We start from the raw sequence: 288358 nt of genomic DNA on the forward strand, positions 1-288358 counted from the left end.
AATATTTGTTGACATAATCTTAAAAAATGGTAGGAACACGTGGCAAATGTTCCAAAAACTGTGTTTTTAAAGAACCTCATAAAGGTACAGAGGATATTTTTAGTTACCCTTGTGACATTTGCAAATATGTTTTATGCAAAAACTGCACTGGAATTAGCTCGACAGAGATAAGGTGTCTATTTCTGGCAACCCGAATTAAGCCATATTTGTGTTGTGACTGCGTGCCAGGAATCAAAAAGGTAGTTACACTAAACAACCGTGTAAAAGCATTAGAAGATAAACTAAGTGAAATCAAAATTGCAAATTGTCAAAAATGGAGGAGTTTGAAAAACAGATTCGTGAGGTAAACGATGAAGTCAAGAATTTGACAACCAGTTTTACTACCTTATTTGAAGACATTAGGAAGGATCTTACCTTCATAAAAAATACTCCCTCTACATCAAATACAAAAAACGACAATAATTACAGTTCCACCTTGGTGCACGATAATGCTATCTTAATTATGTTGCTCTAACTAAACCCTCTCTGAAAGATAATGTTAAAAATTTATGGAAATTTGTTAACAGTAAAAAAAATAGGAATAATATTCCTTCTGTTATGCACTATAATAATATTTCTGCCTCTTCTGGCATGGAGATTGTCAATTTATTTGCTGAATACTTTTCCAAAACTTATAGTGATAAAGATTTTTATTCGCAGAATGAAACCTTTTTTAACAGGAGACATCAACCTATCACAATTTAGCATTTCTATTTCGTCTATATATGAAAAACTTTCCATTTTGAATAGCAGCAAGGGGCCAGGCCCAGATGGTCTTCCACCTTCTTTTCTTAAAAACTTTAGCTTTTTACTTTCTAGACCTCTTTTTTACATTTTTAACCTGTCATTAAAGACAGGGATGTTCCCGATCTACTGGAAAACCATCTTTATTACCACAATACTAAAATCTGGAGATGATTCTCAAGTGAACAATTATAATTATCGGCCTATTAGCATTCTAAGTTGTATTTCCAAAGTTTTTGAGAGCCTTGTCTGTGATTATTTGTCAGCAACTTTAAAAGGCTGTTTTATCGACCAGCAATTTGGATTTCTCTCTAGCCGCTTTACTGAACTTAATTTATAGACATTTACTGACTTCCTTATAGAATCTTTTAAAGATGGCTTCCAGGTTCATGCTGTATACACAGACTTTACAAAGGTGTTTAACCGGGTAAATCACAAGATTTTAATCAATAAGTTGAGGAGTCTGTGTATCCAGGGTGAACTTTTAGAATAGTTGTTATCCTACCTAACTGAGAGAATACAAATAGTACGTGTTCGGAGTTTTCAATCGTTTGATATTAAGGTACTTTCAGGAGTACCACAAGGATCACACCTAGGACCTCTTCTATTTAATAACTATGTTAATGACATTGCCTTTCGTTTCCTCTTTGCTTCTTTCCTAATGTTTGCTGATGATTTAAAATTATATTTAAAAATTGAGAATGATGGTGACTATCAAAAACTTTAGTCTGTTTTGATCGGTTGAGCTATTGGTGTGACAGCAACGGAATGGAACTTAATGTTAAAAATGTTTAATGGTTTTTGGACGAAATATAACTACTAAAAATCATATCTATACTATTAATGGTGGCCCTTTGGATTATGTATCTCAGATAAAAGACCTAGGTGTTGTGCTCGATTACAGCTTATCCTACATGCCCCATATCTCATCTGTTGTCTCAAAATCACTTTAACTTTTAGGGTTTATCAAACGTTGTGCTAAAGACTTTCTAAATATCCCATCCATAAAAAATTTGTATTGTTCACTTGTGAGACCCCACCTAGATTACTGTTCATGTGTTTGGTGTCCTCACCCATATTCAAGCTATTGAGAGAGTTCAACACAAATTCTGAAGATTTGTTGCATTTAAACAAAACCAGAGGATTTAAGAAATTAACTATTTAAATATGTCCCTTAGCGTACCTTCTCCCCAAATCCGACGCATGCACAAACATCTCACTATGTTTTATAGTATACTGCACTCTATTGTTTTTGGTCCTCAACTATTGGAAAAAATTAATCTCCATGTTCCCGGTAGACAAACAAGGCTAAATCACTTTCCACCAACAAAACAGTGGTCGTACCGTGGTTGACTTGTCGATCAAAACGACCACTTTCCGTCAACAATTTTGTGGACGTGCTGTGGTCGAATGAACCACAAATGAACCACACAAATCACACAGTACAGCGATGAATTTTGAAGAAGAAGCATTGTTGTGGCCAAAAAAGACGGCGTCATCGTAATATATTGTATTGGGTTCATCCTATCATCGAAAATAAGGAGGAAAGTCAATTTCAACAACTTTATCATCATTTAAGACTGTATGATGACAAATTTCTTAATTATTTTTCGAATGAGCAAAAGTACTTTCGATTATTTGTTAACAGAGTTAAAGGATAATTTAAAACGAGAAGATACATCCATGAGGACAAATATTCCTCCTGACGAACGCCTTGCAGTCGCTCTAATGTCAGTAAAACCATTTTATTATTTAATGTTTATTGAAATATTTACACAATAAACATGATGTCAATCAAAAATTTGAGATAAAAGCGACTCCTGGGAAAGTGGTGAAAACTCCGATTGACTTGGCGACAAAGCTTGTCCCAGATTCTCATGTGGCAAAAGCTCCAGTTCTGTTGGAGATTGTGATGCTTGAAGACTACTTCCTTGTGAACATTCCGGTTGAACTCTTGGCGATCGGATCTCGAAATGTCGGATCTCAGGTCGGTCAGTTCGGAAACCATAGCGGTCTTCGGGAAACAGCTGTGATCTCTCTTGATATGTATTAGTCGTATTGTAACCATACCCGTGGTAATCATCGAAACCTCTATCTCTAACATTGTAGGTCTGCGTGGGTTCAGAAAAGAGTATTTTTTAATAACATTTAAAATTTCTATTAAACAATATTTAACCATCACCACCAGCACGACTTTATGCTTCACGCATCGAAAAGTGAAGTGAATGACGCTTTAGCTAGGGAGTCGCTGTGCTGGTGGGGATGCCGTGCCTGTGGTTGGCTTGTGGTCGGTGAATTGCCCGTGTGAGCGCAGGACGGGCAGCATCTGCGATAGTTTTGTGGACGGTATGACGGTATCACCCACCGACGACGAAAGTTGTTGATACCGACCACAGTCTGTCGTCCGTCTGAGTGCTACCACGATATTTCATACAAATTGTATACTCTCAACACACAACCACTTTTTTGTGGTTCTAATGTGGTCGGAAAGTGGTAGGTCTGAGTTAAGCCTTAGACCCCATCGCACAAACTACGAACACAATTCCTTCACGTCTAGAACACCAATCAATATAGTTTGCTATAGTTTGCTAAGTATAGTTTGAATAGTTTGCTAATCAATATTCCCAAAGGTTGGATTGTTATAGTATTCCAAAAGAATTTAAAGCTCAGCTTAAGAAAAGTGTATCTTTGCTTAATATCCTTGTGTTTTGTACATTCTTTGTCAATGTTTGTTATTTACTCTTCCTACTTTTATTTTTTGTATGATTGAAATTTTTAAATTTAATTTAGAGTAGGTTACGTTAAGAATCTTCTGTAATTTATCAATAATATTTACATTGTATTTTAATTGGGCGATTGCTCGTTGATAAATAAATAAATAAATAATGTCAATAGTTTTTTAATTGATAATTTAGCCTAACAGTGCAAATCTTTAAGTATCAATGTCAGATTCTGATTCTAATTTTAAGTCAAATTCATGTTGGTTGGTGTTATTACTAACCATAGATTAGAAATGCTCATCTTATTCCAATGAGCTTGCTGCACTGTGTAGCTAATAACAGGACAAGTGTTATTATGTATTCTATCGTAGAGTTTATCTAGTATGCTGGAGAGCACGACATCTGAGTACTCGATAATTGGATACATCTTTCCCTATTTTCAACGGATAGTTCAAAGTAGAGTAGTGTGTTATAATCTGCTATCATTACATTCCTTGGGACGGGAAAGGATGTACCACACTCCCCTCCATTTTCAGCGGGATAGCTGTAATCTTCAGCATAATGTATTTTTTCCGACCCGTTACCATAAAGTAACCCATAATCGTTATGTATTTGTCGTCATGACTAACTTCGGTGTCTATTATGGGTTGCGATCGTAATTCTACTCCTTGTATTAGAACCTGCGCTGCCCTTTCTGTTGACTTTGCTATTTGTCCTCATATAATGTCTCATTATGTCAATAGAATGTAGTATTTATAATGTAAGTGCAATAGAAAAACAATAAATAATTGCGTATTTATCTTATAATTTTAATCCAACATGTAGATACTGTATTTACGTGCTGAAGCCGCAGGACTGTTGGCGGGTTGGGATTCAAGTTACCACCCTAGCACTATCCCCTTAGCAGCCTCCTACTCGACGTAGATCTTAACCCTTATGGTTTAACTATAATCAGTTTGCTTACATGCATGGAAAAAAATCTGCTTCAGGCTTGCTTTTGACCGACTCTCTCTCTAATCTGTTGTGTGCTTTTCTAAATTAATTACGAGGTCAAGTTCCACTCTTCAAGCGTCACTACAATATAATTAGACAAGTAATTGTTACAGTTTAAATCAATAGTAAGTGGCAAACAAATATATTTCAGGCCACACATGACATAACAATATTTGGGAAAATTAGCATTCATTACACGAGGCAATAAATCATCCAATAAAATTGTTTAATAGATGATATTAAACACCTTGTGAATCTAAAGATTTGTCTTCAGTTAATACAGTTTTTCTTTTCAAAGATTTGGATAAATATTTTAGTGAACCAGTTTTGTTAAACTTTTCTACTAATTTATTGAAAGTAGATCTTTTTATGGTATTTCGGTTGGGATATAAATTATTAAAGATATTAGACGTTTCTGGTTGACTTCTACGCATATCACCATTTCCTAATATCATTAAAATTTCAATTCGTCCTATTTTAGATATACAATCTTAAATAGGCACCAACAATACCTAGGTACTTATTTATTGAAACGTCAAAGTTGTTATTGTAATAGATATAGCCATCTAAATTTATTATTTTAACTTTCTCGAATATAATATAAATATAGACATAACTACGAAATTATGACATTTAGGTATAGGAAAAATACCATTAAATATAATCAATATTTCTTTTAAAAGACGAAAAATATACAGGATGATCCATTAGAAATAAGAAAGCTCATTATATTTCCAGAAAAACTAAAAATCTGACAACCATGTAAATATCACCATAATACTGGCCGTATCACAAGACTTATTAGACACCAAAATCTATAAAAATCGTGCAAGCTGTTTCCGAGATAAATAAGACGTTCCATACTTATAATTCACCCTGTAGATTGAAAATGAAGGGAAAAACGAAAGCATTATTTTAAAAGTTTAAAAAAACACCTTCATTTTTGTTTTTTTTTTAAAGGTTTGTAAGTAGGTCCTTTTGAACAGATTCTACAGTGATTTAATCATCGCGACATTTTTCTTTCTTTCTTTCTTTCTTTATTTCTCCCCTTCCTTTTACCCTATCAGGGTGTCGGATTTGGGCTAGCTATTTTAATTTCCATTTACCCACCTCTTGCATTCTTTTCTGTTTCCTGCCATTCTTTTCAATTCCTCGAGTGATTTTTGTTTAAGTTTTCCCGCCTCTACTACTTGCTGTATCCATTTTTTTCTTGGTCTGCCTCTTTTTCTTTTTCCGATGTTTTTTGCTTCATAAATTTTTCTTGTTATTCTATTGGATTGCATTCTCATCAGATGCCCATTCCAGTTCATTTGTCTCTTTGCTATTTTGTTCATTATCGGTTTCTGGTTGGCCATTCCCCTAATAGTCTCGTTGCTTAATTTTGTCTTTCCAACTATCATTCTTAGATGTCTCATCTCCATTGCGTTTATCCTGCTCTTATGTTTTTCCAGAATTGTCCAGTTTTCACTTGCATAGAGCACAGTCGGTATCACTATTGTGTTATATATTTTTATTCTTGTTTCTCGTGCAAGTTCTCTTTTTCCCATTATTGGGGCTAACGCAAATATAACCTCCATTTTTAGTTCTTCTATTTGTTCTACCCATATATCCATTAGTTTCTGCATTTTATTCTAGGAATCTGCTATTATAGTACTATGTCGTCTGCATACATTAAGGACTCTATTGTTACCGGTTGTAATCTGTGGTAACCTATTATTGTCTGTAGTTGATTGGTTCTGACTCTAGTGTTTCTTATCAATCCGTTCATTACTATTATGAATATCAAAGGGTTGAGACTATCTTCTTGTTTAATACCTCTCTTCCAATTAAATGCTTCCGATCTTTCCCCTGTTATTTGTACCCTTCCTTTTACCTCTTTGTAAGTACTTTCTATAATTTTTATCAATGCATTAGGTACGTTTATTTTTCTCAAGCATTTCCCTATAATATGTCTTTCTATCGTGTCAAATGCTACTTTTAGGTCTATGAATGCTAATACTAGTTGTCCCCCGTATCTATGCTTCTTTCTATTAGGTTTCTAATGATATATATGTTGTCATTTGTCTGTCTTCCCGGTCTAAATGCCGTTTGTTCTTCTCCCAATACCAGTTCTACTTCTTGTCTCAGTCTCTTCTCTATTATTTTCGTATATATTTTAAAGCATACCGATGCTCTATAGTTGTCGCAGTTTACATGTTCTCCTTTTTTGTATATTGGCACGATGATATTGTTCTGCCAGTCTTTAGGAATTGTTTGTTTTTCCCACGCCTCTTTGTATATTTTCAATAGCCAGTTTATTCCTTCTTCTCCCATGTATTTTATCATTTCCGGTTCAATTTCATCATCTCCACCTGCCTTGCCTATTTGTATATTTGATAATCCTTCTATTACTTCTTCTCTACTTATTTGCTCTGGCTGTGTTTTCTTCGCCTTCATTGATTATATTGTCTTTCTTTATCACTTCGGTATTAAATTTTTTCTGATAATATTCCTTCCATACCCTAGCTACTTGTTCTGGGCTTATTTGTATTTGGTTTGAAGTATCTCTTACTGCGTTTATTTCCTTTCGTTTTCCCTACCTTATGTGTCGTATTGTCGTCCAAAAGTTTCTATTATTTGTTATATATTCTTCCTGAAGTTCTTCTCCAAATTATTTCCATGTTTTTGCTTTTGCTTGTGTGACTGTGTTTTTTACCAATCGTCTCTGCCTATAGTATTTTTCTTTATCTTCTTCTTATCCGGTTTCGATGTATGTATTTTTTTCATGCTATTTTTTTCTTTTTTATTTCTGTCTTCACTTCTTTATTTCACCATCTTGTCCTTTTCAACTGTTTATTATATTTTTTGATTCCACACACTTCAGTTGCTGTTGTCTTTAATACTTCACTGTATGTATTCCATCTTTCTTCCATTGTCCATGTTTCTTTTTGGCACTCTATTTGTCTCAGTCTTTTGTTAGTTTCTTCCGTGTAAAATTCTCGCACACTTTCTATCTTTAGTTTGTTTACATTTACTTTCTTGTACTCTTTTCTTTCCACTTCCTCCATTTTTTCATCTTCCAGTTTTGCAGTGACCATCCTGTGTTGTGTACACAGTTCCGGTTCCTTTTCCGTTAAGATGTTTTTTATATTTTGTTCTAGGTTTCTCGTATAGACTATATAGTCGATTAAGCTTTTCGCATTTCTCTCTTCAGCCACAAATGTATATTTGTCGTTAATGGTTTGTTCACTGAATGTGTTTCCTATTATCAGGTCATTGGTTTGGCAGAATTCCAGCATTTTAATTCCATTTCTATTTAATGTTTCTTTCCCATATTGTCCAATGCATCCTAATCCCCTGTAATCCTGTGACATTTTTACACTCCAAAATCATTTTAATTTCGCCCATTCAATTGTTCAAATCTCACAAAAAAAGCACGATTACCCTCGTTCTGGTTAGCGGCACTATTATTTTTATTTAGTTTTGAGTACTAAAGAACAAAAGAAAATGAGTCCAAAGAGTGTGCTTTCAAATTTCAAAATCCATGTTTTTGGCATCAAAAACGTGAATATTTTCTGTAGAATTCGTCATTTATGGTTTTCCATCCGTAAGTTTCTTGATTATTGGTTTAGCTATATGAACGGCTTTTTCAGCAAGACCAGTGCTGCGAGAATAATGTGGGCTAGAAGTTAACAATCATTCTTCCCGCCTTCACTTTTTCGGGGAAAAGATTTAAAGCCGAGTTAATGGATGACGCACCTGTACGTGAGTGTATCATTTTGCCAAGATAATGGCTGGATGAATACAGAAACAGATGTCAAGTGGCTAAAGCTCTTTGTCTTGCACGTTAAAGCATCGAACGAAAAGTCCTATTAATTATTGATGGACATAGTAGTTATAAGGGGTTGGAAGTACTGGAGTATGGTAGGAAAAATGTAATAATTCTATTTTGCCTTACGTCAAATTGTTCCCATCGCGTCCAACCCCTTGATGTTAGCTTTTTTGCACCACTACAAACTTTTTATAATATGGAAATACAAAAATGGATGAGAGATAACCCAGGACGGACTGTCACTCACTTCCAAGGGACAAAACTTTTTAATATTGTATATCTCAAGGCTGCGACTCCATCAAATGCAATAAGTTATGCATTTCTGTACTGCAACGAAGTCTATTTTCGTTCTCGTCCTAACGTATTCTTGCTAAAGTACCAGAACTGCAACGGCTGGTGTCACTCGGAATGTGGTGATGTTCCTAGATTAACAAAGACTTTTATTTGTGATGTTTGTCAACCAGAAAAGCATTTATAGCTGTTTACTTTTTATTTTTATGATGTTTAAATGTTTTTTTATTATGAAAGAAAAGTATTTCATAAATGTAGGTTTTTTTTATTTAACTGTATTTTAATTGACACATTTTATGTAATTTTATTTATAAAACCAGACTTTTTTAAATTTTTAAAGGATGTCCATCATTATATAATATACGCCTATGACGGCCTCTTCCTTTTTTTATATTTAATGTTTTATTCTAAACTAAAAGTAAATAATAAAGTTTATTATGTTGCAATGTAAACAACATAAACGTAATTTTTTACCACACATTGTTTTTTGACGTGACAACGTCTTAAATTAGGTTGTGGCTCGGAGTCATTTAAGAAAAAGTGTAACGCCCGCTCACGTCTGTTACAGTGAGTCGCCGAACGAGAGAGAGGCCCGCCGGACCAGCGAATGCCTTGCGTCTCCCACTCAAACATGATCGGTCCGCTGCGCGCGGCACTAGAGAATTAGGCGCGTTGAATCGCTAAAGTTGAAAATCGTTGAAAGTATCGTCAGCTGTGTCTGTAGTGAAAATGTGGAGTGCTTAGATTCGTCATTTACAACAACTACAACAATAAAGGTAAATAATTGTACACTAATATTTCATTATCGTAAACTATGAATGATTGATTAATTGTTAGATTGACACAAAAGTTGAGAAACTAAGTTTATAGGTTATGTCATACTATTGACAAATGTTGATAGTGTTAAGTAAATTATTAGTTTAAATCACTCTGCAATCAATCGTAATTCAGTCGATTGAGAAGAAACAGCGCGTATTTCTAGTCAAACATTTAAAATAACAAATTATAACTTCTAACCTGTCAAAACAGGGCGACCAAACAAACGAACTAAACCGATCAATCACCACGCGCGGAGTTAGAATTTAACTGTGTTTAGCAAGAATTTCAAATTCCAATTTTAGTAAATGTTTTAATTTTCAACTTTACCATTTACATTTACAAATTTTAATTAATTTCAAATTTATTTAGCAAAAATTTGAACCTTCGATCTGAATAAGTGTTTTGATTTTCAAATTGATTCTTTAAAATTAAAAATATTAAAATATATATAATCAGAAGTGAACGTCACATAACATTATCTGTACTTATTATTATTTAATATGTAGGCAAATACATGTGACCATACTTGGTAGACACAATTGGAAATAGTAATTTTTTATAACTGAAAAAAATAAATATATAAAATACTGGTAGCAAACAATAACTTCAATGATCGATATCTCCGCAACTAATTGATATATCGAAAAAATTTTCAAATAAATTTTGTAGAAAATAATAAGATCAATAATATAATATAAAATAAATAATATATAAAATAATATATAAAAATATAATATATAAAATATAAATAATATATAAAATAATAATATAATAATATATAATATATAAAATAATATATAAAAAAGACGTTGTCACGTAAAATCTTCGCCCGTAAAACCGACTTTACAGGCAACCGATTTTTATTTCGACCAGTTTTATCAAAAAAGAATAAGGGGGGACATCACAAGTCACCTTCCCCTATTTTCTTTAGACACTTTTATCTTTATCATTAGATTAACAGCGCCATATTTTATATTGTTTGTAGGATTATGAAAATATTTAGTAGTTTTTACATGTTTATTAACAACCACGTTCTTAAAAGTAGGTATATTCACAAGTGTTACGAGGTGTCCATCAGTTTATCAAATCATGAGAATCTGATGAAAATTCTGAGAAAATCAGCGAGCAGCAGTAAAAATCAGGCGAGAAATATCCGAAGAATTCGAAATTTTTAGAGGAATCAGATAAGGATGTGTATTGTCACCTCTAGTATTTAATGCTTACTTACTTGATAAATAGGACTCCTAACATAAAAAAAGTAGTTAGGTATACACTACATCGCCAAAACAAAACTTGTAAATTAAACACAGAAATAGCAGCTTATTATAAAAATGAAAAAGAAAGGAAAGACATTGATTTCTGTTAAATACGAGATAACGGAAATTCCACAAGAGAATAGTTTTAAAATCAGATTTATACATCTGCTAAATTGTTTTCAATCATAAATTTTGATTTTATTGTCTATGTTATAGCCCTTTATTATCACATTTTGTAGATGTCGTATTATAAGGAGGAAATTAAATTTACATTGTTCTTATATTCGAAGTTGCGGATCTAAACCGATTATAATTAAAATTATTGTCCAAATAATAACCAATTTAGACGTGTAAATAAATAGGGCATTAATCATGCTGTCACAAACGGCGAAACAAACATTTTGTGGTGCAATGAATCCAAATGAAATGATTAATGTTGCCGGGTATGACTTTTTATTATCCAATAAAAATGTTTCCCGTTTTCCACATTTCCAATAACATAAAATGGAAAGTAATTCAGATGATTGATTAATTGAATCCTTTATAGCCACCAATATATATCCAACCATGTATTTTTGGCTAATTGAATATGCTTAAAAAATTATAACTGCATCTCTTATTTTTTTCTATATCTATCTAATATTCACATTGATAAATTTTCCAAGAGAAGGAATACTTACTTAAAATAGAAATAATTATTCTGTAAATTTCGCATATTCGTTGTTTTAAGGTATTTTTATTATTTTTTAAAAGCAATGACAATTTTTATTAGGTAAATATATTTATTTTTACATTCCACTGATTACAATGAATTTTCAATAAAAAAGAAATTTCAAATTGTGTAACCATATACAGCTAGTGCCATCTACCTTTATTTTGACATAGTCTTAAAGAACAAAAGTAGAATCTGCTAAACAGTTGGTGTCTATTAGATTAGAATACATTCCGGATATAAGAAATAAGTTCACTGGTTCTTAGTTCTTATATCCTTAAACTGTAAAAATATTTATAGTAACCCTATATGTATATATTTTCAAACAAAAATATGCAGTGGATTAACAGAAGTATCTACATAAAAGGAGATTTGTTTGTATTCTGCTTTTATAACCTCGGCAGGCTGTGTGCTAGCCACTCCATAACCTTCACAGTTCATTCTTCATATTTTGAAATAAATTAAATTATACGTTTTATTTTTAGATTGTTTTTACTCTTGTTGTTTATTTTACAGTCGCTTTAACAAGTTACTGTCTTGATAAGATAAAACCGGCTGTTATTCAACTAGTAGCACAGTCTGTAGTAGTACTTTACTGAATATAAAACTTGCATTTATTTTGAAGCAGATATAGATATGGCATTTACAGGAAAAGTAATTTTAATAACCGGTGCTAGTTCAGGGATTGGAGCTGCTACGGCGAAACAATTTGCTAGTCTCGGTGCCACTTTGGCACTTGCCGGTAGAAATGTGGATAACTTAAAGCAAGTGGCCTCAGATTGTTCAACCAAATCCATTCCACTGCTGTTACAAGGGGAACTAACGAATGAAAAGGATACCAAGGCAATTTTGGACAAAACTATTGAACATTTTGGGAGATTGGATGTCTTGGTGAACAATGCCGGTATCATAGAAACAGGTAAATAAGTTGGCATCACATAGTTACTAAAAATAGATATCTATTGATAAAAACAAAATTAGTAAATCAGTTGGTGAATGTCACCAACTTTATATTGAACTTTGTTAAAATGCAATATCATTTTTGAATTATTTTCGTAACCCCCCAAGGTTATTAGAAGAAAATGCCAATTTACATGGTTAATTGTCCGGGAGTCTCAAACAATTTGAATTACATGACAAAAAGGATGAAATTTTGTTTATTATTGTTTTGTTTTAAGTAATGAATGTATATCCATATACCTAATATGTGTAATATAATATATTAAGAACTTTTGAAATAATCTTCTGAATAATTGTAGAGCTTTTATAAAAATATATTGTTTGGCCCTTAGATATTACTATAATCATATAATCAACAATGCCCATTTTTTTAACAAACTATTCACACTGAAAATTCAAGAAAAAGCATACATCTTTCGTCCTTTTTAATTGTTATTTTGAATACATAAAACAATTATAACCATTAATTCAAATAGAACTTAAAAACTGATAAAAAAGGTTAAAAACTTATTTAATATGTATGAAACTGTGTTCTTGGCAACAGGTTGTAGTAAAGTTACACAAAATCAGTCTCAAAGTCTCAGTTATCAATCTTTATTTAATTAATTACAGAAAATTTACTTTACTACTGAGATTACAACTGTAATGGGTAGTCATATGTTAACATAAAACACTTTTTATCTAGTTAAACATCTTGAAATTTTGTATGCATACACCATACTCTCTACAAAACATACAATTGCTCTTACCATTATTATATCTTATCTTAAACAGTTATAGTGAGTTAATGGAAGAACAATATTTTGGAGACATCAAAGCTGAGTAGTTAATCATGTTCATATTAGACTATCTAAAACAAATATCCTAGTAACTGAATACTAATAAGTAGATTTAGTATTACAGTTAAAAAAAAGTGAAATACATTTATTGCTAGATATAAAATTGTAGAAAAGTCTGAGCTTTATTTGCCTAATATTACATCTACCATAATTTTTTCCATTCTTCTCAGTTTCTTACTATATGAATCCATTTTGTTTCATTCATCTACTAAATTCACTAATCTCAACTGTAAAATTCGATTATTTTTCTTTTCTATATGTGAAATCCTGTAAATTGTCACTTCAGTCCTCATTCTCATGGCAATGCATGTTTTTACAGTATTATATTTATCCTTCAGCAATGTTCGATATGCCTTATTGCACTTTAACATTGCATCTTTAGTTTTGCTGCACTAAAAAGGTCTTTATTCCACTAAAGAAATTAATAAATTAGTCACCTGCAATGAAGACTAAAAAAATGAGTTTTCCAGTAACTGTTTAATGTGTGTGTCATTGATGATTGTATTTGGTGGAAAACTGTAGCAACTGATAACTAAAGATTGTTCTGAAGCTATTTTCTTGTGGAATCTTAATGCAATTTACTATTTTTATTGGGAATAAGCCAGAATTATATAAAATAGTAAATTGAGATTTAAATTTTTTGTAATGCAACATATGACTAAAGAAATATCTAATTTAGTTGTTATATTCTTATATTAACCTTAATGCAGAAATATGATGCAAAAAGCCGATCAAATATGAAAAAAATGTCCAAAACCAATCAATAAATGGCAAAATAAATAGTCCTGAACAGGAAAAGTGGAAAAATAGTGTGGTTTTACAGACTATCAAATTGGCTTCAGATAACCAAATGGAATTGGTAGAAGAAATAAAAAATTTTATTCTACTTGATTTGGAAATTTCTCTCCAGTTGTCCCTATCCATCGCCTTCCTCCACCAAGCATGTATTCCCATATTTCTCATGCCTTTATCAATGTTATCAAGGAACCTTGCTCTGGGTCTTCCTCTTCTTCCCTGACCAATGGATCTATCAAGGAGTGCTTTTCTAGCTGGACCATTTTGTTCCATCTGCATTACATGCTCTATTCACCTCAGACATCCTATCTTAATATGTTTTACGATATCTGGTTTCTGGTGTATTCTATACAGTTCCAAGTTGTATCATCTTATCCACATTCCATCGTCATTAACTGCTCCCTAAGTACTTTTCTTTCGAAACATCCTAACATGTTTTCATTACTTTTTGTTCACTTCTCCATAAGTAAGTACTTTTCTTTCAAAACATCCTAACATGTTTTCATTACAGAATCCAGGTCTCTGAACCATATGTTAGGACTGTGTGTATTATTGTTTTTTAGAGTTATATTTTTGTTTTTCCTCGATATAACTGTTGATTTAAGGAGGAGATTGAGTCCAAAATAGCATCTGTTGACCGTGCAAAGTCTGTGGTAGTATTATTTTTAGTGTTAAGGAGAGCTCCCAGGTATACAAATTCGTTCACTGTTGTTGGTGTTTATTATTAAACCCATTTTTGTAGCTGATTCTTTTAATGCTACATACGCCTCTCATACAGTGTTTTCTGTTCTCCCAACAATATTGATATCATCAGCATAGGCAAGGATTTGCACTGATTTATTGTATATTGAAACAATGGTTGTGATTTGTGACATACATATTACTTTTTCCAGGGCCAGATTGAACAGTATACAGGAGAGAGGGTCTCCTCCTTATTTGTTTTAATAAGTTTAGACAGTTCCCCTGAATTCGTACTCTACATTCAACTTTTTGAAGAGTTAGTTTTGTTAAATTTACTAACTGATTTGGTATTCCTAGCTCTTTCATTGCTTTGAACATTTCTCTTCTAATCCACAAGGTAAGGAAACTAATTTCCTGTAGCTGGCTGTATATCAAGTATCACAAAAAATGTATTTAAAAATTCCTTTATAAAAGGTATATAATTAAAACACCCTATCGGGCTACACCATAGAACGTTTTCGGAATTACTATTCCATCATCAGTGTTATCTGGATGTACATATTTTGAGCCACTAGATACTTGGGTAAAAAGCCGTTTAAACGGTAAAAAAGTAAGCGGTTTAAACTGATTTTGTATCGAATTTACACAAAGCTCCAAAGGTCTAGGCCCGTCTTTGTAATCAGGTATCTCGCACACACCATCGCCGACATATTAGTATTCGGCGACCCCAATAACGAGTTTGTACTGATTTTGTATCGAATTCCCACAAAACTAGGATACACGAGATAAGGCCCGTCTTGGGCACAAGGTGTCCTGCACACTATCGTTAGTATTCGTGTTCAGCGACCCCATTACAGCGGAGTAACGGGTTTAAACTGATTTTGTATCGAATCTAAACAAAACTCCAGGGGACTAGGCCCATTATGGTCACCAGGTACCTCGCACACCATCGCCTACATATTATTAGTATTCAGCGACCCCAAAAACCACCCAGTAATGAGTTTACACTGATTTTGTATCTAATTCCTACATAACTTCAGGAGATGAGTCCCGTATTGGACACCAGGATTGGATTTTGAATCGAATTTCCATAAAAATCTAAGAGATGAGACCCGCCCTGGGCACCAGGTGTCTCGCTCACCATCGCCTACATGATATTAGTGTTTAGCGACCCCAAAACCCCTGATTAACGAGTTTGCACTGATTTGTATCGAATTTCCACACAACTTTGGATGAGTCCTTGGTGCACAGGTGCATCGGAGACCCTCACCGTCATGATATTCATATTCAATGACCCCAAAAACCCCCGAGTAGTAATATTAAAATACATGTCCGTCAATTATTTCCAAATTACTAATTTGTCATTTTTCAGCACTTCGAAATGTGTTTTAAAAAATACATTTTTCTTGATCAATATTGCAATTTTCATTTTCACATCATCATTTTTTTTTCACAAAATTTTCTGACACTTTGACGAATTGAATGCAACAAGTTTCATTGAAAGGCATCCAACTGCAAAAATTTCTTAGGTTTATTTATGCCTCGCCTAAAATACAGTATGAACCCAATACATAGAAGAACTAAAAATGTGGAGAACATGTATTAAATAGCTTTTTATATGTAAATAAATCATCTTGAACGTACGTGCGGAGGTGAATGTCTTAACGTAACAAATGAAGGAATTCTATATGCAACAAGTTCAATGAAAAACACCAATCCCAGACGAATACCAGAAATTTTCTAAGAGGATACGCATGAAACTTTGTGGCGACCATATATTACTGATATCCTCATCCATATTTTCTCACAGTTCTTCTCAATGCCTTCTTTTGTCTGTACGAATGTTCCTGTAGAGTTCCTCCTTCCGTGCGCGGTACTCTTCCTCGATTTTCTCGACGACATCGGGTTAATCCCTGCTATACTTCTTGCTCTCGTTAAACTTCTCACGACTATACATTCATTTTTCTTGTCTTGCTCAATTTGCGCATTCCATCAGTCTGGCATTCTGTTTACATCTCGGCGACCTATCTTACTTCCTTCAATAGCTTCTTTAATGAATCTCATCGTGGTGATCCGTCCTGGATACTACAGTAATTTGCTGTTTCCTAAATATTGTAGTGTATCTACTCTTAGCTAAAATATTGACGCCATCTAAAAATCTTATGTTGTTCAAGATTTTTCCGTTTATTGCTATACTGTACTCTTCCTCCAATAATGCTTCTTTAAAAATATATTTGCTGTAAAGTTTGAATAACAATGGCGATAACATACGCTCCCGCCCAACGCCTCTTTTAATGTGTGCGTTTTCTGTTTCATAATTGTCCATTTTGACGGATTCTCTTTGATTCCAATGCAGATTAATAATGATAATATATGTTTAGTAGTTCAAGTTTATGATCTGATGTAAAAAGTGTATCAAACTATTATTTACGCACATCTATTTAACTATTCATTCTATTTTTATATCAGCCTCCACATTAATGTAAAAATGTTTCAAAACCTCGTGGACCTCGTAAATACGCGTGCCCGAAAAAATAAATGGACCCTACAAACATTTACCATTTTAATTTCATAGGAAATTAGGCGACAGGGTAGGATTTGCACGTGCTAATGATGTCGAGTATTTCGAATAAACATGACATATTATGTTTCTCTAATCTTAAACATTTCAGTTAGTCATCGCATTTTTTATCTCACATTGAAAGATGTAATAAAAATTTCCGACTTCCCGTCTTCACTGCCGATAAGAATTGCCGTGTAAAAATGTAAAATATTTTCATTGCACTACTTTGGCTTATAAATAAACCTTTTAAGACCTGAAAAAAATCCAGAGGACAAATAAATAAATAACAAATCAATATATGATAGAAAAATAATAGGATTTTGGTTTTAAATTCAGCAAAATATGTTTATACAAGAGATCGCTCATACAAAAAGTGGTCCTAATTTATTTAACAGTTTTGTATAAATCCATTTTTAGGTTGTAATAAGGGCCTCAAACAATTAAAACAATGTTTTTAAATTAAATAAGCCCAAACTAAAGTATAAGAAACTGATAGAACAAGGTTTGGTGAATTCAAAAATAATTGTGTATTTTGAGCCTTCTATACTCGGTTCGCTATTCCCAGTCCGAACTGTCTAGTGAATTTAGTAATTATTTTTTTGCGAAGTTAGTTACTTTTTGATAGACTAAAAGTAGCTGGAAATTACTATACAACCAAGTACACGTACTCATAGCCAATATTAATGGTAAACAAACTAAATAGTAAATAAAATAGAACTTTGCGAATTACCGACAATCAATATTTATTTATCTGCACCATATAATAAATACTTATGTTAAATTATAACAACTAAAATATATTTTTTAAATATATACTACCCAAAATTTGATGGGTTTAGTATACACTTCCACTATTTAGAATAATTCTTCTTTTTTTAAAGAAAGAAGTCTGCAATAGTAGGATACTTGAGCTATTAATACTGAGAAGTAGGAATTATTGTGTTGTAGGTTTCCGACAATGAATTTGTCAAAATGTGCTCGAGCTAAGCGAATGGAGTATATCATAATTTTTCGTTTTTTTTTGTCAGCTTTAAATTGTTTATAAGTTGAAAACTTTAGAGAAAAATTACAATTAACCTTTTTTATTCAGAGTGATCCAAAAAATGATAAAATATTAAAAACGATTGTTCACGAAAAAAAAAAAAATTAAAGCTATATCACTGACGCAAAAACTAGTTCTGTCTCGCTACGATAACGCACTGAAGAGAACTGCATAATTTTAGCAATGCCTGATTTCATTGTTTCGTTCGTAGATCGACGTCACTAAATGATTACGTCAGGTCCACGACATTACAAATTATCTCTGTACAATAATAACACTGTACTTTTAAATGTTTAACAAATCACACAACTAATGACATTAATATTTACAGGAAGCATTGAAAACACAACTCTTGATCAATATGATCGTCTAATGAACACCAATGTCAGATCTGTTTACCATCTCAGCATGTTGGCTGTTCCTCACTTGGTAAAAACGAAAGGAAACATAGTTAACGTGAGCAGCGTCAACGGAATGCGGTCCTTCCCCAACGTTCTAGCTTACTGTATGTCCAAAGCGGCTGTGGATCAGTTCACACGTTGTGTTGCCCTGGAGTTAGCAGGCAAACAGGTCAGAGTTAACAGTGTAAACCCAGGTGTGACACTTACTAATCTTCAGAAGAGAGGTAAAGAGATTTTGTAGAAAAATGTTTATTTCCTTAATCAATCAATAATCAATGTTTTTGTAGGTGGCATGAATGATGAGCAATATGAAGCATTCCTACAAAGGACGAAAGACACTCACGCACTTGGTAGACCCGGAAATCCCGACGAAGTTGCCAAGACAATCACTTTCTTAGCTAGTGAGGATGCTAGTTTTATAACTGGAGCTAGCCTGCCAGTAGATGGCGGTAGACACGCTATGTGCCCAAGATAATTACTGTTTGTTTGTAAATATGTTTATCTGTTATGATTTGTTTGAATATTGTTTATAAAATTTCAATAAATGTTTTATTTACAAGTTTTTTATTACTAAACTTTGATTTTATTTTACAATAAAATATATACATTACATTTACAATAAAACACAACAAATAGTAAAAAGTAAAGATCATGTACAATAAACATCAAAACAATAACAAAGAAACAAGTAAACAGTTAAAATTTGTACATTAAAACAGTATATCAAATCACAAAAGTTAAAAAATAAATATATAAAAAAATATCACATATCTAGATTAATAATTAGATTCTTAAGTTGCCTTTTGAAAGCATTAATGTTTGGGCAGAAAGGATCCAAAAGGAGATCATTGCAAGAGCTGAGCATTCTCGACAAGGGAAAATGACGAGCATAATCAGTCCTATGAAAAGGCATATAAAAGAGTGCAGTGTGTCGAGTTCTATGTATTGTGTTTAAGTGTACATTAGCTAATAACGAGGGACAATTAATAATGTTTAGAATTTTAAACAAAAATAACATATCAGCTCTCAACATGCGGTTCTTCAATGTAGCAATGTTAAATTGAGACATTATTATAGAATAATCTATGAAATAATTTTCAGTATTTTTTATATTAATATGTGCTTTAAAGCCTAAGATCTTAGAAACTTCCTCTGAACGCTTTCCAATCCATCAATGTATACTTGATGAAATGAGGACCAAACAACAGCAATATTCAAGACCTGAGCGTACCAGAGAGCAATACAATAATTTGAATATCATAGGTGAGAGATCATGACTGTTACGATAAATAAAACCAAGATTACGAAATCCTGTTTCCTTAATTTTAAGAAAGTGGCTTCTAAATGTCAATGTACAATCCAATAATACACCCAAGTCTTTTATCTCAGTAACTGAATCCAAGAGTACATCATTAAGAACATATCTATTAGCTATTAGATTATTTATACCACCAAATGAAATACAAGAACATTTAGTTGGATTTAGGCTTAAACTATTTTGTTTTGACCATAAACATATATTATTTACATCATCTTGCAGGAGATCTCTATCCGATTTATTATGTATACAACGAAATAACTTAAGATCATCAGCAAATAGCAGGAAGTGTGAGTTTTTGATAGCCTTACCAATATCGTTAACACCTTCGCTGCGATTAAGAAAAATTCAATTATTATGTTGTATGCTTTATCAGTTTTAATTGACTGGTATTATAGAATATTGTATTTAGATACACCAGTCGGAATAGTCTGGTAGTTCTTAAGAAATCTGAGTGCGATCTATGTGTAAGTTTTTAAAGATTTATGTGTAGTCTTCATAAAATATAAAAACAACAAATGCTAATTATTAGTAAGTATAAGTTTGAAAATTTATACATTGTGTTTAAAATTAAAACAAGGTAAACATAAAGCAGGTTTTTCCTCGCATGTGCTACAGTATGTAGTAACTTTAGTGACCTTTTTATCAGCTTCTTTACTTTTCATTGTTTCCCTCAGCTTCTTGTAACATTCCATACAATTTCGCCTTTTTTTGGTACCAGATCCTTCTGGTTTGGTCAGTATGTTTTCTTTTCGAAGACTGAACCAATGTTTGGTCCGTAGACTTCTTGGCTAGCTGAAATGCTACTTCTTCGCGAAATTTTATTAGAGGCCACTTTGTATTTGAGTTTATCGTATTATAAATGATCCAAGAGTTCACTAAAGCTGCCCCAAAAATTAACTCAAAAGCAAGTTTTTTATACCACTTTAACGTCTTCCTAAGAGCAGTGTAGTAAGCTAACATTTGATCACTATAATCAACCCCTTTTTTGGCCTTATTGTAGTCAATAACAAAGTGGTTTTAAAATGTCGACTTTTTTTTTAATTAATTAGATGGCTTTGGTAAAGACCAATTAGCCAGTAAAATGTCGACTTGTGTTCTATTTTTTCGACCAGTATTGTAAAGAGCAGTGTTATGGTTCCCCTTGCTGGTTATCATTAAAACAGACCGCTTATCTTGCCACTTAATAACTGTTATCCCTTGTTTGTTGCACATACCTATCACTTCATTAGATTTCATTTTTCTTGTACCAATTGTCTTAGGGAGACCTTTTCGGTTACTTCTTAAAGTTCCACAATATAAAGTTCTTCACTCTAGCAGATCTTGAACTAATGGTACACTGGAGTAAAAGTTATCAGCGTACAGTGTTCTTCCTGTGTCTAGTAAGCTATCCATGATTGCCATCACAACATTATGTGAATGTCCCTTACTTGAAATAGGATCTTCTTTGCCACAATATACTTTAATTCTATAAGTGTAACCATCTGTTGTACACATTTTATATAGTTTCACACCATACTTGTGACGCTTATTTTTAATATAATGCATGAAGTTTGTGGACCAAAAGATTATGATTAACCTGGTCAAAGGCCATTAAGAAATCAGTGTAAACGCTGTCGACCTGAATTTTATTCTTAAATGCACCCAACAAGTATTGTTGGTAATTGACAAGGTTTGTTACTGTTGACTTCCCGTTAGAAAATCCATGCTGTTCATCAATAATTATGTTTCTGCAAGCTCAGGTGAGATTTATCGATACCAATTTATCAAGAAGTTTCGGGATTGCTGATTGAATAGTTATACCTCTATAATTGTTAACACACTCGCGATTGCCAGATTTATAGATAGGTGTAAGAAAACTATTTTTCCAATATTGTGGAAATACAGATGATGACAATGATACATTGAAAATTTGTTGTAAAGGTTTACAAAGGGAAAAAATACAGTACTTATAAGTGCTGCAGGTATACCATCAGGCCTGAAGAATATGTAGTTTTTAAACCCATAATCCCCTCGAAAAAATCAGTCAGACTAAACTTTAAAATCTGAAAATCCACACTATAGTCCAATTTAAAATTAGGTACATTATACTCACTATCATTATATGTACCTGAAAAATAACTGGCAAAAAGATTGACTATTTCATCACCATTCTGAGCTATTACATCCCCACCTTTATTAGACATTACATTAGGATAAGCACTAGACCCACATGTAGTACTAACATACCTCCAAAAAGAGTGGGGATTACTTGAAAGATTTGCTTGAATATTCTCTAAATAGTTCTTATAACATACTGCTTGTAATGATTTACATCTTTCCCTTAACACCGAAAATTCCTCATATGACTTTCTTGATGCTTTAAAATTCCTGTGAGCTATTTTTTTCCGTATGACAAGCTCAATTAATTCTCGCGAAAACCAAACTGGAAAGTTTAACGATTTAAACCATTTGATAGCAACAAACATACTGATGGCATCATATAAAATATGATAAAAATTTTCTAAGCAGCAATTTATATCTGATTCATCTAATACCTTGTTCCAAGGAATTGAGGCTAAATATTCATTTAAAACTTGATTACAAATTTAAATTGGCTGCATGTAACAATATAGTATAAGCTGAATGATGTTGCAAAGTATTGAATAGAATATCAGTTGAAATCGACACAACTGCAGCCCTCTGAGTACAGAAAACTAGATCTAAAAATTTATTATTAAGGTTAGGCAAAGCATTTACTTGTGACATATTTTGAAAATTGTAGCAAGTACAAATAATATTTGACCATGTAATGTATACTGAAAACCCAACATTGTGAATAAAATACCTCATCTGTTTGAATTCTTTATCATCATCATCACTGGCTCGACAACCCTTTTTGGGTCTTGGCCTGTTCAAGGATTATTCTCCATTCTGATCTGTTTCGTGTTTTTTTTTCTCCAGTTTTTTATTTTTAAGGTTGTTGAATTCTTTATAGTACAACGAAATAAGTGCTGTTTGGACAGTCATTGTACTTAATTCCTATCTAATAAATGTTTCCATTTATGTTGCCCAGTTTTTGTGGCTCAGGAGCTTGCTCAATAACACTACGTTTCAAGCTTTGCCAAGCGTTTATTTTTAAGGAATTCCTTTACAATTTAAGGTATTGAAATTTGGAAAATACTGTGTTCTTTTGTTGAAAACAAATAAATACATACATTACCTGGAGTTCGTTTTGATTTGAAAAAAGGTTCTTTCATAGCAAGAATAACAACATTACTTGTGAACATTTATAGAAAGATCAATAGTCATTCAAAATCTTTAGGAGCAATATGCAGACTTGTTATTTTTTTATTCAGACATCAAATATTACAGGTTTGTATTTTATATTCAGCTCCAGTGGCGCACCGAGGGGGGGGTTTTGGGGGTTAAACCCCCCCCCCCCCAGGACCCTATTTCGACACTGTTACTTACACATTTTAAGGACTCAAAATGGAGTTAACATCATAAAAAAAATTTTGGTGACCAACCAAAACCCCCCCAGAGGTAAATTCTAGGTGCGCTACTGTTCAGCTCTGCATTTGGTAAGATACTTCTCAATTCAGCTTATTTAAAACTAGGAAAATGAAAACTGAAGGAATGTATAAAAATAAATAATATTTATAAAACAGTATATTACAACTAACTGAAGCTATTAACAAATACACATATTTTACTGTTGTATACCCAGCTCTTCATCTGTCCATTTGGAAGGATCTGGATAAGGAAACTCACCCTAAAAAAACAGAACTGTATTAGTTATTGTTAATCCTTGTTTATTGATGAATTATATCTACACAATATTCGTTGAACACAGTTCTTACATCCTTGCTTTATCAGAGATTATTAAATATTTGTGTAGTTGAAAATTATCACCTGTTTTAATATCTTTTTCTGTATTTTATACTTTTGCCTTGCTTAACCAAAATACTTACAAGAATATGATCAGGTTCTGTCCACAAGTGCCAAAGGATCCACCACCACATAAAACCTTGAACGCCCTCAGCAGCCCAGATGACAGTTCTTGAGGCTTCTGGAGCTCCTTTTCGGTAATTTACACTAAAAAATATGAACAGATATGTGTGTAAAAATTACATAATAATGTCTGCTATGTAAATGTTAAGTTACCTGTGTCCGCTGTTTCTTACAGACTGGTGTACCGGAGCTATTTTTAAGTTTTTAAGTGCCCTGAGGGTATTGAGACCCCTGGAAATTAACATTTTGAATTAATTTTTTTTCTGAACCTAATAATTTATGACAATTGTATTTGACTGACAGTTAACCTAATGTAGAAAAATTCTTCTTTTTGATATCTTTAAATGCAAATAACTGGAAATCATCCAAAATACGCTGCGGTGAAGATAGCCAGAAATGATGCATGACAAAACGAAATATTGATGTTTGGCAAAAAGAAATTTACATTAAAAAAGAAAAATATATGCAATCAAAAGCAATAAGATTATAAAAATTAATTGTTTAATCAAAGAATCAAATATCGTTTATGTACTATAAAAAATTAAAAAATTGCAGAATCCATAAAATAATATAAATAAAAATCTGATAAAAATACACTTTTTCAAGGCTTTCTCTCTGCAGATTTGAAGCATAGAAACATACGTTCTAAGGACATGGCAACACTGCCAAACACAAGTTTACGTTCTGCGTTATGCCGACCTTATTAGTAGCTATCTTCACCGCAGCGTATTCTGGATGATGACCTATATAACTATTATTTAATCTATATTCTGTAACTATTATTTAATCTAGTTTATTACATTTTAAAATTATTTTTATCAATATAGTTTAATATTAATTATAGTATAGTGAAACACGGACGATTTTCACATTTGGTCCCATTGAAGATAGCTATAATTGAGCTGTCAATCAAGTTCATAGAACGAAATGTTGGCGCTTGACTGTGTTGCCATGTTTTTTTAATAAATCGGGAAATAGCATATGATTTATAATTAATAAAAATCCAATAGAACGTTAACAAACTAACAGTAAAAAAGAAATTCTTTCAAAGAATAATAAGAATAGTATTCAGGTACTTTCCACAGACATCTGGTGACCATCTGTAACAATCTGGCAACTAGTGGTTTGAGGATTGCCAAATCTATTAGCTTATTATCAAAGGCAAATGCCAAAAAATGTTGTAATAATTAACTGCAATTTATATGAGAAGAAACGAGTATTTATTCGTTCGTGTTGTATATAAAAAAATAAAAAAAGTGCATAATTCATATAATAATATAATAAAAATATATTTTTGAAAGCTTCTCTATTTGTAATTGAAGCCTACAACATATACATTATAAAGACATGACAACACAGTCAAACGTCAAAAATTTGTTTTGTGAATTTAATTCACAGCTCCTTTGTAGCTATCTTCAATGGGACCAAATGTGAAAATCGTCCGTGAAACACTATAACATAGTCATCTTCATGATGACGACGCGACGGCCGTGTTATAAATAATTTTGAGTTGCTGATGTTATACTTTAAACCAGTCAACGTATTGCTACTAATTCTTCTTTTTTAGTGTTGATGACCTTTTAGGTTATGTTTTAAATCGGCACAAGACCCCGAGTTTTTGTTTTATAATATTGATAATAACTAAATCCACATAAAATGGCTTCAATATCAGCAACAGAACAAAAAGGAATGCAACAGATTGATCTCACTACATTGAATGTACAACAACTATCCCAACTAAAACACCAATTGGACAATGTAAGACTCAAACATACCCAGTACATGTGTTACTAAAATTAGCTTAATCTTTCAGGAAGTAAGTCTGTTTCAAGAATCTCTTGCGTCTTTGAAGGTAGCACAGGGCAAATATCAAACTTCAGGAGAAACACTGGAGAAAATCACTGCCGAATCCGAGGGACAGGATATTTTAGTACCTCTAACTGGATCTGTATCCTTTAAACACGTATTTCAGTCGTTCGGTTCAAGAAAGTTTAATATATAAATGTAGAATGCATACTATAGGCGTTACTATATAGTAATAAAGTGATTTTTGGATATATTGTTTATTGATAACTATCATTGAACTATAATTGTATTAAAATTAGCAGATTGTACGGCAATTACTGTATTTAATAATTTTTCCTTAACCAAAATATCTAGATGTATGTTCCTGGTAAACTTCATGACACACAAAATGTTATAATCGATATTGGAACAAGATATTATGTAGAAAAGGTAACTAAATATTTTATATTTTGTATTTTATACATGTCTGTTTTGTCAGTTACCTTTTGCAAATAGTTTTGTAGCATTGTAGAAAGTTAAGCTGTACCACAGGCTGCAAAATAAATTATGTTAATATACATATTATTCAATCTACAATCAAATAAATTCTAAATTTCGTGTTTTATAGGCTTTATATAAACATATGTCAGATACTATTATTTTCTCTATATTGCTTTAAACTATATCACATAAGGTAAATACATGGTTGGTAAAAAAATCAAGAAATATAATTAAAAAGAATAAATTAACAAAATATTTATTAATTTCTAAATGTTTGTTTATTGCATTGTTCTTTTAGGACATTGAGGGAGCAAAAGATTATTTTCAGCGAAAAGTCAAGTTCGTTACAGAACAGATGGAAAAAGTGCAGTGGCTGGGTATAGAGAAAAGCAAAATAAGGGAAGCTGTTATTGAAATAGCTGAAATGAAGATGTCACAGCAGCAGCAGCAGCAACAACAACAGAGCTGAATCTTTAGAAGTATTTAATTTGAGTTATTGATATTTATTATTATTTCACAAGAACACTGTGCCTAATTTCACTGCTGTTTTCTTTCAGTTTGTATTTAGCTTCTGTAATGTCTACTATGACATATTATTTATAAAACAATCAATTTTAATGAAATCTTTATTGAAGTGAAGGTTGTTCATTAATTTGTTTTCTTATTGTCAAATGATTCTAACAAGATTATTTTTAAAATAAAGAAATTCTCAGTTTTTGTGTAGACTTGTGTATTTCACCCCTGTAGAAAAATTCACAGCCAAAAGCTTCATGGTTGTACGAACTACCCAATTAAGGAGACAAAAATTTGTAAAGGTACATGGATATCACCAGACAAAAGAACAATAATCCAGATTGATCAAGAAGTAATTAAATTAACAGATTAGAAAAAACAAGAGAAGTTTTGGTGGAGAAGTGGTACAACAAACAAGCATAAGTGATGTGAAGTGCGAGAAGGGAAAAAATATATTAGTTTGATAGGAAGTGTGAAAACATGGTGAAGAAATTAAAACATTTCAGGGTATGCTAAAAAGAAAAGTTATCTAAAAAAAAATAAAATATTCTATTGTATATGTAAGGTAAAAATATTGAAGAATAATACCATATTGATCAGAGGTGACACAATTAAAAAAAAGAATGTCCAATTTAAAAAAGGAGAGAAAAAATCGACATTAATAAACTAAAAGATCCTGACATTGCAAATATATACAGAAAGCAAATAGAAGATCAAAATTGGTTTGATCATGAGTGCCAAATAGAAAGAAAGTAGCATATCAAAAAACCATCGATGCAGGTTGTACATGGAGAAAAAAAGAAGAGTATAGACGTCTTAGAAGAGAGGAAAAACACATCCATCGACATAAGAAGAAGGAATACGAACAGAACACTCCCAATGAGACACAAAGTTTATTTGATAAAAATGAAACGAGGAAATGCTACACATCCTTAAATAATAGTTGTCGAAAATTTAAACCATGATTAAAAGTTTGTAAAGATACTAACAGAGAAATTCTACATAATAAAAACTCAGTTCCTAACTGATGGACACAACATTTCCGCGACCATGTAAATATAAACGATATTGAAGAAGGTTACAACATAGACAATCAACAAAATCTACAACATTCAACTAGACAGAGAAGACCCAACAAGAAAAGCAGTGGAAAATGCAATCCTAAAACTCAAAGCCCCAGGAATCGATGAAATCTATTTGGAAATGTATAAAAAAAATTATCCATAAACTAATAGTACTTATATGGCAAAATGAAATGAATATGGCACTAAAAGAGTGGCAAAAGGGAATAATATATCTGTTGCATAAAAAGGATGATGAACTGGAGTATAAGAACTATAGAGGCATTACTCTGTTAGCATCTGCGTATAAGATCTTCGGCAATGTATTATTTGAAAGACTTAAATATATTCAAAGGATATTGTTGGTCAATATCAATGCGGATTTACTACTGGAAAGTCAGCTACACATTAAATTCAAGCACATAGGCAGATTATGGAAAAGTCACTAGAATATAACATAGATAAACACCATCTCTTCGTCGACTTCAAAGCAGCTTATGAAAAGAACTGCATAATATCATGCAATGATAGACTTTGGGATACCAACTAAGGTAATTAAGTTAACCCGATTACCAATGCAAAACGTAAGCTCATGCGTTAGAATTGAAGGAGAAAACTTTACTTGCTTTGACATTAACAATGGTCTAAAACAGGGGTACACGCTGGCCTGCCTCCTCTTTAATATTGCCTTGTAAAGGTAATCAGACAATTAAATATTAGAATGAATGAAACTATCTCTAATAGATAGACGCAAATTCTCGCATTCGCTGAAGATATAGTTATAGTGGACAGAAGTATGAGAGACACGGTGCAGTGTTTTACAAGGCTTGCGGACGTGGCAAGTGAATTAGGACTTGTAAACGAGGAAAAAACCAAATATAAGTTGATTTCTATAAACCCCCGAAATATCCAACAGAGAATTCAAATTAACAACCATACCTTTGAGCAAGTCAAAGAATTCACATATCATGGCCTCCAGAAACATTTAAAAAATTAAAATATAAAACGAGCAGTAAAGCTCAATATGTACAAGACCTTAATAAGACCGGTTTTGATATATGGGGCTGAAACGTGGACCTTATCTTAAAATGATGAAAGACTTCTTGGTATTTTTGAGAGAAAAATTCTTAGAAAGATTTTTGGGACCGTAAATGAAAATGGGCCGAAGATACAACTTTGACGATTCAGATATTGTGAAATTCGTGCAGAGACTTAGATGGGCTGGACACATTGCTAAGATGTCAGATCACGAATTCACAAAGAGGGAATACACATTTTCAAAACCACAGGGCACAAGTAGCAGAGGACGTCCACGAAGGAGATGGATTGATGATGTGGAAGAAGACCTACAGATTCAACGGCGAGAAGATGGAGGGAAGTTGCCAGGAATTGACAGGAGTGGCGACTTCTTTGTGAGCAGGCCAAGATCCACAACGGATTGTCGAGCCACTTATGATGATGATACTGATCAGAGGTGAGGATTGAAATCTAATTAGTGAAGAAAAACAAAGAATAAAAAGATATATCTTAAAGATCAGTTAACGAAAATGAATAAGTTGAAATTCCAGCACAAGCCAAAAATAATTTACAACAAATATAGGCAACAAGCAAAGAGATTAAATAACAGCAGGAATATTTAAAAGTGGTGGAGAGCAATTACATGTACCTACTACAAAGTATGAGTACAATGCATAAGAGGTAGGATAACTGAATATGTTGAATGGCTTATTTGGCTAATACCAAGACCAGACCAGATATTTGCTTTTAAAGAAATACAAACTATTAGTTACGAATACAAAAAACACTATGCAATCGACATATCAGTGGCTACAAAATGACTCAATTTTTTAATATGTACTAGGAGTCTCGTCTAACCAACAAGATGAATACTGAAGCTGAGGGATGAGTCTCAATAGAACGCAGCGTGGAAATTGCTCTACCAGGTACCGAGTTCCAATGTCGAACACCTTATAATAGCCATATTCGTGCATCCAAAGATATGGGTTTACACATGCATTGATTATTGACGCCAGTAGCATTACAGTTTTCTGGCTCTAGCGTTAATTTCCACACATTTCTATTGTTTTAAACGAGCGTAGTATTTAAAATGGTATCAATTGCAATAGTACGTGCAAGTATTAGGTAATGTTACTGTGCAAATTTAGGCATTAGAAATGCAAAAAATACTGGAGAAAACATTGCAGATAAAACGAAAGCGCAGATTCTGGGTCCGTCCAGGTAGGTAAATCACGTCGAATTACGTTAGGAGTATCTAATAATTTTATAGAAGAGGTAGCTCATGAAGACCCTGAAGTATATTTGAATGATCTGAAAATGACTCAGAACTAGTTCGAGTAGTTTTTGTTAGAACGTATATCCAATAAAATCCAAAAATCAAATAGTCGCATGAGAAATGCAAAACCGGTCAGCAACATCATACCAACCTATATATAGCATATGTTGATATTCCGCTTTTATATGCCCTATAACCTTATGATGTTCCAAGGTATACAGCATTAATATCAAAGTTTTACAGTGTCCGACCCTGTGATTCCTTTCTTTATATGACGGAAGTTCATTTCATAGGCAAGGATGTTCATCGTACATATCTAAAAACTTTTTATTTCCTTTGTCGACCATTTTCTTGATGCTTTTGAGCATTCAACTTTTGACATTGTAGCAGAGATTACATAAAGAACGCTTTAAAAACGCGAACTGCTGGCGCCAATAAGTACAACTGCTTTTTACTTGGCTGGCGCATGGATTAATGGCGCCATTTTACTGGCGTCAGTTTATTTGAATTGTTTTCACGTGCCAATAAAGTATCGACTGGCACCAATAATCAGTGCATATGGAAACCCATCTAAAGTGCTACGTGTGGAACGTTTCGGAACAGTTACTTTCCACGAAAGATTCCGCTTCGAAATATTATAAAATTAAATTTCAAGTTAAAAAAAAAGCCACAACAAAAGGGCTCCTGCAGGGTTATTCCACATCTCCAACCCTATTCAAAATATACTTAGAGAAAGCCTTGACTACATGGAAAAGAAAATGCGAAGGCATGGGAGTACCGGTACGGAACGAATACCTATATACGTTGAGCTTTGCAGACGATCAAGTAGTGATTGCACAAGACCAAGACGACCTCAGCTACATGAAAAAACTACAAGAAGAATATACCGAGGCTGGCCTAGATATTAACCTCGCGAAAACAGAGTACCTATCTACAAGTGAAGAAGACATAGAAGATATTTATATTTATATATATTTATAATCACGAAAAAGGCAACAACAGAGGAAGAAATTACACAAAGATTAGGACAAACAAGAACAGCAATCCGACAACTTAACTCAGAATGGTGGGATAGACACCTAAATATGAAGACAAAACCACAGATTTATAAAACATTAGGGCGAAGTATTATGACATATAGGGCTGAAAATTGGATCATTAACAAGAAAAACAGCAGTAAGATAGTAGCAACAGAGATGGAATGCCTGCGAAGATGCTGCAGAGTAACAAGAATGGATAGGAGAAGTAATGACGAAATAAAGCAAAGAACATCAATAGAAACAGTCATACTAACATATATAGAACAAAAAAGACTAAAGTGGTACGGACATGTAAGAAGAACTACTGACAGCAGATGGATAAGAGAATAACCAAATGGAGCCCCATAAGATGGAGGAAAAGAGGACGACCCCGAAAATCCTGGAGGAACGAAGTAGACGACGCCATGAGTAAGAGAGGCCTAAACGATGAAGAATGGAACAACAGAGAGAGATGGAAACGGTTGAGCGAGGAAAGGCAGTAAATAATGTAGAATCCCTGAATATATATATATATATATATATATATATATATATATATATATATATATATATATATATATATATATATATATATATACAAAAAAAAATTACTTTTGTATTTAATTATACAAGTGCGGCTTTAAAGTTTTATTTTAATACAGTTTGCCTTTCGTGATACAAATTTGACCAACTATATCTACGTAATTCTAATAATATTATTATGCTACTCCCTACATTCCCAGACAAGAACGTTGTAAAATTTAATTGCCTTATACCAGCACTCATCTGGAGAGACGATGCGCTAATTAGGGAATTTTTGAAGTAAACCTATTAAGTAGTTATTCGAGATTCTCCCTCCTTGAGAAATTTGACGAGTCACAAAAAATTACAAGTAAAAAAAATATCACTTGAATCTTAAAGGAGTGTTCACCATCCGACCACATCGCGTATATCTTTCATTTAAGTCGGGCAATCCGCTTTTTGTCCCTCCCGCACTCTTCTTTTTACTTGGTTTTTCCTGAAACTAGAGTCAACAAATGTTCTCTTGTGGTAAACTCTCTCAGTCGCCAAGACGAACTAACCGCACCTGGTAATCCCTACCAGGTATAAGTTCAATAACTTTTCCTAAAGGTCACTGAAAACGCTTGATGTTGTCATTGCCGAATAAAATGACATCCCGATAGACACTATGGACACCTTCGTATTCTTCAGATATTCAGCACGAAATCTTTTTCGCAAATGATTTCTTAACTCTTGTAAACGTCGTATTTTGATTGTAATTTGATATTATAATGTCAATAAGTCTTTATAATTGCGGGACGCTTGACTAAAACTTTTCGCAAAGGTTTTTCACAATACCTACTAATCGCTCCCAAAATCCACCCCACCATGCAGCTGTAGGGGGGTTAAAACGCCACTTAATACGTTGTGTAGAACTATATTCCGCGATAGTATTCCAGTCGAATTGCTTAAGCGCATTCTCGAATCCCGTAAAATTTGTTGTCACTATAAACTGTTCTCCTGGCGTCCTCGACTTGCAACAAACCGACGAAAGGCTTAACTAAAGGCATTTGTTGACAACGAGGTAACGAGTTCCAGATGAAGTGGAGGATAAACGTCACAGGTGAACAAATAAATCCATGCTTTCTCGCCCGATTTCAAGTAAAGAGGTCCAGCTAAGTCCACTCCGGGAATTACCAAAGCTGTAGCATCCCGAACTGTATCAGCCGGCAGCGAAGGCGTTTGTACTTCGAACGATTTCTCTAAATCGTTCGAATCTTGTCTCTTGCATATACCACATTCGTTTAAAATGGACTGCGCAATCCGTCTATCCCCTAAAGTTCAATATTTTTCGCGGAGCAAATTAAGTAGTTCTTGTGTTCTTACATGACAAAAGCTTTTGTGTAGGCTCAAAATTAACTTACGCACTATAAAATGTTCACCCGGAAAATCTTCCGCGTCAAGTCTCTCAATAACGCGAGTTTTTGGTGCTATCTCTCCGACATCGTTGAGTGAAATATTCATGTCACTGAGTTCCTCAATCCAAGAGCCGTCATAAATAGAAGAGATATCTGCAAAAATTTTTGGTTGATCTAAGGCATCAAATGAACAAGTGTAGGTTCCTTCACCCGGGAAGGAACGTGCGGAAGGTGGTCCGGAAGGCTGAGAATAGTGCGGTTGCGTTGGGGAGGGTGATGCCCAACATTAGTGGACCCAAATCCGAAAGGAGGAGGGTCTTACACGGTGTTGTACAGTCGATCGTCCTCTACGCGGCACCAGTCTGGAGCGAGGCGGTAGAGATAACCGCCTATAGGAGGCTCATGACATACGTGGACAGAACAAGTCTGTTGCGAGTGGCATGTGCCTACAGGACTGTGTCTGCGGCAGCCTTGTGGACCATCACTGGTGTTCCGTTGCATGTTTTGGCGGTGGAAAGAAAAGAGAGAAGCGGCCCAAACCTTACTGTGGCCGAGAGAAGACAGGAAAGGGATAGGTCAATTGAAAGATGGCAAGAAAAGCGGAACACGGAGGATGTGGCACAGTGGACGAAAATGCTGATCCCGAACATAAGAGATTTGGTGGACTGTGGCCACAGGTGACTGGATTATTTCTTGACGCAGGTGCTCACAGGACACGGGTGTTTTAGGGCCTACCACTCTAGGTTCGGAAAGGATGACACAGATGAATGCCTAGATGAATGCCTTAAAAAAATGATTGAAAATAAATAAGGTTGAACTAACATACACAGCTGTATTCGTGCAGTGATCAAGAAAAAGGAAGAGGAAGAAAGACAGCTGGACCAACGCTAAAGGTAAGAGTGAATGATGCTGAAAAGTGAAGCTAGAAAAGTGGGCCAGACTGTATGAGTAGAATGCGTGAGTGGGACTGTGGAGAAGGAGGAAATGCCCGTCTGGGAATGATGCCGTACTAGGAGCGATGAGGGTCTTCTACGCGCTACCTGGAACGAGGCAGGGAGCCTCCTTGCTGATCAATGGAGTGTGGATGTGTATGAATGGAGAATGAATAATTAAAGGTAGTGCTTCGGAAGTGATGCCGGCCTTACAGCGGCTATTCCGCTTCCGGATCGCCGGATGACAGAGAAGGGGTTGGTTTAGCAGGTAGGCGTTTGGCGTAGACTCGGCCACGAGAGGGCATTTTAAAGTACCTCGAGAACTATCGCCGGGAGTACGAAGAACGAATCCTGCACTAAGGTCAGTCAGGCGGCGTCCTGGACTGAGATGTCTTCTGAAGATTCCAGGCCCGCCCTCTATAAAGACGAAAAAAAAGGTTCCTTCATCCGCAGTTACCTTGTACAATTTATGTCGTTGTTTGGAAGTGCTTCGACCGCCAAATAATGCATGTATAATATTTTCAGATCAGTTAGCAGAAAACCCCATAAAAATGACTAGTTAGACAATTAGCTATGCTTTAGATAGTTATTTAAAATATTATTTAATTTAGTGTAAATTTTGTGCCTTTAAATCCTATTGCTTGTGGAAAAAATGCAATATAACTATCAAGTGAGCAACTATCCTAATATCCAAGACTACCAAAGGGCTTACAAAAATGTTTTTTCCTTAAAAAAATAGCTTAGGATTACATGGATTAAAAAAGTTTGTGTTGATGTTTAGAATGCTGAAATGGACTATATAGTAAAAGACATACTAAATGGGTTATAACAAGTAACCAGCAATTAAATATGTGGAACAAGTAATATTGTACGTGATACTAATTTCAACCCGTTGCAGTGTAACCGTTGTAAAGCCGCAATATTTGAAGATTAAACATAGAGGGCCCATTCATATGTGAACGTGGTTTGTTAATGAGATTAGAGACTGAAATTGGATTTAAAGTAATTCGGCTTTCAGCGGTTTGATATTATTTGCAGTTATAACTAAATAGATTATAGAAAATTGTCGTGTTTTTTGTGATTAAGCTTTAACACCGAAATGAAGCCTACTACGACTGTTATATAAAATCTTGTACAAGAAATTGTCCGGGTATAAATAAACTATTATACCATTCTTCAAATTAATAACGTTGCACGTCACAATTTAAAGTGACGTCACTCATATGTAAAATTTCCAGAACGTTAACCTTAGAGTTCAAATTTTCCTAACATAGCTAATAATAAGAAATCCAAACGGAACTGCTCGATCTTTCATAGGCGTCAACATGGTTTAATGATCAGAAAAATGTAATCATCATTATATTGGGAATTTTAGAATTATATTGATTAAATAACCAAAAACATTTGTTATTATTAATAATATAAATTTTATGAAATAACTCTTTAAGTCTAATATTCCACAAAATAATAATTATAATTAAATATATTAGACAATTGTACGCAACTGAAACGGGAATACTTCAAATTTTAATGACAGTTCAGCATGTAGCAAAATTGTTTAAAGTGTTGCCGCTTTTTTAGAGTAAGAATTTTGTTTATGTTTTGACTTTTTACATAATTTGATCATAATATATTATTTATTAATAAATTGTGTTTATAAATACATATTAAATTTAGATTAATAGCTTTAAAAACTAATTATTGTTGTGTATTGTGATTGTGCTATGCCAAAACAACTAAATAGTCTGTAGAAAGCTGATAAGCTTCCATATAAGATATATTATTTTGAACAAGAAATAATGGCGGGACGTTCTTACTATTAGTGCTCTAAAAGAGGTAAGTTTAAAATTTTAAATATATAATTGAAGACTACAGGGAAAAAACCAGACATGTCAATTTTTTTCAAATTTCAGATTTCTATTCTATGGTATAGAACACGCGGAGAAGCACATTTTAGAGTTATCGTACAGGGCAAAAAGTAGTCTTGTCATGAGTAATTACACTTCAAAGTTTCGGGGTACTGGGAAAAAACCAGCTTTGTCCATGCGTCCAGTGAAAGAACCAGATATGTCACAAGTTTCACGGTAGATAGCGTTCGATTGATTTAAAAATTATTATTAAACAATGCGTGTTTCAATAATAAAAAGTTTTTTTGTAAGAACAAACATTTGTGAATATCGAATATAATTATTTTTCTGAATGATTAAATGTTCAACAAGACATTTATGCATTGATATAACATAACGTAATAGAAAGACTCGTTTTGTTTCTTGTAAAAATATAAACAGGCAGGTATAAAAAGTTAGCATTATTCACACATTAATTTCACAATATTCCGATTCATACATTATATCGTAAACAATAAAATCCATGGGCTTCGTGAAAAAAAAATTACATATCCCATCCGTGGACATTCATACTTAGAGTGTGACAAGAATGTTGGACTGTGGAATCTAAAAATGCCTTTTGAAGTACCAAAAGAGTTTAGAGACATGATCAAGGGGTCCCGCGTAAAGCCGTCTCCATTCATCGTCGTGAAAGTAACACGAAAAATAGTTTTGGACTGGAAATCATTTTTGGACAATAAGTATATTCCAAAATGCCCTTTTAAAACTCAGGTTTTGAAAGAGGTTGTTGCCACATCAGAGCACAGTCGACTCATAAATAATCGATCTTCTTACAATGGACCATTCTTTTCAAGCATCTTGAAGAAACGAATGACCTTAACAACTCCGGAGTTGAAGAATGGAGAATTTGAATTACCATTACCAGCCTACTCAGGTAAGGTATAAGGTATCACAAAAAATTATAATATTATTCCCTGTATGTTGTTTCAGGACCCCTCGCAATGTCAAAAGCCAAGCACAGCGATTTAATGAGCCTTATGAGATTCTGTGGTCCTGCAGCTGTGGACTTTTTCTCCGTCTTACCTTAAAATTAGTCGTAACAGGTAAATTATCATTATTATAATTACTCTTTTTTTATTTCTTTATTTAACGTCGACATCGATCTACTTCTGCGATTAAAACTAAACACCGACGCCCGGAGCACGCTTCCACCAACGGAAAATTTTGACGAATGCCTTGGTGTTCCAACCAAAGGTAGGGATCTTTAACGAGCCATGTTACAGTAAAACCTGTGTTAACGGCCACCTGTCAAAACCGGCCACTTGTACTAGCCGGCTAGTTTCAAAGTTCCCCAAACCAAAATTTGTGGACTACAAAACCTGGTATTAGCGGCCACCTTTTTATATCGGCCAATAGTTCTGTCATTTTTAGTGACCGTTATTGACAGGTTTTGCTGTATTTATTATTACCTATCATTCACAATAGAAATACTAATCAAAATGAAATCTATTTTCATTATTGAAAGCATTGACAATTTTCTGTTTCAGATGACTAAGCTGGTTCTTTCAATGGACAAATTGCGGTTGACAAGAATTTCCTGGATTTTTAAAGAGTGTAACACATTTTTCTGAATAAAAATAGTGCAATGCCGTTCATGTGCTTTTATGGAGCAATTTTGACTCCCGAGTTTTATTATACGTTTCAATGTAAGACACATTATGGTCTTCAAAGTTAAATATGCGTTTTTCTCGGTTTTATGAAATTTTGACATATCTGGTTTTTTCCCTGTAGTCTTCAATTTTATATTAAAACGTTTTCTTATGTATTTTAGTGTATGTCAGTAGTCTAAACACCAAGTGTATTTACTGTTAATATAACAGTTTGACAAATAGTTAACATTTTAAAGATTCCTCACTTACTAAGTGTTAAGATATTTTGGCAACGCTGTGGGGTTCTGACGTCGAAAACCTTGAATGGCGTGAAATCATTTTTATATGAAAAATTCTATACCTCATTTATTGTTATTCCTGTTCAATCTACGGGACTTTATTTTTCAATGTTTGATAAAATGTTGCGCATATACACAGAAAATTGTCAATTTTGTGATCCATGTCTATATTTCTCGAAATTTGTGTAACAGTCCAGATAGTTGAAATGTGTCACTGATTTTAATAAATGATTGTCAATTAGGTACTTTTTGGTTCTTACGGTGTCTTCTTCTTTTTTCGGGGCTATAATCGATTCCTCTATTGTTGGTAATTGAATCGCTATATGTAGAAACAACATATGTCTAAAAAACAAATTTTTCAGAAGATGCAAAAAACATTCTATTGTAAACGAAAATATATTTTCGGTAAATTTCGGTACCTTCCTAGCTTTTAGAGTATATTCGAACGTGTTAATGAGAGGTACCTCGCTCGTCCCGTTTTCGAAATATTTACGTCGCGGAGTCTACTAGACGCAATGTCACCATTAGTGTTATTTTAATATAGATAGTTCTCGTAAAGCTGTAAGAATATTAGACGATGATTTCGAAGTAGTGTGCATAATGGTATAAAGAGGCGAACACTGACATTAGTGATGATGATGTGGAAGAAGGATATTATATAGAAAGTCATCATTTTACGGACAGTGAACAAGAACTAAGTAAAAATGAACAGCAACAAGACTTAGAAATAATATCTAGCGAAAATGAAGAAGAGTGTATTAATTCCAGTAATTATTACTATGGAAAGAATAGGTATAAGTGGAGTAAAAAGGAGACAACTAGAAACGTCCTTACGTCTGCTCCCAATATTGTTGTACTCCCATCAATCCGTTCAAAAGTAGAAAAGTCAACGAGTCCCGTTTATTATTTTAATAAATTGTTTTCACCAGATATGTATAGTCTTGTTGTCAAGAGAACTAACGAAAAGCTCGCAACTTTTCGGCCAAAATATCAACAATATAAAAAAGACAAATCCGAGTTGGCTGATACTAATGAAATAGAATTGATAGCTTTCTTGGGACTGCTTCTTTATACCTACTTCTATTTATAAGTCAAATCATGAGGATGTACGAAGTCTGTTTGCTACGAACGGGAAAGAACGGTCTATATTTTATGTCGGGGGAGGAATTATGTCGCAGATAGTCGGTCAGATAGCAAAGCGGGCTGGGCGGCCGCTTCACTGCGAGTGGTTCAGTGAATGTGAGTTCGATCCCCAGCTCGGTGTACAGCTAACGCAGCAGTTTAAAATTCTAAATTAATCTGCGGCTTAGACTGAATATGCTGGTGTCTGATCGGTCTATGGTGGAGCAGTACGGCAAGAGATAAGGGCTTGCAGCTCGGTGATACTCCTCCATAGATCCGTTCCGGAAGGGCGTACCGCCTAAATACCGGTATATATATATATATAATATAAACTAAGAAACACTCGAAGAGTGGTGGGTTTTTCGGTCAAAGTGGAGAAATAAAAGACAAAAAAGGTGGCTACTTCATATATTTATTGAAGACGTTTCGCTTTCTGCTCAGAAAGCATCATCAGTTCATCTAAAAAGAACAATATGAAAAACCAAACATCCATAGAGAAGTTATAACATGTGTGTTACCTTAAAAAGACATGTAGCAGTCAATGATATTAAATGTGTGAAAATGCTTACGATAATGGACATTTAGAGATAAAGTTGTATAAACAATTAATTGAAACTAGGTACAGTTTACAAATTAAGAGACTTAGCACAGCAAAAGAACATGTGATAATCATACATGTATGTAAAAAATTATTGTAAAAAACTTAAGTAAAAAACACTGTTTTTTAATTAAATTTACTAACAAAACATTATTTCTAACTAACTGAACAATAATATCCTCTGCAGTAAAATCATTTTTAACGAAGTCTTTGTACTTATCGTCAGTGTTAGCAGGTTTCTCTTGAGGAATGACAATCAAGAACACCACGTCATTCCAATGTTCTTTTCAATTGAAATTTCCACGAAACAAAACCGACTCCAATAAATTGTTTTACATTAACAATAAAAAATTGATTGCTGGACCAAGCCGTAACTAAATGACACACGTGTAACAATTGTGAACACAATTTTTCCTACAAACTACACTGTTGTAGGCACACATTTTATTTTGTTTAGAACACAAACTTAAAAACACTAAATTTCCGCAACTGGGCCCATAACCTGTTTACGCAGGTTAATAATAATAACACTATTATTATATTTAATTAGAAAAGAAATAAGTTTTATTGTTTAACAAGTACACGTGTGCAGAGACCGGTGATAAGTGACAAGTGAATCACAAGTCATAAACAAAAAGAAAACATGTCGCCAACATACAGAAAATAATTATAGTACTGAATTGTACAGCAACATAGAATGCAGCCCTGTCTGATACCTCTTTGAATGTAACAATCATTGGTTTATCTCCCATCGACCCGTACGACTGCTTTCTGATTCCAATACCCCAATACTAAGAGCGCATATGGTACCATAAATCAGATAGATTTAGATATATATCATACATCATAATACATCATTATCATTCTAATGTACTTTGACACACATGTGAATCATAATTCATAAACAAAAGGAAAACATGTTGCCAAGATACAGAAAATAATTATAGTACTGAATTGTACAGCAACATATAATGCATCCCTGTCTGATACCTCTTTGAATGTAACAATCATTGGTTTATCTCCCATCGACCCGTACGACTGCTTTCTGATTCCAATACCCCAATACTAAGAGCGCATATGGTACCATAAATCCGATAGATTTAGATATATATCATACATCATAATACATCATTATCATTCTAATGTACTTTGACACACATGTTATAATTTTACTACCGTGGCTTACATAGTTAAAAACTGCAACACTGCAGATCGCGGTTCATAATTATACTATAAACATGACTCCATAGACCTTATACAAGGAACTAAGCCATAGACGGTGGATTTTATGAGTTTATTCTTGTTGGTTAGACAACACCTCGACTATGTAGGTAAACTGACCTACGTCAACATAGCGTAATAATTAAATGTATGATATTTTATTAAATCTTTTTTGCCAATAATGTGCTTAATTTGTCTTCGTTGAAAAAAAAAAAACAATAGAAGTTCCATCGTCCCATCAAGCCTTCAACATCACAAGTGTTCTTAAATAGAAATAAATATAAAAGTCAGCCACTTTATGGACTTATTATGAATTTAATAGTTTGCTTACAGAATCCGCTATGTGTGATGATATTGATTTTTTTGTAAAAACAGTTATGTTTCTCTTTTGCATATCTATGGAAGAAATGGTCATTTACAAACAAATACCTTTATCCAAGTAACTGTACTTTACCTAAATGAATTTCAACGATTTAAAATTTTCCAGTTCAAATCCGTCCTCCGCTGATAGATAATAATATCGACCACCCTTAAGCCGGTGTATGCAAATCGGGCTCGCTATTATGTCATTGTAAACCGTATTTTTCACTGATTTACCATTACACGTAGTTCCTTTTGCCGAATTCGTTTATACGCTCACACGGAAACTAATAAAGTAATATAAGTTGCATTAGCAAAATAGATTTTCATGTAGCAACTATGTTATTCATTCATCTCATGCATACAAATCGGGTTTCAGTGGGGTCGGTTCCGCAAAAATCGATCAAACTTTTATAATAAGGTGGGATTGGCCCGGATAATGTTTGACGAAATTGAATTTTTTTCAATTCTACTTTATATCGACTTTATAAAAGGGTTTTTATGGTAGCTATTACAGAATGTAGAGAATATAAAAACATGTAAATACCCTATGGCAAGGACGCGTAAACCTTCGAAAATTAAGGAATTTTTAGAATTTAGAATTTTGAGTTTTGCATATGATATATAAGAATCCTGATAATATATACAGAGTAGACCCAATAAGTCTAAAAATGCCATCCCTAAGGACATTGGCGATCATCATGGCTCATGTGACTCTATCTGCAGCCGTTCTGAAAAGTTCTATTGACGTTTTCCCACTCCATTGTTTCAGTTCTTCAGCCAGGACGTGCGTCGTCTCCCCGGTCCTCTTTTGCCTTCCACCTTCCCTTGTATGACCAGCCGCATCAATTCGTATTTCTCGTTTCTTAGTATGTGACCAAAATAGCTAATTTTTCTTTTCTTTATACTGTTGAGTATTTCTCTATTTTTTTTTTCATTCTTCGTAGCTTTTCCGAATTTGTTATGTGTTGTGTCCAAAATATTTTCCACATTCTTCGATAACACCACATTTCAAAGTTATTGAGTTTTTTCTCTGTCGCCTCTGTAATTGTCCAGGCCTCAACTCCATACAACAGGACAGAGAACTCATAGCCTCACAATACTGTAGCTCTAATTTCAATGTTGAGTTTTCCATTGCATAATATTGCTTTCATCTTATTAAAAACACTTCTAGTTATCTCAATACACCGTTTTATTTCCGTACTTCTATCCCATTCTTCATTTAGTTTGCAACCTAAGTAGTGATATCTGTGCACCCTGCCTAAAAGTTTTCCTTTAGCATAAATACTGTTTTCCTCAATCTTGTTCTTGTTTACCATCATGATTTTTGTTTTATTTGTATTCAGTGCCCTTCCATACCTTTCGCAGTATTGGGTAATGCGATCAACCAAGATCTGTAGTCGTTCTCTGCTGTCTGCAAGGAGTATTGTGTCATCTGCGTATCAAGATTATTCAGAAGTGCTCCGTTAATAAATATGCCTTCATTTACGTTTTCTAATACCTCTTCTAACCTCTTTAAACAATTCTTCTAAATACATATTAAAAAGTATAGGAGAAAGCACACATCCTTGTATTACTCCATGATTTATAGGTATTTCTTTCGATTTTTGTTGGTCTATTCGTATTATGGCTTTTTGATATCGGTATAGATTGGCAATGATTCTCACGTCTTCGTCATCTAATTCTATGTTCTGCAGTATTTTTGCCATTCTTCGGTGTTGTACTTTGTTGAAAGCTTTTTCGAAGTCGCAATTTACATATAAATACGTCGCAATTGATATCTCGACATCGTTCGATTGGTTTTTGTACAGTAAATGATGCTTTTCTGATGCCAAAGCCTTTTCTGAATCCCAATTGGTTTTCAGCTATTCTATCATCTATCTGTTTGTAGATACGTTCGTGTATCATTCGTAGGAACACTTTTAGAATATGGTTCATCAAGCTAATTGTCCTGTGCTCTTCACACTTCATTGCATTTGATTTTTTGGGTATTGGTATAAATATTGGTATTAACCATTCTTTCGGAATCTCTCCCGTATAATAAATGTCATTAAATAATTCTATTAGTGTGCCCATATGACTTTTTATTAATATTCTTGAGAATTCTGTAGGTATTTCATCTGGTTCCATGGCCTTCTCATTTTTTATACATTTTAGCGCTTTTTCAATTTCGTCTTTGGTGATTGGTGGCCCATTTCTTCCTCTTGGTTCAATGACCTCAATTTTCTCGTCGTCTTCGAATAGCTCTTTTATGTATTCTTCCCAACTGTTTATTTTATCTGTACATTCCGTTATTATCTTGTTATTTTTATACATGATATTTCCGATACCCTTCTTCTTGTACATGCCAGCTGTCTCTTTGATTTTTCGGTGTATGTTAAAACTGTCATGTTGTTTATCTAACCTTTCTATTTCTTCACACTTTTCTGATAGCCGCAGTTCCTTAGCTTTTTTGATTTTCTGTTTGATTATTTTATTAATTTTTTGTACTGTTGTTCGTTTTTATTCTTGTGTGTCCTTCTTTCCGTCATCAGTTCTTTTATCTCTTGTGTGATCCATTATTTATTTTTAGACGATGTGTCTTCTTGAAGTTTTTGTTTTGTGATATTTCTCAAGATCTCCTCTACTTTCCTCCATTTATCTGTTGCTGTCAATTGCTTTTGCCTTTCTACTTCCTGAACTTCTTTGTACATATCTTTGATTTGTTGGTATATATCAGTTTCTTTTAGTTTTCTCAGATTGATTCTCGGTGTTTTGGCAGTTGTTTTTAACTTTTTTAACTTGAGTTTTATGTTTGCTAGAACTAGATTGTGGTAACTTGTTATATCTGCTCCTGGGTACACTTTAGCCGATATTATAGCATTTCGGAATCTTTGATTTATTATTATGTAATCTATTTGGTTTCTTATTATAATTTCACCATCATCTCTAGGTGCTTTCCATGTATATATTCTTCGATTTGGGAGTTTATACCACGTGTTTTTGATAATGAGTTCGTTATCTTTGCAAAACTGAACCAGTCTTTCACTAGTTCAGTTTTGCAACACACTATTTACTTATAGGACTTATTAGTCCTGAAGATATTCGTCCTATACTTAAAGCTCAACCCAGAAAAAATACGGCACAAAATAGGAAACGAAGACATACGGCTATTTTGACGGACACGCCTGAAAAGCAAGCATTATTACAGCAAGAGCAACTGAGAAACTTAAAAGCTAATAAAAAAGGAAAACAAAAAGTCAAAAGGAGAATTGTTTCAAAAGAAAGCGATGAAGACAATTAAGAATGTTTCTGCATTATATGTTGTGATTCGTACACTAACTCAAAATCAAAAAAGAAATGGGTGCAATGTGTCGACTGTAAGGGGTGGGCGCATGAACTCTGCAGTGAAGTTCCCCAATTTTTGTATGCCTTCATTGCCAGTCTGATTAGTCTAATAACTGATTTAAATAATTTTTAAAAATATCGCACAGTAGTTTGTATTGTAATAAAAAATAAATAGATAAAGTTGATATAAAGTTTTTTCATTAAGAAAATTAAAATATTCTTTAAATTAAATTAAAAAAGAAAATTAAAATATTTGCCCCTGCCATGTAACAACTTACCCAATTGGGGGGTAATTTGATACAATTTGCAAGACTAAACAAATATATATTTTTTTCCTAAACGTGACAAGTTTCTTGTAAATCTAATATTTAAAATAATTATATCGAAGTGAGTGCTTCTTACACCAATTTTCATGAGGTGCCTATTTTACATATTGAATGCACAAAAAAATAAAATATAAAAAATTTTACAACTATCCCCGGTCTCCCCTATCCTAAACGATAGTAGAATGCGTTTTTTACATTTTTCACGTTTTCTGTTGTTAATTCTTTGTCTTAGCTTTACTATATTTTCTGGATTGCTTTAATAAATTCTACTTCTTAAGTATCCCAAATGAAAATAATCTTTGGGATTTAAATCGGGTAATCGAGGAGGCCATTCAATACTACCTAATCTACTAATCCATCGTCCGGGAAATCTCTGATCTAATTAACGCCAAACATTTACATCAAAATGGGCTGGAGCTTCGTCTTACTGAAACTATATCTCATTAAAATTGGCTGTAAACTTGTTTTCGAGGCAGGTACAATTTCATTTCTAAGCAGCATTTCATAATTACCGTTTTCTAAATTCCCTTCTATACAAAAAAGCCCAATTAACTGAGTAGCCATTGTATACGACCATACACTTAGTTTTTGTGATCTTTGAGTATGGTTTTCACGTATCCAGTGTGGATTTACCTCACTTCAATACCTTTAATTTTGGCGATTTACGATTCCACACAGTGTAAATATTGTTTAGTCGGAAAAACATACCTTGTTAACGAAATTCTCGTCAGTTACAATTTTATTCATCATTACACGACATAACTGCTCTTTTTTCATTAAAACACTCTTCATTGTAGAGCTTTTAAAAACACATAAAACAACTGTCAGTTTTAGTTATTAATACAATTCATTTTACAAAACTTTTAAATTAAAGTCAAAATATTGTAAGTTTTATGAACTAATGTCAAAATCACAGCATTCTATATAAACTGAATTAATTCAGAACTATTTGGCACTGAAAAGTATTATTTACTTAAGACCTTCGTGTAATAAAATACCAAGTATTACATATCATCATCAATCAGCCAATCCCGTCCACTGCTGGACATAGGCCTCCCTCAGTTCTTTCCAGTGTTCTCTACACTGGGCCGCTTGTAGCCAGTTTCCCGCTATTCTTTTTATGTCGTCGGTCCATCTAGTCGGTGGTCGTCCTCGGCTTCTTTTATAATTTCTGGGCCTCCATTCCATAATTCGTCTTGTCCATCGTCCATCTTGTGTTCTGGCTAAGTGTCCTGCCCAGTTCCACTTAAGTCTCGTGGTTCTTTCGATGACGTCTTGAACTCATGATCTTTGCCTGATTTGTCGGTTTGTTATGTGGTCTCGGAGGCTCACATTCAGCATTGCACGTTCCATGGCTCGTTGTGTAACTCTTAGTTTATTCGCAGATTTCTGCGTGAGTGTTAAAGTCTCTGCTCCATAAGTTTGTACAGGCAAAACACATGGGTTATAAACTTTTCGCTTGAGACACATGGGAATTGAACTTTTTAGAATATGGCTTAGTTTGCCAAATGCTGCCCATGTCAGGCCTATTCGCCTCTGTATTTCATTTGTTTGATTGTCTCTGTTTATTTTGATCTCGTGTCCCAGATATTTGTAAGTGTCTGTTTGTTGTATGGTATTATTGTCGATAGTTATATTTCCACTCATTACGAGATTTGTCATAAGTTTAGTTTTCTCAAAGTTTATCTTTAATCCTGCTCTTTCAGACAGACTTTTAAGCGAATGTAGCATAGAAACTGTATCCTGTAAGTTATCTGCGATTAATACGACATCATCTGCAAACCTCAAATGATTTAATCTTTCTCCATCTATATTGATGCCCATATCTTGCCATTGGGTGTTCTTAAATATTGACTCTAGAGCTGCCGTGAACAATTTTGGTGAAATATTGTCTCCTTGTCTTACTCCTCGACCTAAGCTGAATTTTTCTGTGTCTTCGTGTAGTCGTATACTTGATGTAGCGTTCTCGTAGATGTTTTTGATTAGTGACGTGTACCTGTAATCTATTCGGCTTTGATTTAGGGCTTCCAGTACGGTTTCAAACTCTACAGTATCAAAAGCCTTCTCGTAATCGACAAATGCAAGAACCAGTGGTATGTTGTACTCGATGCATTTTTCAATTAAGATCTTTATGGTGTGCAAATGGTCATTTGTGCCATATCCTCTCCTAAAGCCTGCCTGTTGTTTGGGCTGATAGAAATCAAGTTTAGGTGTTAGTCTCTTTGTTAAGATTTTCATAACGAGTTTATACATATGTGTCAAGAGGCTGATGGGTCTATAATTTTCTAATTTAGTAATATCACCTTTTTTGTGTAACAAGACTATCACTGCATTGTTCCAGTCTTTAGGAATCGTACCCGCATGTAAGCATTTATTAAACAGTTCGCTTACTGATTTTAATAGAATTTCTCCTCCTGCTTTTATTGCCTCAATAACGAGTCCATCGTCACCAGGCGATCGATGGTTCTTCATTTCCTTTAAAGCTGATCTTACTTCTGACACAGTAATGGGTAAAAGTATTTCCGATCCCTGATTTATGAGAGTCTTTACTCGTGTCGGTAAATTTTCTTGTGGTCTTTGGCTGGTATAGAGGTCTTTATAAAACTCTCTAGTTATTTTCAGAATGTTTTGTTTATCTGTTGTTGCCTTTCCATCTTTATCTTCTAGCTTGTATATATTTTTTTTACTTTGTGTGAGTTCTCTTTTCATTATCTTTAAACCTTTGTTCTTTTCTACTGTTTGAGTAATTACATTAGTATTATATCTTCTTATATCTCTTATAATATCCGCTGAAATTCTTTTATTTAGTTTTCTATATTCTTCTTTGTTTCCCTTTTCTTTCTCGCTTAGGTTTCGTCGTATTTCCATGAGAGCTTTTGTGTCTTTGCTAATCTTTTCACTTTTGGTGTAATTTTTCTTGCAAAATTTGAGTTGTGCGTTTCTAACCGAGTCTGTAATTAATTTATTATGATCGTCGATACTTAGAGGTTTGGGATTATTACTCTGTAAAGTTTCTGCTATATTTTTTATGTACGCTTCTGGCTGATTTGGTGAATTCCAAACTATGCGTTTGCCACTGTTTATCATCTTTGCTCTTTCTTTTTGTAGGTTTATCGTTCTAGCTCTTACTGGTCTGTGGTCGCTTCCTACTGATAGTTTATTAAGTACAGTGATATCTTGAATAATTTGCTTTTTGTCTGTTATTATATAATCATATTCGCTCTTAGTTCTTCCATCTGGACTAACCCACGTCCATTTTCTACTCTGTTTCTTCTTAAAAAAGGTGTTCATTGCATACAGTTTGTGTTGCAGTAGAAAGTTGGTAAGTATTTCGCCTCTTTCGTTTCTTACTCCGATTCCAAAATCTCCGATTGCTACTTCTTGTTCGTCCTTTTTCCTTCCGAGTTTCCCGTTAAAATCTCCCATTATCAGATTGTAATGGGCCGGTTCCTGCTTTTTTGCTCTTTTGATTTCCTCATAGAAGGCTTCAACAATCTCATCTTCGTAATCGCTGGTGGGGGCGTATACCTGGATTATTTTCAGATTGTATCTCTTATTTAGTCTTAGATTTATATACATAACTCTTGGGGAAATGCAGCCAATGCTCTGTATCATTGTCTGTAATTTTTTGTGTACTAATAAACCTACTCCTCTAGTTGTCGATTCTGTTTCCCCATTATAGTGGAATATGTTGCCTGATTTTAGTTTGACCTGATCTTCACCTCTTCTTTTGACTTCGCTAATTCCTATAATATCCCATTTCACATGTCTGAGTTCTTCCTCCAGTTCCGTCATTTTTTCATCTTTGGATAAGGTTCTTACATTATACGTAATTATGTGCAGCGTTCGTCGTTCTTGGTAGCCTCTTACATCCCGGAGATTCTTTGCACCCTCTGCCCGCTGTCCGTGAATCCTACCGCTACCTTGGTTGGGAACTAGCGAGCTGCCGGGGACTGAGGGCCCTTTTCTTGAATGTCTATTCATGCTGAGGGGTTTTGGCATTTAAACACCACGCTTGCCAGGCGGGTTGGTGAGTTGGTTTGGGAAATTGGTAGGATAGTAGGTATTGGGTAGGAATGGGTTTAGGACATGATTTCTCTCCATAGGAGTTGAGAGACAATCAATTACATATAGTTGAACTCTTATTGAAGTGAGGATTCCAGTAATAATATTTAAAAAACCAAAGTGGCTAATGATATCAGAAAATTGGTAAATCTGGCAATATTGCAAGTATCAAATTTATAATCTATATATTGCATAATATGCGTATCCCGGTTTTTGTACAATTTGGACCCATTCATTTAATAAATAATTATTAGGTGTCTAGAACACTGATAGTCCTCGTTCTCACATATGGGTCAGAGGCATTGGCGCTAACGAAAACAGATGAATCCGCTCTATCCATTTTTGAAAGAAAGGTGCTACGCAAGATATTCGGAGCGGTCTGTGAGAACGGAATATGGAGGCGTAGATACAACTTTGAACTGCAGAATATCTACAAGCATACGTTTGGTGGTAAAGATATTACCACTATAATTAAGCGAAACCGCCTGCAGTGGGCAGGACATGTAGCCCGGGCCCCTGAGTCAAACACGATAAAAAAGATTCTAACAGCGCAAAACCCGTGGGAATGAGAAGACGGGGTAGACCAAAGCTGAGGTGGATGGACGGGGTAACACAAGATGCCGAGAAGATCGGAGTCGGCAACTGGAAAATGCAAGCGAGGGACAGAATAGAATGGCGTAGAAAGTTTGAGAAGGTCGAGGCCCTCTAAGGGCTGTAGCACCAAGATGATGATGATGAAGGTGTTTCCAGACTGTTCCACTATATATATATATATATATATATATATGTAATGAACAATATTTTTACATTTCTACCACTTGTATAGGGAGGGGGGGGGGGGTCGCGGCTTTTCACCAAATTTTAGTATATCATTTTACCTTAAAAAGGTAGCCTATAGCAATTTTTTTAGTCCTTTAGGTACCCCTGGGACTAAGATATGTCACTCAAAATGGTCAAAATAGCCCTTTTTACCCTATATTTAAAGAGCTATATCTCTGAGCCCAGTGGAGCGGTTGTAACTCACAATGTCTTATTTTTTGTTATATTGTCAATTTTTTGAAAAGTTAAAAGATAAGTGTTATTTAATATGCCAAGAAGAACGAAAAGAAAACCAAATTTTATGATTTTAAATTAATGGTCAAAATTTAACCAAATGAGGAAAAAATTTGTAGAAAAATGTAAATTAAAGGATTTTTAAATAACATTTAAATGGGCAGTAGTAAAATTCAATCGATCTAGTAGATTCAAAGATACAGCTGTTAAAAAATAGCCACCTAAAAACTTAGTGAGATTTTTTTACCCTATATTTGAAGAGCTATATCTCTGCGCCCATTGGAGTGATTTTAACTCACAATGTCTTATTTTTTTGTTATATTGTCTACTTGTCTACTAAAATCGCAAAAAATAAATTTAATTTAATAGAAGAACTAAAAGAAAACCAAATTTTATGAGTTTAAATTAATTATCAAAATTTAACCAAAGTAGAAAAAAAATTGTAGAAAATGTAAATTAAAGGATTTTTAAATACATTTCATATGAGCTTTGATAAATTAAAATCCATTTAGTACATTCCATTAGTGACGTCACTCGACTGAGGAGTAGGCAAATTGAGACCTCAGTGCCGTTTGACAGTTCTCGTATTTATGGAGAACAAGATACTGGTATTGCTTGTCAAATTTAACGTGATACTTGGCCGATTTGGAATTAGACTCCACCCACGATGCGCATTCGACCACAACACAATTCGTCCTTATTATTTCTTGGCACTTCGAAGTGCAAGGTACTTGTATAGTCTGCGACAGTTTTTTTATTTTACTTATGTTTAAAGTTACTGTGTGTTAAAGAAATATTGTATTACAATAGATTTGATTGATTTTTAACTAATTATTGTTAAGGCTGGGTTGTACGCTTGTGTGTGTGTGTTTTTTTATTTAAAATAAAAATTATTCTTAGGCTATTTTCTTGTGGCATAATAATGTAATTTACTATTTTTATTGGGAATAAGCCACAATTTTAGTTTAAAATAAGTTTATTTTGAAGTTTCGAGCTCCACTTTGGAAATCGTCGACTCAAAATACGAAATACCAATAAATTAAACAAATTTTGTTTTGTTACTTGGTAAAAAAATTCTTCTAATAATTTTATTTTATCTGACTTATTCATATTGACAACTCAGTCACTATTTGAGATATATTTTATATGATATATTTCTACAAAATCTCCTTACAAAAATAAAATATTCGGGAAAGTTAAAAAGGTTATACAGTTTAGTACCTAAATACCGGATATTGACAGCCATCCCAACGGGGCTGGTATTATTCTATTGTAAAGAAATAAACAACAGATTAAAATATTTATGTCTTACTAAAATGCTAAAATGCCGAAGATCCGAAGAATAAAAGTATATTACTATAATATAAAATATTACGACAACTCTAGTATAAAAATTAAGTAATAAATGTTTCGTCGGTATGCTCCAGGTATAAGATTAACTACTGTTCTTTTATTCTTATATAGTTTACTGTAACGCAAATGTAAAGCTTTCATCTCTGCCAATATTCCTCTTATAACATTACAGAACGAGACATTTATAGGAGTGTTCGAAAAAACTGCCGCTTCAACATGACTGAATGCTCAATATTAATGAGTCAAATAAAATATAATTATTAGAAGAATTTTTTTACCAAGTAACAAAAACAAAATATTTTGTATTTTGAGAAAAATTTCCGAAGGAAAAATTGAAACGTCAAAATAACATACAATATAGACATATCATAGAAGTTTTATTAATAAATAAGGTCACTCTCTGTAAACTTGTAGTACTATGTAGTATGGAGTGTACCAACGAGGCGAAGAGACCGAGCGCATTATGTATCTCTTTTCCTCCGAATGCGTTCTCACTTAATTTTCTACGCAAGTGGACAAATTTGTCAAGTATCACCTTAAATTTGACAAGCTGTACGTCACGAGTGAGTGAAGTAGGCAGATTGAGACCCCCAACTCGAACGGAAAAATATCCCTCTTGATAATGGCTCCAAAATGGATGCCGAAACGTCAAGTTTTAAATTCTCAACCCGGTTCTTCCCGATTATGTAATTTTCATTAACATGATCGCGGAAATTTATCCGCGGTCAGGTAAAAATCTATTCTTTTTTAAATTTAAGACATTACTCAAAGGTATTTTTTTTATAAATAACTCATCTAATACATAAATTATTGATTATCCTTTAGTATTGGGTTGAAAATAGCAATTTTTGATATGATGCTGGAAATTTCATAAGAAGATATAAAGTGTGATGCTGGAACAGTAAACAAATGAGTAACTCTGGATTAAAGTATTGAAAGAAAAAAGTTTCTTAGTATTTTAATGTTGGCCGTGGAATTGTAGTCTGCTGCCGTGTGTGCGTAGATGAAAATTTTGTTAGTTCTAGTCAAAATCATAATCGCATCTCTATTTTATTTTGTATTTTTCATTTGTGTACTTAAACTCAAACATAATTATGTTATTACATACATGCTAAAAGCATCTATAAAATTACTGAAATATGTTCGAAGCATTGTCTACTGAAACTGAATGATAATTATCAAATATGTAGTAATCGAAGTGAAAATGGTAGCCAAAATGAGTTGATTGATCTGAAAAAACCCAGCTGCTGTGAAGGTGGGTCTTAATTTATCCATATACTTCGCCATCACCTGCAAGTCGTTTCTTAGTGGTGATTTATCTAGATTAATTAATTTTCTGTGACAGGTTGTTATGACGTTGTCTCCACTCTTTTCGATTGAATCACACGACATCACTAAGGCTACAGTAGTAACCTGCAAAAAAAGCTGTGTTAGAAAATACTATGAGTCTCACATGAAATAAGGATACCATAAATCTTTACCATCATTTTGACAAGTCTCAAAAATATTGAAAATTCTTTAATAACCTTCCCTTTTTTCATTATCAAATTTTAAAGCTGTTCAAGAACTAAGTTTCAGTTTTGCATTCAGAAATCCGGATTGAATAAAGGATCTGGTTGCAACGATATCTATAATAAAGGTCTTTTAAAGATACGGTTGGCGGACGCAACGTATTGTCGACTTTTATTCTTTTCAGGGCTATTGTTTAAATCTTTGTGACTGGCTTCTGGTAGTCGATCTAGGCGACCTTCTGACCTCATTCTTTGACTTTGACGAGAACGGCAAACTTTTTGTAATTAATTTCCAAGTTTTATTTAATTTTCTGCTTTTTCTCCCCCTCTTCTTGTCTACGCTTCTCTTTCACCTCTTTTTTTGTCTAAGATTCTCCTTTTCCCCTTCCATTTTTAAAAACTATCCGGGGGTCCGGACGTATCGAATTCTTTATCAAATTCGGTAGATATTTTATTAACTATTAACGATTACTTAAAATATCTCTTATTTACCGCTGTCGAGAATGTTACACTTCTTTAAAACCATTTTTATTGAAAACAGCAACCCATACTATATTTACCAGATCTCCCCGTTATAAGAATTTAGCTATAACTATAAATATTACTTACCACGTACAAAAGGGGGTACACCAGACCATTCATGATGTATTTGTAAGTGACATGTTGCTCATCTTGCTTTTGTCTAGATACCAACAAAGCCCTGTTGGCGTGATTAAGCAGGGAAAATACCGTGCAAATTAATATTAGGAAAATCTTCCACCCGAATATGACATTAAATTCATCCGACATGACATATAAATCCTGGTACAAAGAAAACACTTTTTTCAACTTCTCCTCCTTACTTTTATCCTCGTTCTTTGACACAATATAAATTGGAGATTTCAAAATACTTCGTATCATTTTACTGAGAAAATTATATCTTTTCCGTAACATCTTCGCCGTGTTACAGATTAGAATAAGTTCGAAGAATTGATAATACATTGCGATTTTGTGTGTAATATAGTTGGGACGAATAGTAGAGTTCATTTTCATTTCAACAGCCGATATTGTAAAGTACACCAGATGGTAAAATGCGATCTCCACAAACAACAACTTGAAGTTTATTCTTACAGTGAAGTTTTCCGTATGCAATTTCTTTTCAACTTTTTCTGAAGTGTTTAGGAAGTTTTCCCAGTGTTTCGCGTAAAGTTTCAAGCTACCCAAAAGGCTTTTGAATAGGAAAACAAACTCGGAAACTGACTCCGCACCTAAAAAGTTAGAAAAACTCGGAGTAATTGGAGAAAATAATAGCTTTATAATATAATTGTATTTATTTAGCATTTCAATGATTATGTTGTAAAATATGATAAGATTTAGTTATATACAAAAACATAGCTAAATAGATTCCTCCCATGGATTCTGGGAAGAGACTGACTTGTAAGTGACTGCTTTGTGTCAGTTTTCTCTATCGCACTGAGGGAAGAGGCGTGTATTGCAGCGCTCAGTCTATTTGTATTATATGTCTATGTAACTTACATCTAAAATAGCCTATGTATATCACGTAACTGTTTAAGTACTAACCCAATAGTACACCTCGATGAATGGAGTGGAGTACCAAAAAGTTAGATCTGTAATAAAATGTGTAAATCATAATCAGCGGCATCATCAGCAATATGGTCACTGAGTAACCATGTTTTAACAATTTGCTTTTGGTTTGGTCTTTAATGTCAATAGGCGTTAGTCCAAAAAATTTTCCAATTTTGTGTAGAAAACCTATCAAATAATTTCATTTAAATTTACAAAGTTTTTCGTTATTGATAATAAATACAATCAAAGAAAATTCCCAAATTATTATTACCTAATATATTAATTCCAATAATAATATTTGATTATTATTAGAGCTAAGTATTAATTTATTATCATAAGGTACAGATAAAATAATTCTAAGGATATTTTAACACCCATCACAAATTAACAAAACAGGTTAAAAAAAGGCTTTACTACACCAAACTTACTTCATTTTTGCTTTTGTCACATTATAATCTTGTAAAATTACTAATTTGTAGACTATAGAAATTATAAATTGCTTAGCTATAGTTATTTAATTTATTTTACATATTCTATTGGTAATTTGCAAATGTTCTTTTAGTGGCAAACGTGGTCTAAGCTTTAAGGCAAAAAACGTTAACACATTGAACCATTAATAAGGTTTTTGTGAATTTTTATATTAAATACAACTTGATGACTACTTGTAAAATGAATATGGGAAAAATGCTATGATTTAGTTGTAATATCGTTTAATATTTCGTAAAAGTGCCTTTCTCACTTGAGAAAGGGCACTCTGTTAAAACTGTTGTAGTGATAATAATTTAAAATACATTTTGTGAAAGTATAAAAAATATATTAATTCCAATAATAATATTTGATTATTATTAGAGCTAAGTATTAATTTATTATCATAAGGTACAGATAAAATAATTCTAAGGATATTTTAACACCCATCACAAATTAACAAAACAGGTTAAAAAAAGGCTTTACTACACCAAACTTACTTCATTTTTGCTTTTGTCACATTATAATCTTGTAAAATTACTAATTTGTAGACTATAGAAATTATAAATTGCTTAGCTATATTTATTTAATTTATTTTACATATTCTATTGGTAATTTGCAAATGTTCTTTTAGTGGCAAACGTGGTCTAAGCTTTAAGGCAAAAAACGTTAACACATTGAACCATTAATAAGGTTTTTGTGAATTTTTATATTAAATACAACTTGATGACTACTTGTAAAATGAATATGAGAAAAATGCTATGATTTAGTTGTAATATCGTTTAATATTTCGTAAAAGTGCCTTTCTCACTTGAGAAAGGGCACTCTGTTAAAACTGTTGTAGTGATAATAATTTAAAATACATTTTGTGAAAGTATAAAAAATATATTAATTCCAATAATAATATTTGATTATTATTAGAGCTAAGTATTAATTTATTATCATAAGGTACAGATAAAATAATTCTAAGGATATTTTAACACCCATCACAAATTAACAAAACAGGTTAAAAAAAGGCTTTACTACACCAAACTTACTTCATTTTTGCTTTTGTCACATTATAATCTTGTAAAATTACTAATTTGTAGACTATAGAAATTATAAATTGCTTAGCTATATTTATTTAATTTATTTTACATATTCTATTGGTAATTTGCAAATGTTCTTTTAGTGGCAAACGTGGTCTAAGCTTTAAGGCAAAAAACGTTAACACATTGAACCATTAATAAGGTTTTTGTGAATTTTTAGATTAAATACAACTTGATGACTACTTGTAAAATGAATATGAGAAAAATGCTATGATTTAGTTGTAATATCGTTTAATATTTCGTAAAAGTGCCTTTCTCACTTGAGAAAGGGCACTCTGTTAAAACTGTTGTAGTGATAATAATTTAAAATACATTTTGTGAAAGTATAAAAAATATATTAATTCCAATAATAATATTTGATTATTATTAGAGCTAAGTATTAATTTATTATCATAAGGTACAGATAAAATAATTCTAAGGATATTTTAACACCCATCACAAATTAACAAAACAGGTTAAAAAAAGGCTTTACTACACCAAACTTACTTCATTTTTGCTTTTGTCACATTATACTCTTGTAAAATTACTAATTTGTACACTATAGAAATTATAAATTGCTTAGCTTTATTTATTTAATTTATTTTACATATTCTATTGGTAATTTGCTAATGTTCTTTTAGTGGCAAACGTGGTCTAAGCTTTATAACATAAGGCAAAAAACGTTAACACATTGAACCATTACTAAGGTTTTTGTGAATTTTTATATTAAATACAACTTGATGATTACTTGTAAAATGAATATGAGAAAAAAAAGTGCCTTTCTCACTTGAAAAAGGGCACTCTGTTAAAACTTTTGTAGGATAATAATTTAAAATACATTTTGTGAAAGTATAAAAAAAGAAGATTAAGAGAAGCATGGAAAACGGTAAAAAACCTGAGGAAAGAAACGAAGCAAGTAGCTTTTTTAATATATGTTTAATAGCATAAAGATCTTGGATAGAACATTACTCACAACTTCTGATTAAAATAAGACCGCAATTCACGAACACCAATAAACAGCATAATGAAGTGTAATACGATGAAGACAATGAAATAAGGCATAGGCCTCCCTTAAACTCCTCCATTCTTTACGATTTTATGATCTTTGTTGCGAATTTTTGGTGATACGCCTGATGTCGTCAGCCCGTAGGTGGTCTTTCTCTACTACTACTGTCTGCTCTTGGGGCCTCCAATTTGTAATTTTGCTTGTCCGTCGTAAGTCGTGCATTCTCGCTACATGGCGAGAATTCTAGTTCCACGTCTCTGCGCCACTCTAAAGTCATAATTTTCGTCCCATAGGTCATGACCGGTAATACGTAGTGGTCAAATACTTTTCTTTTAAGGATAATTGGTATGTTGGCCCTAAGTCTGTCTTGCAGTTTTCTAAAGGCTGTCCTCGCTAAAGTAATTTGTCTTTGGATTTCGCTTATCGCATATCATATATATTTAATACGTATTAATATCTAAACGGCATTTAAATTGAAAAAGTATCAAGTTACAAATACTTGGGGACTTCAATAAACTAAACTGGAGACCAAAACAATGAAATAAAAAGACGTATCGAAATTGCCAGGGCCACCTTCATAAAGATGAGGAAATTCTTCTGCAACAGAGATATAAGCATTCCTCTACGATTAAAAATGTTTAGGGGCTACGTATTTAACACGCTATTATACGGTGTAGAGGTCTGGACTCTCAAACAGAACAACATAAAAATATTGAAAGTTTCGAGATGTAGTGCTATCGTCGAATGCTGAAGCTAAGTTGGGTCGAAAGTGTCACAAATTTTAAAGTAATGCGAAGGATAGGAAAAGAACCAGAAATTTTGTCAACGATCAAACGAAGAAAACTCGAATATATGGGTCACCCGATGAGAGGACATAAATACGCATTACTTTAAAATATAATGCAAGGAAAAATAGAAGGAAAACGGAATCTAGGCCGTAGAAGAATGTCATGGTTGCGTAATTTGAGAGAGTGGTTTGGCTGTACCCCTAATGAACTCTTTAGGTCAGCTGTAAACAAGGTCAGGATAGCCTTCATGATTTCCAATCTCCGATAGGAGTGGCTATGTAGTTATAGGTATGTTATTATGTACAATAAAATAAGAGAAATGAACAAATTAAAGAAGTTAAGGTAAATAATTTTAATAACAGTAAAAAATTAAAAGAGTGGTAGCAAAAATCAGAATTAAAAAAAAAACATAATAAAATTAGAAACAATAACATAAAAAAATAAAATTTGAAGTTAAGATGGAAAAAAATAATTACAAATTACAACTCTATGTCACTATCGCTATCATCTTCAGTAGAATCGTCATCATCTAATGTTATAATTATTGGTTGAATATGTGGAGTTAATGTTCTGTAATGATCTTCCGTTTTTATAACATGTGAAACACAATTATTGGTTTCAAATGTGAGGTTAACGTTCTGTAATGATCTTCCGTTTTTATAACATGTGGAACACAATTTTGCCACAATGTTGAAGAAATCTTTTTATTTCTTCTACAACATATAATACCGATTGGCTACTTAATTTGGGACAGCAGTTGTTTCGCCGTAAACGTCCCTTAAGTTGGCTCCAGATTAATTCAATAGGGTTGAAAACGCAGTAATAAGAAGGTAATCGCAATATAATTATGACCATCATGTTTTGCTAATTCGTCTATAACAAACTGTTTCTCAAATACTTTTGTGTGAAGAACTTCCAACATTTCTTTTTTTGTATATGTTTCTTCAAAGTACAAATCATTTTCATACAAAAAATCCGATATCTGTTTTTTCGTCGAGCCTACACTGGGGATTTTTCTAATTTCTTCGCTGTGATACGTCGCGTTATCCATTACAATGACACTTTTGGAAGGCAAATTTGGTAACACTTTCTTTTCAAACCATTCCTTAAACAAGTTACTTCTCATATTTTCATGGTAATCCAGCTTTGAATCTTTAATGTTTTTTGCCGATAGTAAAAAACTTCTCCTCCAAGCCAGCCATTTTTGGATCCAATGTTCAGAATAATTATTCGCTGACCTCTATTAATTGGATAATTGGGTGCACACTTAATAGAGTTGTCTGTCCAAACTTTTTGAGCAGTATCGTAGGTATCGAACCATGTTTCATCCAGATAAAATATTGGTCTTCCTTCATCTCTAAATTTAGATATAGCATCCAAGTATTCGTTTCTCCAGTTAATAAGTCGAGGAAAATCCATTATTGGTGATCGCTTATTAATTTTCTTGTATCGAAAATCAATGTGATTCAAAGACCTTGATAAAGTTGAAGGCGAATACGTAATTACGTCTTTAACAAATTGATCGTAGATCATACTAAGCGTTGGAACTAGGTTCTTTGAATAGAAATTATAAACTACTCTTCTAATTACCTCAGCGTCTTTTTCATTTATTGCTTTATATATAGCAAAGTCACTCCGCTTTTTACGAGGTTGAATTCTATCTGTAACAATTTTCCACACTGTTGTATATGGCATTCTTATCAATCGAGATGTTGCCTTTATGAGAAGTTTACCGTCTTCTGGATTTGGATTATCTTCTTTTACTGTTTGATAAACATTCCTAATAATTTCTTTGGCATTATCAGATAAATATAAACGTGTTTAACAGTTAGCACTAGCTTCACCGATTCCTGACATTTTACTTGAATAGTCGTGACCTAACCACCGATCTAAATGCAAGAAAATAACTGCCTGAATGTGCAAATGTCAAACTTAAATATGTTTGCCCCCTTTTATAATGTTCCATAACTGATGTTTTCTAGATAAATAAATGATACCTAATTATACCTAAATACCTGTTAGCATGAGAATTATAATGTGTAAAGCTATAGAATAATAATAGGAGGTATAATTTATTTTTAACTAATATACCTGCTAATAATTTTTTAATTTTCTTTTATTTAAAGATAGAAATCTTCATTATCGAAAGTCATAAAATTCAAGTAATGAGCCCGTTGAACATGAAAACTGTTTGTGATGGTTAATAATAATTGATTCCAAGCAACTTAATTTCAGATGAGTAAGCAAAGATGACTAATTCGTGTAAAGGAAATTTTTTTTTTATACTAAGCATTGTTTAGAAATTTTAATTTTAACAATTTATTTGCCCTGATAGGTGACGAATCAGTTCTATAAATAATATAAAGTCCGGTCCTAGTAAGCTGTTCCAAACCTATTGCTACCCGTCGCAAAGACAATTGAGGGATTGATAACATCAATAGGTGTTGTTCATTATTATAATACTGCGGTTGACTGGGTCATCCCACCAGCCTCAGGCCAAATTTCTTATATCTTGAACCAAACTATATGATAAAATGCCACCTATTGTACTACCTATCTGAATTATACAAAAAAATCAGTTGGACCACTATGCTTCTGAGCGACTCATCTTATACAAAATTAGTTTCATTCTGTTTTGGGTAATATTCTTTGATGGTATTTCCTCTTACAACACCAGAAAGTTACTTGATACTAAAAATATATAATTTGGAAATATCTTTTTTATGACATACCGTACGTATACTTTGCAGTCTATTTTCTCATTATTTTTTTGTGATTACTTTGCAAAATTTTACCGCTAATAAAAATTATCCGTAATAAAAAGAATTATATAAAGGGCATCGCCGATAAAATCACCAAAATATTGTATACATCTGATATTCCGGAGAAAGAAAACATTTAACTAGCCACAGTTCCGATGATACAGCAGTCCTGACACTAGGGGCAACTATAGAAAAATCTACGGTTAACCTACGAAATGCAAATAATGGCATAGAACGCTGGTCCAAAAATGGCGTATAAAGTTTAATGAACAGAAATCAGGTCATAATAACTTTACTAGCAAGGAAATCAATTATATCCCAATTATCTTAAACAACAGCATTGTTCCTAATAAGAAAATAGCGAAATATCTGGGTTTAAATCTGGACGTCAAACTCAAATGGAAGGATGTTTAAAAAAACTAAACAGTTAAAGATAAAGTACAAAAATATGTATTGGCTGATATTTAGGTACTCTTAACTTTCCATTCAGAACAAAATACTGATTTACAAACAGATCTTAAAACCGGTGAGACCAATGGTCTACAATTATGTGGCTGTACAAAAGAAAGCATAGAAATTTAGAAACGCCCCAGAACCAAATACATAGAATATTGTAGGTGCTCCTTGCTATGTTCGAAATGGCGATTTACATAGAGACCTTAAAGTCGAATCTATTCCAAATAAAATTAAGAAAGTCGCCAGGTGACATAAAGAGAGACATCCCAACCAAGAAGTACTTCATATTCTTGTCAACCAACCCCAGAAGCGAAGGTTCCAGAAGATTAAACCGTTCAGGCTTGTGTAATGTGTAAAGTTGTACAAGGATTAGTTAGTGTTGTGCATTGTAGCCACAACAAGGACTTAAGCAGTTAGTAAAAAGCAGATTCAGTGCTGTGCTGTGCAGCCACAACAAAGAAGTGGGCATTTCTTATCAAAAAAAACTAGGATGGACCAGGTGACATTTAGTTTACAAACAATCTTAGGAAAATTAGGTTAAAGAAAAAATGCTGATTAATCTCGTAGATTAGGTGTACTAATATATGGATACTATATTTAACGCAGAGAAAACAAATTTAACCGTATTACCATCCGCAAAAACAAAAATTCTATTGAAAAATCAATAAGTATACAGAGATAAATATCGGAGAGACCAATCAAAGAATACAAGTAATATGAGAAGTATATCGAAATCGAAAGAAAATAAGTCATCTCTATCAGAACAAGGGGGGACGAAAGTCACCTGAAGTAGGACTCACATACAAACCACTCAAAGTACACTCAACTGCACAGATGCAAGATGCAATGACGACAGTTCAGCTATTAGAACTCGTCGAACATCTAGAAAAAGCAGAACTAGTCTAACTTGACAACTAACTAACAATGATAAGTGTAACCTAGCCAAAACTTGACGACAATAGTTTTTCTAAAACCACAGACATCACAAATAGCTCACTCTCATTTTAGTATTTTCTTACCTTAACAGCTTAATTTGTTAAATTTATTTCACATTTATTTAGAATACAGTTTATCCATTCTGGACAGGATTTAAAGTTCATTTGATGTACATCCGTACCACTCTCTCAGGTTGCGCAGCCATGATATTCTACGCCTCCCTATGCTTCTCTTTCCTTGGATCTTTCCCTGCATAATCAGTTGGAGCAAGGTGTATTTCTCTCCACTCGTAATATGTCCGAGATATTCGAATTTTCTTGTTTTAATTGTATTTAAAATTATTTATTCTTTATTCATCCTTCTCAGAACCTCTTTGTTTGTGACGTGTTCTGTCCACGATATTTTCAGAATTCTTCTATACACCCACAGCTCGAATGATTCCAGTTTTTCATTGATGTCGCATTAAAGGTCGAAGATTCCATTCCATAAAACAAAGTTGAAAAAATATAGCACCTCGCCAACCTAACTCTTAGTTCCAATTTTAAATCCCTTGTACATTAGCACTCTTCTCATTTTGTTGAAATTTGCTCTAGCCTTTTCTATTCTGATTTTGATCTCGTGAATTTAATCATTTGTGGAGTTAATCATTGTTCCCAGATATGCATATTTGTCCACTTGTTCGACGTTAGTTCCGTTTATTAGAAGATACTCGTTATTTTTTTGAGTTTTCGATATTCTCATAAATTTTGTATTCTTGACGTTTATTGTTAGACCGTACTCTTTTCCATACTCCGCTATTCAGGTGACCAGTCTGAAGATCTTCAATATTTTCGGCTAGATTAGATTGGATTTCTTTAATTTTTGTACATAGATATAAATTTTTATGGATCCCTTACATACTCTAAATAAATCTTTTTTATATAGTATACTACATATTTTTATTTTTAATTATATTTTTTTATGAAAGGACTGTATGTACTCCAGTTGTCAGAGACGAAAATGCCACTGAACCTCTAAAAACCATACGAACAAGCTAAATTTTGCAGAAAATATTAATTTTGGGACCCCAAAAAGGATGTAAAAAAGTTTAGCACTTTTACCCCTGAGCTTCCCACTCGTAGGAGGTAAAAACGCAAAAAAATTGTATTACCAAGAATTTGTACGCTGTGGAAAAAAATATTTCAAATAAAAATGTAGCTGAAATAATTTTGAACAAAAATGTTTATTAATATTTTTGTGTAGAATAAATGTTTCTCTCAGAATCAACGCTTTAAGCGATCGGCGATTTTGAATGTCAGTTACGTGCGCGAAATCAATGTTCAATAAAATTTGTATCTGCTCGACGATAAAAATTCGATATCTTTTGATCAGAGTGGCCTATCGCCAAAAAACAACATGCATTTTAGACGTAAAGAGTGTAGCTTTCGTATACAATATTTGCATATTGCCGCAAATAAACTCAGCTTTATATAAATTTACTACAATTAGCACAAACTAGCACATTACAAACGATCTAAAACGTTTCAAACTGCTTGTTTTCAATTATACTAGAACGTTTTTCAAAAATACCTAAGTTATTCTACAAGTTAGACTCAAAACCATCTTATTGAAGGCATTTCCAGTGACGTGCGATTGTTTGTAATGTATAAGTCTCATATATCTATGTCTCATAGTTGTTGCCAAAATTCAAGATCTAAATTTCATGCTTTAGGTTTTGAAGATTGGTCTCTAACAATGGAAATTTTACTACAAATGGTCAATGAAAGTGATAAATTTTATTGATCACACGTGAATCGTAACACATGGCAAAACTTGTGCAACGTTTATTTATTGAACAGATTTATAGAAACTGACTTTATTTCAAAGCTGCATTCTTCATCTTTAAAACGAATTTTGATCTTTGTCAATAGGACGCTTTGATCAAAAGGTATTGAATTTTTACCGTCGAGCTGATACAAATTTTATTGAACAATGATTTTGTGCGCCTAACTGATATTGCAAATCACCGTTCGCTTCAAGCGTTATTTCTGAGACAACAGTTTACTCTACACAAAAGTTGCTAATAAACATTTGTGTTAAAAATTTTCTCAGCTACATTTTTTATTTAAAACATTATTTTCTACGGTCGGCGTACAGATTCTTGCTAAATTGATTTTTTTGCGTTTCTACTCCCTTATGAGGGAAGATATAGCGGGAAACCCAGTGATAAAAGTGGTAAACTTTTTTGCATCTTTTTTGGTGTCCCAAAATTAATATACCCGGCAAAATTTAGCTTGTTCGTACGATTTTTAGGGATCAAATCCTGACGACTGGAAAGTGGACGAGTGGCAGAGGACTTAAAAGAGAAAGGTTCAGATGAGGTAGGCAAGCTAGACAGAATGGAGTGGTGAAGAACATTTAAGAACAATAACACCTGAAAAGGGAAAAGCTTGGGGAGAAGAAGAAAAAGAAGATGTTTATTTAGATATGTACTTAGATTTGTATTTGTTTATTTGGGGTTAAAATATTTAAAAAACAGTATCGTCCGATTTTTTCTGGATTCTTGTTCTTTTTCTTTTCGGTTTTTGCTTTTTGATAAATGATGTTGGTGGTGCAAATATCCTTTTATATTTAATGAAAGTGGTGCTACCTACTAACCATTAACAATACTCCTATGCAGAGAATACTGTTTATACTGATAACAGTTGCATTTAAGGTAAAATATGTAGACCAGTCCTAGAGGTATAACTAATAGCAGGACTGTGAAGTAGCTGTATCGTATCAAATTTAGGCCTCTAAACGTACTTCTCAAGGGGATAAGACCAAGGAATCTTCCAATCTTAGTCTGGAATTCTGTCAAAGAGAATGAATAATTAATGTTAATTTGTGACAGATGTACCAAAAAGTTACTGACAAGAGTCTTTCGATTGATATAAGATAAAAGGAGAAAGTTTACTAGTATTCATTAGTTATTTCGATAGTTTAATCGAAAGCAATATGTTCAGCTGTTCTTTAAATATTTCTATCTTTTTATTCGTGGAATTTAATGCTTCTTTAACATTTTGCCGGGCGCGCCTTAAATTACCTCAACGGACGCTCGGCAGCAATTTGCTGCCATGTAATTTCTTATTATTTTCGACACTTTTTTAATTGTTATTTTTTTTATGTAAAAAAAGACAAATTCGCATCCACCGAAGGTTATAAGCGACATTTCTGGAACATTTGTAACAATATTAAATTAAACATTTATAACAATCAATCATTGTAACAATTAATTACAATTTGTAAACAATTAAATATTTGTATTAACTAAATAATTAATTTAAATTAGTTTTAATCAAATTTAAGTTAAATAATCTGCTATGGCGCGATCAGTGATGCGATGCTTCGCTATGCTATGCGTTACATAGCAAGCTATTATCTGTGGGTGTTTCAATACAATGATATGCTTTTGAGCTAGTCGCCACCTTAGTCTTTTCTGTGTAGAACGTGACGATGGAAAGAAAACTGAAATAAATATTGGCGGAAAATTCATTGTTAAAGTACAATATTTATTATACAAATAAGTGTTTAAATAGAAAACGTAAATGGGGTCATAAAATTAATAGAGAAAAGGCGACATTTGAAGAGTTTCATCATTTACTTGCCAAACTAATTATGCATCCTGATAAATTTCGAGAATATTTTCGGATGTCTTTTGAATCGTTCGACTACATTCAGAGAGGTATAACTTTTTACGTAGAGAAAATGCACACAAACTGGAGGAAACCAATAGGCGTTAAAGAACGGCTTACAATAACTTTAAGGTAAGTTTAAAATAGTTTATCCAATATTTTCATAAATCTACCAAAAAATACAGGGAGTCCCGTTCGCACACGCTCACACTTCAGAGTTAAAAACTTACATAGAACTAATTAGATTTCCTTGGGAAATATAAATAGTGGGGTGTTTATCCAATATAGTCTCTCAATGGTGCAACACTATTATAATCCGTATAAAAAATACACAAGATATAAATAGAGAACCGTTTTATTAATATACGTATAAAAATACACATCTTTATAGTTGTAAATCAGATAGAGTGGAATCTGACGTACGTGAACCAAAAGAAATCCCTGCAACTGTACTCATATGGGATTGTTCGTGTTGTTGTTGTTGGTTGTGAACAGTACAATTATACAGAAGCTCTTGCATCTTCCAAGGGAAGCACATTTTAGTGTCCTTACGCATTATTTTTAAAGGTGGCTAGAAACTCATTAAAAAATTATAATCTTCATCATTATTATGTTTTGAGTTAGTTGCAGAGTCTAGTAACTCTAATTTTTTTTCTTCCAAAGGTATGAATCGCTCGATATCCAAATCATCTGGGATGACGTATTAGGATGGAGTTCTTCGTTACCTAATGAAGTATTGTCGTTAGAAGTTTCCGTATTACCCAGAATATTCTTCAGTTAGAATCCCATTATCTTGTGATAACAGGTCATACTCACCATTAAGTGAATCGCTGTGAATATTCTCAGACATCATATCATTTACTTCAGTTGATGGTAGATTACCAGTCATGTTGCGACATGCCATTAAATCTTTTAAGAAAATTAAACTTTTATAATATGAACAAGTGTGTATTTATAGGAATTGTTTATTAATAGCATCAGCAGCATTTAACTTTTATTGTCTTGATTATTTGGGTATTTTGATAGTGGAAAAATAATTATTATTTATAAACAATATTCGTTAACATTTTCATATATTATTCAGAGTTCTGTTTAAACACAGTTTTGATAACCCATACTAAACTAATCTTTTTGGTGAAGTTTTTATTTTCGGACAGAATGTTTTTCCAATTACAAACACCTCAAATAAGCAAGAGAAAATGTAGTAACCTAATTATTAATAAACATTAATTAATATTTACTTGTCACTTCTAACTTTCACTGCAACCTCAACCCATAATTTATTAATTTTTCCTAGTCCATATCGCTCGCTAGACGTGCGACTGCTGGCGATGGAATCAAACATTCTTGAAAACCAAACCGAAGCGCATACTAGCCGCTATTAGCATCGCATCGCATCGCACTAAATCGCGTTCTATTTGAACAAGGCACTTAAAATACAAGTGTTTGATATGATCGTATAGCGAAGCATCGCATCGCTGATCGCGCCATAGCAGTCTGTGTGAACGTACACTAATACGTCATTGGTGATAGCGTTACGCGTACTAGTATCTGCTTGTTCATTCCCTGCTATAGCTATATGGGATGGTATCCACAGGAAGTGGATTCTTCTGAAATTTTCTTGAGCTTCCATTAGTTCGGCCTTGATCCTTTTCTCAATGGGGTGTTTAGGGTATATATTTTGCATATCTTTGACTGCGCTGAGAGAGTCAGAACGGACTAGACAACAAGGGATGTTTTTAATATTTTACATCAGGAGATTGCTTACCACTTGGATGTTGGAGCATAGCAAGGCGACCGAAAAATCCATCAATATTTCATTGAATTAGAGACTATATTTTAATGTTGGTTTAATTGAGATGTGTCACTTTCCCAGTTCGATGCCTCATTACCAAAATAATTATAGATTTTTTCCTTAAGGACGTGAATTTGTATTTTATAAATCTTTCTTTTAAATGAGAGTAAACTTGACTGAGCATAACGGACAAGGCTGGTAGGCCTGTGGTATATTCTTGAATCGTGCTTATAGGATCTGTTGATCCAGTTATTCATTAGGAGCATGTAAAGTTGATCAAAGTTTAGAGCGAAAGGTGGAGAGTGATTTTCTTTGAAGTGTTTTGCAGGTTCGAGTAAGATATATAAGTTTGGTACGAAAAAGGTAGAAGCCAAACTGTAGGCATTATAAGTATTAACATTTTTCCGAGGTACAGGACCTGCTATGACGTATCCGAGATGAGTGTCTATAAAAGACGGCAAATTAGGACCCGTATTAATCACGGTAGACTTAAGTAAATAATAATATAAATCACAGCCAATGAAAATATCTTTTTGGCTGGATTAAAAAAATAAAGGATCGGCAAGCTCAACTTTCACGTGAGCCGGAATTTTAAAGTAAGAAGGAGAGATAGATAATTGTGGTAAGTTATTGGTTATTCTGTTTGTACAACATATATTAAATATAAGATAAGGAGCTATTTACGATTTAAAGGTAATGTCTACCACTTCTCCGCTTTATATACAAATATTACTACCTAAGCGGGAAATATTTACATTTTGTTTTTGGAAACATAAATTCAATCGTTGAGCAAAAGAACGATTAATAATGCTCATTTGACTTGATGAATCCAAAAGAGCTCGTCCAATTATGGACCGACCATTAGAAGCCTGGACATTCACCAATGCTGTAGGTAACAGTACAATATTATTTTTGACTGACGTTGCAGCTAATGAAGTTTGTGACATCACAGATTCTGGAGGGTCTAGTAACTGATCAGCGTTAGAAGCACCAGTTTATACAAAATTAGGTCGACTACATGGATCGGGAATCGAACTTGAGAATCAAAATGAAGATAACTATGATTAGATTTATCACAAGTAACACACCTTTGCAGTGATTTGCAATCTGCCGTATTTTAACTACTGTTTAAACAGTTAACACAAAGTTTCTGGTGTTTAAAAAACTGATACCTATCTTGAGGTGACAGCGACAGAAATTTGGAACAACTATAAATTAAATAAAAAGAGTTAGAACAGTGAATACAGCTCGGTTTGTTAACCCCAAACCTGGAATGATTTAAATTAAAATTATTTGAAGGATGTACAGTAGATGCAAGTGACACTCTATTTCTACTAGGATCATTTTATTTTTGATTTGTTTTAAATTTATTATTCTGTTCAAAGAGATTTAGATTTTCTAACATGGAATGACGCTTCTACAAGAAATTGAAAAAATATTCTGTGTAGGAATAACTTCCGGTTTTCTTAATAACTTTCAAAAGCCCGTCGTGAATTGAAGTCAAGTTTCTGTTTCATTAAAAATATTATTAAAGACTCAAAATTTACTGTTGGATCTAGCTTTAAATTCTTTATCAAATCAAAAGTTTGGCGAGTAGATATGTGGAATTCGCGCAATTGTGCGGGAGTGCTTTGCGAAACGGGTTTCTGGTCTATCAATGTTTGGTACAGAGAATAGAGTAATTTATATTTGTCATCATATGTATTTTTAAGAATATTTAAAGCAATATGTAAATTTTGATTAGTTACGCTTAAGGAATCAATTATAACTTATTGTTGTTAGGAACTAATGCTGAAAAAAGATCGATCAAACTTGGCCAGTCCTGTGCTAAACCTGAAAATGGCTTGATATTAATTATAGGTAATACGACATTAGAGACAGCGTCTGATGAAGTAGTATTAGAAGTAAAACATTTGATATTTTTAATTTTTGATAGGCAGTTCAAGATTTGCAATACATGTTTCAAAACGGTCAGTGACTATATTTTCGGTTGGACTGTCCAAGGAAACATTATCTTCCTCAGTGTTAGATAAAGAAGCAATTTCTAACTAAATTTGTTGATAGGTATCATAATGACTTGAAATATTTTTAAGTTTGCCGTTTAGTAAGCTGATTTCTTCAGAACCATTCAGTTCTTTCAAGAAATTTTCAATTCGAGTTAACTGAGACTTGCAACCGCGTCGCGTATGTTGTAAGTTGATTAAGGACATGATTGATCCTAAGCAGAACTATATAGGTATATATTAGTATAGAAATAAACACATAGAACTGTACAAGAAATAAACAAAATCCTGTAAGCAAATGTAAGCAATCGGTTATAAAGAAAGTAACAAAATCTATATTATCAAAGTATTGAAACAAATATGTATTTTAAACAAAAAACGCAGATAGTTAGTAGACACATAAAAATAAACTTAATATAATTTCTTGTAATAACGGAAAGAGGCTTCTTTTAAAAACACCAAATTATCATAATATACCTGCATGGTATTAAAAAACAAGTTAACATCCTAACGTGAGTTATTTTTTAAAACCTGAATAATACGAAAGTCATAACAATATGTAATAACACAAAAATAGTTGTTCAAATAAACACACTAAACCGGTCTCCTAGGTATGGCGAGGGCCAGAGGTCTGGTGTAGGAACAGGAACCGGCTATCGACAAAAAACAGCAGCAGACACCACGCATCGAAACTTCAAGGGAGGTTGTCAATGATTTCTTTTAGTCCTTTGAGCCGGATCTGTCAAAGTGACAGATCCGGCTCGAAAGACCATCAAAAAACTATGTACGAATGAGTTCGCCGTAGCGAACTTTGCTGCTTCGATGGAACATTTTTTCTTACCGCACAAAGCTTCTGAGGTACTCCTTAGCTCCGAAGGACCAGCGAATCCAGCACCTGAAAGGTTGTTCTCTTGACAAGGGATAGGAGTAAACATTAAATTGGTAAAAGTTTTAATTAATATTAGTCAAAATGTATCTTTATTAAAAGGAATAATAACCTATAGCACCGTAGAAAATATCAGTTGTAAGTTTATTGTTTATATATCAGAACAGTAAAGATTATGAGATATTCAAACCGTTGTTGGATCGGCAAATAGTATTCTATGCACTCGCGACAGGAGATGGCAACACCGCGACTTAGAACAATTTAGAGGTTGAATAAGTAGATATAAGTTTGATTATTACTTACAATAGGGACAGCATCTAATTATTTTTAGGCGACTCACTTACTGCCAACAATACTGGCCACAAAACTAGGTAATAGAAAAATAGTGTATATTAAGAAATGAACTGATTGGTCGGAAGCTCTTGCTTGTGGGACATTTCCTTACAAAGGTTGCTTGACGACTGTATTATTTTTGAGAAACTTGTTGTTTGTCTTTCGTTGTTAATCGTTCAGGGCCGAGAATGGACTAGTTTTGAGGGACTGGGCCAAGTTTAGAAATAAAGGGAATATTTAAATAAAAATAAGCAGTTTTTACAATGTACAGATTTATGGTAAGTTTGTACAAGTTTAATCAACATTTTCCTTTTAAGCTATTAGTCAATCTGGTGCTTTCTCTATTACTGAATGTTGGAAACAACTTCAGTAAATGGGTTACTTTTTACTTAACTTTAATATTTTACAAGAAAACAGTTTCATAACCTCTCTAAGATAACATTTGGTATTTGACAACTTAGCTTAATTACATTAAGTCATTAAAACACTTTAATAGAGGCTAACAGACGAAAAACATAAAAATTATAAAATGTCAAGGTTAAAACGGCCTTAAAAAACAGGTTCTTCGATTACTTTAAGTATAAAAAGTTCAAAACATTTAGAGAGCAAAATGACCTCTCAAGATCTTAAACTTTTTTTCTAGCTTATTTTATCTTATTAACATATTGACTATTGACAAGATAAGTTTATTTTTTTTACAATTATTTAAGTTTTAAGTACAAGTAACTTTCTGGTAGAAAAACACAAAAAAATACAATCACTCTAAAAAAATTTGTTTACCTAACAGTCGAATATCTGGATTCTTAACCTCGACATTATGATCGTTTTTGATATTCTCAACGTAACTTTTCATCTCTTTTTCTTTGTCTGGCGACGATCTGTTAAAGTTTCTGACGGTAATGGTTGTTGGTTTATTAAGAAACTTTTTGTACGACGTTTAAATCGTTTTTACCAAAGCCGTATGTGTCAATATTTTGATAAATTATCAGCGTAAATTATGTTTGTTTTTATTCTGCTCCGCCTAGTTTTATAATGAGCGGTTTGTTGATTCTCACCTACATAGTGGTTGGAAATATGGGAAGTATAATATGTTAGTAGTAGTAATAGTACAAAAACGTGATTTGTCATAGAACACAGCAAAGCAATTATTGCGCACTTAGATGTATCGATTATGTCATATACAGTGAATTAAGAAATAAATAAATTTTTTCTAGAATAGGCAACTTTAGATATAAATTCCGAAGCTGGTTGATTTTGTAACGAAGATATTTTGCCTACCACATAGGATATTGTTATAAGGGGTTGAAAATTGGGACAGACGTTATTGGGGGTGGAGATAGTGCAATCACAATAAACGATACTTATGCGGATGGCACTCAGGGTTTATTTGGAGAGCTGGGGTCGTGGATAAGTTGAATGGCAAGGGGTCGGATTGGGGTAAGTACAAAAATGAAACACAAAAAAGGGTACTTACACGAATCTTCTGGAGAAATGGGTAACATAAAACAAACAAGAAGGACCTCTAGCTATTTAAAATGGACGCTGCTTCGAGGGCACCTCCTGCTGCATGAAAGAAAAGGGCTCTTCTCTCCTAAAAAACACAAAAGGGAGGTTAGGAGACTTTCTAAAATAAATAGACAAAATGGTTTAGAGAAATAAATTAAACATTCATTGTTGTCTCAACACAAACAGTTACAAATACAGATAATACAAAAATAATTACGATATAAATAGCTACAAAAATTTGTACCAAAATAACAAAGAAAACTTACATGTCTCATCCGTTTACAAACTCTGTTTACAATTGGGAGATGCTACAAAACTTACAAAAAATTGATACTGGTCTATAAACTGTGGCAGAAATAAATCATTACAAATAAAAAAATCTTTAAAATGAGACTATTCATATACCGTAAAGTGAGGCTACTTTGTGACACATATGCCTACTTTGTGACAGTGGCCTCTAAAGTTAAACTTATTAACTTGGCCGAGTCACTAGAAATACTGGAATAATTAAAATGTTTTATTTCAATAGTAGACTATGTGCGCTATCTAGGCGACAATAACCAAATTTCTCAGTGCCTCTTCGCTCGTCATGCCACAGCTGATTTGATCGTCGTGCCGCAGCTGATTTGATCGTTGTGAAAACAGGTGATTTTGGTTTGGCGCGCAAACTTTGTCTTGCCTAGAAGAATTATTAAAAGATATTTCTACCAAAGTAAGTTTATATTTTAACACAATATGTTGCCTCAATTTAGTTCTAAAATGTTGTCTTTTATTAGTTTGTTTTAACGTTGTTTCATGAAAATATTTAAAAAAGTACAAACACAGGGTCTACTTTGTGACATTCCATGTGTGTGGAACACATGGTGTGTTGATTAAAATACTAGGTAGTTAACCTTTTTCTAGAAACAAAACAAACTAATGTCAAAAAATAAAACTAGCTGTCAGATGTCAATATTGAATTTTAAAACTGATAATAATTATTACAGATATGGCCGCGCCCTAACACAGATAATTCTAATTATTACAATTTCTTTAAATTATGAAAGCAATTATTAGGAACAACAATGTCCATCTTTACTTTAAAATTCACCTGAGTTGCACTGGGGTTTTACACAAAAATGCTGGAGGTGGAAACTAGACTTCACTGGAATTTCTGGGGGTAGAACTGGGCTTAAACTCTCTGCCACACGAACAAAAACTGCATATCATACTGTGAATTATTAAAATTGGAAGTTGGGTCACTGGAACACAAACTTTGGAAACGTTTCTCCTTAAAAAACTGGAACATGTGGAACTGAACACAATGGCAAAATGTGGCCATCTTACAAAATCTCACTTAGACTGCAACTATACATTGAACTGCTACTACTAACTGCCACAAAACTACTTATTTTCCATGAAAAGGGACGAAGAACGAGAAAATAATACAAATTCGACGTAGAATTTGGACTAACGCACCGCTCTTGACTACGCCTCAGCGAGAGTGTCGCAATTATCTTTCCCTCAAAACTTTCTCAGCAATCTAAATGGATGTTTATTTGAAACACATATATCGAGCGGCTTAACGATCAAAGAATGCCGAAAAAATACACATCTGTGAAATATAAACAAACTCTAAAATGGTTTATTATCGACTCGGCGATGCAAACAGGATTGAAAATACATATACGAGGGGTTTTCAATATATACCAAAGAATTTAGAAATGCTACAATTTTTATTTTTAAATTAAAAATTTTTTGAATATACAGATTTGTATATTTTTGAACGGAACGTAAGATTTTCAATACAATTAATGAGATCCCTTAATGGGAATTAACTAGTGTAAATTTTAATATAGGTCATGATATTTTTAACTAATTCCTTTGTTCCATTTTAATGCCTCTTCTTTGCGGTCGTAGAGTATCGAATGTGATAAGCCGAAAGCGTTGTTCCGTCTACCGATTTTTCCTGAAACTCCATTTGGGATATTTGTGATTCTGTATGTTTGTGCTTATTGGATATTATTTGAACTGTTAAATGTATACTTAAATACATTTATTATTCCAAATATTTTTTTAATTTCAAATTTAAAAGGGTCTGTGATATACTGAAATCTACCGATTTTTGCCTAAGGTATTGCCGATTTGGCAATAACTCCATGGAACATCATTGGCCATGCAAACACGTTTGCTTCTCATTATAATGCCATAAGCTGAAATTAAATAAGTGTGTCGAACCATATATACAATCGAAGAAAAAGTACAAATTTTTAAATGGTGTTCTGAAGCTACTTTCTTGTAGCATATTAAAGTAATTACTATTTTACTAAGTTTCGTGACGTTTCAATTTCCACTTCGGAAATCGTTCTCAAAATACAAACTTTAATAATTTAAACAAATTTTGTTTTTTGTTACTTGGTGAAAAATTCTTCTAATAATTTAATTTTATTTGATTCATTTAAATTGACAATTCAGGCATATAATAGTACGTCCACTCTATCTTTTCCCATGCATGAAATTATTCTCGAATTACTTTTTATACTAGGTCTCTTTTGTGCTCACAGAAACTAGTACCGCAAAATTAAGCTGCTTGTCCATAGAAATCACAAGTTAAACAAGGATCAACAATATGGCATGTTTTTGATACCTACTGCAAATTTTGACGTTTATAATTTTCATTAACAGTGACATTAGCTCATTTGTCGTGTTTATTGATTTATTTGAATTTATTTTTTTTGTTTTTCAAATTATTTAACTTGTAATCTTTAGGTATGTCATTTGAATTATATATTTTCAAGCCTAATAATTATTGTTAGAACGACTAACTGTTGCTCTCTTAATTTGATTACTTCCGGTAAATATTAATTTTTATTTTAAGCTAATGAGAAAAGTAATATTTTTTACTCTACAAATTGTCATTATACTACAGGAATCTGGCTATAGTTCCATCAAACGGAAACTTATTTGTATATTTTCGAGATTACTTATTATTATTTTTAAGATATGCCTGGAAAAACGCTAAATTCCCATGCGCAGTAACTTGTGTTGAATTTATATGAATATTTCAAGTTAGTAAGAAGTAATGCAGAACTTTTGGAGCCCTTTACATCTGTTCAAGAGGTAAAATATCAAATTTATGTTTGTTAATCAGTTACTATTAAATATTTATTTTTTAAGAGAGTTGCTGCTGCTTTAAAAATATCACGGCTGACAATATACTCGATAAAAAAAGGAAAGAAAATAATTCCGTCCTTTCAAAACCAGGCAAAAATAGACGTCGTCTTCAAAGTAAGACCACTGATATGCCCGAGGCATTAAAAATTGCTGTACAGAATACGTTGTATGATATATACCAACAGAGTAAGTATTGATTTCTTTAGTGTGAATTTTATGATAAACAAGAACCTGGGTAGGTACCTCAATTTTCATGAAATTTTCTATCTACTTATTTTTGACTATAAAAGACGATTCTTTTTGTGTTTCAGAGAAGCATGTTACTCTGCGAAGCAGTTTGACCTGCCAATTAAGGGATAAAGAAGTAGTGGATATTGGAAATTTATCGCTTAGTACATTGTTAAAAGAGATCGGATTTAAGTTAAAAAAGGATTCCAATCGACGAGCATTAATTAAGCAAACTAGTATTCCTGCTCCAAGAGCCAGATTCCTTCGTAAATATATGCAAAATCTTGAAAATGTATTTACAACAGAACTTGTTCTTTTAGATGAAACTTGGATTTACTCCAAAGGGAATAAAACAAATTCTTGGCAAGACAATAGTGCAAGAGGTGTCCGAAAATCAGGAGGTTATGATGGTAAACGTTTTGTAATTGTTCACGCTGGTTCACGCAAAGGATTTGTTTCGGGAGCAAATTTATTGTTTTGTTTAAAATCTAACGTAGCTGATTATTATGGAGAAATGAATAACGATTTTTTACTAAGTGGATAAGAATACAATTAATGCTTCTTAACACAGTGTTCTTTTAAATAAACAACCTTCAACTGCTTCAAAAAAAGATAAAATTATTAATTGGTTGATAACAAATAATACTAAATATGACCCGCATTTTTCTAAAGCTGAATTGCTACTAATAGCCAAAGATAACAGAAAAGAAAATATATATGTAATTGACGAGTTGCTCCGAGAATATGGTCATGAGGTGTTGGGACTGCATCCTTATCACTGTGATTTTAACGCAATTAAATTAATTTGGGCAAATTGCAAGTCGTATTACAATAAGTATATTGGTATAGATGGGCATGGGCATTCTGATACTGCTGTTTTAAATATGTGGAATAAGGCACTGGAACAATGTATTGCAGATATTTGGGAGAAATGTGTCAGACATACTAATGAAATTATCAAAAAATGATATATCTGAGACAAGAGTATGGTGAATGTTGGCATTCAACCAATTATAATAAATCCTGGTAATAGCTCAGATTCAGTCAGTGACGAGAATTAAAAAACATAAGTTTCTATTTCGGTTGGCACTCGGTTGTCAGTCTATTGTTATATAGTTATCCAATCTTTTATTTCAGTCCTGTTGTAAGAATATGCTGTGGTATGGATCCTTATCTATTATAATTATTAGGAATGATCCAGACAAATTTTTTAATAGTTGATTTTCAAACCACGATAAAAAATTTGCTTGATTCATTTCTTCATGGAAGTGCATTATAGCAGATTTAGAGGAAAATATAGTATGTGTATGTAAGAATAATATATCTACAAAAAAAATATTTCAACATATTCATGTTTTCAATATGATTACGGTTAAATATTATGGTGAATATAAATATATTACGGTTTTCCATCAGTTTTAATAGATTTTACACATATTTTATTCTCATCTTGCCATAAGCGACATAGATCTATAGATCAAGTTTCATCTATAAAAACAAAACTTGTACAGTTCTTCATGTTTATATTTTTTATATAATCTCAAAGATTCTGCTCTCTTTACAGCAATATGAGCTTTTTCCATCAGTCCTCGCCTTGGATCATCTTTTAGCCATTTAAACCCAATGTCTTTCAGTACAAGATTGAGTGACATATGATAATTTGTCCTTCAATTAAATCCATAAATGGGTCAAAGTCACATGAGTGACAAAAGGAAGAGTTGCAATTCTAACTTTTGGGTCCGCAGACAAAGACGAGTATTAGCAAGATTGTGTCACTGTTTACCTAAAGGTGCGATATATTAAAAATATTAATTGCTTTTTATGTACTTCACTTGCTAGTTTTGTATTTCTCAACATTAGATAATATTAAATCTTCGTAAGAATAGTAACTTTGTGGTTGTGACTTTTTTTAAAGCTGCTAGGTGAGAATAGAATAAAATTGATACAAAATTAATTATTTTGGCAGATTATACAAATAATATTAAGATTACTTTTTAATCTTCTTTTAATTATATTTTTATTAATCCGATTTCCGACGAATACTAATCGAAATACACAAAAATTATAATAAATAATAGATTTACTAAATTTAACTATATAAAATACATCCACCGGGATAATAGACATTTCGTAATTATTACAGTGACAGTAGTAGGTATCAATGATAATTATCTACACATAGACGTACGTTTCGTTTAATATTTTAATTTAACTTGTTTGAAAATGAATCATGAAGCACGGGAAAAGATAGAGTGGACGTACTTTATTATACATTTTAAAGTAGACGACTTTAAAATGATATTGCTAATATGACTGATTTGCATCCCTGGGACGACTTTATTGTAAGATAGTTCATTCGATTACATCAATCAACGTTAACTTGAGAATATCTGTCAGAAAAAATCATAGAATGTGATTCGTCTTTAAAAAGACAACCATATGCCACGACGATAGTAAAATTCTCCAGTTAGTGATTCCATAGTAAATCATGAGAAAAAAACCTCAAAATACTATCCCGACATGGTAAGTATTTGGCCCCTCATTTAGTTTACTCTCAATAAACACCAAATTCTGATTTTATATGTATTTTATTTAGAAAACATAAATGACGTATCCCCAATATATTACCGACTTTGTGATTAAAAAAAAAACAAGGACTATCTTGGCTCCTAAAGGCTGCAGGACTTTTTTGTTTCTTAAAAGTGGTGTTTTTTAACAATCTTTCCGAATATTTTGTTGCCATTTAATAATAAATAAATTGTACAAAGGTATTGTAAATAGTTATAAGCTTATTATTAAATCATTTTGTGTACATAAATGTATTTTTTAAAACTTTTCTCTCCATAGGTTATTAGTACACGTCTTAAAGAAGAAAAAAGCCCCGGATTAGATCCATTCAGACAAATTATCTGAATCAGCTTTAGAAATTAGCCCATTTTTCAAAATATCTTATAAAAAAATTAAATTTCGCAAAAACTATTTAACCGATCTGGTCTTGATCTTTTGCACACAATTCAAACACGATAAGACCTTCAAGTTCAGGTACATTTAAACAATTTTAATAAATAATTAAAAAGTTTACAGAGAAAATATTCATAAACAACGATTTTGTTGTTCATTTTGCTATAATTTTTTTGTTTATCATCAGATCTTAATTTAGCATTTCTCATTTTGTGTATCTTTATTTTTCTAAAAAGTTGTCTATAAACTTCGAATCTCTTAATATAAAAACTTTTAAGTTATGAGCAAAATAATGAGTTTGACGTTTTGATTGTTTATTTAAAGTTCCACTAATAGTTCCACTAAAAAATTGACGAATCCCTAGATGAGAGTCTTTTTGTATTATCCATAATATACATTTCAGCTATCAAACCCGTGTATAAAATTTTGACGAAAAAATAATTTTTACTTAATTGGTCTATATTTAATTTAGGCTCATCTCCTAAATCTGTTCCATTTTGCATCTTTACAATTTTTCCTTTACCAAACCCTCATTGTGTACCTTCTTTGTCCGTGTCATGTGTTTGTTGTTTGATGATTCTCTACGGAAAATTTGCCTTTTGACATTGATGGTTTCATTAAAAATCCATGTACGGCGTGTAGCCTAACCTGTTAAATTTGATATGGAAGTTTTGCTTGTAAATACTACCCACGACAGAAGTTTGGCTATCAAATCATGTTTTCAAGTTTAATTTGATTTTACAAACCCTTTGCAAATAGATTAACGCATTAATTATGGATATACACCCACTAACATCATACAATTAACATATATACCTAAACAAACCGATTGCGTCCCTGAAACAACATGTTTACCGATCATTAATACATGATAATAAACTTGTAATAATTATTTATTTATCAGTTGGTACGATTTGAAAACTGAGCACGAATATTTTACATTAAAATGTCGTTTTTGTTTAGCTGTGCATTTCCGGATCGTGTTTATGAGAAAGGATACTATGATATATTATATCTATGCTATAAACTATATTTTATGGAGTTCGCCATAAAAATAAAACTTTTATAGGAGTTTATTTTATAATCTGTTCAGGTTTCCTATAAAATATTTCTGACTTCTAAGGAATTAATAAACTTCTAAGGGAGGACTTAGTTGGTTCTGGAATATTTCTTTATCTCAGAAAATGCCATAATTTCAGTGCTCGGTTTACCGGATCAAATGATATGCAAAAATCTACACAATTTTTGTACATGGAATATCTCGTTTTAGCTACGTGTTTAAACGTATATTTCTTGGTATGTATTCCGGTCAGAATACACAAAAATTTATTTATTTGTATAGTAAAATTCCACTATTTGGAAGAGTGATTTCATTGTTTAAACGCCGAATGTCCTTAAATTTAAATGTACTCAGCGGCCCCCGAAAACTACCCGTTTAATTTGCGTTTTTTCATCAGAAATCATAGGATGTATAATTAGTACATTTATTTGTGCTTCTCTATAGCAGACGTAACCACAAAATGAGGTACAGTGTATCCAATTCTTGTTCACAAGTAAAAATTAAGCACAAAATTGTATTGAAATAAATTTTATTTAAATGTTCAGTTTTGTTACATATTTAAGTTTATAAAATAAAAATTGATTTGTTACATTTTATTCCCATTCCGTTTCAAAAACTTGGTAACTTGGGAATTTGTAAAGCATCGTAGCGGTAATACCACTGCACCTGTCGAAGCAAGAAACGTTCATTTACATAGGCGGTGCTGGCGGGAGTGCTTCTGTTACCTTTTGTGATTAAATTTTTTGCGATTGAAGTTTATGGTGATTATTAGTGTTATTGGAGTTTGTCGTTTTATAGTAAATTTTTAATTATATTCTGTGATTATTAAAATATAATGGCCGAACAACTGAGTTGTTCCAAGAGAAGACAGCAAAATGTTAACGTCAGAAGAGAAGGTAGTGATACGATATGAAGGAATTGAATTGCATGATGCAGAAAAATGGCATTAAATATTAGCCAAGCGGTCGATATTTGTAGCAGTTTAACAAAAGTATCCATTAGCTGTATTTATCATGGGCCTAAAAATACATCGGAAAATAAAAAACAAGTAAAACGTAAAACTAGAGGTAGAAAAAACATTGATTGTTTTGGATGACGAGAGAAGACATTTTATTTTCGGAGTAAAATTCCAACATCAAAAAAAATTCTCAAGGGCTCGAAAACAATTACTTTTTACCCAAGATATCTCGTAGAGTATTAATCAGAACTATGCAGAACTATGTAAAAACAGAAAAAGTGTGTTATTAAAAAAAAAAAAAGAAATTTTTGTGTGGAAACAAAAATATTTTAAAGAAATACGCACACTTCGTAGCATTAAACGGAAAACATATTATTTGGATGAAACCTGGATTAACGCAGGTCATACAGTTGGAAAAGGTTGTCAAGATTTAAATGTCAAAGGTAAACGCAAAGCATTTATAGAAGGCTGCTTTACAGGATTAAAAGCTCCATCATGAAAGGGACGACGTTTAATCATTATCCATATAGGAAGTGATACAGGGTTCCTTGATGATGGTTTGCTTTAATATGAGTCAAGAAAAACAGAAGATTATCATGAAGAAATAACTTCTGAAGTAAAATGAAAAAGACAGTCAAGATTTCATTTCACGTACAAAGCGTCTATGTATCTGTTTATACGTATTTCGCTTTAATAAAGCTCATTAGAACAGCTATTCATAGGCGTTCTCAACGTGAAAAATAAATCTTTCCTGTCTTTAAGAAGCAACAATAAAATGGCTTCGAAACGGACGCAATAGCGACATCTGATATTAAATCCGTAAAATAGTTTCGAAACACAATTCAGATATCTGCCTTAATCTGAGCCTTCTAAAAATTGCAAGCCCTAGCAGACGTTGATAAAGATGTTAATAGAGACATGGGGAATCTAAAATTTGCATTCCACGAATGTCTCCTCAACTAAGCAGAAATCATTAGCGAATTGGTTTCTTGTACTCATACAGAGTAGATCCGAATAAAATGAAAAAGACAGTCAAGATTTCATTTCACGTACAAAGCGTCTATGTATCTGTTTATACGTATTTCGCTTTAATAAAGCTCATTAGAACAGCTATTCATAGGCGTTCTCAACGTGAAAAATAAATCTTTCCTGTCTTTAAGAAGCAACAATAAAATGGCTTCGAAACGGACGCAATAGCGACATCTGATATTAAATCCGTAAAATAGTTTCGAAACACAATTCAGATATCTGCCTTAATCTGAGCCTTCTAAAAATTGCAATGCATAGCAGACGTTGATAAAGATGTTAATAGAGACATGGGGAATCTAAAATTTGCATTCTATGACATCTCTCCTCAACTAAGCAGAAATCATTAGCGAATTGGTTTCTTGTAGTCATACAGAGTAGATCCGAATAAAATGAAAAAGACAGTCAAGATTTCATTTCACTTACAAAGCGTCTATGTATTTGTTTATACGTATTTCGCTTTAATAAAGCTCATCAGAACAGATATTCATAGGCGTTCTCAATGTGAAAAATAAATCTTTCCTATCTTTAAGAAGCAACAATACAATGGCTTCGAAACGGACGCAATAGCGACATCTGATATTAAACTGACTTCTGAAGTATTTGAGCGCTGGTTTAAGAGAATTTTAACACAATTAGAACCTGGTCAGGTCACGTCAATAGACGTTTTAGCGTAACTTCCGCGACAGCCGGGTAGCATCAATAAGCTTTCTGCAAATTTATTTGTTTTTTTATAGCTTTCTGTAAAAATAAAACACTGAAAACTTTGTTTCCGAAACTTCCACAAAATTTATTGTAAAATCTTATCACTACAGCTATTTCGCCAGAGTACCTTTCTCAAGTGATCTATTTTTGGTATGCATTTACACATTATAGTCTAACCAAATAGGTTGAGGAGGGGAGAAATGTTTGTCTCAAGTTGGTTAAAGAATATAAAGTGGTTTTGTTAAAGACTATAAAGTGTAAATGCATACCAAAAATAGATCACTTGAAAAAGGCACTCTGCCGAAACACTTGTAGTGATAAGATTTTATAATAAATTTTGTGGAAGTTTTGAAAACAAAGTTTTTAGTGTTTTATTGTTACATAAAATAAATTTCCATCAAGTAACGGTCGAATCCATCAATTATAGCTTTTTGCTTATGGCATTCTGTATTTTTAGGAGAATTTGGAAAATAAGCCACAATATATCTATTTACATGGTTAATTTACTGACGTTTCGATCTCTATTCCAGAGACCGTTTTTAAAGTTAGAAAAAAAAAAGAAAATAAACAATATAAGATTATAAAAATATATAATAATAAACAAATAAAATAAATGTAACTATCGTGTATATCTTTGAAAACGGTCTTTGGAATAGAGATCGAAACGTCAGTAAAAACCTGTAAATAAATTTATATCGTGGCCTATTTCGAACAAATAATATTTTAAAAATATAATATAATTAAGGTTGAAAAAAAAGTGAGTGTACGCCACTGGATTTTCATACGTCTTTCCCCACTGCCTCCAAACGATGAAATCACTCTTCCAAATAGTAGAATTATAGTATAGTTAAATTAATAAATAGATAGAGGAAGGAGGGGTAATATTGCGCAGTTAAGCAGAAACATCCAAGATATTTTCATTTTACAAAATAAACAGTTGCTAACAAATTGATAAACGCTGCACAAATATGTTTGGCTTAAAATGTTATAAGAATTAAATAAAATAAAATACACTGGTCTGCAAAAAAGTGGCAACCCTATAAATTTCCGAAAATAAAAATTCATTGTTTTATGCACTGTTTTATATTGCGTCTCAATTTAAATATTTATTGCGATTAAATATGCTTTTTTTGACGTTTACGGTGTTGTTTTCTGTAGTTGCTGTTTATCTTCTAACGGCCGGTTTCACAAAGTAAAGTTCCCTTGCGTTGCGTTTAAGAGATAACCAGCGGTTACCCTGAAATATAGGTTTCACAATATAAGGTCAACAGCTCGGGTTGTGGTTAACCTACAAACTTTTTAACCCAAAGTAAAAGCGGTGGTTGAGAGCTTGACCAGGATATCCTAACCTAATTTCGAATTTAGTTTTGTTGACATTGACAGAGTGTAGACAGACACATAAATTATTAATTAATCAGATATGGATTTATATGATGTAAATGCTTTTAGCAGTGACTAGGAAGCTAGCAGACGAAGAATCATTAGGCACAGAATAAATCATTTTCAAAAACTAGACTATGAAGATATTTTCTGTAGGTTTAGATTCTTAAAGAACACAGTTGAAAATATTTTGGAGCAAATTGAAAATACATCATTGAAGATAGATCTCTTGAACATTTTTGTGGGTTCCATTTTATAATTTTAATTTTAACTTGGAAGAACAAACAACCACTACTTAGAACAAACTACGACACTGGGACAGAACTTGAAAATGAGAATAATATTTGTAGATTGTTTTCGATCTAACGTGACAAATGTATCATAACTCATCTATACTGGTTAATGTTCATAATATTTACTGACAATATTCCATAAAAATCTGATTATTGCCCATAATTTCCTACCAACATAAGAAAAATAGAACAAAACCTAAGGTTAAGTGACCATAACCGAATCTGTGAATGTGAAACGGCATCTGTCAGTTAAACTAGGGGTAAAGGTTACTTAACTCCTAGGGTTAACCACTGATTGTGAAACTGGCCGTAAGTTGCATTTAATTGAACAGTAATCTAGCTTACGTGTATTTCGACTAAGTGAATAATAAGATATAGTGTTATCTACAGTAGATTTTGCTCGAATTATTGCATTACTATAAGACGGAAGAAGCCAAGTTTAGGCTTAGTTAAGTATAGGTATATAGATTTATAGAGACTGGTACATATTCACGTCGACCTGGTTCCGCTCATAGAAGAGGTACCTCGCAAAGAAATGATCGTTTTATTGTAATGGAACTTTTAAGGAATCGCCATTTTACTGCAATTGCTGCAAGAAACCGTCTGCAGGAGGTTCGAAATGTGAATATAAATGAAAGAACGGTTAGAAGACGCCTCAAGGAAAGATGACTAATGGCAAGAAGGCTGGCTATTGTTCCCGAATTATAACCCAGACACTGAAGAAATCGATTAATTTTTGCTCAACAACATCAACACTGGGATATACAGGATTAGAGCCGAATTCTCTTTACTGGTGAATCGCGGTTCTATTGGAAGTCTGGCGATGGCCCAAAGAGGGTTTGCAGACGCAGTATGTCTCAGAGAAGAAAGTTTGGTGGTGGTCATGTCATTGTTTGGGCTGGAATCGAATTTGAAGCTCAAACTGAACTTATTTTCATCAATTGCCCCCTGAATGCTCACCGTTACATAGAGGATGTGGAAGTTCCATCTGATCCTTTTATTGGAAACAATTTCGACTTTATGCATGATAAGACTCGGCCGCATACTGCAAGAATCATGAAAAATTACTTGGGGGCAGTAGGAATTAATACTCTAGAATAGCCAGCTTGCAGTCCTGATCTAAATATCATCGAACATCTTTGGGATGAAATTCATCGTAGAGTTAGAAGTCAACCAGGCCAGCTAGAAAGTCTTGCAGAACTTCAAGACATGCTTCGTAAAGAATATGAACGTATTCCTGAATATGAAAGTTTTTATTCAACATTTGTTACGTTCCCTTCCAAGTCGTATGCCAACGGTTATTAATGTTTTAGGGCATAATACCTGATATTAGACAGTTATGTTCAAGTTTACTCGCAATTTTTATTGTTTGTGATGCGTTTCGATGTTACACTGTTTTCTTGTGTAGCCTTCAAATTAAATAAATTATGCTAAGGAATCAAGCAGTAATGGCCATTTTTGTTTTAAAAATGAAGGATAATGTGTATACAATATGAAACAATTCATAAAATTTCCAATGAATTTTTATTTTCGGAAATTTATAGGGTGGCCACTTTTTTGCCGATCAGTGTATACCTATATTACTAAAGTATTGAACAAATACTTTAGCTAGTGGGCAATATTGTGCATGTCATTTGAACTGGAAAAGTAAGAAAAAATAAAAATAATCGAATACATTTTTAATAAACTTCGCTTTTATACTTCTGATTTCTTAATACATTTCTTTGCACCTATCGCATTGAAACCCTTAAGCTGACTCCCAACAAGCTGCATGTGCCGATACTCCCGCACTTAATACAGCAATATTAAAGTATCTTGTGTTCAAATTCATCGCATATGACGCATACTTTATGGGAATCAATTGCTATTTAAATGGGAATAAGCAACAATTAAAGGTTAAAATACGTTTATTGACGTTTCAATTTCCACTTCGGAAATCGTTCTCAAAATACAAACATTAGTAAATTAAACAAATTTTGTTTTTTGTTACTTAGTGAAAAATTCTTCTAATAATTTAATTTTATCTGACTCATCTATATTGACAATTCAGACATACATTATACATTTTAAAGTAGACGACTTTAAAATGATATTGCCAATATTGTTGAGTTGCGTTCCTGGGACGACTTTACTTATAAGATAGTTCATTCGATTACATGAAATCAACTTTAACTTGAGAATATCCGTCAGAAAAGATCATAACATGTAATTCGTCTTTAAAAAGACAAATACATGCCATGATGACAGTAAAATTCTCCTGTTAGTGATTCCATAGTAAATTATGAGGGAAAAACCAGGAAAAAAAATGCACGATCAAATACTTACCATGTCGGGATAGTATTATGAGGTTTTCTAACTTGGTTTCTGTTAAGTTGTAATTAGGTGGAATATATGTACTGCATATAATTATTTGGTCGGGACACCAGACAGTTATTGCTGTGGCCTCCAAATTGGTAGATAGGATATATTGTATAGAAAATAAATCATTAGACACGAAGATAGATGTTCCTCTACTTGCTCTTGTAAACGTAGTCCGAAGGAAATGGTAACCTTAGGTCTAAGAAACCGATCTTCCATGGCGTTTGTTGACCTTGCTCTTCCATGTACAGGTCTTTTTAACTAAGAACCAGGACAATTATATCTTCAATTATTATGAAAAGCAAGAGCATTATTCTTTGTTACTAAAACAATTTTTTTTAGATCATTGATGAAAATATCCAAATGGAAATTGTAGCTTTGGAAACTGCTGCAGAAAAGAAATCTTTTCCACGGAGTTCACTTTCCAACTTTCACAGCCATACAGGAAAACACAGAAAACGTGACATCTGATCATTCGAACTCTGAGCTCCAGATTAAGGTCTGATATTGTCAAAAGTGTTTAGTTACACTGGCTGTTGATATTTGCTCCTAAATATTTTATGGAAGTTACCTGTTCTATTATTTGACCCTTGGCATACACATGTACGTTTATTGGTATCTGAGAAAATTCTAGAATTTCAGTTTTGAAAATATTTAGACGTAAATCGAACATTTCGTTATAACAAACTACCGTATTTATTATATTTTGTAGTTAATCTTTGTTTCACCTTGAACCTCGTCTGATGCTTTTCTGAATATAGATTTCAAATACAAAATAAATAATAGCGGTTATAAGACGCAACCTTGTCACACTCCTCGTCGTATTCGTATATCTTCAGATGTTGTGTGCTCTTTTCAATTGTTGCCGTTTGGTGCCAATATATATCTGATATAATTCGCAAGTCTTGTTCGTCAATTGCAGTTGTTCTCAGAATTTCGATCACCTTTTGATAGTTAACGCAGTCAAATGCTTTTCGATAATTAATAAAACATGCATATACATCCATATTCTGGTCTCTGTAAAAAGAACTTCTCGTGTTCCCAATCGTCTCAAAATCGGAATTGATTGTCACTCATCTGAAACTCACACTTACCTATTGTAAATTTGTTAGGTTACGAATGTTGATTTTAGCCAGTCTGGTGGTATTTTACCTGTTTAATATATCTTATTGAATAGTGCTGTTAATAAGTGGAGGCTTTTATTTTCGTTGTCTGCAATTTTTTTAAGTATTTCGACATTGATATTGTCTGGACCGGTGACTTTTCCGGTCTTCTGAGCTTTTACTGCATTAAGCACTTCTTCTTTTGTTAATTTTGGACCTTTTTCATTTATTCGATCATCCGTGGATGGTGGAGAACAAGGTCTATCATCGTCAAAAAGTGTCTGAATGTATTCTTTCCGTCTCTCCAGTTTGTCTTCTGTACCTATAATTATCTCGCTATCATTATTTCTGGTCTCTTTCTGTGTCTACCTGTCATTTCTTTCCCTTTTTTATGGACATTAAAGGTGGTGTATCTTTCCTGAAGTTGTTAAATTTCTAGGCATTTGGTTGACATCCAGTTTTCTTTAGCTTCTCTGCACTTTTTTCTAATGATTTTATTGACTCGTTTGCATTTTATTTGGTTTGTTTTATATTTTCGTTTTACGTCCATATGAGGTCCATGATCTCTTGTGTTATCCATTCGTGTTTTCTGTTGATTTTCGTAAACCCGATGTTGTCTTTTTGTATCTTTGTTATTTTCATTTTTAAAGCAGTCCATGTTACTTTAACGTCTATCTGTATCAAGTTCTTTAGCATTTCAATTTCTTTCTTAACCTTGATACTTATTTCATTTTTGTTTTCAGGGTTCTTTAGTTGTGAAATGTCACTTTTTCCCTTTTACCTTTAAGAAACCTTTTTAGTCTAAAATTCACTATAACTGTATTGTAATCGCTATGAATGTCATCTCCAGAATATGTTTTAGTAGATTATAATATACTTCTTGAAGTTGTTATCGAGCAAAATAAGGTCAATTTGAATTCAAACAATTTTATCTTTTCTGTCTGCAGGTGATTTCCAAGTGTATAGCCTTCTGGGATGTTCTCTGAAGAAGGTGTTGTCTACTGACAGGTTGTTCTCTACGCAGAATTGTACCAGTCTTTCTCCCCTATTGTTTCTGGTACCGAGACCGTATGCTCCTATGTGGTCTCCTTCGGCAATACCAATTTTGGCGTTAAAGTAACACTTAATCATCGTTATCACGCTTTTTTTGTCAGTCGCATTATTTTATCTATATTGTTGTAAGAGTTTTCAATTTCTTCCTCTGATTTACTTGTCACTTGTTGGAGAATAGATCTGAATAATATTTAGGTTTCTATGGGTTGTTCTTAATTTCATCATTACCACTCTATTATTTAGAGAAACGAAGTCTATGACTGACTGCGCAATATTATCTGATACTAATATAGCCGTTCCATGTATTCTGGGTCGGTTCCTCCTGACCTATAGATATATCAATCTTTTGTTTTTTGTTTTCGTTAACCAGGCCATCTTACTTCACTCATCCCTAAGATGTCTATTTTTATTCTTATCATCTCGGCTTCAGTGTTTGCAAGTTTCCCAGACATGAATAAGCTATGTACGTTTCAGGTGGCAATGCGTACTATCCTCTAATATATTTGGATTCTGTGTCCACCTCCTTGGACCTCAATAGTAGTTGACGGGAGGATTCTTCACACCCTCTCCCCATTTAAGGAGTGCTCTGGACTGAGAACCATTTTCTTATTTCCGTCTGCCATTTAAATTTGTGGGAAATATAATATTTGATAAAAATATGGTCACATATAAATTAAGTATTTTAGGTATTTAATAAATTCGTGTTTGTTTAAATTTGAAAGTTTTAATAAATATAATTTTTTATTGTGACGTATGATTTTATGTAAATCATACTAGTTTAGGGATGATATATTTTATTTAATACAGAATTTTCTTTCAGCTTGTGAGTAAATATGTTAATTTTTGTTAATAATTCTTTGATATGTTTTCTAATGTCTTTGAGATAAATGTAAATATAGTTTTTAGTTTATTTTGAGTCCATTCATGAGTTTCAGGTTAAATTGGCGCAAATTTTGCTTTGCAGTTTAGCTGATTCAGTATTTCTTGTCTTTATTTTTTCAAAATGTTATATAATTATTATCTATTGTTTATCTATCTGTCTTTGATCTGCACTTCTCTGTCATCTATATCATTACAATGAAGCCCCTGATTTGAGCAACGTTGTCTCGGTTAAGTCTTGATGAACGATTATTTCGATACAACATAGTTATCTCTCCCCCCCCCCTTAAGTGATACTCATTTTATAATAAAGGAAAATAAGAAAATCAATCATAAGTCAGCGTTAAGTTTATTTACAAAATAAAAATAAATTAAAAATAATAATAAATAATAGATCCAGTCTTTATAACACAAACGTCGAAAGGATTAAAAATCCCGTAGTCCCGTTACGTCAGCACACAGTAATACATTTTGTATTTCCTAATATCCAAGTTGGTATTTTGCAGAATGTGACTCACGATCATAATAAAAATAACGACAGCGAAGCAGACATTTAGTCCCACGTCGATCAGATTATCCCTGAAGAATCTTGCGGTTTTTTGACAACTTATCAACTTTCCGTCCATGGTCCTGAAACAAAAATAGAAAATAATGATAATGATAGTGTTGTAAACGAGCAAGGAAGGGTCAAGACGATCGTAAGGTCGCTTGACCCAAAAAAATCGGGCGGGAAGTTTGTATTACGGTAGGCAGGAGCGTAACTCCAAAATATTTCATGTCTATTTACTAAAATAAAAGTAGTTTGGTTTGATCAGGGATGTTCAATTTTACATGCAAAAATTTTTTACATGATAAAAATCATTACCTTAATCCAACCCTAAGTAATAAATTCCTACCTAATTTTAACCCCACCCCTTTACATACATACAGTTTTGAAATAACAACCAAAAATAGCTCTCTCTCTCTCTCTCTCTCTCTCTCTCGATTGTTGACTCGCGTAAACAACATACCTCTCTAAGTTTGCTTTTTATAGACAAGAGACGCCATTTTTGCTCTCTCTTAGCTATGTGTGTGTCAATAAATTAATATGTGTGCTACTAACGCCACCTCTTAACTTACTAACAAAGCCTATGTTGTTTACTTCTGATATACCTATCAAATTCCGACCAAATAATAAATTAAGTACATTTATACGACCTAAATAATATGTTTAAAAATAATAATTATATTTATATGAAATTATTTTAACCCTTTAAGGCCCGATTTTTTTAATTAAAAAAAAAAACATGATTTTTGTGAAGTTTATTTATTTTAGTATATTTTTAAAACAAATTCAGTCAAAATAAACAATGCTGATCCTGAAGTATATCCTGCAGGATGTGGTGTTCTCAAGATAACAGCAGGAACATACCGCAACAAAAAATTTAATGAGAAATAAAAACCAGGTAGCACTTCTTCCTTCCTATTGTTTTGCATGAAACGTTGCTACACAATTTTTGTCATGTTTAAGACAAAGTTCGACATTGCAAGATGAACATTTCGACTGTGTTCTGCTAACATTTGCTGTCGTACTGCTGTTGGTACATCTCAAAGAAGTAGTTTTTTGAGGCAGATCAGTAGACTTTGAATGGCGCAGTTCCAAGGCAATATGCATTTTAAATTTACTCACCGGTTTCTGCTAATGGTCTTCCCCTTTTTAATTGTTCTAGAGCTCCAATAAGGCCTCTAATCATAGAAAGCCGGAATTCTTTCAAAGACGTACTTTTGGATTGGCTTCTAAGTTGAAATAGAATGAATGCGTTTACGATGCAAGCATCCACAAAATAAAAAAATATTTTATGTCACCACTTATGTGATTTACGATTCACCTCATAAAGACTTTTCAGCATGTCAGATTTGTCAACATATCCCACATGTGAGTTGTAGAGCACTACCATTTGTGGACATGCAACCTCATTCAGATTAGCGTCTTTTTGTCCTCTCTTTACAACTTCGTTTGTTGCTGGATTTTGGCGATTTGCTAAAAGAATGACACTTCTGCGATCCATCCACTTCAACGCAGATAGTCTATCTGTTAAAATACGGTAATATGAATCTCCACGATTCATTTGTTTGTCAGTTTTAAACTCTGGTAAATCCTTTCTTTTTTTTTTGAACGGCTCCACTTGCGTAAATTCCGTCTGACAATAAAGATCTCTGAAGATCAATACAGTTGAAATAATTGTCAAAGAATACTCAGTGGTGTTTATTTACTAAGACCCTTATTAGATCCTGTACGACTCGTTGTCTTAAGTTTTTTTCGAAATTTCCCACTTTACCGGTATATATCTGGAACTCGCACATGAATCTGCTTGAATCTGCTCTAATCCATATTTTGTAGCCACGTTTTATAGGTTTATTGGGCATGTACTGTCGGATACTTCTTCGACCTTTGAATCGTATCATAGACTATCAATCGCTTGAAACTCAAAGTGGATTCAGTGCTGCAAAAAACGTTTCCGTGAGTTTGGCCAGTAGAGGTCGCACTTTGTAAAGTTTGTTAAATCCGGGATCAGATTTTTGGCTGCACTGTATTATCAACCAGATGTAAATTGCCTAGTAACCAAGCGAATCTGTTACGTGACATACCCAAATTGATGAAAGGATCTCGTAATTCATCACGTGACGACCAATAATGTCTGTAACTGGGCATTTTCTTAATACTCATTAATAAATTTACTCCAAGAAATGTTTTGACTTCGTCTTCTGCGGTAGGTGTAAATCCAATTCCTACTCCGTGCTTTTTAACGTAATATGGATTGGTTTAAAATACAATTAGCTGAATTAGATCCTCAGGAAACGATTAAAAAATACATCTGCGTTTGGGCCTGTAGTTTCAATAAATTGATTTGTTTATGTTAAATAATTTTCATTTTGGGTCCAAAATATAGAGTTATCTCGCTTTGCTAGCCGTACTGCTAGCGGTACATCGTCTTCACTATCCGATTTCGATTCTTGATTAATTGGAGTATTGGTTGTTTCATCTTGATTGTTAATTTGGTCTTCAAACATCATCATCATTGGTGCTACAGCCTTATAAAAGAGCCTCGACCTTCCCAAGTCTATTACGCCAGTCAGTTTTATCCATTGCCAACTGTTGCCAGTTTGCTGCGCCTATTTGTCTACCATCCTCATCTACACCATCCCTCCATCTGAGTTTTGGTCTAGCCCTACTTCTACTTTTCACAGGTTGTGACATAAGGATTCTTCTAGGAGGGTTATTCTGCTGTGATCTTGCCAGATGTCCTGCCCATCTTAGTCTTCCTATTTTTATAAAGGATACTACGTCTTTACCACCAAGTATATGTTTATATCTGTGATATATCTCGTAGTTGTACCTCCTTCTCCAAACACCATTTTCACAGATGCCACCAAATATTCTTCTCAGGATCCTTCGTTCAAATATAAGCAGGAGATTTTCATCTGCCTTGGAAATGGTCCATATCTCCGACCCATATGCCAACACTGGTTGTATAAGGGTTTTGTATATGGTTATTTTTGTTTTTTGGCTTAAGTTTCTGCTTCTCATATGTCTACTCAGTCCAAAATAGCATTTGTTTGCTAGGATTATTCTTCGCTTGATTTCTTCCGTCATGACGTTCTCCTTGGTGATCAGGGAGCCTAAGTATGTGAATTTGTCCACCACTTCAAAGGTAGAATTATCAACCGTGAATTGGTGGCCGATGTTTCTGGCTCTATTGTTGGGTGTTGATGCCATTATCTTAGTTTTATTTTCATTTACTTGCAGGCCCATATTTTTTGAGGCGTTTGACAAGGTGGTATACATTTCTTCTAGCTTGCGTGTTGTGCGGGCAACTAGACCAACATCATCTGCATATGTCAAAATTTGGGATGATTTATTAAAAATGTTTCCTCTGCTGTCTATTTGGGCATCCCTGACCGCCTCTTTCAAAGCTATGTTGAAAAGGAGACACGCCAGCGCATCTCCCTGTCGCAGCCCAATATGCGTTTCAAATGCCTGTGATTGTTTGCCCTGTATTTCGACTTTGCAAACAACTTTACGCATTGTAGCCTTAACCAATCTTATCAGTTTATCGGGGATGTGGAATTCATCCATGGCTTCATACAATTTATTTCTTAGGACACTATCATAGGCCGATTTAAAATCTACGAAAAGATGGTATGTGTCGATATTGAATTCATTGGTTTTTTCCAGTAATTGCCTTAGCACAAAGATCTGGTCTGTTGTTGATCGACCAGGCCTAAAACCACTTTGATATTCGCCAAGAAGCTCCTCTGAATATTCACTCAGGCGACCATATAAAATACTCGAAAATATTTTGTATGCTGTATTAAGGAGAGTTATTCCCCTATAGTTTCTACATTCTAATTCATCGCCCTTTTTGTGTAGCGGGCAAACGATCCCAATACACCACTCTTCTGGGATTTGTTCCTCATTCCAGGCTCTCAGTATGATTTTATATATATGATTAGTCAGAGTAGCACCTCCACATTTAATAAGTTCCGCGGGTATACCATCACTTCCTGGAGATTTATTATTTTTTAGGTGTTTTATTGCATCCCGTACTTCCTGAATTGATGGAGGCTCCAATGGCGTATTGTTGTTTGCTCCTGGGGGTGGTTGATTTGGATCTTCTACTTCGATAGTAAGCAGTTCTTTATAGTGTTCCACCCACCTTTTCAATACTTCTTCTTTTATATTGAGTATATGCCCCTCCTTATCCTTACATAGTCCGATCCTTGGTTTAAATTCTTTTCTTGCTTTATTTAGATTTTTATAGAATTTTCTTGTTTGATTTTCCTTTTTTAATGCCTTAAGTTCTTCCAATATTCTATTTTCATAAGTTCGCTTTTTTCTCCGATGGATATACTTCTCTTCTCTTCTGAGATCTTTATATTTTTGTTCTTTTTCTCGGCTTCTTCTTTGCTGCATCAGTTTATATGCATTGTTCTTTCTTCTTGTAATGTCCTCGCACTCAGCATCGAACCACTCATTGCGTGGTGGTGGTCTTTGCGGCCCTAGAATGTTCTTTGCTGCGTCTTTAATGTAATTTTTACACATTTCCCATTGTTCACTAATTGTTAGATTCTCTTTAGTTATGTATTTAGTTTCGATATAGTTTTGAAACCTTTCTACCGTTTGCGGGTTTTTGAGGAGTTCAATATTAAGGCGCCTTGTTTTGGTACTTCTCTCCTTCTTCGCATTTGAGATTATGGACGATGTCCATATTTCCAATATTAAAGACATCCTCATTATCTGGTCGCCGAAATTCATTATCATCCAATTCATCTCCCAAGACGCTTTCAGCCGCAGTCAATGTGATTCAATCAAATCGGTTCAAAACTGGTTAGACACTTAGAATATAATATAGGCAACCAATTTTACACACTGGTATGACTGTAAAACCAATGGCAAGTTTAAAAGAAATGTTTGTAAAGGTGGCCATTTTAGCATACCGACAGTCAAAGGGTTAAAACGAAACAAAATTACATAAAAATTTAAACAGATGAGTCAATGTTGTTATTAATTAAATGACATTTTTGACATTCATTAAGAATCGAATCTTTTAATATTGTTTTATTACCTATTACTATTTTATTGGAAAAAAAGCCACAATTTAAGTTTAAAATACGTTTATTTTTGACATTTTAATTTCCACTTCGAAAATCGTTCTGAAAATACAAAACCTTGTATTTGAATCTGTTAGTGTCTATATTTTATTAGTTATTGTTCATATAGTTTTTAATCTAAACCTACTTAAACTAAGTATATGATGACTATTATTGAAACGAATTGATCGCGAGTAGTATTTTGTGACGATACCCGTGACGACACCATCTTGTGGCGCTAGTTCCGTGACGCTCGCCTCAGTATTTTACTGTAAAGAAAAAGTATTACAACGCCAGTATAGAAGCTTCGCTTTAAAAATGAAAATAGGTGGATAAGGTTATTTATATAGACCACGCATCTTAAAGAAACCATCTCTAGCTTGAGAAATTCTTGCTTTATTTCTTGCGTCAAGCTGTAGCATTTGAAATTTATTGGAATCCCCTCGTATATGTGTTAATTGAAATCCCCTTATATATGCATCAAAATAACGAAGAATTTTTTCAATGTTTCTTAGTTCGTATCCTTCAGTTTAAAACCCATATAATCTTTCGTTCTTTCTTTAGGTCGCCGCCGCCGATAATGAATTATTTTATTGTTTATTTATGTCACAGGCGCAAATTCTTCGATATTTCTTTGTTCAAACCGCCCGATATTGCGTTTTCAAATTAATCTACGTCTTAATTTCCGTTGTGTTTTGTTTATACCCAAAGTGGTTTGTTTATTCTAACTGATGCGAGCAATTTTTTTTAGATGATTTCGTCACTCTCAGTGGAGCCGCTGTTAGAGGCAGTGGTTTCGGTGTTAGTCCGAATTTTTCTTTTAATTCGTAATGTTTTTTTTTTGTTTTTTTCGTCTTTTGTCATGCAAAAATGTGTAGTATAGTAGCAGTGTTGAGTTTTAAGTGCAGTTGATGAGGTTGACAGAGGTAACGGAAGAATGAAGACGTTTTAGAGGTCGGCCAAAAAGAAAACCGACAAATATGTTAGAGAAGTGGTATTTTACTCAAGTAATGTGTTTATAAAGATATCAACATTTCCATTGTCCAGTTTTTAAGAAGCGTTTACATGGTGTGTCCAATGTGCCAGTTTCCACCTCACACCTCAATGTCCTAAGCAGCCGTTTAGGGATATTTTTTTCACAGTTTGAAGATGTAGTTTTTTGTTCCAGTTATTGAAAGTTATACATTGAAACTCAGGTAACTTCTTTTGTGATCAGATTTTAAAAGTAAAGCAGACATTTTTTAAATAAACGTAATAATTGCTTTCATACAAAAAAAAATTGTAATGTTTAAAGTAGTAAATTTTATGGTTTGACTTTTAGCTGTCATTTTATTTGTTCAGTTTTGTTTTAAATTTAATGTTAACATATGACAGCTAGCTTTATTATTTTTGATATTGATTTGTTTTGTTTTTTAAAGAAGGTTAACCACTATGCATAATTTCACTTAAAAAGATATTTTTTGATTTGTAATAATTAATTTCTGCTACAAATAGTCGCCCATTAACAATTGTAAGTTTTGTAGTATCTCCAACTCCTGGAGATTGTAAACAGATGACAAATGTAAGTCTTTTTTGTATTTTTGTATTTTGCAGCTATTGTCATTAATATTTTGTATTGTCTTTTTTTGAGCATTCTTGTGTTCTCTATATTTTGTAACTGTTTGTGGTGACACAAAATAAATGTTAAATTTTGTTTTTCAACATTTTGTTTATTTTTTTTTTAACTAACCCTTTTTGAGTTTAATTTGAAAAAGATTTTGAATGTTTTGCATTTCTGATAATTATATCTCCAGTTACAACTAGCTGGTTGTAATAGGTATAATTAGGCACCTCAAGTGGCGCCCTATATTAAATTTCTTGAGGTGTTTTAGGTTTATTTTCATTCTGTTTGTCCCAAGAGATTTATGACCCTTTATTTCTTTTTTCTGGTAGTTACCCCAATCCAAACCCCCTTGTCTTTTACTTATCTACGATTCCAGCTCTCCTACCAAAGCCTGAGTGCCCGTTCGCACAAGTAGCGTTTATTTTGCTTACCCTATCTTCGCCCCAAAAATTTCTATCCCCCATCTTCTACCCCTAATAGTAATACCCCTATGGTAGGCAAAATATTATCGTTACAAAGCTTGTAGCTCATCCAGCAGTCAAGGTATTTATAATAGTTTATATGATCTAATATCTTACTATTTATCATGTAAAAAGACCTTTTGCCTCTTCTGGATTATTATTATCTTGGTTTTTTATCGTTTATCTTCATTCTGAACTTTTGACAAGCATCATTAAGTTATTCTTTAAAACTCAGTTTCAGAATTAAATATTATCAACTGATCCAATTCCTATATATATTAGAAACCGTATAAACCCTTCTACCCTATTATTATACTTCAAAATTTATATATCTCAAAGAAATAAAAAAGATCAAAAAGTTTTTTCAAAAAGTAATAACACAACAAAAAACAAGCAGTTTTCCAGCTTTATATTAATAGAATTATTTTCGACTGTCGAAATGAAGCGAACGTTAAGATAAAATCGATTTGAGATGTTTTAGATTCGTCCTTTGATCTTTTGGGAATACACAAAGAGTCGTAATTAATATTACTTCTTCTTTACGTCGAATTTATACAAAACGATTGAATTACCGTGAAGGAAAAAAGATGAGGGATGTATTGTGTTGAAATTTACAATTAAAGTAAGGTTTACGTGGTTTAGGTTTAGGAACCATAATTATATCAGCCAGTAGCAAATATATTGTTGGGAATAATCACAAACCTTGATTTACGTCCTTTATTTGACATTTTAGCGTCAAACTACACTTCATATTGTATTATAGTGTATTTTTATGTATGAGAGAGTAATAAAACAATAAATTATGTATGCAAATCCCTAAACTGTTGATACGGGTGACTCAATGAAAAACAGATATTTGTCAACAAGTTTACAGAAGTATATAGGAAAACAATTTTAAATTGACTATGACCACCAGGTATAAAGGTTGGAGCAGAATAGAATACAATAGTTGTGAGGGTTACTAATCCCTAAATAAGGTTGCCAGTGTCGGAGTGATGAAGGTTAACAGGTACTAATGAATTTGCAAGAAATGTAAGATGTTTATTTTATTGGTTATATATAACCAATAAAAGTTTAATAAGTACCTACCTATTTGCAAAATAAAGTTTAATTCTTTAGATAAAATAAAACGTTTTATTTTGTCTATTTGCAAAATAAAGTTTAATTCTTTGCCTATTTGCAAAATAAAGATTAATTCTTTAGATAAAATAAAACGTTTTATTTTATCTGAAATGAGTGCATTCCACGAAGTAAGGGTTTCAACAATCAAACATTTAATTCTTTAATTCCAGGAATCTACGACAGTAATTGACTAAACTTATTCCACAGAAAATGTGATAGTGGGTTTTTCCATTTTGTATATAGGAAGGTCCAAGTGGCGTATTCAAAATTCTTAACAGTTCACTAAAAGTAGGTACTTCAGTTGCAAGGTGCAGTTTATTGTGTATACTAGTGTTATGGAAAATTTGGAAGTGCCGTGTAAACGCCGAAAAATTGGTCCTCTAACAGTTAATGAAAAAACATTAATATTTAATTGTTTTAAATCATTTACAGACAAACGTTTATGTGAAAGTGTTGATGAGACCGTTGAGTTAGTTAGCAGTACATTTGGTGTTGGGAAATCTACGATTTACAGAGTTATTAAAGAAGAGAAATGTGGTAGTTTTCAAATGCCACGTAATGCTCCAGGGAAACCAAAATTTCAAATAGAATATCATTTTAAAGAAGGACTTCGACGGAAAGTGCATGAATTCTTCTTTAGACAAGAATTTCCAACATTGGATAAAGTTCTTGTCTCAGTTCGAGATGATAAGGATTACCCAGAAATGAGTCGAAGTACGTTATGGAAACTTTTAAAAGAAATAGGCTTCCGCTGGAAAAAGAATCCCAGAAAGTCTATTTTATTAGAAAGAAGCGATATTGTCATATGGAGAAGACATTTTCTAAGAACCATAAAGGAAATGAGAAACCAAAAAAGAAAAATATTTTATCTTGATGAAACATGGATCAACGAGGGTCATACACCAAATAAATTTTGGCAGGATGAAACTGTTACAAGTCAAAGGCACGCTTTTGTAAATAACTTATCTACTGGTTTAAACCCACTATCAAGAAAGGGACGCAGGCTGATAATAGTACACATTGGCAGTTCAGACGGTTTTGTTGAAGGTGGTTTATTAACTTTTGAATCAACTCGTACCGGTGACTACCATGAAGACATGAACGCTGATGTCTTTCAAGAATGGTTCGAACAAATGATAGATCTTCTTCATAAGAACTGTGTAATAGTAATGGATAATGCAAGTTATCACTCCAGACTTATAGAAGGACTGCCCACAACCAAGTGGTTAAAAAAAGACTTGCAGAATTGGCTGAGTTCAAAAAATATTACGTACCATCCCGGATCTATAAGAAAGGAACTTTATTCGTTGTGTGCCCTTCATAAAGAAAAATTTAAAAAATACGAAATTGATGAAATTGCCAAAAATCGTGGAATGACAGTACTTAGATCCCCACCATATCATTGTGAATTAAACCCGATTGAACTGGTATGGGCACAGATAAAGAGTGAAGTTTCAAGAAAAAATACCACTTTTAAAATTCATGATGTTAAACAGTTGTTTTTGGAGGCCGTAAATAATGTAAAACCTGAAAACTGGGAAAAGGCAGTAAATCACACTATTAAAGAAGAGGAAAAAATGTGGAAGCTGGACAATATTACTGATAAAATGATGGAGCCCGTTATTATAAATCTTGGTTCTGAAAGTTCATCTTCTGAATCTGATTTGGATTTGTAACAAGTAGCTGTAAGTTTTATATTAATATTTTTATTCATCTATTTAACATACCTTAGACGGTTTTAAAAACTCTTTTTCTCTTTTGTAATTTTTAAAAATTAAAAAAAAATGTGAATTTTTTAAAACCCTTTTTAATGTAGGCCAGTCAGTTCTAATATAGTGTGTGATAAAAGAGGTCACTTTTGTTTACATACACATAACACTTTATAACACTGAAATAATTCATTTATTTTTTACAATTATTCAAAGTAATTTTTCAATTAATCTTGAGCACGCCCATGGAGTGGTCGGAGGTACCAGTTAACATTATGCTAATTACTCTCTCGTTCATAAAAATAAACTATAAGAGAAGAAGGGAGACTTATATCCAAGACACTTACAAGTAAGTAATTAATATTTTTTTAGAAATTTTTTCTTTCATTTTCAAATTATTCCAGGTAGTTATTTGCAGGTTATTTGCAGTTATTTGCATATTTCCAGGTAATTATTTGTTTGTTATTAAAATTATTTGCATTATTATCTGCAATTCTATACAAAAGAGCAACTATTTGAAATGATTTTACAAATAATGAAAAAATATATAACGTGTATTTTAATTTATTTATTTGTTTTGAAATGTATTTTAATATATTCAATATTTGTAAGCGAAATCGGGAAACAAAATTTATGTTGGCTTAAAGTTATTAAATCTGTCGATTCAGGATTATATTGCAGAAGTTTTTTTTAATTAAAATTATCAATTTCGGTTCATCTATTTTTAATATCATTTATTTGAATTTCCTTTACCTTCAACAATTCTACTTGAATCCGATTATTTAAATATTTTTTTAATTAAGTATATTATTTTTTTCTTTATTATTTATATTAATAAAGTGTTATGTATTTTGGTACCAATGCTTATTTAAGATATTCCTTGAGTTGGCAACCTGTCATGTAGGAGGTATAGCGTTTAAGGTTAGTTGTAAGTTTCACTTTAATAATTATCAAAGGAGGTTCTCGTTCACCTATTCGTTTTATTCATACACAACATTCTGGAAACAAATCTGGAACTGAGTTATTATAGTTTATACTGGGGGAATTCTTAAAGTTTATACCATCATAACCATCAACCTGTAAGCGTCAACTGCTAGTCATGGGTACCCTTTAGCTCTTTTTATCTGTATCTGTCTGACTTATGTGTATATACATAAGTTCAAACATAATTTAGGTCCAAATTCCACCTTAAAGCGGAGTAATTTAAACGAGAAAATACACTTAACCGTTATGTCAATACCCAAGTACCTGATACGGGAGTCTATACCCGTGCTACCCAGGTACCTGGCATTGTTTCGGTAAACTTCGCTTGTACATTCCGAAAATAACAGACAATTGGGATTTTTCTTTGTTTGCTATCAGTGTTTATTTAACTGTGCTTACAAGTTGTTAATATTTTTGTGACTATATGCGTGTTTTATGTTATAATTACTTGTAATAATGGCAAGAAGAGAAGTGAGTGCTAGCGAATTTAGAAGGTAAGTTATTACTGTTTACTTTTACAATGTTTTATACATAGATCATTCAATTTTAGAATGACGTATGAAAAGCAACAGAAGTACTTGCAACAATTTATAGACGATATAGATGAGGAAGTAGACAAAAATATCGAAAACCAGGAATCAGATGAGGACTATGTTTCGCAAAGCAAACCGGATGGAGATGAAGCTTCTGACGTAGAGGATGTTTTTACTGATATCAATAATAAGATTGAAATCGATATACCGACGGCGACGATAGTAGTGATGAAGATTTTGACGATTTTCAAGAAAGTTCTTCCCAAAGTGATGTTCTGGTTGCAAAAGATAAAACAATTTGGCAACGAAAACCGTTTACTGCAAGTCGAACACTGAAACGTAACCTTTTGCGTGAAAAAACGGGCCCAGTACGTTTTACTAAAACTCTTTCGATTAGAGATACATTCAAATGTGTTTTCAGTGACGTAATGTATGACATGATTATACGCGAAACCAATCGAAAAGCTAATAGGGGTCTTGAAAAGTATAATGTTGAAAACCCCGACAAACCTCGAAATGTTTGGAAGACACTCACAACAGAAGAATTTGATGCATACTTAGGTATTCTTATTACAGCAGGAGTACAGCATTCAAATTCAGAGCACTCGAAAGATTTATGGAAAACAGACTCTCATCCTTTGTACCGAGCAAGTATGGGCATAAATCGCTTTTGGAGCATCAGCAGATTCTTACGGTTTGACAATGACAAAACACGTGCATAACGTTTGCAAAATGATAAAGCTGCAGCTATTACAGATATATTCCATCTTCTCAATGATAATTTACGTCGTCACTATGTACCGTCGGATTCTCTTACTGTGGATGAACAGTTATTTCCTTTTAGAGGTAGGACACGTTTCACGCAATATATGCCAGCAAAACCTGCCAAGTATGGAATCAAGGTTTGGTGGGTTTGTGACGCCAATAATTCGTATCCACTTACTGGACAAATTTATACTGGAAAAAATTCGACTGGACGTGAAACTAATCAAGGTGAACGCGTGGTAAAAGATTTGTGTTACCGATACAAAAATTCTGGACGAAACATAACAATGGATAATTTTTTCACAACTTTTGCACTAGCCCGTCTCCTGTTGTCTTGGAATTTATCATTAGTTGGCACTTTGAAAAGAAACAAACCATATATTCCACAAGAAATGCTGCCAGAGCGTGAGCCTGAATCGTCATTACACGGATTCAGTGCAGATCGTGTTACTATTTGTTTATATGTACCAAAAAAGAAAAAAAGCGTTATCTTGCTATCAACAATGCATGACAACGATAATGTAAGTGGCCCAAAAGATAAACCTGAAATAATTCAGTTCTATAATACAACTAAAGGAGGCGTAGACAACATGGACAAAATGGTTTCTCATTATTCAACTAAACGCAGAACTTTGCGTTGGCCAGTAGCCTTCTTTTACAATATCCTAGACGTAGCTTGCCTAGCAACCTATATAATTTATACAGAGAATAATCCACAGAGTTCTACTGAAACCAGTGAGCGTAGAATTTTTCTACAAGACTTAGGGAAACAACTAGTGATGCCTGCAATTTCTGCTAGATCTAAAGTACCAAATGTATACCGAAATTTTTCATCAAGATCAGGAATTGAGTGTATGTTAGGAAAACCTCTACCTACAGATTCAAGTAATACTGCAGAGTCATTACCACTTCGAGATTCCACTGGACGCCTCAAAATTGTTGGAAACTGCTACATTTGTATGTCTTTAGCGAAAAAGCGGCTAAGAAAGACACGAAAATCATGTAATGTTTGTAATCGTCCACTATGTAACGAACACTCAGTAAATATAAGTAAGTGTGGACAATGTGTTTAAAAGTAACTTTTATTTACGTTTCCATATCACTTTTATTATAAAAAAAACTAGACAGAGCTTCATAATTTACTACACGTTAGTGTTACCCGGGTGCCACGGGTGCGGACGTAATAGTGTAAAAACTTTGACAGGTAATTTTAATATATTATAATATGCATTTTTTTCTTTGGTTTTTATTATAAATCTCTTCGTTCTAAATAATTTTAGGAATAACTAGAAGCTCGAATAAAAATATTTATACTATCGTCAATGATTCAGATAAAACAATTACCAAGGATACCCAGGTACCTGGGTATAGACACTAAGGTTAAGCTGCAAAACCCGCCTCGTCAAAAAAAATTTAGTTGCAAAGACCGCCAAGTCCGGCCTTGCTAATGGCGAAACGTTTGGGCTGACACGTACTTAGCCGTTCCCACGAAATGGCATGTGGCAGCTTCTAACCATGTAATGTTTTTAGTGTTGTTTGGATATTATTCAAAGTAGGTTTGCGTAAATTTCCTTTTGTTTTGTTGTAATGTAACGATAATATTGGTATCTCTATAGAAAAAACGACTCCAGAATGTAGTCGGAAAAGAATCGTACAGCGTGATAAACACAAAAGGGTAGTCGCTATGAAAAATAGGTAAGCATAGAGAGCTAGATAATGTTTCAGTGCATCGATTTAATCAGTTTTTTTGTTTTTAGATATTCAGCTAAAGGTCTGCCTGAAAAACCAAGATCTGTTCATAAAAATAAGTTCTTGAAGTGCAATTTATTAATTATGAGGGATCTGAAATTTGTTCATGAAAGATTTTATGAAATTCCATCAAAACTTAAACAAGATGCTTTCATATCAAAAAGGCTAAGACACCGCAGAGAAGAAGAAGACGAGCAGAGAGAGAAGTGGGCAGCACAATTTCTCAAAAACAGGCATCAATAAATTATATATTACCAAAGCAAGGTGGCGAATGGATTAGTGTATGCAGAAGAGCCTTTATGCAAATTTTGGTCGTGAAAAAAGATAGAATTCAGGGTGTGGTAAAGAGGTTTTTTTTAAGGAATTAACTCCATCAGAAAAACGAGGAGGCGACCGCGGTCTAGAAAAAAATGATCAAAAAAAGTTAGCTAGGAGAAATTTTATTGAGAGTTTTAAATGTCTGGAATCACATTACTGCAGGAGTCAAATCAAGAAAAGAACTTATCTACCATGTAATCTTAATATAAAAAAGCTCTTTAAACTTTACGTCACATCAGTGGATAGCTCTCTTATGGTTAAGGAACATTATTTTCGTTCATATTTTGCAACGCACTATAATATAGGTTTTGGAACACCTATTACATACGCATGCTCTCTTTGCTTAAGATATAAGGAAGAGATAAGGAAAGAAAAAGATGAGGAGCAAAAAAAAAGAACTTAATATTTTACAGGAATTACATAAACTTAAAGCAAAAGCATTTTATAAAATTCTTAAAACTAACAGCAGCGAGACAGAAGTTTTTTCGATGGATTGTCAAAAAAACTTAGCTCTTCTAAAATTACCTGATCAGAGAGCTTACTTCTCTTCCCAATATAATCTTTACAATTTTTCAATTGTAAATGGTACTTCTAATATGAAGATTAATTCTGACACAGTTTCAGCTTATCTATGGACCGATTTAGATTTGCCAAAAAACTCAAGTGTTATAGCTTCAGCGTTGTTTTATAAATTATCAAAACATAAATTTTCCAGAGATGTTAAAGACATTTTGATTTGTGCAGATGACTGTCCAGGTCAAAATAAAAATATTACAATGATCGGCATGCTTGCAAGTTTTCTCCATAAAAAGGCACCTAATACTATTCGCTGTATTGAACTAATATTCCCAGTTGTAGGACATAGTTTTAGGACATCAGATAGAGTTTTTGGTATTTCTGAAAACAAAATTAAAAAAAAAAACAGAAATAATAACGAATCCAGAGAACTACATAGCTATAATAGAGCAAAACGCCACAATCTATAAATTGGTTGAAGACTGGGACGCGTTTGATTGGAAAACCTCAGTATCAGAAGTTCTTAAACCACCAGGAGCTGGAAAGTGGTTCTCAAACCACTTTCAATTTCAACAGTGCAAACGATTTAGGATTTTGAAGCAAAATGATAATACAATTGAAGTTCAGGGCAAAGTCAACTATAATACTTCCATCGGTGTTCCAAAGGGCATTTGTAAGAAAGAAAAACATATTCGTTCGATTAATCCTGACAAATTTGAAGCTGGCAGAGTAAAAAGAAGGCCCAGAGTATTGCCAAACTATTAGAAACGCATTATGGAACTGATTAGCAAGAAAATTCCGATTTGAAGTTTTATAAAGATGCCATACATTTTTCTGTAAATAATGACGAAAGTGATCCACAACGATCCACAGCTTATTTTTTTCGGTAAGTAAGACTATTATTATTATAATTTTAATTGACATAGCAGTTTACTCTAGTTTGGGAGAACATTATGGTGTAGGTTATTTAAATAAAAACTTAACAATAACCTCAAATTTTTGCTATAACATATTTGCCCCTTGGATTTTTGTTGTTGGGGTAAATGTATTATTACAGATTGGGGCAAATGTGTCATTAGTATATTACATTTACCCCGTTTATATAACTTCTTGAATTCAAAATTTAAACAGTGGTAGGGCAAGTTTTACAAGGTTTATTTTTTGTTATAAATACCATGGTTCGCTGCTACAAAACAAAAACTTCAAATGAAGGAAAATATTCGGCAGCTGATCTCAACGCTGCAATGTCTGATGTTTTAGCAGGTCGAACATCAATTTATAAGGCAGCAAAATTATACAAAATACCATATGTGACCCTACATTCCCGTGTAAAAGGTAAACGGGGAGCAATAAAAGCAACTAAAGGACGTCCAAAGTCAATTTCTACTGCTGACGAAGTTAGATTAACCAATAGTCTAAAAACGATGGAGAAATAGTGATACGGCCTATCAAGGAAAGAAGTATTAGAAATTGTAGGAAACTTTGTAAAGACTAACCATATTGAAACTAAGTTCAAGGATGGAGTTCCAGGCGAAGATTGGTTTTTGGGGTTTAAACAGGTATGGGTTAAGTATTAAAGTTCCACAAAACCTGGAATACTTTCGAAAAAAGGCTCTTGATCCTTTTACAATAAACCAATTTTATGATTTATTAAAATCAATAATGGACGAATATGGTCTTCACGACAAACCTGAGACTGGAATTTGGACGAGAGTAGCTTGTGCATTGACCCCAGGAAGACAAAAGTTGTGGGAGGTATAAATACACCATAAAGAACAATAAGTTCTCCTGGTAAAGAAAATACCAAAATTGCTCTTATGTGTAATGCAGCTGGCCAAAAAGCTCCACCATTATTAATTTATAAAGGTTTCCACTTAAGGGATCAATGGGTAGCTCCACCAGGTACTGATTTTAAGGGTACTGTTTATGCAGCGACAAAATAAGGTTGGATGGAAGAAGCCGTTTTGAAAAATTACTTCATAAACACTATCCTTCCATCACTTCCATCTAAAAGACCAATATTAATTATTTATGATGGACATTCCACTCATATGAATATAGAGATGTTAGAAGCCGCTATACGAGAACATATTATAATTCTAAAACTGACACCCCATTCCAGCCACTTTTACAGCCACAACACCTGGCTATTTTTAAATTCTTTAAAGTTAAATGGGATGAAAAACTTGTTGCCTGGCAGCGGCAGCATGTAGGCCAAAAATTACTAAAACAAATATTTTCCCAATTTTTGTGTACAACTTGGAAACAGGTGAACTCCGAAGTAATTATCAACGGCTTTAAAAAATAGGGAATTATTCCTTTTAATCGTCACGTCATCCCTGAAACATCATTTCCACCCTGCTTTCAATAAGTGGAAGATAATAAAACATTCCAGATTATCTATACACGAAAATGGTAATGAAGTATTGGTACCAACTAAAGTAACTCAAGAAGTATTTTATCAAAACAAAGAACCTACGCCTGATGCTCTAATCGAAACTACCACTTCCGACAAAGTAAAAAATATCTCTGCCAGAGTCGACGAACTTGAATCAATTCCATGTACAAGTTTAACTGAAAATAAGAATGTAACATTGGAAGATTTATTGATATCAACAGTAAAACAACTTCCAAACGCACCAACCAAAAATAAGAATCGGTTATGCCCTGGATCTGAAGTATTGACATCACAACAAGCTATTGATGTTTTAAAACAGAAATTTCAACAAAAAGGAAACGGTACTAAAATTCATAATATAACTAAGGCAAAGCCAAAAAAAAAAAAAATGAGAGTCATTATTATTTAGCAGCAGCGAAGACGATAAGTCCATGTCCCCAATATTCATGGATTCTGATAACACCGACGAGTTTCTGGATATACTTTTTGAATCAGAGCCAGAGGTAGAAATAGCTGCAAATAATGACGAGGAAGACAAAGAGAATTTGAATTCAACAAAAAGTGTGAATGTTATGTCAGATGTTGGGTATTGGTAAAATGTTGCCCAAAAAAGATAAACAAGAATTATGTGGGAATTGTATCAGAAAATATGAATGATGAGTGGATAGTTAAATTTACACGACCTCAAGGAAATAAATTTATATGGCCAATAAATCCTGACATTGATACTGTACTACAACAGGAATATTATAAAAGTACTACCAGATCCTATCGTCGACAGACGTGGAATGTAGGAAGTTACCTTTAAAGGCTTTAACATTCAATATTAACTGAAAGAAAACTTGGAGTGTTTGTTTAAATTTTATTATATTTTTGTTTCCTTTGTTCCGACATTGTTTTCGAAAAGTTTATATTCTTTTGTATTTTTTCAACAAAATAAATTCTAAAAAAACACAAATAGAGAGCTTGAATTACATTTTTATACAATAACTCCAGACTATCAAATATAATATTTACTACAAAAATGTAAACTTTCTTCACATTTGCCCCGGTTCCTGGGGTAAATGTGATATATTGATATGATTTTAAAAAACATCATGCAACATTAACAACATTAAAGATTATTTAATTTTTTTCTACACAATGAATACAAAACCGTTCAAAAAGCATAAAATTTTTGAAACGTTTCTTTACAGTGTTATATTAAATGAAAGTTGAAGTAATCAAAAAGTAGATCACATTTACCCCACTGATAATTTTATTTCCACCTAGTTTGATTGCCTCGATCGCTATTCTTTATCATCATAAGTGGCTTGACAATCCCTTGTGGATCTTGGCCTGCTCACAAAAAAATCGCCACTCTTGTCGATTTCTGGCAACTTCCCTCCATTTTATGACCCTTAGAGTCTGTATGTCTTCTTCCAGTTCAACAATCCATCTCGTTCGTGGTTGTTCTTTACTTCTTGTGCCCTCTGGTTTTGAGAATGTTAATCTCTTCGTGTATTAGCCCATCTAAGTTTCTGCACTTTAACTAATTTCACAATATCTGGATCGGTGTATAACTAATATAGTTCAAAGTTGTATCTTCGATGTCATAGCCCATTTTCATTTACAGCCTCAATAATCTTTTTAAGAATTTTTGTCTCAAAAACACCAAGAATCCTTTCATCATTTTGAGATAAGGTCCACGTTTCAGCCCCATATATCAAAACCGGTCTTATTAAGGTCTTATATACAGTGTATGTATTCCAAGTTTAGTTTTAGTAAAATGTTATCTTTATACACAGTGTTTATATGGGATAAAGCAACAATTTATTGTAATGAAAATTACATTTTTAATTAAATAAATTTGACGATTCTATTTCCATTCCGGAAATCGTTTTCAAAAAACATTATTTAAAAATTCTGCGAAATTTATAACCAACAAGTTGTTGTTTGTAGGTTATGTTTTTCAAAATTGATAGTTAACTATTGGTCTCGATATTATAGGTAACAGCATGCTTGTGGTTAAACAATCTAAGGATGGTGTTTTTTAAACTCGGAATATCAAATTCTGACTTTTTTTGTGTGTGTGTTTTTTTAGTTTTAGTTTTAACATTTATTAAAGTAAAACACAAAACATAAATACCTAAATACGGAATAAGTTCCTGTTACAATAGGTTACATAGAAATCACTAAAAAATAAAACGAACTATAGAAAACGAACCTACTTTATATGGAACATCCGTCTCTGATCTATACCGAGGTGAACGGTCACGAATAGATTTCGGCGCAAAAGGGGTATGTATGTTATTTTGTTTTATAAAAAGCTATTTGGAAAAGGATGCGGAAGCTGTAAGAGGGAGGATGTTTCGTATTTACGCAGCAAAAATATGGGACAGTTTGTTTACAAAATACCAATATTATCATTTCGGAAGTTCGGTGTTGTTTTTTAAGGCAACATCAGCGATTTTGAAAACAGAAATACTACACAGAATTAGTCAGAAATTTATTCTGCTGGTTTATCGGTGCAAATGTAAACACAATAATTTGAGCTTTATTATATTAATTAGAGTAATAAAATGGTATATCTTTTAAATAATTTATTACTTTTGAGGGCAGTTTATAGATACTTTCTATAGAAGAAGCCACAGTTAGAATGTTGCGTTGGTTATTTATCAGCAGCGTATTTATCGTTAATTAATATTAATTGCAATCCATATCTAAACAGCCCTCATTCTCTGAATCATCTCCTATATTATCACCGGTTCAATATCTTCCTGCAAATTGTCCACTGCAAACATTTTTCTTCTACTTTCTTGACGTGGTTTACATAATTATGCCACTGCTCTTTAGATACACGTTGGTAAACTTCTTTTATCAACCGTTCTACCATATTCTCTTTAAAATCGATGTTGTTTGAAGCCACATACCTTTTCACTTGACTCCACAAAATCTCAATCGGGTTCAGCTTGCAATGGTAAGTCGACAGTCTCAAAATTTTCATGAAAAAAATATTGTTTTCGTTAAACCAATTGTTGATTTGCCTTTGTATGTAAAAAGAAGTGCTTGCGCATCCAAGCACTTCTTTTTACATGTTTTCGGGATTTTTCCATTTCTCGTGTTCTTTAGTGCATACAATATTTCTTCCTTTGTAATTTCTATACTTGTTTCTTTGTCTTTGAAAGATATGTTTTGCAGCCCAGCCATTTCTTTAACCTTATTATGCAGGTTGAATAAGTCGTATTTGTTCTGAAGATCTTCTATCTCTTTACATTTTTCTTCTCTTATCTCTAAATCTCTTTATTATTCTCTTATTCTCTATCTTACAAAAGTAAGTTTGTTTTGCCTCTCTTATCATTTTTCTCTGATTTTATTGTTAATGATTTTGTAATTGTGACTGACTTTGTTCTTGGCTTGTCTTCTTTGGTCCATCCTGACGAGTATTTCGTCGGTCATCCAGTTGTCTCTCTTTCTTATCGGTTCTTTTAATACCTCTTTGCATGAAACGAGGATGCAGTTTTTTAATGTTCAGTTTTAGTATCTAATTTATCAAAGTTTTCGTATATTTTCTGTTGGAGTTTGTGTTTTATGTCAGCTTTTTTTAGTTTTCTAACATCTAATTTTGGGATTCTTTGGGGTTTTCTTATACGTTTAAGCTTAAGCGTGACATTAGCGATTAGTGGCTTATGGTCTGATGTGACATCTGCTTCTACATCTTTAGGAATAATCTAGGAATAAGAGGTATCTTTAGGAATAATCAAAACAACACAATGAAAATAAAAGTAGAAGAAGAACTAATTGACCTTATTGAAGCTGGCAATGTGATAAGACAGGGAGATTCCCTAAGTCCTCCATTGTTCAACCTGATTATGGATGAAATAGGAAAAAAAGGAAGAACTAAACAAGGATACCAAATGGGAGAAAAACATAATCATAATCTGCGATGACGACGCAATACTACTCTCTCAAAGTGAAGATTATTTACAACGTATACTGTACAATATAATCTTCAGAAAATTTAACATGTTAATTTCCCCAAAAAAGGCAAAATGCATGGTTATAACAGCAAATTTACTAAGATGTAAATTAAAGCTGGAAGGTCAGATGATAGAACAAGTGATGGAGTTTAAATATCGATGCATCACATTATCTAGCTAAGGAAATCTCGAAACAGAGGTGGAAGATCAAATGAATAGAGCAAACAGAGCCGCAGGTTGTCTAAATGAAACAATATGGAGAAATATAAATATGGGGAAAGAAATAAAAGGCAGATTTTACAAAACAGTCATCAGACTAATAATTACATACGCTGCAGAAACACGATCTGATACAGAGAGGACGATAGAAACAGCAGATGAAAACACTTTGAAAAAATTATGGTAAGCACTGTGGGACGTATGCTGCACCAATTTAATATAACCGCCAGCAAATTTAACATGTTAATTTCCCCAACAAAGACAAAATGCATGGTTATAACAGCAAATTTACTAAGATGTAAATTGGAGCTGGAAGGTCAGATAATAGAACAAGTGATGGAGTTTAAATATCTAGGCATCACATTATCTAGCTACGGAAAGCTTGAAACCGAAGTGGAAGATCAAGTGAATAAAGCAAATGCAGGCTGCCTAAACGAAACAATATGGAGAAATAAAAATATCGGGAAAGAAATGAAAGGCAGAATTTACAAAAGATTCATCAGACCAATAATGACATACGCGGCAGAAACAAGACCTGACACAGAGAGAATAAAAAGGATGTTAGAAACAGCAGAGATGAAAACACTTGATGAAAAATTGATGGTAAGACACTATGGGACAGAGCTAGAAGTTCAGATATACGACATAGATACAAGGTGGAGAACATCAAAAACTGGGTAAGAAATAGAACAGTAGAATCGAACGATCATATAAGCCGAATGACAACAAATAGAGTAGTAAAGACGGCAAGAGACGGTTCCCCAATAGGAAGACGATCAGTAGGAAGACCACGCAAACGATGTAATGACAACTTACTGGAGAAAGTACAAGAAATTCCTAAAAAATTTGCGATATGACGAATGCTCCGCCCATCATCCTATAAAGCAACAGCTTGTGCTACTTCTGGTGTCATAATTTTTTTAATGATAGTTTTAAACAGGAAACAATACAAAAACTTACAGTCGAACTTATATTTAGGTACAGTACCACAAGAAACTTAAATTAATACTAAGCCACTATTTCACATTAATAACAAAACGTATGTGTAAAAGTGTTGATGTTCGCACAAAACATCTAAATAGGTTCAAACAAGAAAAAAAACGTTATCGCTAATAAGGCATGAAATACAATTCAAACAAATTAGACAAGTTTTGATCTATACACCAACAAAAAACAAAAAAAAAACTTAGTGTCCGGTTTATTTTGCATCCCAGTGTACTTCGACCAAAATGTGTTGGTTGTTTCTAAGACGAATATTATTGGGTGTGCCCAGCGCACACTGAACGGTGCGCTGGGCACCCTTTTATTTCAAATTTAACTCACATTTTTGTTCCTTAAGGATGCTATCAAATATTCAGAACTACATAATACAAAACTTCATAATTGCTTAAAATAATTTCTATAAAAACTTCGAGTAAAAGCAAAGGGCACGAAAAATGATTGTCAAAGTTTCTAAAATTAAGATTTTGTAGCAATAAATGCGAAACTCACATTTTAAAATAAAATATTGTCACACATCCGGATATTAGAAACATCATTGTTACATATTCTGCGATGTCTCTCCAAATTGTTTCATCTCGGTTATGATACCCTCCGTCTTCCTAAATTGGCCCAAACCTCCAGCATTCCAGCATCTTTTCACGTCTCGACCCCGTCCTTGTGTCAGTTTTCATTTTTGTCGACCACGCATTCATCGGACCCTTTCTCTCTTTATAGGAATGGCAGAAACGGAGGGCCATTCGACAAGGACTTTGGGCCATTCCGATTTCAGACGTTATTGCAGTTTTACTAGGTTGGTAAACGTGCTGGTGGCCGCTAGCCGCCTCTTAGAAATTACTGTTGCTTCTTATTAACACAGTTATGGGACGGCGTTGTTTGAATGGGGGGTTGTAAATATGGTCAACTGCATTCATTGCTTAAAGGAATGTAATTTCAAATTATATTAAAACCGTATTAAGGTCACAATATAGTAAATAATTGTTGATAGTGCATCATATATTGTAACGCGTGGGTTATCACAATTTAAAGTGATCACAAGTTCTTTTCTACAGGTTTAAACTAAAATTTTTGTTTTATTTACTGTGGTTTCAGAACAAATTCGTATTAAAACAATGTTGTTTAAAGTTGTTCCATTCTATTTTTTTTTGGTACATTCTAAAAAACAGGTTCATTCAAAGTTCAATTAATGTATACTGTTAATTAATATTATAGTTTGCTTATTCTGTCTGTCTTTCTGTAATAAAAAATCCGAGCGCCACTTATGCACAAAAACTACTACTAATTTTAATAATATATAGTGTGTTCCAACAAAAATTTGACTCCACAGAATCTCAAAAACCAAGAGTTTCTTCAAAATTTAAAAAAAACACGTCGATTTGTATTGGGAGGGGGACGAATTTTCATGCAAATTTTATGCCCTCAAATGTAACCCCCTACTGCAGAGTTTCCCAAACTTATCTAAACCGCGACCCCTTTTTGCTAAAAAATTTGTTCGCGACCCCCCAATTTCTCCCCACTCATTTATTCAATATTATTTGACAGACATAGCGTGCCTAATTTACAATAATTATCTGATGGTTTCTCAAATTTAATTTTACTTTACTGTTTAAGTTTAAATCAAAAACAATTATTTTATTTGAATACAATTATTTTAATGATTGCGATCTGTCCCACTAGTAATTAGTAGTAGGTACTTCTGCCAGAATAGCATTTACAATAAAAATAAATAATAAGAAGTCGACTGCACATTGTACACCGCGATATATTAGCTTGTGTCTACATCGCAAAACTCTTTCATGATAATCACGAAAGCGCTCGCTACTAGATGGCACTCTGGAACGTTCTCGTAGCCTCGTTTTGGCTTTATATAAGCGGCGATGCGCAACAAAACCCCAGTTCGAATCCAAACAGCCTATGGTGGCGAATGCGGTATTGAGTAATGAGTAAATATTTTACGATTTACGTATTCCCATTTACGTATTTACGTCTACAATAAATTATAAATTATGGATAAGTTTTTAAAAAAAGTGCAGAACCATCTACGTCTAAAAGTGGCAGTAGCAGCAATAAAAAGAAAAACAGATTCTACATCGATGAATATCTTAAATATGGTTTTACCGTTATTTCCAATAAACCAGAATGTGTTATTTGTTCACAAGTCTTGTCAAAAGAAAGCATGAAGCCATCAAAGTTACTTCGACATTTAAGTAGCAAACATCCAGATAAAAAAGACAAGCCCGTAGAATTCTTTGAAAGAAAACTGAACGTCCTTCACAAACAGCAAGACAGTTCTCCCTTGGCAACCACTACCAATGAAAAAGCATTATTAGCAAGTTATAAAGTTGCTTATCGTGTTGCCAAAACTAGTAATCCGCACACAATTGCTGAAAATCTGATTTTTCCAGCAGCTGTTCAAATGGTACATATAATGTGTGGGGAAAGAGAGGCTGCAAAATAAAATACAATACCTCTGTCAAATAATACTATCCAAAGAAGAATTAATGGTATGGCAGAAGATATTCAAGCGCAAGTTGTGGAAAATCTTAATAAATGCACGTACTTCTCTCTAACTGTGTCCAATTCATTACGTTTGTAAGATATGATACAAATAATGGCATTCAAGAAGATATTTTATTTTGTTCCCCATTGGAGACCAATACCACTGTAAAATGTTTACTCGACACTTTTGTGAAACGTACAAGTAAATATGATATTGACTGGGGTAAATGTATTGCTATATGCACAGATGGCGCTAAAGCTATGACAGGACATAAATCTGGTCTTGTCGTCAAATTACAAGAAATAATGACTAATGCCAAATGGAGACATTTTTTTTACATCGAGAAGCTCTTGCGTCCAAAACTTTACCTCCTGAAATGGACTGTGTTATGAAAACCATCATTAAAGTTGTAAATTCCATTAAAGGAAAAGCTTTGGAGACCCGTATTTTTAGAAAAATTTGCGAAGACATGGGTGCTTTATTTGAAAATCTTCTTTATCACACCGAAGTAAGGTGGCTTTCAAGGGGCAACGTCTTAAAAAGAGTATTTCACTTAAGAGCAGAGCTTTTAATGTATTTGAAAGATGAGAAGTCCCCATATGAAAATCAATTTTCCGATCCTATTTGGCTTCTGAAACTAGGTTTCCTTGCTGATATTTTCGAGCAATTAAATATTTTGAACAGTAATTTACAAGGTCGCGACATTAATATAATTACAGCCACAGATAAAATTAAGGCGTTTCTAAGAAAAATCGATTTATGGTCGACCCACTTGGCAAAAAATAACTCGATTCATTCCAGTGCCTTCAGGAAATTATGGAAAATGTATCCAATTACAGTGCTACAAATTTTGAACACATTTTTGCTGACATGCATGTTACTTTGCTCAATTTAAAACAACAGCTCTGTGATTATTTCCACGAAGAAATTCAAAACAGTTACTACAGTTAGTTGGATACTAAATCCGTTTTTAGGCGATTCCTTTCAGCATGTTGAAATACCAATAAACATGAAAAAAAACTTATTGAAATATCAAGTGATGGGATGTTGAAGCTCCAATTTTTTTCCCAGAACTCGGACCAATTTTGGACCGAAAAGATGCAGGAATACCCCCAGTTGGCGAGTGAAGCTGTAAAATGATTGGTTCCATTTGTAACATCATATTTGTGTGAGTTAAGTTTCTCGTCTATGACTGCCATTAAAACAAGAGTTAGAAATCGTCTCGTACTTGAAAATGATATAATTGTGTGTGTCTCAAATACACAGAGTAGATTTAAAAGATTAGTTTCACAGAAACAGGCGCATAGATCTCATTAAGATTATAATATTTGACTTTGTTTTACTCTTTTATTTTTACGGACTTTAATATTTAGTTTTATATTTCGTCTGTCTATTTAATTTCTATTTACGCCGTTGTTAAAATAAAAATACATGATCTAACAAAGTGGTGCTTTTGTCTTATTTTGGAAATGTTCGGCGACCCCCCTAGTACCTCATGGCGACCCCCAGGGGGTCGCGACCCCCCCTTTGGGAAACACTGCCCTACTGCTTCGCATTAACCGCGAGTTTTTTTAAATAGCAAGTGTGGTCGAGTGACACATCATTTGAAAGGTATTTTTTTTTTCTCTACACGGCACTCTATTTTTTTTAACTTACGGAATAGCTTTGAACATAATTTTGGATTTAAGTAATTTATTGGTTAAACATTTGTTAAATATTCGAAAGAACCTCCTGTGATCTCCATACAATAATACAGTCTATTTTCAAAGTCCCTTCGTACATTTACAAATACCTCTGGTGTCAATAATCGGCATTCCGTCACAATTCTTTGGTTAGGAGTTAAAGGTTAAGGTTGGCTTGGCAGGTGGAAAACTTGGTATGATATCAGAAAACTTGCTGCATGTGGTGAAAAACTGTCTGGGGATATGAAGAGTCTTTTACTCTTTAAAGAAAAATTTTAAAAGTTAATTGAAAGTAAAAATTTAACAGAGTATCAGATTTACAATAATTGCGATAAAACAGGGTTAAATGATTTTTGACAGACAAAAACCTTATTTCGAAGCATATTAAGGCCGAAGATTATTTTGAGCTTTCCATTAAACTATATAAACCTTTACATTTTTTTCATCAAGATTGGGTTTTTTCTGCTATTTATTTCTTTTTCTTACCTTCTGCATTCTCTCATGTCTTCTTGATCTACTGTGGTCTGTTCTTTTATTTTGTTTGTTGTCCACCAATATAGTTTTTTGTTTTTTTGTTTTATATTTTGATACGTAGGTACATTTAATTAATCCAATACAAAAATAAATAAAAATAAAAAATTTCACTAAATATTGAAATAATGGTCCGTGGTCCGTAAAGTGTTTAATGACAAATTGCTAATACTGAGAATGTCAGTACAGTTCCCCGAACATTCGCTAATTAACCAATTTCTCATCATTTAACAGTAAATTTATTTCCAACCGTCGGCCTTGACTCCAAATTTTACACTGAAAAGTGTAATTTAGTTCACAGCGAACGTTAACCTTTCATTAAGATTTTTGGTTAAGGTGTCGATAACTGTTCGATAAGAATTCTATATTAATTATGTTAATTAAAACAAATATACCTGTTATAAAAATAAACAAAAGTATTTATAAATATCAAGTCAATTTCCATCTATTAGCGGTATACTAACCTAGGTTGTGAAAGGAAATTTATAAGCTTGACATAAAAAAGAAAATTAAGACAACCATCTAAAGTTTATATATTAATAGTGACAGACTAACTTCTTAATTTGATATGTCGGAAAAGTTAGCGTATCCAATTGATAAGGCCAAATTCAGACTACAATTTATTGCTAATTTACTACGAAAAGGAGGAGTATTTTACTGCCATCACTGCATGTTGGTGTCTCTTTAAATACGAATCACATGCTATGATTTTTTTCTGACGGATATTCTCAAGTTAAAGTTTATTTCATTTAATCGAATAAACTATTTTACAATAAAGTCGTCCCAGGAACGCAACTCAGCAATCTTGGCGTCTTTTAAAATAAAATGAAAGCTGATTTAATGGCGATTCAACAGATGAGATGGACTGGTTCAGGAATTATCGAGAGAAGGCTACAATATATACTATAGCGGACATAGCACCCGACACGTGTTTGGCAGTGGTTTTATAGATAGTAAAAAAGCAAAACAATAAGTCCTTAACTTTAAACCCATAAACAACAAAATATGTTATCTAAGGGAGAGGTAGGTACAGTAAGACGGTCGGAACACTGAGACAAACTCGGCAGAGCTTACTACGTTCGGTTTTATCCAGTAAAACTAAAGGAACATGCCTATTACCACCTTGAAGTGGATCAAACGAGAAACCGTTGAGATTTAACAAGAAATGTTTTAGTTATCGCTATCGCTGGTCATTAGAAATAAGTACGTCGTAGTAAATATACCGTACCTTTACTGCCTCACTGTTCCGTTATAGTTGTATCAGCCAGATCATTTGCAAAATAATTGCTCTTACAGAAAGAAAATGCCAAGAAAAAATAAAATAAATCGGAAAAATAGAAAGTTTCTTTGAAGATCTGATGAGACAGGCTATTGAATTAGTACAAGGTGACACCTCTATACGGCAAGCAGCACGAATGAAAGGACTATGTTTCCAAACAGTCCACAGATATGCAAAAAAATATCATCAAGACGAGAGCGTCCGTTTAAGTCCTAATTATAAAGTAAAACAAATTTTTACTATCAAACAAGAGAACGACTTATGCGAATATATAATTAAATGTTCTAAAATGTTTTATGGCCTATCAAGGGAAGATACCCGAAAACTGTCATATGAAGCCGCAGCCTACAATAATATAGTGGTTCCAGCAAACTGGCATACATCCAAAAATTGCTTCACATGCCTGGACATTTTCAGTAAACTTAAAACTGTCTTAAAGCGTTTCCCGGTGTTTGGAGATGGTGTTCGTATCTATAATTTAGATGAGACAGGAACCTTTATCGTTCAAAAGTCTCAAAAAGTGTTTGCAGAAAGAGATATACGACAGGTTAGTAAGACTACAAGTGGCGAACGTGGAAGGCTCGTAACGACATGGTGTAATGTTGGAGCATCTGGAGCAGCTATTCCTCCTGTTCTATTATTCCCGAGAGTATACTTTAAAGATTTTATGATTAACGGGTCGCCCCCTGGAACTTTAGGACTCGCTTCAAACACAAGTTGGATGAATACAGAGTGCTTTGTGCAAGTTGTTAAGCATTTTATTAAGCACACTGGTGGTACCAGAGAAAACCCTTCTTTATTGCTAATGGATAATCATCAAAGTCATTTATCGATTCAGGCAATCGATTTATGTAAAAATAATGGCGCCACAATATGAACCATCCCGGTCAGACATTTACAATTTATAACGTAGCAGCCTGTGTGGGACTAGCATATCCACGAGCAATGACGCCAGTTAACATTACAAGCGCTTTTAGAAAAACCGAAATATTTCCATTTGATCGCCATGTCTTCACAAAAGATTTTTTGTCAAGTTTTGTGACAGACAGGCCACTTGTTGCAGTTGGTGCTGCTGCTGAAAATATAAATAAATCTCTAGATGTAGAAAATCCAGGTAAAAGTAATACTGATACCACGAAAACCTTTGTTAGCCCAACAGTTTTTAAGGGTTATCCTACAAGAAAATCTGGGGAGGACAAAAAAAACGCAAAGGAAAGACGATGACAGCTACGGATACCCCGGAAAAAATGGAACTGATTAAATCTAAAGAAAAAATACCAAAACAGAAAAAAGTAACTAGGCACGTATTAGATAGTGATTCTGATGAGCAAGTTGAAAATGAGATGGGATAAAAAGATTCCAGCGGAGGAGAGGATTTTATTGGTGAAGATCTCGAATCAATTAGTTTCGAAGATCCTGATCGCTGCCTCAATAATGGGAATTATGTGCTTGTTGAATTTCGCGCCAAAGCGCCAAAGTTCGCTTTTAAAATTTGAATTAAACTTTGACGGTCTTAACGTAAACTAATGTTAATTGTTGCGCCTCAGTCTTCCCACATTGAAAGGAACAGTGAGCCATTTTATTTTTAGGTACTTTGGTTTTTATCAAAAAACGACATGATTTTTCAGTTCTTGTTTATATACCAAATGTAGAGGTAGAATACAAGTTTAATGTAGCATTTAATAAAAAAGTTATTGCCATTGAAAGTTTTGCGTCTCAGTGTTCCTACCACTCCCATAGGTCTTAAAGAAAATTTTTTTAGCTATACTTAGCGTACACGCACCCACGGAAGAAACGAAAAAGATGAATTCTACGACACCTTAGACAAAGAATATAATCAACGTCCATGTCATGACGTGAAAATAATTGCTGGGGACCATAATACAAAAATTGGCAAAGAGCAATTTTTTCAGCCAACTATAGAATGTGAGAGCTTGCATGAAGAGTGATAATGGGTTAAGACTAATAAACTTTTCAAGCACTAAAATATAATAGTAGGGGAAACAAGATTTCCCCATAAAATAATACACAAAGGAACATGGAAATCACCTGACAACGAAACCGTTAACCAGATAGATCATATCCTAATATATGCAAGGCATTCTTTCGACCTCATGGATGTCAGAAGCTACTGAGGTCCAAACATAGATAGTGAGCACTTTCTTTTAATGGCAAAAATCAGAGGAAAATAACCTAAAGGAGAATAGGGTAAAGGAAGGAGAGATGGACCAGGAGGATAGTCGGTCCGCTAGGTATACCTGACCAAGCTTCGCAACAGGGCAAGTCTATCCTACTCTGTTGTATCGTTTAACGTTAGTTGCTTAAGAGACGCCAGTTGTAACACATCGGTGCGTACTTGTAGGAGTGTTATTTACGATAATTAAAACTGCCACGTGTGATATATTTTTTTAAGTTTATAAATTTCATTTTTTGTAAAAACAGGTGAGTTTGACCGATTATTTGTCAGTTTATTATTAAACTTTATTTAAAATGTGTATTATAGAGTAAGAACTACTGCTGCAGTCTGCTTATTTTAAATAATACTGGTCCATCTGTCCTATTTGAGGATATATGGACCACTTACGAGGAGGAGAGTTGGACCAGTACGTTTTGTTTTAGGATTATGCCCAATAAATAGATTCGCAAACAAAATACACCTAAGAGAGGTAACTAGATCTCTAAGGAGCTAAGTGATGCAGTAGATGCTGTAAATAATGATGATATTGGTATTAATGAAGCCGCCAAAGCATTTGGAATACCCAAAATGACTTTTAAACGTCGAATAAAAACAAACAATATGAATAAGATGAACCGATTGGGTTCAGATTGTTCTTTAGGAACTGCTGTTGAAGCTAAAATCGTTAGCCAAATAAAAATACTACAAAAAGCAGGCATTGCGCCAACAAGAACTGAAGTAAGAATCATGGCCTTTAATTTAGCTCAGCGATTAGGAATCCCAAATAAATTTAATGTAGAAGGTAAATTTTTAAATTTATAAATCTGATACAAGAGTTACTTATTGTCTACTTTTAGGTGAAGCTGGTAAAAAATGGTTAGAACTCTTTTTGAAACGGAGACTTAAAATTTCAATTAGAAAAGCTGAGAACACCTCAATTGCACGAGCTTTAGGAATGTCCAAAGAAACAGTCGATAACTACTTTTCTGATCTCTAGAGAATTATGACCGAATATAATTTTTATGATAAACCCGGACACATATTTAATACTGACGAAACAGGATTACAACTGAATACTATAGCCGGTAAAGTTCTAGCAGAAAAAGGTTCAAAATGTGTTCCTAGCGTAAGCCCTGGGGGAAAAGGTGAAACGATCAGTGTAATAGCTTGCTGTAGTGCAGAAGGGATTTTCTTGCCCCCATATTGCATTTTTAAGGGGAAAAATAAAAAAGACGAGTGGCATTATGGTATGCCACCGGGTTCCAAGATTAGGATGTCGGAAAAATCAGCATACTTTAACAGTGACATTTTCTTAGAATGATTACAAACACACTTTTTGCCAAGAAAGCCTCCAGGTAAAACTTTATTAATATTAGAAGGCCATACATCCCATACGACCAACCTGGATCTACTAGAATTTGCAGACCAAAACGAAATAATTTTATTTTTTTTTGCCATCCCACACAACACATTACCTACAGCCTCTGGATCGTGCTTTTTTTAAGTCACTTAAAAGCAACTTTTATGCTGAATGCCGTTTTATGGTACAGAATAACACAGAGTTCTAAAACGCCTTTAGTTTGGTAAACTTTTAGGTCGAGCATGGGGAAACTTAGCAACTGTCCAAAATGCGGCTTCTATAATCACAGAATATACATTTTTGATACATACCCTATCAGAAACAGTAACAATGAATTTTCCCAGTAACAGTAACAATGAAGGTCCCTCTGGAATGAGTGGTAAAATATCCTTGCACGGTAGCCCAAACAAGTCATCAATTACAGATGAAGAAATTGTCCTACGGAACTTCAAATAACAAGTACCATGGAAGGAAGATTAAGAAAACAGGTAGACAATCTGTATTCACATATTAAGAAGAAGTAGCCATTATAAACAGCATTTTAACGTGTGCAGATTGGGGATATCCTCTAAGTGCAATGAATTTGAGAATGTTCGTCAAAAGTTTTTTGGACATAACTGGTAGAAGTGTATCTAGATTTAAGGAGAATATTCCTGGAATTGACAGGGTAACTAGCTTGTTGAAGAGACACGGGGGTATTGCTGGTAAAAGATTAGCAACTAATATTAAAAAAAATTCGAGCAGAAGTATCTCCGGGCCTGATTAAAAAATACTTTGACAATTTACAACAAACGATTGAAAATGTTCCAGTTGAAAATATTTTTAATTACGTCTCAGATGACCCCGGAAAAAAATTGTGCATCTAACGAAGAGGTACTAAATATCCCGAAAAAATATGCAACCATTCAAAATCTGCTACATCGATAATGATTTGTGGATCCGCCTCAGGTATACTTCTGCCACCTTTCGTTATATACAAGGCGGAAAATTTATGGGATACTTGGACAGAAAATGGTCCCAAGGGCAGCCCATGCTGCGAACAGCCATGTTGCTCACTGGGGACACGATATAATCGAATCACCCATGGTTGGATATGTCAACATTCAATGATTGGTTTGTCACTTGCTTCTTACCACATGCTAGGCGACTCGATAGAAAAAGGTGTTAATAGGGGACAACCTAGCATCTCATTTTAATCCAGATGTTCTGAGACAATGTGAAGAAAATAATATAATATTTGCATGCTTACCAGCCAACTCTATTAATATTTGGCAGCCATCGGATGTGCATTCTTCAGGCCCTTAAAAGAAAGCTGGAGGAAAACTTTAACATCATGGAAAATCCAAAACCTCTGGCATTCCGAAAAATTAATTTCCTAAGCTGTCAAAGCAAACACTTCAAATCATGAATAAAGTACCATCTAAAGCTCCAGGCGGAGAGAAAAGTGCTGTAAAAAGAAATTTACTTTCTGGTTTTGAAGCATGTGGCATTGCACCATTCACCCCAATCAAGTTTGGGAAAGGCTACCTCAAGACGCTATTGATCAAGCCGAGCTTAGATGCTCTCTTAGTAACTTTTGTAAGATTTGAGGTACAATTCCGGCTCTGAAAAACCTAGACGTAAAAGAAAACTGTTAGCAGCTGAATCTGGCCAAAGTGTTGCAGCAACTAAACCATCAGAGGAGTCCAGTGACGATGATTCAAATGAAAACCTGGAATTATATGACAGTAACAGTGATATTGATATTAACAAAGATGAAGAGGAGGTTGAATACTTCTGTCCTTCATTAGAAAACACCACGAAGGAAAAATTCTTGTTAGTGGGATTTTTTTTGTCTGGTTCTCGGAAAAAAACGGAATTTCGCAATATCTGTCAGGTAAAAGGAGTTTTAGAAGGAGAAGAAATCGAAGTTCAAGGCAGGATCAAGGAAGATTTTCAAAATAATTGAAAATGCATCAATGTTCATCAGCAGGATCAAGGAAGATTTTCAAAATAATTGAAAATGGCATATCCACTGTTCCCTTCAAGGAAGTAGTTGCCTTACTACCAGATCCGACACTTAAGGTGATTTCTGATAGGATACAAAAATATCATTTTCGCGGAGAAATTAATATAAAAGAATGTTAAACAAAATTTTTTTTTTTTATAAATTATTCTGAATTACATTTTTAGTTGTTAAAATATGTCTTTTTTTGTACAAATAAAGAATAATACAATTAAAATAGTGTGATCATTCTCACCCCGCATGATCAATCTCACCCCTTTGTAAAAATTCAAAAAACTGTCTGACCGAATTAGTCAGGGTTAAGATTGATCATATTCTATTAAAAAGCACTACTGTTTTATGCTATAAAATCATCATGATCAATCTTACCCCAGTACGGGTCTAAGATTGATCACGCTTTTTTTATGAGATAAGGGGATTTTCTTAATAATTAAAACAAAACTAGTGTTAAATCACTTAAAATATAAATCAAATAAAGTTAAAATTGATCAATCTCATCCCATTTCACGGTACCTAAAGACAAATCAAGCTAGATGCACAAGCAAAGCAAAGGAGGAATACCGGATGCTAAGAAGAAAAAAAGGCAATCTGAAGAAAAGCAGTTAGAAAATATAGAATGGCTAAGAAATTAAAACGAAACTCGAAAGTTCTACAGAAATGTAAACAAAATGAGTAGAGTTTAAGCCAAGAACAGAGAGCTGTAAGGATGGAGGAGGAGATATCGTAAGTGAGACGGCCTCAATCTCGAACCGATGGGTTGAATTTTTCGGCGTAAAATTTAACTGTCATTATTTCGAAGAAGCAGATAACACCGTAGCAGATCGAAATGATTGGAGTATATTCAACCCAAACGAAAGACCACCTACCACTGAAGAGGTTGCCCAAGCAATTACAAAGCTTAAACATAATAAAGCACCAGGAACTGATCAAATTTGTAGTGAGCTCTACAAGAATGGTGGCGACGCCCTGCACTGCATAAACTTTTACTTCTTGTCTGGCAAAATGAGACCATGCCCTGTGAATGGTCTCAAGGATGATATTCTTGTTACATAAAAAAGACGATCAGCTTCAGTATGAAAACTACGAAGGTATAACCCTGTTAGAAACTGCTTACAAAATACTAGCAAATTTTCTCTACGAAAGATTACGGGTTTACACAGTTGGCATAGTTGGAAAATACCAGACCGGATTTATTCCAGAAAAATTAAAAATTGACCAGATTCATTTAATAAGACAGATCCTCGAGAAAACATTAGAATTTAACATTGAAACTCATCACCTATTCATCGACTTCAAGGCCACATACGACAGTGTCAAGAAAACACTACTATACCAGTTAATGCGTGAGTTTGGTATACTAGGAAAACTTATCCTGTTAACAAGAATGACAACGTCTAACTTAAAAGCCAGCGTTAGGATACAGGGAGATAATTCTAGATTCTTTGAGAGTAAAGGATGGTATCAGGCAAAGGTATTTAACATTGCCTTTGAAAAGGCAGTCCGAAACACACGAATTAGAGACGGCAGTACTATTTACAATGGATCGATACAAATCTTAGGATACGCTGATGACATTGACATAATAGGGCGTAGTAAAAGAGATATTGAGTAATATTTCCTAGAATTGGAAACGGCGGCGAAAGAAGTCGGTCTAGTCATCAAAGAAGACAAAACCAAGTACATGTTGGTTACTAAGAATCCTCTGGCAAATTAGGAATGGAAAACAGTCTTTGGAAAAAGTCATATCTCTGAACGTGTTGACAGCTTCACATACCTTGGCTCGCTAGTGACTACTACCAACAAAACAAGCAAAGAAATTAAAAGACGAATAAACCTTACAAATAGGGCATACTATTGACTCCAAAAACAATTCCACTCAACAAATATCTAAAGAAAAACTAAAACTATTATATACAAAACACTGCTGAGGCCGGTCTTTACATACGGGAAGGAAACATGGACTCTAACGGAGAAAGATGAAAGACTCCTGGGAATATTCGAGCGTAAGACACTCCGCAAAATATTTGGAACTATAAACAATCAAGGGCAGTGGTACAAAAGATTTAATTTCGAATTATACCAACTCTAGATGGAGTTGAGACCGACTTAGGGATACTAGAGATCGGAAAATGGTAACACGTTGCCAGAAACCGAACAGAATGGCAGCTAATCTTAGTGCAGGCTAGGATCCACAGAGGATTGTCGAGCCAAAGATGATAATGATGATAATTTGAAAGTCGCCTACTTTAAAGTGTATAATATATATTTGAATTGTTAATATGAATGAGTCAGATAAAATAAAATTAGAAGAATTTTTCACTAAGCAACACAAAAAATAAAATTTGTTTAATTTATCAATGTTTTGTATTTTGAAAACGATTACAAAAGTGGAAATCGAAACGTCAAAAATAAACTTATTTTAAACTTAAATTGTGGCTTATTCCCAGTAAAAATAGTAATTGCATTAAGATGCCACAAGAAAATAGCTTCAGAACAATATTATTAATCAACAGGGTGCCGAATAAAGACTTGGCAAGAAGAGTTAAATAAGGCAATACTTTTAGAAAAGAAATAGTATTGAAACGTTAGGATTATGGTAAAAATAAAACTAGATTCCTACCAAAGTAATGATTATAAGAAACATAGAATCTAAAAACACTATCAAAACCACGTACACATTTCACACAAATTAACAGTACAATCAAAAGCAATATTTACCGGTTGTATTTACTAATTATAATGTCTTTAGCCATTTTGTTTGTTGTACCTCACTCACTCGGTCACTGATACCGCTTGTAATGAACAAAATTCTTGTCGACCGTCAACTAACGGTGAACGCGAAGTCGCTTCTTTCATTCTACCTATTACTGCAGATTGCCAGACACTACACAGGGAAGATATAATGGCATAAGCAGGTAATCATCGACTTTCACCAATGTCACAATGTGTGGCGTGTATTATACTTGTATATAAACGGCGAGCGAAAGTATTGCTCGCCGGACTATTTCTACGACTATTTATAAACGATTGTTGCAGACAAAAGGTTTCGTTACTGTTACAAATATCAAAGCTAATATTCTTAATTTGTATTAATTGTTTCGGGTATATACAGGAACGTATTAGAAAAGAACGTGTATAACGTGTAGTATGTACTTAATAGTTTACCGCCTACAATATTTTTTTTATTTACGGTCTAATTAATAAATTTAATAAAAGTCAAAAATAACATCCGATTAATAACAGCATTGAATCATCTGTTTACATTTTTATAATTCTCGTTTTAAAATAATTTCATCTAATAAAATACAATTATTATTTTCAAACACATTTAGTTTATATAATACTTAAATGAAGAATATTTTTACATGGAGTTAGACACAATTTTAAGATATATTAAAAAAGAAGACATTACAATAGTAATGGGGGACTTTAATGCTAAGGTCGGGAGAGGAAAAGACGAATATGTTGGGGAATTTGGACTAGGTTCAGCAAATGGCGGACCGCGGTCTTTTCCCTACTTATATATTTTTTTTATTCGCTGTAAAATGTACAGAACTGCAGTTGTAAAGGAAACAGACTCTATTTAAGGTAAGTTGTTACTAACATTTAAATGTTTAAATAGATTTATATATGTTCCATAAAATTGTTGAACACTTTAGTTGCAGAAGGAAAACAACCAGAAACAGTAGCATTAAATGATTAAATTAAGTTTTAAGATACAAATACATATTTCAAATTTATATTATATATTAAATAAAGACGGGAGAAAAAACAATATACTAGCTTTATAATCATCTTTTTCCTTGAGTTTATTTTACACCCTTCCCTGGTGGCCTAGTTGCTTGGTTTCAACTACGTAACCAGGATGATCTCCTGAGGGGGTTACAACTATGGAGGGTTTCTGGGCAACCGCCCCCCCCAGTTACGCCACTGCCTGGTTTAGTGCTGAGTGTCCGGACCGCGGAAGTTTATTAGGTTTTTAAAACGGACCGTCAGGGAATATAATTGGTGACAGAAACGAAAGAGAGATACAAAATTAAGAAAAAGTCAATTCAAATCTAATAGAAGTAGGAGAAGAAATCTTAACATCAGAAGATGTCAATGAAAAGTGGAGCAATATTCAGAAAACATTACTAAAGGCTGCAAAAGAAAATGTAAAGCCTGAAAAGACAAATAAAAAACAGCAGTGGATGACTTCAGAAATTATAGCATTCATGGAAGAGAGAAGAAAAGCCAAAGGGAGGAAGGAGCCAAAATATCAAGAAGCAGAGATAAAAAGGCCAAGGAAAAGTAGTTAACAAACACAATGTATAGAAATAAAAGAGCATGACAGAAAATACGAAAGCTTTAATATGCATAAAAAAATAAAAGAACTAACAAATACCAAAAAGCGAGCAGACTATGGGATACTCAAAGATGATAATAGTAAACTCATTGCAGACATCAAAGATAAACTAAGATTTTGGCAATAATACATAATAAAACTATTCCATATGGTAACACTACCAAAGTCAGTACATGCGACAAAATGCTCCCAGTACAGAACAATTTCCTCAATCAGCCACACACTTAACATATTTCCCAAAATAATGCATGGAAGACTGTACAAAAAAATAGAAGAAGATATAGATGACACCCAGTTTGGATTCAGAGGAGGACTAGGAACGAGAGAGGCTCTGTTCGCTTTTAACGTTCTCGCGAAAAGACGACTAGATATGAAGCAGGATCTCTATGTCTGCTTTATAGATTACCAAAAGGCTTTTGATAGAGTACGACATCAGAAATTCGCAAAACTGTTAACAGAAGAGAATGTGGATAGTCGAGATATACGGGTTATTGTCAATCTGTACTGGAATCAAAATGCAAAGGTTAGAATCGAAAATGTCGATAGAGAAACTATAGAAATCAAAAAAAGTGTTAGACAGGGTTGCGTGCTCTCCCTATTGTTATTAAAACTGTACAGCGAAGCTATTTTTAAGAAAGCGATATCAGAGGAACAACAAGGTAAATCAATAAACGGAAAAATCTTGAAGAACATAAGATTCGCAGACGACACCGCTGTTTTTGCAGACAGTCTCGAAGCACTGCAACGCTCAGTAAATAGATTACATCAAGTCAGTATAAAATATGGATTACAAATGAACGTTAAGAAAACCAAGTGCATGATTATTTCTAAGCAACATAGAGTAGGAAGGCTAGATATTGAGGGAAAACTAGTAGAAAGAGTAAATAACTACAAATATCTGGGAACCTGGGTAAATGAAAACAATGACCAAGGTAGAGAAATAATTTTTTACGGAACCATTTTCTCCATAGTATGGACCCCTGCTAACATCAAATCGAGATTTTTGAGAATTAAAAATCTCTCTACCGTAGAGTCATCAACAAGCAACAGTGATTCTGATGATATAGAGTTGAAATGGAAACATCAGATAAAAAAATCATGACACTCCATTTTCAGATATGCTAACCACTAAAGATATGGCACAAAATCTACACGAGCAAAAACAAAAGCCAATATGAATTGTAGAGCGCAAGTTGTGACAAAAGATCTGCTCAACACCGATAAAAAATAATACCACAAGTAAAAAATCCAATTTGGGCCTGCGTAGCGCAAGCGGTAGGATGCTCGCCTCGCAAGCTGGTGGTCCGGAGTTCGAATCCTACCGCCGGCAAGAACATCTAGACATTTTAAAAATGTCTATAGGCCCCAGGTCGACTTAGCCTGAATAAAAATGAGTACCTTGGGTAAAACCAGGGGTAATAATAGACGGTTGAAGCGTAGCACTGGCCATGTTACCTTCCTTGTATACCGTAGGCCCTAGATATAGCAGACTACCCTGCTATACTCCCAAAGCCGCGACAGCGGTATAAAACGGGAGACTATTATTATTAAAAAATCCAATTTACCTAAAGTATCCAAAAAAGGTTCTTCGAATACCAAACAAAACTGGTTTTGCAAGGCGTGTAACGAGAATAGAGTAACCGATATGAGATTATGCAGCGTTTGTTTGTGTTACTTACATGAGGACTGCCTTAACTAGCAAAAGAAAAAACTGTGCATTCAAATATTTGTCCTTATTGTTCTTAAATACTTACTTATTGTTATTTTTCAGCAAATATGTTATTTTGAAGTATAATGTTCAATTGTTAGACTGTATTGCATTCGAAATAATAGGTTGGCGATATTGCCAACAAGAGTTGGAAATATCGCCACAGATGACTTTTTTTAAATTGTACGGTAAGTGTGTAAAAATATCCAAGTTATTATTTTAGTAGTTTCTACGTAATTTCATTCAGACGATACTGTGATCATAGCAACGAGTATAGAAGATCTACAACATCCTATCGAAAGCTTAAGTATGAATAGTGCTGAGATGGGAATAACTATAAACGCTAAAAAAACGAAGTACATGCTAATTACAAAAAATATACATCACCTATTGAGAATCAATGGTAACGTGATAGAACAAGTAGAAAAAATATCAGTACTTGTGAACTTTGATCAATGAAACCAATGATCATACTGCAGAAATAAACAGGCGAATAGAGATTGCTAGATCAGCATTTATACGAATGAAGCCACTCCTAACGTGCAAAAATTTAAATTTGGAGATCAGACTACGTACCATTCGCTGTTATATTAAACATTAAACAATGGATATTAAAAAAATGTAATTTAAAAAGAATCGAGGCTTTACAGAGGAATTACAAATAAAGAAGTTCTGGAAGGGGTTGGTAAAGAAATAGAACTAATCACCACTATAAAAACCAGAAATGTGGAATACCTAGGCCACGTGATGAGGGGACCAAAATATGAAATTCTGAGACTCATAATACAGGAAAAGATTCAAGGATAAGATCTGTTGGCCGAAGGTAGAACTCATGGTTGAAGAATCTACGTGATTGGTATCAATGCAGATCGATTGATTTGTTTAGAGCAGCAAGTTCAAAAATAAAAATAGCGTTTATAATTGCCAACCTCCATAGGGAGACGGCACTCTAAAAAGACGTAATTTCAAGTAGTTCATTGAATAGCTTAAGTGGTGACATCTTTTTTAATATGACTCACTATCCAAAAAAAAATTCTTAACCTTAGCTTGGCGATATTACCTTCAGATACCTTATAATTTTTCAAAATTTATAAAAAACAACTAATATGGACATTAATTTTTATAAAACCTTTCTCGATGTAAAAAAGGTACTGTCTTTACCAATCAATCAATCAATCAATCAGTTTATAACGTTCTACGCCGTCGTTTTAAAGGTTTTCTTTAACTCCCCTCTTCTGTAAGTCTTTATCGATTCCATCTTTCCAACTTAATCTCGGTCTACCTTGCTTTCTTCTACCATGCGGTGTCCAGTTCAATACTTTCTTTGCTATTCTGTGTTCATTTATTCTTCCATACCATCTTAGTTGATTTATTCTAATGTCCTCTGTTATATTGTGCTTAACACCCATAATTTCTCGTATTCTTTCGTTTCTAACTCTGTCTAATCTTGATTTTCCAGCTGCTCTTCTCCAGAAGTCCATTTCTACCCCACTGCCATATGTAACAATGCTTTTTATAATGCTGTTATAGATTTTGTGTTTGTTTTCTTTGAATATTGTTTTGTTCCACAGTACAATGTTTAACTGCCTAATGGCTTGTCTTCCCTGGCTATTTCCATGTTTAATTTCTTCGTCTAATTTGCCATCGTTGGTTATTTGCATGCCTAAATATTTGTATTTTTGACAGTGATTTATTTCTCGCTGTATTTCTTCCAAGATTAGATTTTTTTTGAATTCCCCCAATACACGTATATTTAGTTTTCTTGATATTTACTTCTAGCCCCCATAGTTCGTATTCTTCGATAAGTTTATGGGTCATATATTCGAGGTCTTCATAGTCTTGGGCCATCACTATCTGGTCGTCTGCAAAACTAAATGTGTATAATATTGCGTCGTTTAGAGTAATTCTCATGTTTCTTCATTTACTTTTCCACGTCTTCATCGCTTGCTCCGAGTAGATCTTAAACAAAGTAGAAGACACGCAGCATCCTTGTTTGAATCTTTTGCTGATAGTGAAACCCTTGGATACCTCCTGACCTTTCTTTATTTTACTTGTGTTGTTCTTGTAAAGATCTTGAACAGCCTTGAATAAGAATACACTAATATTTGTTTTCTCGAGAGCTTTTGTTGTGGCACACTATCACAAGCTTTTTTAAGGTCCGCGTAGAGAAGATGTATTGGTTGATTTCGTGCTACTTTTTTTTCAATTAGTTGAGTAACAGTAAACGGATGGTAAATAGTCGATCTACCTGCTCTAAAGCCGGCCTGCTCTTCGGCCTCCATATCACAAAGTTTATCTTTCATTCACTTTTTGAGGAGTTTCCCGTAAACTCTCGTGATGATGCTAAGGACTGCGATTCTTCTATAATTGTCACATACACCTTTACTTCCCATCCTATGTATTGCCGTGATAAACGATGTCCTCCATTTCTCCGGTATACTCTCTCCGTTAATACATTTTTGGTAAAGGCTAGCTAGCTGCTTATATAATTTGCTTGTACCGTACTTAAGTAGCTCGGGTGTAATATTGCTAGTGCCTGGTGATTTTCTATTCTTTTATGCTTGGCATACTCGTGCTACTTCTTTGTCGTCATTCCTAATTGAAGTGTTTGCAAATATTCAGCCCTTCGTTCCGCCAGTAGATTTGCGAAGTATTCGTCCCATTTATCTAGGCTGATCGGTGAGATGATGTCTTTAGTCTTATCTTGTCGAAGAGATCGAAGAATTTTCCAGCTTTCGGTGCTTCTGCTACCCCCAAGTATGTGTTTATTCTGCAGCAGTTTGTTTCCAGCTTTCGTTTTTCTTCTTAGTTATCGCAACTGGTACGTTTCTTTGGGCTGTTCGATATTCGTTTTTACTTTGATCAGTATTTGTATTTAAGTGTTTGTGGTATTTATCTCGTTTAATCTGTATTTTTTCTTCGATTTCTTCATCCCACCAGTATGGCTTCCTTCGTTCGGTTTTTTCATATTTACCCAGGGCTTCTTCTGCTGCATTTTTGAGACATTGGTTTATGTAATTCTAATGGTGCTCAATACTATCAAAGTTTTCTTGTAAGAGCTTTTCATCTAGTCGCTTTTTGTACAGCACCTAGTCCAAAAGAACATAAACCACCTTGCAAGGTTACAGCAAACCAAGTCGCTGCTCAACTCCTTATGAATGGAAGAACTACGAACCGATATAAGAGCCCAAACACTAGAAGAAGATTGGACTCGGAGACAAACCACCTAGGTACTCCTTTTACACTAAAAGAACTCCACGACGGTATGAACAGGTTAAAAAACGGGAAAGCTGCAGGTGTGGATGATATATGCAGTGAACAAATAAAACATTTAGGCCAAGGAGCAAAAAACTGGATCTTGCAATTTTATAACACGTGCTGCAAAACCTGCGAAATTCCAAAATCATGGAGGAAATCTAAAGTAATAGCCTTGCTAAAACCAGGAAAGGACCCAGAAAACCCCAGTAGCTACAGACCTATCTCGCTGTTGTGTCACTTTTTTAAACTATACGAGAGACTCATACTCGCCAGAATAGAAAAAAATGTCGACAAGCACCTCATCCCACAACAAGGAGGATTCAGACCCGGCAAATCTTGCACCGGCCAAGTCCTCGCACTAACAGAACACATTGAAGAGGGATTTGAAGAAAAATTTATAACAGGGGCTGCTTTCGTAGATTTGACAGCAGCCTATGACACAGTAAGGCACAAAACATTGCTCCACAAATTATACGACACTCTAAATGACCACCATCTGGGTAAGGTCGTATATTCCTTACTGCAAAACAGACGTTTTTTCGTTATGCTGGAGAGTAAAGTAAGTAGGTGGAGAGTTCAAAAAAATGGCCTTCCACAGGGAAGTGTTTTAGCACCGATGCTCTTCAATATATATACAAACGACCAACCTACGCCGACCGAAACCAAGCACTTTCTCTATGCTGATGATCTTGCAATATGTGCTCAAGGAAATAGTTTTGAAGAAGTGGAGAAGAAACTCGAAACTGCATTAAAAACAATGACAGCGTACTACCTGCAGAATTCCCTGAGACCCAATCCCTCTAAAACCCAAGTCTGCGCTTTCCACCTTCGCGCAAAGGAAGCCAAGCGAAAACTCCAAATTGTGTGGAATGGTAATACATTAGAACACACAAGCCAACCTATATATCTTGGAGTAAGTCTGGACCGGTCCCTCACCTACAGACAACATTGCATAAAAACGAAAGGGAAAGTAACAACTAGGAACAGCATACTCAGAAAGCTAACGGGAAGTAAATGGGGCGCACGTCCTGGCGTTTTAAGAACAACGGCACAGGCACTGTGTTTCTCAACTGCTGAATATGCGTGCCCCGTTTGGGGAAGATCTGCCCACACCAAACAAGTTGATACTGCGCTAAATGAGACATGCAGGATAGTAACGGGGTGCATGAAACCGACGCCACTCTCAAATCTATATAAAGCAGCGGGTTTTGCAGAACCCTCAACACGCAGAGGCGTTGCAGAGCACATAGAGAAAATTAAACAGATCGCGGATGAGCGGCATGCCCTATACAAAGCTCGAACACCACGAAAGCGACTAAAATCTAGGAAAAGCTTCCTTGGAACAGTGCAGGATGAACCGCCTGAGTATTTTCCTCTTCCCCAGGTTCAATGGACCGGCCAGTCCTAGACTTTAAAACGTGGAAAACTATGAATCGGATAAGAACGGGGGTCGCTCCAGTAAAATCAAACATGGCAAAATGGGGAAAAATCGACCAAGATGATGTGAACTGTGACTGTGGAGAAACACAGAATATGGAACATCTTCTTACATGCAGAAACTGTCCTCATCGATGTACCCTCGAAGATTTGTGGCTCGCCAACAAAGATGGAACCGACGTAGCCCGATACTGGGCCGAAATTTTATGAATGACATATCCGGACACGATAAAGTAAGTGTACAGCACCTTTGTGCTTTCATGGTTGAGGGTATCCAAGTTGTATTTGGTTTCTATTGTTTATTGCTCTTGTTCCTCGTTGCGTTCTTTTTTCTTGGCTAGTCGTATGGGCATTATTTCAGCCTTTACTAGGTAGTGGTCGCTTTCACATGTGCTTCCTCTAAACGCTCTTACGTCTTGTATATTGAGTTGCGTACTTTGTCGAGCGATCACATAGTCTATAATGGATTTCAAATTTCTTGATTGTTGGACCCAGGTGAATTAATGTATTTCTCGTTACTGGAAAAAACCGTTAAGTATTCTCAGGTTGTTTTTTTTAGATATGTTGATAAGCCTATCTCCATTATCATTTCTAGTATCTTCTCCGAATTGACCAACTATTTTACCTTTAACTTTTTTGCACGTTCGCACATTAAGGTCTCCGAATACGAGTATTTCTCTTGATATTCCTATTTCTGATATTTCATAAGATAGTTGCTCAAAGAACTCTTCTTTATCTTTTAATAAAGCGTCCTTGTTTACTGCATAGATGCCAAGAATGGTGACTTTACTACCATGTAGGGTCAGGTCAAATTTGATGATGCGCTGATTCACTGCTTCCCAGGATGTTATGCACCTTCTAAGTCTTTTTCTTATAAGTATGGTCACTCCTTGCTGGGCTCTTTTATCTCTCTGTATTCCTGAGAAAATGTGGTCGTATTCTCCTTGGTTTTTTGAGCCTTGCCCTTCCTTTTTAGTCTTGGTAAGTACTAAAATATCCATTTTTGATTTATGGGCGTCCGAAAGTACGTCGTTGAGTTTATTTGAGAGCCCTTGAACGTTCCAAGTACCAATATTCATAGTCCGTTTTCTAAGCTTAAGTCGTCTTGATTTGTTCAATCGTTTCCGAGGCCTGTTACTGGAAGTTTTTACCTTTAAAGTTTTTAACAAGTATCGAGGGGTTAACCCGATGCCGCAACCCGTAATCTGGAGGACTGGAGCTTTGATTTCGGAGTGCCGCTCCCAGACCGGTTGCCTTCTCTACGGCTCAGATGGACCTGTCTTTCCAAAAACATTATTCCTTTTATTTCATCCCCTAAGGGTTGGATTGCCACCTCCGGCATTGGATCCCCAAGCCTTTGTGGTCTTCAATCGTTACTATGGTCAAGAACTCTTAGCAGGTACTAGTTTTTCGGGTTAGGAGACACCTAGAATCCTCAGAAGGCAGGGATCGATTCACTTTCCCTGATAGGACTATCCGAAAAGGAGTTTCTACCCGCTACCATCATTGTCTTTACCATGAATGCTTAATATTGGCAACAATAAAAAACCTGAGTGTTTAAAGTGATAAAACCCAAAAAGTGGTCCAAGGTACAACGGTCTCCCCGACGCGGCTAAATGTGGACATTATTTTTATCTCATTGAATACAATAACTGCTTTCATAAATTTCATACTATAGTCGGTTCGCTATATTTACGCGGGTTTCGGATTAACAAAATTATGCTAATGACTCATTGATAACCAGTTGCAGTAAACGACTTCCCAGAAAATTAGGTAAAAACTGCATTAATGGTCATATTTTAAAATACATTAAAATAACATTAGGGTAAGTATAAATTTCTTACAATATTTCAGTTGAATTGATTCTTTGCCAGTGTTGACATTGTATGTTTGGTGGAAATATTTAAAAATGCCTAGACGTGTGTTAGATGTAGATAGTCTAATTTGTAGTGTACATTAGTATTTTACGGATGATAAAGAAAATGGCGATCCTTTAAAATCGGTAATGTCTGTTCAACAACGCGTATGTGATGCTCTAATAATTAGTGAAACCAAACGAAGAGGAGTATTACAAAATCGCAATAATGAACGGCCGAAAGAAGATCACCGAAAAACTCGCCTATCATTGAAAACGAAAGATATTCCAGTTGGAAAAAATTTGAAATTCGTGATACCATTTATCGAATGCGAGCCAACAAGGAACATGTGACCTTAAATACAATTCTCTCGGAATTAAAAGATAGAAAATTTGACGAAATTGGCAGAACAAGTCTATGGTAAGTGATACATAATTTGGGTTTCAAATTTCAAAAGGAGGATAACAGAAAAGCCCTTTGTGAAAGAAGTTCTGTTGTGCATAAAAGAATTAACTTTCTAAGAAAATATTCTAAATTAAAAGAAGAAAGGGCAAATTTTATATATTTAGACGAAACATGGATATTTTCTAGGGGTGCAACCAAGAGAATATGGCAAGATGATAACGTAAAGTCTATCAAACATACTGATGGAGAAGGGAAGCGACACATAATTTTACATGCAGGAGGGAAATCGGGTTTTATAGAAGGGGCTGATTTAATATTTTCATTTAAATCAAAATCAAGTGACTATCACGATAATATGAACACAGAAATGTTTGTAAAATAGTTACATGAAAAACTTCTCCTAGGTTTAAGTCAGCCCAGCGTAATTATTTTAGACAATGCACCTTACCATTCTGAAGTATTAAACAAAAGTCCAACGAATTCTTGGACTGTTATTAAAGTTATTAAAGTAAATTAAAGAATGGTTGACAAAGGAACATATACCATTTACACAACATATTTTAAAATCAGAATTATTACGCTTGGCAAATATCCACGCAAAACCAAAAACCTTTGTTGTGGATCAGATTATTAAAAGTTACGGTCATCAAGTTTTACGTCTGCCACCGTATCATTGCCAGTTTAATCCCATCGAATATATATGGAAAATAGCAAAACAATATTATGACAACCATATTGGGCCTAACGGTTATAGCGACGACGCAGTTCGGGAAACTTGGCGAAAGGCACTTTCAATTGTAACTCCAGAAGTGTGGTGCAACTGTATATTCAAGTGCGGGAAACTAATAGAAGATTGGAGGACTCGTGAAAATAAAATAAACGAAATAAGTCCAATCATAATAACAATTAATGGTGATGACAGTGATTATGATGACGATTATGATATTTTTGATGATAATGACTGATTTTCATTTTTGTTGGCAAGTAAAATTTTTTTTATTTTTCATTAGAAATTCTCTCCATGGAACAAATATACATAGACCATATTTTCTGTGTGAAGTGTAATATAAAATTATTATTAGGTTTATATTAGCCACATTAGACTCCATTAATGAAGTAATTCTCCTTATTATACTGTCAATTATATAAAAGATTTTCCATTATTATTTAATTAAAAAAAGTTATGGATTATTTTTCATTTCATTTGACCAGTTGATATTTCCCCAAAGAGCAGGTAATTAAAACTGGGTACTTACAATAAAATTTTTAATCCGAAACCCGCGTAAATATAGCGAACCGACTTTACTTAGTTATTATGAATCCTTGTATATTTTAAACGCTATGTATCATAAATGGTACAATCACTTTTTTTTAAATACAGGTTTTTGGAAGTAAATTTTTTTATATTATTATACCTCAATGTACAACCCAACACATAATTATAGATTATATCAATTAAATATAAACAAGTATTTTTGAAGTCATTCTTTATTTGCCCATGTATTTTTAAAAATCAATGACACTTGGAAACGACCCTTCCGTTTGTCGCTAAGTTTAGCTCGTCTCCGATAAGTAGGTATAGCACGATACAGTAAATTACTTAATGAAATTATTTTTCCTCCGTCAATCAACTTGTTTATTAAAAAAAAAAGCATTCGAAACAAGAAAGCCAATATCCTGAGTGTAATTTAATATGGACAAATTCATTAGAGAAGTCATCAAAAAATCGAAAAAAAAATTATGTGTATAGACAGAAAAAAAGGAAACAATGTAGTATAACAAATCAGTTACTCATAAACAAAAATTACTTAATAAGCATTAAAATTTTTTTTAAATAATAATATAGATTACTACAATAATGTTTCATACAGAGTGTCAATTTTAAAACTTACAATGGGCTATATCTCACGAACAAAAGCTGCTATCGAAAAATGCTTGAAACCGTTCCTAAGATAGTAAGGAGGAACTAAAATGGTATAAAAAAAACTCACCTTCATCGACCCCCTAGACCCCACACACCGCAACCAAAAAAGTTTAAATTGCAAACCCCTACTTGTGATACATCATTAAAAAGACTATCAAAAATGCTATCCAATGGTATAAATAATAATGATACAGGGCTGAAGCAATAATTGTAAAACTTTGGCTTAAATGGAACATTTAATGAGGTTTTTGTTAAACTACAAATTTCTTAAAAATGTCAATTAAGTAAATGTTCAAAGTGGGTACCGTTGTTTTGTAAACAATAATACAGCCTATTTTCAAATTCTGCCAAATAGTATTTGGCAAATGTTATTCTAGTAATAGCGCGACATGCTTGCGTAATTCTTTCCCGCAATTCCTTAAGTGACGCAGGTTGAGTTTTGTAAACAACTGACTTGAGGTAACTCCATAGAAGAAAGTCAGGTGGCGGTAAGTCTGGTGACCTCGGTGGCCACTCAAGAGGACCTCTCCTTCCAATCCATTTTTTCGGATAATTAGTATCCATTCAGTGTCTAACTGGAGCTGCATAGTGAGAAGGTGCTCCATCTTGTAGGTGGTGCAGCAAATCTTCGTCTAGAGCTAGGTTGCCTAGATCGTCCCTTTGATTCTCTAATTTATGCACAATTAAAGGTTTGATGGTGTTTTTCAGCATATCGAGATAAATGTCACCACTTAAATTGCCTGATATGAACAAGGGGCCGATTATAGCATCGCCTAATATTCCTGCCCAAAAATTCAGTTTTTCCGCTATTCTGGTCACCAGTCTCTAAAGATCTTTAATATTTTCGGCTAAGATCACAGTGTCGTCCGCATATCTAATGTTGTTAATGGGAACTCCATTTACCTTTATTCCAGCTGTTTCACCCTTAAGAGCTTTTTTCAGAATCTCTTCGGAGTAGGTATTAAAAATAATTGGCGACAATACTCATCCCCGTCTCACTCCACGTCTAACTTCAATTTCTTCTGACCGCTGTTCGTTAACACGTACTTTTGCTCGCTGTTTATAGTATAAATTTGATATGATCCTGAGGTTGTTGTAGTCAATATTTTTTTACTTCAGGGTATTCATTAATTGTTCATGTCGTACTTTATCGAATGATTTGCTATAGTCAATAAAACATGCGTATATATCTTGATTGACGTCCAGGCAACTTTGTATCAGTATATTAAGTGAAAAAAGAGCTTCACGCGTTCCTAGACCTTTGCGAAAACCAAATTGTATCACAAGAAGGGGTTTGCAATTTAAACTTTTTTGGTTGTGGTGGGTGGGCCTAGGGGGTTGATGGGGGTGAGTTCTCTTTCATGTCATTTCAGTTTCCTCTTACTATCCTACTATCCTAGAAACGGTTTCAAGCATTTTTCGATATCAGCTGTTGTTCGTCAGATAGGATAAGCCCATTGTAAGTTTTAAAATTGACACACTGCATTTTAAAATTAGCAAACTTACTACAATGATATTCTCTGTCTCTCTTCTCCAAAGGGCACTAGATAACGCCTGATATTTTTTATATATTATCTAATATCGCACCGTCATTTTCACGTACAAAGAATTTGCAACTATCTATGTTGGACAAAGTATAAAATAATTAGATTGCACTAGTCAGTAAATGAGTGAAAGGTTTTGAATTAACCATCGACATACGAAGAGATATATTCTACATTTCGTCTTGACGAGCCAATTCTATCTGAGGAGCTAAAAATAGCGAAATACGTATAATAGAATGGCATGTTAACGAGATGTGAATATTCCTTTTCGTATATTATATACATAATATATCAGTATGTTAAGTAAACGTTAATAAAATTCATCAAATATCAAGTACCTGGACTCTAAGGTGAAGAATAAGAAGCCTTCTGAGTGTGCTAAAGACGTATGAGTAATAGACAGAACAAAAATCAGCGCTTATAAATTGGAATGGTCTCATCTTATGACATAAGTCTAGGAGAAGGGGGCGGGCTGACGTGCATTAAGTGCGAATATACACGTGTGGTACCGAGTTTGATACCAGATATGGGCGTAAGTCAGGTCTTTGTTTTCTCGTCCTTTCAGGCATGATCTTAGTACTCAAGAGATAGTACTTATTTGGCATGGCAATAACTACCTGCTCAAATAATCAGACATTAGGATATCTGAAAAAACAAGTAGTTAAATTTAAGTTAATTCTGCATTGCAGGAATATTGCTGCATTCTGTTGGAATATTTAACAAGATCAATTTAATCTGGGTGCCACAATACTCGAATTTAATGAAGTAAACAAATCAATGTCCTTCGGAACATGGCTTATTCAATTTGCTCGTCGGGCTCGAGTCATTTATTGGACTACCTTTCAGTACTGGCCGGGATAATAGTAGGGTACTCAGGGTAGTGAGAATATGAGACTTTACTTGAACCTGCGAGATTTGAGGCGTGTGGTGTAAGCCAGCAGAATACCACTAAGGTTTATTACTGTCCTGTCGTAGGAGGATGATTTGGTAGGAATAACGAGCTCTTTTAAAACGAAAATTCGACTTAAAGACCTCTTATAAAGAAAATATCGTCCGCTCCACCCATCAATCAATAATAGTATTAATCTTAGTTCTAGGTTTATATATATATACATATATATATATATATATATATATATATATATAAACTTTTTTCTTATTCATATATATATATATATATATATATATATATATATATATATATATATATATATATATGTGATATAGATATTAAATAACATGTGATATAGATATTAAATCATACGCACAAAAATGTATTGTGTTTTTCTAAATATGTATTGAAATATTATTTAAAATAAAGGAAAAGAAAATTTCTACATCAAACATAATATTGTTTACAAAATTACAAAACATAAACACATAAACACTAGGTAGTTATATTTCGTTAACGGTTACTTTATTACGTTGCGTTATTTAGGATGATATTGCAAATATTTTCTCTTAATACAGGCAAGAATTCAATAATAAATGAAACCGTTGTGAAGATTGCAAATTTTTATTGAAAACAAGAAAGTCGATATGGGTATTACTATTATGAGAAATAATTTCTGCAGAAAATAATAAGGATAAGCTTGATACTCTTTGTTATAAACTGTAAACCAAGCTGTAAATTGCCAAAGAAACTGTAGATTTGTTTTCGAATTGTAATAAATCTGTTGACGTTGACGTTGTAGGTTACCTAATTTATAATGATTCTTCATATTCTATTATGTTACTATCTTTGATGCATGTTTACCTTTGTAATTCTAGACTTTTAGTCTCATTTAATTCGAAGTATCTCTTTTATATCTACTTTTTGTTCTTTTCAGCGGCGGATCCAAGGAGAGCGATGGGGGCGATCGGCTCCTCTCAAACCAATTGATTTTTTTAAGTTATATATATACGATATAAAATTAACTTAATCTGCTGTAATGTTGGATGAGAGGGATAAATCTGAGAAATTGATGTCAGACAACTAAGTGAATCAGATATAAGAGATTTGGGAAGTTTTTTTTTCTAGAATAAAGGTTAGGGCCTTAAGGATGGCAAATAGTTATGCTGTAAAAATACTTGTCTTAGGAGACAATTTATAGATGGAATGTTCATATGATATCACAAAGTATCCTCCTACTCTATTTATGGTCTTAGATGCGTCCGTGTATATAAAATGGTCATTTTTGTACTGCGTGAGAACATGGAGAAAGTGAGTTTTAAAAAAATTGGGTATCACGTTATTTTTGTTATATGCTGCAAGTTTAAGGTTAAAAAGCGGAGAGGGAACAACCCAAGGTAAACATAAATTTATTTCACAGGTAGGATAAATGGGAGGTAGTTCAATATTAAAATCCAATAAGTATCTATTATGAAAAAGACAGAAAAGATTTGATTTCACGTTCAAAGCGTCTATGTATCTATTGATACGTATTTCGACTTAATAAGTCTCATCAGAATAGTTATTCATAGCCGTTCTTAACGTGAAAAATAATCTTCTCTATCTTATCAGGAAGCAACAATAAAATGGCTTCGTTATGGACGCAAAAGCGACATCTGATAGAAAAATCGGTAAGATAGTTTCGAAACAAATTCAGATTTCTGCTTTAATCTGATCAGATCTACTCTGTACGAGTACAAGAAACAAATTCGTTAAGGATTTCTGCTTAGTTGAATAGACATGTCGTGGAATGCAAATTTTAGATTCCCCATGTCTCTATTAACATCTTTATCAACGTCTGGCCATGTCTTGCAATTTTTAGAAGGCTCCAGATTAAAGCAGAAATCTTAATTTGTTTCGAAACTATCTTACCGATTTTTCTATCAGATGTCGCTATTGCGTCCATAACGAAGCCATTTTATTGTTGCTTCCTAATAAGACAGAGAAGATTATTTTTCACGTTAAGAACGGCTATGAATAACTATTCTGATGAGACTTATTAAGTCGAAATACAAGAAGTCGAAAGTATTAAGTCGAAATAGATACATAGACGCTTTGAACGTGAAATCAAATCTTTTCTGTCTTTTTCATTTTATTCGGATCTACTCTGTACGAGTACAAGAAACAAATTCGTTAAGTATTTGTTTATTCGTTAAATATTTATTATTTAAGTATCTATTAGTTCGTTTATAGAAAGTTAGCAACAGCACGATGAAGAGCTGAATTTTTTAGGTTAGATTTTATATTCGAGACATACGATAGAGTTAAGTATTTTCTTCTTAGGTTTAAGGGTGGCTCTCCAGCTTCACAGAGTAGACTGTCCACAGGACTGGTGCAATATGCTCCTAGAGCAAGTCTAATGGCTGAACTCTGAAGAGTATCCAAAGTTTTGAGCAATGCTTGGTTTGCGGTGTTATACACAACACATCCGTAGTCCAGTTTTGATCTAATTAAAGCTCTATATAAATTTATTAAAGTTGGAAAATCTGCTCCCCAATTTTTATGTGATACAGATTTCATAATGTTTAGTGCAGCTTGGCACGGTAGTCTTAGCGAGTGTATATGACTTATCCAACTTAATTTTGAGTCCAGTTGCATCCCTAGGAATTTTATTTCTTTTGTATATTCTATAGGAGAATTGTATAAAAATAGATTTGGGAGCTTTTGTGGATTTTATTTTCGTGAAAAATGTATAGCTTTTGTTTTTATGGTGGAAAACTGGAGCCCAATATTGTTAGACCACGATTCTATCGACTTAAGCGCTGCAGCAATACGTTTATGAACAGATACTATGTTTTTATTTCTTGCTAGAATTACCAGACCATCAGCATACAAAAAAGTTTTAATTGTGCCATTGCAATACGACACAACATTGTTAATAGCAATTAAAAATAGCTCTACGCTTATATTCGAGCCCTGTGAAATTCCATTTTTCTGTAATTAAGATTCAGACAAATGGTTATTGATCCGAACTTGGAAATATCGTTGCCGTAGAAAGTTGGAAATAAAAGCAAAAATGATACCGCGAATCTTCCAATTGTGGAGTGTAGTTAAAATATCATAGCGCCATACTGTATCAAAAGCCTTTTTCATCAAAGAATATGACTAAACATTCCTGATTTCATATAAATGCTTCGTGAATTTCTGATTTCAATTATATTAAGTTATCTAATGTTGATCTATTTTTCCTAAATCCACTTTGTTCGGGTATAATAAGATGTTTATGTTCAATATACCACATGAGTCGATTGGCAATGATCTTTTCTAGCAACTTATACATTGCATTCGTGAGAGAGATTGGTCTATAGGATTCTGCTTCAAATTTAGGTTTACCTGATTTGTGTATTGGAACTATGATTGACGAGTGCCATATGTATGGGAATACCTTATTGATCCATATAAAATTGAAAAGTTGCATTAATAGTTCTTGACCTACTAATGGTAGGTTCTGCAAGAAAAGCACAAGTATATTATCTGGTCCTGAACTAGTATTTCTAACGGAGATAAGAGTTTACATAAGTTCAGTCAAGCTTATAGGATTGTTTATTGGTGAAGTGTCATTGATTAATGGTATTCCTTTATTTTCTTCAAATCGTTTATTATTCAAGAATTCTATTGAATAGCTTTCATCATTAGAAGCGGTAGAATATTGATTTGCCATTATATCAGATATATTGCATTCGAACGTAAATGTCTGATTGTCTTTTATTTAGTATTTTATAGAGTGTTGTGAATTTTTTCCAGATATACATCTAATCATGTTCGAGATTTAACCAATTGGAGTAGATCTATTGATTTCTGAAACAAACTTCTGCCATGACTTTTGCTTTCTTTTTTTAATAAGAAATCTACATTTAGCTCTTATTCTTTTAAATTCCAAATGATTTTCAGTAGTTTTATATCATTTATATCTATTAAAAGCCGATTTAGATTCACTTATTACCTGTTTACACGCATCGTTCCACCACGGTACAGGTGAATATTTTGAATGAAAAGCTGTTTTTCCAATGGATTTATTCGCTGCATCAATGATGACTTTATCGAAAAAGGATGTTTTCTCGTTAATATCTTGTTCTGAGTTTAACATTTCTCTAAGATCCATAGCTGATGAAGAAATCAATGTTGAGAATAGTGTCCAGTTGACTTTATTTAAGGACCATTTGGCGATGTGTGTATTGTGCTTATGGTACAACAGATTGTTAACTAAGATGGGAAAGTGATCACTTCCATATAGATCAGGTAAAGCGTCCCACGATAAACTAGGTTGCAAGTTTGGTTCACAAATTGACAAATCAATTGCTGAAAACTCTCCTGTTGCTGCATTATATCGAGTATTCCTGCCATCATTAAGTAGATTTAAATTGAGATTATTTAGGATAGTTTCTATTTTTCTTCCCATTTTTACATAAAAGATTAGAACTGTCTGCTATACTTGGATCAGAATTAGGAGCGATGTAAAGACTGCAGATGTTAACTTTTAATGGACCTACTAAGCACACCGCTACAGCTTCTAGATTTGTTATTAGAGAAATACTGCAATATTCATAGGAATTCTCGATAAAAATTGAAACTCCACCACTGACATGTTCTTGATTTTGCCTAATTTTAGATACGCTTGTATAATTTCTCAAATTATGAATTTTGTTATTTTTAAAATGAGTTTCTTGTAGACAAATTATAGAAGGAGAATTTTGAGCAATTATTAATTGTAACATTTCTAAATGGGTATAATAACCGTTCAAATTCCACTGTAGAATAGACTTGAATGTGAGCTTATGTAGAGGGTTCTATGGAGGAGTCGCTATCGAGTTGAGGTTTTAGTTGTTTAGCGAGTAATTTAATTAATTATTTTAGTACATCGCGATTTCATTCTTTTTATATAATGTGGGGATAGATTTCTTCTAACAAATTAAGTAAGCCTAATGTATCTTCTGTGTAAGTTTTAGATAGACTCAATTTATCTGAAGATCCTAAAGCATTTTCAAAAAAAATCAGGTAGTTATTCAAAATTTAATATCGGTGTTACAAGTTTATTAGTAATAAAATCCTTTACGGGTTTCATACTGTTAGCAGTAGTCTCAGAATTATGAATAGTTTTGGATTTTTTAAGTTTTTGTATTGTATTGGTTTTGTAAAATTTTCTTTAGGGTTTTGTAAAGGTGGGGTTAAAATTTCATCAAGGCTGCACTTAGCTGTGTTTATGTCTTTACTGGGAGTATTAGTTATTTCACTTTCATGCAAGTGTTGAGAAAGAGTTTGGGATTGATGTATGAGGTTGTGAAACATTAGGTGTTGTTGATAACTGGGTAGTTGTTATATTTGTATCTGTGCATGTAGTTTGAGAACTTGGGAATCATATTGAGGGTGATATTTGGGATGCAGTTAATATTGGTATATGAAGAAGGTATAGTCGAGGATTGTAAGTAAAAGGAATTCGTTGAAAATGCTGATGTAATCGGGACGTCATGTGGAAGAGTATTAACTACTGTATTTATAGTAGTAGTTGGCACTGTTGTTGTTAAGTTTTGATTTGAATTTGTACAGGATGGACAATTTGCTACAAAATGGTCAGATTGTTTATAATAGTAAAATATCTGTTTTTCTAAAGATAAGAAAATATGATAAGATGTTTGATCGTGGTTTATGACAATTGAGGGAGGAATTAATGTAGCTTCCAATGAAGAGATAAATGTATGTCTTGGAAAGCTCAGTATATGTCTATATTCTGGGTTTGTTGTACCTATTCGTAAAAAATTAATTGGAGTTAATAAATTGAGGCCTAACTTTATAAGTTCAGATTCTATGAAAGTGTAAGGAATACTAGGACAAACATTAGAGATCAGTAATCTTTCATTTTGTGTAATTAAGCGTCGAGCATAAATTACTTGTTGATTGATTCTTCCGTTGAAAGTATTCATGACAGTTTCTACTAATTCTTCACTAGCTAGGTAAATACAAATACGGTGATTTGAAATTCGCGATGAAAAAATAATATATCTTGGTTTTATAATTTTTCCCAGTGCAAGTAGATATTCCCCAAGTTTAACGTTTTCCAAAGCGTTATATAAAATAGCTTGTTTCTTGGATGGGAATTTTGGAGTTGAATTGATTAACGCTGCAGAATATGAAGAAGTTTTATATGATGCCAATAACGTTTGGGGCCTCGACGCCACTGTATTAACATCATCCATTTTCGTTGTTTATTGACATCAGGTAATATAAATAATATGAACTTGTTTTGAAGTAAGTATCTAATTAGATTAAAATTACTTACAGAATTTGTCCAATAAGTTTATATTTATAATACCAACACTTTAATTATTAAGTGGATATAAATAAAGGCGCAAAAACTAGGTGCAATTAGACTGGTAATTAAATCTATTTTGTGTTTTGTTTTGTATTTTCAGAACGATTTCCGAAGTGGAAATCAAAATAAAATGAACTTATTTTAAAGTAAAATTGTCGCTTTCTTCCAATAAAAGTATTAAATTGTATTACAACAGTTTGCGTACTCGTCAAGAAATCTGAAATGAAAATCTCTGTGCACCTTTAATTAAAATTTGATATTTCTTAAAGAAAACTTCGTTTTTTCATCGTATAAACTTTTACCGCGTAAAAGTAATGTCCTGCACTGTGTGTGCCGGTTAAATTGCACATATTTTTAACAGCTTGTGTCATTAAAGCCAGAAGAGCTAATAAAAGAGTATTTTGTACACCGTAAATAAGCTACAGTGTATAATAAACTTTGAGGTTATAAAGTTCACAATGGAGTATTTTTGCTCGTATTTCAGAACTAGGCTTTATACATTTCTTTTGAAGTTGCTACAAAAGAGGTTGGATTAAGAAATTTCTTTTTGTTGTAATTGGAAATATGAGTTAACCATTTAATACAAAATTGTTAAATGAAATTAATAGCAGCGAATGCGAAGCAAAAGTTGGTGAGGTTGATAAAAGCACTTATATTCTCAACATGTCTATACAGGGCAGAAACTTGGACTCTTCACGCACAAAAACGCCAAACATGCCTTTGAGACGTGGTGTTGGAAAAGAACACTAACCATACTTTAGACAGCTCAGCGGACAAACTTTTTCATTTTTATCCAATCAATTTGACATTTAAAGAAGGCTGTCCACAATATGTCTGAAGCGAATTATAAAGTTCTATGGTCACGTAATTCGTAGAGGTGACAAACATTTAGAGAGAATAATTGTTTGTGAAAACCTAACAGAAAGAAGACGAACAGGAGAGTCATTATTCAGATGATTCAAACAAATTTAGAATCCAGCGGGCCACTCATTCTAAGAAATCCTTCTGCTAAAGAAAGAGACCAATGAAAAAAATTTGTTAGGAGGAATGGAGGAAATCACAATCACATGTTATACCTGTGTCTAGCCGTGGACAAAATAATCGTAGACCTATATAGAGCATTGGAGGAAATAATCGTAGATATATGTGCCGCACTGGAGGAAAGAATCGTAGGCCTATGTAGAGTACTGGGCGATATATAAGCGCTAGCGCTGTATAAAATATGGGGTTCCCCTGTCAAGCAGTGGATTTCAATTAGTAAATAGAAGAAGGTGACATGAGACGAAAAACAGATCAGCTGACGAAAAGAAGAAGACAAAAGAGACGAAAAGAAGAAATGACTCGACTTGTCAGTGAGCGTGGCGTCACTTGAACAACTAAGCAGGTGTAAACATCAAAGGATGCCGCTTTTTCCCACGTTCGGTAAAATTTTCCCAGTCCCAACCGCCGCAACATCTACTAATGGCATGGTAAAAACAACAATCTAAATGCCTAGGTGGTTTTCCATAGTGAATAATCGGTATCTCCTGTATATATCCAAGGATTTCCACAGTTTTCACTGTATTCCTTCACTCAACCGTTTTCTCCAATTTTTCCTGTTTAGCCAGTCCCCTTCCTGTAGGTTTCTTCTACTCATTGCTTCGTCCACTTCATCTCTGAAAGATCTTCGGGGTCTGCCTCTCTTTCTTTTTCCTATCAGGCTCCACTCTGTTATTCTATTTATTCACCGATTTTGGTCTGCTCTTCTGACATGTCCGTACCAGGTTAACCTCTTCTGTTCGATGTAGTCTATTATGTCGGAGTTCATTCCCATTCTCCTCTTAATCTCCATGTTATTTATTCTATCTCTTCTTGTTACTCTGCAGCTTCTCCTTAGGAATTCCATCTCTGTTGCTCTTATTTTGTTTGTGGTTTTCTTATTTATTGTCCAATTTTCACACCCATAAGTGAGGATACTTCTTGTCATGGTATTATATATTTTTTCTTTGTTTTCATGCTGATGTTCTTATCCCAGTTCCATTAACAAACTTGAAGTGTTCGAAATGTGGTGCCTGCGTCGAATGCTCAGAATATCATGGACGGACAGGCTCAGAAATGAGGAAGTACTCAGAAGAGCGGGCTTACAGGATAGGGAACTTTTTAATTATGTAAAAAGTAAGAAGACTGCATACTTGGGGCACATTATACGAGGATAACGATACACTTTTCAGCAACTGATACTCGAAGGGAAAATAGAGGGTAGGAGAGGTCTCGGACGTAAAAAATGTCATGGCTGCGCAATATTCGACAATGGACAGGAATCCACAGCTATGAAATGCTTCGCAATGCTGCTAAAAACAGAATTATTTAATCCAGAATATTTAACATCTCACCTGACAAGACGATGTACGGTGGACGCCTACGCAGAAATGCATGGCACCTTAAGAAGAAGAAGTTCTTATCCCATAGTACCGGGTTCAATTTTCGTATGCAGTCTCTTGTTTGTCTTAGTCTATTTTTTATATTTTCCTCCGTTGTTCCTTTGTTGGTGTTAAATTTAGAAATTTGTTAATCTGACAGTCAATTTGACAGTTAATCTGCTGTTGGTGTTAAATTTAGAAGGTAATTTTCATCGTAGGAGTTTTTGTGCTGTACTTTTGTATTTTTTAACTTTCTTGTGGCTCTATTAAAGTTTACTTAATATTGCTGCTACCCTGTGTTTTGCCATATTTTCCTTAGTTACCTCTTCTCTTTAATTTGGTTTCTAATATCGATTTGATAGTTTTTTTATTCTGTACAGCTTTACATTCTGGAGTGGCATTCCAGGCTGGATAAAATTTTGTAAGAAATTTATTTAAGTGTTGTTACGCCTCTGGTAGTAAAATAATTTTCACCTTCAAAAGATGTTTTTACCCACTGAAAACTTGTACTTTGAAATTCTCGGGTAGCAAACATTCAAAAGGTAGTTTTACATGACTAATAGAATTTTCGAAATGTCCCTCAATAAACCTCTGGTAAGCATTGCAACTTTACTTTTCATTGACTTAGTAATAAGTTATAATCCAGTCAGGGGGAATGCTGCCTTTATTAGTGTCTTGAATCTAGCGAGGTCTGGATGCTTTTAGTTTAGAGTAAAAATCCTCGCGTATTTTATATAGGTATTTTCTGTCTCTCTTATAGTTTAAAAGCTACACTTTTCGCAAACGCTTCTTGGTGCCTAATTAAGTTTATTAAAACAAAAGAAAACTGTTATAGTAACAAAGTTAGCCAATAAATTAAATATTTGTTAGTGCTTGCATTCTTTTATTTCAAAGTTAGTGGGTGGTCCTTCGAATTGTAATTTATTACATTGCTTAATGCGCTCTAAATGAGAGTAAGATCACCGTCATAATTTATTGTTCATGGTCCTACATTTCTGATGGTCTTCAAGCCAAATTTTGAACCAATCTTCTATCACGGGCAGCTTCTTGGAGAAGTGTAGTAAATTTGTATATTGTCCTTTCAAATTCTTCTTTTGTTTTTAGAAAAATATTATATATATAAATGTTTGTTCTTTGATTTATTTTTTCCTTAAACAGATTTCAGTTGGTCTTGTGATTGCATAGTTTAGCTGGACGTTCCTTCTCAACAAATGTTGAATTTAGCATCGCTATTACTGAGGTATGGTCTAAAGCAATTTCTTAAATAGGTACAATATTTAGGTAGCCTTCACAAAAGCCTTTGCTTACAAAGGAATCAAGATAGTCAAGAATTGTATTTAATAATTCAAAATAATTATTTATTTTGACAGTATTATTTCCGATAAAACAATATTATCAAAAATTATCAAAAAAAGACTGGACGCTAAATTAGACTTCCATCAGCATAGAGAACAAGCTGGATTTAGATCGGGATACAACACTAACGACCACTTACTAGTGATAAAGAACCTGATAGAGAAGTCTGCAGAATACAACAAACCATTGGCACTGATATTTGTTGACTACGAGAAAGTATTTGATGCCATAAGCCATCAGAAAATGTTAAAAGCATTGACAGAATGCCAAATAGACCCTCGCTATAGTAACATAATCAAATATATCTACCAAAATTGTAGCATTTGAAAATTCTTTGGATAGGTATTGAAATCCCCTCGTATTTGTTAAAATATTAAAGAATAATCTTAGTGTATTTCTGTTTCCTTTCGTACAAGTTAAAACACCGAATCTTTTAACTTCCTTTTATTTGCGTCGCTAGAGTTAATGAAAACCATCTTACAGTTTCTTTATATTTCATAAGATGCGTATTTTGTCGCGCTATTCTTTGATCGAAGCCTCTTTTAGGATATTCTGCGTTTCAAATAAATATTCCAGTTTATATATTTTGTTTATACCAAGATTGTGCGAATGAATTTTAAAAGTAATGAATTTTAAATGTAATTTTAAAAATAAGTGTAGACTCTCGGTAAAGCCAGCCGCTAATTAAAGCGTGTTTAGTTTTGTTGGAGTCCGAATTTATTTTCAAATTCGTAATCTTTTCGTTTCCCTTTTTTTGTCATAGAAATATATAGTATAAAGTAACAGTAGCAGTTGAATGTGTAGTATTGAGCAGTTTTACAACAGTTTTTGAAGATGACGTCATGTTGCCGTTGTGCTGTGCCTGTTTCAGTTTTTAAAGGAACCAGTTTTAGAGGTTTGTGTTCCAGCCGATGCTGGCTTCCACCCTCATCTTCTTGTCCCTGGTCGTCATTCCAGATCTGCCTCCAGAGGTTTTAATGTATCCAGTTCCCGACCCCAGACATGCAGAGTGAAATTTTGTGAAATTTAAGGTAAGTTTTTGTGTTAAATTTTAAAGTCAAGATAGACATTTTAAAAAAAAAATAATAATTGCTTTCATGATTTAAAAAGATAATTTTTTATTTGCAATAATTTTTTTATTTGACACGTTTTATAGCTCAGTAACTTTTGTAAGTTTTTGTAACATCTCCCGAGTTTGTAAACGAATAGGACACATGTAAGTTTTTCTTGGTTATTTTTGGTATAAATCTCTAACTATTAATATAGTGTTTTATGTATTATCTGTATTTTTGTAACTGTTTGTGGTGAGACACAATACATGTTTAATTTATCTCTCTGGACCATTTTGTTTATTTTAGAAAAATCTCCTAACCTCTGTTTGTGTTCTTTATTTTAGGAAGAAGAGCCTTTTTTCCTCTATCCAGCAAGATTAGGATTCTTCGAAGCGGCGTCCTTATTTCAAATAGCTAGAGGTCTTTCTTGTTGTTTTTATTTGCCCTTTTGTCCAGGAGATTTATGTAAGTATCCATTTGTTTTAAGTTTTTTTTGTAGTTGCCCCAATCCGACCCCTTGCCATTCAACTTATCCACGACCCAGATCTCCAAAGAAACCCTGAGTGCCGTTCGCACAGTTTCGTTTATTTTGCTTGCCCTATCTCCACCCACAGTAGTTTCTGTCCCCAGTTTTCAAACCTCCTATAATTATACCCTATGATGTAAGCAAAATATTTCGTTACAAAATGCCACAGCTAGCGTAAGACTATCTGAACATGAAACAAATAAATGTAGTATACAACGAGGAGTACGGCAAGGAGACACCGTCTCTCTAAAGCTATTCACGACGCTTTTAGACCATACATGTAAGAAGGCACATCTGAACGAGCATGGTATCAACATAAATGGAAAGAAGCTCAGTCACTTGAGATTTGCAGATGGCATCATCCTTATAGCCGATCGTATGGATAATGCAATGATATTACTTGAAAAATTATATCACCCTTCCTTGGAGGTCCAAGTAAGGATTAATATGAACAAGATGCAAATAATAACTAATCTGGTGCTAAATTGAAATATTGCTGTTGATAGAAGAGACATTGTGCAGACTATATTGTATATGTACTTGAGACATGAAATTCGGTTGGGCAGAGATAACCAGACATGTGAGCTCCCACGTCACATAGATATAAGTTTAAGATGTCGTATATCCTTACCATCAAGACTTTATCAAATGTCTTCTCGGAATCAATGAAACATGCATATACATCGCAGTTCACATCCCTGGCTCTCTGTATTAAAACTTGCAAACTGAATAGTGCATCCCTCGTTCTGAGTTCTGCTCTGAATCCAAATTGAACTTCACTCGGGTGTTCTTATAATTTGGTGTATATGTGCGAGTGAATGATACTAAGGAGTACTTTAAGTACATGGCTCATCAAACAAATTAATGTATGTTCTTCACATTTTCTAGCGTTGGCTTTTTTTAGGAAGTGGAACGAATATTGATAGTAGCCAGTCTTTTGGTAAGTAACCAGTCTCGTAGATGTTGAATAGCTTCGTAAGAGCTGTGATTTGGTGAGCATCTTATAGTTTTAAAATTTCACCATGCACCTCATCAAGTTCTGGTGACTTCCCATCTTTAATCCGCTAAATCCGCTAAAAACCAAAGTAAAAGACGCAGGAGAACATGCTGCCAAATTAAAATGGTGCTTCGCAGGACACAATGCCCGACTAAGGGATAAGAGATGGAACCACTAAATACAACAGTGGAGGCCATGGTTAGGAAAGAGAAGCAGAGGAAGACCACAAATGAGATGGGCTGATGATATTAAGAAGATCGGAGGACACAACTGGAAGCAAGTGGCGCAAAATAGAAGACACTGGATTGATTTGGTGGAGGTCTATGTCCAAAGTTGGATTACTTAAGGCCGAAGAAGAAGAAGTAGAATCCGCTAAATGGCCATAGTTAGTTCTTTATTTGTTATTTCTGGGCCGCAGGGATTGCAGTCGTACTTCGTGCTGCATCTTGGAATAATTCTTGCATATATTCTTTCTATCTTCGTAATTTATCTTCAATGGTAGTCAAAATCTGACCTTCAATATCTACAACTATGTCTGCATTGCGTTGTTATCTGGTGTTCTGTACCTCTTTAATTTTTTTGTGCATATGGAAATCGTCATGCTTGCGTTGTAGAGTTTCAATTTCCTTACATTTCTGCGCCAGCCATGCTTCTTTTGCTCCTTTTATCTTCTTTCTTCTTCTTCTTCAGATGCAAATCCACTAATGGATGTTAGCGATCACATTTTCCATTAATTCTCTATTTTTTGCAATATGTATCAGAGATTGTATGTCGTTTTTCCCTGTCCATTGCCTTATGTTTCGGAGCCAGGACATAGCGTCCCATTCCTCTCTTGCCTTCAATTTTACCCTCGATTATAAGTTGGAGGAACTGGTATTTTTCATTTCGCATAATGTGACCTAGATACGCCGTTTTCCTTTTCTTGATGGTTTCGAAAAGTTGGCGTTCTTGGTTTATTCTTTTAAGGACATCTATATTTGTGATTTTCGCTGTCCATGGTATTTTAGGATACGGCGATAGAGCCACATTTTGAAAGCTTCTAATCTGTTTATATCCCTCGTTTTGAGTGTCCAGCCCTCTATGCCATATAGCAGCACTGACCACACGTAGCACTTAGTAAACCTTAGTCTCAGTTGAAGATCGAATTTTGAACAAGTCAGTACCTTCTTGAATTTTACGAAAGCTTGTCGAGCTTGCTCAATGCGACATTTTACTTCCCTGTCCGATGCCCAGTCTTCAAAAAGCCACGATCCCAGGTATTTAAATTTACTCACTCTTTCAATGGACATAGTATTCAGTGTTATGGTGGAGTTTTCAAGTGCACCCAAGTTTCTGGAGATGATCATAAATTTGGTTTTTTTGGTATTAATCTCTTATCCCATTCGCTTACTGTATTCTCCGATTATAGTGACAAGTTGTTGAAGATCGACTATGTTGTCACAAATTAAGACACCATCATCAGCATATCGTATGTTGTTGATCAATACTCCATTCACTTTGATTCCCATCATTGCATCCTCCAAAGACTCTTGAAATATGGCTTCCGAATAAATGTTAAATACAAAAGGGGAAAGCACACATCCCTGTCGAACGCCCTTTCTTACATGTATGGGTTTGGATATAGAATTGTCTATTTTTAACTTTTTTTTTTAAATTTTTATCTTCTTTAGTATAGTCTTATGCAACTTTTTGTATTCGTTGTCATTTCTACCTTTTAATTTTCTTTGCTCTTCCATCATTTACAATTTATTTATCTCTCATCAATTCTTGCTTCTTTTTTTTTGATTTTATATATTCATGCGAAATTGTGGTAATAGATGTCTTCATTTCGTTCCACTGTTCTTCTATGCCTCTAGTAGTGTCTTTAACTATTTTCGCAAAATTCTTATTAATATCTGTTTTTACTTTTTTCTAGATGTCATTTTTTTAAGTAGTCTTATATCTATCTTGGGTCTCATTTTCTTATGAATTATTTTGAGTCGTATGTTGATATTTGCAACCAATAAACTATGATCTCAGAAGACAACTGCGCCTGGATGTTTTTGTTGAGATGATAGATTTCTAAACCTTTTGTTTATGTTCATAAAATCAATTTGGTTTCTTATGATTTTCCCTGGGGTATCACCGGGTGCTTTCTCTCTTGGCAGAATTGGATAAGTCTTTCTCTTCTTTCGTTTCTTATGCCAAGACCATATAACCCCACGACATTCTCGACTGTACCTTGTCCTCTCCGTTCGACTCGCGGAGATAAGAATACGGCCGAGGTCAGAAGGCCCTGCCTGTCGTAAGAGGCGACTAATGGGTAGGAATCGAGAGGTGGAGAACCGTCGCTTGAGGTGTCGGGTCTGTAGAAAGGCACTTGAGGCGCTTAGGCGTCACGGTCACCGGTCACACTCCTAGTATTCGAGACGAGACTCTTGTGGGACCACTCTACTCTTATTCCAAGAGAACCAGGCGAGGTTGAACGAGCTGGGCCCGTACACATCTCTTTTGGCCTTACACCACCAATAGGGGTGTCGCTGTCTCGGCACGTACCCTCCTGGAGATTTAAGAGTGGTAGAGGAGATATCCTCGGCGGCGACCTGTCTACGTGCGAGGTGGAAATTCCTATGCCTGCGTCACCTGTTCGCCCGTGGGAGGGGATAACGGATAGGTGAGGTAATCGCAATACAGGTACTACGGGAGAGGTGGAGCCCCGCAATGCGTATGTAACGCGCCACCTTAATTTTGGTGGACTCGTAGGGACAGTGGAGTCGCTAACGGTCGTATGCCGAAAGGCCAGGTAGATCAGGCTCCTGCCAGTTTTCATAATTGAAGGGCACAAAGCAACGCTATAATATTGCTATAACGCTATAAATTACCCATGATAATAGTAAGTTCATGTTTTTTGGTCAGTTTTAGAAAGTCTTCTTGAGTCTGATAGAAATTTTCTATTTCTTCTTCAGTGGATTCTGATGTCGGTGGATAGACATGAATGATGTTTATATTAGAGGGACTTGAGTTAATTTCCAATAGTACAACTTTGTCTGATATAGGCGTAAATCCAATTACTGCTTAAGCTATTTTCCTTTTTACTATTATCGCTACGCCATTTCTGTTTCTTGTTAAGTCGTCTCCAGAATAATAGATATGGTATTCATCTATAATTTCTTATTCCAGAATTTGGATATCGAACTTCATTGTATCCTAAAATATCTATGTGCAGGAGAGTTATTTCTTGAATACTATTTGCTGCTTTGCCTGCTTGGTACATGCTTCGAATGTTCAACGTACCGATCCTTTAAACTTTTGGGACATTTTTGGATGACCGGAGGATTCTTAGCACCCTCTCCCCACTTAAGGGGTGTCCAGGAAGGAGGGCCGTTTATTTTGGATTTTCAACCATTGTGGTGTCCTTGGTGCCTGTGGGATCTTTAATATGGTAGTGATCAAGTAGCTTTCCACATCTCAATGCCATTGGCTAATTTAGCTCTTTCGCATTTGGAGTCAATTTCTCAGCTCCAGGGCAATGAAGTGCCCTACCTCATGCCAGTTCTTCCATCCGTAGTTGTTGACCAAGATATTACTTTTACCGGTAATCGTTCGGTTACTTCGCAGTATCACAACTGGTTAAATAATAATTATTGCCTGTGATTTTTCAGTCTCAGACCGGTAAAGAGATTTTTCTCTGCCGCTCCGATCCTGTAATGATATAGCTGCTGCCCTATGCCATGCTCTCAGTTGATCTGCGGGTGTTTATTTGGCCAAACCTTAACACCAGTCCCACATATCTGTAGGACGTTGCTTATCAGCCATTGGGACGCGCCGTGTTGAGGTTGAGAACCACCCTCCTCCGAGTGTGTTTTCCAAAAAGTACTGAATAGCCCCTAATTAATTCAGAACCCCTTTTTCTTGGAAACTACACCGGCACGCTACCCGTCATGTAACTTCCAAATGTAGACAGCACATGTAGAAGAAGATATCTTCTTCTTGTAGTGCCTATCCGTTTTGGATGTTGGCAAACTGCGGCTCTGAAAAGAATTTTGGTTGTTGTGTTAAACCACGTACGTAGATTTTTAAGCCAGGAAATCCTTCGCCTTCCTCGTTTTCCTTCTACTTTTCCTTAAAGAATTAATTACAGCAACCCATATCTTTCGCTGTTCCTCATGATGTGACCGAGGTATTATTTTTGCTGTTTTTATTGTAATTAACAACTCTTTTCCTTAAGAAGAAGATATATCCTGTATAAAATAATAAATCAGATCAAATATATTAGGGGCGCACAAAAAAATTTACAATTTCCTTTCAGCTTTCCTTTTCTTTGTATTTTAAAGTGCCAGCCGTCTTAAGCATTCTCTCAAATAACCGGATATTTAACATCCTTTAAAACGGATGAGTATCCCCACAGAAGCCCCTTAGACTTTCTAAATAGCCATTGTGCTTATCTAAATCACCCGCACTTTGCACATTTTCTTTCACTCCATATCCGTGGAATCGCCGTGGAAGGCGTACAGGACGAAGCAGTATAGAAAGGGAACTAAACAAAAATTTCCACGCACAAATTGCACACCGACCCCGAACCGTTTGAGGGAAAATTTTCACGCCAACGAAAAAAGACAAAAAATACAACAAAGGCGTGATTTACGCAAATGAGTGTTGGTAGCAGGAGAATATTTGTCGGGAACGAGGACTGTTGGTGTGTTTCCCTTTAAATATTTACGGATTCTCTTGGGACATGTTTTTATAGGGTTGAAAAAATTAAACCTTTTTGTCTTATGTTGTTTACACGGTGTACAAAAAGTTGATGCTTATTGTAAATTTGCTATTTTGACATTAGGATTTACCAACATCTCTTTTTCCATCTTGTCGGTCTGAGTGGGCGCTATATAATGGTTAAATTAAAAGTATAATTAATATCCAATTAAAATCTTTGAAAAATTTTAAATTAAGTTTACTTTTTGTTTGATTACCATTGATGGGGTGAAGTGGCACACCTTGAATTTTCCTGGTGGGGGGGTTGGTTGGGCACCGAAATATTTTTTATGCTACCTCCAATTTAAGTCCTTAAAATTTGGGTTCTAGTTTAATTATAAATTATTAGAGATCTATAATATCTATATAAGGATTTTTACAGCTGTCGCTGCCTTCCTTCTTTCAGCCAACGTCTCCAGTACTTTCTGTTCTGCCATTTCTCCATCTCTAAGGTCTCGTCTTTCCATGGCATCGTCTACTTCATCCCTCCATGGTCTTCGGGATCTATCTCTTTTCCCCATTCCTATTGGGCACCAATCCGAAATCTTTGCTATCCACCTTGTATGACCTGTTCTTCTCACATGTCCATACCAAATTAAACGTTTTTCTTCGATGTAGCTGAGTATGTCTTGTTCTACTGCCATTCTTCGTTTTATCTCCTTATTTCTGATGCGATCCATTTTTGTCACTCTGCAGCTTCTTCTCATGAACTCCATTTCAGTTGCTGTGATTTTGGACCTGTTTCGTTTATTTATTACCCAATTCTCTGCTCCATAGGTCATTATACTGCGTGCCAAGGTGTTATAAATTCTTTTCTTTGTATTTCTGGTAATCTGTCTATCCCACAGTATCCCGTTCATTTGTTTAATACATGTTCTTTTCTGTGCCAATATACTGGTTATCTCTTGCTCGGTGGTTCCATTTTTTGAGAATATGAATCCTAAATATTTGAATTTGTTAGTATCGTTAATTTCCCTATTATCTTCCATTTCCAATTTTCTCACTGGTTCTTGCTCTGTTGGTAAATATTCGGTCTTTTCTAGAGTTATTTCCAGTCCATTTTTTGTGTATTCCTATTTTCTAATTTTCGGAGCATATAGCACAGATCTTCTTCATGGTATTCATGTCATTATTAAAGATAGCGGTGATAAAAATTCAGGTATCTGTTATTCTTCGTACGAACTAATACCACCCTCACCTACTTGTACTCAGTTGACTGTGGCACGTACCGTACTTCGAAAATGGGATGGCCGTTGTAAGGCTGACGACGTTTTTGGAACACTCCCTTCCCATTCTCTTATCTAGATCTTATCTCTGTCATTCGTCCGGTTGCTGTTTCTCTTACACTTACATTATGTTTCTCTCCACTATACATCTATTACACTCCAGCATTGTGTGAGTAATAGTGTCGGAATATTTGCAGTATAGCAAATCTGTATCTGTCTTTCTGAATCTATAAAGATACGAATTAAAAGATACAAAATACCCAGTTTCTTAGGCTCGGGATCAGCATCTTGGTTCATTAGGTAACATCTTCCGTGCTGTTTCACTTTTCTTGCCATCTTTAAATGAATCTTTCTCTTTCTCCTTTTTTTATGGCTGTTGTCAAATGCTTCCTTCTTTCATAGAGACGTCTCCTTTCTACTGCTAGCACATGCAAAGGAACACAACCCGTGATAGTCTACAAGGCCGCCGCAGATACAGTCCTGTAGCCGCACGCTACTCGCAACATACTCGTTCTGTCTACTCTTATCATGAGCCTAATATTAAGTCTCTTTATTTAAATATAATGAAAAATAATAATTTAAATCCTTAACTGTATTTTAACAAATAAATTGTTAACAAATTAAATTTATAACAAAATGTCTAAACAGCGTTGCTTTAGAGCCATATGGTTTATTACCTCTTCTTCATCTATTTGAATGTCCTGATGGATAAACATCAAAGCTAAACCATTTAGTCTCCCTTCGCTAATACAATTACTTAAATAAGTCTTTAGTACTTTCAGCGATGAAAATATTCCTTTCACATGTACAGGTCGCTACAGGTAATTTAATTATTAACATCCGTAAACTAGTTTTCGAAACAAATTCAGATATTTGCTTTAATCTGTGCCTTCTAAGAATTGCAAGGCAAAACAGACGTTAATAAAGATGTTATTAGAGACATGGGGAATCTAAAAATTGCATTCCACAACATATCTCCTCAACTAAGCAAAAATCCTTAACGAAATGGTTTCTAGTACTCGTACAGAGTATATCGGAATAAAAGGAAAAAAAAAGTTAAGATTTGATTTCACGTACAGTGCGTCTGTGTATCCGCCGTATACGTATTTCGCCCTAATAGGGCTCTTCAGAGACAGCTATTTACAGTCGCTCTGGACGTTAAAATAAATCTTGTCTGTCTTAGGAAGCAACTGTTAAGGAGATATGTTGTGGAATGCAATTTTTAGATTCCCCATGTCTCTAATAACATCTTTATCAACGTCTATTTGGCCTTGCAATTCTTAAAAGGCACTGATTAAAGCAACAATCTGAATTTGGTTTCAAAAATTAGTTTACGGATTTTAATACCAGATGTCACTATTTGCGTCTATGCGAAGCCATGTTAGAATTGCTTCCTAAGACAGAAAAGATTTATTTTCACGTTCAGAGTGACTGTGATTTGTGAATAGCCGTCTCTGAAGAGTCCTATTAGGGCGAAATACGTATAAGGCGGATACACAGACGCACTGTACGTGAAATCAAATCTTAACTGTCTTTTTCCTTTAATTATTAACCTTTAACTACTCGCGCATCAAGTTATAACATAAGTACACGGGTGGCGTACTTTATATACCACAAGAGAATATACTTAAAAATAGCAGTTTTGTTTATCTTTTTCTAAAAAATACACTTAGTTGTTTGATATAAACCTTATTTATTAATATATTAATAATATTGAACATTTTAAGTAAGTCAGACCCTATAGGAGACAAAGACTACTTCTGAATTACTTTGCAAAGGTCTCTGCCAACCGCTCAAATCCAGCTGCCAAGCTTGTTGCCAGACACACAGTAATAAAGCCAACAGAAAAACTTAGGTCTGTATACCCATTTGACTGCAAATTACACCAGTTAATTAACAACACAGATTTTTCACATATGACCCCGATCTGTATCCCTCATACCCCGCCTTGGACCAGAAAGCAGCCTAGTTTTAACATTAGTCTATGTAGATACGACAAAAAGGAAACCCCCATTAGTATGTTTAGACAAGAGTTCAACAAAATGATTGACATGGAAAAGTTTGATACAATCTTATACACAGACGCCAGTAAAGATGAACATGGTACAAGCTGTGCTGTTACTACAACAAATGAAACAATAGCGTCATTTCGCCTCCCTACTATCTGCAGTATACATACAGCGGAATTATATGAAATAAACAAGGCGCTAGAAGTCACACCAAAAAGCAGCAAACGTATAGCCATATGCACCGACTCTCTGTCATCGATACATTCACTAAAAACCCTAAGATCACAACACCCAATAGTCAATAAGGTACACGCTCACTGTCATCAGCTGTTAACTTCGGGCACCTCAGTCTCCATAATCTGGGTTCCTTCGCACGTAGGTGTTATTGGTAACGAGAAAGCGGACCAAGCGGCGAAAGAAGCTAATTGCCCTGATCATCCAGTCGAAAGGATACAGCTCCATCAGGACCTAAAATATCTCTTCAGGCAATCAGTCTTGGAAAATTGGCAAGATCAATGGAGTACAAGCACATCCAAATTACATCAAATACAACCAATAATTCGACCACTGCAAATTCCCATACAAAAAAGAAGAGACAAAGCCATAATCAGACGAATAAGAATAGGACACACTCGTCTCACGCATGGTTACCTCATGAGTTCTGGAAATCCACCAGTCTGCGAACGCTGCAACAACACGCGGCTTTCCATACAGCATATCCTACTTGAATGCAGTACTTTCAGTTCTTCCCGACGACGGCATTACATTAGTGGTACCCTTAGTGATATACTTAGTTCACCTGGTTCAATGAACTCTTTGATTATTTTTTTAAGAGACTCTAAATTATATAATTTAATATAAAATATTTACGAATTTTGTAAAAGTACCAAAACTGTAGCTTAATCATATATTGTAAATACCGATTTTGTTTGTTCCCGTGTCAATGACCATAGTTGTCGAGACACGTAAATTTAAATAAAAAAAAAAAGTAAGTCAGATATACTGAAATATAAAAAATATTGGGTTTACCTTTACTGTAAATAAAAGTAAATGAAGAAGATAGGCCTTTCTCTGTGTATCATTTGTTCAAACAATTTAGCAGCCAATAGCATGAAACCTAATAAACTCAAAAGACATTTCGAAACGCTTCATAGTGAGTACATTAAAAAACCCTAAGAATTCTTTGAGTTAACATTAAAATCACATGAAAAGCAAAAATCATTAAAAAAAACTTTGTGAATGAAAAAGCTTTACTTGCCTCTTATAAACTCTCATAGCAAATAACCAGATGTAAAAAGCCTCACACTATTGGACAAAAGCATATTTTACCAACTGCAGTTAAAATTGTAGAAAGTATGTTAGGAGATAAGTCTGCAAAAAAATTGGAGTCTATACCTCTATTAAATGATATTGTTGTCCGTTAAATCGATGATACAGCTGAAGATGTACCGGAACAGATACTCGAAAAACTGCACGACAAGCTGTTTTCGGTTCAGCTTGATGAGCCGATAGATACTTAGCAATAAAGATTTTATTTTCTTCGTTTGATTTTATGATGGCATATTAGTAGTAGAAATACTTTTCTGTAAACTAATAGAATTGAAAGCAACACTACTCGCATTATTTGCTATCTTAAAGGAACATATAAACTAAACCAAAATAGAGTAGAAGTATTGCGTCGGAATATGCACCGATGGGTGCTCGTGCATTGTCCGGAAAATTTCAAAGTCTACAAGCGCTTGTGATAACTACGGTTGAACAGTAGTTCTTCTTAAAGTGCCCTCACCATTACTGAAGGATAGCTATAACTACAGCAAATTGCTCTCTATCTTCAGCTGTTCTTAGTATCGAATGTGTGTCCATGGCTGTCCAGTCTCTTACATTTTTCAATCAGGAGCATTTTCTTCTTCCTGGACCTCTTCTCTTCCTTCCACTTTCCCTTTCCATTATCAGTCGTAGAAAGTTTCGGAGGAGATTTAGGAGTTCTCTATCAGTTCCCATCCTTCTCAGCACCTCGTTGTTTGTTACGTGCTCTGTCCGAGAGATCTACAGCATCTACAGCATATCTCAAAGGCTTCTACACGTCTCATACTTGTGACTCCGAGACCCCGTATAGCATTCCACTCCGTATAGCAATATGGAATAAATGAATATTTTTACAAATTGGTATCGGATATCCAACAATAAAGGAAAGTTTAGTAGGAATTTTTTTATTCTTTGAAAAGCGGACCTAGCATAATCTATACAAGCACGTATTTCAACTTCATAGTCAAGATCTTTTGTTATCCAGCAACCAAGATACTGGAATTTTTGTACAGGTTCTATCTGTTGTAGATACAAATATTATTGTCGGCATTTGGTGTACGTGTAACGGCCATTACTTTTGTTTTATTTATGTTTATATTCAGCCCCAAGCTGGATGGAACAGTAGTTAATTACATAAAAATGAGAGCTTTGAAAACTAGTATCTTTTCTGCACTGTAAAGATATGGTTGCAGTACATTAAACATTAATATTTTATTATAAGACACAATCGTTATCACTTCGGAAATTTTTACAACGTGTTTTTGAATAAATACATGAATTCGCCATGTTTTTAGAAGAAGAAAATAGACCGGAAGCCGAGATGTTTTGGGATAGTTTATTTTTAATAATATTGAGCTACTTGGTTGATAAATCCGAGAAACTAAATATTTTGAACCTTCAGCTTCAAAGAGTCAATACACATACATATACCTATTGGATACGGGTGATAAAGTAAACGCTTTTTGTAGAAAATTGGAATTGTGGAGCAGAAATTTACAGCAAAAAAACCTAGAAATGTTTACAAATGTGGATGGATTTATTAAAATTTACAAGGTTGAAGAACAATACGTTGATTTGTAACCATTGAAAATATTTAGCGATGCCGACAAAAAATTTTAAATCTTTTTTGCCGACAATAAATTAATACTTAGTTATGAGTGGGTTAGGAATACGTTTCAAATTACACATAAAGAACTCTCTAGTGCCGAAGAAGAAGCCCTCACAGACTTTACCGCAAATGATAAAAATTAGCAAACAGTTTAATAATAAATCCCTCTTTGAATTTTGGACAGGGATAAATAATGAACATCCTACCTTTGCAAAACATGATTTTTCGCGGTGGCTGCTTTAAAGACCAAATATAGATCGCAGTTAAATATAAAAAAAGAACTGAGAGCGTCTATTTCTAATATTACACTCTCTTTCGATAAACTCTGCTCTGCAAAACAGGCCAGGGAAGTCACAAATGTATTTTAAACCTGTTCATGATTTAATATCGATAAGTTTATGTGTTTTACCTTGATTTTAGTAAATTAGTCAATGTTGTTAGTTTTTTTTTCGGATATGCTCACGATCACCCTCCCATTAGTAAAAGCGCGCCCCCTATGAGGACGTGCCCCACAGGTTAAGAATCACTGATCTATGGCTTAGATTTTTGCTGGTTTGAATTCTCATTGTTCAAATAAGTGACCTTACTGCTATACGCGCTTCATTAACAATTAAAAAATAAGCCCAGAATTAACATCGGGAGCTGATGTCTTGAACTTAACTTTAGGTACTTGATGATTATAATAATTATATACAGGGTGTTTTAAAAAAAGGTAACCCCGTCTCTAGGGTAGGTAAACTACTAAAAAATAATTGGGGTTTGCTTAGTAAAAAATTTTTGTAACGCCACCCGTTTTCAAGATACAGGGAGTTGAAGAAAAAAAAAAAATTTAGTCAATATAACTTTTTTAACAGTATAATTATTAATCAAAATTTCGTATAAGTAAACTTAAACATCATTCAATTTTACACGAAAAAGATACTCTTGGTAAAACTCGATACTGTGTACCGTTTTCGGAATATTTTGATTTGAAAATTATGAAGTAATAATTGATGCTGGTATAAAATAGTTAATAATTAAACAAAACTCACAAGAAGAAAATTAAATTAATGACCTAAGAACATAAAATAAAATTCAATTACAGTAAGTGTTCAAAATGCCCTCCGTTTTCGTGAATACACAAGTCTATTCTTTTTTCTAAAGATTCCATTAACCTTCTAAACGGTAGGGGATCAGTTATGATGTCATTAAATTGACGTTGAATTCTTTCTTCCAATTCTTGGCGTGAATTTACCTCTGTAGCATAGACTTTTTCCTTAATATACGACCAAACTGCGTAGTCCAAAGGGTTAAAATCGCATGACCGAGGAGGCCAATGAATCGGAGCTTCTGCACCTCTACCAATCCATCGGAAAATTACAAAAATTTTTACTAAGCAAACCCCAATTATTTTTCAGTTTTTTACCTACCCTAGAGACGGGGTTACCTTTTTTTGACACACCCTGTATAATGATTATAATAAAATTTAGGTACTTGATGAAATTGTAATTTTCACTCGTGATTTTTAGCCTTGAAAATCGTCATTTTGCGTTTTTTCAGTTTTTAATTATTTATAACTCGAAAACGATCAACTTTAGAAAAATCTTATTGAATTAATAAAATTTAAAAAAAAAATATTCAACCCAAAAAAATTTATTGTTATTATTTGAACAAATTTTCGCCTTTGCGATCTCTTAAGGCTTATTTTGGGGTATTTTAGGAAAGTGATTATGCAAAAAAATCTCATGGGAATATTTTTCCGAACGAACCCGAGCTTTTCGTCTTGTCTATATAATATACTAGGGTTATCAAAAGTTTGTAAAAAAATCTGAGCACACGTCAAATAAATTAATTGCATGCAACCGGTAAAACATGATGCTACAATATAAATAAAAAAATAAGGTAAATTACCTGCTAAAATAAATATGTGCGTTCTGGACTATTTTTTGATTTGTTCTACTAAACTAATTGAATTTTTGCATCAATCATTAACCAATGTCACTCACATCTGTCTAATTAAAAACTTTACTTAGGAATTGTCAAAAAACTGTCAAACTTGAAGCACGGTTTTTTGAAGAAAATCTTAACAATTTGTCGATTTTGTCCATCGAAAGTAGGAGAGAGGTTCTGTCAAACTCATTTGAGGTTGAGGGTTGAGGCTATCTTCGGTTTCCGTGATTGGCTTTTGTGGAGAGAGGTTGTATTATAATAGTTCTGTTCCTATCTTTATAAACTTTAATTTAATTTTTAGTTGTATATAAATAATTTTTATTGTTTAAAATCAATTGGAAAAAAAAAAGATTTAAAGAGGTTTAATAATGGGGGATAGCACAGGGGGGGTTGGTCCTCCTAGTGTTGAGATGGTAATAAGTAAGAGAGATGATTCAGATATAGAATGTAATATAAATTTAGACAAAACATTTGTAGGAAATAATGATAATTCGGAGACCACTAATCAACATGAGAGTAAAAAAGACAAAAAACAGTATTCTTATCAGTATACCGACACTGGCCCATTTGAGGTCTATATGGAATCAAAAAACAATAACGTCGGAAATTATAGTTTTTTAAAGCTAGCAAAATATATACATGATAAGAAAATTGAGAATATACAAAAAATTCATAAAAAGGGTAAAAACCGAATTAGCGTTATTTTTAAGAAATGGGAATGTGCTAATAAATTTGTTTCAAATATAGAGATTAAAAATGATGGATATGAACTCTTTATTCCTGCTAATAAAGTAACTTGTAGGGGTGTAGTAAATAATGTTGATGCAAGTATTTCTGATGTTGAATTAATTAGTTTTTCGGGTACATCCTCAGTAAATATTAAAATTTTGGAGGTAAGACGTTTTAAAAGAAAATCAAAATATGATTCAGGCAAATACATAAATACAGAGACAGTTGCTTTTACCTTTTCAGGAAAACAAATTCCAAAAGAGGTTTCTATATATGGGATTCCCTTTAGGGTAAAGCCATATATGATTCCGGTGGTTCAATGCTATCATTGTTTTCGTTTTGGCCATACAAAAAATCAATGCAGAGGGGATAAAAAATGTAAAAATTGTGCTGATAAAGCACATGAAGGTGAATGTATGATGAAATGTCTCCATTGTAGTAGTAATTTTCATGTAAGTACTTTTAAAGAGTGTCCTGAATATGTCAGACAACAGAATATTAAAGCTGTTATGTCATTAGATAATCTCTCTTATTTTGAGGCAAGTGAAAGGTATCCATATGTCTCCAATAAAAAGTTATCAAAAGAAAATACATTTAGAGTAAGCCAGGACGAATTTCCACCTCTATCAAATCAGGTTAATATACCTGACAGAATTCCAATTAATGAGCGATGGATAGAAAATATTCGAAGTAACCCAGAACAGTGGTTTAGCAAAAAAACAGAAAATAGCGGGAACAAAAATAAAAGAAAAATTAACGAGTCAAATAAAACTTATGACAGAGAGCTTCACAATCAGAATTTAATATCTCCAAATGGCAGATTTGAAGAGGAAACCTTCTCTGTTAGTTCTAAAATTCCTATCCCTGGATGTTCACGTACAGAACAACTAGAGAGGGAAACGGAAAAAATATTGAATGAAATACTAAAAAAACTGAATTGGAGACATAAGGAAGACCTAATCACCTACTTGAACAAGCTAATTACACATGAAACTTCAACAAATAGAAAATTATTAGATCTAGATGGATCCCAAGAATCCATACATTCTACAATGGAACATAAAAAGTTTAAACAGTAATTATAATAGTTTAAAGATTTTTATACACGATTTTAACCCTAAAGTAATATTATTAAATGAAACATGGTTAAAAATAAATCATCATTTTTATTTAAGAGGGTATAAAATACATCGATTGGATAGATTAGATGGTTATGGTGGTATTGCTACTGCTGTTGATAATAGTTTGGATCATAAAGTAGTATATACTTATAACAATAATAATAGTAAAATTCAAATTTTAGCAGTTAAAATAATTGATTGGGACATAACAATAATTAATATTTATATTCATCCTGGGGCAAAAATAGATTTAAATGAATGGGTTGGGCGAATAGAAAAAATCAGAGGCAATAAAATTATAATGGGTGATCTGAATGCACATAATGCACTTTGGGGAAGTCAGGTAACTACTAATGCTAATGGAAGAATAATTGCTGACTCTCTAGAGGATTTGGATCTAGTTTGTTGCAATGATGGAAGATCCACACGGATTACACTCCCAGGTCAGAATGCTTCAGCAGTAGATCTAACACTAATCTCCTCGGAAATAGTGAACAGATGTCAATGGGATGTGTTAGAGGACTCGGGTGGTAGTGATCATTTCCCAACAATGTGTAAAATCCAGACACAAATTCAACATACATCTATCCAAAAAAGTTACAAAAGAAACATTAAAAATGCCAATTGGGAAAAATACTGTTCAAAAATAGAAGAACTAATGAAAAGTGGGTGTAAAGAATATAGCACCTTTACGCAAATTATGGAGAAGGTGAGTGATGAAGAAATACCCTTTTTGGAAACAAAAAAGCACACAGGAAAAAAGAAAAGTCCTCCATGGTGGGACACGGAATGCTCAAATTTAATTAAAATGAGGAAAGAAAAAATCAAAAAATACAAAGAAGATGCAAGTACAGATAATTATATAGAAATCAAAAAAATCTTTGCCTATAGTAAAAAAATATTTAAAAATAAAAAAAGAAATAGTTTTAGATGCTTTTGTAATGGACTAAACAGGGACACTCCTCTAGCAGAAATATGGCGAACTGTTAAACAGTTCTCCACATATCAAAATGCAATAATTCCTGCCAAACTTCCCAGCAAACACATAGCTTTGGATATATTAAATAAATTGGGAATTGATATAACAGATCCAGAATTTACTGTTATCCAATCCAATGACAATGTGGAGGACATTTCCAGAGAGGAAATAATAAGTGTCATTAAAAAAAAGGATAAGGCTACTGGCTTAGATCTAATAACATATAGTATGATTGGCAGACTTCCTCAGGTAGCATTAGAATCACTGTCAATAATATTTAATCAAATAATGAACAGAAAAGCTGGATTTCCACAAGAATGGAAAAACACTCTTGTTATTCCTTTCTTAAAACCCTATAAAGATCCATTATGTGCAGACAACTATAGAAATATTGCCCTAGAGTCATGTGTGGGCAAAATACTCCAAAATATAATTAAATTAAGAATTGAACAAATAATTGAAAAAAATTGTATATTGAATCCAAAACAGTTAGGATTTAGAAGAAATAAAGGGTGTAACGATAATTTAGCTTTAACAATAAATTATATTAGAACAGGATTTAGTAAAAATTTAAATACAATCGCAATTTTTTTGGATATTAGTAGGGCATATGATACTGTCAATACGTTTTTGCTATATAAATATCTAATAAAGTATGGTATTCCAACAACCTATACAAACCTAATTATGCAATTCTTGCTCAATAGAAATATTTATATTAAAGATAAATCAAACAATATACTAGGCCCAATCCAAGCATCAACTGGATTGCCACAAGGGTCTCCTCTCAGTCCAATATTGTTTAATTTGTACTCTAAGTCTTTACATGATTTAATCAAACCTGAAATGGAGTGCTTCCAATATGCAGATGATTTTGTAATTCTGGTACAAGGGTCAGATATATATAAATCAATTAATTGCTTAAATACTTACTTACAAAAATTACAGGAGTGGTTTGAAACACACAACTTTAAAATCTCAGCACATAAATCAAAAGCAATAATATTTAGAAAAAGAGCTCAAGCTTATAACTTCCCCCACCTTATGTACCAAAACATGGAAATCCCATGGAAAAATGAAATAAAGTATCTGGGGTTCCATCTACAGTGTAACTTGAATATGACAATTCAAATAAATGATATGATAGCTAAAGCAAACAAAGGAATTAATGTTATGAGAGCAATTTGTGGTACAAAATGGGGATCTGACCCAAACATTCTTTTAAGCTTATACAAAGGGATAGTAAGATCTCATTTAGATTATGCAGCCAATCTTTTAAATCCTTGCAGTAAAAGTCTGATGATGAAGTTGGAACAAGTACAAAATGTGGCCTTAAGGATTATAACAGGTTGTCTACGTTCTACACCAATTTTAATATTACAAGCGGAATGTTCAGTATCCACACTAAAAGTTAGAAGGGAAATATTGGCTCATAAGTATATATTGAAACAAATGTCTGAAAAAAATAACATAGTAATAAGAAGTTTAAATAAGTTAAATGAAGCTATAAACGCAAATAACCAATTTTGGAAGAATAAAGCTATACCAGACTACTCATTAGCATATACGGACATACTCAAAAAATCAAAAAATATAATCCGATACAAAATTAATCCCATATATGAAGTAGAAAGAAAAATTCTTTTGTATCCTATTACAATTAATAGCCTAGAATATAAAAAATATGAAATTGAATCTAATGAAATGTTTTTAGCAAAATATGGTGGAATATATAGTAATCATACCTATGTATATACAGATGGATCTATCGACCCACAAACAAACCAATCTGGATTTGGAATTTATATACCACAGATTAATTACAAATTTTCATCAAGGCTCCATAATTACACACAAATCTGTACAACTGAAATGATAGCTATATATAAAGCTATCTCTGTGTGCATTGAGAAGGGGATCATGAAAGCAGTTATCTTTGCGGATTCAAAAAGTGCTTTATCCAAAATTTCCAGTCTCAAATGGGATCAAATGGATTACGTAACCATAATGACCAAAAAAATATTGGTAGAAGCTAATAATATGGGATTCTCGATAGGAATAGAATGGGTACCTGGACATCAGGGGATTAAAGGTAATGAGGTAGCTGATAGGCTGGCGAATATTGGGAGAGAATTAAGAGTACCATATAATATAAAAAATGTTAGTACAGATATCTTTTGCGTTACAAAAAAAGACATTTTAACACAGTTCTACAATGAATGGCATTCCCAAATTAAACATAAAGATCCAAACTATTGCAGATTGCAGTGTGATTTCCCCATAAAACCATGGTATGCCAAATGTGGGTATATGGGCAGAAATACCATAACAAATATTAATCGTTTACGTAGTGGACATTGCAAAACTCCTTGCTATCTCTACAAAATAGGTAAAACGGAAACACCGATATGTGAATGCGGAACCATTGGAACAGTGATCCATATCTTCTTTGAATGTCGCATAAACAAACACAAAAATATGGATCTGTATTTAGAACTAATAAAAGCAGGAGTAGAGAGTCCAATATCTTTACATAGTATTCTATATAAACCCTCTGAGAAAGTTATAAAAATAATTATTAAATTCATCAAATTTTTTCAAATCGATCTATAAAAAATTTTTTTTTTTTTTAATACTTGTCAAAATAACAGAATAAATCTAGAAAATACTGAAAATATCCTAACATACAAAAATGTACGTCCTTAAAATCCTTAATCCTAACCGAAGGTAGCATTACCCATATACCTAATGTGACAATGTTTGGAAGCTACCCCCAAACGAGAAAAGTCTAATCTAACCTTAAATGAAGAAGATAAACAAATGGAAAAGCTAATCTTTCAGTATCACCCAGTTGTCAATTAGCAGTAAACAGTAACCTTAAATGAAGAAGATAAACAAATAATGGAAAAGCTGATCTTTCAGTATCACCCAGTTGTCAATTAGCAGTAAACAGTAACCTTAAATGAAGAAAATAAATAAATGGAGAAGCTCATCTTTCAGTATCACCCAGTTGTCAATTAGCAGTAAAAAGTAACCTTAAATGAAGAAGATAAACAAATGAAAAAGCTGATCTTTCAGTATCACCCAGTTGTCAATTAGCAGTAAAGTAAACAGAAGCAGAAATTTATCCCTGGTTGTGCATTGCCTAGAGCAAGACGAGCATAACCTTACATGTACTGGGTAAATGATTATATAATCGAAACCCAAAAACAAACGAAGAAGAAGAAGAAAACTTTACTTACATCGCATTTGTTTTACAAACTAACTGGAGGATAACTGCCAAGGATTTTTATTTTAATCAATAAATTTAGCGATTCAGCTGAGCAATATACCTAACATTTATTTTTACGCGTGTTTAGCAAAAACTGGTCAATTGAAAAAACTGTGTCAACAATTTAATAGTTTAAGTACATTCTTGAAAGGTTAAATAAAAAAGTGTTGTTTGATTTAATTTTATTAAGTCAGCTGGTCGCATAGGCATGTGCCACCCAAATACAGATGTAAATAAACAATATTTGTTTACGAATTAGCGCCGATAGACAAATTGTTAACATTTAGTAGCAACTATTTTGTAATAGGTAAATACTTGTTCGAAAAGTCTTGATAAAGTTTTAAAAATGCTGGGACTGGGAACCTCCATTTTTGCCATTGATTAGATAATTTATAACGTAAGGCTCCAAATTTTCTAAATAATGACTGAAAATTTTAATTTTGAATGTTGTTCTATAAGTAAAGAATTATTGCTTACCAATCATAGAAATACAGATGATAGAGACAGTTGCGACTGGTGATAATTTTTTTCAAATGTGCTTTTCAAAATCTTATTTCTTAAAATGAAACTTAATCCTTCTATTTTTATCGGAAGTTGTCCTTTACATCATATTTTCGTTCTTCTTCTTTTCTTCTTCTTCTTTTTATGTAGACATGTCTCTGTCTGTTTTCCAATGTGCCGCCAGTAATTTGTCGTTCCATCGTTTTTGTGGTCTTCCTACTTATCGTATTCCTATTGAAAAACCGTCTCTTGCTATCTTTACTACTCTATTTGTTGTCATTCGGCTTGTATGATCGTTCTATTCTACTCTTCTGTTTCTTACCCAGTTCTTTCTTAAAAAGGATTTCTTCTTTTCTTTACATTTTACCTTCATTTCCTCTCTAAACTCTGGTGTTTTCTTTTTTATATGTTAGTGTTCGTTACTTTCCATTCTCCAATGATTCGGTTGCTGCGTTAATTATGTTATTTTTGAGTTTTTCCCAGCTTTCCTCGATGTTATCGTTCTCTGATAATTTATTACCAGCGATCTTCTCTGATATTCTTTTTCTGTATAAGTATTCTGTGGATTTCGTATTTAGTCCTTCAACTTTGATTTTTGTTTGTGTTGGCGCTGCTTTCGGGGTGTAAGGGGTTTTTTTATTATGTTACAAAACAAAAAAACAAATTAAAAAAAAACACTTAAAAGACAGTAACTTCATTCCCATTCTTCTTTCTATTTTCTCTTTGTTTGTTTGTTTAAAAAAAAAGAAAAAATTAATCCTTTTTTAAAAAAGATCTGTCCCCGTTCCGCTCGCTAACTCCATCAAGAATCGTACCTCTTCCCTGCATTCCAAAGAAACACATGTACGACAATAAGACACATGTGAAAATTATGACATCCTAGAGCTGATAGAAAACAATCGGAAAGATTAGTGTGGTTTGACCCTCGAAAGAGCTTAAACCAACATCCAAATGAAGCCATCGGTTAAAATTAAATGAACTAGTATTCTTACAGTTTTTCTTGTATTTTTTGTTTCGTTTCTCTCGTTTAGTTGTTAATCTTTAATGTTAAGTTATCGTAGAGTTTTTATAACATCTATAAAAAAACCCTACAAATTGTTTTTGTAAGTATGAACCCTGTTGGTTGTTTATTTATATTCTTTTTTTTTACTTGTAGTGAACTGATAATGCTTTTAAAAATAAAAGCGAAACGTATTCGAATAAATCAATAAAGTAGTTGACGACTTTCATTTGCCAATTATTGACCGATAAAACCTCTGCTATTCAGATGGTAAACTATGGTTGTATGTCTTTATTGTCTATAACCTAACAACTAATAAAGTAGTATTTTATACCTATCATGAGGCATCAGAGAAAAGGGGGCCTAACGAGGTTTGTACGATGGTATCTAAGTATATTAGAGATAAAATACACCCTGCAGTAAAAGAGTTACATGTTTTTAGTGACGCTTACGGTGGTCAAAACCTCAACCACACCATTATAAACATGTTCTTAGTACTAACAATGACAGAAAGATTTAACACAATTCACCATTATTTTCCAGTTCGCGGTCACAGTTTCTTACCCAGTGATCGCGACTTTGCCACAGCAAAACGTGCTATTCGTAAACATGACCGTATTTTTACACCAGAACAATACAAATACATCATTCAAGAAGCTAAAGTAAAAGCTCAAAACTTTCTAATAGTACCATTAGAACATGCAAATTTTCTTGATTTCAAACAATGGTGGCCTTTAATATTATTATTATTATAAGGAAGAAGAGTGAAGCTTCCCACAAATCAAGTCTATCACTCAATGTTGCCAGTGAAAGCTAACAAACTCGTTGATGTCAGAAACATTATGCATTACATACCAGAGGAACATAAACACTTCTACGAACAAATCCTAAGTTAGGACCAATCGATTCCAATGGAGTGGAATGATGAAAGTTTCATTAGTGATTTAAGTGACGATGAATATAGTGTATCCTCCTACTAAGTGCCTTCTCTGTTGAGGTTGGCGATCAATATGGCAAATTTCTCTCCATTCTGGGCTTGATTAATAAATTCATTTCCTTTTGTGTGGGTCCAATCTCTGATGTTTCGTAGCCAAGATTTTTTCTTTCGTCCTATGCCCGTTTTACCTTCAATCTTGCCTTCTAATATTACTTGAAGCTATTTAAATTCCCTATGGCGCATTATGTGTCCTATATATGACGTCTTTCTTATTTTGATAATATTGACCAGATGAGGGCGTGTGTTCATTGATCTCAGTACTTCTTCATTCATAGTTCTGCTGATCCAGCTTATTCTTAGCATTCGGCGGTACATCCAAATTTCAATCATCATAGGGATACAGTTCGATGGTCTTCACATTTCCTTGTTTTTTTGTTTCTTAGGAAGAGCTATATATGTGGATGTTAGCCAGTCATGCGGTATTATGCCATGTTCATATATAATGTTGTAGAGGGATGTTAATTTCCTGACAGCATTATCACCTAGGTGTTTAAAATGTTCGGCTGTTATTAGGTCTTCGCCGGGTGCCTTGTTGTTCTTTGCGTCTTTTATTGCCTGTAAAACTTCTTCGGTGAGAATGTTTAATTTTTCATCTGTATCTATTTGTGGGGGCTCTTCTGTTCTCTGATCACCAAACAAATCTTTAAGATATTGGTCCCATATTTCTTTTTGTTTTTCAGGGTCCATTTCTATTTGTTTTTTTTTTGTTTGTTACAATCGATAAGTGTTTGAGTTTCCATATTCCAGCTACTTCTTTAACCTTTCTGTGTAGTTCTCTATCTTTATGCTTCATTTGAAAATCTTCTAGCTCTTTACATTTTTCTTTCATCCACTCTTCCTTAGCTACATTTATTTTTTTTCTTAATTTCCCTGTCGAGCTCTTTTTATCTTGTTAGGTTTTTATTTTTTACCATCCGTCTCCTCTCCATAATTTGTAATATTTCGTTTGTCATCCATGGTTTTCTATGTTTACGATTTTCTTTCTGTATACTTTGGTCTGCTGCCTCCAAGACAGTATTTTTAATTTTCCCCCACATGTCTTCAATGTTTTCTTTTACTGTATTCTCCTTAATGGGAAATATTGTCTTAGACTCTAACTGCGTGTCTACCATGTCTTTATACTTCTGTTGCTGTCCTTGGTTAGCACTACTCCATGCTATTCTCTGCCTGGGTTTAGCCCTGTCTACTCTTTTAAGTTTTAATCGGATAGTTGCGACTACAGGATTCTGGTCTGAATTTATGTCACAGCTTGGGTACGTTTTTACATTTAAAATACCATTACGGAACCTTTTGTTAATTGTAATGTAGTCGATTTGGTTCCTGACAATATCTCCTTCGCAATCTTGAGGAGACCTCCACGTATATAGACGTCTTTTAGGTAATTTAAACCATGTGTTAAAAACCACCAGGTTATTCTCTTGAATAGACTGTATAACAGCATCTAAATGTAAATAAATGAGTTTGTAGTAACAAAAGCGTTGATTTTTTACTTGACTTCTAAAGGATAACATTTCAATAGGTAAAATAGTAATTACTCAATAAATGTGTACATATGAAATCTAATCTAAATCTAACTGTTACATAAATATCTTCTGCTTATACCATACTACAAAAAAGTAATTAAGAGTTTTATGCTGTTAAATACAGTTAAAGAGATAAAACGTTTATTTTAATTTTCCAAAATTGTTGCAAATAATACTGTGACATAGAGAAATCTGAAGCATTTCTTCCTCAAAACTTTGTGTCTTGATGTATAGGAAGCACACTTTTTAAAGTCCGGAGAGTAATATCTTCAATATCTCAGTATCTGCTGGTTTTGCTAGACGCGTATCTAATTATTTTCTTCTTACAGTGTTTATTTTTCATGTAGCAAAACTGGTTAATTGGCACCATACTTTCTACGCATTATGTGTTTTTAATTTTCCCCACTGTTGCTTGATGTCTGTGGTGCTTAATTTTATAATATAAATATATATATAGTAATGTGCATAGTAATACGGGTATATAACAATATATTATATGTTTGCATTTGCCTAAATTTTCAGACATTTAAATCACTTTAATTTACACGTGTATTTGGTTGGGTACCTACTCCTCTCAAATTGCTCGTTAGAGGGCACAATGCTTGTATCACTGCGATTTTCCCACTACATGATAATATTCCACAAGTAATAATATGGTCGGAATCTAAAATTGCTTGCCCTTCAACTAGGGGCCTTTTAAAATTCCCTGTCAAATTTATAATGTCAACAAACGATGTCCCTATTTCGCTTGCCATCTTTTAAAATAAGTGCTTCCACCTATAGTCGTTTGAGATTGCGAATAGGCATTTAAAATTTTCAAACACTCAAATAAATTTGAATTTCCCGCCAACTCTCATTTTTGCACAAAAAACTTTTAATCAAAAATAAATCAATCTATTTTGGTAAAAAAGTTAAGCGAGATTTGGCCAAAAGACGATTTTTGACGTTTTATTGAATTTTGGGGTTATATGTCAACATTTTGTGCTAAAATTTGGTGAATCTCTATCTTTTGTGATACCAAACAATACCCCAAAATTTGTTTTACCTAAGGCAATTGTAATATTCCCTTTCGGCTATGCTCTTGATCACTACTGGGAGTGATCTGATCCTATATCGGCACCTGCTTAAATATGAGTGAAGTGATGCTTCTTTGTCTTTTTTGGAATTAATTAAAACCTTTAATTCAATTTGTATTTTAAGAACGATTTCTTAAGTGTAATTCCGATTAAAAATAGTAAATAATATTAAGTATTTGGCTCTAACGATCAACCGTAATAACTAAGATTTGTATCTATATTTTTCTAACAAACCATTCAGGTTATGACAATATATTGTTAAAATAGGTAAATAAACAAGCTTGTAATACCTTGACTCAAATCGTTTGCCAAATAAGGCAGAAAAGTAACTGCTTCTTTTAAGAACAACAACATCGCATCAATTTGACGGTCGGGTTCAGATTTTTATAGAAGGCCATAAAACTATAGTTGGAACGATATTGTGTAATGTTGTTAGGCATTAGGTTTATTGCCGACAATACATTTATGGACTTCTAACGACGAATGAGAATAAAAATATCACGTCCTTGGACTAATAGTGCACGGTATTAATGTTAACTTTATAATGAATAGATAAGAAGTGTATTAATTTAGTAGTGGTTTTTTAATGCGGTACGTCCGTGTTTGGTTTATGTATTGGGCGATGCGATAAGTGCCATGGCTGCAACATGTAAATCAAAATTAAAATTATTGTCTACAGGGATGCACTTGATATTTTCATGACACAATTTTCTCGTTATATTTATATAATTTTTGTCTATTCTTTATCGGCTGAGTTATGGGATTATCGAAAGTAACGCACGTTTTGGTGGTTCGCCGCTAGTCAATTACCATTTTACTAAAGGTGTATCTTGTACATGTGCAACTTAACTATACGAGACCTAACAACTAAAGACCCGTTTACACGGGTAGAGTAATGATGCAAGTACTTGGTAGAGTAGAGTAACTCTACCCGTAAAAACGCTCAGCGCAGTAGAGTAGCAAGTAGAGTGCATAGTACGTGGTAGAGTAGAGTGACTAGCAACATGTGGCAAAGTAACTCTACTCTACTACCACCACCACCGCCAAAATATCCACTCGCCTGCGCACTCTACCCATGGAACGGTAGAGTAGAGTAGGTAGGAGAGTGCATAGGGACGCTGTCATTCCGTCTGGAGTTGTGTTTTGTGTAAATAGTGAAAATGAAGTTCACCGAAGATGAACTTCATTTCACTTTCACTTTAAAACTTGTAGAGATGTATGGCGAATACCAGTGTTTATGGAATTTAGGTAGTGTACACTACAGAAATAAAAGTATGAGGCAAGCTGCGGAGGATGAAATCGTCGAAAGAATGGCAAAAGGGGGCTTTCGAGTAAACGATCTCAAGCAAAAAATTAAGAATATAATGTGCACTTATAATCAAGAGTGTTTAAAAATACAAAAATCAAAAAAATGGGGTTCAGGTTCACCCGATGTATACGTTCCGAACGTAAAATGGTTCACTCCTATGGAAGCAATCATGAAAGGTGCAAAAAGAAACAAGAAAACTGAAGGTTCACGGGCAAGTTACAGGTTTTTATTACTTGTTAATAAAAAATACAATAAGAAATAAAAAATGTATTCTTATCAAGATAAAAGAGCTGAGCACTCTCTCATCCACTCTTTTCTTTGTTACAAAGCGACCTCAGTTACAAATGCATTTGCAACAGTAGCTAAACAATTTTGAATCAATTTTCTTTTTCTTGAATTAATTTTGTACTAAACAAACACCTACTCCACAGTATACTCGTGCAAGTACTATACTTGTAACTCTCCTCGTATGAACGGTATCAAGCCATTTTTAGAGTAGAGTAGCGAGTAGAGTCGACTCTACTCGCTACTCTACTCTCCTCACAATTCTACTCGTGTAAACAAGTCTTTAATGTTCAGACAAAATTTATTGAAAACGTTCAACTTCAAACGTGCAACTCTATCATTAATAACACAATATTAAAATGGTTGGGTCTCTATAAACTTTGAATTGCCGCAAAATAAACGAAAATGTTGCATAACATTGTGACTTAATATTCGGACAATTCAAGAAATTACTATTTTAATATGTGGTTACATCATCTCGCGCCTTTACACCCGCGGCAATCCTGTCTGGCATTGTTCGTACTAAGGATTACACAAGTCAGGGTCGAAACTATCCCATAATTCATCTAATTTATTCTTCAAATTGGCGACAGTTCTCTGACAATTCCTGTTTTATCTTATGCCACAATGTCTCAATAACATTAAGGTTTGGACTGTTCAAAAGCCATGAGAGGAGTTTAATGTTATTATCTCCAAACCATTTTTTAGTTGTTTTAGCTGTAAGGCACGCAGCACCGTCCTGCTGGAATATAAAATTCAAGGTACAGATCGTAAGCTGTGTGGACTGTTTGGACTGTTGTGGAATTCGGGCTGTTTTGCTTTTCGTACCACCTCAACACATTCAACTCTAGCCTGAAGAGGATCAAATGATCCTAAACGGGTACTTTAAGTTAATTCCTTTTCGTAATGAAGCACTACCTAACCCTTTCCTACAAATTAGAGAAGAAGATCGTAAGCAGTTGGTACAAAACTATTTTTTAAAACTTTCTTAATACTTTGCTGCGGTCATTATGCTTTCCACACCAACGTGTAGGTGATCTTCCTCTACTAGGTTTGTCTGTTCTTGGCCTCCAATGTGTAATTTTGCTCGTCCATCATGAGTCATGCATTCTCGTTACATGGCCTGCCCAATTCCATTTTAGCTCCTCTATGCGTTCCACAACATCAGCAATACTCGTCCTTCTTCGCAGATCTTCGTTTCTTATTCGCCTCTGTCCCGCTTTCAATGTCTAAGCCGTAGTCTTGGTTAGAGTCATGGTTTTCGCTCCATAGGTCATGACCAGTAATACGCATTGGTCAAATACTTTTCTTTTGAGGCTAATTGGTATGTTGACCCTAAGTGTGTCTCGTAGTTTTCCAAATGCTGCCCACGCTAAAGTAATTCGTCTTTGGATTTCGCATATTTGGTTATCCCTGATGATTCTTATTTCATGACCCAAATACGTATATTTCTCCATCAGTTCTACCACTTTGTTTTAAATAGTTAAATGGTTATTGGGGACCATATTTGTCATAAACTGAGTTTCGGTTAAGTTCGTTCTGAGGCCCACCTTCGAACATGCAAAGTCGAATTCATTTAACATATCTGTGGCTTTTCCTAAATTATCTGTGATAAGGACAATGTCATCTGCGAAACAGAGATGACATTAAGTTTTAGCATTTAATTTACCAGGTACCGTTATACCTGAAGATGCATAGCAAATTGTAGTATGCGAAACCGGTCGTTGGTGGTATAATTAAATTGATTGTGAGTAAGTCTTATTATATTTCTTTTTACCTAGTTTACTGTACTTAAGTTTAAGTCCACGGTCGTTTTTATCTATCAGTTCACTCTCTTCATTAGTAGTGAACAAGGTCATGTCATAAGCCGACTCGATGTATGGATTTCGCTTCCAGTCCACTGATGACGTAACAAGGGAGGAAAAATACCTTTTGATATTGTCATTTAGCTTACTAAGACTTTTCAAAAAAACTCTGACAGATTTGGTTCTACATTCTAATTTTTTGTTAACTGAAACATGTCCCACGTGGCTTAATTTTCAACTTTCTTTATCTACAGTAAAAACTTTTGCTGGAAGGAACTGATTTTATTAGTAGAGGTAAGGATGTTTTCTTGCTTTCCCTGCATGCCCTTATTTAAAACATACAATTTCCCAAAAAATATTTGCCAAAAACGCAACTTGGTACGCGCCATGGTGTTTGCCGCATCTTTTGAACTTACTCGGCATCATGGTTTTGTTGGACAGCTGTTTGTCACATATCAAGCTTCGAGGTTTAGGCTGTTCACCACCAGATGACTTGAAACCGAACGATAAATAGTTTTTATGGTACTGACGAACAATTCTCTTCACGCTTACACAATCACTATTGGCAATCTCTTTGCGTTTCGCAGGTATACACTGCGAAATGTTGTCATCATCAGTCAGATGTTCATTGCGTTCACTTAAACTGGTACTCGCACTAGCACTAGGAAATTCACTTCCAATTAGAAATCGATACATGTTAAAAACGAGCAGTAGTCTAACTCTGACGACAACATGCAAAGAAATTCAATTCATTAATTCAATTTTTTCTGTTGTCTGTTGTATCGAGTTAAAGGTCAAAAATGGTGTTGGAAAACATCGATGTTTAGGCCCAATGTTGTATTGCGATCGATGGTACGGTTCCGATGTTTAATCGATGGTAACCATCGATGTTTTTCCAACGATGTCTTCATACGCTATCGCCGCAAGCGGTAATATGTTGAACTAACGCGCGTCTGCATACGATACTGCTGCTACTGTATTCTGTTGGTCGAGTGTTAAACTGTTGAAACAGCAGACAAGCGCAGACCAGAAGTTTTATTCAATAAAAAATAGTCGGTAAATATATTACCACAGCGAATTAAAAATAGTAAATACTAGTGAAAAAGACCTATAGGGACCTACGGGGACTTGGCACACTGGTTGGGAACCTCTGCTCCATACTATTGTGAGTAGAATCCAATTGAAAAGTTATGGAGTCAAGTAAAAAGACATATTGCCTCACACAATACAGAGTTTAAGACCGCCGCAATGGAACAATTAATAAGAAATGCATTTGGTGTCACAGTGAAAAATTGGAAAAACTATTATAAACTTGCTATTAAGAAAGAGCGAAACTTTGGGTTGTTGACGGGCTGATGGACGATATTAATCCTTTGGTAATAAATCTGACGGTTGACAGTGATAGCGATAACAGTAATAGCGATGATAGTAATAGCGATAACAGTAATAGCGATAATAGAGAAGATAAGGATAATGTTAATATGCTGTGAGTAAAATATGTGATAGTATGAAAATTGGCGGACACAAAGTTCCAAATTCGAAAAGTATAAGCGATAGTCCGGCAAAAAGATTACAAATATTATAACATTCTTTTTTTAACGGGAATGCATGTACAAGGAAAAATTTTTATGTAAGTAATTGTTGGTATTATTTATATGCAAATAAAATAAAAACTGCAGTTGTTTTTTATTTTTAAGTTAAAGTTTATCTAGCATTAATAAACATGTAATCTTAAATATCAGTTAAATTTTACTATTTTTTTATACAAGTATTTATAATGCATTATTTCGAATTCAACTATATAGATCCGCTTATTAGTGAAATAACTACATCTACACAGTGCTGAATACGGCTCTGATTAGAATGACTCATATATCGACAGTCTAGTAGCAACAGGTGATTGAGAGTATTGACAACATTGATCTGCATAAGCCAAACTTTCCGTTCTTAATGTGAAATAAGGTATAGTAATCTTGAATAAAATCGGACTTATAAGTATTTTGAAGGTTTCAGGTTTTCTAATATCCAATTACTTGAATTGAGTGGTATTTACTGTCATTTTGGTAAACAAGCAAGCTAAAATATTAAGAAACCTGTTGAAATTACATACAGCTTCATCAGAAATACTTGACTGTACATCGAATAATCATAATAATATATTCAACTGATCTTGATGCCTACACAATAAAAGGAGTTTTTTATTAATATCCCATTTTAATAAACATTTTATTAACAAAAACGGGCGAACCTTTCATCATCACTCGCGAAAAACCGTAATTTCGTCTCGGATCCCAGCGTCCTCGCAGATGAAAGCTGTATCCGCAGACCCATATATTTTCTTTATATCAATAAAAAACAGATATCGTCATTGTCCCTTTTTACCTCAACTACCCATCTGATAATTTTGTTTCCGTTTCATTTGGCGCAATTGGTTGAAGAAAAACTGATAGTCTAGCACAAAATTGTAATAATACGGGTGGTTGGCGGCAAGTGTTTTAAACTTGGTAAACATGTGAAATAAATATAAAAAAAAACAAGATTTATAGGCAAAGAAGGATATATAAAATTATTATTGCTCTTTGTCCAGATTCTCTTACATTTCATTTCATACTGAATCAATGTATCTATAGGCTACAAAATGGATATATTTCTTCAGCCTTCATTTGTGAAACTTAAATTCATGATATGACAAATTACTAAGAGTAATAAACGTTCTGAAACAGTTTTTTTGCGGTATGTTTAATTTATATATTTTATATGAGGTTAAACTACGATTGTAATGAAAATCACATTTATATTTCACCTCCTAACCTCAATGCAACAATACAGCAACTTATTACTTTACTACACTCGTGCAAAAAGCGGCATGATGATCTACAACACATACCACTACTACATGGGGTATAGAGCTAGTTCGCGTCCGTAATATAATAATACACGTGCACCCTGGGTAACGCTAAATGAACTAGTAAATAATGGCAGTCAGATAATCTCAGGATCTCCTAACCAGAGACATTGCAAACAATGGCGTTAAACGTTATCAGAAGGCAAATTAACAATAATACAAATGGCCCTTCTCAGGATCCAACGACTAGAAAACTCGGACCTATGATCCGAATTTGTTACTTAAATGTAGAAAGCATAAGCTATTGAAAGAGCCATTACTTATCAAAATTTCTAAAAGATAACAACATCGATCTGGTCGCTTTACAGGGAACACACTGCGAAACGGAAGAACAACCGCGAAAAAGGGAAAAAAATACCTGGTTTCGAACTACTGGGTGCCACGTACCATCGATCATATGGCACAGCAACGTACGTTAAACAAAACATAGAAAACGTCGTCCTTGTTGCCACGTACACTAATAATGAAATTCATAATATTGTTGTAAAAATTGGAAGCATCACCGTTACTAACACCTACAAACCACCAGCTATATCCTGGCCAGCTCAAATTATCCACACACGTCAATATACATGGGGGACTACAACAGTCACCATGAACAGAGGAAATATAAACAACGCAACAGCAATGGGACTGCACTAGTAAAATTGGCGGAGAACGAAAATCACCTAAGTTTGATGCTAAACACCGACCTACATTCATGTCAGTAGCATAAAAGAAGGAGTACAATCCTGATCTATGTTTTGTCTCTACCAATAAAAACAGGCAACCTCTAGCAGTCTCTCGAAACGTAATGGACGACTTCCCACACCGCCCAGTGATCATTCCAGGCAGGAACCCAAAGTTCTTTAATCATATCCATTCCTCGCCCACGGTAAGATCTAAAGAAAGTTACGTGGGGTAAGTTTTCTGCGGAACTAGACAATACTCTAGGCTGGATACCCCTACCATCAAAAATTAAAAAAGATTCGTTGGAGCCGTAATAAGCACAGCCAAAAAGCATATACCAACAGGCTATCGAAAAGAATACTTTCCTGGTTGGTCCCATAACAGCGAAGTACTGTACCAAAATTTTCTTGAAAGCGGCGATCAATAATTAGCCGATGAATTGCTCCATAGCCTAGATGCAGCAAGACAACAAAAATGGAACGGAAACTATAGAAAGTCTTAATTTTCAAACATCAAGTAGACAAGCATGGACACTACTAAGAAAATTAGGAAGCGGAACTCCCATAACAAGGAACAAAACAACAATGAACCCAAACACTATTGCCTCACATCTGGTATTGACATCTAGGGTACCACACAACCACACACAATCAAGGTAAAACGAGAGCTCAAAACTATAAAATTCCAATCTATAGAAACCTAATACTCGCGCCCTTTTACTTGCGAAGAAGTCACTATAGCTCTCAAGGATGTAAAGTCAGGTAAAGCCCCAGATTTTGACAATATTTATCCCGAGTTCTTAATTAACAGCGGCAAATATGCGAGAGAAAGGATAGCCCACTTTTTCACAGACATTATGAAGACCGGTACCATACCACAGGAACTCAAACGCTCATAGGACATTGTCATATGAAAACCAGGGACACCAAATGATAAGAACTACAGACCAATAGCCCTACTATCGGCGACGTTCAAGCTACTAGAACGACTTATCTACAACAGAATTAGTCAAAAGCTATTCCAGAGAAAACTCAAAACTGCAGCCGCATTTATAGACCTAACAGCGGCCTACGATACAGTCTGGAAAGAAGGCATGATATACAAGCTCCTCCGTACAATCTACTGTAAATTCACCGCTCGAATAGTCAACAGGATGCTAGCCGATCAAACCATTCAAGTAGTTATGAGAACCAGCATCAGCACCCCAAGAAAACTGAAGAATGGACTGCCTTAGGGATCTGTCCTAGCTCCTCTTCTCTTTAGCCTGTACATCACTGACATACCAGAAACCAGATCAAGGAAGTTTGGTTACGCTGATGACTGGATCCTTGCAACAAGGTGTGAGTCATTTGAAGAAACAAGAAATCCTCACGGCGAACTTACACACAGTGGGAAAGTATTTCCGTAAATGGAGGCTCCAACCAAACGCTACCAAAATAGAGGTTTTTAGTTTTTATTTAAAAATCGTTTATAAAAGGTATATAATTAAAACACACAATCGAGCTACATCAAAAAACGCTTTCGGAATCTATATTCCATCATCAGTGTGTCCTAAAAGTATATACCCTCTTTAATTAAAGAAAACACGAAATTTAAAATTTTGACCAATTTGGTTAATACTTACTAAGTGTACATGTTTTGAGCCACTAAATATTTGGGTAAAAATCCGTTAAATGTTTTTAATTTAAATTAAAGTTACATTATTTCTTATATGCTATGATGTTTAAGTTACAATTGGAATTGATAACATGGCAAAGTAAGACTCCACTGGAGGTTGCTGGTCCTGAGACAAAGTGTCTACGAGGACTTGTTGATAGCAACTGATTGAAATGACAATAATGATTGACACAAACCATCTGTCACATCACAAAACAGTGTCCCACAAGATCCTATCACAGCAGGTCCAAGGAATTTCTAATAGCGACTCCAGAGTCGATAAACTATATAAATAAGTTCGTTTTTAAACATATATGTAAAATGTGTTATACAAAATATATGTAAATTTAAATGCAAATAGTAAGGAAAAGACAGTTAATATCGGATGTCGCTTTTTGCGTCTATACGAAGCAATGTTACAGTTGCTTAATAAGACAGAAAAGATTTATTTTCACGTTTAGAGCGACTGTGAATATCCGTCTCTGAAGAGCACTATTAGGGCGAAATAGGTATAAGGCGGATATACAGACGCACTGTACGTGAAATAAAATCTTAACTGTCTTTTTTCTTATATTCCGATATACTCTGTACGACTACTAGAAACCAATTCGTTAAGGATTTTTAGTTAGTTGAGGAGATATGTTGTGGAATGCAATTTTTAGATTCCCCATGTCTCTAATAACATCTTTATCAACGTCTGTTTTGCCTTGCAATGCTTAGAAGGCACAGATTAAAGCAAAAATCTGAATTTGGTTTCGAAAATTATTTACGGATTTAAAATGTAAATGTCTCAAGTGCCATTCAATAAATAAAATAAAACCACATACCACAAATGTCCCCCTGTACATTTACCAACTTATAGCTGAAAAACGTCGCGCGAGATCTAGATATAACATATGCCAATATGTATATTTATAATAAATTACGTAGGAAACTTGCAGTAGCCATCACAGATGTAAACATTGAAACATTTGAACATTATATGACAAATCTCAAACCAAATCGCCAGATACCATGAAAGGCGACCAAGAAGCTTAAGAGACCGCTCGTACACAAATATCCCTCACATTTCTAAACCAATCAGATGGTGAATGAGCCTGCTCCAATAAAGAAAAAGAGGACATCTTTGCTGCCCATCTAACAAGAGCATTTTCATCTGAACCACCAGACGCTGATGAAGCAGCGAAAGGAATAATTAATGCAGCATGTCAAATGTTTGTCCTTTATCAAAAGTTTTACTCCTGCAGAAGTCAAGAACGAAATAAGCAAACGTAACTTACGTAAGGTGCGAGGTTGTGAAGTACTCTCAGGAAAAGTGCTAAAACAACTTCCTCACAAAATTAATATTTGACTAACAATTATATTTAAGCGCATGCTAAGCTTGTCATACTTTACAATAATATGGAAATTCACTAAGATAATCATAATACTCAAGCCAGGAAAACAACCCAACAACCCAATAGAGTAAGATCTTATCAACCCATCAGTTTACTTCCTACTTTAAGCAAAGTTTTTAAAAGATTATTACTACAAAGAATAAACGCAGATAATGAATTTCTAACATAACTACAAAAATATCAGTTTGATTTTCGAGAAAATTACTCCACTACCCAACAAGTCCATCAAATGATAAATGAAAAATCAAAAAGTCTTGAAAAAAGAAATACTGCAACGCTTTATTCCTGAAAGTTTCCCAAGCATTTGACTAAGACTCTACAAATTAAAAACACACTATCCAGTAACTATTTCCCCCTACTTAAATCCTACATATCAAGTAGATACTTCTCTGTTTAATTAAACGAACAACAAACCTATTTTTTTCATATTCACTCTGGATCATTACAGTATAGTGTTCTCGGGTCACTGCTTTTCTCGCTTATACACAAGATGACGAACAACTATAAACAAAAGAAAAACAAAACAAATAACATTTACCAACTACGACAACACGTGCTTATCTGAAAAAATGGATAATGTATGCATACCAAAAGTAGCAGAGTAATAGAGCAATAGAGCAAACAGAGCCGCAGGTTGCCTGAACGAAACAATATGGAGAAATAAAAATATTGGAAAAAATGAGAGGCAGAATTTACAAAATAGTCGTCAGACCAATAATGACATACGCGTCAGAAACACGACCTGATGCAGAGAGCACAAAAAGGATGTTAGAAACAGCAGAGATGAAAACACTTAGAAAATTCATGGTAAAATAGTGTGGGACAGAGCTAGAAGTACAGATATATGACGTAGATGCAAGGTGGAGAACATCAAGGACTGGGTAAGAAATAGTAGAGTAGACTGGAACGATCATACAAGCCGAATGACAACAAATAGAGTAGTAATACGGTAAGAGATGGTTCTCCAATGGAAAGACGATCAGTGGAAAGACCACGAAAACAATGGAACTACAACTTACTGAAGACACACTGTAAAACAGATATGACTACATAAAAAGAATAAGACGAAGACCAATATAGTACGTCCACTCTATCTTTTCCCATGCATGAAATTATTTACGAATTACTTTTTATACTAGGTCTCTTTTTTACTCATAGAAACTAGTATTGCAAAATTAAGCCGCTTGCCCATAGAAATCACAATAAGTTAAACAAGGACCAACAATATGGCATGTCTTTGATACCTTGTTTACTGTAAATTTTGACGTTTATACTTTTCATTGGCAGTGAAATTAGCTCATTTGTCGTGTTTATTGATTTATTTGAATTAATTTTTTTGGTTTTTCAAATTATTTAACTTGTAGTCTTTGGATATGTCATTTGAATTATATATTTTTAAACATAATTATTGTTAGATCCACTAACTGTTGCTCTCTTAATTTGATTACTACCGGTAAGTATTTATTTTTAATCTAATGAGAAAAGTAATATTTTCTAATCTACAAATTGTCATTATACTACATGAATCTGGCTATGGTTCCGTCGAGCGGAAACTTATTTGTATATTTTCGAGATTACTTATTATTATTATTTTCAAGATATGCCTGGAAAAACGCTACATTCCCAAGCGCAGCAACTTGTGTTGAATTTATATGAATATTTTGAGTTAGAAAGAAGTAATAGAGAGTGAAGTCTCTTACATCTGTTCAAGATGTAAAATATCAAATGCATGTTTGTCAATCAGTTACTATTAAATAATTATTTTTTAAGAGATTTGCCGCTGCTTTAAAAATATCACGGCGGACAATATAATCGTTAAAAAAAAAAGGAAAGAAAATAATCCCGTCCTTTTAAAACCAGGCAAAAATAGACGTCGTCTTAAAAGTAAGTATTGAATTCTTTTTTTTTTGAGAAGCACTTTACTCTGCGGAGTTTGACCTGTCAATTAAGGGATAAGAAGTAGTGGATGTTGGAAAATAATTGACGATCATTAATTGAGCAAACTAGTATTGCTGCTCTAAGAGCCATATTCCTTCGTAAATATGTGGAAAATCTTAAAGGTGTATTTACAAGAGAAGTTGTTTTTTTAGATGAAACTTGGATTTACTCCAAAGGAATTAAAACAAATTAAAAGCTACTAACGTAGCTGATTATTATGGAGAAATGAACAACGAACTTTTTACTAAGTGGATAAGAACGCAATTTATATCTGTCTTTAAAATAACACCAAGAATTAAAAAAAGTAACAACACGAGGTGTTCCACAGCTACGTAATTCCGTAGCGGTCACCCATCCAAATCATAACCACGTTCGGTACCTTTGCTATGTGACAATAGAATAAAATTGATACAAAATTAATTATTTTGGCAGATTGTACAAATAATATCAAGATTTCTTTTTAATCTTCTTTTCATCATATTTTTATTAACCTTATTCACGACGAATACTAATCCAAATAGACAAAAATTATAAAAAATAATATATTTTCTAAATTTATGTTTATAAAATACATCCACCGGGATAATAGACATTTTGTAATTATTACAATGACAGTAGTAGGTATCAATGATAATTATCTACACATCGACGTACGTTTCGTTTAATATTTTGATTTAACTTGTTTGAAAATGAATCATGACGCATGGGAGAAGATAGAGACGCCCGTACTATAGTAACAAACGCCTACTTGGAAGAAACATATACAGGCCAAAAGCAGAAAGCTCGACTTAAAATGTCGATAAATGTACTGGCTCTTAAGATGAAAATCAAAACTTCCAAAACAAAATTAATTTATACAAAGTCGTACTTAAACCTAACTGGTACTATAAACTATCCCCATGGGAGTATTCAAAACCTAAGTCACTGATTATTAAATATCCTCTAAAGATTCCAGTAAGTACTAAGAAAGACAATAGATGCGCGATGGTACGTAAGCATCTAGACACTTCATTATTTTCATCAAAGGCGAAATCCAAAGAGCTACGAAGTCACAAAATCTAAAATTAATTAGAAAGGGAATAAATGAGTAAAGCATGTGTAAATAACTAAAATAAACATTTATTTTTTATGACAAACGACTTGTTTAAAAACTATTCCTGTTCCGTGTGTCCGTGCATTCTCCATACTAGGTTAAATAAATATCAAATCGATTTAAAATGGTTATTTTAAGATACTAAAAGAATTTTTCATTACCATCACAGTGAACAGAGATAAGTGTTTTGTTGTAAAATTATTTGATTTAAAAACAAACAAAACAGCATTTTCTTTTCATCATATTACATCGATGTCTGTATTCCTGAGTTAACAAATCAGTGAGTTTTCACTTCCTTACTGAAACTCGATCCGGACTATGCGAAACATAAAAATAAACGCAAGCAACTCAACGGATGAGCCCAAGTCGGCTTGTACAATAAAACAAAGGGTAATTCAATTGCCGGTCGATGCGGGACCTTTATCCACTTTGGAATACTTTCCCAGTTTTTACAACAAAAAAAAAAGGGAAATTAGGCTGTAGGAAATTATACTTTTGTTTAAAATCAAATAAAATATCCAACTAAATAGGGTTTCTTTCAGAAATAAAATATGGGAATTTAGGGCGCTTAGAAATTGTTCACGCAAGCTGAATTTATCAAAGTAAGGTTACCTCCCATGCTATATATATTTTAATGTCATTGTATTTTAAATATTTAAATGGGGTCTATGTTATTTGGAGACACGAAGTAGAATGTATTTTCTGTTAACTAAATTACGAGGCTTGTTCAATTAAAACTTGTTATGGTGAACGTGGTGATTTTTAAATTACGCTATGATCAGTAATCGTGATTTTTAAATAACGGTAATAGGGATGTTCACTAATTTTTAAATATAGTTAAATTCATTTAAATTCAATAGATTACGAAATATATAAAAATATAGTAAACATGAAATTGTTTAAAAATATATATTTTTTCAGATAAATCAATTCTTAATTTTAATTTTGATGGAGGCTAGAAAAACGGCTCCTCGCAGCGAGGCTACGGTGTGTGACGTCAGCAGTCGTATCGACAACTTGTTGTGTATACGTATTTACGAAGTGTAACCAGTTCTTTAAGTATTTATACAGTGATAATGAAGTCAATCCGCAGCAGCAATCTTTCGCGCAGCAGTTTCCAGAACTACAATTGCCATTTGGATCGCCAACCTTCGAAAGGAGACGGCGCAATGAGAAGAAGAAGAATGAAGTCAAATAAGTGGTGTTTGCTACAAAGAGAGGGAAAAACTAGAAAAGGCAGTTATGATGCAAGTTTGGAAAAAAAAATAAATGCAAATATCTGTATCTCGGAAGGAATCAACACTATGTTCATTTTTAAAACTTTACAGGAGAGCAGTTTTAAACTTTTTTTCGCCAAAAAGTATTATTGCTGCAGCTATTTATTGAGATATCGAACAATATTTTAATAAAACATTCTGTTTATTGTTATTTACATAATACATTTGTTATAATTAAAAACAAATTTGTTCCTGTGTTTTTTAACCCTTTTAACGGACATGGTGTTGTATCCATCTAATAAAGTTATTGTACTGTAAGAATTATTATGGGGTATTCAATAAAAACTACAATCCTATTTGACTTTTACTGATAAAATTTATTTAACCATACAATTTACCTTTACAAATACAAATAATACATCTATGTATTTAACCAAAATGGCATTTTAGGTACAAACCACTCAGTCATCCTCAAGTAAGTCTCCTTCTGGATAGTCACTATTAGTATTACTAGTAGGTATGCTTTAAGTTTCGATAAAAATCATGGCAAAATGTAGGAACATATGACAGTAATGCCAATAGATCGTTATACTTTTGTTGTGATATAAGTATTGGACTTTGTGATACCAGTTGCAAATCTTTTGGCAATGTAAGGTGTCGCCTTCGAAACCTAACAAGGTCAATCTCCTGGTTTTCTTCATGAAAATTACTTTTTAAAAACAGAGTTCCAATGCTGTTTTATTTAACTTGCAGTTAAACACAGTTTGACAGAAGAACTTGTCGTTTGTTAATGTCTCTTTGCTATTAATCAAAGGCGGATTTTAAGATGTTTTGACATCATACAAAGACCTTAAATTTTTAAAATCTTCTAGTTCCATATTATGTACGGTATATTTCATTGAGGTTTGTCTGACTAACTGCTGCCAGTCCCAGGGCGTGTAAATAGAAATGTTAAGTTTTTTCTTTTTCTTACTTTTTAAACAAATATTAATGCTAACATTTTTATTCTGGCCATAACATTTGTAAGACCATAGTATGATTTCTTCTATGTTACTGTCAGGAATGACAGTATCAGCCCATTTTAGTAATGCAGATCTTATTTCATTTCCACTACGAATAGTTTATCAAAACTTTTGTTTATATCAGACTGATCTTCGTTATCAAAACTCAAGGCATCTTTAATAATATGCTCTCCATTTAAAACATCATTGCTTGGTGTATTATTTGATTCTGAAATTAAACAAGGCGTATAATATTGGTTGTAATAGATTTAATAATATTGCTAGTCTAAGGTTGGTATCAAATCACTACATTACCCTTTTGAGGTTATGCTTTTTAATAATTTAAAAATAATGACCAAAAAGGTAGCTTACCTGTAAATGCAGTAGAATAATTCGCAGAACTTTTTAGTAGGTACTTCAAGAATCTTTCTCCTACGAGAATTATGGTTCATTGTTCTTATTATTAGTAACAAACCACTGTAAACACACCATAAATGGCAAAAGTATTATTAGATCACTAACAGTCTACCTCTCATCATAGAGATATGCGCGGCGGTAATTCACATGCTTAGAGGGACAAAACATTAAGTCCATATGGTGTTTTATCCCTCTAAGTAAAAATGGCCTTGGTGTTCTTTTAAAGGTCACTTTCTTTATCAGCAAATGTTTTAGGACCTAGTGCTCTATTCCTTTAAATAAAGTTATAAAAGTTAATTATTAGTCTGTAAAAGTGTCAAAATTGAAAAAATGGACATAGTGTTGTATCTCTCCGAGGTTCTTCTTCTTCTGGTTCCTATCCGTTTCGGATGTTGGAAATCATATTGGCAATCATGACCTTGCTCGCTGCGGCTCGAAACAGCTCCGTTGAGGTTTTCTTAAACCATGTTCTTAAATTCCGCAGCCATGATATTCTCCTTCTACTCTCCGAGGTACAGATATAAAAACCTGTGGTTTGACAATTTTAAGTGAATATGGTGTTAAATTGTTTGGAACTGTAATAAAAATCTTCTCAGAATTGTTTGTAGATGTATTTAGACACCCAGGAACAAAACACCACTTATTTGGCTTCATTATCGGTGATTAAATACTTAAAGAACTGGTCACACTTCGTAAATAAGTATACAAAACAAGTTGTCGATACGACTGCTAACGTCACACACCGTAGCCTCGCTGCGAGGAGCCGTTTTTCTAGCCTCCATCAGAATTGAAATTAAGAATTGATTTATCTTAAGAAATATATATTTTTAAACAATTTTATGTTTGCTATGTTTTTATATATGTTATAACCTATTGAATTTAACAATATTTAAAAATTAGTGAACATCCCTATTTACAAATGGCAACCGTGATCATTGTTCTTTTCTGTACAGTAACAAGGAGTCACAGTAATGGTAAAGTAAAAAATGCTATCGCGATCACTCTGTATTAGGTAGTACTATAAATTCGTATTGCTGGTAATAAATATGTTTTCCTAACGTAACTAGATGGTTTGACATACAAACTTCCATTCACTATCATAATTTCGTGAAAACGAAATGTCTTTAAATTTCTTTCTTTTAATAAAACTAAAAATGAACTCTATAATTTCTTAAGTAATTCCTAAATCACCGTGAATAAACCACTGGTAGTGAACTCTTCTTCTTTTTCTACTTCTTGGAGATCTTTCGTTCTGTTTAATTCTGAAGCTGAATCTGATTAATTTCCTGGGAGATAGATTGCCAACTATCCCTCCATCTTTTAGGTGGTCTTTCGGGAGGTCTTGAACCGAGCGGGTCATTTTCTAGGACAATTTTTGGGAGTCTATTCTCATCCATTAGTCTTACATGATTGTACCACATCCTCTTACGCTGCCTTCCCCATCTTATAATAGCTTGAATTTTGCACTGCTCTCTGACGTATGTGTTTCTCACCCTGTCTCTTCTTGTTTTGCCCACTATTGTTCTTAGGGTTTTCATTTCGGCAACTCTTAGCATCTGTTTCATTTTGTTGGTATCTTCGCGCACTTCTTGCCATATGTCATGATCAGTCATATGCAAGTGTTGTAGATTCTAATTTTACTATCTGTGCGTATATACGGATTTGACCAGACTATCTTCCGCAGACATCACGACAATGCGGATGCTTTGTTGATCTGACTCCTTAGGTCCTTTACTGGGTCATGTGTGCTTGATATGTCTATGTCCAGATATCTGAATTGCATCACCTGTTCTATGGGGTTGTTCTCAACCACTAACTTACATCTGAGCGGATGTGTTGCTATTGTCATACATTTAGTTTTGTTGGAAGAAATGGCCATATTTAGTTGGCGTCTTATTTCAAAGAACTGAAAGTGCTGTCTCTGAAAATCATCTTCTGATTCGGCAATAATTTCTGCATCATTTGCGTATCACTCCATACCAATTCTTTTGTTGCCCATTCTGTATCCGAGATTGAGAGATGTTACTTTGTTTATAATTTTGCCCATGAGTAGGTTAAACAAGAAGGGACTTAAACTGTCGCCTTGTCTAATTCCTCCCGGTATTGGAATATTTTCAGTGAATTGGTCTCCTGCTCTAACTTTGGTTACATTGTTGTTATTTAGGTTATAGACTATCTTTGTTTTGTTGGTCGATGTTTCATTTTCTATTAATATATTTAGAATGTCTTCCAGACGAACCCTGTCAAACGCCTTCGTCAAATCAATGAAGCAAATATACACTGGCATGCCAAACTCTCTAGCTTTTTCTTTTATTAGTTTTATTATGAATACTGCATCTGTTATGGACCGCCCTCTTGTAAAACCTTGTTGTTCTTTAGCATTAGTGATTTGCCTTTCTAATTTGTTCTTAAGAATACTCGTGAAAAGTTTCATCGTTGTATTTAATAGGGTTATTCCTCTGTAGTTTTGCTGGCAAGTTTTTTGTCCTTTTTTAAATATGGGGATTGTGATGCTCTTATGCCATTCCTCTGGTGTTTCTGTGTCGTTTATGATTTTGTTAAATAGTTGTAACAGTTTACTTGTCAGTTCAGGGCCTCTATATTTTAAGAGTTCATTGGGTGTAAAATCTGTTACAGGTGATTTTCTGTTTTTTAACTTCTTGATCTTTGCTTCTACCTCTTAGTCATTGATTGTAGCACTTATATCTGCTCCGTATTCGTTTATATTCAGCGTTTCTTCAGCACCATATAGCTTGTTAAAATCTTGTTGCCACGTCTCTATAGGTACTCCCTTGGTCTGCATAAACTCGTTAACTGTTTTTTGCTGTGTCGAAGCATTTTTCATACTTTTTTTTGGACACCATGTAGGTCGTAGTCCATGTCGATGGTGAGAAAGTAATACGTATGTCACAAACTACAACCAACGGCTCAATATATAATAAATCAGTGCCAATCTTTGCCTATGCTGAGGATATTAACATTCTTGGAAGAAAATGCGTATGTAGAGGCGTATGTATCATTAAAAGAATCAGCTATAAAAATGGGTCTAATAATAAACATCAACAAAACGAAGTATATAAAAATAAGCACGAACCACAATCGTACATGGAAAGGACGTCATGGAAGCAGTGAACGAATTTGTATACCTGGGAGCGCTCCTTAACACTGAAAATAATATTACCGCAGAGGTAAACCGCAGAATTTGCATAGCCAACAGATGCTATTTTGGGCTTAATCTTTTCCTCAAATCCACATTATATCGAAAAATACAAAAAAATAAAACTCTACAAAACAATAATACGCCCAGTGCTAACATATGACTCAGAGACCTGGACTCTGACAAAAAGTAATGAAAATATGTTAGAATGTTTCAAAAGAAAAGTACCAACGTGAATCTTTGGTGCAGTGAATGACAATGGAGTGTGGAGAAGACGATACAACTTCGAACTTGATAGAATACACCAGGAACCAGATGTTGTAAAACATATTAGTATAGAACGTACAAGGTCGATAGAGTATGTACTGCGGATAAAACAAAATGACCCATCTAGAAAAACGCTCCTTGATAGACCCACTGGTGGGTCTATCACCAGGTGGGTCTGGAGAGAGCAACCTGGTCTGGGGAGAGAAATTCTTGAGGAGGCTAGGAATTACCCAGGGTTGTAAATCCAGAATGATGATGATGATTGGTAAATATATCTATAACTAATTACCACTACATATGAGGTACATATCTCACTGTTTCACTAAGCATTTTATATTATGTTTAAAAAATTGTTGTGGCTCTTGCTCAAATAATTATTTTACAACATTTACTACTGCTTTGTCCGACTGATAATGATTAGTGTTTAACATCTTTTTCAGTAACCGAAGGATTGTTGGTTGGTAGGTTGGATGCTCAATATCCTGAATTTCTTTCAACCCTGATATTCTTTCACTATTTTGGAAATATAAAGCCATAATTGTCGTGCAGAAGAATGACACTACGTGATAGCTTTCTTGGACGTTTTCGTCTGATTGTTTTATGGAACTTGTTGAAAGATTTTTCACATAAAACTGCTCACTCTAGTTAACTAAAGAGCCAATATCCAGTGAGCATTGGACTTTGGCCTTTTATATTCTTAAGTTATTGGAGATTCGCATTTTCAAATAAAATAACCTTAAAAAAATTGTTGTTGTTGTAATGACCGGTGAAGCCCTACTGTGGTTCTGTGTTTTATTTTAAGTGAGTTTACTACAAGTAAAGCAAAAAAATGTAATCAAGCCAAACTAAAAGGCTCTTGTCTTTAATTAAAGACTCCGGAGAAGTTGGTGATAGAAATAGAAACGAAAATGATAAGTACTAAAATAAAATAGGTATGTAAATTGTGTTATTTGATTTATATAAAAAATGGGTTTAGGTCATTCTACTGAAGAATCCACATCAACTTCTTTTACCCAGCCTAGTTGTAGTATTGCTGCTGTTATTGTGGAAATGATCCCACAAAATGTAGACATGCAATTTCAGACATCTGACAATATTGGGTTGGACTCGACGATGACTCAGTCAAGAAACTCTATAGAAGGTGCAATAGGTAGCCTAGATACTGATGACCTTATAATCCAGATCCTGATAATCCTTAAATTATCTAAATTGTTGCAATTTTTAATACCTACTGGTGTAATAATAAAGTAATAGGTTTTATTACCTTGCTGTAATATATTTTATACCTATGTATAATGCTTAGGTGGTTATAGTTTTAAAATGTCGATTCATTTCTTTTAGAATATTCCGCCGTTAAATTCAATGAGTTTGCTTGAAGAACAACTTAATAAAACGTACGAAAGCAATTAACAAAATGAAAAAGCAAAAAAGTATGAACTTACTTTAAACGTGCTTCCAATATACTAATTTGTGTCTTTAACATTCTTAAAAGCTTAAAAAACTTTTTTCCACACAATGTTTTCTTATTTTTTTTAGGAATCAGAAAGTATAGTCCAGATGAAAACGATAGTGAAGAGGATAAGTCTATTTTAACAGTTACAGTGGAAAAAATAAATCAAGGAAACGAGTGAAACGTATTCAAGATTGGAAGCAACTTAAAAAACAGGAACAAAAACGTAAAGGTGAGGAATAAAAGACTAAAAAGGGGAAGGTAAAGAAAGCTAAAGTGTTACAGTCAGCATACCACTGTAGGCAAAAGTGTTATGATAAGATTGATAGTGTTCAAAGACAGAATATATTTTCGTGATTTTACCAATAAAATAAACACGCTTAAAATCAAGTGTTAGCGGAAAGTGTGGAAGAAAAACTCAAAGATAGGCAAAGGCTAGTACCAGAGAAAATGGAACGCAGGAGATCTTTTTCTAGGTAACATGTTTTAAAATATTCTACCGGAAATCTAACCGAAGTTTGTCAAAGCATGTACTTAAGCACCTATGGCATTTCTATTAAAAAGTTAGGAGTGATTGTAGAGAAAAAAAGGGACCATGATGGGGTATTTTCACCAGATGGAAGAGAAATGCACAAAGACCAACCCAAAATTGCTGAATAGTTGAAAGATATTGTTCGCGATCACATAAGAAGTTTTCCAGCATATACTAGCCACTAATCCCGTGAAAAATCTTCTAGACATTATCTTAGCCCCGATTTGAATATTTCAATTATGTATAGACTTTATACTGAAAACTGCAAAGAAATGAAAGTTGCTTCACTCAAATAATTTCAGTACAGAAAAATATTTAATGAAGAATTTAATCTCGCTTTTCATCATCCTGCAAATGATACATGTGCGAAGTGTGATCGATTACATCTTCGTCTTAAGTCATATTGTAATAAAACAAACCTTACAGAAAATGAGTTACACGAAAAGATTACAATAGAATAAAATTTAAATAACCATTTGGAAATGGCTCAAAGGTGCTATGAAAATAAGAAGAAATATAAAGAAAGAAGTAAATTAGATCCAAGTTATGTGAATATTTTATTTGATTTAGAAAAAGGTTGGCCGACTTTTTGAGAAATGTTGCATCGTTTTACAAAAGACAACTGTGGATCTACAATCTAACTCGTTATAAAACAGATCATATTGGCCATAAAGAGATTTTTTTTTCATGGAACGAAATTGTAGCAGGACGTGGAGGTCAAGAAATAGCTTCTTGTTTAAGAAAGTTTGCTTTGGATAATTCTTCAAAAGACATTAAAACTCTTAATTTCTACAGCGATTTTATGTTGCTTTTACAAGGTACTGCAGGATTTTAAAGAAGCTACCAGACACAAACTCATAATTTGAGATAAACCACTACTTTATGGAGCCAGGATACACTCATATGGAGGCCGATACGATATATGCATCCATTAAAAAAGCTAAGAAAACTGCCATGGAAATCGAGGTGCGGTTTTACTAAAGCAGTTTACAGAAAAAAAATTACTAAAGCAGTTTACACAACAAACAAACTTAGCGTATTTTAAGTTGGACAAGAAGAATTTTTAAATTATGGAGATGCAAGTCAAACAAATAAAGTTTCAAAAAAATCTTTCATAACAGTCTTTGTATAAAACTGACTTTAATGATGATGATTTTAAAAAGTGTATATTAGAAGGGAATCCATGTGAAATCGAGATAGTCTTACATTTTCTGAGCAGGTAAAAAGTTTAAACCTTGAACAACTACCAATAACCAACCAAAAATGTAATGATTTAATGCAGTTGTTGCCGTACATTAATGATCATAACAAAACGTATTTTAAACCGTTAAAATGTTCCTCAACATTAGATGCTGATGGCTATCCTGCTTTAGAGGAAGAAATACAGTAAAACTACAAATATTTTGTTTTTACAGGAAGCTATGTTATTTGTCAAATACTTAAATAAACGAATTTTGCAAAATACATATTTTATTGCAGGACCAATCTCCAAGAAAAATTACTATTGCTTAATTTTTAAAGGGCCAAACTCCATTTTGGTGAATTTTGAAGGAGAATGGACAAAACTCCTTCAAAATTCACGAAAATGGAGTTTGGCCCTTTTAATACCTCAGATATATATACAGGGTGGTCCTTAAGTAATTGTACAAACAGAAACCGTAGATTCTGCACTTTAAAATATTACGATTCAAGCCAACTTGCTTTAATAAAATGTTGATATTAAGAAAGATACGATAAGTTAAAGTGGAAATTTAAAATTTTATTTTTCGCTATAACTTTTACCTTTGTAAATATTTTTGCACAAAAATTCACAGTTGGATACCTTTGAGTAGGATAAATTATAATTTTATACTTATTTTAATGTAACTAATAGAGGGCGCCACATGTGCCATATGTGTGGCATTCATTTGCGCTTTACGTTTTTGCTCTTTAAGTTAGCTCTATTTGTGTTTAAAAATATTAAAGATACATTATTTTTACAAACAAAAAGTATACTTATTAGTAATCATAAAATTCAACCGTTTTTGAGATAAATGCATTTTATAAGTCAGCTGCACAATAATTCTTAGTTTGATATTTGTGCGGTAAAGCACTGAATACCTGTAGATAAGCATAATTCATAGTTTATTCTTATTAAAACAACTCAAAGATGATAATGTAAAATCAAAAAATGCTTTGTTATGCGTACTAAATATCTTTTTGGAGAAAAGATATTTCATCTTCTTCCTTAGGTGCCGTGTCCGTATTCAGACGTTGGCCGTCATCATGTTTAGAATTTCTCTTTGCTATCGCTTCTTAAGTTTCTATAATGGCGTTGTATTACTTTTTTTTACTGTAAAATGCTAAAAACCCAAAATATGTGGTTTATGCAAGATGGTACACCACCACATTTGAGAGAGAAGGCAGTTAGAACATACTTAAATACAACTTTTCTGAACGTTGGATTGGTCGTGCTAATCATATTCCTTGGCAATGTGGTGAGATATTGATATATTTATTTAATTCATAAAAAATTCGAAAATAATACTTATTGTTCATTACGTAAATTGTTTACCCATTTTTTTAGGACAAATTGAAACTAGAGCACAGGTATTAAATAACACATATGTGTTCTGTTTCAAAATACTTTTGCTACAAATCTAACCTGAAAGACTCAGCATTTTTACAAAAACATTATCGTTGTCCTAATAACCGATATTGTTATAAATATAGTAAACACACAGGCAATTTAGTTCAGCATAATATTAGTTCAATAGTGAATCATAATAGTCCATTTGTTCGAGATGTAATTATAGTTACTCGTAAGCTGTAACGTAATCATATAATGTCATCGATAGGTTATTCCGTGTGTCTATAAGTAACCAATGAACGAGATACATCACAGTTTAATACATTATTGAACTTCTGTGGCAAATATAATGTAGTTCCATAATATACATACATACATAAGAAATAAATACTGCAACAGTTTCTTTAGAACCAACGATGCTATTTAATATGAGACGATCTTTTATGGAATATATTGACAAATGAATTAAAGAAAATGGTGGACATATCGAACACTTACTTTGACAAACAGTTATGTTATTTAGTTTAACTATTTCTTAATTTTGTTTGTAAACAAAATATTTTGATTATGACTTTAATTTAACATAAAACGTAAAATGTTTGATGTAAAATCCTATTATTTTGTTATTTTGTCAAATCCTATTACTAAGTATCCTGCTGATATATTTATTTTATTTAATATTTCGTTAACTATTAACTTTAGTTGAAGGTATTTTATACCAAAATTCAGAGGTATTAATGTTTTTGTCTATTTTGTCTTCGTTGTTGGGAGTAATTATTATACATAAATGTTTACAAACATGAAAGTTATAGTGAAAAATAAAATTTTAATTTTGCACTTTAACACCCCGTATCTTTCTTAATATCAACATTTTATTAAAGCAATTTGACTTAAATCGTAATATTTTAAAGTGTACAATCTACTGTTTCTTTTTGTGCAATTACTTAAGGACCACCCTGTATATATATATATATATATATATATATATATATATATATATATATATATATATATATATATATATATATATATGTATATATATTTATATGAAATATATATATATATATATATATATATATATATATTATATATATATATATATATATATATATATATGTATATATATATATATATATATATATATATATATATTTATATAAAATGTGTCTTTTTGGCTCTGCTGATGATCTGTATGTCATAATTTGCCCAAGAGAACAAAGATAGATTTTTAAAGAGGAAGAAAAAATTAAAGTACCTAAGCATTTATCCTATTTGTACTCTTTGTATCCATTATGAGTGTTACTCATGTGTTACTCCTTTAAAATAATTTAATAGAAAGTGTAATTTGTAAACACCTCTGATACGCACGCCTCAGTCACGAAAAATAAACGCAGTCTCATCCAAAAATACCCACAGCTGTTATTATAATTCAGAACGTTTTCATGTGCAATATACAAGGGAATAGAATACTAATAGAATATAATATTAGCAATCACAACACACCCTCGTCGCTTAAAAAACAACAAAAGCAAGATCTCTTACCGGCGAATTCTCCTAGAGAAATCCCTCGGCATATTAAAACTCAGAATGGCGGAAGTTTCAGGATGGCTTTTCGCTGAAACAAAACACTTTCAGGCATCGGCAACCACTGTATCACGACGCGATCGCGGTTCCTGAACGCACTTTATCGCTATCTATAGATCTCTATCTGAAATTGAACGCACACCGACAACCGCGGTGAGATTATTAAGGTTTGTGAATGATATCGTGCATGTTTGGTTTAGAAGGCAAAATTTTATTAGCGACGGAAGTACAGTGGTGTAGTTTAAAACGTTTAGATAGTTTTTTGTTGGAACCAATTCGACCAAGAAATTATTAACCGATCAATTGGACAGTGGCGTCGAAGACTGCAAGCTGTAGTAAATGACCATGGGGGACAAATCCATAAAAAAATTGGTTAATAATTTTAGGTTGTTTTATTTAGTTGAAAAATTTGTATTACCTTTTAAATAAAAAAATAAATTTAATGAAAATACTATGTACGCCCTTTCAAATTGTCATTTATTTTGCTCGAAACACTTAAAAAACTTTAATAATATTTCAAGGGTAGTCCTTCCGGATACTTACTAATAGTAAAACGGATTTTTGGATTTAAATATTAACAGGGTGACTTCTGCAATGATCTTGAAAGTAATCATCATCATCATCTTGGTGCTACAGCCCTTAGAGGGCCTCGACCTTCTCAAGCTTTCTACGCCATTCTGTTCTGTCCCTTGCTTGCATTTTCCAGTTGCCAACTCCGATCTTCTCGGCATCTCGTGTTACCCCGTCCATCCACCTCAGCTTTGGTCTACCTTGTCTTCTCATTCCCACGGGTTGCGCTGTTAGAATCTTTTTTATCATGTTTGTCTCACGGGCCCGGCTACATGTCCTGCCCACTGCAGACGGTTTAGCTTAATTATAGTGGTAATTTCTTTACCACCAAACGTATGCTTGTAGATATTCTGCAGTTCAAAGTTATATCTACGCCTCCATATTCCGTTCTCACAGACCGCTCCGAATATCTTGCGTAGCACCTTTCTTTCAAAAATGGATAGAGCGGATTCATCTGTTTTCGTTAGCGTCCATGCCTCTGATCCATATTTCAGAACGTGGACTATCAGTGTTCTATACAGCCTTATACGAGTTTTTTTGAGACAGACGTTTGTTAGATAAGTACTTTCATAGACCATGATAACACCTGTTTGCAATTATTATTCGCCTTTTTATTTCCTCAGATGTGTTATTATTGGGGTTAACCGATGTCCCTAGATATATGAACTCTTTGACTGCTTCGAAGTTTTGGTCATTGATGATTAAATTTGTGTCAACATTTCCAGCTCTTGTGTTTGTGTTAGTCGCCATGAATTTGGTTTTATTTTGATTTATCTATAACCCCATTCGTTCTGCTGCTGCTACTAGCTCGGTTAGGATTTCCGCAGTTCTCGCCCTAGTTCTTGTTATAATGTCCACGTCTTCTGCATATGCTAGAGTTTGGACTGATCTATTAAATATTGTTCCCCTGCTAATCTAAATTAGCGTCTCGTACAACTTTTTCTAAGGCAACATTAAAAAGCTGTCCCCAGATCCCCAGGTAGCGATGGCATCCTAGCAGAGTTATTTAAGCACGGTGGAGAGTAGCTCACCAAGGTGATGCGAGAAATTGTTTGTAGAATTTGGTCTGAGGAGCAAATGCCTAAAGAATGGAGCTTAGGCTTAATTTGCCCGTTACACAAAAAGGGAAACCAACTGGAATGCAATAATTACCGCGGAATAACTCTCCTAAATACAGCATACAAGATATTGTCAAATATTTTGCGCGAGAAATTAAAGCCTTATACTGAAATGTTTCTAGGAGAATATCAGGCAGGCTTCAGGCGTGGACGTTCAACCATTAACCAGATCTTTACACTACGACAGATCCTCGAAAAAGCGCAAGAGTTTAACATAGATATGTATCATCTTGAAAGTAAGCCTTTATAAAAATGACCCTGGGTCAACTCTCTGACGAAATATATAAAAGCAAAAAATTTGTCCATTTACAAGTTTGAGATTGCCGCCATTAGATTGAAATTGTGTGTAAAAGATCATCGAAAAAAAAAAAACAAACATATCACCATGTTAAGTAGAGTTACAATTTCTTTCTTAAAAAATAAACATTTTTTAAGGAATACATAACAATAACATTATCACAGGACATTTTAAAAATTTTGTATTATTATATTGGAAACTTTGAAAGCTTCATTGCTAGGTACAACGTGAAACTTTTTCTACAGAAAGTTTTTTTAGGTAAACGAAATGTTGACCGTGTATTGAATTGACAATAACTTAATATGACAGTTAGTTTTTTGTTTATTTATAGCTGGACTCTACCCTTATTGTTATCAGATGAGTTTCTATATCAGAAACAATAGAAAACCATAACTTTTAGATTTCTACATTAGAATGTACATTACTTCTATATCGTTTTCTTTTTTTATTGAACTCTTGATCTAAAAACAGTAAATGGGAGTAAATCTCACTTAAGTGGCTTATGTCAAATTTCTTGTTTATGGGTTTCTCTGTTTGAGAGATAAAAGCCATCTCAAGAAACAATATTTTAAAATAGCTGTTTTCAATTGCTAATACGTTGGCGTCTATGTAATTCATTGCGTGATCGTTTTGGTTAACGTTCATGGATAAACTACTCCTATCTGGATATTCCTTCGAATCACTCATGTGTAAGGTGATACGGTTCTTTAGTAGATTTGAACAATGGCCAATGTATTGTAAATTACAATTTGTACAAGGAATACGTACATGGTTAGACATATAATGTTTTAATGTTTTATCTTTGAGTTTAGAGGAGGTTCAATTTATCATTAAAACTATTTTATTAGTAAGTTTAAAGTCACCAACAGAATTGAATATTCGTGTCAGTTTCGGTGTGACATTTTGTATATATGGTAGTATGTAAATTTTTTTTAGAGTAGATGTGATAACTGCAGTCACTTTCATGATTCACAGCAGCAGTGTTAACACAGGAATATGTTTCAGACGGTGTGTTAAACAAAATTTTCTTAAACAAGCGGGTGGATAATTATTGTCTAGGAACAGTTGGTATAAGATTCTAGGGTTTTTTGGTTGTAGTGATATATCTGAAATTTGTATGACCCTAAATTTCATGAACATCTGCCACTTGTATTTGTAAATATCTTAATGTGACAAAACGTCTTCTTATAGCACAAATCCTGATAAACTTATCTTGGCGTGGTGTTGTGAGTTTTCCTCTTCATTGTCCACGCCATCTTGTATGGTAGTTTGTTTCTCGAAACCGTTGAATGACCCGTGATAGACTCAGATTTCTTGAAATACGGTTCATGTCAACTAACTAACATATGCAACACAGCAAAACAATTTATTGAATTGTAAACAATATTGACAGTCTAAAACTGTCCTGTCAAATAGTTTGATTTTTCATAGCCAACTAACTCCTTCCATTAATGAGTATTACAATTCAATAGAATCACGTTATGATTTGAACGTATTTTTCTTTTTTGATAATAAAGATATCGGTGATTTTTTTAGAAAGATGTTGAAAAAAATGAAGCTATCTCAAAATATTAATAAGATGTAGCATTTGCTTTTAATAAATTCCACAGGGTGTTGCAAAATATGACTAAAAAACAACTTTATTTTTACACCCCGTATATGGGTAAAAAGTTGACATTTCTTAAAAAAAAGTTAATACAGTAATTACTTAGAAATAGATCTACACCGAGAAAAATCATCGAAATCCAATAAGGATTCAACAGAAAAATAGCTTAAAAATTATGATACAGTTGTGGTGGTGCGTTAATTTTGGAGAGTAGGAAATCACGTAATGCTTTAAACGTACTTTTCTTTTTGGATAATAGAGATAGCGAGATGAATTTTTTAGGAGAATGTTGAGAAAGGATGAAGCTAACTCGAAATATAAATAAGATGTAGCGTTTGTTTTTAATGTATTCCACAGGATGTTGCAAAATTAGATGAAAAAAAAAAACAATTTATTTACACCCCGTATATAGGTAAAACGTTGACATTTTTTAAAAAACATTGATATTGTAATTAACTAGAAATATACCTACAATGTGAAAAAAAAATTATCGAAATCCATATAAGAGTTCAGAAACAATATAGTTTCAAAATCATGGTCCATTTGAGGTAGTGCGTTAATTTTGGAGAGTAGTATATATATATATATATATATATATATATATATATATATATATATATATATATATATATATATATATATATATATCATCATCATCATCATGTGCAGCTTTATCAACCGTTTCCAATTACGGTGCAGCCTCCCTTATTTCAATGTTATTCTATGTTCTTATTATTATTCGACGATGTCTTAGTTATTCGTTGTTCTTATAATTTGCTCTCATTTGCGCCCATATTTTTCTATCTTGTGCTATTCGAGACCACGTTGTTCCTGTTAATTTTCTTATATCATAATCCCATCTGAGATTCGGGCGCCTCTTTGGTCTCTTAGCGTTCCTGGGGTACCACATAGTTGTTCTAGTAGTCCATCTGTTGTCTGTTCTTCTTGTTATATGTCCTGCCCATTGCCATTTCAGGGATTTTATTCTTTGGATTACATCAGTCACCTGGGTTAACCTCCGTATCCATTCAATTCTTTTACGATCCCTCTTTGTTATCCCTAGCATACATCTTTTCATTGCTCTTTGAGTTACTTGGAGTTTCGACGTTATTTCTCTCTTTAATATCCAAGTTTCACATCCATATGTCAAGACGGGTAATATGCATTGATCAAATACTCTCTTCTTGAGGTATAGTGGCATTTTGGACTTGAAGACTATGGAATTTCTTGCGAATGCTGACCACGCTTGTTTTATTCGTCTACTACTTCTAGCGAGGTTTCATTAATTTTTATTTTATATATATATATATATATATATATATATATATATATATATATATATATATATATATATATATATATATATATATATATATATATGTATATATATATAAATATATATATATATAAATATATATATATATATATATATATATATATATATATATATATGTATATATATATAAATATATATATATATAAATATATATATATATATATATATATATATATATATATATATATATATATATATATTATATTGTTATGGTAAGGAAAATTTAATTTTAAAATGCAATATCTGTCTAAGTATGAGGACAAAAAGGAATAAAACTATACACAAAGAATACCATATGTACCTTTTATCAATATATTATATCATGAAAATTCAAATATACCAGCTGTATATGGATATATGGAAAATCATATTATGGATTTTGATAACATTAAAATTTTATGTAGTGAAAGTAATAAATTCAAAAGGACTTTTTTGGAAATGGTTTGTCTTAGCAAAAGTGATAATAATTTAAACAAAAGATCAGAACTTCAAAATCTAAGCAAAATTTATAATTATATTATTTCTTTATAATTTATGTATAAAACTTTGATTTAATTTTCCATATATCTGTTACATTTTTTCAGACATCTATCAATGGTGAATAAATCTTCTTCTTTTTTGTTACTAAACAAAAAAGAATTTTTAAACAAAATTTTATTTTTGGCAATATAATTGTCAAAAATAAAAAATTTAAGTTGGCATTTATGACATTGAGGCTTATTTGTAATTGGTCGCTATTTTAACTTATTTATAAATTTAATTTTTTCTTGTGTTAAGAAAATGTTTTCAAAATTATACTAAAACTTTCAGAGAAGCATTTATTAGATTAAGACATTTTTGTATTATTTATTTTTGAGATGTATTAGCAGCAATTTTATTTACCAAACTAATTTTATTTGGTGAGTTAACAAAAATTTTTTTCTTTCTAGTTCAACTTTGTAAGATATTTTGTCTTTATTAGCAGCTCTTGATAATAATTGTAAACAGAATTGAAAGCTCGAGATAATAAATAGTTATCCAATAGCCCCTTTTATTGACTCCAACCCATTAAAAACATTTATAAATATATATATATATATATATATATATATATATATATATATATATATATATATATATATATATATATATAAAGTAGTTAGGTATTATTGTATTATTATCCAGATTTAGCCATACGGCTCACACTCCCTCTAAGGGGAAAATTCACTCATCCCAGATACCTACGGTATTAAAAGGATTGAGCTCTGGTGGGACTCTTTCCATGTTATCGAGTCCTAGGTGACTTGGTATGTCGGTGTATCTCCCAAAAATTTTCGTACGCATCTGGACGTCGAAAGTAACACAGCTTTCTGCATAATCTTATATAGATGTTCGTTTAGACGAACAGACTTTTTTATGTTTTCTAGAAGGCTCTTCGGGATGACTCCAGTGGTAGAAAGAATAATGGGTATCGTCTGGGTACTTTCCATTCTCCATTGTCTCCTGATTTGTATTTCTAGATCTCTGTACTTGGCGATCTTTTCGTTGTATTTAACACGTAAATTATTGGTGTTGGGTATCGCCACATCAATAAGTGTTGTTTGCCTAGTAATTTATTAGTAGTATTATTATTATCCAGATTTAGCCATACGGCTCACACTCCCTCTAAGGGGAAAATTCACTCATCCCAGATACCTACGGTATCAAAAGGATTGAGCTCTGGTGGGACTCTTTCCATGTTATCGAGTCCTAGGTGACTTGGTACATCGGTGTATCTCCCAAAAATTTTCGAACGCATCTGGACGTCGAAAGTAGCACAGCTTTCTGCATGATCTTATATAGATGTTCATTTAGACCCAGCTTTCTCATGTTTTCTAGAAGGTTCTTCGGGATGACTCCAGTGGTAGAAAGAATAATAGGTATCGTCTGGGTACTTTCCATTCTCCATTGTCTCCTTATTTGTATTTCCAGATCTCTGTACTTGGCGATCTTTTCGTTGTACTTAACACGCAGATTATTGTTGTTAGGTATCGCCACATCGATTAGTGTTGTTTGTCTTGTAAGTTTATTAACTAGCACGAGATCTGGTCTGTTATGTGCTACAGTTTGGTCTGTGAGCACAGTGCGATCCCAGTATAGCTTGTAGTTGTCATTCTCAAGCATACTCTCAGGAACGTATTGATAATATGGGAGATGGTTTGTTTGTAGAAGTCCCAGTTTAAAAGCTATCTCTTGATGGAGGATCTTTCCTACTGAGTCATGCCGTTCCTTATAGTCAGTTGCAGCAAATGCCTGGCAGCCCCCGGTAAGATGTTGGATGGTTTCTTGGGCTTGACATCCATATCGGCATTTGTCGTTTTGGACCTGAGGGTCTTTGACGATATATTTCAGGTAATTTTTTGTTGGTATAACCTGATCCTGAATGGCCACTAGTGAACCTTCTGTTTCAGGGAACATCTTTCCTGATGTCAGCCAATAGTTCGACGCTATATTGTCGACATGGTCTTGACTGACCTCATGGGGATGTCGCCCGTGCAGAGGTTTACCCATCCAGGTGCGCATTTTTTCGTCCTTAGTAAGATGGTTTATGCGCATTTCTGGTTCCCTCAGTTTGATCGGTGTTGTATCATCTACTGCGCAAATCGCGCGATGTAGAGTAGATGTCTCAGCCTGCACCTGAAAATAAGTTCTTAAATTAGTAATTTGTTTTTCTAGTTGCTCACTTATATCCATAAGTCCTCGTCCTCCTAAATACCGCGGTAATGTCGTTCTTTCTACTGCACTTCGAGGATGGTGTTTTTGTGCCTTTGTGAGGTGTGTTCGTACTTTTCGCTGAAGATTTTCTATATCGGTTTTTGTCCACTTAACAATACCAAATGAGTAGCTAAGCGCGGAACATGCGTAGGTGTAGTATTATTATTATTATTATTATTATTATTATTATACTTTATTTTATATATATATATATATATATATATATATATATATATATATATATATATATATATATATTGTCATACTTTTTCTTTCCCAACCAAAGAAAAACAAATAAAAATATCCATCGGAATAAAATTTTAAGAAATCATTATAAACAAAAATGTATATATTAATTTAAGATAAGATTTAGTGTAGATAAGAATAGAAATTTGTGTAAGTTAATCTTTTCATTGTTTGTAGAGTCGAGTATTAAATGACCATATTCTAATCTTTTGAAATATGTATAAATGATGTATTGAAAACAACCAATTTTAAAGTAAGCTATTTAGTTTTCTCTGAAACCGAAATTAGGCTTTTCCAAAATCATAGTAAACACAATTTAAGCTTTTTGATTGGACGGTCGTTTTTAAATGGGAATTTGGGAGTCGATGATGAGACAGGAGAAGTCAGTCATATTTTGGTCATCGAAAGGAAACAGTCGTGTGTCTCAAGATAGGGTGTGGTTCGTGAGTTTGGATACCGGCGTAATGAAAAGAAGTGAATAGTTTAAAGAAGGAGATAACAAGTAGATTAAAAGAGGTCCTTGTATCTACCGTGGGCATTTTATAAAGTATATGTGAAAGTATTCTTACGGCATCAAGTTGACAAAAAGAGGTCCTGGTGTCATAAATAAGTAGCGGAGTTTGGAGAAGTGAATCAGGTGTTTTTTGTGTAGTCTGCAGGAGGTTTTCAGAGACGTAAAGAAGGAGCCGAGGTGCCAAAAAGGGGAGATCACATCTTTGAGGAGACTGGACTTTTCTGGGTATGTTCCAACATACAACTCAAGAAGAAAATAAACTGTAAGTGTTTGTACAATTGAATTTTATATCTGTGAAGGATCGTTTCGACATCATGGTCATTAGCATTCAAATTTAAGAACTGAGGTTTTGTTAGGCTAATCAAAAGTTTAAAGTTTTGTGGTTTCTTTTTTCAAGTAAAGAAAATTTTAAGTAAAATTGGTTTTTCACGTAATATAAATGTATGTAGCTTTATAATCTTATTATCATAGTAATTTGATTTATTTTCTTGTATGCTGATTGATAAGATAACGACAGAATTTAATAATTGTGTTATTCTTTCATATAAAATAAAGAAACATAAATCTTTGTAATATAATATATTTGTATTCTTATCCTTTTCTTCTCTATCCCGATAAAAGACAACTAGAAAATCTTTTGAGTCCATCGAACACAGGTAATATAGGGATTATTTTACTTTTGATAACAAATAAGTTATAATTCTTTTTTTTTATTGGCTCAATAAACTAAGTTTGAACTCAAAATAAACAATCATAACAAATGGCCCCCAACGTGTAAGGCGTAGAAAGTATTTCTAGTTAAAATTTAAAGGGATAGAGAAAGAAAGCAGATTGATTGAAAATTTATTTGCCGATGGTTAAAGTTTATAATATTTGCTTTTATGACATTACATTTCAAATTTCTCTAGGTACAAATTTTTACATGATATAATTTATGATATTTGATTGATTTTTACAACTGACAAAAGTTTTAAAATTTTATTGCATTTATTTGAATTTATTGCATTTGGGATAAGAGGAAAAGTTTTCGTCTTTGCAACATTACTCGAATTTCATATTTGGCGGGGATATTATTGCACAAATTTCAAAGCTTCATATTTGGCGGGGATAAATAATCTAACGAACATGTCGACCACAAGGAGTCGAAGCAAAACGCAAGAAAGGAAAGAGGATAAGATAGAAGAAGAAACAATTATTGATGAAGGATCGGATAATGAAGGAAATGCGACAATAATGGAGGAAAGAAAAGAAACAGGGATGCTGGAAAAATTATTAGCAATGATGCAAATACAGACACAAACAATGAATGAAACATCAAAGAAAATGGATAAAATGGATAGAAATCAACAAGAAACATCACTAAAAATGGAAGAAAACCAACGGGAAACAAAACAAACAATGAGCAATATAGAGCAGCGTCTGGAAAACTATGAACAGGAAATTAGAGGATGTGTTGAGGGGATAAAGAAAGAACTGATACAAAAAAAAGAAGAGCGGTCAACAACACACACATAGAGGAATATGAGGATGAGAGACAAAGCGACAGAAGTAGAAGCGAACAAGAACAGCAAGCGTCTTTTCACGAAGGCGCTCACTAAAGACAAAGAAACAAACAGGAATTTTTTGTCACCCGAAGGAATTTATTAAATTGGCAGAAAATAAGGACAAAATAAGTGGAGCAAATCTGAAATTTGTAGATGGTTTTATCAACGAGACACCGATTAAAATTATGATTGATACTGGATCGGAAATTACACTGATCAACAGAAAACTAATAGAGGAAGTTAATTTAACGAATTTGATTTACAAAATTCCCAAGGTAAATTTAGTGGGCGCAAATAAACGGACTTTGGCAACGATAAATGAAGGGATACGAATAAAAGTACGATTGGATAAGAAATTTTATGCACTACAATGTGTTGTGATGCCAAACATGTTGTATGATATGATCGTAGGAGTGGATGAATTGGCAGAAAAACATGTGGTGATAGATTTCAAAAATATCTTATATCTGATGAAAATCACAGAGGAAAAAGAAGAAGAACAGGACAGTAAGAAAAATGAAAAAGGAAAATGAGAAACAAAAAAATGATTTAGACAAAGAACAAACGGTGGAAATGAATTTGGCAATGAAACAAGGACAGAGAAGAAAGAGGAGATCGGCAAAAGAAAGTGAAAAGTGGGTTTCCTCAAAAGAAGAGATGAGCCCAGAAGAAGAAAAAGAAGAAAGATTAACAAAAGAAGACGAAAAAGGTACAATTGAAACAGTGGTATTTGAAGAAGTATGCGAAATGGAGGAGGCAGAATACAAATTAAATATGTGTAAAGAAATTGAGGAAAAAGAAAGAAAATTGATATGTGGAGACGAAAAGGAAAAGGAATTGCGTGTAATATTGAGAAAGTATGAAGATTTAATAAATGAAGAAAACAGAGTAGCCAAAAAGTATGAACATTCATTTGAGGTTAAAGACTTAGGAAATTTTCGATCGAAGACTTACCCGATCCCATATAAATATCGACAACAAGTGAAAGAAGGAATTAATAAAATGTTGAAAGACTATTCTTTATTGTTTTTGCATAGAGAAAAATCCCTGCATAATTTAGTAATTTTTATCATATGCAAAGGCGGAGATTTGTCATACTTTTTCTTTCCCAACCAAAGAAAAACAAATAAAAATATCTATCGGAATAAAATTTTAAGAAATCGTTATAAACAAAAATGTATATATTAATTTAAGATAAGATTTAGTGTAGATAAGAATAGAAATTTGTTTGGCAAACGACCTTTTTTCCGTTGCAAACAAAATTATCAAAAAACCTTTGTTTAGAATTAGAAGACATTTTACCTGTAAGTTAATCTTTTCATTGTTTGTAGAGTCGAGTATTAAATGACCATATTCTAATCTTTTGAAATATGTATAAATGATGTATTGAAAACAACCAATTTTAAAGTAAGCTATTTAGTTTTCTCTGAAACCGAAATTAGGCTTTTCCAAAATCATAGTAAACACAATTTAAGCTTTTTGATTGGACGGTCGTTTTTAAATTGGAAATTTGGGAGTCGATGATAAGACAGGAGAAGTCAGTCATATTTTGGTCATCGAAAGGAAACAGTCGTGTGTCTCAAGATAGGGTGTGGTTCGTGAGTTTGGATACCGGCGTAACGAAAAGAAGTGAATAGTTTGAAGAAGGAGATAACAAGTAGATTAAAAGAGGTCCTTGTATCTACCGTGGGCATTTTATAAAGTATATGTGAAAGTATTCTTACGGCATCAAGTTGACAAAAAGAGGCCCTGGTGTCATAAATAAGTAGCGGAGTTTGGAGAAGTGAATCAGGTGTTTTTTTGTGTAGTCTGCAGGAGGTTTGCAGAGACGTAAAGAAGGAGCCGAGGTGCCAAAAAGGGGAGATCACATCTTTGAGGAGACTGGACTTTTCTGGGTATGTTCCAACATACAACTCAAGAAGAAAATAAACTGTAAGTGTTTGTACAATTGAATTTTATATCTGTGAAGGATCGTTTCGACATCATGGTCATTAGCATTCAAATTTAAGAACTGAGGTTTTGTTAGGCTAATCAAAAGTTTAAAGTTTTGTGGTTTCTTTTTTCAAGTAAAGAAAATTTTAAGTAAAATTGGTTTTTCACGTAATATAAATGTATGTAGCTTTATAATCTTATTATCATAGTAATTTGATTTATTTTCTTGTATGCTGATTGATAAGATAATGACAGAATTTAATAATTGTGTTATTCTTTTATATAAAATAAAGAAACGTAAATCTTTGTAATATAATATATTTGTATTCTTATCCTTTTCTTCTCTCCCGATAAAAGACAACTAGAAAATCTTTTGAATCCATCGAACACAGGTAATATAAGGATTATTTTACTTTTGATAACAAATAAGTTATAATTCTTTTTTTTATTGGCTCAATAAACTAAGTTTGAACTCAAAATAAACAATCATAACAATATATATATATATATATATATATATATATATATATATATATATATATATATATATATATATATTATGTATCGTATGTATATATATATATATATATATATATATATATATATATATATTATGTATCGTATCGTTTTTGTTCTGGTGTTCTGTATAATTGCACTGTGATATTTGAACAAGATAAAAAGTATTTCAAAAGAGCAATAGAGCAGGAACACGCTGCAGGGTATCACGAAATATGAGCGGCGACAAAAGATATTTTGAAAAGACACAAATTTTTCTCTGCGTGTTTGAAAGAGAGTAGCTGGGAAAGAACTGTGAGTGGAAGCATCTGCTTGATTACCTCAGAAAATTCTGTTTATTTGCGTAAAGGCAAAAAGAGAAAGAAACCGGAAATAAATGAAAACTTGTTGAAATGGAACGAGTAGAAATATATTGTGGTATTTTGAGTCGGTGCTTGAAAAATAAACCATTTGAAAACAAAGTTCGTCAAGACGCTGGATTACAGTTACGTAATAACTTTTTTCAAAGGAATACCGAAATATTTAGATAATTCCTTTCTTGACCGACAATTTATTAGGTTGTTAAGAAGTTATTGAAATATTTATGCATGAATGTACTATAATTGGAAAAAATGTTGAACTAGATAGAGAATATAACATTATTTTTTTTTTCTGGAATGTTTGTGTGTGTATGCATGCATTGTGTATGTGTAGGGGAGAAGGGGGTTACTGTGGACCATTTTTACTTATTAGCAAATTAAAAAATATGTATAAGATTCTTATTGCTGAACTTACCTCACATACTTACTGTAAACATCAACTCAACTTTCGATGTGAATATTTTATTTGTATCTTTCTTAATAGAACAAATATTTTGATTCAAATCGGAATCAATAATTTGTCCACAATGACCCCGTGGTGGGGTTAAAGTGTACAGAGTATGGGGTTATAGTGGACGCATAGTAAAACATATACAGGAATACTGAAAACTTTATGTTAACAAAAAGAAACTACGATACATTATAAGAACTGAAATTAATATTAAATGAAAATAATCTTCCTTGCCTTTTCGTGCCAGTGTCTACTGGGTGCTCCAAAATTCCGACAGTATCGTTCTTGTCGACAACTAAGACATCTTCAACTTCGGGAAATACGAAATTATTCACTTTTTTCCTTAAAAAATTAATTTGTACCTCCACATCTCGAATATCTACGATTTGGCCAACATAGTGTGTTACCGATTTTTTACCCATAAATTTTACAAGTACGAAATCATTTTTCTCCATTTGTTTGTCCATAAAAATATCGTTGTCCTGACCATCATCTTCCATCCAGCCTTCATCCTCTGATTCAAGTATTACTTCTGTAGAAGAATTGGAAGAGGAAGATTCTTTCCTACTCCTTTTTGGTTCATAGGAAAGAGATTTCTTCACTCTATTCTTTTCTCGCATTTCAGCTCTTTCTTGCGCACGTCTTTCCTTCAAATCTTTAGTCTCTTTTTCAGCTTCCAACTGATCTTTCACTGGTGTGCTCGTGTAAATAGTCGACTTTTTATTTTTTCTTGCTTTGGAGTTTGATGAGCGATCTGCTTTTAGAAAAGGGCGGCAGCTCTCAGGAGTAATTACAGCTGTTGATGTAGTTGCTACTGATGGTGAAAGCGTAATGGGAGCTACAGGTAGCAGTCTTGTGGAGATTGAAGCAACTTCTAATATTCGCTCAGGATCTTCAGGATTTCTTGGGTTCATTGCTGTTGGTGGTTCTTGATTCCTATCTGTTGTTTCGGCAGCTTCATAATCCTCATCGGTGAATACAAGATGATTTATTGGCCATAAACCAGCAGATCTGAATCCAGATGTTATATTCTTCATTGTAAATGCCACAGGAAAAGCAATACCACACAGTTGAGCAACATCATATATTTGTATAGGTCTGCCTGGATGATTTTGAAGCCAGTCTCCCATTGCAACCCGTAATGCAGCTTTATAAGAACCATATACTGCAACATCTAGCAGCTGTAGTTTGTGGCTACAATGTGGCGGAAACGATAAAAGAGTAATTCCAGATTCTCTAGCTAAGTTTATAGCTTCCAAACTTATATGACTTGAATGGTTATCCATTAATATCAGTAGAGGGTTTTCTTTAGAAGAATCACTTAAGTGCATTTTTATGTGCTTTAGTACTTCTAAAAATAATTCCGCAGTCATATAGCCAGACTGATGAGCCAGACCAATGCTCCCTATTGGTGCATCATCTAAGAACCGGTCTTTCATATTCTTCCTGGGGAATATGGCCCAAGCTAGGGTACAAGCCTGCTTGTAAGTCAAGCCATAATGTAATCGAGACGCCTTCTTAAGATAATTGACAATGTGTTGTTCTTGTTCATCAGAAAATATTTGGCGACCTCGAAATTTATTGACGCCAGAAACATTCAAGCTAACAATTTCTAACTCATCTTCGTTACCTGAATCATCACCAGAGGGTATATTAGCATCTTGAAGGTTCCTCTTAGCCAAAATGACTCTTTTGTGAAGCATACTTTTTTTCAATTCATATTTCTCTGCAATATTTCTCAAGCTTCCTTTTTTTCTTAGGATATCCTTTATTGCACGCTCTACAACTTTTTCATCAATATCAGCTCTCGCCGTTTTTCTACTGTAAGTCCTCATCTGAAACAAAAAAGCGATTTTTATCACATGATTTTTGGAAATATAATCATTTGTGGGGTTAGTGTGGACAGCTGATGATTTGTCCACACTAACCCCGAACGCCATGTTTGACAGTAACAATGGAATGATGTTTCGAAAAATGATAATTTTATCTCATTCCATATCAAATTTAGTAATTAAATATTCCAGAAGCCATACACTAACTTAGGTATACAATTAGTTCAATAACTTCAATTTTAGTATAATTTTACTTACCGTGTGAAATAAATGGATACAACACACAAAATCACTTTCTGTCACTGGCGGCCATATTATAGAAAATATTTCAACCAACTTTTACGTGGTGTTCGGTGGCGTTAATAGTCACTTCCTGAACAGACTGGGCGGCAGATTTAAATGCGAGTTTTTAAATAATTAACTATGTCCACACTAACCCCATGTCCACACTAACCCCCCTCTCCCCTAAGTGTATGTGAAAAGAAAATGGCAGGAAGTGAAGCTAATGCTTGCCCACAATTTGTTTTTAATTATATTTGCAAAAGTGCCGCCACTATTACTGTTGACTAAGAGTTTGTCGAGAGATTTTTTATTTAACTTCCCAATGCAGTAAATCTGAAATATAATTACAATAAGTACCGTAAAATGGAGTGAATAGAAACAGTGGGGTGAATAGTAACAAAAACTTTTAAAATAGTTTTATGTCACATTTCAGGGGGTAAAAGTAGTGGTAAAGGGGTAAATTTCTGGTTGAAAGTCGATAACACTCTAAATTTGAAGGGAAAAATAAGTTTATATATGTAAGTTTATGTAAGAGTTAGATTTATTGCAAGAATAATAAGTTTTGTTTTAAGCAGATATTTCGTCGTCTTCTAAACTTTATATGTAAGTATTATATCCTACCATGTTATGTTCTTGATTTGTACTATTTCTATAGTGTTATATACCTATAAAAAGGATAACATGCTTTAAAAATGTATAAATAACATAGTTTTCTATTTTTATCATGTTATTTGAGGTTATGTCACATATTTAGGATGTGTGAAGTGAATAGAAACACAGTAGACAGCTGTTTCTGTTCACCCCACAAATCCAAAACGCTTTATTTTTTTGTTTTATTAGTGGTAAATAAAAATGAAACATAATAATAGTTTAGGATACCTATTATATTTGACAAAATATCTAATATACTTGTTTACTTTCAGCATGCCAAGGAATTACAAAGCTGTGAAACAGAAGAAAATACAAGATTTAGAGGTTTTTTAGAAAACCGTAGGAGAGATAGCCAATGATCTCAGCCTCAGGAAAGCAAAGACGTCAAATATAGTGTTCTTTATAGACATTTCAGAAAGGGTAATCAGCTAAAAAAGAGGGGGGAACAAACCGATTTGAGTGAAGAGGAGGAAAAAACTTTCGTGATTATTCCCTTAATTATTTGCACTAAATGGGGCTTTTCCATAGAGTCGTTTACTCTGAAACTTTTAATTAAAGATTCGCTTGACTGCCAAGGCAAGACCATAAAGCAATTTAAAGACAATTTACCTGGTCGGGAGTTTATCCACTTCTTCTTGAAAAGGCACCAGGCACCAGTGTTGTTTTTTTTTTCTCCACATGACAGTGCTGACTGTTATATATTTGGAAAACAGTGTAGGTTTCTATTCACTCCACTCAATAGGGTGAACAGAAACAGCATGTTTCTAAATTTTTTTCCTTAAACTTAAAAGAAAAAACAATGGTGTAGGTTTGTAGAGGACTGCAATGTCCATTAACCAAGGTAGCTTTCAATTCCTTACATCTCATAATACTTTACGATATTTATGTTCAAAGTTGAAAACTGTTTCTATTCACCTTATTTTACTGTAAAATTGTCTATACAATAATTAACAAATGGCTCATAGAAAATTGCCTAATGACAATTTACTTTATATTTTTGGCAGTGTCAAAGTATGTATGGAAGAGTGTCATTTATTTTGTAAGGTTTGGTTGAGCTTCTGCTTCTAAATTATTTTCGGCTTCTCTGAAGTTAATAGTTAACAGACCGAGTGGGGTATTTTGTTTGAGCCTTCATCTAATTGGTTGTGTCATTAAGTTTTGAGCTAGAATAATGGGTTGGGCTTTTCATATCATTGGTTAAGTTTGGCGATTTCTTTCTTAACAGTTGTCATTTTGAATTTTTTTTGCGATCGTCTTGTTTAAAACCTACCATGGAGCATTAATTTTTAATCGGATGACTTTCTATCGGAATCTTTCGAAATATCGATAATTGACCTACCTGCTGTTCCCCATAGTAGAAATCCATAACTCCAAATGGTTTTTAGAATTACTTTATATATTAGTTTAAGACATATCTCTTTTCGCTTGGAAAAGAAGGGTTTTCTCCATGTAAGGAGCCTGCGTTTTAAATTCATTTTTAAGTATTTTATGTTTTATTTCTGTGGCAAGGGTTAACCGTTTAACGATACAGGAGAGTACCCCTTGTGGTTTGGAACTGTTACTTACGTACATTTTGTCTCCTTGGCTCATAAACGCCACTATATCAACGATACCATCTCTTTATGAGAAGAGATTAGCACTGTGTCATCTGCATAAGATGCTGTTATGACTTCTGGTGATGTAGCTAAGTTCGCAGTAAATATCAGGTACAGCCCTGGTCCGAGAACAGTGACTTTAGGGACTTCAACCTTAAATGGGTGAAGTATGGTATACTTATCGTGATGTTTTACAAAGTTATGGCGGTTTTGCAGGTAGGACCTTCAGATTAGGAACTAATTGTTGAAAAGGAATTTGTATGTCATTATATCAGGCTTTGCCTACTGTCTGGAAGGTTTATAAAAATTAGAAGCAAAATTTTCTGATTTCCAGTTATTGGCGTATTTACTGGTAAACTTGACGAATTTGTTCTATGGTGACGTACTGTGGCCTAAAACCAAATTGGCGTTGAGTAATTATTTGTTTCTCACTTGAAATTGGCTTCATTCTCGATAACAGCAGTTTTTTAGTAGTTTAGACAGCGGGGGTAGCAGCCTAAAAAGCCTGCAGGACTTATTATTAGACAGATTATTTGGGCTATTTTCCAATCTAAAGGATAATATCCTGTTCTTAATAGGGCACTTACAGTTGTGTAAGATACTTTTAAAATTACATTTTGTGTGTGTAAATTTCGTGAGCTACTATAGTGTTTCACCCTGAAATTCTTTCGACACGCCACCCATTTTTTTATTGATACTGCCGGTGAAATCTGTCACGAACTATTTACCAAAATTGACAATAAATTCAGGACATTCTAATTCAATAAGAAATTTAGCATATCAATAAAATGCCATTCGCGACAAATAAATTCACGGAACGAGCATTCGAAGAAAAATTCTGGCAAACTTAGGCCTAAGAGAAATATTGAGTTTTACATTTGAGGCACAATTTGGAAGAAGTTTTCCAATAAAAACATATCTAAGGATTTATTTCGGCAGTTTTATGGTTTCCGAATGAATGGAGAAATTATTACATTGTGACTGTTTAATGGGGAGTATAAAAAAATCGTGGAGGTGTAAATATACTAAAAGGCAAAAGGGTGGTTATTTTATGCAGACAATAATTTCTCGTAACAAAAAAGTTAGTAAGGAAGCTTAAAAATGCAGCTGGTTATACAGTCTATATGTACAATGCAGAACGTTATTTAACTGGTAAAAGGAGGTAAATAATGAGTTTACAACGCCTGTACCGGGTGAGAAAACTTTTCATGTTATAACTTTAGGAGAAAAAATTCCTTAGTAAAAGTGGCCAAGAGAAATCACTGGACATAACTTTCAAGTTTCTGGGTTAACCTCTAGGGGGCGTAACCTGTAAAGAAAAATTTGAAAACGACTTTTTGAGAAATATGCCCAATTATACCAAGTGTTAACAAATCGTAACAAAATGGCGTAAACCGCATCTTGATAGTTTTTGTGGAACTCGAGATATGAATAAAAACGCATAAACATAAGTAAGTATAGTATTGACTCACCCTTTATTATAACTTAAAATTAAATATGTGAAAGATCATACAAATATCTCAATCAACAAAACTTAATGTCCAATTAAAAGTTCAAATTATTTTCCATCGTTGTCCACACAAATATGTAATCTTTCGCGCGTAGATATAACAGCTGCTTTAATCTCAGTTGTTGATATACTATTTATTGCGTTTATAATGCGCTGTTTCATGTCGTCTCCCGTCATGTTGTAATATCATATCTCTTCTTGTTTGTAAGGAAATATCTTCCAATAAAACAGGCAACTAATTTTCCAGAAAATACAAATATGTTTCGCCATTTGAAGTTCTATCAAAGAAATATGGACCCTCGATTTTCTCATGAACTATACCACACCAAATATTAAGACTACATCTACCTTAAACCTGCACCTCATGTATCCAGTGCGAATTTTCTTCAGCCCAATAATGCATATTATGCAGATTAACACAACCCGCACTATTAAACGTAGCCTCAACTGTCCACTAAATCTTTGACATGATATGTGGTTGTTCTTCTAGCAGACCTAACATCCAATTGAAGTAATCCAGCCTTGCATCAAAATCTCTCTCATGTAAAACTTGGTAGAGAACTACATAATAAGGATGCAGTCTAAAAAACAGAACAACAAATATTGGTGAAAAATAAACCACTATATTTACTAAAACTCAAAAAATCTTGAAAAATCCACAATTGTTTCCTAAGATAAATCGTGCATAAGTATTTTTAAGAAACGGATTAAAGGATAAAAGCGCCGTGTTGCCGTTTTTATCCGAATATTAAAATAATAGTTAAATCTAAAGTTTAAAGGGAATTCCAAGTTTCTGACGTAAACGTTCACTTTATAATATGAAAAACCAAACTGTGATATTTTAAAATCCTTAGATCAGTAGTTTTGGGTACGTTTAATTCTATAGTGATTTGCCGACTGCTTATATGTGGATTCTGTTGAACTAAAACAAGAACATTGATTGAATTATCTTCGGTCATACCTTTACTACGTGGTTTAAAACAAGAACGATGAAAACTACCAGTTTCTCTTAATCTTCTTGCCTTTCTTTCAAATACTTCTTTGCCATAAAGTCTCCTGTCAGGATATCTTACAGAATATATACGTATGGCAATAGCGGCATTCTAAATAAACTCCAATCATATTATACAATTCTGTGGAACTCGAGATATGAATAAAAACGCATAAACATAAGTAAGTATAGTACTGACTCACCCTTTATTATAACTTAAAATAAATATGTGAAAGATCATACAAATATCTCGATCATTAAAACTTAATGTACAATTAAATGTTTAAATTGTTTTCCATCGTTGTCCACACAAAGATGTAATCTTTCGCGCGTAGACATAACAGCTGCTTCAATCTCAGCTGTTGATATACTATTTATTGCGTTTATAATGCGCTGTTTCATGTCGTCTCGCGTGGTTGGTCGAGTTTGGTACACCAAGTCCTTCAATCTTCCCCACAGATAAAAGTCCAGACATGTTAAGTCTGGAGATCTAGCTGGCCATGAAAATATACTCCACCTTCCAATCCATTTATTTGGATACCTTGCATACAAATAATCTCGAACTCGTCTGGAAAAGTGCGCAGGACACCCGTCATGTTGTAATATCATATCTCTTCTTGTTTGTAAGGAAATATCTTCCAATAAAACAGGCAATTGATTTTCCAGAAAATCCAAATACGTTTCGCCATTTAAAGTTCTATCAAAGAAATATGGACCTACGATTTTTCCATCAACTATACCACTCCAAACATTAAGACTCCATCTACCTTGAACCTGCACCTCATGTATCCAGTGCGGCTTTTCTTCAGCCCTATAATGTATATTATGCAGATTTACACCACCCGCATAATAAAACGTAGCCTCGTCTGTCCACAAAATCTTTGACATGATATGCGGTTGTTCTTCTAGTAGACCTAACATCCAATTGCAGTAATCCAGCCTTGCATCAAAATCTCTCTCATGCAAAGCTTGGTGGAGAACTACATGATAAGGATGCAGTCTAAAAAACAGAACAACAAATATTGGTGAAAAAGAAACCACTATATTTACTAAAACTTAAAAAATCCACAATTGTTTTACAAGATAAATCTTGCATAAGTATTTTTAAGAAAAGGATAAAAGCGCCGTGTTGCCGTTTTTATCGGAATATTAAAATAATAACAGTTAAATCTAAAGTTTAAAGGGAATTCCAAGTTTCTGACCTAAACGTTCACTTTATAATATGAAAAACCAACCTGTGATGTTTTAAAATCCTTAGAACAGTAATTTTGGGTATGTTTAATTCTATAGAGATTTGCCGACTACTTATATGTGTGTTGAATTAAAGCAAGAACAATGATTGAATTATCTTCGATCATACCTCTACTACGTCGTTTAAAACAAGGACGATGAAAACTACCAGTTTCTCTTAATCTTCTTGCCTTTCTTTCAAATACGTCTTTGCCATAATGTCTTCTGTCAAGATATCTTACAGAATATATACGTGAGGCAATAGCATTATTTTGGTGATATTCGAAATAAACTCCAATCATATCATACAATTCTGCATTTGATATACTCATCACGAATTATTAGTATGATAATTAATTACTAATATTAGGTACTAATATTAATATCTATTGAAAAAAGTACAATCTTCAATTCGAATTTTAATATAACACTTCTTAACAATGTTTTGACTGCTGTCAATAAATAAATAATATGAACTCCCCGTCAAATTCATTGTCATAGCATACTTAGTTTGGAAAAAACTATTTTTAATCATATGAAATAATAATGGTCAAAATAGGTATCAACATTACGATTCTTCTGCTATAAAAAAAATTGAAAGTACCTACTGACTTATTTTTTAATTTAATTTAATTTATAATACAGGGTGAGTCAATACTATACTTGCTTATGTTTATGCGTTTTTATTCATATCTCGAGTTCGACAAAAGCTATTAACATGAGTTTTCGCCATTTTGTTACGAATTTAATTCAATTCCATTATAATTTACAATAAATAGGTGTTTCCATTAAACATTTTGAAGAAAAACAAATTTTTTCTATTCGAAAGTACCCTATCTCTCTCCAATGGCGCTACAGCCCAAATCGGGTCTTGGCATCCTCCAAACTATGCCTCCAACCTTGTCGGTCCCGCGCCAATCTTCTCCAGGTTCTCACGTCTAGCAAATTTTGCGCGTCCGCTGCCACTTCATCCTCCCATCTTTTCCGTGGCCTTCCTTTTGGTCTTGCGCCTTCTGATGTGTGTGATGTGTTTCTGATGACTCTATCAAAACCCTTTTGATAAATCTATAAAGTAGACATAGAGATCCTGGTTCATATCTAGTCGTCTTTGCGCGAGAACGTTAAAAGCGAACAGGACCTCTCTCTTTCATAGTCCTCCTCTGAATCCGAACTAGGTATCATATATATCTTCTTTTTTTTTTGTATAGTGTTCCATGTATTATTTTAAGAAATATCTTAAGTGTGTGGCTTTTTAAGGAAATTGTTATGTGCTGGAAGCATTCTGTCGCATGTACTGACTTTGGTAGTGTTACAAACGTGGACAGCAACCAATCTTCGGGTATTACTCCTGTTGTATATTGTATATACTTTGTTGAACGGATCTAACAGCATGTGCAGTGTTTCTTCGTCAGTGCATTTAATTAGCTCAGTAGGTATTGTAACGTTATATTTTGCCTACCATAGGGGTATCACTATTAGGGGTAGAAGATGGGGGATAGAAATTCTTGGGGTGAAGATAGGGCAAGCAAAATAAACGCTACTTGTGCGAACGACACTCAGGCGGTTGCTGGAGAGCTGGGGTCGTGGATAAGTAAAAGACAATGTGTCGGATTGGGGTAACTACCAGAAAAATGAAATAAAGGGTCATAAATCTCTTAGGACAAACAGAATGAAAATAAACCGGAAACACCTCAAGAAATTTAATATAGGGCGCCACTTGAGGTGCCTAATTATACCTATTACAACCAGCTAGTTGTAACTGGAGATATAATTATTAAACATAAAAAACATATCTTTTCCAAATAAAACTCAAAAATGGGTTAGTTAAAAAAGGAATAAACAAAATGTTAAGAAACAAAATTTAACATTTATTTTTGTGTCACCACAAACAGTTACAAAACATAGAGAACATAAAAACACTATATTAATAGTCACAATTCAAAAAAAAAAATACAGAAAAAAACTTACATGTCATCCGTTTACAAACTACAGGAGTTGGAGATACTACATAAACTTACAAGTGTTATCGCACAGAGATTAACCTTTCTTTAAAACAAACAAAACAAATAAATATCGAAAACAATAAAGCAAGCTGTCATATGTTAACATTAAATTTAAAATAAAACTAATCAAATAAAATGACAGCTAAATTCAAACCATAAAATTTACTATTTTAAATATTACAATTTTTTATCCTGTATGAAAGCAAATTATTATTTAAAAAAATGTCTGTCTTTACTTTAAAATTTGAAACAAAAGTTACCTTAATTCACCAAATCACACTTTGAATGTTCTGGAACCATAACTGCAACTAACTGGGGGTAGACCTGGGCTCCACTCTCTGCGTAACGAACACACGAACAAATCCATCTCCAAACTGCCAAAAAGCCTTGGATGACAAACAGGGAGAAACAAAACGAGGATGGAAACGACGATTCTTCCAATCCTCACTCAAAACATTAATTGAAGCATTAACTGCCACAAAACTACTTTTCACTGCTACATATTTCCATAAAAAGGGACCAAAACCAGAAAACCACAAATTCGATTACGGAAACGAAACGGTGAATTTGGACATAACGCTGGCTGCTCTTCACCGCGGCTCCAACGAAAGTGACGAAATGATCTTAAAAAATTGATGGCATAAACTAGAATAAGCAAAACGCTAAAAAAAACAAAACACAACGAAAATTAAGACGTAGATTAATTTAAAAACGCAATATCGGGCGGTTTGAACAAAGAAATATCGAAGAATTTGCGCCTGTGACATAAATAAACAATAAAATAATTTATTATCGACGGCGGCGACCTAAAAAGAACGAAAAAGATTATTTGGGTTTTAAATTGAAGGATACGAACTAAGAAACATTGAAAAAAAAAATCGGTTGCCTGTAAAGTCGGTTTTACGGGCGAAGATTTTACGTGACAACGTCTTTTTCTCGGTAGAATATTTATTGATATGAATATTATTAAATTGCACAATAGTTGTTTGCAGTTGAAACGCGCTGTTTCTTCTCAATCGACTGAATTACGATTGATTGCAGAGTGATTTAAACTAATAATTTACTTAACACTATCAACATTTGTCAATAGTATGACATAACCTATAAACTCAGTTTCTCAACTTTTGTGTCAATCTAACAATTAATCAATCAATCATAGTTTACGATAATGAAATATTAGTGTACAATTATTTACCTTTATTGTTGTAGTTGTTGTAATGACGAATCTAAGCACTCCACATTTTCACTACAGACACAGCTGACGATACTTTAACCACACGTGTGAACTTGTATTATGACGCTTTCTCGGTTTTCCAACGCCAAGAACGCTCGAGAAAGACGGAGACACAAGCACGCACCGATTCAACGCGCCTAATTCTCTAGTGCTGCGCGCGCAGCGGACCGATCATGTTTGAGTGGGAGAGAGACACAAGGCATTCGCCGGTCCGGCGGGCCTCTCTCTCGTTCGTTGACTCATCGTAACAGACGTGAGCGGGCGTTACACTTTTTCATGAGTGACTCAGAGCCACAACCTAATTTAAGACATTGTCACGTCAAAATTCTTCGTTATTATAATGCATATATAAGGGGATTTCAATTAACACATATACGAGGGGACTTCAAAATAAAATGCTACAGTATCTGATCTGGGCCTACTGATTTTGCGGTCTTTGTATTTCTAATTGCCTGTTCTAATTCGTACAATAATATTTTCGGTCCTGTTTGTTCCTGTGGTTCTTCTTGTATGATTCTATCATTGTCGGATAGTTTCATTATGCATTCTTGCCAAAATTTAGTTTATCTTTGATGTCTGCAATGAGTTTACCATTATCATCTTTGAGTATCCCGTGGTGTGCTCGCTTTTTGATATTTGTTAGTTCTTTTATTTTTTTATGCATATTAAAGCTGCCGTTTTTTCTGTCATACTCTTTTATTTCTATGCATTGATTTGTTAACCACTTTTTCTTAGCCTTTTTTTATCTCTACTTTAATTCTACTTTATGGTTCTTGATATTTTGGCTCAATTCTCCCTTTGGCCTTTCTCCTCTCTTCCATTAATGCTAGAATTTCTGAGGTCATCCACTTCTGTTTTTTATTTGTCTTTTTAGGCTTTAAATTTCCTTCTGCAGTCTTTAGTAATACCTTCTGAATATTGCTCCACTTTTCATTGATATCTTCTGATGTTAAAATTTCTTCTCCTACTTCTGTTAGATTTAAGTTGACTTGTTGGATCACTTTTTGATGTATTTTTTTTTGTTAATTTTGTATAATCAAACGTTGGGTTATTTTTAGGTATTACAATATTTTTCAGTTTCACGTGCATTCTAGCTATGAGCAGGTTCTGGTCTGAGTTGACATCTGCTCCGGGGTATGCTTTTACTGTTTTAATTGAGTTTTTGTATCTATTTTTGACTAATATATAGTCTATTTGATTTCTAACTATGCGGTCTTTGTTGTCTGCAGTAGATCTCCAAGTGTATAATCTTCTGTCGGGTAGTTGGAACATTATGTTCATTATTGCAAAATGTTCATTTTGACAAAAATCCACAAGTCTATCCCCTGTTTCGTTTCTGTCACCTAGTCCAAAATCCACAACATATTCGTCAAATTTTCCTCTCCCGACTTTAGCATTAAAGTTCTCTATTACTATTGTAATGTCTTCTTTTTTAATAGATCTAAAAATTAGGTCTAACTCCATGTATAAATTTTCTATCTCCTCTTCATCCTTATCCGCTGTTGGTGCGTATACTTGAATTAAGTTAACTTATTGTATGTTTGTCTTCAGCTGAACCATTATCACTCTCTCTGAGTAAGGAGTGAAGCTCTGATTTATTAGTTTCTGTGTCTAACAAGATTGCGACTCCATAGCGATGAGCCGGATCGTTTTTTCCAGCATAATACATCACGCCGTTTTTGGTTATAAGTTTGCCGGTGTCTGGCCATTGTACGTCACTTATGCGCAGTATATTTATTTCCATTCTGGCCATTTCTTGTATTAAATTGTCTAATTTTCCTGGTTGGTACATTCCATGTTGCAAGTCTTATTGGTCTACATTTGTGTATTCTTATACGTGGAATTTTATTATCTAAACAAGAATTTTGCTTGCTATCGACCTGGAAGGCCTCGTCTTTTACATGATCCTTTCCTTTTCTGTCGGATCTTGGTTTCCGGATTTCATGATCACTAAGAGTTTGACTTTTTTGCGTATTTGCCATGATGAATGACTAGGGATATTCTGTTCAACCTTGCCTATGCAGTGGTTTCCCCTTGCCTTCTGCATTCTTCTGCCGTTGACCAATTTATTGGTTCTTCCGCCTTTGGAGTCGATTTCTCAGCTCCAGGACAAAATATTGTCCTACTACCTACCGACTCATCCGCCCGAAGCCGTTGGTCGGTAAGCAGGGGATTGCTTATACCAGCAATCACTCGGTCCCTATCTGCGTTAGTCATCATGTCGTCAACATTGATGTTGCCCACCATCTACCACGTGGAGGAGCAGATTCGGATTTTTCCTTCATCGAGATTAAGACAGTTCGGCATCTCCTAATCTCTATAGAGCTTTAGAAAGTAAAAACGGTGTTTACTTTAGTGTAAAGTGAACATTAATTTAGGTTGTCCCTATAAAATTGGGCTTTAATTTTTATTCTGTACACTTCTTATTTTAAAATAATTTCATATAAATATAATGTCAGATTTGTACAATTATCAGTTCAAAAATTGTATTAAAGTGTAACAAAAAGAGTTATTAGTAAAATATTTTAAGTTAAACTTTCATATTTATACTTTGGAAGAAATTTTATGAAAATCTATAAAAATAATAAAATTACTTCATTCAATTTAAAAAATATTATTAAAATTAAAAAAAATCAGAAAACATAGTATGAAGCTTAGTCTACAGTCCCGCCTACTGTACCACTTTTTTTCTTTTCTAGAAACCACAAAAGTCTTTTATTATTATTTTTTAATATTTTACATTGTCAGTAACTAAAAATGGTTTTATGAATCCGGAACAGTTTGTGGTTTGATTGGTTTTAATAAGTGGGTTATTATACTCTCCGTCCTTTTTGAGATAAATTCATGGCTGCTCCATATTTTTTATAGAGGTTAAGTTTGTCATTTTCTGGAAGACGTTGAAAAAAACTTATGTGAATATTATCTGGTCCTGGTGCAGACTTTTTAGCAGACGTTAAGGAGTAATTTAGTTCTGTCAAATTAAGTTTTTTGGATTAAAAAGCACATTTTGTAACAGCATACAGTTTCATTTTTCAAAATGACGCTTTAAAAGCTACAAATAGAGCTATTTTACATTGTTCTGTTATCCCCAGCACTTAAATTTAGTTGTAAAATCAAGTTTTATTTTAAAAAAGACTCCTTTTTACTCTTTCCATAAAAGCCCTTTCGTTTATTACTCGAATTCAGATAAAACGGCAGCAACTGACCGATATCGGTCGTATCTTCACTCGGGTCCAATTTTCCAATTAAAACATTTGGCACTAGAGCTCATTTTGGCTCGCCACAGAATCTGCAGCGGACATTAAAATTTACGGATAATATAATTTTTGCCATAAACATAAGTTCCCACATTTTTATGGGTCTTTTGGAATGGTTTATGAACTAGGAACAGGGAATAAATATTTACGAAAAATAATTAAAGCTGATATAGGTAACGATTTCTCGGCGAGAGTTGGTCTACCGCTTTTAAAAATATTGTAGGGTTGAATTTAACGGAGAACATATAATAGAAATGTTAACTTATGTTAGAAATTATGGTATCGCTTATATTTTTAATTTACTTGTTTTTTTTTAGAAGTGCGGACTTTTATAGGCCAGAATCAATCATTTTTTAACAAAAAAAAAACAGTATAAAACACATCGTAAGAGGAAGAAAATATAAGAAAAAATTTAAGAAAAGATAATTTGCTTAATGCCTAATTTGCTTAACCCTGCTTTACCGTTCGAGTCAACTATGATATGTACTGTTCAAGTCAATATGACCCAACTATGGTTAACGGTCCTTAATCGAAATAAAATAAGCTAATGTTGCTAAACATAACTTTTTTTTAATGGCCTTATTGACCAGACTATTTTGTAATTTGTATTCACAGAACAACAATCAGAGTTCGAGTTAGTACTAAATTTAAGTTAAAAGTAAATTAAAGAATTTACTTGTTTTGACTGTTCTTTTTTTTTGTTTGTTTGTGATTTTTTTTTACTTTTATTTTTATTTTTTTTTCATTTTTTCGTATTAAAAGGTTTTGATGATTTGTGTGTTCGCAAATTGCACAAGTTTCATCTTAATTCTATGGTTAGTACATTATATTGTTTAAAGTTAATATTCACAATTTTTTATTAATAAATACAATTAAAAACAAAACTTTATTAACAAAAAATTATAGTTAATTAAACAAAAATTATGTTGCTTATGAAGATTAAACCTTATTAACATAAAACCTAAGAACAAATTTTCTTTCCCAGAAATACCTAAGAACAAACACCTACAAAATTTAATTTGATTTACAACTGGGACAGTAATAAAAAAGAGTTTTACAAATATCTTTGTGACATAGACGTTATAAAATATTAGTCTTGTTATCGTTTTTAGAGCAAAATTTACAGCGTGTTTGTTTAGCAGGCGGAGTTGGATTGTCCATAGGTGGTTCACTAGAATTTCCATCTTCTCTACTCGCTTCTGTTCGTATTCTTTTTACTAGTTCTTGTGAGGCTTTAGTTCTTGGTGAATTTTTTCTGGAAAGGATAAGCGGTTTCACCAGTGTTGTTCCCAATTCCTCAAAAAAAATTCGCCGTTTTGTAAGTTTGTTAATGTTCCTTTGGGGATTTATTGATGTCCATAAAACGAACGCGTTGTAGGCAAAAATGTCCAGCATATTATAAAAGACAATCATAGGCCAGCGATTTGTCTTCCTCTTACATAACTCATAAGTACTCATAAGAATAACATTTTTATTCTTTTTAGGAATATAGTTAACAACAGTGGTATCTTGCGTGAAGTAAAAAGACGAACTATGAACTTCTTTATTAGCAATTTGTGCTGGAAGCTCTGGCTTATTTTTTCTTATATAGTCAGAATCCAGAAATCTAGGTAGTAAATTCTTGGAAGTAATAGTGATGGTTTATTGCTATTGTAGGTCTTCCAATGGCGTACGAAAAATATCATATAGAAGTTACGACAAAGCTACTTGTATTAAATAAATATGTACCTATTTATAATTATGTTAATTTTAATATGATTATTGTTGACATTTGGGTTATTATATATATTAATATAATATACATGGTGTTTGGTAACGAATGGCCATAACTTAATCTTAGATTCCTGAGATTAAAATAGGTCGATTTAAACTAACTTACTTTAGTACGAAAGTTGATAATAACCAAAATAAAGGGGGTCAAAGTTAAACTTTTATTTTTAAATATTTCGTGATAGGCATGGAATAACAACACGAAATTTGGTAAGCTGGAGTTTTTTAGGACGAGAAATCAAAATTCGCCACTAAAAATGATGAAGGACGCCACACACATCTTTCAGTGCTCGTTTAATACGTTCAATTCTTTTTATCTCCCACTCGACATACTTTTAGAATCAAAACTTTTATTCTCTTAATATTTTTACTTAGAAAAGATATACTACATCGCTGTACAACCCATTACTTTTTATTATTGTTTTTTAAATTTGAATTAATTACAATAAATAATAATTTTAGTTTAGAAGGTAATAGTTACACCTCCCTAAAACCGCCATAGTCGGTGAAAGTCGGCTACTCAGGTATTCAGTTGTTTTGCTATCGAAGTAAACAGTGGTATGATGACGATGAGTAGAATACTATTTTGCTGACGTCACGTTGCCCAGCAACCGTCGATTCTATTCGTCGTTGCTAGCAGCAAAATAGTATTCTACTCATCGTGGCCCCACCGCAGGACATGACTCACATATCGATTAGGTTATCTAAGCAGTGAACACTTATTTTACTGTTGTGAGTAATATGGAAAGTAAAAGCAGTAAAAGTAAACGACGTCCAAATTTTTCGATGGGAGAAAAAACTATTATATTCAATGTGTATTGTGGACTCCGTGAAAGGAATAAAAGTATGTCGGTCAACCATGTAGTTACCCTGTGTAGTGATTTGACTAAAGTTTCGACGAGAAGTGTATACAGAATTGTAAACAATTTTAAACAAAGTGAAGGCAAATTGAATGATGGACCTGTTGAAACCATTGAAACCAGAGGTAGAAAACGCATTCAGCTTGAAGATCATACCAAATATGCTATTCGGAGGAAATTCCATGCTTTCTTTTTTCGGAACGAAATCCCAACCTTAAAGAAAGTTGAAGTTGAAATAAATTCCGATAATTCAATGGAATGGTGTTCTTTTAAAAAAAGATGAAATTGTTTTGTGGCGGAGAAATTACTTACAAAAAATCCGAGAGTATCGTCATGAAGGACGAAAAGTATACTATTTAGATGAAACTTGGCTAAATCAAGGTCATACTGTCTCAAAGGTGTGGCAAGATTTGGAAATTAAAAGTCGTCGACAAGCCTTCATTGAAGAGCTTTCATTAGGATTAAAAACACCAGTGGGTAAAGGACGGAGGCTCATAATAACACATATAGGCAGCGATTCAGGTTTTTTGGACAACGGCTTGTTACTATTCGAATCCAAGAAAACCAACGATTACAATAAGGAAATGGACGCTCAAAGATTCGAAGGTTGGTTTTCAAATATTCTACCAAGCCTTGAAGCAAATTCTGTCGTTGTTATGGACAATGCGTCATGCCTGGCGAAAAGGTGAAATAATCAACTGGCTCTCTCAAAAAAATATACCATTCAATGACAACATGTTGAAAGTACAATTATTAAACCTCGCGAGGATACATATACCCGTTTTCAAGAAATATGCAGTCGATGAAATGGCTCGTGCAAACAACATAATTGTACATCGCCTCCCTCCTTATCATTGTGAGCTGAACCCTATCGAGCTTATATGGGCTCAAATAAAAAACCAAGTGGCAAGGGAAAACTTGAGTTTTAAAATGGAGGAGGTGAAGTGCTTGTTAGCTACTGCCATACAAAATGTCACACCTGAGTCTTGGAAAAATTGTATAAGACACACTATAAAAGAAGAAGATAGAATGTGGGACTTAGACACAAGAGTGGACATTTCGGTTGAACCATTAATTATCAATGTAAATAATAGTGATCGCGATAGCTCTTCATCAGCCGACGAGTCGTCTTCATACGATGATTAATATTTTAACTTCCTGTCCTGTGGAGGTCGAACCATTTTATTAAGATTACTTTCGTATGTAAGTAAGTTTCTTTTGTTAACCTAGTTTTCAAACTAAAATACATTTTGTACCAATATACTTTGCTCTTAAAAAAAAATGAATACTTCTTATATATATTAGGTATATTCGATTTGATTTATTTTATTTAATTATAATATATAATGTGTGAGTGTTTATATGTTCACTAAAAGTAAAAGTTCACTTCATGTAATCGGCAAGTTTAGAATTGGATTTTCATAATTATGTAAATTAGTATATTAAAAATATAAGTAATTTCAATGAAAAGAAACCTTTCATTGAAATAACAGCAGGGCAAATCTCTCTACCTGCCTTTTTGATAATTAATTTTTGGAACAAACAAAAAATGTCATTAAAAAAATTATAGTTTGTCATTAAATGTCATAGAAAGTTTCTTTGTCTCGTATGTTTTGTACAAAATTATGGAATTTGAAAGTAAGTGTTTTTTTGTGATAAAAAGTATACACTTCAAAGTTAAATATAAGTCTCATATCATATTATATTAAGATTAATTTTTAAAAGTCACTGCAACAGTGTGAACGATACGGTACTTAATGCTAAGCTAGCAAGTCAATGAGCAATTTATCTCTCTCTATATTATGACAACGTTGATCTACTATTCCTTTCTACCGGTCCTAGAATGCGATGTTGTCATGTATGACTGTTACAAAGAATATTATCGTACTTTAGATGTTTTCTATATATAAGTATTGTATATAAATATAATATTATACATAAATATTGATGTTACTAAATACATTTTATTATATACCTTAACAAATACAAAACGATCATTAATATGATAATTTTGCTGCATGTCAATGATTAAATGATAAATTGCTAGAATATCTATCATTACAAATTGGCAACGATGTTGTTGGTTTATCGCATTCACAGTTCGGAGAATTTACTGCCTACAAATTTGATTCTCAAGTATAGTACCCAGCATTGTATTTTTTTTTAGAAAAAGTTTTCCTAAATTGTATGATGTAAAAAAGTTATTAGTTATTGTAGATTTTCTACCCATTTTTCCCAAATTTCACGTATTGCAGTAAGTTTATCAGTATGTCTCCTTTCCTGTCTAGTAGTCTTGTTATCAAAACGTATTACTTGCAAAATTTTTGTAAATACTTTCAGAGACAATGTTATTCAAAATAAACTACGACCCGTTCTTTCATTCCACCAACTTTTAATTGATTTACCATGGGACTTAAAAACTCCAGCTAACAATAAAAAACCAATTTTATCCAAGACTTTCCAGTTGGTTCCAAAAACACACTGTCCTTCCATGTTGGTCATATTTCTAATTTGGTTTGCAACTATATCAGAAAAGAGTGCGTCAAATGAATTTTTGATATCGAAAATTCGTGCACATGCGTACCTCGTAACTCCTGGAGCATGATTTATAACAATAGCACACGTATTTAGAATGAAAAATTTTTCAAAATAAGTTTAAACCGTTTTATTTTTCGATATATTTCTACAGCGGCGTACCTTTTTTAAGTTCTCTTAGCAAATTTAATTAAAGAATCGCATAGTGAAATATAGGGAATAATGAACTAAATACGAACATCAAAATGTAAAATAATTTACCATGCTGAAGTAAAAAATTCCAATTCAAAGAAAAGAAAAAGTGCCGTAAATGGTTTTTAAATTATTTTGAATAATTTTTTTATTGTCTATGGTAAAAATGGGTATTCAGTATTAACTCTTAATTCTTTTGTTGTTCTAGAACAACCTAGGAAGGAGATAACTGATTCTGACTACTCTGATCGTGATAAGGAATATATACCTAATAATGAGAATATGCAGAACTCATTTTCGCTTAGGTAATATTGTTTAGTTAAGAAATAATACTAAAATACCTGTCAATTCGGCCAAGGTACAAATAGACAAGGAACAGCCACTTCTTATTTTTAAATCTTACTGAAAACTTGGAAGCATTGATAGACAACGTGATTTTATTAATAGTTTAGTAGAAGTTGGAAATTGTAAAAGAAGGATCGTAACAGTGTTAACTAATGAACCTTTAGTTAAAATTAAATCTGTTTAAATGTTTTTTTATCATTTAAACAAATTTAATTTTAAATAAATATAAGGTTGAATGCTCGAATAAATGAACTTTGATCAGATAAAAGGCATATATCGAGCACAGTTTAATTAAATCTTGCCCAAGTACTTTCGATCCCTAGATCATCTTCAGGGGCATCTGAAATGAGCCAAGAAACGTTTTTTTATAACCAAAGAAATTGATTAACTTCGATAAAAACTCGAAGTTTTATGGTTGAAAAAAGGATTTTTATATGATTAACGTTTATAGACTTACTTCGTCAATTGTGGCCTATCCGGCAAGAACAAGATGTCATAAACATATAATTGTACATTACACTACACTACAAATAGAGAAACAAACACTTTAAAATAAATTTAAGGAAGGCTACATTACTTGAAGAGGCCGGAGACAGAATGGCTCCTGATCTAACGGAAATGTTGGGGTGACATGTGACAAATGACAACTTGGATGAGCAGTCACAATCATAGATATGTGATCTGCACCTTTTACAATTCTATGAAACTAAGTATTGACCAAAAGTCCAACTGACACTACTATAGGAGGTATATTTGGTCAATACTTAGTTTCATAGAATTGTAAAAGGTGCAGATCACATATCTATGATTGTGACTGCTCATCCAAGTTGTCATTTGTCACATGTCACCCCAACATTTCCGTTAGATCAGGAGCCATTCTGTCTCCGGCCTCTTCAAGTAATGTAGCCTTCCTTAAATTTATTTTAAAGTGTTTGTTTCTCTATTTGTAGTGTAGTGTAATGTACAATTATATGTTTATGACATCTTGTTCTTGCCGGATAGGCCACAATTGACGAAGTAAGTCTATAAACGTTAATCATATAAAAATCCTTTTTTCAACCATAAAACTTCGAGTTTTTATCGAAGTTAATCAATTTCTTTGGTTATAAAAAAACGTTTCTTGGCTCATTTCAGATGCCCCTGAAGATGATCTAGGGATCGAAAGTACTTGGGCAAGATTTAATTAAACTGTGCTCGATATATGCCTTTTATCTGATCAAAGTAAATTTAATTTTAACTAAAAGTTCATTAATAAGATATTAGGTATTATTACAACAAAATAAAATTTTATAATTTTTAAAAATTACATTAGTCGCAGAACACACCAATACTTTGTCATGTTTAGCTGTCTTCTTAAATTATATTCCTGTTACCTCGGCCAGTTGGTCTGTGTCGTTTTAACTGACAAGAACCACGTGTTAAAAACCGAGCAGAGAGACATGTAGCTCCTCAAGTATTAAATTTTATCCAATGTCATCGACCTAGACTCAACATATAATTTATTTTGGAAAGATGTAAACCCATATATGGATGTTATAGCCACAAATTTATTGTTAGCTTCAAGTACATAAGGCACTGAAGATGATCTGATTAGAACGAAAACGTTATGCTACTGTATAAATTTTGACGACACTTTTTTTTTAACTATATATTTTTATATACCTAAATACGATGGTGAATTGTTTTAACTTCTGTATGTTTTTTTAAACGATGGTATACAGCCAACTACTGGGATTTTCCCATTAATTTTTATTTTGTAATATCTCCATCAGCATTAATAGTCTTGTAGTCTTCGGTTCATCTGCGTGAAGTAAACTATAAAATTGTCTTTTTCAGAAGCTCTTTCAGAGAGTGCCACAGCTCTTTAATATTTTAAGGTATTCAATTACGCCGATAAAACCCTTTTATAATAACCCTCACACATTCTCGATTGGGTTTAAATCTGGACTGTAGCTTGGCCATGGTAAGGTTTCCATATTTTTATTCTGGAGCCACTGGTTTATTACATTTGTAGTGTGAACAGGACAATTATCTTGTTGGAGGATAAAATTATTTTCTGAATACAGCTGCCGTTGTACTCTGCGTACTCTGAACATCTATCTAAGATATGCAGCTGACGTATTTTCTTTAAAAGTTTTTTGGGGTTGGAACTAGATCCAAAACACTGCAAAATAACACAAATGCGTCTCACAAGCTGCAATTTGGTCTGAAATGACCAAGGAAAAACAAATAGACGATTCTCTGTTGAAGTTGAGCACTGGATTATCGGGCTTCGGGTTAATAAACTGCAATCTGCAAAGCTTGGCTTTTCAAACACTCCTTGAAAACATGTAGATCCCTTATAGCGTTGTAACACTGCTCACAAATTTTTCATTTGCCACAATAAACACATCAAACATAACAATTCAGTGATTATTTCAACAAAATTGCTCCACAAACAAAATCTGCCGACTTTCTAAAGATTACACGCCGAGCTCTTTACCCGTCAAAATCTCAAATCCAACGTAATTTGACCTCGCCCTGACGTTCTCTGTACCGGCTTCTCTCTGGCCCTTTCCCCTCCTATCAGTAAAAGAGACTAGCCAATCGGAATTCTTTTCAACGTCGCTTTTCAGGTTATTGGACCTTAATCGTTGCTTGGATTTGAATCGTAGAATTAAAACGTAAAATATTAATTATTTAATTACACAGTAAAATTTCTCTTCGATGTGTCGCAGACACTTACGCCACAATATAAACAAAAACTCAAGGAATTGCATACATAGCCAGTGGCGTAATCTTATACATTAAATACTCGATAGTTATAAGGAATTTATACATGCTACATTTTTAGAAGATTGAAAAATTTCCTCATTTCTGTCACAAAAATTTTGATTTTGTAGCTGATGGTTTAAAGCAAATAAAAGTCTTGATTGCTTCTGTTGTGGTGCAAGAGAGTTTCTTGTTCTCTCTTTTTTTTATAAATATTAAAAACTGTTGTTTTGCTTACGTTAAAATAAGATAGTGACCAACCACCTTCTAATTTAAAGTTACCTGACAAATTTTAAGATTTGACAGTGACAGTACCTACGTAAATAATAAGTATTTATCCTTCAAAATACACTACTCAATTTTCTACAAAATACGCTTTAACAGTCGTATTAGTTTTTTTAGGAACCAGCTGTACGTACAACAAGCATATAAATATCAGGTGGCTGACTATGCATTAATCATAACTAAAACATATTTAAATTTTCTCAAATAGTTACAAAGTTACTTTGTAATTAAACGTAGTGAAAATTTATACGAGAATGCCAATTTGAGAATGAAATATTATGTTACATTTCTACACATTTCATCCCTTTATATTAAATTTAAACTTATAATTAAACAATAATTTCACGTGAAATATCAAATCTAAAAGAACCAAGTCAATTCAACTTCTAAAATGTAATATATTAACTCCCGTCGGTTCAAAACAGTGTAGATTTACATTTGGCACAAAGCACAGGGAATAGTTCTGGAACTTCATAGTTAATAATTCTGTTTAATTGATTTCTGCCAAATTAACTACATATTATAAAACAGGAGAAAATACAAAATTATCTACATTTAAAGCTAATGTACCAGAAATTTCTGAGAATGATAAAATACCAGTTACTCAAAATAGGAGTCTACAAGATGGCGACTCCTATTTTGAGTCATAATTCATAAGAAGTAGGAGACAAACCAGCGGTTTTCCTCACGAGATGTCTTTAAATGATCATACATATACAGGCCCTCAGGATATTGCCATGGCTTTCTCTCATCATTTTAGCTCAATTTATCAGGTATCATCCACACATCAGGGTAGTTCACAGGGATCTTTCAACTTTTCAGTTATTAGTGAAGAAGATGTGAAGGTTAGTATAACAAAATTAAAGCCAAAAAAGGCCACAGGTAGTGATAATATCCCTGCCTATATCTATAAAGGATGTTCTGATATATTTCAAAAGCCATTATCACATCTATTTAATCTATCTCTTAAAACTAACACCTTTCCAGACAAACTCAAAGAGGCTACCATTACTCTAGTTTTTAAATCAGGTAATAGAAACAATATAGAAGACTATCGTCCTATAAGTATCCTTAATTCCCTGGCTAAAATATTTGAATCTATTCTCTATATGAATATACTGAAAAATTTTGAAAATGAATTTGCTCCAGAACAACATGGTTTCTTGCCTGGGTTATCCACAACTAGTAATCTGTGCATTCTGTCTAATTTTGCTAGTGAGGCAATAAATAATAAACTCCAATTAGATTTAATAATGACTGACTGCTCAAAGGCCTTTGATATGGTTGACCATGGCATTCTTTTACAGAGATTGAATGAGTTTGGTTTTTCGCATGATGCTTGTACATTTATAAAATCGTATGTGGATTCAAGGTTTCAACGAGTCAAAATTGGTAGGTGTTTATCAGATAAATTTCAGGCTACATCTGGTGTCCTCCAAGGGAGCAACTTAGGGCCTTTGTTTTTCTTAATTTTTGTTAACTCACTACCACAATCTCTTAAATTTTCTTCTAGTTTGATCTATGCTGATGATTTTAAGCTTTTTAAGACTATACATACTTCAAATGATTAGTTCAGTTACTACAGCAGGACCTGACCTCAGTTGTGGAATGGTTTAGGGACAACAGTATGATCTTGAATATTAAGAAGTGTGGAGTCATATCTTTTACTCGCAAAATCGACTACATTTAAAATAATTATGGAATTGACAATTGTGTAGTATCTAGGAAAACCAAATGTAAAGATCTGGGAATATACTTATAGGCTAACATGAAATTTAATGAACACTATATAAATATTGTTAATAAGGCGTACAAAATATTGGGATTTGTATTAAGAAATTCCAAACACTTTAGTATAAACACAACCATTAGACTATATAACGCTTTAGTCAGACCAAACTTGGAATATGCATCAGTGGTATGGACTCCTGAAGCCAAAGTTCATATTAATCATATAGAAAAGGTACAAAAAAGATTTCTAAGATATTTATACCTTAAGAAATACAATGTGTATACTCACCTTACGCCATCAAAAGAGTTGCTTCAAATATTTGGCTTGCAGTCATTAGAGCAAAGAAGAAACATGCATTGTGTTGTGTTTATTCATAATATCATTAACAATGTTAAATATAAGACATGTGGTTTGATCAACTTTATTAGGTTTCATGTGCCAAAGCTAAGGGTAAACAGTAATGACCTATTTTCTTGTAGTCCATATAATTCTTGTGCAATAATAAACTATATGCAATATCAATGTAATGAGTTAATAAAGATCTGTGATATAGACCTCTTTACCTGTAGAGTAAGGGATATTAAAAAATGTTATGAATAGATAAGTAATGGACTAAATTTTAAAATTTTATTAACTTGTGTCTTTTTTTTTAATGTGTTTTACTTTCTGTGTTTTTATTTTGTACTTGTGTGTATATTGTAGTACATTGTATTTTTTGTGTGTATATTTTTATACCAAGTAATGAGCACTCTTACATGTAATTACTACCTAGGTGGTGTTTGTAAGTTTTAATAAATAAATAAATAGCGTCCGATAGTCAAATCGCAGTTTTAACAGCGGAACTAAATAAGCTAAAAAAGCAGGAACTAATTGACCTAATAGTAAATTTTAAGTTACCACTGTCCTGCTCTAATCCTCAGTTATTAGAGTACGTTAATAAATTAACATAAGCAGTGCAAAAGATATTAAAGCATTCAAAGTCGAACATAACCTAGATATTATTGTGTGTGATCAGTGTATAAAGACAAACAAGGAACTAAGTGAAATGAAAAGTGAACTTGCAGCAGTAAGTAAACTATCATTACATTTAGAAAAACGTACGGAGGAGCAACAAGATTTAATTTCTTTATATATTTTCTTTATATATAAAATTCATCCATACCCATACTTAAGTCATCTAGGGAAAAACTGTAAATAAAGCAGACCCGAGCAACTAAGGTTCTACCAGTCAAGAACCCATTAAATTGTCATTAAAAAAAACACAAGTCGACCTCATTTATACATGAGTGAACAAAACGAAAAAAAAAACAATCTAAAAAGAGCACATTCATCCTGGAATACCCAATGGAAAAACTAAAACAAATACAAACCGATTATTGGAAGCAACGAATCGTCGACTGTAGACACTATCGTCTACTGTAGACAAGGTCATGTACATGTGTCCCGCATAGGTGTTGATATAACAGCCGATGATCTTGGATTAATTCTAAAATTCTTGGGTGACACGATACCCGATATTATTTTTAACGGCGTGGAATAGCATATAACTGACAAATACTGTACATATAAGGTATCTTTTGCTTTCAATAAAATTGACGAAGTCTTCAGACCTAATATTTGGCCCAAAGAAACTGCAGTTACGAGATTTAACTTCAAAAGAAATTTTCAGCACATAAAGAAGACGGAGGAAGAAACCTAGAAGCTTCTACCAAGTTTTATCAAAATAAAGTATCGGTGGAAAACTAGTGAGTTGCAATTTATGTAAAAGAAAATCTTATGTATTCTTCTCTTAATATAAATGAATAATAATGTAGAGCAAAGTTCAGAGTTTTGTGTATTTTATATATCTTCAATAAAAACAATAAAAAATAGACTAGGACAAACAAGAGACTGCATACGAAAATTGAACCCGGTACTATGGGATAAGAACATTAGCATGAAAACAAAGAAAAAAATATATAATACCATGACAAGAAGTATTCTCACTTATGGGTGTGAAAATTGGACAATAAATAAGAAAACCAAAAACAAAATAAGAGCAACAGAGATGGAATTCCTAAGGAGAAGCTGCAGAGTAACAAGAAGAGATAGAATAAATAACATGGATATTAAGAGGAGAATAGGAATGAACTCCGACATAATAGACTACATCGAACAGAAGAGGTTAACCTGGTACGGACATGTCAGAAGAGCAGACCAAAATCGGTGGATAAATAAAATAACAGAGTGGAGCCCGATAGGAAGAAGAAAGAGAGGCAGACCCCGAAGATCTTTCACAGATGAAGTGGACGAAGCCATGAGTAGAAGAAACCTACAGGAAGGGGACTGGCTAAACAGGAAAAATTGGAGAAAACGGTTGAGTAAAGGAATACAGTAAAAACTGTGGAAATCCTTATATATATATATATATATATATATATATATATATATATATATATATATATATATATCTTCAATAAAAACCAATATTTTAACTGTATCCAAATCGGGTAAGGGTGACTTTGACTTATTTTTGATGAATTTTGAGGTCATAACGTCCTTACTTAGTAAAGCAGACAAATTGATCATACTCGGTGATTTTAATATAATTTTTTTTGGTCTAAACATCTTCTGGTCTAAAAGTTACCATAAACGATTATATTAGAATCACATCCCAGTCCAGTAGTCGCATCGACAACATTGTGACAAATTTCTCTGTAAATATCTAGAGTGGGCGTATTTAAACCTTGTTTTTTTGACCATCGAGCTCAATTTTTATTTATTGACTCTAAGCATAAAGTTGTTGACGCTAATCAAACATTTCAACGGTTTATTACTTCTTCTAGTTTACAGAAGCTTAAACGTGCGCTAGCTAGTACAGCGATGGTATTTTTCTACCAAAGCATTTTCCCCTAAAAGTAGTATGACAAACTGCTAAAAAAACCCGTGTAATGATTTAATAATGAATTAAGGTTTTACAGATCTAATCTTTCTCTTATTAAACACATTGCAGATGCCACTAAGGATCGATTTATTCAAAGCATATAAAAAAAATTTAAATATAATCTGCTCTAACCCATATTTTGTAGCCACGTTTTATAGGTTTATTGGGCATGTACTGTCGGGTACTGCTACGACCTTTGAATGATATCGTAGACTCATCAATTGCTTGAAACTCATGTGGATTCAATGCTGCTGAAAGAAACGTTTCCGTGAGTTTGGCCAATAGAGGTCGCACTTTGTAAAGTTTGTCAAATCTGGGATCAGTTTTTTTTGGCTGTACTGTATTATCAATCAGATGTAAAGTGCCTAGTAACCAAGCGAAACTGTTACGTGACATAGCCAAACTAATAAAAGGGTCTTGTAATTAAAAACGTGACGACCAATAATCTTAGTAACTGGGCATTTTCTTTATATCCATTAATAAATTTACTCCAAGAAATGTTTTGACTTCGTGTTTTAGATATAGATTGGTTTGATATACAATAAGATGAATTGGATCCTCAGGAAATAGTTCCAAATTCTGCAGGTTCTCTGCAGAATTTGGAATGTTTGTGTCTATAGTATTATTAAACTGATTTGTTTTATATAATTTTCATTTTGGGTCCAAAATACAGAGTTATCTCGCTTTGCTAGCCATACTGCTAGCACTACATCGTCTTCACTGTCTGGTTCCGATTCATGATTATTTGCAGTATTGGTTTCTTGATTGTTAATTTGGTGTTTTAACACAATGTCCATATTTCCAATATCAAAAAAATCCTTATTATTTGGTCGCCGAAATTCATTAACATTTTCCAAGGCGCTTTCATATCTTGTAACATCAGAGACAATTGACTCCTGGTCACTTGGATTTTCATCCAATAAGGCGTTATCCTCGTTTTGGGACATATTTTTTAAATACTGAAGCTCCACTTTTGCATATTGACAGAATTCATATAGGAAGTACCCTGTGGTCGTGCCCGAATACCACATACAAGACAGTGATCTACAAAAAAATTGAAATGTATTCATGCAGCAAATAACAGTACTTAAAGTGAAAAAGACTTCAAAAATATTACTTACCCTTATTAATTAATAATAATTGAATCAAAAAGAAAACAATTAAAATATGTCGCTCTGTCAACACCTCACGTATGCTTCAAATGTGTGCTTGACTAATTATGTTATCCAGTCGATGTAATTCAATCAAATTGGTTCTTAACTGGTTAGACACTTAGAATATAATATAGGCAACCAATTTTACACAATGGTATGACGGTAAAACCCACGGTTCGTAGACTTACTACGGTTGCCTCTTCCGACTGGGGTGGGGATGCTTGAGTTACGTCACCAGAGTACACAAGAATACAAAACCCATTTATTCGCGATTGAAACTGAATGTAGAGGGCAGGTCGATTGCAGTGTTGATTGGTTGAAGGGGAAGAATTACGTCACGAGAGTACAGTTTCGGGCTTAATGTTCATTGGTCAGGCGGAAGAGGCAACCGTAGCAAGGTTAGTAGATATTTAAGTAGATACTTAACATCTACTAACCTTGCAACCGTAGTAAGTCTACGAAACATGCGTAAAACCGTTGGGAAGTTTCAAAGAAATGTTTGTAAAGGTGGTCATCTCAGCATACCGACAGTCGTCAAAGGGTTAACCGCTTTTTTGTGTTTTTTAGTATTTTTTTAATAAAAAAAATTTTATGATGTGAAGCTAGATTATCTTATATAAAATTTAATTAAAAAACTTTTAGGTCTTATACAAAACTATTCTAAAACTAATAGTTGAGACGTATGCGTAAAAAGGAAAAAAAAACGAATTTTTTGAATTTTTTTCATATTTTGTTTACTAAAAAGTTAAGCCCATATTTTAAAACTCACGCATAGTGAAATTATCACTTGAGGAGCAGACTTTCTATATGCATTTTGTCCATTTTTTCAAATTTTCAACCAAAGATGGCATCGCAAACTATATGTATAGTTTGCGACGTTCTAAATGCATTCTGTTGTCTGCAAATTAAATGAAAAAAATACCTTGGACTTTTTATGTGCTGTATGTCCATTGACGGTAGACGAACTAAACGAAGTTTGTCCGTGCGCTATCGACTAATTGCGATTTGTTTGTCGTTGGCGGCGGTTGTCGTTGTATAGTTTTGGTGTCTATACTGTTAAGTTTATTTTATGTGCGTTTGTTTTTCCGATTTTCAACAGAACAATAATTAATAATGTATGTAGTTGTGACAGGAGATCATGTAGTTGGTGATACGGACCACGGTAGCAGAAAAAGAAAAAGATATCTAACTTCTAAAGTAAAGCTTACGTAACATTGCGTAAAAGCAATGTTAGGTAAGCTTTAATGACTTATAGGTTACTTTTGTATTTTGGTATTGTTTACACAATAGCATCTTAAGTTCTTATGTTGTTGTCGTTAATATTTTATAATATCGTTCTCTTTTCAAGGCATTCAAATCATTATCCTAATTTTAACATTTTGTTGATTTTCCTGTAATCACGCTAATCGAAAAGATTTTTGCTGTAATAAAGTATCCGAAGACGATATTAGGACAATTAGAAGTATGTTTCATGAAGCAATAAACAAAAATGTACAGGATAATCATTTGGGGCATTTTATGGATGTTGAAATACCAGATAGATGTCGGAACCGAAAAATAGAAAGAAAATCCCACAGTTTCTTTATAAGATATCATGTAAGTTTTACTTACAATAAAATCTTATTTAGCATTAAAAGGTTTTGTTTAGATATTTTAAAAACACGGTGAAAAACACAATATGAAGGTTTTCTTCTTTATTTTAGGTTTGAAAGAATGGAAAAAAAATTTACATTTGCCAGAAATTATTCTTATCCATATTTAGTGTCAGTCAGAGACCCGTAAATACTATTGCTCGAAAAATGCAATCTGGCAGTGGTATTGTTAAGAACCGTGGAGGAGACAAACGGTCTTTCAAGAATGTTGAAAAATTTGAAGCTGTTAAAAAATTTATAGCCAGTTTGAAGGACATGAAAGTCATTAGGGGCGTGCTAAATCTCGGCGCATTTATCTATCATCTGAAAATAATATTACTATTTTATGGAATCTGTACAATCAAAGTACTGCTGAGAATTTGAAAGTAAATTACAAATATTTTAGTAGGATCTTTAATAGTCATTTTAATATTGCATTTGGAAGCCCTGCTACTGACGTATGTGGTTTTTGTGTCAGGACCCAAACTTCTATTAGCCTTTGTAAAGACAAAACTGAAATAGAGAAACTAAGAACTTCTCTACGTGTACATAAAATATGGGCCAAACAATTTTTTAAACTAATAAAGGAAAAACCGGAACACACTGTTTCCTACTGTTCCCTTCAGCAGGTTCCAGTCTTACCGAAAGTGACAATTCAAGATGCATTTTACGCCCAGCAGTTGTCTTTTGATTGTTTTTGTGTAACCGACGTGGATATTAATAAGCCAGTTTTCTACACCTGGATGGAACATCAAGCAAAAAGGGGATCTGCAGAAACAAGTTCTGCTCTACGTGATTTTCTTAATAAATCTGAATTTGGATCAGGTATAAAACAGTTAAGACTATTCGCAGATGGTTGTGCGGGGCAGAATAAAAATGCACACATGATGCATATGCTCATGCTATGGTTATACAGAGAGGCCCCACAAAATATTAAATCTGTGGTACTTATTTTTCCGGTACACGGACATTCATATTTGCCAGCGGACCGTGTTTTCGGGCAAATAGAAAAAGTTACACGATCCTACAGTACAATAAAAACCCTACACAATATTATGACATTTACTCCAAGAAGGGAGAAGTTAAACAACTTGGTAGAGACTGGACTGTTTATGATATAAAAACTGCGTTAACCTGTTTAAAAAATATTGAAACAGTGCAGCCAAACGAATTATTATTAAGAGATCACAAAACAACAACAATATTTTGCTTAAGACCGAACTGTTCTACAGAAATGATGATCCATCCAAAAAATTGCAAACATTATTGAAACGTGAAAAGAAGCTTTCGACTTTACACTTACCTGCTGTAGAACTCCAAAACAAAATTAAACCAAAAAACTCCAGAGCCTCTCGAAACTATTAGTGGAAATGTCAGGGGTGAATTGGGTCAACGATCCTGAGCTAACATGGTTACAACCAATTCTTTCTGACACTGGTGAGCAAAATGACAATCAAGTTAACCTTGGTGAAACTGGAGATGATGACGTTATCAAAGAAGCTGAGTACTGTGATTGCAATGATGATGACCATGAGGACCTTTATGATATGTAAAATGCCATTATTGTTCCATTCATTTTTAAACATTATTTTGTATTTAAAAATAAAATACTATTTTTATGAAGCTACTTGAGTTTTTTCTTACATCTTTACTACCAAAAGTCTGTCATACCGCTTGGTGTAGACAATCAAAATGCGTTTTGTTTAAGGATGACAATCTAAATGCAGTTTGTCCATCAGTTTTTTCAAGTTTTTTGGAATATTATCAATACTAGATTTTTAGCATATACGTATAATATTTGAATGATTTTTCATCCATATTTTAGGTATATCAGTTTTTCGTTCAAGTTCTTGTCAAACGCATAGCAGTTTTTCTCTATTTGCCAAAATTACAAAAAATGGACAAAATGCATAAAGAAAGTCTGCTCCTCATTTGTAGTGGTATTTTGGAACGATTTAAGCAAGAAACTGCGATTATATGCTTTACACCTAACTTAAAACAGAAACCGTCTGGATTATTAATCTAATGCACACAGAATTAATTAATGATTTGCAAAACTCTTAACATTATTAAATGACATATTCAGAAAATCAAAACATTTTCAAAAAACTCATTATTTATTTAAATTTTACGTAAACATTATACTAAGAGACACATAAGTATCCTCTTGTTACTTTATGACCCTACTACATGAGCCTGGCGGTTTCCAAGGATATAAATCCTAATCCCTGATGTGGATGTAAGTTACTCAAGTATTTTTTATTTTTTGTAATAAAAATACAATAAAAACAAAGTAGCTTTATACATTTAAGCCAAAGGTTATGTATTTCTTTGTAATAAAAAACTTCTTTTATAAAATATGTAATAATAATAGGTTTATCTTTATACACTGTAAGACAAAAGCGACAATCCAAAAAGGTAAACTTTTTTAGATTTTTAAATACACCTTATTTTAATTTATTGCAATTACTTATTTAATTTACTATGTTATCAATTATTATATTATGATCCATTATAGAACAGACCTAGCAAATTATAGACCTATTCTGTTGCACCACATATACAAGCTCTTCACTAGGTTGGTGACATCAAGATTGGAAACAAAATTAGATTTCTGCCAACCGGGACAGCAAGCAGGATTCCGTTCAAATTATGGTACCAATGACACAGTAATATGTTATACTACAAGGTTATCCATACAGTAAAGATACTCATTGAATAATCTATTTTCTTGAGGTACCCTCTCCATTACTGAAGGTTGGCTATAACTACAGCAAATTGCTCTCTATCTTGAGCTGTTATTGGTATCGAATGTGTGTCCATGTCTGTCCAGTGTCTTACATTTTTCGGTCAGGAGCATTTTCTTTTTCTTGGACCTCTTCTTCCTTCCACTTTCCCTTCCATTCTTAGTCGTAGAAAGCTTAATTTTTTCCTCTGTAAATATGTACTAGATTACTCATTTTTCTAATTTTTACAATATTTAGGAGTTCTTTCTCAGTCCCTATTCTTCCCAGCACCTCTTTGTTGGTCACGTACTTGGTCCAAGAGATCTTTAGCATCCTTCGAAAAAACCACATCTCAAAAGTTTCTACACGTCTCATACTTATGATTTGGAGAGTCCATGTTTGCACTCTGTATAGCAGTATGAAATAAATAAATGTTTTTACAAATTGGTATCGAACATCCAACGATAAGGTAGAGGTTAATAGGAATTTTTTCATTCTTTGAAAAGCTGACCTGGCATACTCTATACGAGCACGTATTTCAACTTCGTAGTCAAGATCGTTTGTTAACCAGCAACCAAGATACTGGAATTTTTGTATGGGTTCTATCTGTTTGTTGTAGAAACGAATATTAATGTCGGCATTTGGTGTAACGGCCACTACAGCCCCAAGCTATTTCCCTCTCTGGTTATGGCATTCAAAAGTCGTTGCAAGCCCTCAGCACTGTTCGCAATAATTACGGTGTCGTCTGCATATCTTAAGTTGTTTACATACTCTCCGTTGATATTTTTATTCCTTCTTCAATATTTTCGAGGGCATTTTGGAAGATCTTTTTGGAATATATATTAAACAATAGTAGAGAAAGTACACAGCCCTGGCAAACTCTTTTTTTTTATTGACATTTCTGCTGTCATACGATTGCCTATTTTAATTGCCGCCATTTGATCCAAATATAGATTTTTAATGAGGGCCATTGTGTTATACTTTATACCACGTTGTAGTAGGGTTTCTATCAGTTCTTTGTTTTATTTGATCAAAGATAAAAAAAACTGGAAGCCAAATAATGCCTCCCTCGTACCAAGCCCCATACGAAATCCAAATTGATTGTCGCTCAGATTTCTTTAGCATTCTCTGTATATACGTAGATATACTAATAAATCTGAACTGTGAGCACCTATTTGCTTTATTTTTCTTGAATATAGGTATACATATATCAAGTATTGTGTCTTGTACTATATTCATTTGTGGTTCTGTTCTCTCGTCATTAAACACATTTTCGATGTTTCGATATATTTTTTCCATATATTTCCTATATTTTCTGGGCTAGATACTAGTTGGTGGTTATCATCTACTAGAATTGTTGTAGTAAATTTTTTCTTCATATTTGTGATTTACTTTATCTTTTTGTATGCATTGAAGTGCATGTTTTTTTGGGAATTCCCTCAGTTGCTTACATCTGCTGTTCATTCATTCTTATTTGGCTTTCCTCATTTTGTTTCGGATGGTTCTCTGGGTTTTTTTATGTTTTACTTTATATCGGTTTTTTTAAGATCTTCTTACGTTCATTAGTTCTAGGATTTCTTCTGTAATCTATGTATTCTTTGTTTTCTTGTGTTGTCTTGTAGTTGTTCTGTTTTTATAGTTGTGACTGTTGTTTTGAAGGTATGCCAAATACTTTGTACTGATTCTTCTGCTACCGCGGGTGCTTCACTGAATTTTTCTTTGAGTGTATCATTGAGTATTTTCTCTATCTCTGCCTGTACTGCTGGATCTTTAAGTTTTTCGAGGCTATGTTTTATCTTCTGTCTGCATTTGATTTTCTTCAGTTTAATTGAGATTTTACCGATAACAGGATTGTGGTCGGAACTGATGTCCGCCCTGGGATATGTTTTAACTCTCTAATTCCATTTTTATAACGCTTGTCAAATAATATATAATCAATCTGGTTTCTCATATGTGGTTTTAATTATCTTCAGGTGCTTTTTATAGATATAATCTTCTTTTTGGTATTTTAAACCAGGTGTTTACGGTCATTAGATTTTCTTCTTGGCAAAATTGGACCAGTATTTTTCTCGTCTATCATTTCTTTGGCCCAAACCAAAGTTTTCGACTACATCTTCGGTCCGCCTTTCACCTACTTTGGCATTAAAATCTCCCATAATAATGTTTACAGCATTTTTCTTTGCGATCTTTATTAGCTGTTTGATCTCTTGGTAGCATTATGGTATTTATCTTTTTGATTTTTTTCCTGTAGGAGCATATACTTGGATAAAGTAAATATTTCGGGGAGTGTTATTAATTTGTTGCATAGCTACTCTGTCAGGTATAGGTACAAAGTTCTTTACACATTTACTGCTTTTATCGTCAACTTAAGTTCCACTGCGTTATAATGATGAGGATCATCATTACCAGCATAGTATATCACATAGTTATCGATGTTTTTCTGTCCAGATCCAAGCTACCTAACTACACTGACTCCTAGAATGTTGACTCCTATTCTTTTCATTTCTCTCACGATATTATGAAATTTTTCTTGCATAAAGAGAGATTTTGCATTCCAGGTTCCATTTGTCAATGTGTCATTTTTGTTTTCCACTTTCGGATGGTTTCTAGCATTTAACGTGGAGATTATTAGCACCCCTTGATCATTTAGGATCTACCAGGGACTAGGGGCCTTTTCTTTTTCATAACTTGCCATAGTCATAATATCTTAATAATTATTAGTGTATTGGTTTCTGCTTGCCTTACATACTAAAATATTAAAAACGATTAAACCAATATCTGATTGTCACCTATAAATATCTGATTCCTAGCCTATTAAGAAGTCATTCTTCTCTAGTCTTGGAGCTTGTAATGGCATAGCTGCTGCCCTATACCATATCCTCAGTTGATCCGCGGATGCTTATTTGGCGAAACTTATTCACACCTATCCTGTATAATATACAGAATGTCCCCTATCAGCCATATGGGATGCGCTGTGTCGGGGTTGAGGACTTCCCCGCATAGTCTGTCTTTTGCGGAGTGCTGAAGAATCCCTACTTAGTTCAGAACTCTTCCTCCACAAAAGCTGGGACTGGCCAAGGGAACGTGGGGCGGAAACTATGACTCTAACGAAGACTACGGTTTCGAAATTGAGAATGGTACAGAGACAAATGGAACGGCCTATGCTGGGAGTTACGTTGCGGGACCGCTGATGTTGTGAAACATATACCGGAACTGAAATGGAACTGAGCAGGCCATGTAGCGAGAACGCGCCACTCACGATAGATGGACAAAATTATAAATTGAAGGCCAAGAGCAGACAAACGTAGTAGAGGAGCTGACGACATCAGGTGGATCACCAAAAATTGGCAACAAAGAGCACAAAATCGTAAAGAATGAAGGAGTTTAAGGGAGGCCTATGTCCAGCAGTAGACACGATAAATAAAGGCTGGCTAATGATGATGGGAGCTTAACATCGGAATCCCAAGACTTGGTGGTAAGAATGAACAGGATTTAATTCCAAATTAAGAGGGAAAATAAGAAAAATAACATTTAAAAAACTTCAGTGGTGTTGTCAAGGCTAAAAATCTTGAAAGTTTTTGAACTCCTAAGTACAGCATAGAAATTCGGTGAAAACTTGTTATCGAGTCCTATTTTTCGGCTACGGCCTTTACATCTTTTTACAACTTTCCTAAACAAAATGTACCACATGATGTTGCAGATTGTTAGTTTGTATCGATCTCCAAATAATGTTTCTTAGATAATAACCATTAATTATATGCTTTCTCAAAACATATGCCAATCCACACCATAATTAAACCTTTTCCGAAAAAACTATAGGAGTAAGATAAAACTGTTTATTTTATTAAACAGACAGCACAAGAGAAGTGAAGAGTACACATCCTTGTCAAAATTCATTTTAAATAATATTTTCTTTTGATATATGCCCTTTAATTTTAATGTAAGCTATTTTATTTTAGTACAATAACATCTATTATCCGAACAACCTGTTTATTTAGTCCCGTCTATCAACGACTAGCTTCAACTAGGATGGTTTTGGCGAGTTTGATCGTTCGATCGAAATCGTTCTCAAAATGATTTTGAGAACGATTTCCGAAGTGGAAATTGAAACGTCAATAAACTTACTTTAACCTTTAACCCGGCGACTGTGTGGTGAAATTTTCTGACAGGAGCTGTGTGTTGGGGTAATTATCACCCCATTTTTTTTTATTTATAAAATTGAGACAATATTGTATTTTTACATGCAACCTTAAGATTTTAAATCATGGTTATATTGTTATATAATATTTTTCAAAGATAAATCATTTAAAAAATTTCCGTTAAAAATTCAACGATTTAAAAAATATACTAAAATTTAGTTTATATTTAAACCACTACCACAATTTTTGTTACTAAAATATTAGAGATATAGAATAAAAAAAATACAAATTTTATAAAAAGTAACTAGGAACTTTTGTTTAAATAGCATAATTACCAATTATGTGCACATTTAGAACAAAAATATACACAATGTTCAAGACAAAGAAAAATGTCACATTTCACACATTTTTTTTGGCACTTTCTGTCCTTTCCACGGGGACACACTCCACATCTGGATGTTGTTTGTTGCTTCTTGTTTGGAGGTCCTTGAGAGTCCTCTCCGCCATCATTTCTTTTTAGTTTGGCTCTTATGTCTGATGGTATTCTTTGATTGTTACCTCTTTTTTCAATATATGGTTTAATTAGTGCCAAACCAAGTTCTTTTAAAAAAAATCTGCGTTTTAGTTTTTCAGTTGGCTTGTTATGTTGATAAATAACATAACTATTTATTCCTGCATTATTAAGCAGTGAAAAAAAAATTGTTAGAGGCCATCGCTTGCTATTACGAGACACATTATATAACGCAGACATTTCGTCAACCATATCTACGCCACCTTTTGTGTGATTATAAAAGTCTATAATCTCAGGTTTATTTGATTTGTGGTCAAATTCTGTATCATGATGAAGTGAAGAAGCTACTAACACTATTTTATTTTTCTTCGGGACAAAGGACACCAAAGAAATGTCTTTTTTAAATCCGAAAATTGAGTGGTTTTCAGCTCTGTTTTTGGAATTCAAAAAGATTGTCGGTATTTCCCTCTTGTTTTTACGAATAGTTTCAACAGATGTTAACCGATGTTCATTAAGCAAATGTTCCATTAGCGGTATGCTGGTAAACCAGTTGTCGAATGTAATGTTGCGGTTAGTACCACGGATTGGATTTGCAAGCCTGTTTACTACATCAAACGGTCTATTACTAAATTGAAAAAGTCTTTCAGGCTGTGAGCTAACATATACCTCTAAATTTAAAATGTAGAATGTTTTGGCATCCACTAAGGCAAATATTTTAATTCCATATTTGGACGGCTTATTGGGGATATATTGCCGAAAGGAACAACGTCCCCGAAAAGATTCTAATTTTTCATCGATCGTCAAGTATTGACTAGGAATAAAATATTGTTGACAATTTGATACAAATCGATCAAAAACAGCTCGTATAGCTGCCAGTTTATCTACTCTTTTTCGTTCTTCTCTATTTTCGATATTATCGAATCGTAGGCATTTTAAAAGTAATATAAATCTTTGCAGGGACATTGTTAGCCTGAAAATGTCAATTCCTGTTCCATCTGTAGCCCACAAATCCTCCAGATTTAACCTGTTGGCTTTATAAACGCCTGATAGATATAATAATCCGAAAATTGCCCGAATTTCTTCTGCGGCCGTAGACTTGGTGATGTATTTATGTTGGTCATTATAATTCTAAGCGACTAAACTGATTTTTTTATTAGTGCAGTGGACAATATCTTCCACAATAATATTATCCATAAATAATTCCCAGAAAGAAATGGGCGACTTGCAATATTTTGCATTATTTCGAACACCGGGAAGTAAAGTTATTAAATTTTCTTGTCGTGTTCTAACCGATTTATTAGGACAGTTCTTTGCCTATTTTGTTTTCTTATCCCGTCCGATAAAAAACTTAGATTGCCTTACTTTATTATCTTCAAACTTATTGTTGTCTTGAGAGGAATCTTCCGACGATGATTGATTTTTCTGATTAGAACTTCCAGGCTGACAATTTTCCACTGATTGAAGTTGGTTTTCTAAAACATCCTCACTGGGACGAAGGCTAACCTGCTGACTTTCATTTTAAGATTCGCTTTCTGATCCTAACTCTGATCCAGTTAATTCATCCTGCCAAAGCTTCAAGAGAGCTTCTTGTTCTTTCTCTCAACTACATATATTTCTATAAGTCTGAAATTAAAAATATCTAATCAATTTTCAATATTCCTACCAATTACATTATGTTTCTGTTAAAAAAATAAAGATAAATTGTGCTAGTACAAGAACTTACCTGTTAATAATTAACCGGTGTTGTGGGGTTAAAATTACCCAAAAACTAAATATTACTGCACTTCAACTGTGTGGTAGGGTTAAAATCACCCAAAAGTCCAAAGAACGCGACACCACTTGTTCAAATCTTATTTATATACTGAAATTTATGATGCAATACAAGATCTGTTATATTATGGGAAGGTACTCGTGGCGCCAGATGAATCTGGCGATGTTGCCACTATTTTAACAAGCGGTAATGAACGAAGTGGGTGATTTTCACCCCACAACACAGTTGCCGGGTTAATTGTGGCTTATTCCCAGTTAAATAGTAATTACTTCAACCCTTGTCTTTATGTTTGTTAATATTTTGTATTCAAAAACTTGACATGTTTTTGTAAATTGTTTGTTAATTATGTTAGTACCTAAAAGAAGCCAATTTTTTTAATTTGCATTAATTTCTCGAAAATAAATAAATATTGATCATTTCTTATTATATTGTTATTTAATTTAGTTATATTAAATATTTGGTCACATCAAAATATTAACAGAAAATCACAACCTAAGATATTCATTATTAAAAAAGTCAGTGTCGTAGACCGACGTTACCAACTATGTTACAAGAATTCACGTTACCGGCGGAAGGTTAATCCTGTATAAACTAAGGATGGGAAAAACCTACCGGTTTTAACCGAAAACCGGTTTTTTTACTTCGCAATAACCGGTTTTATCGGTTGTTTTTTTGTCCCGGTTATAACCGGTTTTTTATTTTTAAAGTAAAAACCGGTTATAAGGTTTTTACGGTGATTAGGATTAGATTAGGTATTATTTTGGATCCCAATCATAATTATTATTTTCAAGTAATTATTCCAAACAAAACCATAATTCAAATTTTATTTTATTTTATAAATACAGAAGCAAACTGAAAGTGCAAACTCTCATCAGCCAGAAACAATTAAGTCTTATTATAATATTTCGTTGAAAAGGTATTTGTAATCATAATATTTACATAAGAAGTGATCTGGTACATCATCTATTTTTCACACTTGACTCTTGACATTGAAAGTGGGTGAATGGCTATTTCTGATTACCAAAAATAATGTTCTGACTATAAATATCGAATTACCGATTACGAATACGAATCTCCAAGGATTTCCCTACGTTTTCAAAACGATACACCCATACAGGAAGTATTAAATGAGTTAAAATGTACCTATTATACAAATATACAAACGTGTTAAAAGTAATACATGATAATGTTTTTTTGATGGTAGTAAAAATAAAAGATTAATTGCATTATTCAATTTATTTTTAAGTAAAATATTTATGTTGATATTATTTTTTTTAAATCCCATTTGAAAGAGTCTGGTTTGAGTTTGAAAGTTGAAATGGTTGGGGTGGGAAATTTTTTGGGTTTGGGAGGAGAGGAAAATTGGTGGGTAAATTAGAGGATTATATTTTTAAATGGTAAATTAAATTTGCATCATTAATTGAATACAATAATTGCATATTATATTCTACTCTCATTATATTCATTGACAATAGAACCTGAATTATTTTAGTGCTCTCTGTTGAGCAGTAGTATAATAATTTTGGTTTACTGCTCTCTGCATCTGACTACAACCAGATGGAATTCTATCTACCATATGCTTAAAAGATTCACACTAATGTCCCCATATATAGCTGCAATATTAGCAGATCCCTCGATTAAAAAAGCACCAAGAATGATTTCTGGTTCAGATATAAAACTAATCACTGAAATTGTAAGCATTTTATCGCCTTTCGATGAGGCCACAAAGGAGATCTCGGGTTCCCAGTACATTACTGCTAGCCTTGTTATCCCCCTTGTGTCTATTATCGAAAGATTTTTAAAAAACCTCAAGCCAAACCTTAGTACAGCTCAAAAGTTATGCCAAAAGCTTATAACTAGCCTTCAAGAGAGGGACACTAAGCTTTTACGAAATCCTCTTCTTTGCCATGCTACAATCACGGATATATCTGCAGCGGCCTTTGCTGCCAAGTGATCCGTTTTCATTCTGGGATCAGAACAGAACCTTTATGCCATGCTTGGCTTTTATAGCTAAAAAAATACATGTCGTTGGTCGGAAGTTCGGTGGCATCAGAGAGACTGGTGTCATCATTGAATGATATTGTGTCAGATGGGAGAAGCCGCTTAACCGACCATTCATATATATGAACGAGTTTTTCTCAATAGGCTTTATGAAAAATACTGGCCAACATAATGCTAAATCCATTTCATATAATATAACCTATTTGTAACCTTCTAACCTATACTTTTTTACTTAAAATATTACTTCATATTCTTTTATTGTATATTACTGCAATATGTATATATTAATCTTACGCTATATTATATTTAATAATAATCACTAAATATATATTAATAATAAAATAATAAATAAATATAATAATTAATATAATAAAATGGTTTTATTAAAAATTGTGTTTTATTTATATTGATATTGATGTTCTTTCGATAGTACTAATTTTGATCATATTGATATCGAGTCGAATGAAGTATCGCAAACTAAAGTGCATTGTAAATGTAACTTTGTAACTATTGGATTAAAAAAACCGAAAACCGGTTTTTGGAAAAACCGGTTTTTTTGGCAGGTTAAATCGTAAGCAAAAAAAACCGGTATAACCGAAAACCGGTGTTTTGTCAAAAACTGCCATCCCTAGTATAAACTCAATTTTTAATAATAGATGTACCTACTCTTATTAAAAAAATGGCGGAGTACAAATGGTGGCTATATAATTTGGTGGAGGTTTCTCCAGGTGGAGGTAAAATCAGAAAAACAGCAAAAATCGCGCCTCGTTTATTTATTTAACACCTTTATAAAATCTAAGTTTACATTCGGCAAAATACAAAACTTGCATCCGAAAGATAAATTCTTTACTTTTAAAACGCATCTTGATTATTGTCGATAGGACACTTGGATCAAATAATATCGAATTTTTACCGTTGAGCTGATACAAATTTTATTGAACATTAGTTTCGCGTACGTAACTGACATTTAAAATCGACGGTAGCTTCAAGCGTTGTTTCTGAGAGAACGGTTTATTTTATACAAAAAGTGATAATAAAAATTTTTGTTTAAAATTAACTCAGCTACATTTTTTTTAAACATCTTTTCTACGGCGTACAGATCCTTGGTAAATCGATTTTTTTATGTTCTTACCCCCCTACCGGGGGGGTTTTAGAGGGAAGCCCAGGGGTAAAAGTGGTAAACTTTTTTAATTTTTTGGGGGTCCCAAAATTAATATTCTTGGAGGTTGAGTGTCATTTTCGTCTCTGACGACTGGAGTATTGTAGGCAATTAAAAATTTGACAAGTCTTGTATTAAAACTTGTATTAAAGTTTATGCAAAAATGTGGTTTTTGAAAATATTTAATTGAAGATTAAGATGCTTTTTCAATGTTAAATTAAAATAGGGGGAAAACACAAATAATTTAAATAAGGATAATCACAGTGTGTTTGGGACATAAAAAGTTAGGTTTTCAACAAATTACGTGAATATTTTATTTTGTGAAAGATAAAAACAAAAATAGCAAAATATTATTTAGATTTTTCGCATAAATTTTAAAGCCAAGTATCTGTATCTGTAGAGTAGGGAGGGCGAGTTAAGTTTCACAGCACTTAGGCCACAATTGACCCATTGTGCATCCTCCCAGGGAGCTGTCAACCTTAGCTCATTGTCCATCCTGTCATTTCTAGGAAGGTGGACAAGTCACCAGGAGACATCTCTCTTATGTGGGCAGGTGTGGGCCAGGACTCGCCGAACGCGTACTCTCGTATTAACGATAACTCTGGGCATTCACATAGGACATGCTCTACAGTTTCGTCTTCTCGTTTACACTTCCTACATAGAGGTGTGTCTACTATCCTCAGTGTGTGGAGGTGTTTGCTTAGTTGACAATGACCAGTTAAAAAACCAACTGCCAAACCTGGCAGTTTTCCTGGTCATTCCCAAGTGTTTCTTAGATGTTGACTCTTCAAGGTTACTTAGTGTTACCCTGGCAAGTTTACATCCTTTCCCTTCTTCCCATCTTTTGACGGTTTGCGTATGGGAGTGACATTTGACAATTTCCACGATTGTTCTGGTTGACCAACCAAAAAGATCCCCAGGTCCTAAGAGTCTTAGGCCTGCCGCCTTCCTAGCTAATTGGTCAGCAATGCGGTTACCTTTATTCCTATTGTGCCCTTTAACCCACCTCAGGATGATGGCATTACCATCCGAAGCTTGAGTTAGTAACTTGTGACACTCCATTACTAAACCTGATGTGACACGTGGTCTATTCAAGGTTAGTAGGGTTCGTCTTTTTGGGTTATCTCTTTTGCGGCTATGGAGATATTAGTCAGTTCTGTCTGAACTACTCTGGCATTTTTGCCCATACCCCACTTTATTCTTAGGTTCAGTGATCTGGAGTATATCCCGCATCCTGAGCCTTCTTTCATTTTGGAGCCATCGGTGTATATGCAATAGGCATTTGCCACGTTTGTCTCCATATACTGTCCTGTTTTAATGTTGTAGGGTTTGTTAAAGACAAACTTTGGTTCAATTAAGTCGCAGCCTGCCTGTAGGAGTGGTAACGCACCCAACTCTTCTCGCCAGAAACGAGTTCTCAATTGTCCCATTCCTACATCAAGGTTTGCACCAGCTGAGCGCAGTCGCATCATTGTCACTAGCGCCACCTCTTTGACATATATATCTAGAGGCGTGATGCCAATGATCAACTCCATTGCAGCAGTTGGTGTTGTTTTCATGGCACCTGTTATATTTATGCAAGCCATCCGCTGAATATGGTTTAGTTTGTTAATCGCTGTTGCCTGTAGCACTTTTGGTACCCAAGCAATAGCTCCGTAAGTTAGCATTGGCCTAATGACAGCGGTGTAGACCCAGGCGATCACCCTGGGCGTGAGGCCCCAGGTGCGTCCGACCGTTCGTCGACACTGCTCATAGGCAATATATGCTCTTTTAGCTCTACCATCTAAGTGTGAGTTCCATGTTGACTTCTTGTCAAGGGTAATACCAAGGTACTTCACCTCGTCAGAAAAATTTAGACTGTAGTTTAGAATCCTTGGGGGTATTAAGCCCGTGATTCTTCTTTTTCTGGTAAAGAGGACCATCTTTGTTTTCTTTGGATTTATAGATAGTGAGTGTTCCTTGCACCATGTTACTATTAGTCGGAGAGCAACTTGTGATCTCTCACATAGTGTGTTCTTAAACTTACCGCTTTGCAGTACAGCAATATCGTCTGCATAGGCTATTGTGTAGAAACCGTTGCTGCTGAGTTGGTCAACCAGGGTATCTAGAACTATGTTCCAGAGTAGTGGTGATAGCACCCCTCCCTGTGGACAGCCCCCTTTAAAGCTAAGTAAAAAAAGTGTAAATAAAAAAGTTGTAGATTTTTTGATTACCTACAACTTTGCTATTTAAGTTTTTCTACAGAATTTGTAGTTTTGCCTATTCCTCTTTCCGACCTCATATTGACCAAGAAAAAATATTGTACTGCTTTAATTTTTGTTGTATTTTCTTTCTTTTACATTAGTTTTATTTGGTTACCATTTTTTTTCACTTTTTATCATTCTCAAAGTATTTGGCTCTGACATTAAATATTTTTTTGTTCTAAAATTTCCTCCCATTACAAAAAAATAATAAAGAGCTTTACAAACTTGTTTTTGTAAAATAAAAATTCGCTCAAAGGATACAGTTAATAAAACAAACAAAGAAGATGGTATACAAAACAGCGACTGTTATGAAAATTTTTTTGAACGACCGGAGTATTATATAAATTATAATCTTTTGCTTACAAATACTAAAGTAAAAGATCCTGTTTAAAACGGGATAAACGTTTATTTTAACGAGATATCTCGGATATACAATCTCGGTTAATAATAGCTCTCTAAAAGTTAATATTCTCTAAATGACCACATTGTGTTAAATATTATTTTATACGGAATTAAATTACAATTGATGTAATGTTTCGATTTATATTCCGGGAATAATTTTCAAAAAACCTTTAATATTGTTACGACAAATCCGTATAATTTATTTCATGTAGAAAAAATCTCTTCATGAAAAAGAAGAAGTAGCAAAAATCTAGAATGTTCTAGATATCATCGAAATATCGCGAAATGTCTCGTAATATTTGGAAAGTCAAAAAATGAGTATATACAGGATGTTGACAATTCAAATGGTATTACGAATTGAGTTTTTGATTTGTTCTATTATTCAGTTCAATTTTGGAACAAGTATTGTAATATTATTTGCTATTATCAATAAAAAAGATTATAAAGAAGTGCATCATTAGTAGCAGCGCTGGGATAATAGAGATATTAAGTAATTGTCAATTGTCATATTAAACATATACTGAATTTGATAAAGAAATGGATACGTCCGGACCCCGCATGATGTTTAAAAATAATACCAGGAAAAGAAGAAGCGTAGGTAGGACAAGAAAGAGGTAAGGAAGAAGAGGAAAACGTAGACAAAAAGGGGAAAGCGTAAACAAGAAAATGAAGAGAAGCGTAAGCAAGAAGAGAAAGAGAGAAAATCTTAATCCAATTATAATAATGTTACGAGAAACGTCGAAGTACGAGTCATACCGGTTCCTCACTTATACCTGCTATTGGAAGTTTCGAGACGAGGATCGAATAATACCGTTGCCGTCCCGACTGAAAGTTAAAGAAGCCAGCGGAACTTTCTAGATAATCAGGTATAAAACGGACGATTTGAGATTTATTACGTATAAGCGGCTTGCCGCTGCTCTGTATCGAAACAAAAATCTAATACCGTTATTATGTAATATTTACGTGTTTTCTATGTACTGTTATGATTGTTTATTTTGACTTTAATCTTAGTTTATTGAGCCAATAAAAAAATTATAACTTATTTGTTATCAAAAGTAAAATAATCCTTATATTACCTGTGTTCGATGGATTCAAAAGATTTTCTAGTTGTCTTTTATCGGGTAAGAGAAGAAAGGATAAGAATACAAATATATTATATTACAAAGATTTACGTTTCTTTATTTTATATAAACGAATAAAACAATTATTAAATTCTGTCGTTATCTTATCAATCAGCATACAAGAAAATAAATCAAATTTTTATAATAATAAGATTATAAAGCTACATACATTTATATTACGTGAAAAACCAATTTTACTTAAAATTTTCTTTACTTGAAACAAGAAACAACAAAACTTTAAACTTTTGATTAGCCTAACAAAACCTCAGTTCTTAAATTTGAATGCTAATGACCATGATGTCGAAACGATCCTTCACAGATATAAAATTCAATTGTACAAACACTTACAGCTTGTTTTCTTTTTGAGTTGTATGTTGGAACATACCCAGAAAAGTCCAGTCTCCTCAACGATGTAATCTCTCCTCTTTGGCACCTCGGCTCCTTCTTAACATCTCTGCAAACCTCCTGCAGACTACACAAAAAACACCTGATTCACTTCTCCAAACTCAGCTACTTATTTATGACACCAGGACCTCTTTTAATCTACTTGTTATCTCCTTCTGCAAACTATTCACTTTCTTTCGTTACGCCGGTATCCAAACTCACGAACCACACCCTATCTTGAGACAAAAACTGTTTCTTTCGATGAATAAATTATCACTAACTTCTCCCGTCTCATGATCGGCTCACAAATTCCCATTTAAAAACGACCGTCCAATCAAAAGCTCAAATTGTGTTTACCATGATTTTGGAAAAGCCTAATTTCGGTTTCAGAGAAAAACTAAATAGCTTATTTTAAAATTGGTTTTGTCAATACATCATTTATACATATTTCAAAAGATTAGAATATGGTCATTTAATACTCGACTATACAAACAATGAAAAGATTAACTTACATGTAAAATGTCTTCTAATTCTAAACAAAGGTTTTTTGATAATTTTGTTTGAAACGGAAAAAGGTCGTTTGCCAAACAAATTTCTATTCCTATCTACACTAAATCTTATCTTAAATTACTATATACATTTTTGTTTATAATGATATCTTAAAATTTTATTCCGATGGATATTTTTATTTATTTTTCTTTGGTTGGGAAAGAAAAAGTATGACAGTACATAGATTGTATAAATAAATGTACGTAAATAAACTAATAAAGTGTTGTAAAGTGTAAAACATTTTATAATAAATAAAGGTAATAAATTAAATTAATAAACCCCGTTCAATAAACTTATGAGGTAATTCAAGCGACAATGTTGACATTAGTATTCGTCAGATAATAAAGATTATATCCTGTTATTTTTGAAACACCTATGAATTTTTAATTTTCAAATTAGTCCCATTCAAGCTAGTGTTACCTTTATTACTTTCTACGGGACTGTATAAGTATTTAACTTTCTTCGCCTTGAGTTTAATTTACTGCGTCTTTTTTTCAAATCGCGCGTTATTGCGCTCTGTATAGAAAACGCTTTAATGTCAGTGGATACCAGCACAGAGTTTTAGAAACGTTTGTTTCTGACATAAACAGAGGACTGTTAATGCGTTTCTACTTTAGATAGTATGATCTAAGGCACACAACAAAAGGTTAATACTATTTAATTGGGAATAAGGCACAATTGCAGGTTAAAATAAGTTTATTGACGTTTCAATTTTCACTTCGGAAATCGTTTTCAAAATACAAACAATAAATTAAACAGATTTTGTTTTTTGTTACTTGGTAAAAAACTCTTGTAATAATTTAACTTTATCTGACTCATTTATATTGACAATTCAGAGAGATATTATACATTTTAAAGTAAACGACTTTAAAATGATATTGTTAACATTGCTGAGTGGCGTTCCTGGGATGACTTTATTCTAGGATAGTTTATTCGATTACATGAAATCACCTTTAACTTGAGAATATCTGCGAGAAAAAAATCATAGCATGTTATTTGTCTTTAAAAAGACAACCACATGACATGATGAGAGTAAAATTCTCATGATAGTAATTCCATAGTAAATCATGAGGAAAATACCAGAAAAAAAAACTTCATAATACTATCCCGACATGGTAAGTATTTGGTCTTACATTTAGTTATTTAAAAAAAATACATAAATGATGTTTCCTTCACATATTAATGACATCCTAATACTGGTATTTTCCTTTTATTAACATCCTCTTTTAACCCTTTAGTGGTATACATATAAATAACTACGTAAGTGGTATATTCCGTCTGGGAGACGGGTTAACGCAATTTGGAGAATTATGTTGGAATAACTTTTTTTATGGATGTATTCATATAAATAAATACCCGTAGAGTTATCGACTTCATCGGAATGATACATCGAATAAGTCAGTATAACAGCTTTTGATGGTTTTGTGACATAAGAGAGCAAAGTCATTTCATTTGTAAATCTATATATACTAGATTTTTCTCGTCGTCTTCTGTTTGGCAAAAAGACGTTAGGAATTTCTCTTTTATTTTTCTATAATGCGCCCACATCATAAGAGAATAATAATCATAATAATCATAATCATAATAGAATTAGATCCAGTGAACAAATCCCCTTCGTTGGCTCAGTGAAGATGTTCGTTCAGTTGTAATGGAAACACCAAATAATAGTAGCAGAGTTTATTGTAGAGACGTACACTATGGGTGTAGACCCGGGATTACTTTGAGTAGAGACTGATGAAGTTGATCGTTGAAGACTATCAAGTTCGTTGAGTGAATATTGATTGAATGCCTCTCTAGGCAAGAGATCTTAGTTTTATATAAACTTTAATTGGGTCAATATTTTCGCGGACCTCGCGTGACATGTGTATTTAATTTATGTAAATAGTTTAACTTTGTCAGCACTTTTGACTGATGTCCAAATTATATTATTGATAATTGACCAAATGTGTATGTAAAATAATTAACTACGTGTGTGTATTTAATAACAAATAGATTCATTCGGTCTACTGGGTGATAAAATTATACTGTCCAATTTCGGATATGAATTCTAAAGATTTGATATTGGACATACTGCGGAATCGGGCAATCTGGCCCAAGTGTCAATACTCAAAGTTTACATATAAGTATTACATAACATAGTAAAATTCAAACATGATAAATTATAAATAGTTTAAGAATAATCAATAATCTTCCAACCGTACCCTAGCTATCAATGTCCGACTCTATCTCTAGATTAAAATTAGGGCAATTGGATGAAAATGTGGAAAGTGGGATGTCAACTTGGGAAGTCGACGGTACATTGTTGTGCCGATTACTAACTAATACAGGTACTTCCTGTTCGTTAGTCTGAGTTTGTGGATTCCCTGAACGACATAGTCGTGCAACAGGACGGTACTTCCATAACGTGAGTATCCCAATTATTACCATTATAGTAATGATCCCGGTGGCCACAAAATAATGCCAATTAGATTCGTGAATCGATCGCCACTGCGTATGCGTCATTTCTTGTTCCAGACTCTCCTCCTCAAGTAACACATGACGTAGCTCTCCTCCTGGTATATCAAGGTAGGTGTTTAGAGGCGTGTTAAACTTGCGGGGTGTCCTCGCCACCAGTTGGGCCACGGGAGTGATTGGCGACTTCAGGTAACTCGTCACTGCTCTGTCCACCCCACTGCTAGTGGGGAGTAATGTAATATTTTTCGTTTGGGCGATACATTTGGGTGAAAGCTTCAGGAATGTGACTCGTTCCAGTACTCTTTCGTTCCGATTTCCATCGCAAATAATGGATATGTGTATCGTGACTGGCGTGATAACTAGCCAGAGGTTGGGAGTACCCATCTTACTCCATTGAGCTATCTGTATTGTCCTGGCTACCACTGGACATGTGCTATTCTTAGATCGCTCATAAATTTCTTCAAGTATGCATTTGGTTGGGTATCCATGTTTCTTATAGCCGTTGGTGAGCACGCTATCTGCGCCTTTGTCAACAGTAAGCATCTTTCTTTATCTTCCGCGGTCAATTCGAAGTAGTGCAGTGTGTTATAATCTACCACCAGTAGATTCCTTGGGGCGACAAATGTGCGCAACATCGACCCCTCAACGTTAAGTGGTATGGACTTCTGTTTCTATAATGGGTTGTCGTCGTATTTCGACCCCTTGAGGCAGTATCTGCCCTGCTTTCCCTATTAATTTGGTTATTTCACCCGGTTTCACTATATCAATGAAGTGTCCGTGGTTATAGTGAAGGTTTAATATTCCCTCGTAAAATTGAGTATATTCGTTTATGAAGTCCATAACTTGTAATGCTATCGTTTGTATTCGTAACGTGCTATATTCGGTTTCTAGTTTTTGTGCTTTGTCTTCTACTTCGTTAAGTCCTTTGGATATTTCTTGTAGACCTGTGATTAGTGCTTTGTTAAACTTGTTCATTTGCTTGTTTATCCTGTTCTCTGTGTGATTGATTGATGTTATTGTTTCTAACATTATCTTCGCCTGGTGCTGTGATCCCTTTATTAGCTCCTTTTGGTTATTATCTAATGCTTCAATGTTACTGTAGGCTTCGTCATTGACTCCAAATACTGAGGTTAATATTGTTCCTAATATTCCTCTTCTTTCCCTTCCTTTTATTTCTACTGTCAACCCCTCGCTTACTGACTCCGCCTTTCTTTGTCCTTCCTCTAACTTCTCTATTATATCCTTACAATTCACGATTTTTATCTCATGACACAGTTCTCGTACGCCTTGTATCATATTTCCTATTAGTTGGTGCTCTGTTCGAATTCTTCCTTTTTCGAGTAACACCTTTATTCGAAATGTTCCCCGGTCTATGACGACCTCTCCAAGGTCTTCTGTGAAAAATCCTGGTACCGGATTATATATTTTATACGGTTCTGCCTTTATGGGTTTTAACATCGTTAAAAACATTATAGCTACTAGTATTTTCTTCCATCTTAGTGCTGCTGCCTTTTTCGGCTTTTCCTGTTTCTCTTCTTCCAGTCGTATTAGCTTATGTATGGGTCTTTTAGTCAGTTTCCCGTTTGCCTTTCTCACTGTTACTACTCTGGTTAATCCCTCCGCTCCAGGGTGTGTTTCTGTTACCCTTGCTAATGGCCATCTGCCTGGAGGTGTATCCTCTTCTTTAATTATAACTATTTCTTCTTCTTTAATGTTAGGGTGCGCCTTATGCCATCTATTTCTCTGTTGTAATTGGTGCAGGTATTCCTGTTTCCAAATTTTCCAGAAGTCTCTTTTTATTTTCTCCACTAATCTCCACCTCGTCGGCATCTTCAAATAAGTCGTAAGCTCTTCTTCCCGATTTGGTGATATAATTTCTCTCCCTATAAGGAAGTGAGCTGGTGTCAGGGCTATTTTCCCTTCAGGGTCTTCTGATGACCCACATAATGGTCTCGAGTTCATACATGCTTCTATTTGTGCCAGCACCGTACTCAATTCTTCATATGTTAGAACTGTTTCCCCGATGATTCTTTTCAAGTGATATTTCATTATTCGCACTGCGCTCTCCCATAATCCTCCGAAATGTGGTGCATATGCAGGTATGACATGCCACTGGGTACCTAGTGCCAGTAATCCTTGTTTTATCTCGTCATCTATTTTTTGATTTTCTTTTTTCAACAAATTTGCTGTTCCTACGAATGTGGTTCCGTTATCGCTGTATACGTTGTTGCACTGTCCTCTGCCTGCCGTAAATCTCTTAAACGCTGCGATGAATGCATCCGTAGACATATCGCTTACTACCTCAAGGTGTACTGTCTTCGTTGACAGACACACAAATACTGAGATGTAGCCCTTATAGCTCCTCTGTCCTCTGCCTCTCGTGGTACTTATTTTTATTGGCCCGGCATAATCTATCCCTGTGTTAGTAAAGGGATGACTCGGGTTCACTCTGTCTTTCGGTAGATCTCCCATTAATTGTTGTGCTGCTTGGCTTTTATACCTCCTGCACCTTAAACATTTTGCTAGATGATCTCTCACGGTTCTTCTGCCGTTGATTATCCAGTATTTCCTTTTTATGTACTGTAGTGTTTGTTGTAATCCGCTATGTAGATTTCTTGCGTGACTATCTGTTATAAGTAACTTTGTTAATGCACTATCCTTTGGCAAAATTATCGGATGTTTTTCTCCGTACTTTAGATTCGTGTGTCTCAGTCTTCCGGTGACTCTTAGAATTCCTTGTCTATCCAGGAATGGTACCAATGACGCTAATTTATTTTTCTTGTCTAATTGCTGTTTCTTCTCCAGCTTATTTATTTCTTGTTTGAAGTAGGCGTGCTGTGTGTGCTTTATCACCTTTAATAGCGTTTCCTCTAATTCTTGGACTGTAAGCTGACTTTGTCCATTGTCTTTCTTTTTTCTGCATTTGTCTGCAAATCTCCTACAATATGAAAGTACTCTTCTCATTCTTTCTAAATTTGAGAATCTCTCGCATATGTCCTCCTTTATCGTTGTCGTGTGCACCGTTATTTTCGTTTTGACTTCCTCCTCATTTGTCTCTGGTATTTCTTCTGATTCCTGCGTTAAAGTTTTGTTACTAGTCAGCCAAGTTGGTCCCTTCCACCATAGCTCTGCTTCTAATAATTCTGATGCGGTACTTCCACGTGAGAGGATGTCCGCTGGATTTTCCTTTGTATCTACCTTATGCCAATTTTTCGGTCCTATAACGCCTCTTATTTCCTCTACTCTGTTGGCGACGAACATTTTCCACCTTTTTGATGATCCCTTTATCCAAGCCAGGGTTATCGTTGAGTCCGACCATGCATATACCTCAATGTTTTCCCTGTTCAATGCTTGTAGGGTTTTCTTCATTAAATTTGCTAGTAGTACCGCGGCACACAGCTCGAGCCTCGGTAACGTCGTTTTCCCTTTCAATGGTGCGACTTTCGATTTTGCTATCATTAGATTCGTTTTAATTTCTGGGCCTAATACCCTTGAGTAGATTACTCTACTCTGTTTATCTTGCTTAAGTTGTTCCACCTGGGCAATGTTATTTTCTCCAGATTTACTAATGGCGCCTGGTATGTATTCCACCTGCTTTGTTGGTTGCTAGTTAATTCTTTATCCCAACTGGTCTTTTGCTCCCATAATTCCTGTATGAACATTTTCGCCTGAATTACTACAGGTGCTATCCATCCCAGTGGGTCGTATAGTTTTGCTACTTCTGACAGTACGTGTCTTTTCGTTATTTTCTTTGCCGTCGTTATCCCTATTTTGAATGTGATTATATCCTCTTTAGGTGACCAGTGTATTCCTAACGTTTTCCGTACTTCTTCTTGTTTGAATGCCTTGGAGTCTACGTTCCTCATATCCTCCGGTACGTTCTCCATTATTTTTTCTTCGTTGCTCAACCATTTTCTAAGAATGAAACCTCCTTTTCTGAACAGTTGTATTAATTCCTTTTGGGCTGTTTCTGCTTCCTGCACTGTCTCAGCTCCGCCTATGTCACCGTCGTTAAGTTATACTCTTGTATGTGGTCCTTTGTGTCCTTTCTCCACAAAATTTTTTGATATTTTTGGTCTTCTTCTGCCATTCTGATTTGTCTAAACATTTTTTCCAGATCTGCTGAGTATGCTACCTTATTGGATCTCCATCGTAATAGTATATTTGTCAAATCTTGTTGTAATTTCGGCCCTGTGTGCATAATATCATTCAGGCTTACTGCCGATGAGCTTTTGCTTGATGCATCAAACACGGCTCTTATTTTCGTTGTAGTACTGTCCTCTTTTCTCACTGGATGATGAGGTAAGTAGTACCCATCTCCCTGGTTTTCTGCTATTACCATATGACCTTGGTTTTTATATTCTTCCATGAATTGTCTGTAATTCGCTTCTAACTGTTTGTCTTTTGGAAACTTCCTTTCTAGTTGCATCAATCTGGCGAATGCTTGCTGTTTAGATTCTCCTAACTTTGCGACGTCTTCCCTAAACGGAATTTTTACTTCGTATCTCCCTTCTTCATTCCCTTTTACAGTCTGTCGATACAGTTCTTCACATTCTTGTTCTTCCACTGAGAAACTTGTGTCCTGATTTACTTCTTCTAATTCCCAGAAGTTCTTTATTTGTACGTCCATTTCTTGTCTTGATATCATACAGCATACTTCTGCTTTTATATTCTCCCTTTCTCGTGCTATTCCCGAAACTATCCATCCTAGTTTGGTGTTTTGACTCAGGAGTCCATTACTTATTCTGTGCATCCCTTCTGTCAATATGTAACTGTATTCTTTTACTCCTAGTAGTAAGTCTATCTTCCCTACCTTGTAATATCTTGGATCTGCCAGTATTGCATTTTTCTCGTTATAGTCCGGTAGAATTATATCCTGTCCCGGTAAATTCCTTGTTATCTTCGGTAGTACTAGTGTTTCTATTTCCATCTCGAAGTCACTTTCGTAATGAGTTTCGATTATAAGTTTCATACTCCAGTTGGCTGTTTTTTCTCCTGACGAGCCTATCCCGGATATGGTCGCCTGTATGGGCTTCCTTGTTGTTCCTAGCGTCGTCGCAGCTTGTTCCGTTATAAATGCGCATTGTGACCCTTGGTCGATTAGTGCTCTCATTATGTGTGAATCTCCTTTCGCATCTCTTATGCGTACCACAGCTGTCGCTAGTAATGCTTTACCTTCCTTATGGCTTGCACAGTTTACTGAATTCAGCCCTCTTTGTTGGTCGTTGCTATTCCTAGGCCCATTGGTATCTTGTGTATTTTCTCGCCTTCCGTTATTTTGTTCTCTGGCGTTGTATGGATTATTATTTCCTCCTCTGTATCAGCTTGGTACCCGTTTCTTCTATTGTTTGAATCTCTTCCATTTCTTTCTTGTGTTTGTTCTCCATTCGTTCCATTGGAGTTTCTTTTGTTGCTTGTGTTTCCTTTTTCATAATGCATATAATTTTAATATATAATTTTTCATAATCCATAGGTCGCTGGTTCATATCCGGCTCGAAGGACCATGAACAAATCCGTTTCGTTGGCTCAGTGAAGATGTTCGTTCAGTTGTAATGGAAACACCAAATAATAGTAGCAGAGTTTATTGTAGAGACGTACACTATGGGTGTAGACCCGGGATTACTTTGAGTAGAGACTGATGAAGTTGATCGTTGAAGACTATCAAGTTCGTTGAGTGAATATTGATTGAATGCCTCTCTAGGCAAGAGATCTTAGTTTTATATAAACTTTAATTGGGTCAATATTTTCGCGGACCTCGCGTGACATGTGTATTTAATTTATGTAAATAGTTTAACTTTGTCAGCACTTTTGACTGATGTCCAAATTATATTATTGATAATTGACCAAATGTGTATGTAACCTAATTAACTACGTGTGTGTATTTAATAACAAATAGATTCATTCGGTCTACTGGGTGATAAAATTATACTGTCCAATTTCGGATATGAATTCTAAAGATTTGATATTGGACATCCAGACCAAGAGATCCGGGTACGAATAGAAATGGCAAGGGCAGCGTTCTTAAAATTCAAACAATTGTTCTGTGACAAAAATCTGAATACTGCGCTGAGACTGAGGTTTGTTGAATGTTACGTCTGGTCGCAACTATTGTACGGGGTAGAAACATGGACACCAAAAGCGCAAATAGTTAAAAATATTGAAGCCTTTGAACTTTGGATTTACCGGAGAATGTTAAGAATTCCATGGACTGCCAGGGTCACCAATGAGGAAGTGCTGAGAAGGATGGGTCGAGACAAAAAATTGTTGAGAACGATAAAAGTACGCAAGACTGCATACCTTGGACACATACTAAGAAATAATAAATATAGTCTTCTGCAGGTCATCATGCAGGGTAGAGTCGATGGCAAAAAGGGAATAGGTAGAAAGAGGAAGTCATGGCTGCGAAATATTCGAGACTGGACAAACATGACTGTAGACGAATTATTCCACGTTGCAAAAGACAGAGAAGCTTTTAAAAATGTGGTCGCCAACCTCCGTTAATGGGGACGGCATAGGAAGAAGAAGAATGCATATAGGCACATAGGCAAGGTCTCTTTTCTTTAGCTCCTGAACTAAAGGTATGGAACTAAATCAGTTTTCCGCTGTCACATTACGGTTTGAACCTGCGATTGAGTTTGTAAGTCTCAGAACTGATTGTGTGAGTATGGAGTATTTTTTTTTATTTTCGTAAAGCATTACACCATCACTTCCTTTTCCACAATATATGTATCCATTATAAAAATAATTACTTCTCGCATCAGTCATGCATAAAATCTTTATGCCATATTTTGATGGTTTTGCTGGCATGTACATTCTAAATTTACATCGACCTTTAAAAGCCACCAGCATCTCATCAATACACACAGAGGATCCAAGAGTGAAGAGTTCTTGAGAATTTTCAACAAGCCTTTGAAACATGTCCGATACAGCAGCTGTTGCATTTTCAGTTTTTCGTTTATCTCGATCATCGGGATTATCAAATCTCAAACAAGATAAGAGGAAAAGATAACGTTTCTGTGACATTGTAGCTCTAAATGCATCTCGCCCTGTACCATCTGTAGCAAAGAGACTCTCGGTACTTTCATTATTTGATTTAAAAATTTGAGTGTATATCAAAAGTCGCAGAAAAGCGCGAATCTCTAAAGTAGTGGTTTCTTGAAGGTAGCTTGCTGAAGTTTTATTAGTATATTTTTTTTTGTGTAGTCTATTTTGACGTTGGTCTATTGGACAATTTGTTCAATTATGTTCTCGGTAAGTAGCAGTTCCCATACATTTACTACTTCCGGATTGTCACCAAGTATTTTTGCTTTCTGACGTAAACCAGATAATTGCAAAATAATGTTATGCTTTCTTGAGAGGACGTTTTTAGGTGGTTGGTTCTTGCGCCATTCAAATCCATTTTTTCCAACAAATGTTCCAGATGCAGTTATATCGTCTTAATTACCTATATCATCATTGGATTCGTCATTTTCTGCTGATTTTTCAGTCACTAACATATTCACTCTCACTCACGTGGTCTAAATCTTTATCCTTATCACTATCACACTCCTCCAGCCATTGCTCTGCAACCGATTCAAAACCTATGCGTTTTCTTGACGGTCCAAATTCCATTATTCAGCAAATACTGTAAAAACAAACAGTTTACATATACAAATGTTTTTCGTTATAAAATAAAATAATTACCATGCATAAAAAATATGTAAAATCACTTTTTTGGAACAGTAACGTAAATGGTATACCCCATCTGCGAGACGGCTTCGACAGATTTGTAAGTTTACAGAAAGAACTGACATATCAGTATTATTATTTTATTTTTAGAATCTCGAAGAATCCATTATAGAAAGGTAGGGAAAACGGTAAGAGGCGTAGACAACCGATAAGTAAATTATGATGTATTTTAAATTTAAACCCGTCTGTCAAAAGAAGTATACCAGTTAAGGGTTAATATGGGTAATCAGATCCTACTGCATTCTGCCGAGGAATTTGCGCACAATCGGTCCCATTTACCGTAATTTGAGCCGCTTCTTTCGAGCGTATCTACTTTAAAATGCCACAAGAAAATAGCTTCAGAACAATACTATCAAAAGGGTTTTTGAACAAAATTGTTGAACCCCTTTTAAGGATATTACAGACGCTTGCATACTTTGACTTCTCTTTGAACCATCAGTGTAGATATGGGTATAGTTTGTATAAAGCTGGGTACATATATGCAAGTCGAACTGTCAGCAAATTGCTCGCAACTTGTTCGCGAACAGTTTGTTGAAAATATGTTTACAGAAAACCCATGGAAAGCGACGAACCAACTACGAACCAACTTGTGCGAAGTAACTGATTTGTTTGTGTAAAAGTACAAGCGTGTTATACGTCGTATATCTGTACTTCTAGCTCTGTCCCATAGTGTCTCACCATTAATTTTTTTAAGTATTTTTATCTCTGCTGTTTCTCAAATCCTTTTTGTTTTCTCTGTGTCAGGTCGTGTTTCTAATGCGTATGTCATTATTGGTCTGATGACTGTTTTGTAAATTCTGCCTTTCATTTCTTTAACGATATTTTTTTTCTTCATATTGTTTCATTCGGGCAACCTGCGGATCTGTTTGTTCTATTCACTTGATCTTCCACTTCAGTTTCGAACTTTCCGTAGCTAGATAATGTGATGCCTAGATATTTGAACTCTATCAATTGATTAATTATCTGACCTTCCAGCTAAAATATACATCTTAGTAAATTTGATGTTTTAACTATGCATTTTGTCTTTTTTGGGAAAATTAACGAGTTTAATTTTCTGGCGGTTATATTAAGTTGGTGCTGCATAGGTTGTACAATCCGACAAGCGAGAGCTGGCGGGTGAGCAGCGCGAAAATAGAAAAAGAATTATTCTAAGAGAGATAGGAGAGGTATTTAATCGCGGGTGTCACAAATGCGTAGTTGTCGTATCAAAAATTTAGTTGGGATCTGAAAATTACGTTAGTAGATATAAGTTGTATACTTACCATATTATTATGTTAGACAATTGATACAAAAGTTTTGACCAATTTTTGAATTAAATTTCGTTATTTTCCAATAGGTTCAGTTAATTTCAGGTATAAAGTTTTTGTAATCTCTAACTACTTTCCAAGTTTGCAATAGAAAGCGTGGTCGACCCCACATACACACACACACACACACAGTCCGCGAAACTCCTCAGATACACCACATATCCCCTCGTGCCTTCGGAATGTCACTGTCATTAATCTTGATTCGTAGAGATCTGTCCGAAGCATATCCTCGGTATACGGTATATTTTGTTCTCTAAGCCACATTTGCATATCTGCTTTTCGAGGTGCCGAAGTTGGAAGTTTATCCCCTCGTTTGTTGTGGTACGGCCCAATATCAAACACACTAACGCTGTTAGAAGGTAAATTTAGCAACAGTTTTTCCGTAGGCCACTTGTGATGGTTTTCATAATTCATATCGTCGTTGTAGACACCAGTTTTAGATTTGGATTTCCAACCCAGATACAAATCCTTGACGAATCCTTCCTCAGTTCCAGCAGCAACAAACCGTCGCAACTGTTATCACTCCAATTATATTCTTTTAAATAATCTGAGTGCAAGTATGTCTCTTCCGTAAAAACAATTGTTCGCTTTTCGCTGCGAAATTGTTTAATTTTTCTAAGATAATCTAGTCTTAATTTCAATATTTCATATTTTTCCATTAAAATATTACGACTATTTTTTGTTTTTCTCCAACGAAATTCTTAATTATGAATCTCTTTTCGAAGAGTTTCTCTGCTTCCGGTGTACTACAATTTTACATCAATTTTTTGATGCAATCTTTTAATTGTCGGCAGCATTTTCTCATGAATATGGAAGTTTATTATAAATCGACGTAACAAGCCTTCGTCAACGACATCCACTTTTAGTTTGGAAGCTCTGTGCTTTTTTGTAGACGGAGAATTTGACAGATTTCTGCTCGTGCAAGCTTTATCTATTACCCGACCTTCCCTGACTGTTCGTTAAACTGATCTATGTCTGAAAGAAATCAATTTACTTCGAAAGTGAGTATTATAGTAATTACCAGTTAAATGAGCTACACGTTCTTGTACCTTTTTTAAATCAACTAAAACTTTATCTGCATTAGCTTCTTCGGTTGTAAACTTAAAAACATTGAAAATTATTTTTCATGCTTGAGATCCCAAATGTTTGCCCTTTAATACACTTGCCATTTTAATAAATATAAATAATAGTTTATAATATAGGGCCACTTCAAATAAAAATGTAAGTGCTTGACAACACTGTAAGAAATCTAGCATTAATCACTACCATGGACGTATAAACATAGATGGACCCAGCAATAAGATACCTTAAACACACACTGTTTTGAAGCTTTGATATTCCTTGACAAGAGGGTAAAGGGGAGTAAAAAGGGTATCGATAGACTGTGATACTTCCTCAATGAGCATAAGCGTGCTTTAATTTTTCTCGCGGGGATAATTATTCAGACGTTAATAATTGGAAGTAGTAATAATGTATAAAAACACGTTTTTATAGAAAAAATAAAATACAATTTTAGTTGCTTTAAAATTAATACAATAAAATATAGTTGAGCTTAAGTTAATTTTTTAATAGGTATCAAATAATCCTACGATAAAAAAAAAACAATTAAAAAATATACAATTGTCAAATTTAAGTACATACCTATATTTATTGATAATGTGTTAAAACATATTTTTTCAAATTGTGACAAATTTGTTTTAATACAATATCAATAGATTCCACGTAGTAAGGGTTTCTGCTACAAAATTATTTATTGATCATTCCAAAGCTCTTGCTGGCATTTGACATAAAATTATTTGCAAATATACCTACTTATTAAAAAGTAGGCGTGAAAATGTATAAATTATTGGAAAGCTATTTACCGAACAGAAATATTAAAGTAAAAATGGTAAATAGACATAATAGAAGACGTTGGTATAGAAATAAATTTTTATTGATTGCGAAAAACAGTCTTAGTAAGAACGCTTCTTATGCGCACGGTGTTAGCATCTAAAGTAGTCCTCGTTTCATGATGAATTCCAATTTTAAAATATTTCCCAAGAAACAATTTTAAAAGTTGCATAGAGTGACCATCGATTGCATCTTCATCATATATATGGTCACCAAAATGCTCATAGATTGATTTTGGGACATTTTGTATGGTTTTATTAATCAAAATATTCATAAGGTTTTTAACTAGTCTGTTGTAGATATTTATAGTTTTATTTAAAAAATCTGAAATATTTTTCAGCTTCCTTACAAGTTTAAATAACCAAAAAGGATGCTTTTGAAAGGTTTTTTTATACTGTTTTCTCTGTTGAAGTTTAGAGTAAGTTTAATCATTAATCAGTATTATTTGGAAACCTACATAGAAAAATAAATGAGTTTTATTCATTTCACTAATTTATTGTTAATTCATGAGAAATTTTAAATTCAAAAGCTACTAAACAGATCTTTTTAATCAGATGATGTCTACTTACAATTTAAAAATGTCTATACTAATTTCATGAACTAATATCTTGTTCAATACATTAATTAATATGAATAAACCGAATGGTACGCCTATGAAAGACATATTTTAAAATGTAAACACACAGGCTTCCTCAGTTCCTCATCTTAAATAATGTAAACAAACAGTACTTACAAATTAAATGAGACATTGGGATGTAAATATTTCGTTTTTTTTTTGCAAATGCAAAACTGTAGCACCATTATTATAATTTGTTTATTTTACTATTTACAAATATCACTTAAAATACAGCCAAAATATCGAAAAACAACTTTTCCTCATCTTGGGCAAAAAGTAAACAAACATGGACATGACATGAAACAGCATTTGAAGTTTGACGTAGAGCCATAAGACAGAGAAATGTAACCACCGTTGCCATTAATAAATAGGTTTCAGTGCTTCTACATATAAAATAATTGGTTGATATCTGTTATACGCTATGATTAAATGATATGCACACTATGTGCACATTTGATGTTTTAATTACAATTAAATATATTAATATAAGTAATAAATTATTATTTTGGTTTGATAGCACCTGTAGAGTATAAAATAAATATAGTAATATTTTCAGCGATACGTGAATAAGATATTTTAATAAAAAAATGTGACAACATTTGAAGGTGCTGAGAATGTGACCTAGTCAAATAATTCTGGCTTCACATTTTTATGTAAATAACTAAGTCCATCTGTGTTTATACGTCCATGATCACTACGATATGAAGTCCTAGCCGACAGCAATAGAAATGAGCAATCCCTTCCACTTTTTAATTTGTTCTACGCGCAAACCGCCAGCTCTCGCTTGTCGGATTGTAAATCATCTTAACTTGAAAGAGTACTACTGCGTCGTCTGCATAGTAGATTATTTTAAGTTGTGTTTCTCCCATTTGGTATCCTTTTTTAGTTCTTACTATGTTTAGTATTTCATTTATAATCAGGTTAAACAATAGAGGACTCAGAGAATCTCCCTGATTTGTCCCATTGCGAGCATTAATAGGGTAGTTAGTTCTTCTTTTACGTTTACTTTTATTATGTTGTTTTGGTAGATATTTTTGATCGTTTCGATAATCTAATTTTAGAATGTGCACATGGAATGTTAGAAGTCTATTTGCAACTGGGAAACTTGACAACGCAATTCAAGAATAGACCTACTGGAAATCAGCGAAATGAGATGGCCAGAGTCAGGATCATATAAAAAGGAAGGAAGTGTACTATATTATTCCGGTAACAGCACAGAAGATTCGCATCATAAAAATGGTGTAGGTATATTAGTAACATCAGAACTGAGTAAATATGTGACCAATTTCGTACCAGTTTCGGATAGAATAATATTACTCCAAATAAATACTTAACCATTTAAAACAAACATTCTTCAAATCTATGTCCCGATTGCAGATAGAAACTATGACGATGAAGTCGAGAAGTTATATGATCAGATCCAAGACATCTGACAGAAACTTAATAAACACGAAATTTTATATATTATAGGCGACTTCAATGCAAAAATTGGAGGTAGACAAGGTCAGACTGTAGGTCCTTATGGTCTAGGACAACCTAACGATCGAGGAGAGAGATTGTATGAATTTTGCAAAGAAAACGATATAAGAATTGCAAAAACCTGATATAAACTACCCAAGTGACGACTGTACACTTGGAAAACCCCATTTAATGATGGCAATAACCCTGAGTCCTCAAGAAATCAAATAGACTAATAACTTGTAAATGAGCGTTTCGGAAATGCCGTCAAAAAAGTCACTACATTTCCTGGGACAGATATTGGATCTGATCATTAACCACTTGTAGCAGATATTAAACTTTAAAAAGTTTAAAACGAATTCAGCGACAAAAACTAAAAACCAATGTACTTAACTTTGACGATATAAACGTAAAATATAACATTAAAAAAGAATTTAACAATAGAATATAAAACATCAGAGAACAACTAGAAGATCCAAAAGAACTATGGAGTGAATTTAAAAACCAAGTTAACGAAATCTCCACAAACAATGATTATAGAAAAAGCTTAATCAAGAAAAATAAATGGACGATAAACGACATCTTGAAATTAATGAAAAAACGTCGACTAATAAAATCTTATAAAACACAATATAAACACCTGCAGAGAAGAATAAAAAAGGAGATCAAATTAGCCAAAGAAAAATGGATGAGAGAAAGTTGCGACGAAATGGAGAATATAATATCTAAACACGACTTATTTAATGTGCACAAAAAACTAAAAGAAATGAGTAACATATTTAAAAAGTGAGTTCCTTCTTTACTCGTTAGCAATAATAACAAAATTATTGTAAATGAGTACGAAATAAGAAAAAAATGGCAGCTGTATATATCAGAGTTGTTTGAAGATGACAGGAATAATATTGCCGAATTCTACCAAATCTGTACTGACGGCCCAGAAATTATGAAATGCGAGGTAAAACACGCTATAAATAATGCTAAAATTAGAAAAGCTTGTGGTCCAGATGATACACTAACTGAGTTACTGAAACTAATAGAGGATAATAACATAAAAGTAGTAGTAAGACTTTTTAATTCAATATATAACACCGGAGTGATTTCCACAGATTGGCTCAAATCTATCTTTTTCGCAATACCTAAAAAATTCAATGCGGGAAAATGCTCAGAATATCGATTAATTAGCCTACCGAGCCACACTCTTAAAAGTTTCCTAAGAATACTTCACAACAGAATTAGACGCAAATGCATGGAAGATCTCGAAGATACCCAATTTGGTTTTAGAAATGCTATGGGAACCAGGGAGGCACTTTTTGCGCTTAACATCCTGTTACAAAAATGCCGTGACCAAAGAAAAGATGTATTTGCATGTTTCGTGGACTTTGAAAAGGCATTTGATAAAGTATAGCATGTAAAATAATGCAAATACTGAAAAATATCGGAGTAGATGACAAGGATATTCGTGTTATTAAAAATTTGTATTGGAATCGTAAAAATTGGAGATAACTACACCGATGACATCTCCATACAACAAGGAGTCAGACAATGTTGCATTTTGTCGCCAAAATAGTTCAATGTTTACTCGGAGCAGTTATTTAAAAAGGCACTTGAGAGACAACTATATATATAAAAATCAACGGGGAACTACTTAATGTATGACATAATGTATGATTAGATATGCACACGATACAGTAATTCTGTCAGATAATATTGAAGGTCTCCAAATTCTGCTTGATCGTATTCACGAGGTAGAAGAGGAAGTGGGCATTAAAATAAACTCAAACAAAACCAAATTTTTAGTGTTTAGTCGTGACCCAAATCCCGATGCAAAGATTCAATTAAACGAAGTCCAAGTTGAGAAAGTTCACAAAATGACATGTTTGTGAACTGTGATAACGGACCAACTAGATCCAGACATAGAAATAAAGCGTAGAATAGCAATCACTAAAACTACTTTTATGAAAATAAAGTCATTTCTTTGCAATAATCATCTCCGTTTAGAACTAAGACAAAGAATGGTTAAGTGCTATGTTTGGTCCGTACTTTTGTATAGTGCAGAAATGTGGACGCTAAAAGTATCGATCATGAACCAAATTGAAGCATTGGAAATGTGGGTTCATAGACGAATGCTGAAGATACCTTGGACAGCAAGGAAAACTAACGAAGAAGTACTAAGGTGCGTCAACAAAAATAGAGAACTGTTAAAGACTGTTAAACATCGAAAAATGTCTTATCTGGGACATATAGTAAGAGGAAGTCGATATAAAATATTACAACTGATCCCTAAAGGCAAATAGAGGGCCGTAGAGGAGTAGAAACCTGGTTAAAAAACATTCGTAAATGGACTCAGATATCAAATACAGGACAATTATTCCATATTGCAGAAGATCGAGAAGCCTTCAAATGGCCAATCGGATAATTCTGAAATGGCACGCGAAGAAGAAGAAGAGACAATTAATAAGGATTTAGAATTATATTACTGTACTGAGGACACTCTGTAGTTTGCAACTTAGATGATTGTTCTTCAACAGGACGGTGCTTTACCTCTTTACGTCATATTATAGTGTATAAATGAGAGATTTGCAAATGGATGAATTAACAGAAGGTAAGCAAATGAATAGCCACATAGATCACCAGTTTTAAATCCGTTTAGATTTACCTTTTTGAGGATATTGAAATCTGCTAAATTTATTATACAAATCAACTATATAAGAAATTTAAGAGACAAATTACAACAGCATTGCGTTTAATTTCATATGAGGTTACTTAAAATAACAAAAGAGCTTTATTTTTCATATCGCTTACGACCGTAAAGATATAAAGGTTGTATAGTTTCCCAATAATTATCACCTTGTATAAAATTATTGTGCATTTAAATGTTTTTCAGTTCAAAACATTAAGTATTGAATTGAATTTAACCACAAAAAATAAAAAAGGTCCTAGTTTGTATGTCCGTCAATTCAACAACTGTTTTGTTTAATTTTACATTTCATCGATTTCTGTGGAGTACAATAAAGTTAATTCAAGACTGTTAATGGATTTGTGTAATATTTTAAAGCTTTTGTTATATTAATATTTAAAATAATAAATACACTCTTCTATTGTGAATTCCACGCGAATATGTGGGTAAAGTAAATTTAGATTATCCATTGTTTAAACAGTCGGTTTGTTTAATGTTTTATTTATAAAATTATTTTCATCAATAATTTTTGAATAATTGATCTAAGTACTTGTTTATTTTTAAATATTTAAAATATTTATGGATTTCCAATTGGATGGAGTGAAGGAATAGTTTTATCTGGGCTGCATATCGATGGTGAAGGATCAATATGTCCTATAAAAAAAATCTACGTAGAAAATCATTTTATAGATATAGTTTTAATGCATAAGATGCGAAAAAAAAACACGTCAATTTCATTCAACTCCTTTTATACATATATAAAAATAAAAATATATATTTTCATTAAAATATTGATACAATCCTTCATTTACTATACTCCTATTACAGGTCAAATGTTTATATACAGCAAACGATGCACCATATACCTATATAACTAATTCTTTTTCTCTTTCTGCTCTCTCTTACCTATAGCATTACATATGTAATGATTGTGCAGATTGACTCCTATATAAATTTTTAACGGCGAACGCGTTTATAGAAGTATAACTTCTACCGGCAGTCCCACTGGACTGCCACACCCGTTTTTTGTAAAAAGAACAGTTTAAAAAAAATTATTTCTTATAATACTTTTTTTTTATTATTTAATTTAACGTGCTTGTGACAGTTTCGGCCATTACCACGAGGCACCGTGGATACAATTATATATAAGGTAAAATTACATATTATAATATACTATAGTTATATATTATTTAGTAAGTTTTCTAGCTTCAGAAACTGGATAGCTGTGATGACTTGGCTCTGGTTCGATCTGTCGCCCTTCATGCCCAGTTCTTGGCGTCGTTTATTGTAATGAGGGTAGTCCACAAGGATGTGTAGAACGCTTAGTGGAGATTGGCAATAGTGACAGATTGGCTTAGGTGTAGAATTCATTAGGTGACTATGTGTAAATCTGGTGTGACCGATACGCAATCTTCTAGCAACAACCATCTCATTTCTAGTTATACAAGGGGTAACGAACCGCTCAATCGTCTGATCTATTTGGTGTATAAATGTAGCGGATTGTTTCCAATGATTCTGCCAGTAATTTCGTACGAGTTTCTGTCTACTAGTTTTTAGGTCACTGGCAATTTGTATATTATGTGGCGTACAATTGGATACAGCAGCTTCTTTGGCAAACCGATCGGCGTTGTCGTTACCCATAATACCGATGTGGGAGGGAATCCATATTATAGTGATATGGATGATAAGATTTTGGTAAGTGTCATGGATTTTTTTTACAAGAGGGTGATTAGTAAATAGATAATAATACTTTTAAAAGACAGGATAAATTAAAATAAAAGTTTGTGATACATAGGACATATTACAATTCATAATTGTATTTTAATTTTACACCTTTGGGTATACAGTGGAGTATAATTTTCAATCGAAGGATACTTTTTAGACCTTGTTGGTAATTCAGTGAATTCTGAGCTAGAATGATCCAGTTTTACCTTGATAACGCCCTGTATAATAAACAATATTTATTTGTCTACCAAAGAAAGTTAATGCCAAAGAATGTATTGATTATCGAACGATCAGTCTAATGTCAGATACCTTAAAAACCCTGTTAAAAATCATCCATAATAGAATAAACGCTAAGCTGGAGATGGATATTAGTGATTCCCAGGTTGGATTTCGGAACGGAGTGGGCACAAGACAGGCACTATTTTCTTTTAACGTGCTGACCTAAAGATGTTTGGATGTTAATCGAGATATTTATGTATGCTTTATAGACTACAACAAGGCATTCGATAAGGTTCACCATGACCGACTTATAGAAGTACTCAAAAACAAGAATCTGGATGTGGAGGATGTAACATTGATATCAAATGTATACTACAGCCAACGATCAAATGTAAAAATTGAAAGGGAAGTGTCAGAAGAAGTGGAGATAAGCACAGGGGTCGGGAAAGGTTGCATACTGTCGCTGTTATTGTTTAATGCTGATTCTGAAGAAATCATACAAGATGCTTTGGTAAACGAGACGGTCGGCATAAAAGTGAACGGAAGTTTAATTAACAACATTAGGTATGCCGACGATACAGTCATAACAACTTGGACAACTTGGAACACTTAAAAAAATAATGAACAAAATATTAAGATATAGTGGAGAATACTCTCATAACATCAAAAAAACCAAATTCATGAAAATTAGCAAGAACAACAATACAAACGAAATATTAACGGTAGGAGGCCAGCAGATTGAGAGAGTAAAAATATATACTTACTTGGGAACGATATGGTTAGAATTGAAAAAGAAAGTGCCAACTTCGTGAAAATGAAAAAGATTTTATGCTGCAAAGATCTGACATTGGCCCTCAGAATAAGGCTAATTAAATGCCATGTACACAGTGTACTCTACTATGGAGCTGAATCATGGACATTAAACCAGAATACAATAAATCGACTTAACGCGTTTGAAATGTGGTCATTTAAAACATTGATAAGGATTCCATGGGTAGGTAGAGTCACGAATACAGAAGTGTTAAGGAGAATAGGCAGAGAGAGGGAAATGGAAAATACAATAAAAGAATAGAAATTGCAATATCTCGGACATGTGATGAAAGACAAAAGATACAACATCTTAAGACTCATAATTCAAGGAAAAGTAGAGGGTGGGAGAAGCGTAGGAAGAAAACGCTTTTCCTGATTGAAGAAATGGAGAGAGTGGTTTGGTTGCAGCTCAAGGCAATTGTTTATAGCAGCAGTGATAGCACTTAAAGAAGAAGAATGCCCTGTAAATCATAATTGATAATCCTGATATCCATAACTACCAGATCTTTTGCTACTCTACCTGATAGTATCCATGAATATCTTAGACGGTTTGTATAATTTTTAAAGAAACTGAACTTACCGATTATTGCTTCTTACGGAGATGGTTTTTTCTTGGGCTTCTCTAGTAATACCAATATAGTCGCTTGGAAGCCTAATTTCCCGATTTTTTAATTTTGGTTCAATACAGGCGTGCACTGAATCGACTTCGATCTGGGTATGCCCAACTTCCAAAAACTTTTGAATCATTTATACATTATGAATTATGCAAAAATTTAGCAAAGCGTTGGACATAACACAATTTCTATTTTGCGCTGTACATCCTTGCGAATATATTATTATCGGTTTTCCATTATCAGTGAGACAGTATTTGGTAAGGTAGTCTCCAATGCAAGAGGTGAATGTAGAGGCTACCAGTTGACTGTTTTGGTCCTCAGAAAACCAGTAACAAACAGCGTATTTGGTAGCTACATATACTGTGATGTTATGGCAGTACAATTTTGTTTTATAATAAAAAGCATTTACCTGGATAAATGGTGCAAGTTTTACAGCCTGAACATCGAATTCCAGGATTTGATTGCCAAGTGCTGATTCGTGTTTATCTTTGTCTTTTGCAGCTCTAGGTGTATCCTTATGATCCTGCCAAATATTCTCCATATTATTTCCAGTTCTGTAGCTTGCACAAGTATTACATTGATCCTTTTTCGTGGGCATAATTGAAATATTTTTCCTGACAGTCATTGCACTAAAGGTCGTTCTGCTTACATATCCAACTGTTTCTTGTTTACACTTACTAAGGTAGAATTTATAGACATCCATCCATTATCGTAGAGAACGTAGGTTCCAAATACAATTTGAAGAAGCATTTTCTAGCATAATGTAAAGGCATTTTTGGGAGGACATTTAAAAAATTATGTAGAAAGTCTATGTTGTCTAGTAGTTTTTGATCAGTTTTGTATAGTTTACCACCTGGAGCATGAGGCATTTCAAAAGAACTTTGTTTAATCAATATTGTATCATCCGATACTTAATTCCAAGAGTGTCTAAAAACTTTTATTTTTTATTTTGTTTTGTTTTTTTTTTGTAACAAAAGCATGTCTTTGTTTTAAAGTTATTTTCCAAAAATGCTCGAACATTCTTTTTCTAACGCCTTCTGAAAACTCGGAACAACACCTAAATTTTGATTTTCTACACACTTTATTCTCACAAGTGAATTGCATGTGATAAGCTTCTTTTTGTTTCAACTGTTTATACTTTCCTGTTTGACCTTTCATGAATCCCAAATAAGGTTTCCCTTCCATTCAGAATTTCTTATTTTTGTTTCTTTTCCATTGGCTAGGATCAGCAACTTTTCTTCTTTTACGCCCTTTACATTACCATTATTATTGTGATTATTGGGATCAAGATCTGCTTCAGAACTGTCAAGAATTTTCATCAGATCCTTCAATGTGGCTATTATAAACAGGATCATATTCTGAACCATCATTTGACGAACTTCTATTTACAATTTTTAGTATTTGCACTTGGTGGTTTTACTGTACATAGAGAGTACATTGAGAGATCTGCATTTTAATTGTCAGTAGTAGTTTCATCAGTTGTCATAGTTGTTCAAGAGCAGGATTATTTTCTGCAGCGTCTGTAGCTTTTATTGACGAATCTGTTTTTGAAGTTGATGGTTTCGCAATAACTGAATACTAATCTTAATCTTTTCCGACTTTAGGACTGTTAGTAACATCTTGAAGGATAATATTGTGTCCTGTTGTAATCGGATGCAATAATTTTAATTATTTCGATTGGCACATTTAAATTTAAATTTAATTCATTTATTGATTGTGAAAAGTATGCCAATGTTATATATATTAGCTTACAAATTCCATTTAAATGTTTAACTACTATTTCAGTAAGGTCTGTTTGCTTCAAAAACTAGTTAACTTTAGTTACAAAACTAAGAAATAGAAGAAGAACTGTCACACTTTAACCTACATTAGCTTGTGAAATGTCAAATTTACCTCTTAAAATACTAGTAGACAACAAAAAAAACTCCATTTTACCAGTTCCTCTCCTACGAAGTGATGTAGTGCCAATAAGTCACACTTTTTTAAAACTCAATGTCTGTTTTGTTCTTTTAATTGCGTTCTGTTTGTCCCTAATTGTCCTTAATTGTTTTAGTTTTATAATTTTAACATATATGACATCACAATTTTCTGCCACAACAGAAATCAAATGCACTTTATTTAAAATTTGATAATTACAAGTCAAAGAAATTACACACCCACAAAATAGTACATCTAATTTCATTCATTATCTTACAACTGTCCTCTTATTGTAAAAACTTCAATAAAATAACACACATTTATAAAATATATCTCTTGAATAAATATAAATAACTTTTATTAATTTAAATAATATAAAACATCACTTTCATTTAACAAACAATAACATATACCTTATTCTTATTTCATTTGTTAACATCTCTTCTCTTAAGAAACTTCATTGCTAATTGTCAGACAGTTACAACATTAACCGAAGATCACCCATCATCAGCAATACAGAATAGTTTAAACTATGTATCACGAATCATTAACTAATAATTTTTGTACCGGCATGTAAGTAGTATTTTGTTTGTTACTTACTTACCAATTTGTGGGTTTTTACTTTGTCTGCTTTATCAATTTTATGCGTATTAATAAACACAGACATGTAATATTGGCATCATAACTATAACTTTTTTGATCTTTATCTTTATAAGACAGCACCATAATATGGACTTTTTATAATTTCAGCGTTTAATTTACTTTGTACTGTTTGACCTGAAGATGCTTTGCAAAGTGTAGAAAGCGAAACCAGTCGTTTTGATAGGTAAATTAAATTAATTGTAAGTAAGTCTTATTTTATTTCTTTTGCTTATTTGAAATGGACTCACATAAGCAACACATTCATGATTTAAATTATAAAGATTGCAATTCAACATGTATTGGTCAAACATAACAATATCTACATAGAAGAGTTATTACACACAAACATAGTGTACCACCGACGAAATAAGTACTACAGTCTTAAGTAAGCATTATTT

The 288358-nt window shown here is 33.6% G+C and overlaps 4 protein-coding genes and 1 long non-coding RNA gene across 5 annotated transcripts; 2 read left to right on the forward strand and 3 right to left on the reverse strand.

Moving 5' to 3' along the window:
- The first annotated feature begins 11725 nt into the window (after nucleotides 1–11725).
- LOC140431283 (3-oxoacyl-[acyl-carrier-protein] reductase FabG-like) lies at nucleotides 11726–19225 on the forward strand. The gene is made up of 3 exons (XM_072519217.1): nucleotides 11726–12304; nucleotides 18597–18890; nucleotides 18954–19225. The coding sequence occupies exons 1-3, from the start codon at nucleotides 12022–12024 to the stop codon at nucleotides 19139–19141; spliced, it is 765 nt and encodes a 254-aa protein (XP_072375318.1). The 5' UTR covers nucleotides 11726–12021; the 3' UTR covers nucleotides 19142–19225.
- Nucleotides 19226–23620: 4395 nt separating this feature from the next.
- Nucleotides 23621–24306, reverse strand: LOC140431286 (NADH dehydrogenase [ubiquinone] 1 beta subcomplex subunit 2, mitochondrial-like). The gene is made up of 3 exons (XM_072519220.1): nucleotides 24131–24306; nucleotides 23938–24061; nucleotides 23621–23738 (listed from the first exon to the last, which is right to left on the reverse strand). The coding sequence occupies exons 1-3, from the start codon at nucleotides 24220–24222 to the stop codon at nucleotides 23676–23678; spliced, it is 279 nt and encodes a 92-aa protein (XP_072375321.1). The 5' UTR covers nucleotides 24223–24306; the 3' UTR covers nucleotides 23621–23675.
- A 1224-nt stretch (nucleotides 24307–25530) lies between these two features.
- On the forward strand, nucleotides 25531–26980 carry LOC140431281 (prefoldin subunit 5-like). The gene is made up of 4 exons (XM_072519216.1): nucleotides 25531–25735; nucleotides 25791–25925; nucleotides 26138–26212; nucleotides 26562–26980. Exons 1-4 carry the CDS (start codon nucleotides 25634–25636, stop codon nucleotides 26730–26732), a joined length of 483 nt encoding a protein of 160 aa, XP_072375317.1. The 5' UTR covers nucleotides 25531–25633; the 3' UTR covers nucleotides 26733–26980.
- A 25387-nt stretch (nucleotides 26981–52367) lies between these two features.
- On the reverse strand, nucleotides 52368–66319 carry LOC140431280 (uncharacterized). The gene is made up of 5 exons (XM_072519215.1): nucleotides 66192–66319; nucleotides 58862–59403; nucleotides 54292–54483; nucleotides 53341–53978; nucleotides 52368–52633 (listed from the first exon to the last, which is right to left on the reverse strand). The coding sequence occupies exons 1-5, from the start codon at nucleotides 66317–66319 to the stop codon at nucleotides 52376–52378; spliced, it is 1758 nt and encodes a 585-aa protein (XP_072375316.1). The 3' UTR covers nucleotides 52368–52375.
- A 23121-nt stretch (nucleotides 66320–89440) lies between these two features.
- LOC140431285 (uncharacterized) lies at nucleotides 89441–203079 on the reverse strand. The gene is made up of 2 exons (XR_011949651.1): nucleotides 202870–203079; nucleotides 89441–89740 (listed from the first exon to the last, which is right to left on the reverse strand). It is a non-coding gene; the product is annotated as an uncharacterized lncRNA (long non-coding RNA).
- Between the last annotated feature and the right edge of the window lie 85279 nt (nucleotides 203080–288358).

This window comes from Diabrotica undecimpunctata, unplaced genomic scaffold (assembly GCF_040954645.1).
Source record: "Diabrotica undecimpunctata isolate CICGRU unplaced genomic scaffold, icDiaUnde3 ctg00000621.1, whole genome shotgun sequence".
In the NCBI taxonomy this organism is placed as follows: Eukaryota; Metazoa; Arthropoda; class Insecta; order Coleoptera; family Chrysomelidae; genus Diabrotica; species Diabrotica undecimpunctata.

Excerpts from the sequence above, each read along its gene's own strand:
- LOC140431283 (XM_072519217.1), top strand. The coding sequence starts at position 12,022 with ATGGCATTTACAGGAAAAGTAATTTTAATAACCGGTGCTAGTTCAGGG. Across the intron at positions 12,305-18,596 it reads TGCCGGTATCATAGAAACAG|GAAGCATTGAAAACACAACT; the intron begins GTAAATAAGTTG and ends TAATATTTACAG. Across the intron at positions 18,891-18,953 it reads TACTAATCTTCAGAAGAGAG|GTGGCATGAATGATGAGCAA; the intron begins GTAAAGAGATTT and ends ATGTTTTTGTAG.
- LOC140431286 (XM_072519220.1), bottom strand. The coding sequence starts at position 24,222 with ATGTTAATTTCCAGGGGTCTCAATACCCTCAGGGCACTTAAAAACTTA. Across the intron at positions 24,062-24,130 it reads GTAAGAAACAGCGGACACAG|TGTAAATTACCGAAAAGGAG; the intron begins GTAACTTAACAT and ends CATATTTTTTAG. Across the intron at positions 23,739-23,937 it reads CAGAACCTGATCATATTCTT|GGTGAGTTTCCTTATCCAGA; the intron begins GTAAGTATTTTG and ends CTGTTTTTTTAG.
- LOC140431281 (XM_072519216.1), top strand. The coding sequence starts at position 25,634 with ATGGCTTCAATATCAGCAACAGAACAAAAAGGAATGCAACAGATTGAT. Across the intron at positions 25,926-26,137 it reads TAGTACCTCTAACTGGATCT|ATGTATGTTCCTGGTAAACT; the intron begins GTATCCTTTAAA and ends CAAAATATCTAG. Across the intron at positions 26,213-26,561 it reads CAAGATATTATGTAGAAAAG|GACATTGAGGGAGCAAAAGA; the intron begins GTAACTAAATAT and ends TTGTTCTTTTAG.
- LOC140431280 (XM_072519215.1), bottom strand. The coding sequence starts at position 66,319 with ATGACTGGTAATCTACCATCAACTGAAGTAAATGATATGATGTCTGAG. Across the intron at positions 54,484-58,861 it reads CAATTATCCAATTAATAGAG|GTTTTCTACACAAAATTGGA; the intron begins GTCAGCGAATAA and ends ATTATTTGATAG. Across the intron at positions 53,979-54,291 it reads TCATCGAGGTGTACTATTGG|GTGCGGAGTCAGTTTCCGAG; the intron begins GTTAGTACTTAA and ends CTAACTTTTTAG.